The following is a 288,358-nucleotide window of genomic DNA, read 5'->3' as shown; positions in this document are numbered from 1 at the left end:
AATTGTGTAACCTCTTATTTAAAATAAAAAATATTTTAAAATGATCACTAATATATATATATATATATATGGAGGGACACGATTATTTAACGGCCCAAGAATGACGTTGGGCTCGTACAAAAAAGATCCCTCACAATATGATTTGTAGAGAGTGGGCTTAAAAGGCCTGCCTTTGATCACTGGGCGATGGTCTGGTCCTGATTTTTAGGGGGACTCATGTTAAAAAAGGGGTTCAGCCTGGACATCCAAACCCTACAGTTTCGTAGCCTGAGGGATTGGACTCCTCGGACTTGGTCCGAGGAGCATTAAGGTATTCCCCCAGTTACCCGGCGGTGGGTTTTTTGTGGTGTGCATACATCATTAAGGTGTTTTCACCCCTGGAGTATTTCCCCTAGAGGTGGGATGGGAGGCTCTCTTTTTGGCCCTCCTCCCTTTCCTGATTACTCTACCTTTTCTTTTATACTAGCCTACGTTCGCTGTCCTTCGTCCACGTGTAGGGTCAACCTTTCCAAGACTGATATTTGTCCCGTCAGTCTAATCCCAGAATCGTTGGGGGCGGTTGATAAAGCCGAAGAATCTGGTTCTGTTAGGTGCAGAGTCTTATCTGGGAAGGGTAGTAAGGGCAGCTTTCCCGAGATATTTTAGATCTTCTTTCAAGTTTGTCCCTATACCTTTTTTACCCCTCTTCTCAATGGAACTTTGGGTCTGCCGAGGACTGAACTGTCCTCGGCTGCATCTCCGGGCCATTTTGTGCTTTATATTTTTGAGTTTGGGCCATAGCCTTCTTCGGCTTGGGCATTTGGACTCCCCATGAGCAAGTGGGCCTGGCCCATAAATTATCGGGCCCCACAATAGCCCCTCAAAACCCTGCTGTCCGACCTCCTAGTTGGAGAGGGGGGTTTTGGGTAATATCGAGCCTTTATTATGGCTTATTTAATTCAGCCTTTGACTGACGTTGGCGATTCTTCACCTGCCCAGGGAATGTACCGGTCTACGAGATGTTCCTCTTAATTTGTTCACGATGCGCTCATGCCGTTTGGTTACCCGAAGCGTGTCTTTAATAGTTTCCCTTCACGAGACCTCTCAGGTTTAATGGTTACTGATGGCGTGGGGGAGCGGAACGGGCATATTCTTGTTGGCGGATTTCCTTGGAGATCTGAACACATTAAGTACCCTCCTCTTCGTCCCTTATATAAAGAGAAAAGACAAGAGCTGGTTCTCTCATACCTAAATCCCTTAGATTCCTCCCAGAGTTTACTTTTACCCTCTGGTTATATCTTAGCCGGTAATACGTTTACCATAGTAACAAGCAATGAAGAAGCCATTCCCCTCCCAAAAACATCATGTTCTGATAAAGCTCGAAATGGCTCTGTCAGGGCAAGGATGGCGGAGACTCAAGATTTGTCTCACCTTCCTTTCAGCCAAAATCCGAAGCAGGGACTCGTCACGTCTCACTTACGGCGTGACTGAGTCGAGGACACCCATTATCAGTACCACCCGCTCTCTCATGAGCATATCTAACATGGCACCAGTGTGTTAGGAGTCAGGACTGGGGCAGGGACTAAGTGCGCCTGCTTCTTCCTTTCTTCGTTCACTGGCGCCTCCTTTTGCCTCTCTTTCTTCTTCTTTCCACCACCAGATCCATCCTGGTACTTTTCCTTCTCCCTCTTTTGCTCATTTTTCTTCCTTTTCATCTCTCCCCTCTTCTTCTCCTCCTTCTTTTCATTCATCTCCTCCATCTTCCTCATTCATCTCCTCCATCTTCTTCTTCCATCTCCCCCATCTTTTCTAAAGAAGGTTCTTCTCTTAATATGGGCGATACTGAGGCAGAGATTGGAGAGACTTTGAAGACGAGTTTAAAAGACACCTGATTGTCTACTTATCTGTATTGTTGATGTTATCGTTGCTTCGGCAACTCACCTTTTGTATAGGCTTGTTTAAGCCCCTCTTTGTACTTTGTAATACATCTTTATATTAATAAAAATTGTTACCATTTTACTTCGCATGTTATATCTCTATGTTTCCAAAATGATAACGCAATGCATAGACATACAGTCTTGTAAATTCTTTTTATTTTTAAACCGTGACCGACGTCTAGGACCAAAGTCCCAGTTAATAAAAAGATCTTGCTCTGTGTTTATAAAAATAATCCTGCTCAATAATACTGAATCGAACAAATGATACTTAGGGCTGAAACTCCCATGAGGTAGGAACAGAAAGGATATTATGATGAGCTTACTGACTCGACCGAGCACAATACTGCAGACCTTAGAGTACAATACTTGGGTCCTTTTTACGAATTTGTAAGTGCTGTTCGGCACAAAAATATAGCATTTGAATCAATGACAACTAGGGCCAAAATACTTGCTAAGAAATAGGTGTAACCATAACTTTAATAGAGTTGTTTGGCACAACAATGCCGACTTGTGAAGAACGATACCTACCCCAAAACTAGCCGAGATGAGAACTGGGTGCTCGATGCGGTGTAAGAAGTAACCATCCGAAGACATATCACCCGCAAAATGAACAACCCCCTTAGGCTACTGAACAGTGGGGCGTTTCGCCATCTTCTTAACACTCTTACTGGTCTTAACCTTTTACAGTTTTTGAGCCGAGGACTTTCCCCATCCACGTAGTTGGTTTCCCCATAGGCTTGAGTCCGAGGACCATGCAAGGCCTTGGTTCTATCCAAAACTTACAGTTTTTTCTTTGTGTACTTGGTTTCCCTATAGGCTTGAGTCCGAGGACCATGCAAGGCCTTGGTTCTGTCCAAAACTTATAGTTTTTTCTTTGTATACTTGGTTTCCCCATAGGCTTGAGTCCGAGGACCATGCAAGGCCTTGGTTCTGTCCAAAACTTATAGTTTTTTCTTTGTGTACTTGGTTTCCCTATAGGCTTGAGTCCGAGGACCATGCAAGGCCTTGGTTCTGTCCAAAACTTATAGTTTTTTCTCTGTGTACTTGGTTTCCTCATAGGCTTGAGTCCGAGGACCATGCAAGGCCTTGGTTCTGTCCAAAACTTATAGTTTTTTCTCTGTGTACTTGGTTTCTTCATAGGCTTGAGTCCGAGGACCATGCAAGGCCTTGGTTCTGTCCAAAACTTATAGTTTTTTCTCTGTGTACTTGGTTTCCCCATAGGCTTGAGTCCGAGGACCATGCAAGGCCTTGGTTCTGTCCAAAACTTATAGTTTTTTCTCTGTGTACTTGGTTTCCCCATAGGCTTGAGTCCGAGGACCATGCAAGGCCTAGGTTCTGTCCAAAACTTATAGTTTTTTCTCTGTGTACTTGGTTTCCCCATAGGCTTGAGTCCGAGGACCATGCAAGGCCTTGGTTCTGTCCAAAACTTATAGTTTTTTCTCTGTGTACTTGGTTTCCCCATAGGCTTGAGTCCGAGGACCATGCAAGGCCTTGATTCTATCCAAAACTTATAGTTTTTTCTCTGTGTACTTGGTTTCCCCATAGGCTTGAGTCCGAGAACCATGCAAGGCCTTGGTTCTGTCCAAAACTTATAGTTTTTTCTCTGTGTACTTGGTTTCCCCATAGGCTTGAGTCCGAGGACCATGCAAGGCCTTGGTTCTGTCCAAAACTTATAGTTTTTTCTTTGTGTACTTGGTTTCCCCATAGGCTTGAGTCCAAGAACCATGCAAGGCCTTGGTTCTGTCCAAAACTTATTGAGTACTTTTTTGTACTTATTTGCTTTTTTCGCGGGTCAGCCCCTTGACCATGGCGGGGAGAGTTGGCTTGAGGTCGGAAGCCCCTAGAGCTGCCCGTGCCGTTGGCGCTGCAGGACGTAGCCCCTGGCATAAGTTTATGTCGGAACAACAACTGCATGTCACCGGAGATGGGGGAAAACCCGTGAATCTCTGCTTGCTAGAGAGTTGACTCAAATGCCACCTGCGCCAACGCGCAAGCCTTCCCACAGACGGCGCCAATTGTAGGGACACGATTATTTAACGGCCCAAGAATGACATTGGGCTCGTACAAAAAAGATCCCTCACAATATGATTTGTAGAGAGTGGGCTTAAAAGGCCTGCCTTTGATCACTGGGCGATGGTCTGGTCCTGATTTTTAGGGGGACTCATGTAAAAAAAGGGGTTCAGCCTGGACATCCAAACCCTACAACTTCGTAGCCTGAGGGATTGGACTCCTCGGACTTGGTCCGAGGAGCATTAAGGTCTTCCCCCGGTTACCCGGCGGTGGGTTTTTTGTGATGTGCATACATCATTAAGGTGTTTTCACCCCTGGAGTATTTCCCCTGGAGGTGGGATGGGAGGCTCTCTTTTTGGCCCTCCTCCCTTTCCTGATTACTCTACCTTTTCTTTTATACTAGCCTACGTTCGCTGTCCTTCGTCCACGTGTAGGGTCAACCTTTCCAAGACTGATATTTGTCCCGTCAGTCTAATCCCAGAATCGTTGGGGGCGGTTGATAAAGCCGAAGAATCCGGTTCTGTTAGGTGCAGAGTCTTATCTGGGAAGGGTAGTAAGGGCAGCTTTCCCGAGATATTTTAGATCTTCTTTCAAGTTTGTCCCTATACCTTTTTTACCCCTCTTCTCAATGGAACTTTGGGTCTGCCGAGGACTGAACTGTCCTCGGCTGCATCTCCGGGCCATTTTGTACTTTATATTTTTGAGCTTGGGCCATAGCTTTTTTCGGCTTGGGCCTTTGGACTCCCCATGAGCAAGTGGGCCTGACCCATAAATTATCGGGCCCCACAATATATATATATATATAGGTTGAATAAAAACACTATTTATTAATAGCATAATACAAAAGAAGTTAAGAAGGGTTTGCCTAATCATTTCTCTCCATAGCTTGAGTAACCAATAGAGAGACACTAGAGAAGGCAACTAGCCCTACCCAATTAACATAAACAGCCCAATTAATAATTGTATCACTTCATACTATGATATATAAATTAGGATGGAGGGAGTACAAATTTTATTATGAAAGCAAAGTTACTATCATTTCATTTAGGTCTTACATAAATCTATATAAAAAAAAAGTATAATTAAAGAATATTCACTCCAAAAAAAGAAAAAGAAAAAAGTATAAGACTACTATACATTACATTTTTTTTTTTGTGGGTTCCAGTTAGTTTAATTAATAAAGTTTTTGATGGTTGAATAAGAGATCTAAAGTTTAATCTCTGCCTACACCAAAAATTGATTAGTGTCTTAATTTGATGATAAAGAATTATTATCTGAGAGGACGTTATAGGTTGAGTTTCTCTTATTTTTTATTTTTATTTTTTTTTAAAAAAACCTATACATCACATACTTGAAGACATGCAATTAACTGACAACGACATTAATAAAATTGTAATACAACACTCATAAATAAATAAATAAACCACACAAATAAAAAAAAGTCTTCTATCTATCAAAAAAAGAAAAGAAAAGAAAAAGTCATATTATTTTGTTGAAGAGCTAATTTTTTATTTTTTTATTTTTTTTTTTTATGGGAGTTGAAGAGGTAAATTGGGCTAGGCTAATGCTGCTGCGGGGGCTTAGACTTTTATAAGATAAGAAAACTCATTTGCTATTTACTTGACTTTTTATTTTTTGGCCAATGAAAGAAAGTTCCATTCGGCTCTTTCGTAAACAAAATTGTACAAAATCTTGTATTTATTTCCGTATAGTGTTCAATAGAGTCTGCGTATGAATTGTCAGCATTTTTATTTAAAAACTCTCTGCCACAGGCAACGCAGCCCTCTGCCACAGGCAACGCAGGCCCGCCATAAATTATTTTTACATTTGACCTTTTTAATTTTTACTTTTTTAAAATAACTTTTTAAACTTTTTTTTAAATGAATGGTTTCGATTAAAAGTTATTTTTTTTAACTATTAATTTCAACTATTATCTCAGCCTCACCAAAACAATTAATAGATTGTGCAGTGGGGCCTACACACAGCACTTTTTGATTATTCTTAATCAACGGTGTAAAATGGTCACAGCCATCACAGACGTGCCACGATGTTTTCGTAACTGTTTGGTTTGTTGTTGTCTGAAGCTGTGAAAGGCCAAGTTGGCCAACTAGATGTACGTATTCTACGTAGAGGCTAGCTTTTCCGCTTTACTCTTTCTTTTATCATTGACTGTTCTGTCTTAGCGAGTCCATCATTTCTCATCTGATCGAGGACGAGTACTAAGACTAGATTGTGTGGTAAATTTCACAGCAAATTCAGATGGTTGACTGGTATTCTCTGTTTCTTTCTTATATATTATGTGGTATATATTTTAAATAAGCAATTTGATTAAACTTTCACGCTCTTGTTCGCTTTCTCACTCGGTCTCTCTCTCTTTCTCTTTCACTCTCTTGGATTTATTATTGCAAAGACTTTTTTGTTTTCACGAGATTCCTATAAATCTTTTTCGCATCTTTGGTTTATTAACATCCTTTGCTTTCTTACTGATATTTCTTTTTTTGTTGCGTCTCTCTTTGGGTTATTTTCTGCTTGGAAGTTAAAAATCTGTATTGGTTCTTTTGGATAATCAAGTCCTGGGTTTCTCTTGCCTTTTGGTTTTGGTTGGTGGGTGATAAAGATTTTTCTGGCTGTGATCTTATACCGAAAGGAACAACGATTGTTAAAGAATTTTGGGGTTTTTTTTTGTTTTGTGTCTTTCATGAGCAAGAGGATTGTTGTATCGTTGTACTGTTGTCCTACGGAGCTGTTCCTGGTTGTGTATGGGAGAGCCGCGTGGCAGATACTCTGAAAAGTTCAAATTTTGTTAGGGATGTGCATGAATTTGAGGGAATTGTAGTGGTTTAAGGGCTGAGTAGTGGCTGTTGGCAAAGTTGGAGTCTTTTTGTCGTAGTGGTCTGAAACTGAAAGATATTAGGAGCGTTTTGAATTTAATTTCTTCTCTATAAAGTGTTTCTGTTTGGGGAATTCTGTGGTTTAAGAACCGGGGTACGATCTTTTTGATTGTATAGGGTCTCCTGGTAGTTCAATTGCTTCATAGTACACAAGGGATTGAGCTTTTCTGATCATTGTTCTGATATCCACTAGGTAAGTCTTTTTTACTGTTGTTGTTAGTATTTAGATTCCTTCTCAACTTAAGAATTTTTTTAATATTTATTTATTATAATAATTTTAAATTTTAAGGATAGCTTAAGTTTCAATTTTGAAGATTGTTACTGAAGGGGGCCCTTCATTATGTTTCATAGACTCCAAACTTAGCCAATCGATCTTCAGCTCCACCTAAAGAAAAAGTAATCTATGACCACTTCAAAAGAAAGAAGTAATCTATGACCCTTAAATTCAAATTTTGGAAATTGATAGTATAGTTCGGAAATATGGAAACTTGTACACGGTCTCTAGAAGTGATAATTTCTTAAAACATATATCAAGTTGAACTGGTCTATGGTTATGATGTGTTAACTTAAGAAGTTAGTCTTCCTGTTTTGGTAGCTTTGTAACATCCTTTTGACATTTGGTTGACAATAGTTATAGTTTCCAAAGAAAAAGAGACAAGCGTTTATTATATTCTCATATGTGAGTTTGATGAACAACTCTAGTAGACCATGCATATATTCTCCTGTATGTGGAAACGCTGTATATTGCATATACTCAAATTGTTGCTTTGCATGTGGAAGGTTTATGTATCTTCATTTGATAGAGTATGTAAGATACGATAGATAGATTTTTTGTAAGGAACAGATATAATTAATGCTTTTTATTTTTATTGAATCCAGATACAAGATAATCTCCTTTTGAATGGGGACTGATGTTGCTGAAGTAGTAGAAAAATTGCCAGATCCTTGTTCCTTTAAGGTACCACTGCTTTGGTCTTTGATTTCTCTTCAGTGGGAATTTGCTGGTTTGAATGTGCAGTCCTATTAATTGTTTTTAATTCACTTCACCCATATTTACAAGAGTTTTAAGTATATGTCTTAAATAATTGTGTCAGTTACCTTTATTCTTTTAGTAGTTTATGCCTTGGTTAGTTTGTTGGTAAATTAGTGTCAATTACACTTAATTTACAATTCTTATGAAAGAAGATTATTTTGTTTCCTTTATGTTGTTATGGAGATCCTGGTTGATGTGAAAATAGCAGCTGGAAACCAGATTTTACCATTCTTTGATGAAGATGGTAAACTATGGCCTAAAATGCAGTTTCTTTAAAGTCCTAGGTTTTTATCAAATTAAGCACGGACATATATTTCTGGAGAGGATGTTTTTTCTTAAGGACATGACAAGCACTGTAGTTTCCCTTTGGAATCTTATAGAATGAAGTTTAAACATACGCTCACTTTGTGTCTGACTATTTCCTTTTCTTTGACACAACTATTCTTTAATATCAGGGGGAATGATCTCATTCTGTGTATTTATTCATGATTACAGGTGCACTTTTTGATGTGTACAGAACTCCTGAAATTGGTTGATAGAATATCAAGAATATTTCCAGAAATAGAAGCGGCTCGCCCTCGATGCTCAGCAGGAATACAATCACTATGCGTGTTGAACCGTGCAATTGAGAAAGCCAAGCTACTTCTTCAGTACTGCAGCGAGTCTAGTAAACTTTACCTGGTATGTAATCTTTTCAATGACCAAGGACAAAGAAAGTAGATTAATGTGTACAATTTCTGCTTTATTTCATCAAAGTGATAACCATCATAAACAAACTAACAGGAAAATGATAGAAACAAGATCTGGCAATTTGATCTGGAGGATAGCAAATTATGACTGGTCCATGTTCATGGTAAAAGTAAATAATTGTAATTGTTGTATACAAGTATAAATAAATGAAGGAAGTTGGTCTATGCTGGTGGACTCCAGAAGAGATGGAAAACTGAAAAACTTGCTTCTGATAAAAAAAAACTCATTCTATGTGATTACTAAAGGAGTAGGGTAAGTAGATTAGGTTAATCTGCTTATGCTAACTGATTGTTTCAGAATTGGTTTGATTCAAACCCCACAATCAGCAATCCTTGGTGAAATTGTTTTTGCATTTTTTAATCATTTATGGCATTGTTTCTGACTGGAAATTTACCTGCACTAGAACATGTTGTGGATTGTTGTTGTGATTAGTCCTTCAATAAGCTTGCTCCTCTGTATCCTCTTTTCATTTATTTTATTTTTATACTTCCTTTTTTATTTTTTAAAAATGTGTGTGTTAGACAGCTTGCTCCCCTGATGGAACATCTAGTAGTTGTGTCAAATCTGATGGAATGAATAACTCCATTCACTTTGTTTATAATCTCTATTGTTGTTCTGATACTATTTATATACTGAAATCTCAATCCATATCTGATAAGGCATGCAAATGACTTTCAGGCAGTAACGGGTGATGTAATAGTCTCAAGATTTCAAAGATCAAGGAGTTTATTGGAGCAAAGTTTAGGCCAAATTCAAACTATGGTTCCAGTAATGCTGGCTGTAGAGGTCTGTCACATGCCCTTTTGAACTTTAATTTTTTTTTCTTTGTTCTTTCTTTTCATTTTTTCCTTTTCAATTCCCCTTCCAACCAAGATAGAAAAAAATAATATGAGCAATGGATATATATATGTATATATATATTAAGGTGTTATTAGAGCAGTTTCTCAGTTATATTTTGTTTCAAAATAAATGATATTCTTGTTAACACGTTTATAATATCATGGTATAGTAAGTCAGCCACTTCACTGTCTTTTGGAAGTGCTATTTATATGGTGCAACTGGTACCAGAAAGTGATTCTGGTATCTGATGCTTGTATCCAAATTGGAACAGTTTAAAGAGGATAGGTAGCCCCATTTCCCAATTTATCTGCTTTCAGTGTAGCTTTTAATTATTATTTTCCCTTCTTCCCCTTCACATATATGAAACATTCAAAAACATCTGGCAGAGCAACTATAAAATGAGATTTTTCATGATTCAAAATCTATGTGAGTATATAAAAAAAGTCTGAGCCTCAGTTATTGGGTGCAGCTTATGATGAAATGTCTTTTGCAGATCTCTCAAATCATGGATGATCTTAGGAGTGCAACATTTTCTATGGACTCATCTGAGGAAGAGGCTGGTAAGGCTTTGCGAGGATTGCTCCAGCACGGTGCTTCTACATCAGATTCATTTGAAACCTCTGAAGTTAAAGCTATTCAATATGCAGTTTCAACACTTCAAATCACATCCCAAAAGGCTATCTTGATAGAGAAACGATCTATCAAGAAGCTGCTTGATAAAGTTGGTGATAGTGAGGCAACAAAAAAGAAGATTTTAAAATATCTTTTGTACCTATTAAAGAAGTATGGAAATTTAGTTTTGGGAGATCAATCGGGGAATACCCGTGTTCAGCATGAAGGAGCAGTTGCATCTGAGAACAGAAGAAAGAGTTCTGTGCACAGCCAGTCTGTTGAAGTGGAATCACATATAGGATATGGGCATCACGAGGCTCAATTTGACGTCTTAAGTAGAGCTATACCCCCTGAGGAATTTAGATGTCCAATATCTTCAAGATTGATGTATGATCCAGTTGTCATTGCATCTGGACAAACATTTGAGAGAATGTGGATACAGAAGTGGTTTGATGAGGGTAATGATACATGTCCGAAGACTAAAATCAAACTGGCCCATCTGTCATTGACTCCAAACACGAGCATGAAGGATTTAATATCAAAGTGGTGTACAAGGTATGGAGTCACTATTCCTGACCCAACAATGAAACCAGAAGTCTTTCAACCTTGGGAAATGTCTTCCAATTCTATTGCTAGCTTTGGCAGTTCTATGAATGATATACAGCTTCAGTTGGATTTCAGCAATATGTCACTTGGATCTTTAGACACAAGTTACACCTCAGATTCATCACACCCTAAGATATTAGATGGCTTAAGTTTGATGTCTATGCAGACAAAAGAGGAGCACAAATTTCAATCTCATGCTACCATAAATGAGACAGATTTGAAATTTCTATCTAACCTTGCTGAACTTGAATGGGAATCCCAATGTGAAGAAGTTGAAGAAGTCAAAAGACATCTGAATTACAGTGAAGAAGATTATTATTCTCTGTCATCTGAGAATTTTGTTGAACCACTTGTTAAATTTTTGAAGGATGCATGTGACCAGTGTGATATAAAAGCACAAAAAACTGGATCTCAGTTGCTATTGGCATTTGTCAGTAAAAACAGGTAATTTACTCTTTGTTGCTGCTATTAATTAAGGTGATTCCTATCATTTTAAAATGTATTTAATTGGTGTGGCTTGTTCAATATGTCATCTGACTTGTAAATTGAGAATTATGAGGTTTTGACTAAGTAGGAAGGTTGCTGTTAAATTTTTAGCCAGTTGACACTGTGTGATGTAGTGAGACCTTGAGTTGATTTAGGTCCTTAGCTTATTCCTAGCTAGATTTTTTTTTCACATCATGGAATTGCACAACATTTGAACACTGAGCCATGTAATTGTTGTTTTCTTTTGTAAGTCCTTGTCCTTGATTTCTCTTTGACTATGATATCATGGTTCTCTTACGCATGGGCTTATTGCTTTATGCAGAAGTGGGATCTCATACTTACGTGAAGAAGCATATAATCTCTTGGAAACTTTTCTTAATTCAGAAGACACAGAAGAGGCCCTAGTCATATTGGAAGTGTTGTCTGGCCACAAGTATTGTAGAGCTAAAATATTAGCATCTGGTGCGTTGACTTCCATCATAAAAATGCTTGACTCCCATAGCAGTTTCCAGGAACGGATTATCAAGATTCTGTCCAATATGTCCTCAAGCAGTGACATTTGTCCACGCATTGTATCTTTGGAATGCATCCCAAAATTGATTCCTTTCTTCGGTGACAGCACTCTTGCAGGAAAATGTGCATTTATTTTGAAAAATCTGTGCGATGTAGAAGAGGCTAGGGTTTCTATTGCTGAAACTAGTGGATGCATTGCTTCTGTTACTGCACTACTTGAGACTGGCAGTCATGAGGATCAAGAAAATGCAGTGACTGTTCTCCTTTCGCTATGCTCTCAACGTGTTCAGTATTGTCAGTGGGTCATGGAGGAGGGTGTCATTCCTGCTCTTGTTGATATATCTATCAATGGTAATGAAAAAGGCAGGGTGAGTGCCTTGGAATTGCTACGGCTCTTAAGAGATATCGAGTATGCTGAAGATCGGGGTTGCTCTGGATCTGATATTGATGCCTCTAAAGACACTACAGATCTCTCTAAAGAAAAGAAATCATCTAAGACATCTGGATTTTTTGCAAAGATACCAATGTTTTCGAAAAAGAAGAAGTGAAATTTGTGTCTTCAGATTATTTTAACCCAGTGGTGCCTCATATTATGTCAAATGAAATGTAGTCTGCTTTGTAAAATTCTCTTTTCTCTTAGCCTTTAGGGATTTTCTGTTTATATGGAATGGAGCCATGATTTCATCATGTATAGTTAGTGGGTGATTGGTTTTTTGAGATCTAATACTGATTCTCAACCTGTAGCTTTTGTTAGCTTTAATTCTTAATTCATGATGTATTTGCTGCCACTTTCTAGATAATAGCTTGACAAGAATGCACAGTTTTGTGTTGTTTGATGGGTTGTCTACTTATCTTACATGCTGAAATGATTCTCTTGTGGAATTTAAACTGTACTGGCTAAAACATATCTTTGTAGTTTTTCCTGCAGACTGTCATGCTTTTAATTTTGTGGGTTTGCTGAGTGCATATTAACATACATACTTGAATCATCAGTAACCTCAAAAAATATCATGTTTATATTAGTTCAACCATTAAGCAGGGTTGTATTCCAATATTGAGGAATAAGCAAAATCAATCCTCTTCCATGATTGCAGCCTTTCAAACTTAAAAATTTGCAGAAACCTCTGATGGTAGTTGTATGCAAAGCAACTTCAATGTGAAACTTGTATTGATCATTCTCTTTCTCAAGGAAAGTAAAGTAATAATATGACTTAGCTTCTAATTTTTTGCTTAATCCTCCCAAACTGCACTTTAAGTTCTCAAACATTGTAGCTCCTTTCCCTCCCTTATCTGTTCTCTTCACCTGGAGATATACAGAAGAGTAATAAGTTGGCGTGAAACTAAAACTATTATGTTTGAACCACTACCTTTCTAAGCAAAAACAGCCCTGAAAAGCTGAAACTCCCCTGTTATTATTGTTGTCCTGTTTCGAGCTCTGATTGACTGAAGCTTCCTATCATTGTTTACACAAGGAAACGTCAGTAGTTGACTCTGTTTAATAGTAGCCCGGGGCCAGGGCACGCGGTTGATAAAAAATTTAAAGCAAGACTTGACTTTGATACCGGAAAAACTTAGATAGACGCAAAGCAGTACTCCGCGCTTTCACATAGGGGTGGGCCTCATGGTGGGTCTCACGCCTACCCGAGAGTTCAGAACCGTGCTCAGGGATTATCTAAAAATTGCCCCTTTGATACTGCTGCATAAGGAAAGAAATAGGAGGTGATGAAATTTAATTATTTAACAATAATTCTAACATTTACCTTGCTGTAAAAATATTTAAATGTGTAGATCGCATGGTAAGGATCACTTGTAGATATTATAATAATTTACAATAAATGTGTAGATCGCATGGTAAGGATCACTTGTAGATATTATAATAATTTAGTAGTTGTTTCAAAATTTTACGCGATTAAAAAAAAAAAAGAAAAATTTAATTATTTAACTCGATACTGACAAGTTATGAGCCCACCAGCTATTTTCTTTACTCTATTATTTGAACCAGAACTCATTATTGGATTGGTACGAGGATTGGTATGTAATTTCTCAAAAAGCAAATGCGAAAGAGACAAGCACTCTCATGAAGTGGGTGGGGATCGGCACAACACTTCCACACCCATTATCTCCTGCCTATTGCTTAACAGTCTATTTCTCGTCACAGTGCAATTATTTGACCACAGCATCAGCATGTGCCCTTTCACCCTTGTGTCTTGAAACTATGTCCCCACCGAGCCTAAGGATCTTGTCCTATAAGTGACGTGACCTTAGAAGTTAGAAGATAAGAAAACAAGTGATCACCATTACTAACTTTATAAAGGAGGGAAAAAATAAAGACGGGAAAAGAAAAAGTGAGAAGAAAGTGATATCCTAAAAAAGCTTGTTGCTAATGTTTTTCGTTTGTTTTCCTGCGTGAGGACTTTGTATTAGCCGCCACGTGATGTAAATGGGATACGCGTCATATAGTCAGTTTTATGAAAAATAATGTCAAATTGGCAAGAAAGTGATTGATTATTTAATTAATTAAAAATAATTCATTTGAAAAACATGATTCACTGTAAGAAAATTATTAACACATTATGGGTTTGTTTGGATATCGTTTATTGCTGAAAACACTATAATCGAATAATTTTTAAATATGTGAATAGTACCGTGGGACCCAATTTTAAAATTATTTTTAGTGAAAAAAATACTTTTGGGTCCTGTAAATAGTGCACGGAACCCACAAAAATGCAGCCGCATTGAGAAACGCTCTAGACGCGCTATCCAAACTCTACCTATGTCAAATTAGCACACAATTGTTTACCCCTACCAACCAGGGGTGGGGGAGGGGGGAAGAAAAAAATATTTCCTTTGTTTTCATTGCGAAAATATGGATGAAACATGATTTTGAATGATGTGACACATATATACTACTATACATAAAAATAAATAAATTTTTATTATGAAATAAATTATTTTCAATTGCTCTATAAATTTTTTATTTATTGGGTCATGCTAACGGATGCCCTTAGAGTAATGGTTAACAATCTATTCTAAAAAAGTTTTGATATCACTTTTATAGAAAAAAAAAAAAAAAAACTGTCAAAACATTAATGAGTAATGCTATGGACACAAATTATTTTACAACTGTAGGAACCAAGTATGAGGCTGCTGGGCCTTATCACTTGGGCTCACAATTTATTTGTAGTGAGCTTGAGGATTTCCTACTCTGAGTCGTTCTCGGCAGAGAGACTCAAAGCAACACTCAGTTTATACTTTCTCACTTGACTGTTTTCTCTCCGTCTTTCTGAACCCCTTCTTCCTTCCAGACTTCTGCTATTTATAGCCAAGGTTAGTGGTGAGATTACGATTTCAGCCTCTGTTAGTGCTATTGAAGGTCCAGTATTATCTGATTTAAGTGGATTTTTAGGTGAGAGTGGGGTGCAACAATTATGGCCTTGGAACTTGGTTCCAGCTTAGTTGATAGTGCTCGGTAATGCAGTTTACCGAGCATATCATGATTTACCCGGACACGGTTAATACGCTTGTTCGGGAAAGCATATGCCGAGCACACATCAGAATTCAAGGCCCAAAATTGGTTTTTGCGCTAAGGCAGATCCAAGAAGGGCCTAGGGCAATGGGGCTGTTCCCGTTGGGCCTGGGCCCAAGGGCCTATATGGGTCTTGGGATCTCGGTGCCGTACAACAACATTTTTACAAACTGCTGATGTGGTTTTAGTAATTTTCAAATAATTATTAGTAAACATAAATGTGATGTTAGTATTAGACTCATATTAGAACTAATAAGAATTTCTCACATCAATAGTTTGTAAAAATGTTGTAAAATAGTTTGTAGTTATAATATTATTCAACATTAATTACTTTTTTTTTCTTTTTCTATAAAAATTTACTTTAAATGGATTATTAACTATTTCTCTAAGGACATCTATTAATATTTTCCTTATTTATTTGAAGGAAATGGATATGATATTGATCTATTTTAATCAAGAAGCTTGTTCATTTGCACTATTTCCCAAATAGCGGACATTCTGGCTTGGTCTCTCTCTCTCTCTCTCCTGTGCTATTTATTAAACAGTGGTTGGACTTAGATTCTTTGATGAGCAGCAAAGTCTAAACTCTTTACCTGTCAGGCCAAGTAGTCTAAAACAATTTCAACATTACTTTGGCAAAAAGAGTGAAGAAATACATGACATACACGTTACGTTGGGGTTGGTGACTGGCTTGGGATGAGCTATAAATCTAAACATTCTTAGTTTGAATATTTACTTGGAGTTCTCTTGGATTATCTTACAGTTTTGATAGTTAGGATAATAGGATTGAGTATTCGAGGTTTACTCCTCAAGGATAAGGATAGGTCCTAAGGACCTTACCTTGGTGAGGTTCCATGTCATTTAAAAAAAAAAAATGATAATTACACTCTCATCTCTTTAGGTTTGAGAAAAATAATATTTCATTCCAAACTTTTTCCCCTTTGGCATCTATTTGACCAAACTTTGTTAAATTAATTGATATTAGAACTTATAAATGTTGTGTACTACCTGCTCATTACATTGATTAAGGATATATTTTCAAAATTACACCACCCCCCCCCCCCCCCCCCCTCAATCAAGAGTTAAAATGTCCAAAACAAACTTACCCTTTGGTGAGGTGTGACTAAAAAATCAAGATTCGTTATCTTTTTTCTTTTCTTTTTTTGTTCCTTTTTAAATTGTAATTCATGTATGTGTTTTGACTTTTGGGGGAGGAGGGGTTGTTAAGATATATTTCCTGAGATATATATATATATATATATATGAAAAGAAATTTTTTTTTTTACTGAGGTTAATAAGCAACCAAGCCTTAGCATATCAAGATGGTAAGTATCTATGTTTGGCAATTCAAACTTGAATAATATTAATTGAATATGTAGCCTAGTCCTTAATTCAACTCGACTTGTTGTTTATCAAAAAAAGAAAAAAGAAAAAGCCAACTTGTTTACACACCATATATAATTGAGTTTATAATATGTTCTTTTTATTAATCATGGTTAAATTTTGGTAAAGAGAATTTTAAAAAAATTTAGAATTTTTTTTTAAAATACTAAGTATTTTAATACACACGGAAAAAGGGGAGAATGTCTTGGATATATATTACTGTTAGTTTCTTTAAAACCTTTTTTCCTCTCTCTGTATGTGTTAAAATACATAGTATTCTCAAAAAAAAAAAAAAAAAAAAAAAACAGTGAGTTAATCCCACATTTGGAGTACTTTATTACTACATATTCGACATGTTTTGAAATAAATGTATCCAACCATCAAGACCAAATAATATAGGCACTAATTACTGTATCAAAAAAAAATTATATATATAGGCACTTTTTTTTTTTTTTTAGAATACTAAGTATTTTTTTAACACACATACACGGGGAGAGGGGAGAAGGTTTTTTAAAGAAATTTACAATGGTGTATAGGCACTAATTATAGTTGGCGAATTGAAATCAAATGAGGCACGAAGAACTAGCAGTTTGAATTTTGGTTCTTTCACATATACATTCTCTACAAAATCAAAATTTTGAAATTTTGATGCTTTTACATACATATGTCAGCTGAATCTATTTTTAATTTCGAAATTTTCACATGCATGTTAATTGGTTCTGATTGTTTTGCATTTAGCTTGTATCATTAATTGAACCAATCTTGTGGTTTACCCCCAAAAAAAAAAAATTCCACATAATGCCTCTATATCATAGTTTGATCGAAGCCAACTAGATGCTTGGAGTGTTAGAATATTCATTAGATAATTAAAGTGGGAGCAAATGGTCCGAGGATATATTAAGGCTATGGGTCTTGTTCGACGATGATCAAAGGCCCACATGTGTAAACCAAGGTTTGGCACGTGCTCCAAGTCGAGAAAGGAAGAGATCAGAGTCATTCGAGATAGGACTAAAGTCGAGAATAAGAGGTCCTAGGAGAAAAGGTTAACTAACCCGACGACTGATGACCATGGGAGGCAAACGCACCTCGAAAGTCCTATATTTGACCCCTTACATCGAAAAGTAAAGCTTAAGGAAGACAATAGAGTCGTGAGAGCAACAGAACGAAGAAACACCTGGGAAGGCAACTACCACCTTCACATTTAATGCTTTGCACCAACTGAATTGGCTGTATTTATGAGGAAAAGACACTTGAATAGTACCTGCACAACTCACACCTCTCTCTCAACCACCTCCAGAAGGGTCCTAATGAGATAAGCATCCAAATGGATCCCCTGAGACGTATAAATGGAAGGCTGAGATGCAATATAATTGGATATATAAGGAAGAAAATCACTTTGAAAGAGGGGATGGACTTTCTACAAAAGAGAAAGAGAGAGAAAAACTGTAGGAACTTGTGAAAATATCAGCCTTCATTGTTATAAGAAATCCATCCTCGGATTTGCTTGAGAATAGAGTTATATTGAATCTTGGTCTTTTTCGCTTGTGGTAATCCTGTCAATATCGTTTTTCTATAGTTTGTAACCACCTTAGGATTGCACTTGACTTGTAAGCCCATTCTCTTACAAATTTAATGTACGGGGCTTGAGAAGTACTAGGAATAATTACTTTAATTGAGCTTGGGCCTCATCTCGAGTCCTTACAATTAAATTTAACAATTTCCTAAAAATTAAAAACTTTTGAACAATCAATGATTTATTATAGTACCAAACATATCCTTTAACTAAGACTAGACTGTTAGAATTATTTAGTTAAATGATTAAATTTATTATTTTTCATTGGTTTAAATTTTTGGGATCATCGGTAATTTAATATAATACGTAAGGGGGAATGTTCAAATTATGTTAACTTAAATGACTAAATTTAGCAATTTCTATTAATTTAAGTTTTTAGAATAGTCGGTAATTTAACAAATTGCATTTTGGAGATGAAAGTTTGGGTTTGCCTGGTTTATACACTTAGATTAAGCTAGAATAGAATTTTTATCTTATATATTAATAAAAAATAAAGTTCGGATAAATTGCAAATTACACCCCTAAAGTTTGGGTGTATTTGGATTTTACACTTTGAAGTTTCAAAATTTAGATTTAACCCTTGAAATTTGGGGGTGTTTGGATTTTACATCCTGATGTTTTAGAATTTGAATTTTACTCCCTAAATTTTAGGAGTGTTTAGATTTTACTCTCTAAAGTTTAAAGGTGTTTGGATTTCACCCCTTGAAGTTTCAGAATTTGAGGGTGAAAAATCCAAACACCTCAAAACTTTAAGAGGTAAAATCCAAATTCTGAAACTTCAGAATATAAAATCCAAACACCCCTAAATTTTAGGGGGTAAAATCCAAATTTTGAAACTTTATAGTGTAAAATCCAAATACCCCCAAACTTTAGAGGTGTAATTTGCAATTTACCTAAAATGTTTTAACTATTTTTATTTTTTAAATTCTTTTATTGTTTTGAAATAATTTTATCAAATAATATATATTTTTTTATTACATTTGATTTAAAAATGAATATCTATTTTATACCTAAGGGCAAAAACTTAGTTATTCCCCAATTAAATTAATATATGTGAGGGGAGTAGATTCAGTTTTGGGCTGAGGCCCAAAGGGCTTGAAAGTTCACAATAAAAAGGACGGGCTAGACCCACTTCTATGAATCATAAAGGGAAGTGTCCCCCCAGATGATTTTCGAGAAGTTTAGGATATGCCACCAACATTAAAATCTCATCCGAGGAAACAAACATGGGTGACTTCGAATAATACAAATGAGTAATCCTGGAAAACCAATTTCCTTTTTGTAATCCGAGGCACCATTCTCCCTAAGTATATCTCAGGAAACTCCCTGAGAGGATAAAGATCACAAAGAGTGCCACCTCTGCATTAATGAGAGGTTCTCCACTTAATCCCTACCACATTAAATGTGTATGAGACAACCTGAACAATATAAACAACCCCCAAAAGTCCTGTTTTAAGATAAGAATGGAGAGGAAACCAATAGGAGAAGGGAAAATATCCCAAAAAGATCCAACTAAGGGTAGGCTAGTTGGAGGGATAAGGGAAGGAAAAATCCTATAAGAAAGATAGGGGGTGGCAAAAAGAGGGGCCATGAGAAAAAAGGGTCTAAGGAAGAGAGAACAAAAAAGGAAAGGAAGAGTTGAGAGATTTTTCTTATCTTTGACTCTCACCATCACGGGAAAAGAGTGTAATGGTTGCCAATAATATTAATACAATCTTGCTTTCATAAATTAGTTGTTTGAGTTTCCCATTGTTAAGTTTTCATTTCGTATATTAGATAAATAAATTGTGCTATTCTGATATCTAGGCAGAAATTTTTCGTAACGGGCTTCACGACCTTTTTTATTGTTTTTGACCCCCCCCACAATACACAAGGCCAATTTATCTGCATTGCACAAACGGTGTCAAACTCTAACTAACGGCAAACTAGTATTCTTATGGAAGTGGAAGAGTGAAAACTGCTTTGCAGTCGCCATGCCTCACCATCTCCTTGCATGATAAAAATTTTGTTTGAAATATGTTGTTTCGTGGGAAAAAGAGGGACAAAATGTTTGTCTTTGGAGGCATGTTTCTCTCAACTATTTCCACAGTAAAAATGTGTTTGCCGTTAATTAAAGTTTGACATCGTTTGTGTGATGTCAGATGTAGATAAATTGATGTTTATTATTAATTTAATTTAATTGGAGAACTTAACGTATATGAATAGAGATGTATTTAACTTTTTGCATTATTTATGATTTTCAGATAGCTCTACTAGTAAAGTCTGTTATCTATACCAAAATGTGTTTTAGTATGATGATAAAAAAACAATTGTCTGATGCGAAAAAAAAAAAATTATATTAAATGATAACACTGACATTTATATCAAAATCCAATAAAAGAGAGATATATTTGTAAAAATAACTAACCCACTAAATACACCATTGAAAACTAAAAGGTGTTATGTCTATAACATTTTCACAACAAATCATAAGTGGTTATTTAGTGTGCGTTTGGCTTTAAATTAAAAAGTCAGCTTATTTTTCTATTCAACTTATTTTTGCTACTATTCACGGATTCCACTGCAACTTTTTATACTATTCATAAGCCCAATGTATTATTTTAACTAATTTTTACTTTTATCTATAATATTTTCAGTAAAAGTTTTCAATTTCAAGAAAATAAATGGATGCTAAACAGACTTTTATTATTAATTCTGATTTGAACTTAGCAGTGAAATTACTTTACATTCCGCCTGTAACGATCTGTAACAATATACGTGAAATTACAGTGGACATTAAAAAAGAAATTGCACTATTTAATCAATTTTCCTTCAATTTTTACTTATATTTTTGAAAGTGACAGTCCTCTTCTTTTCCCTCCTTCTCCCTTCACTTTACCGATTCATCTCTCCTTCTCTCTGCCACATTTCAGTTCCTCAAACTTCACCAACTCCCCTCTCTTTGTTTTGAGTATTTGGGAAAAGTATCAGAGACGTTGAAGGTAAAAAAAAAAAACTTTAATATCGTTTCTCTTTGTTTCTTCAATGTCCATTACTGGGGTTTTCATTAAACTTAAAAACCGTGTTTTTATTGAATCTAATTTCAAGTCTGAGGATTTTCATGTTGATGAACTATAGAGCTGGTGAAATTTTCTGATTGCATCTGGGTTTTTACTAAAACCCCAAAATCCCTAAATTTAATATTGGGGCTTTTCTATTTTGATTGAGGGCTTGTTTGGGGTTTACATATCTTGTAATTGGTACTTTGGGGAGTTCAATGTATGAGAGATTATTGTGATTTGTGGGTTCATTTGGTTAGGATTGTGGAATTCCTGTAAGATCCGGAACCTAAGTTTGAGTAATTGAGATTTTTATTTTATTTTTTATTTTGGCCTGAAAAGGCTTTGTTTAATGCTTGTGTTTGAGTAATTTATGTTTTTAAAATCTTTATTAAAACACCCATATGCTTCCTTTGTACAATTAGTTTAATGATTGTGTCTGTGTTTAGTGTCATATGTTTTGTTCAAAACCGGTCCCAAAAACTTACGAGGCTTGCGATAAGTTGACAGCTAGTGTAAAATTTGGTCCTTTTATTATGAAGTGATCTAGTATTGATATAAGTTGGGTCATCCACTATGTAAATGGCTGAGTCTAATTGTTGTTGTTGTTGGGTTGTTGATACATAATCTACTCTGTGCATACTAAGATGTTGGTATGTGAATGCCAATTTCGATTGGTTCATTTGTTTTCATTTGGTTACTTGTAATTTATGACCCTGGGGCCTGGAATCATTCAATTTTTTTTTGGTTGCTGTTTTGTTTGTTTAGAATTTTTACTGTTGTAGAATAGAAACTAGATTACTGGTTCATGAAAAAGTTGTTGACAAAGTGTGTTTTAGAAGTTTTTAACCTACGAAATATGTCTTTCATCAAATAGTTAGTTAGTTTGTGTGTGACTTTGTTCATTTCTTGAAATGACTTTGGAGATGTGAAATTTTGAAGGAAAAAAGTAAAAGAAAATATTTCTGATAAGGGAATTAATGTCTAACTATAATAATCATGTGTTAATCTCCTTGTTGGTTTGGAATGTGTTGATGGTTATCCTCAGTTCTACTGGTATAAGTATTCGTGCTACTTTTTTAGCCTAATTGAATATAGTGATGATAAGAATGACCTTTGGGCTTTTATCATCTCTAGTAGTTATATGTAGAACTTACTGAATGTTTAGTAAATAAAAGAAAAGAGAACATCTGACATGGATAATTTGATTAGTATATCCCCCCCCAATCTCCTCCTTATGAAAAAGACTGTTTTAAGGAACAACCATGCTAGAACTAGTTAGCCCTAGATACACTGTTTTAGATAACTATTCTGTTTTGGAATTTAAAACTGCAAATTAAGAAATGGAGTTAAGTTAGTAGTTCTCATGGGATGAAAATAACATTACAAAACTGTGATTTCTAACACAATTTTGAACGAAACATGAAATTCAATATTTACACCCTGCAAGGCCTTTCCTTTTCAAGTGGAGCCAGCACTCAGCAGAATACCTAATTAATCCCAGTAGTCTATTTCAATTTTATTTTACTAACTTATTACATATATAGATAATTTTAGATTCTTAAGTTTGACGATTATAGTTTTCATTCAAGTGGCTTCTTTGCTACAAAGGTCAGGTCCATTTTTTAGGGTTTATGTTTGATCTCTCAATAGATTGCAGGTTCCGTCAGAGATTATTAAAAGACTAATAGCAACAAAGTAAAAAGTTAGGCTTATGGCGACAGAATTGTCAGAGGGAGAAGAAGAAGGGAAAGTTACTGGTGGGAATCAGGTGCTGATAGTGGAAGATGACCTTAGAGAAATGGGGAAAAAGGCTGCCTGGAGTGTAAGCTCTTGCAAGCCCGGCAATGGCGTCTCTGCCCTCCGTGATGAGAACCTTGAGACCTATTGGCAGTAATTAATTACAAAATCTCTGTAACTGAACCTCTCTCTCTGTCTTTGAAACCCTGATTACATTTTTTGTGTTTTATCTCAGATCAGATGGTGCACAACCTCATTTGGTTAATATTCAATTTCAGAAGAAAGTTAAGCTTCAAGTATGTCATATGCAGATTCTTTTTTATAATCCTTTTTTAAATCTTAATTTTTTTTGTTTAGTTCCTTTGTTTGTGTATGTGGGTCAATAGCAATTAATGGGGTTGTTTGTTTATGAAGTTAGTTGTTCTTTATGTGGATTTCAAGCTTGATGAGAGCTACACACCCAGTAAGATCTCCATTCGTGCTGGCGATGGTTTCCACAATCTGAAGGTAATTTCTTTGATTTGGGTTTTTAAGAATACCCTTCAAGCATTTATTTTACTAGTATTTAAATTGGAACCTGTTTAACACAAGCAGTAATCTACATTTTTTTTTCTTTTGTTTTGTGGTTCTTCTCCCTGCAAATATCTTTAGGAGATAAAAACTGTGGAACTTGTCAAGCCAAGTGGTTGGGTATATCTGTCCTTGTCTGGAAATGATCCTAGGTAAGCAGATGAGGCTACTTTTTTACATTTACTATTTTTGCTATTTTTATTTCAACTACTCGCAAATTGATCTTCAATTTCTTTTCTTGTTTTGACAGTTTTGAGTTACTAGTGAATAATGGATCTTATTTTGAGTGCTTTTTTTTTTTTTTATATCATTGCAACTATGCACAAAATTATTAGTAGAAGAACTTACATATAGGAAAGTATGAGAGATTCTTTTCAAAACATCTTGTGGATGTTTTCAGGGCCCATTAGCTATCTTTTTACATTCTGTTGACAGATAAAGAACCTGTGAAATATCACTTATTGTTCACATAACTTATCAAGAACAGCTATCATCTATGATTAATATACTCTAAAAGAAGATTACCTCTCTACTATCCAAGCACCTGTAATTTGTTAATGTTCTGGACCAGACGTGCATGGTACAGTGCCAAAGCAAAACAGAATTTGTGAGACAATTCCTGTTTTATATTTTGGAATTTGGAATGACATTGGTATATTATGCATTTGTGCTTAATTTGTAGTTTCTTTGCTGAGTGACAGTTGATTACAATGTGACTTAACCATGTGATTCCTTATATTTCTCGTCCTTGAGATCAAGGAAATTGATTGGGATGTGTTTTGATCCTTGTGTGGTTAGTTTTTGTCTGCATTAATTTTTGTATTGAATTGTGAACTTGTGAACTTCTTTACACCATTTTTTTTTGGCAGGGAAACTTTTGTCAACACTTTTATGTTGCAAATTGCTGTGTTGTCAAACCACCTGAATGGGAGGGATACTCATGTGCGGCAGATCAAAGTTTACGGCCCTCGACCGTGCGTGTCCTTATATTTTTTCTTTATCAATTACTAATTGCTAATAAATTAACTAATCATCATGTATTACTAATTGTTAATAAATTACCATTTGTCATTGCAGGAACCCTATACCGCATCAACCATTTCACTTTACTTCAAGGGAGTTCATTACCTACTCTTTTGTGAGATGAGAGAAGCATGCAGTTGATAGCCCGATCATATTAATAACCATGAGGATATATCTCTAGTCATGTATAGTTACATTTGATTTTCTCAATACCAAAGTTGGGTGGGTTTTCAATTGTTTGTTTTTAGCACGAATTGAGGGGCCATTTTTCCTAACATTCCTGACATCTTGGGAAAATTCAATGGAACTTTCGTGTTGTTACTTCGCATTCAAGTTTTACACCAAGTGCAAAACTCTTTGGTCAATAGTGATTCTTCTACTATGTTTGTACTTCCACCTCAAGGTATTTGACAAAGTTGGTGATCATTCTATTGTTTCATGGATTGAATTCAGAAGTCAGAGGAGTTATAGCTAAAGATTACTATCCCGTTTCTCTTCCTACTCTTTCCATACATACAAGCATTAAAAACTAAAAAATTAAAAGATGAACACGAGAGAGGTTAAGGTCAGTTGTAATCGTTTGATCCATTCTCTTAGGTTCGGAGCCATAGCTAAGGATAAAACTAAAATAGGGTTTAGTTTATCTTCAGTATTTTTTTTAATTGGATCTCTCATTTTATTTTAAATAACACTGACAAGTGGTAATGGGTTTTAATCTTCATTTTTTATTTAGTTAGAGGGTAATGTGGTAGTTTCTCGTTAAAACAAAAGGAGATTTTAGCTAAAAAAATACTGGAAGTAAGTTAAATTCACTAAAATATATATATATATATATATTTATAACTTTTCTATCATATATATTAAACTTTGGCAGTTTCACTTTAACTCGTATTTGAATATAAACTAAAATTTTAACAAAAGAAAGAAGAAAAATATATTATATTTCAAAAGTGATATTTGAATTTTATATAGACTAAAATTTTAACAAAAGAGAAAAAAAAAATCTATTTCAAAAGTGATATTAAAAAAAAAAAAAAAAAAAAGATACTCGTGACATCGAATTCTTTATTTAATATTATATTCTTCTTCATAAAAATATGCATAATAAAAATTTTGGGATAATTACTTATTAACACAAATTTATATAAGTTCTATTTGTTCTCTATAATTGGCCTTACAAAGTTGGGAGAACCAATTGGATCTAATAAAAGTAAAACACAATAATAGGGGGTTTAGCAAAATAATACTTTTTTGAAAACTTTTTGACCGTTTGTCTCTTATGCAAAATTAAATCGGAAAATGCATTGAAAAACAAGGAGAATGCAGAACAATAAAAGAAATCGACTTCCACCACCGCACATCCTTAATGCGGTAGTCACTTCACAAGTATAGGATGTTTGTAAAGTGTGGGGGTAAGGGCCAAGGTTTAAGTCTTCAGGAGAAGGCTTCACACACATATACACTTAGATTAGGTTAAAGTAAAATTTCTATCTTTTATATATATATAAAATCGACTTCCCCATTGTCCATTTCAAAAAAAAAAAAAAAAATTGAAAAGGTATGAACAATTAAGACCGATTCAAAATTTTAAATAAACAATATACATATGTAAAATAAATAAATGTGGTTGAAATTTGGCATCTTACATTTGCTAAAATAAATAAATGTGGTTGAAATTTGGCATGTTACATTTGCTTGTTTGGAATGCTGCATTTTCAATTCACATGATTCAAAGTAAATTAAGGAAACGATCACATATGAAGCTATTAAAAGTGAAAACTCCAAACATGACAAATGGGAGAGCCTTAACATAGGCGTACGATATGTGATTTAACATGCACAATATATAATTGACTCACATACCTCAAATGGTTGGCAATGGTTCCTAAGATCTTATGAGATCAATCATCCATGAGATCTTAAGTTCAAAACCTATAACTTTCATCTTAGGCCACCTTTCTTGTAACTATTAATTATTTGGTATGTGCGAGACTAGGAGACTACATATACCCAATGCACATATATCCAATGAAATAATCAAGTTCTCAAAGAGGTCTAAAGCCTGAACACCTTTAATAGTCCAAATAAAAAAAAAATTAGAAAACCCTCCCAAACACAAAATTCTTGCATAGTTTTATCGATAGTACATACAACCTTGATATCTTTCCGCTACTTATTTCAAAGAATTAATTTTTTGTAACAAACAAATTAAGTATTATGCCAATTAAGAACAATACATTTGATATTAAATTTTGTAACATTTAAAGTGATGAAACTGGTATTTAATACAATATTTATGAAGAAAGGAAATAAATTGATATATCTGTGTTTAAGAGTTTTTTTTTTAAGATAATTACAACATGCTGCTAATCCCACAGTTTGAACCTTTTTCCCCTTAGACCCCCAAGCACTTTGTACATGAAGATGTGTCAATTCAGCTACAAGCTACAAGGCCTTAGGCTGTGTTTAAGAGTGATAAAAGTTTTTTTTTTTTTTTTTTTTTTTTTTTTTTTTTTTTTTTTTTTTAATAATTTGAGTTATGTTAATATCTTATGTGGTTTTTTATTTTTAAAAGCTAATGTTGGAGCATGTCACATTAGCCGTTCGTAAAATGTTTATCCATAACATTACTCATATACCTAACCCTTATATTATGGATGCTTTGGCAATTCAACCATTATTTTTAATACTAATTTTGTGACTTTTAAGAGGCGAAACTGTTTTACATCACGGATGCTTGATACATGCCTAAACAACAAAATCCGTTGTCCATCATTACTAAACGATACTGTTAAACGGCGATCAAGACTTTTTAACATTGTAAAATACACAAGTCCTTGACTTTGGGTGTTACATCGATAAACTCTAGGGGCCACCGATCAGCATAAATCATGGAAAACCAAAACTTGAGAATCTCTTTTCCATTTTCTTTTTCTTGCCTTGCCCTTCTCTCTTACGTAAAAGCCAATTTTAGTAGCAAATTAGTACCTAGTTTAGGCTCTCATCATGCCTATTCTATTGAGACTTCTAAATACCAAGCATAATCATCAAAATCAGAAGCTAAAACAGAGATGTTTAAAAAAGAGAAGCGGGAAACATCCATAGAGTGGAGACATTCAAAAACAAAGAAGAGGGACAACAGCTTTCAAATTGAAGACATTAATGGCAAAATGAAAGGGTTGGAGAGTGAGCACAAATTTGTCAAATTTTAAAGTCACATTAATGTAAGAGCTATGCTGCAAAGCCTATGTAGGCTTACTGCCTAAGAAACATGAAGTCATGATACAATTTTATTTGATCATGCACTTGAGATTGTATGTTAAGAAGAGAAATGGTCATGTTCGTTTGGTATTGGTCATTTTTTTGCTTTTAGCTTTTATGTACAATTTTTTAAAACATTACATCTTTTTATTTTTTCAAAATATAAATATACTTTAGGGAACTTTTAGCAAAAATCTAAATAATAAGCACAATTACTTTATGTTTTATTTGTGCATAAATTGCTTAATTACAAAATACACTACTAGAGATTGTATATTTAGTGGCCATCAGTCTAATTGACAAGTTATGAGTCACTTTTCAAGCATTTGTGTAGCTTCAAATCTAACCAACTTAAAATTACAGACCAGAAATATTTTTCATGCTTATGAAATCTACGAATCCCAGTTCATCTGTAAAGCATGCACCACAATTTTTCAGGATCTGATTAATCAGCACAAACAAGAAATGTGGTGAGCCGTAAGCCTCAAGAAGATGGGCTTTTGAAACTAAAAAGGGTTATAGGATTTACATTTCCTGTCCTTTTCTTTCTACTGGGTTTTCAAGGGGCTTAACGTGTCCCTATTAAACATTGATTTCAGTTTAGAGAGTAGCTCAAAAATAATCAAATAATTAAGATCAGATCCCAATGCAACGAGCTTTTAGATGCGTATGACTTGTTTGCCATTATGGAACCAACGTTCCCAGACAAAATAATAGAGTAATATATTTAGATAGAGAGTGATGCTAATTCCTAAACCAGCAAATAAGTCAAGAATCCAAGTTGTTTTCTAAAGCAAGATTGTGTCACCCAAAGAGGTGCCATACATCACTAATTAACGCAAATTAAGATAGCTTAACACACATTTTTATTTTATATTTTATTCTACAGCCACGACTTTAAAGAGGTGAATAGCCTCTCCTATTACAAACATAGGGGATTAGCCTGGTATTACACTAAAGTGCTCATGAAATCCATAAAGTCCTAGGTTTGAAAATTTTAGCCAGAATCTCGGTCCCTCGTCCCTCTCTATATACCCAATAATATTGGTCTCTCTGTACCATTTAGATGCTCAATATACAAAAATACATACTTTTCAACTATTCTTTTCTCAATTCTCATTTACAGGGACAAGGATGAAGCATGGAAGATTTGTCCAAAGATACAAGGGTTTGTAGGAACAAAAGACAAAATAAAGACCTGATTTTAAAGCAACTAACAAGCCAAATAAGGAAATCTACGATAGTGTTAGAGAAGCAAAGGCAAAACAAGAGTAACCACAATTTAGGAAAATATGACAATTAAACATATTTAACGGGAAAATATCATATTGAAAATAGTCCAGGCAAGAGCGATACAAATAAGATATACATGCGTAGAAGTAATTAACCTTGAGGCGAAACCAGAGGCAGGACCATGAATTAACTTCCAACTGATTTCAAAACTACGGATACAGCGAGGTTAGAACCAGAAGTAAGCAACAAACCAGATTAGATTACTATCTATATTTTAGCCAAGCAAAGCAATTCATGAAACCACATCTCAACTATATGGATATAATTTACTAAACTTATTTTTATCTTAATTTCAGTAGAGCCAAGGCATGGAACAACATACAAGTCAAATTCCAGAATAAACGGAAATTAGAGGGGAGGGGGAAAGAGAATGGTTGGGTGGGTTGGGGTGGGGGTGGTGGAGAGCTACTGGCTGCACAAGATTCTCAGCTGCAAATGGCCATGCACGATTAACTTCAGGGAAGAGCAAAGATATATATTCCCAAAATTTGAGAAGAAATTTAGCAAATGTAGATCATGATCTCCAACCAACATGAGTTTCATTCACAGGCAGGTTTAGTGTCAAAGCTGCTCAAGCAGACAGCAAAGGCTTGGAAGGCAGAGAGTGGGTAGCGATAATCCATAGTGAAAATGTCTTTTCCAATCTTTCCAAACTGTAAAATTACCCTTTCTTGCTCTGCAGCTGAAATATTGTGCGATGGATCAACAGCTGCCACAAGCTGGAAATTCTTAACAGAAGCCACTGTAACACGCCCTCTGAAATTTAAGCACCAGCACTGCAGCTGCTCATGCCATCTAGGAGCCTTGTTTTTAAGAACCAGTGGCTCTTCAGAGCCCTGGGCTGAAACTCGTGGCTCTGAGAGGCTTATGGTGCTGAAATCTGTGATTATATCCTTTCCTTTCGGACCTGGTAAGGGAGAAAATTGCTCATCAAAGGAGTGTATGAATGATGCTGGTGTTGGAGCCTTTCCGTCCTCCTGAATAGATGAGAGAGGTATGGAGTGCATGATGCAATTCATTCTCCTTGGCCCTCTGGTGCGAAGGACATTGAGCTCGTAGGAGATGGTCCCTACACTGTAGTTACACGCTGGTACTCTTGGAGACACCTGCTTAGAATGAAATCTTCTACTGGACCGACTATTTAGTTGAACTGCAGCTTCACTAGGAGGTTGGCTGTCATATATGGTGAACTTTGTACCCAAAAAATTAGACCTGGCAAAATTTTGTCACCTAAATTATAGGGGTAATGAATGAAGAAGAAAAGGCAAGAGGTAGATACAAAGAGCAATGGCTTAGACTTGCCTCAATTTACCAACATATTTATTGCTGGCCCGAGAAAAATCATCAGCAACCAATGATATAACAAAGTCTGTGCCTATTGCCCTTCTGATCTTTTTGGCTGCTAATAGCAATTTATCACCCCCAACTTCAGCTGTCAATTTGATAATATCATAAGTGAGAAACCTTGTAAGAACTGATATAATTTTATTTCACCAATTGATTCATTCAATTAATTCTTCATTAAGCCGATACTCGTAGACAATAGAATCCTCAAAGGAGATGAAACACCAAAAAAAAACAAATCAAAAAACATTGTCACTAATTTCCCTCCCATACAAATTATTTCTACCTATATTTTGGATGACTTACAAGCAATGCCATATCAACTCCTCTCTTTGAATCATACAAGGAAACTAGTAAATGAAAAATTGATGATAAATCACTTTATGTCCACTCCCCAAACATCAAAAAATATAATCCAGATATCAAGAACAGGAAAATTGAAGTTCACAAGCTCAAATTGATTTGAGGAATAAGTCGAAAAGAGAATTACTCACATGGCACCAGACCGACGTACAGAAAATACGTAGAAGTGGCTCTGTCCCTCTTGATAAAACACTGTATCGGAGACTCGCGAGGCCCAGGCTATAATTCATAAACCATTTTAAAAAAACAGTCAAAACAAACAAACTTTCACAATAACAAAAACAAAGAATAGATCATTCATTCTTTTTTTTTTTTTACCTGCTTTAACGAGATAGGAAATGTGATCCTTCCACATTGCTCGGGAGTTCTGACAATCTCGCTAGTAATTGCTCTCCACGACCTGCAAACAGAGCCACAAGACACAACCACGGCGCGACCGGGCCACGAGGTCTCGCTCTCTTCCACCCTCCTGATTATGTCCAAGAGCAATTCAGGAGGCAAATTCGCCCACCGACCTTGCCTGATCGATTCGGACAAGGAATGTACTATGGGTTCTTTTTGATCCGCAGGCGCAACAACAATTTGCGACCTAGTCCTTCTATGCCAATGTTTCCCTTCTCCACTTCCTCCTCGTCTTGACATGCTCCCACCCATGCCATCCTTAATCTCGCGAACAATGCTTTTAAGCGACATTCTAATCTTACTAGGTATCACATTCAGCTGCAAAGTGCAAACCCATACAAAACAAAATTATAAGACAGCAACAAAATCATATCTCAAATGAATTGATACAAAATGCAAATTTTCATACATATAGTACATGTGGTCGAAAACTACATGCGAAACCAGCCATGGCTTCGAACGGTAAAAAGAGAAAAAAAAAAAAAAAAAATCAGAACCAATTTTAAAACAAAAGACAGGTGGACTTGAGCGAATAATGAAAATGTAGACTCAAAAATCGCAGAATAACTAGGCAACCAACCTGTCCAGATACAAAAAAGAGAACAAACAAAACAGATCGGACCGAATCAGCTCAAAATCCAGAACATGCCTTTCGCGAATATCATTTACACGGGTCACCGAGAAAACCCGTAGAATATCCGGATCCACACACAGAGATAGAGAGATAAAAAATCGGGGCTCCGGTAGTGCGAAGCCCTCGATCGCTACGGCACCATGAGCTGAGTTTTCTTCCACCACCACCACCACCACCCACTACCACTAGCTGGCCACCACCACCAAGACTAAGAGATGTCTTTTTTTCTTTTTACTTTGGATTAGAGGACCCCAAAAATCTCTCTCTTTTTCTCAGTTTCTCTGCCTTAAAACCGGATCCAAGGCTCTCTTTTTTGCTTTATTATTATTTTAATCTTTTTATAATATAATAACAGTAAACTAATTGGAGGGAATCTAGGGTCTGCTTTACTCATACTGCTTCAACCCAGTTAGTTAGTCCACGTAGGCAATCAACCTTTTTTCTGTCTTAGATTGGATTATTCATGTAAAAGTAAAACCGTGTTAGACTTTTTGTTAACTTTATAATTTAGTTAAATTTATTTTATTTTTAGTAAGTTAACTGATAATTTCTCTTATCGTCTAATAAGATATTTGTGTTTTTATTTTTTATATCATGGAGTGGATGTTATATATTGAAATTTTGATAGGTTAAATTTTCTTTAAATTGTGAAATAAATAATTTCATATATAAAGACATTCATAATAAATATCCATTAATAACTGTTATAATTATCAAATTTTATATTTAATTTTTTTCATATACAAACAAAATCATAATAAATGTCTAATTTAATTATTATAATTATCAAATTTTATGTTTATATAAAATGAAAGAGAGAGAAAATCGTGTTTAAGATAAAACCATATTTTATTAAAACTTTTGCTGCATTTCATGGTTGGTGACTAAATAATAAAATTATTATATTAGTATATATTTTTCAATTGGTTTAAATTATATTCCAAGGGTAAACTATCTATTAAAATATTTTCGTAATTAAAATTGTGGGTACTTAAGGCATGCTTGGCAACGTCCTAGGCATGCTTGCAACGTCTTAGGCCGTCCTCGGCATGCCTTGCAACGTCCTCGGCATGCTTGACAACGTCCTTGGCCGACCTAGGCATGCTTGCAACCTTTGCGTCCCACATCGAAGGAAAACCCCCCCCCACTTTCTGCCTTTTTGTTTGCATCTTACTTATGGAATTATGAGATTGACACCCTCACTATTGTTTATCCGTCCTTGGACTAACTAACGTCCCCGGCTAAGGCCCTAGGCCCAATATACAAATTTGGGCCCTTATCCCTACAACCATAATGGTTAAATTTCATATTTAGACACTAAATAAAGACTATTAACAACTATTAAGATTATTAAATTTAATATTTAGACAAAAAAATAAAAGAGAAAAAAATCACATTTTGATAAAAATTTTCCATGCATTGCACAAATCTATACCTCAACAACTTATGTAATACAATATCATAAAGTCAAACATCTTCAATTTTATATATTACAGCAAGAAATAATATATATAAAAAAAATATTCTATATATGAAACCTCCATTAGAATCTTGGCAAATTGTATTTTCTTTAAATGATACAATATATAGTCTCATACAATCACAATCATAATAAATAATGTAGGGCCGGGGAGCTTACGATCCGGCCCACGCTCTATTCGGGCTCAGGGCCCGTGCCGAGGACGAATGATCAAAGGCCGAGGGGTTAAGGGGAACAGCTGGGGACGACCCTATCCTCGGCACTCCAAGACTTTGATGAGAAGTGCAACGTCTTAGTGAAGGCCATCCCCAAATAGTCCCCTGAAGGGGATGTGAGTGGAATAGGGCCCACATGGAGGTACGGTACAAAATAGGTTCAAGAAAAATACGTCCCCTCCGCATTAAATGCATTGACCAACGTCCTGATCATGTTAATGAGAAAAGACGCTTGGACGGTGTAACTTCGATCCTCGCAATTAACAGAAAGTAAGAGGGGACAGTTGATGGGACAAGTACAGAAGTGAGCACCTGCCTGACCAACAAGTGGAGAGCCAGGATCAACCAATAAGGACTATATAATGTAAAAGTTAGTGTGCAAAAAGGGGGCTGGGAAAAATGGCCAAAAACCAGAGCCTCCCAGCCTGCCTCCAGGAGAAAGACTCCAGGGGCGAAGATGACTTAATCATGTACGGATATCACGAAAAACCCGCCGTCTGGTGACCAAGGCCTAGCCTTTCAAACCCATGCTCTACAAATGATATTGTTTGGGCCTTTTTTCGAGCGAGCCCAACACTGTTGTGGTTCGTTACGAATCGTATCCTTACAAATAACTATTGATAATTTTCACAATAATCAAATTTCATATTTACATAAAAATAATAAAGATTAAAAAGACATATTATGTTAAAATTTATTGTGCATTGCATTGGTACCAGCTAGTTAAAGCTTAATATATATATATATATATATAAAACTAGATAGATGGGGGAATAAATTTGAACCCTACAAAAAAGTGTAAGTTGAACTACAATGCTCTTGGCCTTTAAGTAGCATTTTATAGGCATCCATTTAATGATTTAGAATATATATTGTTAAATTTAAATATAAATTTAGTTACTTATCATTTAAATCTTTAAATAATATAGCATTATAATAATATTTGTATGGCACCGAGGTACCTAGTTCCATTTTGGCCTTGAATTCAGGCCCAGCAGCGTGGCCCACATCCCCAATCTCTTTCTACCCAACCCGCACAAACTGTAGGCCCAAGTTTTATCTCCTGACTCCCGCTCGGCAAACCATTCCCGAATAATAAAGAAAGACTAACGTCCGAACACACCATAGCATGCCCGGCAGGGCCTAGGGAACATCGCTGTCGAGCATGCCTACTTGAGTTGGAACCAAGTTCTAAGGCCACATTTGCCACATTCCACTCCCACCTAACCATCCACTTATAACTGATGATGCACAAACTGTAGGCCCAAGTTTTATCTCCTGACTCCTGCTCAGCAAACCATTCTCGAATAATAAAGAAAGACTAACGTCCGAACACACCATAACATGCCCGGCAGGGCCTAAGGAACATCGCTATCGAGCATGCCTACTTGAGTTGGAACCAAGTTCCAAGGCTACATTCGCCACATTCCACTCCCACCTAACCAGCCACTTATAACTGATGATATTGGACCCCCAATTGCATTAACTATGAAAATAATCATGATCCCTCCACTAATTTAGAGCTATAAATATGAGAAGAAGGAAGTGGAAATGGTTGTTGAGAGGTTCTCAAGAGAATAGAGAATATAGAAAAAGAGAGTGATTCAGAGAGAGAAAGAGATGAACAACTACGTTGAGTCTCTGTGCCGAGAACAACCTGAAGTAGGAAATTCTCAGCCCACATTACAAGTAAGTTGTGAGTCCAAGTGAGGTCAAACCCAATAGTCTCACTTTCAGCGCGCACAATATTATATATATATAATCTTAATCTTGAAAGATAAATATTACAAAATTTTGTTAAATAAACCCTACAAGTTGGTCAATACAAAAAGTAAAAGTCATACTAAAAATACAACGAATTTCACCGCAAAAGTCTTACAAATTGATGAATAGTTAATAATAAAAGAATATTTCAAATATTCATTTATTATGTTATTTAAGTGGCACTAATCCCATCCATTGATGTATTAACTTTGTAACCCTTATGTCATAAAAATTTATGATCAATTTAACATTTTTTCTAAAAAGTAATGAAGATTTTTAATACATTGTTAAAGCAGAATTAATTGCGGTCATTGTCACACAGTATGTAAGCATTTTGTTGCAAAATGTATACTACTTTTAGCAATTTTCCATCTTGCAATATATAAAGAGCTCATCTATAATAATAATAATTATTATTATAATTATAATTATTATGAAGAATAATTCACTGTAACTTTATCCTTTTCATTTTCTTGTATGAAATTTAACCTATTCATGATAACTTTATCCTTCTGTTATCGTCTAATGAGTGATGTTAGAAAATATTTTTTCTTTCGTCAATAAGTTAACAAATTATGATTTATATGAAATCACTTTTACTTATATTTTTACTGTAGATTTCACTTTTATCATACACCAATATAATCTACTAAATCAACGGTTATATAAAAATTTATAAATTTTATTCTGTGACTTGACACGGCATTCTTGTTTTATAACCTTGGTTTTTCTTTTTTTTAAACAGTTTTGTCATATGATGTTATCAAATCACACGAAGAAAAAGACAATTTTTATGCCTTTTCAGTAATAACGTTCAAGTGGAATGCAATTTTTAATTATAAGCTCTGCCAACTTTAGGAACTAAATTAAGATTAATGAGCGTGATGAGATAGTGGGACCTACTATAATTATAGATTTTGGCAGGGCAGAGTGAGTTTAGGAATTACATGGGTTTTAAGGATATTGATGGAGATTGCGGAAAATTCTTAAGTGAAATGATATTTTTTTTTTTTTTGAAAGCATTTAAGAATTACTCGAAGATTGCAAGAATGTCGAGATTTTTATCTTCTTTTTTGTTGTTCAATAAATTAGGAGGTGTTTAATACATATGTTTAAACATTGAAAAATATATTTTTATAATATTTTTTAATTCACATATATTTTCACAATACTTAAATAATGATACTTAAAATCTCTAATCAAACATAATATTGTTATTAAAAAAAAAAAATTAAGCCATAAAAATGAAAAGATCTAGAGAGCACAAGTCCTCTACTCAAGACTCAAGGGCTCAAAGTAAGGCACGTGAAAATGGGGAGCCACATTTATTGGTGTACTTAGCAGTGTCAGATTGGAGCCAGCATGGGTCTATATGATTCGTGCTACACTATAAATCTATAATCAGTTTATGAATGTGCTATCTCTACTTTCCGAGTGGCATAGAAGGATGCACTAATTTGTTGAAGTACACTGTTCCAATAAGTGGTCCACAGCTGCAGTACTCATCACCCTATCCAGGACAATTCATGTGTTCACAATTTCAAATATCCTATGAGCTTGATTGAGATCTTTTTTAACTCTTCTATGATAATTTATCATTATTAAATAAATAGTTGAAGTTTTATTATATCATTAATATTGAAATAAATATTATAGACTTCAAGATAGTTCAATTGATAAAATTTGTTATCATCAAATAAGAAATTTAGAATTTAAATCTCACCTATAACTTTATTATAAGAGCAACCGTAAATATTAATTTGCTTGATATTATTTTGATATCCATTTTAAATACTAATGTTACCGCATTAATTTAATCATAAATAATTATAGTATTTTAAGAATTATCTTAAAAATTCTAGAAGAGTTATACTAAAAATAGAGTCAATTATAATGGCGTGTCATAACAATAAGGGTAACTGCAAGTTTATGGTTCATTTAAAATTCCCATGAACTTTTTAGTTTCCAACATTTTTTTTTACACTTAGAAAAGGCACTGTCAAGTGTCAAGGCTTCTAAGAAAGTTTGGTAAATTGGAAGGCTTGTAAAACTAAGGATATATAGAGGTAAAATAAATTATTTGTAAAAGTATTGTAACTCAACTATTTGTCAAGGCTTCTAAGAATTAAAGATATTTATTTTAATTCTAAAAGTCTTGTAACTCAATTAATACTTTTTTGTGCTTTTTTATATATATAGTTAGGTTTAAGTTACACCTGGTGTAATTCTAAATAATGTTACACCAACCAACAGTTTTTAATTGGATGCAAATTTTGACTAATCCACCGTTAGATTACATTATCTTTGTATATTCTCAATGCTTGCAAAATTTCAAGATGATCAAAGATCAATAGCCATATCATCAATCAATTATTTAAATTCAAGTTTTTGTAGTTTGAAATAATGCATAAAAGATTAGTTTGTGGATCGAATAGTAAATTACATTTGATTGACATGGAATTTGGCATACATGTTAAGAACATATAAAACATGTAATTCAATGGTTGGATTTTCAAAATATGAATTCAATAATAAGTTATTGAGTTGTGTAACATTACTTAGATTTACACCATGTATAACTTGAACTCAACTCATATATATATCTCCATTTAAGATGAAAAATTGCAGGGTGATTTCTAATTAATGGATAATTCATAGAAAATACATAACACAAAAAATTATTAAAAATTCATCAATCTTGTGAGAGAAAAAACATTAATTACTTTCATTGTATTAATAATTTTAGAAAAACTCTAAGAGATTGAATTAGTGATTTCTAAGATTTCATGATATTTATGAGATTTTGGATTTGAAACCTCTTGCGAGTATCTTGAGATTACTCACATGAAATCCCTTTTTATAATAACTTGGTGGGTATGAAATAGATGAATGGCATACATCCAAAGGAATAGATATTTTTCAAAATTTTTTTTTTTCTTTGGGTACTACATTGTTTAAATGGATTCCATGTGCAGTAGCGGTAACAAAGAGAAATCTACCTTTATCAAACCTGAATATTAGCGAGCTCCAATTTTGATGCAATGCAATGCATACAAAATATAGGGGGCATATTCCAACTTTTATAGATTCGAAGTACATTGGTAGGAGAAAACTTGGATTGGCATTCTTGGCTTCAATAATCAATGGCTTTTATTGTTTACAGTTATCAAAGAACAATGAGTACTAGCGGCTAGCTAGCATGCCCTTCCATTACGAAAAAAAATTGGAGACCCAATGAGATAACAACTTAGTTGGTGCACGTCAAAAGGTAAAGGAATAATAATTAAGAATTATTGTACTATCTTAAATTAGTTGCCAAGTTGGTTGATCGATGATGTTGTGGAGCCACATAAATATACATATATATATATATATATATATATATTACGCATATCCCACTTTGTATGCAATCAATCGTGCGCTGCTCTTATTATTGTCTCTCAAATATTTATATGGGGATGGACCGACCTGGCATTAGTTGGAAGATGTAGACAGCACTTGAGAGAGTTGAGAGCACCTCGATCAATCATTCTTTGTTGTGTGAAAAAAAATTGACTGTGCTGGCTATGGCATCTTCGATAAGGTTGGGTGTTGATGATTAGGAATAAAAGTGTTTACCTTAGCTTCTGCACCTTTGCCAATGCCAGCTGACAATTGATGTGCCCCATGATAGGCTATGAATATTTGTCAAATCATCGTATTTTGCCAGAGGATTCATCTTGAAGCTGCACACGGCCGGCTTGGGATATGCATGCATATATATAAAGTGTCATAACTATAGTGAGTACAGGGCCGGGCCTTCACTAAGCCAATAAGATTATTGCCTAAGTGTATCTCAAAAAAAAAAAAAAGACTATTGCCTAAGCCCAAGTGGAAAAGAAACTCCAAAATTTTGGAAAAGAAGGGCAGTAGAAAAAAAATATATATATATATATATATATATTTCAAATGAAACTTAAAAAATTTGGTACAACTAAAGAACAAAAAATCTATTACATTGTAAACATTTGCGCTATACCCCAAAAAATATTTTGGTCTAAACAAAATTAATTATCTCAAAAATAACATTCTTAACCCAGGGGCGGAGGCAGCGTAGGGCGAGGGAGGACACTTCCCCCCTCCCTCCCTCCAAAACTCTGTAAAAATGCCTTAAAAGTTACTGTATTGGTTTAAAAAGTTTGACATTTTGACCCCCTCTAATAAAAAATAAAAAAAGTAGCCCCACTCCCACCTTAAAGAATCAGACCAAAGTCCTAACCTCTGATATGTCTAGTCCTAACCTCATATTATTTTTTTCTTAGTTTTTATATTGTATACACGTTTATTTTTTTTTACCTATTTCACTATTCACAGCACTTAACTTTCTTGTTTATCTCATAAATAACTTATCCCATAAATGAATGATGAAATGCCATTATTTCTTAACTTTTTTACAATTTTTAAATCTAAAATTTGTTATAAACTTAAATTTTAAATACTTATAAGGATAGAGAAATAAATGTTGAATTTTACATATTTTAAGAATCGGTCAAATAGTAATACATATATACTACTTTGCAAGTATTTGTGTACGGCACCAAGGTCCCAAGACCCAAATGGGCCCTGGGCTCAGGCCCAATGGCACAGCCCCATCGCCCTAAGCTCTCTTGAAACTGCCTTCAAAAAATACGAGTTTTGGGCCTCGGTTCTTGAACTATGCTCAGCATAAAACTTCCTGAACAATCAGTGAAACCTTGTCCGGGCGTACCATAGGATGCTCGGGGAACATCACTATCGAGCAAATTCACTTGAGTTGGAACCAAGTTCCAAGGCCATAATCGTTACATTCCACTCTCACCTAAACATCCACTTATAATAGATAATATTGGACCTTCAATTGCACTAACAATGACAATAATCATGATCTTCCCACTAACTTAAAGCTATAAATAGAAGAAGTTGGGGAAGAAGAAGGGGTTCAGAAAAAAGAGAGAAAAAACAGTCATTTAGGAAGAGAGGAGGAACATTACTTTGAGTTTCTGTGCCGAGAACGACCCAAAGTAGGAAATCCTGAAGCGCACTTTATAAATAAATTGTGAGTCTAAGTGAGGTTGAGCCCAACAGTCTCATTTCAGGCATGCACAATTTGCTATATTTTTAATATTTTTAGATTTCATAAAATAAAATAAAAAACTTATAGATGAATTTTTTTCTTAATTTATTTTAAGGAATCAAATTAGACGTCTAAACTTTACATACTTATTCTTCTAAAAAAAAACCTTTATGGATTTACATTAATCTCTTCTTTCAACTGTTAGTAACTATGAATTGGTTATTTTTGTTTCTTTCTTTTAACAATAAGAAAAATATACTTGTAATTAAAATTTTTTATTTACAATTTATTTTGTTACTGTTATGGATTAATATATTTGAATTATTTTTATTTTAATATTGTCTTTTAATCTTGCCCCAACTTGACTCAAATCCCTAAAATTTACTCATATTCCCGTTTCTTATATATAGTAGATAAAGCAATTTCAAATATATGAAGATATTTTTGGTTTTCTATTTAACTTCACGAAATTGAAATCACTAGATGATAATAGTTTACAAAAATATTGTCTTAATCTTGAATATTTTCTCAAAAATGATGTTTATTATGATATTGATGGTTTATATTTATTTTCAGAGTTAAAAGTTTTAAGAGAAATTTTACAAATAAAAGAATATACTCCAATTGGCTTACTAAATTAAATAAAAAGGTTAGATTCATTTCTAAATACATACATTGCTTATAGAATTTTACTAACAATACATGTAGGGACACGATTATTTAACGGCCCAAGAATGACGTTGGGCTCATACGTAAAAGATCCCTCACAATATGATTTGTAGAGAATGGGCTTAAAAGGCTTGCCTTTGATTACGGGGCGATGGTCCGGTCCTGATTTTAGGGGGGCTCATGTAGAAAAGGGTTCGGCCTGAACATCCAAGCCCTACAGCGTCGTAGCCTGAGGGGTTGGACTCCTCGGACTTAGTCCGAGGAGCATCAGGTTCTTCCCCTTCTCCCCCCCTTTTCTCTTGGCTTTCGTTTCCTTTTATACTCGTATTCCTCCCTCTCTTTAGGGTCCACGTGTAAGCTTTACCTTCGGGGCAGAGGACTTGTCCTATCAGCCCATACCTCAAGTGGTTGGGAGTAGACGTAAAGGTTGAATAGCATGGTCAAGAATAGGGGCTTGTCAGGCACAGAGTTCTCTGCCACAGTATTGACAGTCTTTTCACTTATCCTACCCGTGCATTAAACTCGTCTTTGACAATAGGCCTCCTCAGATCAGGCCCTGGGCCTTGATATAGGGCGGGCCTGGGCCATGAATTTTCTGGCCCACAATAGCCCCTCAAAATCCTGCTGCCCGACTTTTAGTTGGGGAGGAGGGTTTTGGTGACTTTGGGCCCACATCACGGCTCGTTCAAGTTCTGCACTCCACTCATACTTGTGTTTTTACATTCACGTGGGAGACGTGCCAAGTCAAGAGTCATCCCTTCGTTCGCGAGTACTCTGAAGTTTCAACAATCGAAGCGCGCCTTCCCGAGGATCTTGAGATCCTACGGTTGTGGATGGTGTGGGAAATTGAGCCAGAGCTGCCTTGTCTGCAGCGCATCTTGGGAATCTGCTCAAATTAAATTACATGACACCTCCTTACCATCTATATAAGTGGGACAGGTGGTTGCTCTCCTGGCATACAAACCCTTCTGCTCTCTTCAGAATCATAACCCTTTGTCCATACCCAGTTCCCTCCTCCGGTGTCATCTTCCCTTTGCGCCATATGTTTGAGGCTTGGGTAGAGGTGGAGGAACTTCACCCGCCACAGAGGCACCGGACCCTTCCAAGACGTAAAGTGATGTGGCCTGGGCAGGGGAGGCACAGATTTAAAGTGTCTTCCCGCTTGGACATGGTGGGGACGGTACCCTCCCCTCTTTTAGTCAAAATCCGAAGCAGGTTCTGGTCACGCTAGATTTTTGGTGTGTTAGAAGAAAGATCTTCCGCCATCAGCGCCGTTTGCCTTGTCGCAGGCAAATTTTGGTGTAGGCTCCTCAACTTCCGGTTCCCGGCACCTTCTCTTCAACGGTGTGGGCCTCAAGTTGGGTTCCCTGCACCTTTTTTTCAGCTGCGCTAGCCTGAAACTGGGCGCTCTCTGCACCTTTTCTTCAATGGTGCAGGCCCCACGTTGGGTTCTTTTGCTGCCTGAGTTATGGGCATGTAAAAGTGCTGAGAATGGTTTTCCTTGAACAAAGTCTTGAAGCAGCAGCCAACCTCTCCTCTGTGCTACCTCCTCGGCTTTATCTTATTCTCTTGTATTTTTCTTTTCAATTATGTAGTTAGCTTTAATATAAGCTGATTCCAGCTTTTCATTGTACGCTGTACTATTTTTTGTTTTAATAAAAGGGAAATTTATTTACTTGTTTCGAATATTTTTCTTTTTTGCAACACTACTTTGTGAATGGGTGTGCTCCATGTGTGTTTTTCTTCAATGATACTTAGAGCAGGAAAACTTGAAACATAATCCAACTAATTTAAACTTACCGACATTACTAGGCATAATAACGATAATTCACAATAAATTAAACTTAGGAAACTAACCGAGATAACAGTTGAATATTCTGTAATAAGTGCGAGGAGACCATCCGAGAACGATAGACTCTAAACAATTCATCCGAGGGGGTAACTGAGCAGTAAGGGACTCCGATTGTGCTTTTGGTAACATATTGCTATATATTGCATCAATCCCTTTGGTACTGAGGATCCGAGAGTAGACTTGAGAATCCATGCAGTTTAGGAGTTAACCCAATTGTTAATGGAGAGTTCTCCTCGGATAGATTCCAAGGTACATGTAATGTAGTTTTTCTTTTAAGTACTTAGTTTCCCCATAGGCTTGAGTCCGAGGACCATGCAAGGCCTTGGTTCTGTCCAAAACTTGTGGTTTTTCTTTTGAGTACTTGGTTTCCCCATAGGCTTGAGTCCGAGGACCATGCAAGGCCTTGGTTCTGTCCCAAAATTATAGTTTTTTCTTTGTGTACTTGGTTTCCCCATAGGCTTGAGTCCGAGGACCATGCAAGGCCTTGGTTCTGTCCAAAACTTGTGGTTTTTCTTTTGAGTACTTGGTTTCCCCATAGGCTTGAGTCCGAAGACCATGCAAGGCCTTGGTTCTGTCCAAAACTTATAGTTTTTTCTTTGTGTACTTGGTTTCCCCATATGCTTGAGCCCGAGGACCATGCAAGACCTTGGTTCTGTCCAAAACTTATAGTTTTTTCTTTGTGTACTTGGTTTCCCCATAGGCTTGAGTCCGAGGCCCATGCAAGGCCTTGGTTCTGTCTAAAACTTATAGTTTTTTCTTTGTGTACTTGGTTTCCCCATAGGCTTGTGTCCGAGGACCATGCAAGGCCTTGGTTCTGTCCAAAACTTATGATTTTTCTTTTGAGTACTTGGTTTCCCCATAGGCTTGAATCCGAGGACCATGCAAGGCCTTGGTTCTGTCCAAAACTTATGATTTTTCTTTTGAGTACTTGGTTTCCCCATAGGCTTGAGTCCGAGGACCATGCAAGGCCTTGGTTTTGTCCAAAACTTGTGGTTTTTCTTTGTGTACTTGGTTTCCCCATAGGCTTGAGTCCGAGGACCATGCAAGGCCTTGGTTCTGTCCAAAACTTATGATTTTTCTTTTGAGTACTTGGTTTCCCCATAGGCTTGAATCCGAGGACCATGCAAGGCCTTGGTTCTGTCCAAAATTTATGATTTTTCTTTTGAGTACTTGGTTTCCCCATAGGCTTGAGTCCGAGGACCATGCAAGGCCTTGGTTCTGTCCAAAACTTATAGTTTTTTCTTTGTGTACTTGGTTTCCCCATAGGCTTGAGTCCGAGGACCATGCAAGGCCTTGGTTCTGTCCAAAACTTATGATTTTTCTTTTGAGTACTTGGTTTCCCCATAGGCTTGAGTCCGAGGACCATACAAGGCCTTGGTTCTGTCCAAAACTTATGATTTTTCTTTTGAGTACTTAGTTTCCCCATAGGCTTGAGTCCGAGGACCATGCAAGGCCTTGGTTCTGTCCAAAACTTATAGTTTTTTCTTTGTGTACTTGGTTTCCCCATAGGCTTGAGTCCGAGGACCATGCAAGACCTTGGTTCTGTCCAAAACTTATGATTTTTCTTTTGAGTACTTGGTTTCCCCATAGGCTTGAGTCCGAGGACCATGCAAGGCCTTAGTTCTGTCCAAAACTTATGATTTTTCTTTTGAGTACTTGGTTTCCCCATAGGCTTGAGTCCGAGGACCATGCAAGGCCTTGGTTCTGTCCAAAACTTATAGTTTTTTCTTTGTGTACTTGGTTTCCCCATAGGCTTGAGTCCGAGGACCATGCAAGGCCTTGGTTCTGTCCAAAACTTATGATTTTTCTTTTGAGTACTTGGTTTCCCCATAGGCTTGAGTCCGAGGACCATGCAAGGCCTTGGTTCTGTCCAAAACTTATGATTTTTCTTTTGAGTACTTGGTTTCCCCATAGGCTTGAGTCCGAGGACCATGCAAGGCCTTGGTTCTGTCCAAAACTTATAGTTTTTTCTTTGTGTACTTGGTTTCCCCATAGGTTTGAGTCCGAGGACCATGCAAGACCTTGGTTCTATCCAAAACTTATGATTTTTCTTTTGAGTACTTGGTTTCCCCATAGGCTTGAGTCCGAGGACCATGCAAGGCCTTGGTTCTGTCCAAAACTTATGATTTTTCTTTTGAGTACTTGGTTTCCCCATAGGCTTGAGTCCGAGGACCATGCAAGGCCTTGGTTCTGTCCAAAACTTGTGGTTTTTCTTTGTGTACTTGGTTTCCCCATAGGCTTGAGTCCGAGGACCATGCAAGGCCTTGGTTCTGTCCAAAACTTGTGGTTTTTCTTTGTATTTATTTGTTTTTCGAAGGTTAGCCCCTAGACCATGGCGGGGAAAGTTGGCCTGAGGCCGGAAGCCCCTAGAGTTGCCCGCGCCGTTGGCATTGCAGGGCGTAGCCCCCAGTAGAAGTTTATGTCGGAGCAACAACTGCATGTCGCTGGAGAGAGAGGAAACCCCGCGAACCTCTACTTACTAGAGAGTTGACTCCACCGCCACCTGGGCCAATGCGCAAGCCTTTCCCACAGACGGCGCCAATTGTAGGGACACGATTATTTAACGGCCCAAGAATGACGTTGGGCTCATACGTAAAAGATCCCTCACAATATGATTTGTAGAGAATGGGCTTAAAAGGCTTGCCTTTGATCACAGGGCGATGGTTCAGTCCTGATTTTAGGGGGGCTCATGTAGAAAAGGGTTCGGCCTGAACATCCAAGCCCTACAGCGTCGTAGCCTGAGGGGTTGGACTCCTCGGACTTAGTCCGAGGAGCATCAGGTTCTTCCCCTTCTCCCCCCCTTTTCTCTTAGCTTTCGTTTCCTTTTATACTCGTATTCCTCCCTCTCTTTAGGGTCCACGTGTAAGCTTTACCTTCGGGGCAGAGGACTTGTCCTATCAGCCCATACCTCAAGTGGTTGGGAGTAGACGTAAAGGTTGAATAGCATGGTCAAGAATAGGGGCTTGTCAGGCACAGAGTTCTCTGCCACAGTATTGGCAGTCTTTTCACTTATCCTACCCGTGCATTAAACTCGTCTTTGACAATAGGCCTCCTCAGATCAGGCCCTGGGCCTTGATATAGGGCGGGCCTGGGCCATAAATTTTCTGGCCCACAATACATGTTACAATTGCTTCTGTAGAAAAAAAGTTTTTCAAAATTAGAATTAATAAAATTATATTTAAGATCGACAATGTCCCAAGAAAGATTAAGTGGATTAGTTATATTATCGATTGAAAATGAGATGTTAGAAGAACTTGAATATAAAAATTTAATTAGTCAATTTGCATCTAAAAAGGCAAGAAAAATAAATTTTAAACAAAATATATTATAATATAAAAATATTAAAAAAATATTAACTTACTTAATACATAAATATAAAGAAGCCCCATTTTTAATTCTCGTCTTAAGTCCCAAAATGTCTATGGCCAGCCCTAGTAAGTACGTAAAGATGAACAACACATATATAATATAGGTTCTTTTTTTTTTTTTTTTTGGGGTAGAAAAAGGATTGTATTGCATTAAATTAAATAGAAGAGATAAGACAAAGTCTCTTATAGTACAAACTCACCGAATCATAATACATCAATCAAATGATGTCGAAGGCGGATTGGCGAAAACCATAAAATCCTGTTGTTAATCTGTTCTATTCTTAGCAAGTTTGTCTGCACACTGGTTTGCCTCTCGGTAACAGTGCATAATCTTTACCCTTGGGATTTGTTTCATCGATTGCCTGCAATCCGAAATGAGGATAAAGTGAGCGGAGTTATTACATACACATACTACCCAATACTTACCTAAAAACATAAAGAAATGATCGAATATGATTATAATTGCCTTTTTTTTTTTTTTTTTTTGGTATCGCTTTTTAAAATCCTAATGGACCAAATCCCACAAATTTTGTACCATACGTTGTATCTGAGGCCTCTTACTTAAGAAGAATAAAAAGTATGATTAAGCTGCTAGGCTAAAAATGATATTAACCCTTGAATGGAAGTATGGAGCATTGAACACTAATAAGCCCATTCCTATATTGGTGGGCTTGAATTGGACTCCTAGTTTCATGCATATAAGATTACTAAAACTAACCCTCCAGAGAACCCGATGATCACTGAGCTAAAGGCTAAAGCAGAGATTTGGTAAACCCTCATCATTGTTAAAGTAAGTAACTTTAAGCAAGGAGTTTATAATCATAATCATAATTCCCGTTTACATCAAAAACTTATTGGTATCTTGGTCTGATGATAAAGAGTTATTATCAGGAGCGGACGCCATAGGTTGAAATTCTCTAAAAAAAAAAAAATTGTTTCTTATATAAATTTTAGAAAAAACAACAGCAAAAATTCATTTTTACATAAATAATTATTAGTGCGCCACCTATGTATAATTAATATATGAAATAAATGCATTTACCACATTATTTTTTCTTAATGATTGACATAGCACCAATTTAAGCTATTACAATCTTGGTTCAAATTACACATGCTGTTAATTTTTTAGCAATGTAAAACACTTAATAAGTTTTTATTGGATCTATATTTTGGAAAATCCACCATTAAATTATATTATTCAAAATTTCAAGACAATGAGAAATTGATAGATATCTCAACTATAAAAGTTTAGATTTCAAGTTTATTGTTTTTTTAAAATTATGCATAAAAGATTAATCTACAGGTGGAATATTTAATAACATCATTAATCTATAAATGGAATATTTAATAACATCCTATTAATATGAATTCGACACAAGTGTTAATAACATAAAGAATATGTAACTTGATGGTGAGGTTCCCGCTTATACAAAGATATATTTGTATTATGGGTCTGTTTGGATACCGCTAAAAACTGAAAATACTGTAGCAAAATAATTTTTAAATGTGTAAATAGTACAGTGAGACCAATTTTTAATGAAAAAGTTGTTAAAAAAAGAGGTTTGTGGGTTGTTAGGGTACTTTTTTTTTACACCTAATTTTATTTGGGTACCACCTATTTATTTTCAAACACCAATAATAAGTTATTGGGTTTTCCCAAATATTTTTTGCTTTATTATTATGTTAATCACAAATGTTTCATATCTCATTATCTAAATTGGGTTATGATATAAACTATCACAAAAAAGCCCCAAAACTCATATTTTATCCAATTTTATTATCATATTCTATTTAAAGCCCAAGAATACCTATGCTTGGTAATATTTGAGAAGCCCATGATTCAAGTCCATGGCAAAACAATTTTTTCAATGGAATTCAAATCTATGATCAAAGCCCATGATTTAAACCCATGACAATTTATTTATTCAAAACCCAATTTTCATTAGCAACATCAAAGCCCAATTTTCATTGGCAACATCAAAACTCAATTCTTATTGGCAATATCAAAAGCCCAACTTACGTTGGCACTATTTAAAGCCCAATTTTCATTGGCAACATCAAAGCCCAATTCTCATTGGCAACATCAAAAGCCTAACTTACATTGGCACTATTTAAAACCCAATTCTCATTGGCAATATCAAAACCCAATTCTCATTGCCAATATCAAAAGCCCAACTTACGTTGACACTATTAAAAGCCTAAACTAACTACTTCGCACTATTCTATCAAAAACCCAAGATTATTAAATACTCGGCAAAATATTATATCATAATTACTTCACTTAAAAGTCTGATAATAAACAATACTTTAAATTCTTAAACATATTATTACAATATTACAAGCTTATAGAATTTATGAATTATCTATTCTCAAGACCCATGGCAATCATCTTATAAAAGCCCATGGAAAGTTATGATTATTAGACCCATGACATATATTTATTGTAATAAATCCATGAAATACATGGACATCATTTGCACCGTGACATCCATAATATACGCCTTCAACACTCATGGTAAACATTCAAACCCACAAGCTCATCATTTAAGTTATGATACGATTATTAGAAACCATGAACATTATTGCAACATGAAATTCATCAAAGTATATAGTATTTACAAAAGTATTTTGAAACTTGTCCTATTGTTTCAAATATTACAACTAATTGCTCAAAGGGCCATTGCAAGTATTTATGAAAAACTCAAAAATATTTACTAATAAAATCCATGAGGAATGAAAGCCCATGGCAACATGTGCACACAACCCAGCCCATGTGAGCAAGCCCAAGCAAAAAGCACAAGCAACTAACCAAAAGGCAACTAGAGACTCATACAAGGGAACCAAGCCTTTGAGAATGGACTAAGGGCTGTCCCATCAATTTTCTGCCACCCTCTGCCTGACGTGAACAGTGTCCAAAGGCTGTTATATCAGCTGAAGTCAAAAGGAAGAAGAGATTCCATGATCTTCCTCAAGACTGCATCTCCAGCGGAAGAGGAGCTGAAACCAAATTATCCAAACTTCAACAAATTGATGCTATAAATATTGAAAATGATCAAGACATGATTCATGTACCAAGCCCATGAATCCTAAAGGGGAAAATTTGGGAACATGTGGTTTGGAGAGCATAAAGGAATCTCTAGCGGAACCTCCTGAAGTAGACTAGAACTTGACACCTGGCTTGGGGTGTTGAAATCTTCTTGGGGGACCAAATCTCAGTTTGCAGCATTAGGATTCACTCTTGATACACAATAATTAAGCTCAGCCCCAGAAATCTTGGCACTTAATGCAAAAAGCTCTAAAATCCCATCATTACCCAAAGAAGTAAGGCAACCCCTAAAGTGAATCTCTTACTGCTGACCAAAAATTCTCAAGAAGCTTAACCTTGATTCGTCACCCTTGATGAGTCATGCATTTTTGGATTCTTGTCAATCAATGCTTCTCTCAAGCTCCATTATAAAAAGACACACACCTCAGCCCATTGAGGAGGAAGAAGCCTCTCTAGAAAATTTATGTCATTGACTACACTCTGCAGAAATTCAATCCCTATTTGCTTTCTTTAAGCTTCCCCAAGCTCTCTTGAGCTCACTCACGACCTTTCTCAGCCCATAGTCACCATAACACCAACATCCATCACCTTGCTTACACATTCCTACTCCATAAACGTCCCATAACTGACTAGGACAGCCACTCCCTCTGAAACCCTTGGTTTATTTACTACTTTGCTCGTGGTTTAGCTTTCCTTAAGCTCACCACTCATCATCTTCAGCCTATACTCTTCTAATTTCAGATATTCTTCTCACCCCTTTCACACAATCACAGTCCATAAATGTCCTCCAACTAGACACAAATAGCCCATTACACACAAATAGCCCATTACTCACAAAAAACTTCAATCTCAGTGTTAATCCCATCTCACTCACTCAAAATAGCCCACATTCACCTCATTCATGCCTTATGATTATACAGTCAACAAAATCTTAGTTTAATACTTGCTGCACTGAGCTGGGGATCTTTCTCTCCCTTCATTCCATCCTATTTTTCTTCTTTTATTTGTAACTATGGAGCCTTTAATCATTGTTTATTATTATGATGAAGAATATAATGTATTTGTAACAATTGAATTTTTCCCTCACAATTGTTGTAATGATGGCTGAAAGTACTATAAATTCCCTTGACCAAGACACACAAGGACCCCTAGGAGTGAACATTTTCCTAAATTTATTTAATCATTGACTGCTAGACTCTAAGTATAATTTCACCCCTACCGCTGGAGATAATACCGTATCGCTAGAGGACTAATTTGAACTATGACGCTGTAAAAAGACTAATAATATAACAAATTAACAACACTAACGTGTTTATTATGCTTTATTGTTGTCTTCTTGTTAGGGTGGAACCTCTATCTCTTGCTTGGGCGGACTTACACCACACCGATATCCTTTGGGCTTTATTTTAAGGGCCCATCGTTGAGTTTCGGCTTGGCTACCCCATATTCTATTTGAGAACATCAAAATTTTCCCCTCAACATGGGTCTTGTGAACAGTACATGAGACCCATTGGAAACACCACAGCCACACAAAAATGTGCTTGAAAAAAAAAAAAAAAAAGAGGCAGACGTAGACTTGGGAAGTGCAAAACGCGCTTCCCAAACGCACATTATATGTAAAACTTAACTACTTGGTCTTTGTCTAACCTAATCTAACTTAGCACAATGAATTTAATGTTTTTTTTAGAGAAGTTTCATTCAAGAAAAGCCCAAGGCTTACAATACTAAGGAGAGTTTTTCCCTCTTTTGCTCGTGTTTCCGCTGTCATTAATATTCTATCACTTTTCTTTTCCTGTATGTCTCTCTCTAAACTTGTTCTTTTCTTTCCATTTAGTATTTCCCAAGTTCAAATTACCATCAAATTACCCTCATTGTTGTTAGAGCAACCACATCAGTCCATCTAAAAATTTCCGTATATTTTACACTAAAAACCTACTTTTTCTATTTTACACTACCACATTTCCAAAACACCCACATTAGTTTATCTATTTTACAAATCTATTCTAATTAAATAATATTATTTATTATTTATTAATACCCATTCTCTCTCATAAACACCCACAACATCATCTCTCTCACCCATTCCTCTCTTTCCCTCACTTTCTTCCTCACAACTGCCTCACCCGGCCCGCTGTCACCGCTGATCCAGCTCGCCGCCTCAGCCCTCTGCCGATTCGGCCTCCCTCTCGCTTTCGCCCTCCCTTTTTCGCCCCTCCCTCTCTTCCTCCACCACCGACCCTTCACATCCCACCCCTAACTGTGACCCTTCGCCTCCCACCCCCAATCGATGACAGTAATGGAAGATCCGGAGGCAGCAATGGAAAACCATCGGGCGGCAGCAGTGGCAGCAGATCCGGCTCCGTTGGGCATTTCACGTGAGTTTTCCGTTGAGTATGGTTTGGGCTGGGTTTTTCGGTAGGGTTGGACCGTTTTTTGGGTTGGGTTTACTGGTGAGTTTTGATTGATTTTGAGTTGGGTTTTTAGTGGGTTTGTCTTGATGTTGAGGTGGATTTTCTAATTGCTTTTTCGTTGATTTTTGGTTAATTTTCCGTTGATTTTGGGTTAATTCTCTGTGCTAGGTTGCAGTGTTTGGTGGTGGCGTTGAGTTTGGTGGTTGGGTGGTTATTCTGGTGTGCTAGGTTGTTGTAAATGTTGGGGAAGAGAAGGAGTTTGATAGAGGAGAGAGAAAAAAAGAATAAAAAAATCGTTTACACAAGAACAGTAGTCGTGTATATATGCACGGTTACTGTTCATTTACACAAACAAGATGTATATTTACACATTTTTACACCCACTTATGTAGGTGATTTTTTGCTCAAAATGTGTAAAATTGGTACTTTTTTCTATTTTAAAAGATTATAGATAGGCTGATGCAAACAATGGGTAGCTTGACTCTACTTCTTTGTTTCTAGAGATGTCATTTAGCATTCAATGTTGGCTGTTGTCAATACTGAGTAGGTAGCGTCAATTAATGCGGAAGTGAGAGCTACTTTTCTTCTTCTCTGATGTCCTTTCCTCTCAGTCTTACTCTGTCTTACTTAGTCATTGTTTCACAAGGGCCATGGCCAATGTCGGAGCCAAAGAGTGAGGTGGCAATTGCCCTCCTAGAGCTCCCCAAAAAATTTGATTATAATGGTAGCTCTCTATTTGAAAGTAGTTTGTCCATATATAATATCATAAAGAGAAAATTACAGTTTATTTGATTCATTGATGAGCTAGATGCAAAAGTTATAGTCACAATCCTTACATTGCATGATGCTTTATATGATTCATATCACCCTTGTAGTGCCTTGATCTCTGAACTCTAATTGTAGGTCCGTACTCCAGTCTTTTGAGAAAATTCACATCCACCACATTTACCACAAAGGAAATCAGTGCGCAAACCTTTTGGCAAATGGCGGACCTTGTAGTAGTGATAGTTTCATTTTGTATTTGCACCCCCTCTTTCTATTATGTATCTCTTATTTTCGGATGCTATGGGTATTTCTATTTCTATTTCACACCCAAGACTTTATATTTCGTTGTTCTGTTTAATTAGATTTTCTTTCACCAAAAAAAAAGAAAAAAGAAAAAGCACATTTTGTCCCCCACACCATTCCAAAGTTCTTTCCTTGTCACATTCATTTCTCCAATTCATGGCAAGTCAATAATTAAAATAATGGGTCCCATGAAATAATAATAATAATAATCAATCAATCAATATATATATATATATATATATATATATAAAAGTAGAGACCTCATATGGGAGTGCATGAGGTCTTATCAAGTGGCGCCCTAACTTTGCATTTAGCATTTTTTTACCTCTTTCATTAAGTGTTTCTATATTAATATATGCTATGATGGTCCCAAGCGTTTTCGCTTTTCAGTTTTCTATTAAAAAGTGAGAATACACAATTTGACCAATTCGCTAATATTTCATACTTTTTTTCTTTTTTGATGAAGTTTCATACTTTTCTCACAACCCATAATTTTGAGAAAAGTTTGTGTTTTAGAAATTTTCTTAGCACAATTCTTCATACGATGCCATTATTTTTTCAAAGAAGACCTTTCTTTTGAGGAAATTGTTTAATGAAATCCTTCTATATATAACTCTCTCTTCTTCCCTTTCCCTTCCCTTACTTTTTCCTCCCTTTTTTCTTTTAATTTCCCTTACAACCAAACAGGATATTAGTTTCCAAATTCAGCTAATAAAAAAAAGGGTTTTTAGGATATTAATAAAAAGAGTTTGAATTTGGTAAGAATGAGGTGTAAAATTCATGTTTTACACCATCCAATAAGAGATGTCACATAAGCTTTTTACTTAAAATTCAGTACATCATACCACAATTAATAACATCTTAATAAACTTCCAATTTGATTGAATTTTCAGATGAGTATTATAATTGATTGGTGTGGTTGTTCTTATTCTTTAATACGTGATAAGATGATGTGGCATGTTGGGATTGGAGGGTGTAAAACTTTGGTTTTAAACCAATCCTTATAGAATTTAATCTTTAATAAAACTATGTAAAAACATGTTTAATTACCGTTTTAGTCTTTAACACTTATACTATGTATCAAAATGGTTTTTAACATCTGAAACATGTCAATTTTGTTTCTAAACTTTTGGTATTGTGTCAAAATAATCCTTATTATTAAGCGGTACATGAAAAGAATTGATGTATCTAACATCAATATCAAAATAATATTTTTATGCCATCTAAGCTATCCTTTGAATTATCGTGTGTCCTTAATTAGAAAGTAAAATAAAATATTTGAAAATATATTAATTGCATCTCCATAAGTAAATGAGATGTCATTTTATTAGCAGAAATTGAAAATTTCTTTTCTGTTCTTTTCCTCTGCTTTCTTGGCAACCAAATGGGGTTTAAGTCTTGAATTTTTAGTTAAAGTGCTCATGAAAATCATCTAAAAAACATACTATTTACCTAATTTTAAAATGAAAATTGTAAAAAAACAAAAGCCAAAAGTCAATTTTTTACATTATCATTTTTTAGAAGTTAAAGTTATTACCAATTATATTATAAAAATCTTGTAAACTAACATGTTAATGAATATAATTCGTGTCATGTCAACAAGGTAATAAATCAATTTCCTAATTATTTTTCTATTTTGTGTTTAAAAATTGATACATTCATTTAATAAAAGTAGTGTATAACTCCGTGCATATGCACATGTCCATTTAAAATAATCACAATTATATATATATATATATATATATATATATATGATTTAGAATCTAATTGGATCTAGACTCTTCGATTTTTATACGAAATAATTCACTTGCTACAAAAATTTAAATATTAGATGGGATACATGGCACAAAATTGAACTCCAATTAAAATTCAATATAGAAGATAATTGAATTTAGACTCTTTGATTTTTGCACCTAATAATTCATTTGACACACAAATTTAAAAATTAGACGAGACACATGGCGCAAAATTAAACTCCAATTTAGAATTGAATGAAATTTTCTCTCAGTTTTGGCTATATATATATATATATGTATATTTATATGTATTGCAACCTACCATCACTCTATTTAAAATTACATGTTGTTCATGAAACCATAGTTCTACATATGGCCCTTTTCTAGGAGCCACTATCACATCAAAAAAACTATCTCATAAAAAAAAAGAAGTTAGTATATTGCAATGTATTTGGAATGGTGAGTCCATCGGTATTTGGAATCAATATATATATATATATATATTAAACCTTAAATTGGATATATGGTGCAAAATTAGACAACAATTGGAATACAGTTTAGAATCTAATTAGATTTTCTCTTAGTTTTGGCTTTAATTATATATATATATATATATAGACTAGTTATTGGCTTGTGCGTTGCACAATTTTTTTTGGTATGATCTTTTTTGGTAAATATTATGACTGGAGAACATTTTTTTGGGGAAAGAAACTTCTTTCATTTTTATGTAGTGATTGAAAAAAAAAAAAAAAACAATGAAGGGTTTTATGATAAATTTTGTTAATTTTATGAAATATATTTATATAAAATAAAACTTGTGGGGGCTAGGGCCCAAAATAATATATTGGGCCTTGGGCCTTGTCCGAGGCCATTAACAAGTCCGATGAGAGAAACACGACTTAGATGATTTACGTTACAAGTCTCATTAGTGGGAGACAAAGGGAAGAAGGTTCGAGGAGGAATTCCTCCTCGGACACGATAAACGCAGACCAAGTGTATACTCAAGCAATTGAAGTGCGCCCCCTAAACACGTGAGAGGGAAGAAAACTCAAAATATCTAAGGAAAAGCTGCCACCACCACATTAAATGCACTAGAGCTACTTTTCTGGCCACATTAATGTGGAGAAGACCCCTGAACAGTGCTGCCTTGGCTGTCGCAACTCATAGAGGGCTGAAAGGGGTGTTTGATGGGATGGGTACTTAAGTGGGGATCCAGGTGATCAACAAGTGTAAGGTCCAGATGATCAAGAAGGAGTTATATAATGTGGAAGAGCCCCCATGAAGTAGGGGGGCAGAAAAAGAATAAGAGAGAATACTGTAGCATGCTAAACAATCCTAATATTGTGATATATATATATATACGTCAAATTCTGGTCTCCTCGGACCAAAGGTCCTCTGGTCATAATAGCTTTTATTCGTGTTTGATTGATTCTTAATTCCATGCTAGTCGTTGCCCAACTCATCTAGACCTAGTTCTTTGACCCATACTCTACAAAATTCATTGTATTGGGCTTATTGGACCAGGATTCCATACATTTGGGCTTGGGCTCCAAAATTTGTCCCTACAATTGGCGCCATCTGTAGGAAAGAATTGGTTTATTAGTGAGTGTGATAGTTAAACATGATAGGGTTAGGTCCACACCAAGAAAACCCACGCCAAACAGATCCCCAACGGGCAAAACCCAAAGGGCCTCAGCGACAGAGTAATCTTCCTGACCCTGAGCAAAATCGGGGCAATGAAAGGAATCGAGAGGGGAGTGTGCATACCACCCAGATGAGCCAAAACCATTTCCAAGTAGGCAGTCGCGTATCCCAAAGACAAAACAATCGTCAGGCCATACAGTGAGAGATAGACAACTTGAAAAAGAGACTGTGCCATGCACAGCAAAGGCGGTCCCCTTCCAGCTCTGACATATCCTTTAATAAGGAAGAGGACGTCAATTATAGGCGGAGATCAAGAACTCCCCCAAGCGAAACCTTCTCTTATGAAGACGAGTAGCGTTATAGACGGAGACACAAGAGCCCATCTGGTAAGGGCCTGGGTAATAATGCCATGAATAAAGCTCTGGATCAGATCTCTACGTCACCCTTCACGCACAAGATAGAAGGGGCTAGACTACCTCGGTGTTTCCACCAACTTACATTCGCCATTTATAATGGCCGAACGGACCCTATGGAGCATGTGAGCCAATTTAACCAAAGCATGACCATCCATTCTCAAAACGAGGCTTAGATGTGCAAGGTTTTCTCGTCCAGCTTTGGACCCGTGGCGATGAGGGGGTTCAACAGATTGAAAACGAACTCCATAGATTCCTACAAGCAGCTCACCCAAGCCTTTAGCTCTCATTTCATTACGAATAGCAGGGTTCCACTGCCTTTGAGTTCATTGTTGTCATTGTCCATGTGTGAAGGAGAAACTTTAAAAGCAAACTCGGACAGATATTGAGAAATGTACAACGAGATGGACGGCAACTATGACGACGTCACCATTAGCACGTTTAAAAGTGGTTTCCCCACCGAGCATGGTTTGAGGAAATCCCTGACTGGCAAGCCTGTTACCAGCATTCGTCAACTTATGGACCGGATTGACAAATACAAAAGGGTGGAAGAGGACCAACTCTAAGGGAAAGGAAAGGAGAAGATCATCCCTCATAAGAGGAATGATTTCAGGTTGGAACGATACAACAGTAACCATCCGAGGAGAGATTTCACAGGGCAATTTGGATCAGCCAACACGCAGACGGTTAACACCGTATTCAGAGAATCGGTACAACTGGTTTTGGAGAAAGTCAAGAATGAGTGATTCTTTAAGTGGCTGAATAAGATGGCCGGAGACTCCTCAAAGCGCAACTAGAATCTGTATTGTCAGTACCACCAAGACCACGGACATACTACCGAAGACTGCAGGAACCTATGGAACCACTTGGATCAGTTGGTCTGAGAAGGGAAATTATGGCACCTTTTACATCCTTCTAGTGGTCATCCAGGTCAGACAAACCAAGAACCCCGGAGAGACATGTCTTTAAGACCTCCCATGGACGCGATAAATGTCATCCTTGTCGCTCTGGGAAGAACCGGCTCTTTTCCCTCTATAGTAATGTCTGTGGCTCGGCTCTCCATCGAGGACAACGATCGGGAGTCCAAAAGGTCTAAAAAGGGAGCCTTACCTGTGCTGGGATTCTCGGACGTGGATAAGATTGGAACCATCCAACTCCACGATGATGTTCTGGTAGTTACACTCAGGATTGGGGGGTTTGACGTGAAGAGAGTACTAGTAGATCAGGGCAGTGCTGTGGAAGTAATGTACCTTGATCTGTATAGGGAGCTGAACCTAAAACCTGAAGACCTAACGACGTATGACTCCCCTTTGGTGAGTTTCGAAGGGAAAACCGTTACACCATGGGGACAGATCAGACTGCCCATACAGACTGGTTTAGACGTGGTGGAGGTGGATTTCATTGTGGTCGACGCCTATTCGTCGTAACAGCTATAGTGGCCAGACCTTGGCTCCACGCCCTGGGAGCCGTTTCTTCTACACTTCACCAGAAGGTGAAATACCTGTCGGAGGGTCGAGTTGAGGAGATTGTGGGAAATCAGGCCATGGCTAGATAGTGCATGGTGGCTGTCATCTCACGCCAATCCAATGCAGAGTCCTCGGCCTTTATAAGAAAAGACTTATAGCAATCAACCACCTCGGCAATACCCGTTGATGAGCCAGCCGAGGAGCTGAAATGCGAAAGCCTAGAAAGGGTTATTGTTGACGATGATCTAAAGAAATTCTTTCAAGTTGGCTCAGAACTACCCCTCCGAGAGAAAGAAGAATTGATTGGGTTTCTTAGAGAAAATGTAGACCTGTTTGCATAGGACGCCTACGAGGCCCCAGAGGTTGATCCAAGTTTCATTTGCCACCATCTAAACGCTAACCCATCCTCCATTCCCAAAAAGCAACCACCCCGACGCTCGTCAAAAGAGCATGCCAACGCTGTTAGGGACGAAGTAACAAAGCTAAAAAAGGTAGGGGCTATCAAGGAAGTCTTCTACCCCGAGTGGTTGGCGAATACAGTGGTGGTAAAAAAGAATAGTGGGAAGTGGCGAGTTTGCGTAGATTTCATAGACTTGAATAGGGCGTGCCCAGAAGACCCGTTTCTAATGCCTCGGATAGACCAGTTGGTGGATGCAACTGTAGACCACCCTCGAATGAGCTTCTTGGATGCCTTTCAGGGTTATCATCAAATACCACTAGCTCCAGGAGATCAAGAAAAAACAGCATTCATGACTCCTATTGGAAACTACCAGTACAAAGTAATGCCTTTCGATTTGAAGAATACAGGGTCTACCTACCAAAGGATGATGATTAGAATGTTTGAGTTGCAACTGGTCAAGAGTATTGAAGTCTACATAGACGACATGGTAGTAAAGAGTAAAATGGCATTCGAGCATGGCATTTGAGCGTGTGAGAGATCTGGGAGTAATTTTTGGCATCTTAAGAAAACACAAACTGCGTCTCAATGCCTCTAAGTGTTCATTCGGTGTCGGGTCCGACAAATTTTTGGGCTATATGGTAACTCACAAGGGAATTGAGGTGAGCCCAGATCAGATCAAAGTGATTCACAATTTACAAGCTCTTCAGAACCCAAAAGAAATCCAGAAACTTACTGGACTGATCGCGGCTTTGAATCGGTTTATTTCTCGATCTACGGACTGATGTCGGCCCTTCTACCTCCTAATGAACAAATGGAAAGGATTTGAGTGGTCTGAGCACTGTGCCTTAGCCTTCCAGCAACCTAAAGAGTACCTGTCACGGCCACCCATCATGTCTAGCCCTGAGGCCGACGAAGTTTTGTTCGCCTACATCGCGGTGGCCCTTCACGCTTTGAGCTTGGTGTTAATACGGATTGATGACAGCATACAACGGCCATTTTATTATGTGAGTAAATCGTTACATGAGCCCGATGTGTGTTACTTACTATTGGAGAAGGCGATTTTGGCAATAGTGCATGCTACGCGGAAACTCCCTCACTACTTCTAGGCGCACACGGTTGTTGTTCTAACTCAGTTTCCACTTAGGTCGCTACTCCGGAGTGCCGATTACAGAGGAAGGATTGCCATGTGGAGCACGCTTCTAGGGGCATTCGATATTAAATACATGTCTCAGACCTCCGTCAAGGGCCAAGCTCTTACTGATTTAATAGCTGAATTTGCTGAACCCCCAATAGAAGCAATAGCAAAGGAGGAAAACATGGATGGAAAATCAGTTGGCACAATCTTTGCACAAGGAGACTCACGCTGGAAAGTATACGTTGATGGCGCGGCAAACCAAAGGGGATCCGGGGTAGGGCTGGTTCTAATATCCTCTGAGAAGATTACCATAGAAAAGTCATTGAGACTAGGATTCTCGGCTACAAACAACGAAGCTGAGTATGAAGCTTTATTGCAAGGAATGGCCATGGTGTAGAAAATGGGAGGGAAGGTATTAGAAGTGTTCTCGGATTCCAGATTGGTTGTAGGCCAGGTGAAGGGTGAGTTGGAAGCTACAGATGTGAGAATGCAGGAATACCTTAGTCAGGTCAAGCGCTTGCAATCAGACTTTGAATTCTTTAACTTGTCACACGTCTCTAGAAGTGGGAACACACATGCGGATTCATTAACCACTCTTGCCACATCCTCAGAGCAGGGTTTACCTCGAATCATCCCCATCGAGGATTTGTACAAGGCAGACATAATCAAAAAGGACATGGTTTGAATCCATCAAGTCAGAGTGAGTCCGAGCTAGATGGATCCCATAGTGAGCTTTCTCAAGGATGATGTACTACCTGAAGAGAAATCAGAAGCCGAGAAAAAACGAAGAAAAGCCCCTTTGTTCTGGCTGTCAGAGGATAATAAGCTGTACAAACGCTCCTATTCTGGGCCATACCTACTGTGTGTACACCCCAAAGCATCATAGTTATTACTCGAAGAATTGCATGAGGGAATTTGTGGGAGTCACACAAGAGGAAGATCGCTGGCACACAGAGCCCTCACTTAAGGATACTGGTGGCCGGGTATGTAGAAAGAGGCCCAAGAATATGCCAAGAAGTGCGATCAATGCCAGAGGTTTGCTCCAAATATCCACCAACCGGGAGGGGTCCTTAATCCCCTCTCCAGTCCTTGGCCGTTCGCTTAATGGGGCCTGGATATTGTAAGCACTTTCCCTAAAGCAGTAGGAAACAAAAGATGCCTGATGGTTGGCAAAGACTACTTCACCAAATGGGTCGAAGACGAGCCCCTAGCCAACATCAGGGACATGGATGCAAAGAAATTCATCTGGAGGAACATCGTTACTTGATTCAGAATTCCTCATGCCCTCGTCTCGGACAATGGCCTTCAATTTGATAGTAAGATCTTTAGGAGATACTGCTGCGACCTGGGAATCACGAATTGATATTCCACTCCAGCCTACCCTCAAGGAAACGGGCAAGCCAAGGCTATAAATAAGGTCATAGTCAACGGGTTGAAGAAGAGATTGGATGATGTGAAGGGAAGATGGGTGGAAGAGCTGCCACACGTCCTATGGACCTATCAGACCATGTCACGACGGTCAACGGGAGAAATTCCTTTTTCTATGACTTATAGGGCCGAAGCTGTACTCCCCCTGGAGACTAGCTTTCCAACGTTGAAAACGGGCACCTTTACCCCAAGCAACAACGACGAATTGCTAAGAAGAAGTTTGGATTTAATCGAAGAAGAAGGAGAAAAGGCAATGATTCAATTGGCCTATTACCACCAGAAACTCAAGCAGGGGTATGATGCCAATGTAAAACTACGGCCACTAGTGCCAGGGGACTTGGTGCTGAGGAAAATTTTGGGTGACGCCAAGAACCCATCCTGGGGAAAGCTGGGACCCAACTGGGAAGGCCCATATCGCATCACTTCAGTAGCAGGAATAAGTGCATATTATTTGGAAGACTTAGATGAGAAAACTGTACCCCGCCTATGGAATGTAAATAACCTAAGAAGATATTATTATTAATAAAAGCGGTTTTGCCTACACTATATTTCAAGGTAATTACGCGTCATACGGTTCACTACCATCCAAGTTTTAAACAAAACCTAAGTCATGCAAGGCTTCTCGGACCACAGGCTTAAGGGAAATTAATAACTTATGGCATCTATCCAAGTTTTAAACAGAACCTAAGTCCTGCATGGCTCCTCGGACCACAGGCTTAGGGGAAATTAAGAACTTATGGTGTCTATCCAAGTTTTAAATAGAACATAAGTTCTGCATGGCTCCTCGGACCACAGGCTTAGGGGAAATTAAGAACTTATGGTGTCTATCCAAGTTTTAAACAGAACCTAAGTCCTGCATGGCTCCTCGGACCACAGGTTTAGGGGAAACTAACAACTTATGGCATCTATCCAAGTTTTAAACAGAACTTAAGTCCTGCATGGCCCCTTGGACCACAGGCTTAGGGGAAATTAACAACTTATGGCATCTATCCAAGTTTTAAACAGAACCTAATTCCTGCATGGCCCCTCGGACCACAGGCTTAGGGGAAATTAACAACATATGACATCTATCCAAGTTTTAAACAGAACCTAAGTCCTGCATGGCCCCTCGGACCATAGGCTTAGGGGAAATTAACAACTTATGGCATCTATCCAAGTTTTAAACAGAACCTAAGTTCTGTATGGCTCTTTGGACCACAAGCTTAGGGGAAATTAATAACTTATGACATTTGAGTTCTGCATGTCAACCTTCACTACCTAAGATTCATTGCAAAATGTTATTGTAAACTTTAACTGAGGGCACAGTTACATTTACTCAGAACAATGCAATAAAATCCAAACAACATCAAGCAAAAGAACAAAGGATGAAAGAAAGAGCATTCACATTAGGAAATGAAGATAATACAATACTCTTGGACAAGAAGTCTTTGAAAACAAAAATAAAATACAACTCCTCTTCAAAATGATACAAAAAGAAAAAAGAGAAAAACCTTAGGGCCTAAGCCTCAGCAAGAGGATCTTCTTTTTGCTTTGGCTGAGAAGGAGGAACGCCCTTGGCTTTTGGGTCAACCCCATGACCCTCGGCCTCAGCAACTTTTTCCTTGGAAGGATCCTTTGATTTGGAAGAGGGTTTTTTCCCTTTACCCTTGCCTTTGCCTTTCTCTCCCTCGGCTTCCTCACCTTGGTTGGTAACTTGGCTAAAGCCCTTCATAATTTCGGTTATTGGGATGGCATCTGGGATAGTTACAGGTTGCTCAAAAGTCTCAGGGGCATCAGCGGGGATCTCTCGGATTTTTGGGGGGTAGAAGACGTTTTCAGGCAGCCTCCAAGCAGAATCTGCAAGAACACTCACAATACTGAGAGCCTTATCCCATGTAACCCTACAGTAATCCCTGCATAGTTCTGACAGTTCCTCGGCAAGCCTTACTTGCGTCTTCTCCACTCCAAGTTGATAAGCAGCCCTCTTCTCGGCCTTGGCTGCTTCCTAGGCCAGCTGAGTTTCCTCCTTAGCCTTCTGCAACTCGGCTTTGAGATCTAGGACGGCTTGCTTCTCGGTGGCAAGGTTGATTTCAGTCACGTGCAACTGCTGGCACTGGTCCTCAGCTTGTTTCTCCACATTTTTCAGGCTAGCCTCAGTGCTCTTACAGCCCGATTGTGCCTCCTTCAACTTCTCAGTCAGCTCATGCTGTTCCTGCTTGATGGCCCCTAGTGTTTTCTCTATCTCGGCGCAAGAGAGGGCTTTAGCGTCGGCTAGCTTGCGAGCATCGCGGTACCACTCCTCGGCTACAAAAACCTGCTGAGTAATCTGCCCAAAGATCACAAAACGACAGATTCAATAACTATGCCTGTAATGGGATAAGTTGCCTTACCATCGCAAGGTCCCTCTTCAGGGACAGGAAGAGTTCATTCTTTGAGAAATAACTGTAAGCGTCCATGTCCCTAGGAAGGAGCATGGGTTGCTTCAAGGCTTCAGCAATGTACCCTGCTCGGCCCCTTTGGTATTCCTGGATCGAGGCATTCCAGGGAATTGGTACCCCATCCACCTCGAGCCGAGGGCTCTAAGTACGCCGTGCCACGCGCACTTCAGCCCTTTCCAACTCATCGTGGCTCTCCACCGATGGGGCCCTTTTGTCCCCAGGCTCTCGGGTCACTTTTTGGTGTTTCGTGCCTTAACAAGGACCCGCCTCGCCTTCCTCAAGCGACTTGACCGGCCTTTTCTTCTTCAAGTCAGGATTGACTTTCAGGCCGAGGTCAACGGGGACCTGTGGAGGGGCAGGAGGAAGGTTGGAGGGAGCTTGGGACTTAGTGGGCGCCTTCGAGGTTGACCCTTTACCTCGAGCAGTCATAAGCTCCCTTAAGCTCTTGTTGCCTTTATTCGAAGCTATGTTGTCTACTTCTTCGTCAGACGAATCATCCGAGCAGGCAATAACAAGGGGAGAAACGCAAATGGTAGAGTTTCTATCTGGCTCACCCTCGGCGTCCGAGAGTTCCATTAGAGGAGCTTTTGGATTATCTTCCTCAAAATAGAACTCGTCTATCTCCTCCTCTAATGAAAGGCGAGATGACTCAATCCTTTCTTCAACAGATGCTGCGGCTCTGGGATGGTCTTGTGGAGGTGACTATGCAACTGGTGGAAGATTCTAGAGAATGGGCAAGGTAATTGGCGGAAGGTCCCTTCGAGCCAAGAATCTTGGCTTAGAAACGTCAATCCAGGATAACCTTGAACTACTAGCTCTTTTTGATTGGCTGAAATCCAAAAAAATGCTGGACAGGGGCTTGTAACCCAAGATCAGGTGACCGGCACGCAATTGTCTGTCCTCGCTGACAAAAATCTCTGACCTCAGGAGGTAGTTAAGGGCTTGAACATTGGTATGGCTGAGCCGAGGAGCAACGTGGGCTTTATCTACAAAAAAAGCTGAGAATGGAATTAAGGTTAGACCGCTAAGAAGATATTTTCTACCAAAAAAATGAAATTCCAAGCAAAATGAATAAAGCTAAAAGGTTAAATCCCCTTCCCAAGGGATTGATCCTAAAGGTACTGCACCTGGATCTCCTACCTGAGTTGGACAATGAAGACCGTTGCTCCATTCCTCTGAGGCAATCAAGTAGTCATCCTTCATACCCTTATTGGACTTGGGAAGACAGGATATTAGCCTAACGACCTCGGACCGAGATTTAAGGTAGTACCCCGCGCTGGCAAGCTTGTGGCACTCGTACATATGAACCATATCGTGCCATGTGAGACCTAGGCCCATCTGCTTGTTCAGGGTATCTACGCAGCCCAAGACCCTAAATAGGTTGGGGGCGCACTGATAAGGTGTCAACCTATGGTTAAGCAAGTAATCTTGGGTAATCCTACGCATGGGAAGCGTCATTCCTCCCTCTATGAAAGCGATCATGGGAATGACGACTTGACCCATATTTCTATCGGTTAGTACTCGGTCCAGAGGGCAATATTCTAAAACCACCCTCTGCAGAATATGATACCTAGCTCTAAAAATCTCCATAGCAGCTGGTGTATCTACTAAACGCTTGAATTTACCCATCTAGATGAACTGAAGGGCCGAGGAGGATGGCCAAGATAAAAATGGGGTAATATAAAGGAATGAGAATTTATGGATATTCGTACAATAATCTCTGAAGTTTTCAAAGATCTTTTCAAAGAAAAGCTTCTTACAGGAAATGACTACAGAAACTCAAGAGTCTGGTGTGTTTTATGAAGACTGGGTGCTGGAATTCTCTAAAGTTCTTGGATATTCGTAAAAAAGAAAGGCAAAGAGGGTTCCTTTAAGGCTTTATATAGTAAGAGAAGATGGAAAAGATTGCTCCCACTCAAAATACTAGGAGGAACGCCAGCCATTGGATTTGCGCTTCGCTGTTGGATGTGGGGAACACAAAGCTGCCTAGAGCAATTAATAGCGCCTCGTAATCTACAACGCGTCAGAAGTAACCACTCCCACACGTGTGAACCAAAAATTAATTGGTCCTATATCTTAAAAAATCAAAACCTCGCTTTTCTCCTCAGATGGAAGGGAAAAACTGAAGTTTTGAGGGGCTATTGTAGGGGCTAGGGTCCAAAATAATGTATTGGGCCTTGGGCCTTGTCCGAGGCCACTAACAAGTCCGAGGAGAGAAACATGACTTAGATGATCTACGTAATAAGTTTCATCAGTGGGAGACAAAGGGAAGAAGGTCCGAGGAGGAACTCCTCTTCGGACACGACAAACGCAGACCAAGTGTATACTCGAGCAGTTGAAGTGCCCCCCTGAACACGTGAGAGGGAAGAAAACTCAAAATATTTAAGGAAAAGCTGCCACCACCACATTAAATGCACTATAGCTATTTTTCTGGCCACATTAGTGTGGAGAAGACCCATGAACAGTACTGCCTTGGCTGCCGCAACTCGTAGAGGGCTAAAAGGGGTGTCTGATGGGATGGGTACTCAAATGGAGATCCAGGTGATCAACAAGTATAAGGTCCAAATGATCAGAAAGGAGTTATATAATGTGGAAGAGCCCCCATGAAGAAGGGGGGCAAAAAAAGAATAAGAGAGAATACTGTAGTATGCTAAACAATTCTAATATTGATCTATATATATACGTCAAATTCTGGTCTCCTCGGACCAAAGGTCCTCTGGTCATAATAGTTTTTATTCGTGTTTGATTGATTCTTAATTCCACGCTAGCCGTTGCCCAACTCATCTAGACCTAGTTCTTTGACCCATACTTTACAAAATTCATTGTATTGGACTTATTGGACTAGGATTCCATACATTTGGGCTTGGGCTCCAAACTTTGTCCCTACAAAACTCATAAAATGCATAAGATATTCGTAAAGGTATAATTCATGACTGCACATGAAATTTATTGTATTTTTTAATTTCTATTAGCTAGATCACATTTCTTAAATAAACCGAACAACCATTTCATCATCTTGTTATGCACGTAATGATTGGAATGTTGTTAGTTAATACATGATTGCTTGATAAACAATATTGAGTAAAAATTATTTTAATTCTATTTAAGAAATTTTTTGTGAAATTTTCATTTTCTTATCCATTTTTTTAATCTAATAGATTTAATTTTTCACGTTAGTTTAATTGAATAGTATTGTGTCTATACTTTTTTTCTTAACTACAATTGATAATTCACAAAATGAGTAAACAACTTATTGAGTATTGTAAAAGATACAAATATGAACATTAACATGAGCATGAACATGAAGGGAGATTTCTATTCATTTTTTTGAAGAAAAAATGTACTTGCAGAAAATTCCAAACTTTATTAGATAAAGAAGAATCAAAGTTATAGATAGCAAAATCAATAAACCAAAAATTTTAGGAGCCTAAGAGGAGTCATTACTCATTTGAAACAATCCAAAATACTCAAGGACAAAAAAAAAAAAAAAAACCATCAATTCCACACTTCCATTGCAACTGCTTTAGCCCAAGGAAAACAATATATATCTCTATATCTTTTTATTTATTTATTTAGAAATAATTACAATATGCTGCTAACTCCGCAACTTGAACATTTTTTCTCTGACTCCCACAATTTGAACCTTTTCTCCCTTAAACCCTAGACACTTTGTGTATAGGGGAGTGCCAATTCAGCTACATGGCCCTCGACATATATATATATATATATATATATATCATTTAATAAATATAGAACTTCTTTAAAAAAAAATTAATATGTTTATCATAATCAAGGGAAATCCTAATGGGTACTTCACTTGAGTATATGTGAAAAAGGCATATACATACCACAAATGGTAAAGGAGAAAGAAAAAGTTGCTAATTCCTTTTAAAAGTCGCCCAAACAACATACCGCTTATTCATACCACAACCACAAATGACAATGCAACATTAGCCATCTGTAATTGCTAATCTAAAAGTACAGATTTCTTTAATAGCTTTACCTTCGTTTCTTTTGGCTAATATGTCTTTACTAAATCAAAATCAAACCACAAAAATCATATAGAAATCACCAAATTAGAGTTTAAAATTATAATTAAATTTTTAAAAGAAATCTAGGCACAATTGCACAAAAATTCCATGTAACTAAGTCACATTTAGGAATATTGGACCATTTTTCCTTTGTATAAATAGCGGGGTCCCAATGGGATGAGGGGGCTAACAATTTTTTCTCCAAAACATTTATTGTAGGAACATAAAAGTTTTCCATTGTAGACTTTTCACAATTAAAGAACATTACTTGCCAACTAATCAAACTAGAGTTTTTAATACCTACAGCAATTTCACAACATCAAGAACAAACCCCAGTGTATACAGTGTCAAATTCCATAGTCTCTTGTTACATTAAATGAGTGTCTAATTTTTCTCACAAAGTATTGAATAGTAAAGCTTCTGAGCCATCATCTCACTTACAACTCTCAATCATGTTGGACTTGGATGACACCTATCAACAACGTATCATTATGAGATGTAGAAAAAATTTGGAGTGTACACAATGTTTAGTGTGGATGGGAAGAAATTTCATCATATTCCAATTGGTTAGGTTAGTAAAGGACCTATTCCAATTTAATGATCCTGGAATTTTGTATACAAGTAATAATCAAGGAAACTTCTGCCTAAAATAAGTCGGACTTTTGGCAAGAGAGAAAATTGAAGTCTAGACAAATCAAGCTAAAGCCGACCAAAATGGATCATATTCTTAATTTCTTATCTCTATTTGTTCCATGTACAAGACTTATAGTCAATGCTTGGCGTATAAAAGTTGAACATCTTATCTAAAGTCAATCCTCTGAAAGCTTGAGAAATAATTTATTTAAACCAACACAATATATAAATTATAAAGGAATCAAAGAAAAATTGTCAAAAATAATGAAAATTTAATTTATGCTTAAATTCTTATAAGGATGAACACAATAACAATATCTTTTTTTTTTTTTTTTTTTTAAATAAAGAAAAAAAAATCTATGCTTATTTTGTACGTATGATAAAGTCCTATCACAAAGTTTTTTAAGACTCATGTTGATTAGTGATTAGGAGTTATAAATGAATAATCATCAATATATATATATGTATATATATATATATATATATATATATATTTATATATAAGTAAAGATCTCATGCGGGAGTGCATGAGGTATTGCCAAGTGATGCTTTAATTTTGCATTTAGCATTTTTTTACCTCTTTCATTAAGTTTTTTTTTTTTATTTTTTTTTTTTTACTGTTACCCAAAAGTTTACATTAACTTATTTTACTATTATCTCATTAGTCTCTTATTAATTGCCTAAACTTACATCACACATTTCTCTCTTTTCCATGTCTTTTAGCATAGTCACCATTTTAGTATTTTAAAAAAAGCAAAAAAATAATAATTAAGGATTAATAGTAATAACTAACCAAATAAGGCCTTGGAGAGAGATAGAGAGACACAAAAATGTTGTGGATTGTTAAATAAAATGCATTGCTTCACTACAAAATCAAAACATATTGTTTCATTATAAAAGACCTGAGATTGAGAAATCTGAGGGGCCGCCACCTTTGTTATATTGGCCTCCCACCACCATCAAAACGCTAAAACCCCTATTGGTATTTTTTTTTCTTTTTAATTGGGGGATTAAATATGATTTAGGTTTGGGTAATTTGGTTGGATAGTTTTTGTTTTGAGTATATAAGGAGAAAGAATATTTGGTACGCAATGTAAAGCCATATTCTACCAGGTTTTAAATCATCTATAAGACACGTGCATACACACTTGCCCACACCATGTTTTAATGTCGCATTATCAATGAGTGGAAAACAATGAGAGAGTTGGATATACTTTTATTTCATAGTATTAAATATGTGAACACAACACAAATTATTTGATTTTCATTGTCCCGTTACTCTTTTGCATTTATTTTTGGTTTTGTGATTCAAAAAAAAAAAATAATAATCTTACCTTGAAAAGGCTATAAATATGCAGTGAAACAACAATTATAAATTGCACACACATAACCATTATAATTATTCAGTTCAAGGAATGAGTTAATTTTTTTTTGGAGGAATAATGTAAAATAAAAGTTGTTACAAAATGTCTCTCTCTCGGAGACCTCATGGAGAGTGCATGAGGTCCTGCCAAGTGGCACTTTAATTTTGTATTTGGCATTTTTTTTTACCTCTTTCGTTAATTTTTTTTTTTTTTTTTTTTTTATTGTTACCCAAAAGTTCACATTATCTTATTTTACTGTTATCTCATTAATTGACTAAGCTTACACCACACCTTTCACTATTCTTCATGTCTTTTAGCATAATCACTGTTTTAGTATTTTTTTTTTAAGTAAGAACTAATAGTAATAACTAATGAGATAAGACTCTAGAGAGAGATAGAGAGACACAAAAATGTTGTGGATTGTTAAATAAAAGACACTATTTCACTATATATTACCAAAATAAAAGACCTGAGACTAACAAAACATTTGAAAGAGAGAGAAAGAGGAATCTGAGGGGTCACCACCTCCGTTATACTGGCCTCCCACCACCATCAAGACACCGAAACCCCTTTGGGTAATCTTTTTTTCTTTTTAAATTAAGGGCTTAAATATGATTTAGGTATAGGTAATTTGGTTAGTTAGTTTTTGTTTTGGGTATATAAGTAGAGAGAATATTTGGTGCACAATATTGGTAAAGTCATATTCTACTATGATTTAATTTTAAATCATCTATAAGACACATGCATGCACACTTGTTCACACCATGTCTTAATGTCACACTATCGATGAGTGGAAGACAGTTAGAGAGTTAGGTATACTTTTATTTCATAGTATGAAATATGTGAACATAACACAAATTAGTTTATTTTTATGGTCCCGTTACTCTTTTGCATTTATTTTTGGTTTCATGGTTTTAAAAAAAATAATAAACTTACCTTAAGAAGGCTATAAATATGCAGTGAAGCTACTAAACCAATTTTTAATATCTCAAAATGTATATGTTTCTTTACTCCAATTTAGTTTATTTTTTCTTTATAATTTATGTACAACATTATTCAAAACTGTTTTACATAAAATATTACAAAATTATCCGTGCATCGCACGGGCAACTTAGTAGTAATAATAAAAGAAGAAGAAGAAGAAGAATTTGTAAATATTATACAAATTTTAAGTATAATATTTACAAATTGACGTGTTACCGATCACAAAAAGTGACTAGAGTCATCGAACATTAATTTATTATGTTTTTGGAATTTATCAATCATATTTATTATTTTATCAATTTGTAAAATTTATATAGTAAAATTTGTAGTATCTTTAACATTATTCTAATAATAAACCCTACTTTTTGCTAAACACACCCGCACACAAAATAAAAAAACCTTTATGCCATGGACTTATACTGTTGAGCCTCAACTAAAATTTTACTCTTCCATCTCTTTATTTTTCAAAGTTTCAATTTTAAAGTTTTATTATAAAATCTTAATTTGACTGTTATTAACTATAAGTTGATTTATTTTTATTTCTTTATTTTTATGATGTGAAATATATACTTGTAATCAATTGAGATTATGAAGAAATTTATTCATAAAAATGAGTCTGAATTGAATTCTAGCCTTTCTAGCTATAAAAAATAAATTAAAATTTACATTTATATTATATTGTGTATGATAATTATATTAGCATATAATTTTTTTATTTATTTTGTTATTAAAATTTTTCAAATTAATTTTTTTACTAAATTTTGTCTTTTAATATTCATTATTATAAGCTAAAATCCTGACTCCGCCGTGGTTCAACAGAATGGCTTGCCCAAGGAGATGTTGGCCGGGTGGGGCTACATGTGGCACATGAATCTCCGGATAATGAATGTGCAGTTGATCTTCTCGGTTAAACCCAGTGGGCTGGCCTCTTTTGGGCCGTTGTCCCTGGGCCCATTGGTAGGTGGAAAGTTTCCATACTAGAGTCTAGACATGAGATGACTAATAAAGGGAAAAGACAAAGGAAGACTATGACTTTTATATATGAAGTCTTCAATATTCATTGAACAAAAGGCAAAGTGCAAAATAGAGTTGTTTACGTTCTTTTAACGCGTTTAAGAGTACCTTTAGTTGACTCAAAAAAAAGACTACCTAATTGACTAAAAAAAGGTTGAATTCTACATAATTTTGAAAAGCTTTATAGGCATTGAGGCACATATACATGTCTACAGATGTATTTTTGAATTCTTAAAACTTTTATATTAATTAATTAATTATTTTAATGATGCGAAATATATACTTGTAATTAATTGAGATTATGAAGAAATTTGTTCATAATAATGAGTCTAAATTGAATTCTAGCCTTTCTAGGTATGAAAAAAAAAAAAAAAAAATTACATTTATATTACATCTTGTATGATAATTCTATTAACATATAATTATTTATTTATTAATATTTTTTAAATTAATTTTATACTTAATTTTATCTTTTAATCTTGCATCATTTAGGCTAAAATCCTGACTCGACCACGGTTGATAGAATCATAGAATGGTTTGCTCAAGGAGATGTCGGTTCAGTTGTGGCTTGTGGCACATGAATCTCTGGATAATGAATGTGCGGTTGATCTTCTCGGTTGATTCTCAAAAAATTAAAAAAAAAAAAAAAAAAAATCTTCTCGGTTAAACCTAGTGGTCTGGTCTCCTTTGGCCCGTTGTCCCTGGGCGCATTCTGGTAGGTGGAAAGTTTCCATCGCACAGGAAGTTTCGGCGCACTAGACAGGAGATAACTTCTAATGAAAAAAATATGAAAAATAAAAGAAAAAAAGACAAAAAGAAGAGAACGAAGCATGTTTTATATGAAGTCTTCATTGAACAAAATGCAGAGTGCAAAATAGAGTTGTTTACGTTCTTTTAACACGCTTAAGACTACCTTCAGTTGACTAAAAAAAAAGACTACCTCTAGTAAACAATACTGTCTTTCAATTAGTGCTGAAACCTGGAAATCGATCTCAAGTGCAATCCTGATCATGATGATTCATGGAAGTAAGTTTATTCAACTACTAGTTTATCTCATCACTGGGCTTCAATGCATGGAGTTCAGTTTGAGTGGCGCGATTCGGTGCATGGACAGTGAGCGTGATGCTCTTCTCACGTTTAAAGGAGGCTTTAGGAGTGGTTTAGACCGCTTCTCTTCATGGAAGGCCGAAGAAGATTGTTGCAAATGGAGAGGAGTTGGATGTGACAACGTAACAGGTCATGTGACCAAACTTGATCTCCACAGTCCAGACCCATCCGACAAATTGCAAGGTGAGATTAGTCAATCTTTGCTTCATCTACCAAATGTGAGATACCTAGACTTGAGTCAAAATAATTTCAACAATATTCCAATTCCAGAATTTATTGGCTCTCTTCAGTATATTGAATATCTCAACCTATCTAATGCCAATTTTCGAGGACCCATTCCTAGTAGTCTTGGAAACCTCTCACACTTGGAGTATCTGGATTTGAGTGGAAATGGCTTTTCTTTAAAAGCCAAAAATCTCAATTGGGTTTATGGTCTTTCTTTTTTGAAAGTTCTTGATCTGAGTGGTGTTGATCTTAGCAGTGCAGAGGATTGGCTTGATGCAATAAATATGCTAAGCTCTCTGGTAGAATTACATTTATTTTATTGTAAACTTCACAAGCTTCCTCAATATTTGCATCACGTGAATTTTACCTCTCTTAAAATCCTTGATCTCTCGGATAATAATTTCAATTCTCCAATACCAGATTGGTTGTTTGAAATTGGCCATAGTGTGGTTTACCTTAATCTTTCAATATGTCAGTTACAAGGTTTGATCCCAGACGCTTTTGGGAACATGACTTCTCTCACCTACCTTGATCTCTCAAAGAATAATCTCAAAGGTCCAATACCATTAACTTTAGGCCTGTTTCAAAAAGAAATCCAGCTTAACAAATCTTCATCACTGAGAGAGTTGTATCTTTCCGACAATCAATTGAACGGGTCCTTAGAGCAAAGTCTTGTACAACTCTCTCAACTGGTTGCCTTGAATGTGGCTAGGAATTACTTGGAGGGTAACATCACGGAAGCTCACTTAAAAAATTTCAGTAGTCTGCGGTTGTTAGATCTTTCTTCAAACCAGTTGGTGTTGAATGTGAGTTCAAGCTGGATTCCACCCTTTCAACTTGAAACCATTGGGTTGGGTTCTTGCCTACTAGGCCCAAAATTTCCACAGTGGCTTAGATCACAAAACAATTATTCTTCCATTAATATCTCTTATGCCAGTATTGTGGATGTCGTGCCAGATTGGTTTTGGAACCTTTCTTCCAGGGTCAAGCATATGGATTTGTCTTTCAATGAGCTCAAAGGAAATGTGCCAGATTTTTCATCGCAACTCCAACTTTCACTACTGGATTTGAGTCACAATTACTTTAGGAGTCGCCTGCCTCGTTTCTCCGTCAGCTTGAGAATATTGGCTCTAGCAGAAAATTCATTTTTTGGATCAATTTCGCACTTATGTGGAATATTGTCTGTAGATAACTCTATAGGTTATTTGGATTTATCTTCAAATAATTTATCAGGAAAGATTCCAGACTGTTGGGAATATGGGCAGAATTTGGTCATTCTAAACTTAGCTAATAACAATCTTTCTGGACAAATTCCTAACTCAATTTGTCACTTAATAAATCTGAAGACCCTGCGATTGGACAACAACAGTCTTTCTGGAGAAGTGACTTCATCGTTGAAAAATTGCTTTGCCTTGAGAGTTCTAGGCCTTGCCCACAACAAGTTATCGGGTAACGTATTGGAATTGATTAGTGAAAATTTACAATACTTGATGATTCTTGAATTGCGATATAATACATTCAGTGGACATATTCCCTTGCAGATGTGCCGACTAAAAAATTTGAAAATTTTAGATCTTGCTTCAAATAATTTATCTGGAACCATTCCAAGATGTGTCTTTGATGGCATGACTTCCTTTGAGGAAACCCTTTCCTTAGTCTATTATCCTTACACAACCTATTCTGAAGGTATCAAACTCACAGTCAAATCTAAGGAGCTAGTATACAGCACTATTCTTAGACTTGTAAAATTACTTGACCTATCTTCCAATAACTTATCGGGAGAAATTCCTACGGAAGTTACGAGCCTTGTTGGATTGCAAGGTTTGAATTTGTCAAGAAATCATCTGGTTGGACCTATCCCACCAAACACTGGTAAAATGGAAAGTTTAGAGGCTCTTGATTTATCAAGGAATCACCTTTCATGCACAATGCCAGCTAGCATGTCAAGTCTAACCTTCCTCTCTCACTTGGACGTGTCACATAACAACTTGTCAGGAGAAATTCCACATTCTACCCAACTCCAAGCATTGAATTACTCATCCTTCATGGGGAATCCTCAACTTTGTGGGTTTCCGTTGTCAAAGATATGCTCGAGGGATGAATTATTCGAAGATTCACATTGTAGCAATGAAATGGGAGATGAAGAAAATCATGGCATTCAAAAAGAAGGGCATGATGGCTTCAAAATACCTTCATTTTATTTAAGCAGCGGACTCGGATTTATTACAGGATTTTGGGGATTATGGGGCTCTTTAATACTGAACAGATCTTGGAGACATTCTTATTTCCGCTTCCTGGGCAACATGTCTGACAAAATTTATGTGACAGTAGTAGTCGGTGCCGCCAAATTGCAGAGGAAGTTTCAACGCCAACAAACTCCTCCCAAGTAAAGTGTCAGCAATAATTTCATTCGATGGTCACCTTGTGTGTTGTAACTTCTTTATTTTTAAGTATTAAAAAATGTTAAATGAGTGGTACTGTCTTGGAAGATGCTTCCACAGCTTGCATTGTCATGTATTCTACTTAGTTGAAGGTTGTTTTTAAATTCAAATGAGAGTAATTTGCAGCAAACTAGAATGGCAACGGAACTTACTCCTGTTCAAGAAGGCTAAAAGCAAATCACGAAGAAATGTGTGTGGCGCACCCTAATTCAGGTACTATTCCTTATTCTCATGTATCTTGTAAGTTTTGTTCTGGATGAGTGGGTACCAAATAATCCAAAACCAAATAGTATATTCAAATAGAATTTCTTATATTAGAAATGAAAATAGTTCAGATATAAAACTTATCAAATTTTAATACAGTTGAAGCACGGCAAAATGTTGTCCTTGAAACCAGTTTCATCCCTCAAGATTATAGTATAGTGTCAAAGCCTTTCATGAAAAATTTTCAAGAACAGCAAAGAATGCTGCAAACGAGTCTGCTTTTAGTTTTCAAATTGCTAATACCTTAAAAGTCCAACGAGTGCTTGAAAACAAGTCCATTACTCCTATGAACATTAGAGAGAGAAAAAAGGTTGTCTAGAAACCATTTCTACTAGGTTCAACTTTTTGTTTTTGTTTTGAGAAACCTTACTAGGTTCATGGCGCTTTTAAAAACATTTCTACTAGATTCAACTGGTGCTTTTAAAAATTATAAGAATCTAGTTTTGAGCCACGTACCATGCACGTATAAATTACCATTAGAGAATATTTTTTTATAAGTACTACTGTTAGAGAATATTTATAACAAATAAAAAAATTGATTCTATCACATATTCACATCCTCCTTTAATTTAAAGTCAATTATCTCTATATCATTTAGAATAAGGAACAATAATTTGTTAAAAACAAAATTACTTTAAATATTCTGTCAAGTGGATGCTAGCCTATTCACGCATAATGATACTGGATTACCTAGCATAAAAGATTTAAAAATCATCACAAATATTCTGTAATTTGAAACATGAGTGTGTCATCATATCTCTACCAGCACAAATTGAATAGTCGTTACAATTCAAAAGGCATTAATATATATATATATATATATATATATATAAAAGTTAAGTTTCAGGAAGATATCAAAACAAAACAAGGAAACAAACTAATCATTAGCACTAAAAATTTAATTCGTAAACATGTCAAAAAAATGTTTTTCAAACCAATTTCTCAATATTTGTTCAGAATTTGTAATTCAACCACCAAAAACCAAAATTAAACATAAATTCTCTTGGAGAGTGTCATAGAACAACAAAAACTTATATAACAAAAAAATACCAAATACACAATTGAGACTATGGTTGCCATGACGAGGAGAAATGAAATTTAAAATAGAAAATTACTAGTATAACATTATTAATATAGACCTTAGTTTATTCTTTCAACATCACTCTTCTAACATTGTTCACTGTCAATTTAGAACACGAGTCTAACCTTAGTTTTTCTTCAGCATTCCACTACTGCTCTGTGTATTACTCATACTGAGGCAAATATATAAATAGGTCTTTTTTTGCAATTCTTACAAATAAATGGTCAAAAAGTGTAATAATGTATTAGATTCTGTGCTTGGTTTTTGCATTAATAGCCTTTTTATGCATCAAAATTAAAATTCAACTTCCAAAGACAACAAAGAAATGACTTCAATGTTCTAGTCAAACAAAAATATAGAGAAACTGGACTTGTATAAGTAAATAAATATATAAATAAGGCTAAGGAAAATGTTCACAAACAATCATTTAATATAATTATCAAAATACTCATTAAATGTCAACTACCCCAAATCTTGATTTTCATTAATCCATGTAGACTTCTTAAAATATGTCATTAAATCTTCTTTGAATTAAGAATATGATCATACATGTTGAAGTACCAATCACTATTCTAAATTCTATAGATTCAAATAATTAAAAAATAGAATCTTTTATGAAGAAAAAAGAAGTGTATTGTTGTCTTTCCAATAATACTATCCAATTGACAAAAGAAGCATACGAGAGCTTTCAGATAGTGAAATGACTTAGGTGCCGCATTGGAGAATCAAATCAATGAGATCTTGTTGGATTATCATGATTCTAATTTTAAAAAATGAGGAAATACTATTGTCATAGAAGCCAGAATATATTACTCTTTATCTAATATAATTAGATCCTAGTAGCTGTATAAAAAAAAAAAAAAAAAGATCCTAGTAAAATTCACCCAATTCATGTGCTAGCAGATGATATGATAATCCTAGTATATGAAATAAGAGTGCAATTTCCAAAGAAATACATTTCATATCATATGCTAAAAGAATCTTTTGAATATCACAAACCTCTTTCCATTATAATGCCAGCAATTGATTTTTGCTCTCCAAATTTCACAACCATAGAGGCCTCAACATTGTGATGGGTCATCTGAAAAGGACTGTTTGCTTAAGTATAGACATCAATCCTCTATGGAAAAGCCAGTCAAATCATTTCAATGCCTGTCTTTTTGATAATCATTTCAACACCTGTCATTCTTGAATAATAATAATAATTAAAAAAAGAAAGAAAAAAAGAAATAAGAAGATTTTCCCTAGGGCTCAAAGATGCATACTGACTTAATATCATAAGCAGTGTCATTCATAGTGCAACAAACAAACAGCTTTGAAAGTAGCATCAAGCTAGCTCATTAGTTAGGGAAGTATCAAGCATAAGCAAACTTTAAAGAATAAATTTATGGTTCTACTTTTTGGTTCTTCTATTTGTTTTCAAAAGTTCTGAATTGCTTCTTGCTTTCACACTCAGTTACTAATCAGCAACTTCCTCCTAGACGCCCCACCCTTTTTTTAAAGGGGTGGGCTTGCATGAACTTCTTTCTTTGTAGTAACTTAAAATCCTACCTCACTTAAATTAATGCCCAATTTAGTCAGAATGTGACTTTAGGTCACCATATTCTCTTATCATATAATTTAGACTAAAGTCAACTTTTGGCCTTTAAACTTTGGGGTTGTTTTTAATTTAGACTAAAGTCAACTTTCCAAAATTACACTTTGGCCCTTCATGTTTGATTCATTTTTTCTTTTGGCCCTTAATGTTTCAAAATTTTCATTTTAACCCTTCATTTTTAAAACATAAAGGGCCAAGCAGGAAAATGAATCAAACTTGAAGAGCCAAAATGAAAATTTTGAAATGTAAAGGGCCAAGATAAAAACAACCCCAAACAAGTGTACTTTAGTCTATAATTTAAAAACACTCCCTCACAACAAGTATGTCACTCAACATTCCTAAAATTCGTTTTCAGTATGCAACATTAAAAAGTACGAAAGTAGCAACAAAGCAGCATTGATCACATAAATAGGACCTGAACGGGCTTGCTCTTGTGACTGCATTATTAAGTCACGTAACAACTGAAAAGAAGTAACTACATAAAACAAGAAATCAACACAGAACATGTAAGGAAACAGAAAGATTTAATTGACTGGATAGCTTTATGTAATAGCAGATTGAGTGTTGAAATTATAACCAACAAAAAAAAAAAAAAAACTAAATAATGAATTTTACTATAAATTCATATATATATAAAATATAGAGATGGAGGATAACAATGCAACAACACTCATCAGGGTTCCAAAGATAAACATTGGTTAATCACATCAAGTCTGCATTTGGGAATTGTTTAAAAAAAATTTGCTTATTACTTTTTGTCTAAGCCATTTTTTTGCAAATAATCTAGCTTTTAGTTTTTTTTTTTTGTAACAAATTTAACATAAAAGTTACCAAAAGCTATACATTTTGATAAACACAATGCAAATAAACTACTGTAAATAAGCAATTTCCAAACGGATACCAACAATAGCAGAGAAAGCTATAGGATAATTTCTGGAACCTTGCAAAGAAAACAAAATCATATTTCCACATAATGGTAAAAAATCTGGACCATGAGATGAGACCTTCAGAACCTCTCTAACAAAAAACAGACAGAAACCATTTAAAAAAAAAAAGAAAAAAAAAGAAGACATCTGCTGCATACCTTGTCGAAACTCCAATACTGGCCAGTATAGAAATCAAGATCTGCAGAAAGGTAGGGTGATGCCTCCCGAACAAATAGCAATTATAATGTATAGAAACAGAACAATAAGCCTGTCAACAGTGCCCTGTCATTAATAACATGGTTGATTACTTCCAATCATTACCATTGTAATGTCAGGATATTGCTTCACGCTTGTAATTAATAGAATGTAATCAAATTCTCCAAAATATGAATTACACAATAAAAATTTTATGTCCAAACACCACATCCGTGGTTCAATCAAATTCTTCAATCTAAAATCCTAAGAACCATAAATTCAAATTAACTAAATCCACAAAATCTCAAAAAAGAAGAAGCTAAACTGTAGAAGTCTCAGGATAAATACCATAAAACCAAAGGACCATAATTAGCAAACAGTAATATAGGAGGAAGATCCATAAGGAAAAAAAAATACAAATACAAATCTTAAAAAAAAAAAAATCAATAGAAAAAATCTTGTATAGAAAACCTTTGTTTTTCAATTCCTCTCTCTTGCTTGGTGTCATAAATCTAATTCATAATGTTGCTAGGAAGACAGATATTCCTAGCCACTACTGAACTAATCAACAAGATCAAAGCCCTAAAATATGTAATTTCACTTTTTCACAATGATAATGACCAAAGGATCAAACAATTACACAATGAGAAATTTTTTGGAAAATGAATAAAAAAATAATTGCGGTTTGAAATATTTACAAGAAAATCATTAACAGAGAACAAAAATACAAGACGAACCCGTTCAGGCAATTTCACAAACAACTTATATGCACTCATTAGAGTACCTGAATTTTCAATTTATAGCCACCTGCAACGAGATCATGAGATGGGTGAGTTTGGTTGTTTGCTTGGGTAAACACTCTTTTTCCCTATCTTTATGTATTAAAGAATTCATTCAATATTCAATATATGCCAACTAAAAAGCAAAAAATTGTCATTCGCATGCTAATTCTCAACTAAAAAAAGATCAAACTTGGGTAGTTATAACGTAATGGTTCAATCAATCTCTCAGAGCTTGTGTTATAACGTAATGGTTCAATCAATCTCTCAGAGCTTGTCAAAAAAAAAAAAAAGCGACTAAATAATGCTTCCTCACCTGAATTGCGACTAAATAATGCTTCCTCAGCTGACCATGGACCTCTGCGGCTCTGCACAGAGTGAGAGTGTGACATATTGTGGTTGTGGACATGGCAGCAGCGATGAGGCCTATTTTGTCAGTACATTGTTAGTCTTAAAAGTCAGATCTAGAACGGTGGTAACTTTTTTTTTTGGTCATGACTTCTTCGACTATGCGTAGCATAATGCCGGTTGTTGTCTATCACTTACGCTAATCATTTGGTTTCCATTAAAAAATTTATAATCTATCATTTCTTATGTCACAACTCACAATAAGAGGTGGAGTTTTGAATTTTTGTTTGGAGGGCCAAGTTGTAATTTTAATATATTTATTAAAATAACTTCACGTACATATATATATATAGGCTTTTTTATTATATGCACACTTTTTTATTTGATAAGTTATATATACACACACCAAGAAACAACAAAAAGAATTTAGTAATTTCAATCAAAATTATGTTTGATGGTGATATTACATAAAATAAAATTCATTTTTATTATTTTTATAGTGAAATTCTTAAAAAATTTCATTTTCGATACAAATTATCAAATTTTATACTGAAGAAAGTAAAAAATCTTTCAATTGAACTAATGAAATTTTCAAAAACATGAATGATTCAAAACTTGGAGGAATAAGTTAGGTTTCAAATATATTTGAAGTTATCTTACTCTAACCGATTATGTAGTAACTAAAGAGACATTTCATTTATAGTTTTAGTGACATTATTTTTTTAATGAGTCAATGACTTGTTAATTGCCACATAACTGGTTGAAAAATATATAGATTCAAATATGCTTGATGCCAAGCTTTATCAAATATTTAACAGATATAAGAGCATTTTTTACAATAAAAAATAGAATTGTGAAAAATAATATTATGTCTCTATAATTATTAGACCATTTTTTTAAGAGCATCATTGGATTAAATCAAATATTTGGGGAGGGCCAACTCTTATTTTTTAGACTAAATTTTGAAAACATTAAATTACTTATATATTTAAAAAAATTTCAAATTTTTGGGGTGGCCAGGGCCCCCCACCCTCACACATAGCTACGCCCCTTATCATAGTTGTAAATAAAAAAAAAAAAAAAATTTATGATCTTAATTTTCTAGAAATTCTTTCCCAAATTGCTAACATACACAGAAAAGTTTGACATCAAACTTATTTGGAGCTTTCTTTTTTAAGAAATGTGTGGTAGGACATTTTCTATTCACACAAGTAAACATGTGACATTTTGTGTATTATTTAAACAATTTACATAATTTAATTTATTAAAAAAGTCATACACTAAAATTACATATAAATGATCTCCTTAATCACCATGGTGAAGTAAGACAACTCTAGAGTCTAAACATGTCTGTTAACAAACTTTTTCAGACTTTTTTTTAATGAAAAACATTATATTCTTTTCTTTTTTTTTTTGGTTATCAACAGATATAGTTTTTTGTAACTTTTATATTTTATATTAAATTTATGACAAAAACTAAAAGTTAGTTTATTTTCTAAAAGGATAAAAATTAGATTATTTGTAAAAAAAAAAAAAAAAAAAAAAAAAAAAAAAAAAAACAAAACAAAACAAAACAAAAGGCGAAAAGACACTAGTCCATCGGCATTACCAAGGGATTCCAAGCATAACTCTTTAAGTTTTTAATACACAAAAGGATGGTATTGATCATAACCTTGCACTCGGATGCTCTGGTATCAACCCATTTTAACCATTAAAGATGCACATTCATTCGCCTCACGGTATTTGTGATGAGGATGCATGGTCTAGTCTCGTTCCATTAGGAACCTGCAATCCAAAACCAAATCAAATATATCTGAGGTCAAAATGTCACGGGTTGTTAGCCAATTAATAACCAATGTAGAACCCCCTTCTAAGTTAATATATTTATCCTCCAGATTTCATGATAAATAAGTCTGTGTCTTTTTTTCTTTTTTTTTTTGATGAATATAAGTCTGTGTCTTATTGCCCAAAGTTCTATTTATTGTATTATTAGTGGTGATGCCTAGGCTAATGGTAAATCATTTGATCCAACTACCCTTCCAAATGAGAAAATGTTGGCCTAAACGTTTACCATTAGCCTAGGCATTATAGAAGTAGAGCCTAACATCAACCTAGGTAATAAGTTGTTAATGATAAGTAAAAAAGTAATGTAAGTGGTAAACTCATGTAAAAATCAGTAATAACTTATTACTTGGACTTTGTTGTGAAAATGTTAGGCATATACTATAGCACTACTCTATTATTAGAGGTTATAGATTACTCGAATTTTTCTCATATGTCCTACAAAATTGCATTGCTCCAATTGGCACTGATGTAGGAATGGACTTCATCAATTTGGAATGATAGGACTGAGATTTGTAGTGAAAATGTTATGCCTTTAACATTATTACATTATTAGAGGTTATAAATTACTTGAATTTTTCTCATATGTCCTACAAGATTGTATTGTTCCAATTGGCTCTGATGTATATAGGACTAGATTTCATCAATTTGACTACAAAATGTTTACAAATTGGCATAGCAATGATTATGAATACAATTAGTGTCACATCAACAACATTACTTTTTTGTTGTGTTTTACAAATTAATACATTAGTTTGTAAGTCTTATGTAGTAAAATTTATAGAAGTTGTAGAATCATTTTAAATAATTTCCTTTGACCAATAAATTAAAAAAAAATACACGAAATAATTTCTTTGAATTATTTGTTTTTCTTTCCAAAAAATTGAATAGTGTAGCTAAATAATTTTCCCATAATTTAAAAATCAAATAAAATTCTCTCTATATATTATCTAATTATATGTCAAATATTTTTTTAAAAAAATTAATACTATCGAGAAAAAAAAAAAGCACTTTTTAACTTTGAGTAAAAAAAAAAAACAATAAAAGTCAAACAACTTAACAACAAAAGTCTGTTAAATACAGGGGGGAAAATCAAAATAATAAACAAACATGTTTTGAATTTCAAACAAAGTAAAAAACAATACACACCACATAGGTACACTTGGTCTCATAATGCACAACCACAGAAATGTGATGCCAAAGATTTTTTTATTGAGTTTTTTTTTTTTAATCAATTTGAATTTTTGAAGAAGGCCAAGTATACTTATTTTGTATAATCTTACATGTATATATAAAATATTTTTAAAAATTTTAAAATCCAGGGGGCCAAGGCCCCCCTAATCTAGCTGTGGATCCGTCCTTGTTTGGCAGTATCTTCACCAAAACTTATCCACCAGGCCGCTTTCATGCTATTATATCCAAACTCAAGTCGGCTTCAGAGTTATGTCAGTCCAAATCAATTTTTGGGCTTAGATCCAGTAGGGCCAGAACCATTACTTGTACTAGTTCATAGGGTCGGCAATATTAATTAGTTCTAGCTATCCTAGATTTCCATGTCTATATAGACTTCGTTTGTATAGCTTAATATGTTCAGTACAATTGAATACGAATATCAATTCTCCTTTTACACTTCTATTATCAGAAAAGCGATGTGGGCTGCATTTCAGTTTGCCATGCATTTTCCCCACAAGGCAATCTGTCAATGCATGCATATGTTTTCTTTGAGAAATTAAGGAGATGACGCTTATGATCATTTATCAATGAACACAGTTATTTTATATATACACAGCATTGAATGGTTCTCTCATTTCTTTGCTTTAAGAATGCTATTCCTTCACCTTTGGCATTTCGTAATGGAATGGTAGGACGCAAAATATAAAATTACTCTACCAAGCGGCTTAATGAATAAGAATATAGAGCTCTTTGCCAAGGAAAAAAAGCCAAAAATTCAGGTGTAAAAGAAAGGACAGAAACGCTTAGAAGTAAGTTCTCTTAGAATTATTTTTGTATAACACAACTGTGGAAAGCGTGATTCTGATATTGCCAAGGATTCCATGGGTAAAACCCAATATATAAACTAGTTTTCACTTGTCACCAATAGCAATAAGGCACTTTGAGAAGAATCTTTCCCTTGGATGCTAATCCTGTGCAGTATCTTTTTCCTAAATTGCCTATTTCTTTTCCTTGAAGTTAAAGCTTATCCTCTATAATATTTGGTTGGCCTTATGTACCTCTCATGCCCACAATCTTCAAATATTTAAGTTAAAAATATGTAAATAAACTAACCTTCATGGTCCTGAAATCTTCTTCTTGGTTTAGAAATCTCAGCCTCTACGTCAGTCAATGGCCTGTGCAGTCTCTATCAGTATCTTGCTTACAAGCTTTGATGTACAACACATTTACAATTCCTACCTAATCATCCACAACCGCTTCTCCTCTAACAAACTGATATCTAACCATTACCTCTATACATACATATATACAGCTCAAATCATTACACCTCAGTGCCTCATCCATACAAACACTACACTAGAAGCTTTTTTTGACTGGGAAAATGGCTAGAGTCTTATCTCTGTTCACTTTTCTTTTCCTTGGATTTCTTGGCTTAATTTCTTTTCCAGCTGAGGCTGCCATAAAGAAGTACCAATTTGATGTGAGTTGGAGCATTCATTTACATGGACAAAGTAGCATGTAGCCAGCTTTTCTATTGATGACAAAGTAACTTTTTTTTTTTTTTTTGGTTATTGCATTTCATCAGATTCAAGTGAAGAATGTGAGCAGGTTGTGCCATGCAAAACCCATAGTAACTGTCAATGGGAGGTTCCCAGGGCCTACTATTTATGTTAGAGAGGGAGACAGAGTTCTTGTCAATGTGACAAACCATGCACAATATAACATGTCAATTCACTGGTAGGATAATTTCCTAATAACAACAGGACAAAACAATATAAAGTTTAGGATTTGTTTTTTTTCCTATTTATCTTTTCTCTAAATGTTTCATTTGGTGATTGTTACAGGCATGGATTAAAACAATATCGAAATGGTTGGGCAGATGGGCCTGCTTACATTACACAGTGCCCAATTCAGACTGGTAGTAGCTACACTTACGACTTCAATGTAACAGGACAAAGGGGAACATTATGGTGGCATGCACATATTCTTTGGCTAAGGGCTACAGTCTATGGTGCAATTGTGATCATGCCAAAACAAGGAACCCCGTTTCCTTTCCCACAGCCAAACAGGGAGGTTGAAATTCTGCTAGGTGAGTTTCAAGTAAAGATACTTCCATATAGAAAACAACAAAAATCTTCATAAAAAATTATGAGATTGTGTTAGAATAATATAATTAAATGATTAAATTTCTCATTTCTGAATAGTTTAAGCTTTTTGAATAATCTATAATTTATCATGGTATCAATGCATATGGTCCTGATTTTGAATCCTGACTTAAAAATCTCACGTGCAGTTTAAACTTTTAAGACAATTAATAATTAATTAGATTATTTTCTATAATTTTTGTTTGTTCCATAGGAGAATGGTGGCATTCTGATGTGGAAGAGGTTGTCAAGGAAGGCACAAACATGGGCTTGCCACCAAATATGTCAGATGCGCACACAATCAATGGAAAGCCAGGGCCGCTCTTTCCATGCGCTGAAAAACGTAAAAATGCGCTGAGCCTTGTCACAAAATAAAGTTGTTACCATAAATATATGGGCCTAATTAATTATCCTTTGGTTTTACTTGATTTAGATACTTTTGTAATGGAGGTTGAATTGGGCAAAACGTACTTGCTGAGGATCATCAACTCTGCCCTCAATGATGAGCTTTTCTTTGCTATTGCTGGTCACAACATGACAGTAGTGGAGGTTGATGCAGTTTACACAAAACCATTCACCACTAGTGCAATACTCATTGCACCTGGCCAGACCACAAATGTCCTGGTCCAAGCTAACCAAATTCCTGGCAGATACTTCATGGCCACTAGGCCTTTCATGGATGCTCCGCTTTCCATAGATAACAGAACCGCCACTGCAATACTTCAATACAAAGGCATTCCAAACACTGTCCTCCCTACCCTTCCTCAGTTGCCTTTATCCAATGACACACAATTTGCTCTAAGCTACAACAAGAAGCTGAGGAGCTTAAACTCACCAAAATATCCTGCCAATGTTCCTCTCAAAGTTGATAGAAACCTCTTTTACACCATTGGTTTTGGCAAGAATTCTTGCCCAACATGCCTCAATGGAACCAAACTTCTTGCTTCCTTGAATAATATCTCTTTCGCGATGCCTCAAACTGCACTTCTCCAAGCTCACTTCTTCAACATTAAAGGAGTATATCGAGCTGATTTTCCTGACAAGCCTCCAACCCCTTTCAACTATACCGGTGCACCACTTAAAGCTAATCTTGGCACTGCCACAGGCACAAGGGTTAGTAAGATTGCATTTAATTCTACAGTTGAGCTGGTACTACAAGACACCAATCTTCTAACAGTTGAGTCACATCCATTCCATCTCCATGGCTATAACTTCTTTGTTGTTGGGACGGGAATTGGGAATTTTGATCCTGCCAAAGATCCAGCTAAGTATAACTTGGTTGATCCTATGGAGAGAAATACAGTTGGAGTTCCCACTGGTGGTTGGACTGCTATTCGGTTCAAAGCTGATAATCCAGGTACTAATAATTTAGAGATATACCATTTTTTTTTCTAACAATTTTCTTCAAAACTGATAAATTAACATACTGTGATTGGTGCTAACAAAAGTGGTGTTAGTGATCGGCCATATGAAAGTGATATAATTCAATTTCAACTTGTAATGTCAATCGTTATGAAAATGATTGTGAATTTTTTTTCCCTACCATTACTTGGTAAAAAGTTCTATCTAAAATGCATATTCTTTCATATTTTCATCCTACTTGATTAACTTAAGGGGGAACATTTTTGTTTTTGTTCAAAAAAGTTGAAACTAAACTTAGAAACCTTGTACTAATGTTCCTTATACGACTGTTTAGGTGTTTGGTTTATGCATTGTCATTTGGAGCTCCACACTGGTTGGGGCTTGAAAACGGCATTTGTGGTAGAAGACGGCCCGGGACAAGATCAATCCGTTCTGCCTCCGCCCAAGGATCTTCCACCATGCTAGCTGCTGTAAAGTTCCACAAAAAATCAGGGGTGCTTTTTATGTAAAATACATTTTATGTGGGAACTACATTCTGCGTTTGTCCTGCAAAAGTCGCAGGTTTCTTTGTTGAGCATAACATGAGGAAAGATAAAAAGAAATGGTTTAAAAATTTGTTTGGAAACTCAAAATGTAATATATTCCAATTAATGTATTATAAATACTTATTTTATTTTATTGTCGTGGATCTTTGCTCTAAAAAATGTCTGCTCTTATCTGAAATTGGTCACCCCCAACTCTTTTTCTGTCATTAAACATTTGAGAAGAGAAGCGTGATATTATTACAAGTCAGTTTCAATATGTAGCTGTAGAAAACCACGCTTGAATGAGTAATTTAATGTGATTGAATTAGTTCGCGGTAGAAGCCAGTAAATCATCTCAAGTTGGTGTCTCCTCTTCAAAAGCAGAACTAGCGTCACGAATCATGATGATGACGTGGTTTGCCAAAGTTGAAAACCAAATCGCAGATATAGAAAGAGCAAAACAGCAGAAATAATTCAAATACAAGACTCATCATTCTGCAATCAAAACTAGATTATGATCAAAGCCTGAAACAACTTGTAAAACCTCACAGCCTTCTAAAGAGTCCAGTAAAATTGGCTCAGCTTCATCACAGGAGCTTCCTAATCCAAGCCTGCCATTCTTACCACAGCCCCAAACCCACACTTCTCCCTTAGATGTGAGAACAATGGAATGTACACGCCCTCCTGACACTGAGACAGGAATTTCCTCATCCAATCCTTCAACCACCAATGGCACATTTGATGGCCCTGTCCTTCCAAGCTGAGAACTCTGATTCCATCCCCACGAAACTATACTTGTGCCATCTCCTACAGTTTCTGATGATGCAACCCGGCAAATTGCCAAAGAATGTCCAAGCCCTGACGCTATAGACAAAGGAACAGAGCTTATGTCAACTGGCAACATTCCCAAATCTTGCTTTACTCTGCCCAACTGACCATAAACATTGCTCCCACAGCTCAACAGGGTGCCATTACCTGAAATTAGTGAATTAGAACATATATGCATGCATATAGATACATCCCCAACAAGCACATAAATGCAATACAACTAGTATTACTTACGGCAAAGAACTAAGGAATGATCAAGCCCGCACGAAATGTCAACAACTTCAACACCATGTAGTTCTTCCACTAAACAAGGGTCCCAGACTATTGGCATGTCTTTCTCCTTCTCAATTCCTTCTAAAACCAACTTCTCAGCAACTTCAAATGCTGAGCTTGAGAGTTGTCCATTGTTTTCAGATATACCAGCATTCGACTCCAAAGGAGACTTCTCGACAGATTCCCCAACCTTTCCCAACCTAGCATCAGCTGAATAACCCCAGCCAAACAATTTCCCATCCTCAGTCAGTGCAAGCGCATGCCCCCAACCAAATGACACCTACCAAAGCAAGAACCACTCAAAGACTTCAATAAAAAAATTCAAAAATTCACTTATGCCAATTTCGATTTGTGGGTCATTTGCAACATTAGAATGCTGATTAAGGTGACAAATTGTGATTGTAGTAACATTACTTTAATAAATAGACCCTTTAGTCCCTTACTAACACTACTTCCACTTTTATCATGCATCAATCACAATAGACTGATAGAGTATGTTTGAAAGAAAAAAAAAAGTTGCACATTTAATTTGTAGGCAAGTATAAACAAGAAAAGAGGCCACCTTGGAAATCTTTTCTCCTGAAAGTGCTTCAACTCTGGAAGGCACAACAGCCTCGATGATACCCTTTCCAAGACCAAGCTGTCCACGCTTAGACTTTCCCCACACCCACAAAGACCCATCATCTCCAATGGCAGCAGAAACGACCCCAGATGCAAATGCAGCACAAACATTCACTCTATCCAACCCTTCTACTCTCTTTGGTTCATTCCATGAATCCCTGCTAATAATAACTCAAATCAACTCCAACTTTCATCAAAGTCACATATTTGTGAACACGGAGAGAGAGAGAGAGAGAGAGAGAAGGATTGATAACAACCTGGGATCAAGAGAGCCACGGCCGAGCTGGGCTTCGTTGTTTCGGCCCCAAGCCCAAAGTTGGGCTTGGGAAGTGAGAGCCAAGGAGTGGTAGTGTCCCGCAGCAACACTTGTTACATCGGAGGGGAGGCCAGGGACCCGTGTGGGCTCGTAGGCGTCGCCACCGTGACCCGTCGTTGAGGTGGGTAGTCCCACCGCACCTTGGCTCCCATCTCCAAAACTCATCACTACAGCACTGCTCATCCATCTCCTGAGACCTTGGAGTTTCAGCTCAACCCTTGTAATCGATTGTCCGACCAATTTTAACATTTACAGATTTTTACTTTCTTTCTTCTGTTACCCAATTTCAATGGAGGAGTAATTTCGAAGGCTCAATTCAGCCTTGCTTCGCTTCTTTATGGGCTGAGTTTACCGTCGATAAATACGGGCTTGGGCCTTGTATTGCCAGATAAATAAATAAAATCCTTAATGGCCCACACTTTTTAAAATGAAAAAGATATTAGAACAAAATTATTATTATTATTATTTTTGGTGTCTCTAACTTTTGTGTCATTGTTATTTTGGTCTATTGAGTATAACATTTTGCATTTAACAAAATCAGCTTTAAAATCACTCTCAGTGTGAGGCTTTTGTCAAAATTTGTTAACTTAAAAATCATTAAGTCAATAATAATAATAATAATTATTATTATTATTATTATATATCTCCTCTCACATTGTGTGGATTCTATAGTTATACATGACACTTACTATGAGAATGATGATATATATACTTGATGTATGAGATTTTTCTTTGTAGCACAAACATTGGTTATTTGAAACAACTAGCTCTTTTTTTTTTTACCACTGGGTCTTGTAGTCTAAGTGGTACCCGATTTACCTTGAAACTGTTAGCTCGGGAGTTCGAGCCCCCGCACCTACATAAACAATTACCTAGCAAAAAAAAAAGGAAAAAAGAAAAAAAAAAAAAAAAGAAACAACTAGCTCTTTTTGTATACTTATAAGTTATAACATGAATGATTGCATACAGTTACTAATGTAGATTGTGCAACATCAAGTGTAACATACATGTAAAGAAATCAATTATTTTGCATGCATATTTTTCAAAAATTTAGGTTTAAGTCTCTTTTTCTAAGGGATATTTGATAATTTAATAATAGGAAATGTTTTTCAAAAATTTAGGTTTAAGTCTCTTTTTCTAAGGGATATTTGATAATTTAATAATAGGAAATGTTTTTCAAAAATTTAGGTTTAAGTCTCTTTTTCTAAGGGATATTTGATAATTTAATAATAGGAAATGTGAGATTTAAATTCTGAACGTCTCTATTAAAAGTATTTAAAGATATTAGTTCAATTATAAAGCTCTTTTGCCTCTTGGCAAAAGAAAATAATAAGAGTAATATTATAGACATAAACTAATTTACAATATTTTTATAAACTGCTGACGTGACTTTAGTAATTTTTTAATAATTGTAAACATAAATGTGATGTTAGTGGTGGACTTATATTAGAATTAATAAGAATTTGTCATATCAATAGTTTGTAAAAATATTATAAAATAGTTTATAATTGTAGCTGTAGGGGCGGTTTTTGGGGCTCAGGCCCAATAGGCGAGCGATTCTGGCCCAAAAGTCCCTTAACAATGAATTTGTAGAGAGTAGGTTACAGAACTAAGTCTTGACAGAGTGAACGTAGTTATGAACAAGCCATGCAACCATTTGGATGTAGGGATATTCCTCTCAGCTTCTTGGGACAACAGTCCGTGGGGCTGTATCCTATGCTTTGTTTCTCTAATTCCTTTTCTCTTTTTCTCTGCTTTTTCTCCCTCTTTTCCGCCCTCCTCTGACCATGGGGATTTTCTTCTCTTATATAGCATCCTTCCTATGATAATGACCTTACACTTGTTAATCATCTGGGCCTCTACTTGAGTGCCTGTCCCATAGGACATCCTCCTTCTTTTCTGTGAGTTGCATTGGCCAAGATAATCCTGTTCTCCTGTCCTTTCCACATTAATGCGGCTGGAAAAGTTGCTCTTTGGCATTTAATGCGGCAGTTGTGGTTGCCCCCCCCCCCCCCCCGAACGTCATGCACTCTTCCTTGGTATTGGATGGCCTTTCGTCATGTAAAGGGAGTGAATCGGACTCCCATTTGGTGCGTCCGAGGAGGTACTCCTCCTCGGACGCCCCTAAGCAAGCCCGGCCCAACATGATTGGGCTGGGGGGTCCTCCGCCCGTATCTTCGCTTCTTGTAGTGGTTGAGCCTAGTGCAGGTACTATAGCCCAACGTTGACTGGCGAACTTTACCCCCACAATAGCCCCTCAAAATTCCAACCTTTCTTCTGGGTCCGAGGAGGAAAGGCGGGATTTTGATACTCACTGGACAGTTCGTGGTGAATTCCCGCTTTACACGTGTAAGGGGGGGGGGGTATGCCCTCACGTGCCTCATTAATGCTGAGGGCGTTTAATGACCCGGGGGAAAGTAATTGCAGCTTTTGAGGTTTTACACTCATCCAATCCAACGGTTGGAGACCGAATCTACGGTGGACAGCGTTTCACTCGCTCTAGACGTAAGTGCGTCGGTTCAACTTCTTCCGAGTATAACAGGTTTTTAAGGCATTCGTCCCTCGCTTTTGACGAGCACTCCAGTATTCAGAACGTCTCAGAGCTTTCTCCTTCAGTCCGTTCTCACTTCCGCTGCCATTCTCTTGAAGACTCCTTTGAGCTTCTTACCCGTAAGTGCGCGCTTCTTCTTCGTTATTCTCCATTATTCAAACTGCCTTCAAGTTGTTTTAGGATTAGAGGGGATGGGTAGGCTTGAGAAAATGGTAGATTCTCCGGCCGGTATGGCGGGCTTCAGGGCGAAGTATCGTATTCCACCGGAGGTAGGTTTAGAGTATTGCCATCAGGAGGATATTTTGCTCAAGAGGAAAACAGGGGAAGTCGCAATTCCAATGATAGCCTTCGTGGAAGGAGGAATGACGATTCCAATGGGGAGAATAACTAGGGATTACCTACGTGGTCATAGATTGGCCCCCCATCAATGTACCGCGAACCTGTTCCGGATCCTGGGGTGTGTCGACGCCCTGAACGATCAGATGAACCTTGGCCTTTCATGGCACGACGTGGTTCATCTTTATGAATGCCATAAGCTCGGCGACTCATACTATCTAAAGTCCAGGACTGACGAAGTGAGGTTGATATCCTACCTTCCGAAGTCCAGCAAAGGCCTGAAGGACGACCATTTGATCGTCTCTGGACCATGGCATGACGGCCCTCACTGTCCGACTAGGGCGGGAACGCCAGGTGGGGTGTCATAGAACTAGATTCCGTGGGGAGGACCTTAGTTTTGAGCTCCTCTCCCCCCCTTTTTTTATTTTATTTTAAACTTGTTGGTTTGGTTGCATGTCTCCTCGGACTAACATAACCCTTTTAACGGCCTTTGCAGACAAAGAACGAACATCCCCTCGACTGAGCTTGGTCAACATCCAGGCTCTAAATTACCTCCTGAGGTCCGAGATTTTCGTTAGCGAGGACAGACAACTACGGTCGGCTCCTTTGATTTTGGACTACGTTCCACTCACTCGATCCCTGGTGGAAGCCGGACAAGCTATAAGGGCTGGTAGTCCGAGATTGGCACGCATTGACGTATCCGTACCAGGGTTTCTCGCTGCAACAGACTTGCCTCCTATTCAGTTACCTTCCCAACGCGCCTTTCCCCCAATAGTTATCCCGGAGGAGGAGGCTGGTTCTTCGCATTCATCCTTAGAGGATCAGATAGACCAGTTTCAATTTACCGAGGAAGGGGAGGCGTCGGTCAAAGTAGTAGAGCTCTCCGACTCTGACGCTGATTTAGATCGCGCCTCAGCGGCTCCTGGTACTGGTTTAGTCATCGCACAACCTGATATCAGCGAAGACACAGAAGAAGAAGAAGGAATGGATCTCCAGCCAAGGACTGGCCTCAGGGGCCTTCTATCTAACAGGTCCAAGGGGCAGACCTCCAGGGACGTCTCGAAGGGACAGACTGCCCCTAAAGCTCCCATTCCTCCTCTCCCTCCCTCGTCGGATGCGGCGCTGCAGCCTATGCCAAACTTAAGGCGAAAAAGGCCTGTAGAAGAGACGGAGGAGGGAGAGGTTGCTCGTGAAAAGGCCGGGCCTAAAAAGAAGGGCAAGGAGACGAAAGAGCCCCGAGAGAAAAGGACCAGGTCCACTGAGAGCCGAGATGAGGCGGCCATTCCTAGGGGACAACGGACATGGTCTCCTCGGATCGAGTTAGAGGGTGCCCCAATCCCCTGGGATGCGACCCTATGGGAATCCCAACGAGAGCAGGCCTCATTCTTGGCCGAGGCCCTGCAGCAGCCTCTTCTCTTGCCCCGTGACATGGAGGGTCTCAGGAAGACTCGTCAGCCAGAACTTTTCATGTTGCTGAAGAGGGACATGGCCATGGTAAGTGCAATCTTCCGTCTTGTCTCTATACTGTGTACCTTCTTATCGTCATGTTTTAATAGTGTTTTCATTTCCGTCCGAGCGCAGGTCACTCAACAAATTTATGTTGCTGAGGAGTGGGCCAAGAAGGCTCGTGAGGATATGCATAGGGAGGCTCAGTCCCGTTCTGCAGCTGAGAGGGCCGCTGGCGATCTCAAAAGAGATTTTGATCGTCAGAGTAATGAACTAAAGGAGGTGAAGAAGGCCAATGCGAGTGCAGAAGCTGGCCTTAAAAATGCTGAAAAGCAAGCTGACGAGCTGCGCAAGCAGCTCCGTCACTCAGAGGAAAAGCTGACAGCGGAGCAACAGGCGGTTTTAGAGCTTAAGGCTGAGCTTGCAAGGACCAAGGAGGAAGCTCGCTTGTCCAGGGAAGCTGCCGAGAAGGCCGTGGCGGCTTCATATGAACGTGGAGTCCACGATACTGAGGAGAGACTGGCCGAGGAAGTTGCCACCGTCTGCAAGGAATACGTCACCACGTCCTGGGGTGTAGCCCTGGATCGGGCAACCGTCCCAGCAGATTCTGATCTCAGGAAAGCTGAGAACATCTTTTTCCCTGAGGAAATACGCGAGATTCCTGTCGAGGTCGCCTCCACTGAGCCTCCTCCAACAGACTCCTCTATTCCCGAGGCTGGGGGCACGGAGCAAGCCACGCAGGGCCAGTCACCCGAGAACAGTCTTCGCATCAGCGAGATCCTTGCACAGGCCCAGGAGATTGCCCCGGAGAACCCAGCAGCGGATGATCAGCCTGCTCCGACTCAGGGCTCTTAGGGACGTAGTATAGGAATTCATTTATTTTGCTTTTTGTGCTTCGTTTTGTTTAATCGTTGCTAATGTTTGTGAACCGAGCTACTTTGAAGATTAAATGACAAAAGTTATTTCATTTCAGATATCGTTGTTTTATTCTATTTTGTTTTCATCATGAATGGATATTGGTTTTGCCATTTTACTGCTGAAAGTTAAGTATAAATGAATGAGTACGTTAGAATAGCGATAATTCATAATTAGGCAAAAACGGCTACGAAGCTGATTTCTCCTGAGTCCGTGGCTGAGAATCCGTGCAGGACTTGGGCTCCATTTAACACCTAGTGAGAATCACATAACGGTTAATTTCCCCCAAGTCTGTGGTCCAGGGAGCCATGTAGGACTTGGGTTCTGTTTAACATTTATTGAGAATTGTGGCGTGGTTAATTTCCCCCAAGTCTGTGGTCCGATGAGCCATGTAGGACTTGGGTTCTGTTTAACTCTTTTTGAGAATCATTGCGTGATTAATTTCCCCCAAGTCTGTGGTCCGAGGAGCCATGCAGGACTTGGGTTATGTTTAACTCTTTTTGAGAATCGTTGCGTGGTTAATTTCCCCCAAGTCTGTGGTCCGAGGAGCCATGCAGGACTTGGGTTCTGTTTAACTCTTTTTGAGAATCGTTGCGTGGTTAATTTCCCCCAAGTCTGTGGTCCGAGGAGCCATGCAGGATTTGGGTTCTGTTTAACACTTATTGAGAATTGTTGCGTGGTTAATTTCAAATAAGTCTGTGGTCCGAGGAGCCATGCAGGACTTGGGTTCTGTTTAACACTGATTGAGAATCGTTGCGTGGTTAATTTCCCCCAAGTCTGTGGTCCGAGGAGCCATGCAGGACTTGGGTTCTATTTAACTCTTTTTGAGAATCGTCGGGTGGTTAATTTCCCCCAAGTCTGTGGTCCCGGGAGCCATGCAGGACTTGGGTTCTGTTTAACACTTTTTGAGAATCGTTGCGTGGTTAATTTCCCCCAAGTTTGTGGTCCGAGGAGCCATGCAGGACTTGGGTTCTGTTTAACTCTTTTTGAGAATCGTTGCGTGGTTAATTTCCCCCAAGTCTGTGGTCCGAGGAGCCATGCAGGACTTGGGTTCTGTTTAACACTGATTGAGAATCGTTGCGTGGTTAATTTCCCCCAAGTCTGTGGTCCGAGGAGCCATGCAGAACTTGGGTTCCGTTTAACTCTTTTTGAGAATCGTTGCGTGGTTAATTTCCCCCAAATCTGTGGTCCGAGGAGCCATGCAGGACTTGGGTTCTGTTTAACACTGATTGAGAATCGTGGCGCAGTAACATGGCATCAAATATAGTATCTTTCATTAATAAAAGTATCTTTTCAGGTTATTTACATTCCACGGACGTGGCACTACACGCTCGTCCAAGTCTTCCAAAAAGTATGCTCCAATACCGGCCACGTATGTGATACGGTATGGGCCCTCTCAGTTTGGTCCAAGCTTTCCCCATGCAGGGTTCCTCGCGGTGCCCAGGACTTTCCTCAGTACTAGATCCCCGGGTGCCAAGGGCCTCGACTTCACCTTGGCGTCATAGCCCTGTTTAAGCTTTTGCTGATAATAAGCTAGGTGCACCATCGCGCTTTCCCTTCTCTTTTCGAGAAGGTCCAGGCTTTTTTCCAGAAGTCCATTGTTAGCAATGGGGTTGAATGCAGTAGTCCTCTGGGAGGGAAAGTTTATCTCTAATGGGATGACGGCCTCGGCCCCGTAGGTCAACGAAAAGGGGGTTTCTCCCGTGGACCTGCGAGGTGTGGTGCGGTACGTCCACAAGACATGGGCTAGCTCTTCAACCCACCTCCCTTTCGCGTCGTCCAACCTCTTCTTCAATCCATTTACTATGGTTTTGTTGATGGCTTCCGCCTGTCTGTTACTCTGCGGGTAGGCTGGTGTGGAGTATCGGTTGACAATCCCCAGTTCATTGCAATATTCCCTAAAGGCCTTGCTGTCAAATTGGAGGCCATTGTCCGAGATCAGGGTGTGTGGGGTCCCGAACCTGGTGACAATATTTTTCCAGATAAATTTCTTGACATCAACATCCCTAATGTTTGCCAGCGCCTCAGCTTCGACCCATTTCGTGAAGTAATCGGTGCCGACGAGAAGAAACTTCTTGTTCCCGGCAGCTTTGGGGAACGGCCCTAGTATGTCTAGGCCCCATTGTGCGAATGGCCAAGGGCTGGACAACGGGTTAAGTACTCCGCCCGGCTGATGTATATTCGGAGCAAACCTTTGGCATTGGTCACACTTCTTCACATATTCCAGAGCCTCCTTATGCATGCTCGGCCACCAGTAACCCAATGTCATGGCCCTGTGGGAGAGGGACCGGCCCCCCGTATGGCTTCCGCAAATCCCCTCATGCAACTCCTCCAGAATGAGTTCCGTAGCCCCTGGGTGCACACACAGCAAGTATGGCCCTGAGAATGAGCGTCTGTAAAATTTGGAGTCCTCGGACAACCAGAATCAAGGAGCTCTCCTCCTGATTTTGTCAGCCTCAACCTTATCGTCCGGTAAGGAGTCGTGCTTCAAGAACAAGACAAGAGGGTCCATCCAGCTTGGTCCCTCCCCGACGTTGTGTACCCGAATACCGTTGGGCTCCTCTTCCGTTGGGCGGCAGAGGTCCTCAACTAAAATAACACGCGGAAGGGGTTGAGCCGAGGAGGTGGCCAGTGTTGCCAGAGAATCAGCATGGGTATTCCCACTTCTGGGTATATGCGTTAAACGGAAGTCGTCGAAATGGGCTTGCAGGTGTTTAGCTCAGGCAAGGTACCCTCACATTCTTTCATCCTTCGCCTCCAATTCCCCACTTACTTGCCCCACTATGAGTCTCGAATCCGAGAATATGCTCGTGCATTTCCCACCCAACTTCCGGATCATAGACATCCCCTCCAACAGTGCCTCATACTCGGCTTCGTTATTCGTTGCCGGGAATCCCAGTCTCAACGACTTTTCCAAGGTTATACCTTCGGGAGAGATTAGAATGAGTCCCACCCCGGAGCCCCTTTGGTTTGCTGCACCATCGATGTATGCTCTCCACTTATCGTGTTCTTGCAGAGAAATCGTGCCGACCATTCTCCTATCGGCACTCGGTGATCCCGACACTTCCAACCCTTCTAAGGTGGGCTTCGCGAATTCAGCTACCAGATCGGCGAGGACCTGACCCTTTATGGCGGTGCGAGGCATGTATCTAATGTCGAAGGCGCTCAAGATGGTTCCCCATTTAGCTATTCTTCTTGTGTAGTCGGAGCTACGGAGGACTGATTTCAGTGGAAGTTGGGTTAGCACAACTACTGTATGTGCCTGAAAATAGTGGGGGAGCTTCTTTGTAGCTTGCACGACGGCCAATATTGCCTTTTCGAGGGGGAGGTACCGGGTCTCCGCCTCCTGTAGCGATTTGCTTACGTAATACACGGGCCGCTGCGTGCCGTTGTCCTCTCGGATTAGCACTAGGCTCACCGCATGAGCGGCGACTGCGATGTATGCATACAACACCTCATCGACGTCGGGACTGGACATGATTGGTGGTCGGGCGAGGTATTCCTTGAGTTGTTGGAAGGCTAAATCACACTCTTCAGTCCACTCGAAACCCTTCCACTTGTGCAATAGGAGGAAAAAAGGTCTGCATCTGTCCGCTGAGCGGGAGATGAAACGGTTTAAAGCTGCTATCATGTCGGTAAGCTTCTGGACCTCTTTGGGATTCCGAGGAGGCTGCATGCTATGAATGGCTCTTATTTGGTCAGGGTTAACCTCGATTCCCCGGTGGGTTACCATATAGCCCAGGAATTTCCCCGATCCCACCCCAAATGAGCATTTGGATGCGTTCAGTCGCAGCTTGTACCTTCTCAGGATTTGAAACACTTTGCCGAGGTCTCTGATGTGGTCGGCCACCAATTTACTCTTTACTACCATATCGTCTATATACACCTCGATAGTTTTTCCCATCTGTTGCTCAAACATCCTAGTCATCATCCTTTGATAGGTCGACCCGGCATTCTTCAGGCCAAAGGGCATCACCTTGTAATGATAGTTGCCAACTGGGGTGACGAAAGCAGTTTTTTCCTGGTCTTCGGTGGCCAAGGATATCTAATGGTAGCCCTGGAAAGCGTCCAAAAAACTCATTCGGGGATGCCCGACAGTTGCATCTACCAGTCGGTCTATCCGCGGCATCGGGAAAGGATCCTTCGGGCAGGCCTTGTTTAAGTCCGTGAAGTCCACGCAGACCCGCCATTTCCCGCTCTTCTTCTTCACCACGACTGTGTTCGCCAACCATTCGGGGTAGAATACTTCCTTGATAGCCCCAGCTCTCTTCAATTTTGCGACTTCCTCTCTCACAGCGTCCGCATGCTCCTTTGACGGGCGCCGGGGAGGCTGCTTCTTCGGTGTAATAGCCGGATTAACGTTAAGGTGATGGCATATGAGATCTGAGTCAACCCCGGGGGCTTCGTAAGGATCCCAGGCAAATACGTCCTCATTTCGTCGAAGAAAATTAATTAGCGCCGACTTCTCCTGTGTTGGTAATTCCGAGCCAATTTGGAAAAACTTCTCAGGGTCTGATCCGACGCGAATTTTCTCCAGCTCCTCACAACTCACCTCCATGGCCGGTCCTCCATTACCCGTAGTTGGGACCGGGGTCCTTGATTGCTATAAGCTATTCCCGGCTGAAGTGGAAAGTCCGCTGCTTGATCGTCGAGAAATTGCCGACACCATGCATTGTCTGGCCATTCCTTGGTCCCCTACTATCTCTTTGATTCGACCTTCTGACGGATATTTCACTTTCTGGTGCAGGGTTGACGACACAGCCCCTAGTGCATGAAGCCATGGCCGTGCCACAATAGCTGTGTAGGGGGAATATGCATCTACCACGATGAAGTCCACCTCCACTACTTCTGAGTCTGTTTGCACAGGCAGCCTAATCATGCCTTTCGGGATGACGACCTTTCCTTCAAAGCTAAGCAGGGGTGAATCGTACGGCGACAGGTCTTCCTGCTTAAAGTTCAGCCCCTTATACAAGTCTGGGTACATTACCTCCACGACGCTACCCTGGTCGACTAACACCCTCTTCACGTCATAACCTCCTATTCTGAGCGTCACGATTAGGGCATCTTCATGGGGTTGAATAGTTCCTTCCTTGTCCTCCTCCGTGAACCCGATTAATGGCGGGGCCCTCGCTCTGGCTCTCGTGGATCCTCTTTCGTCTGGCTCTGTCAGGAACCTACCCACTGACATCACTCTGAACGGGCCGGAACCGGTTCTCCCAGGTGCGGCAAGAATGACATTTATCGTGCCTATGGGTGGCCGCAATGCGCTTTGTCTGGTTTTGACATTCGACTGCTCAGGGTGGTGCAACAGATGCCTTAGCTTTCCTTCTCGGACAAGCCGATCCAAATAGTTTTTTAGGTTCCTGCATTCGTCAGTGGCGTGACCGGGCTCTTGATGATACGCACAATATAGATTCTGATTGCGTTTTGAGGGGTCGCCTGCCATCCTGTTCGGCCACTGAAAGAAACGTTCGCGCTTTACTTTCTCTAGGATCTCGTGCAATGGTTCTCGGAACACAGCGTGGACTACCTGAGCCCCAGTAGATCCAGATTGTTCCATATAATCTCTTCTCGGCTTGTTACTGCTGCTGAAGCGGTTCGACCTGAAGTCCCTCCTCTCCTGAGGGACAACCTTCGCCTTTCCCTTCCCAATCTGCTGGTCCTCCTCGACCCTTTTGTACTTGTTTATCCTGTCCATGAGTTGTCGCACGCTGGTGACTGGCTTCCCAGTGAGAGACTTTCTCAAGCCATGCTCTGTCGGCAGGCCCATTTTGAATGTACTGATGGCAACGTCATCGTAGTTTCCTTCTATCTCGTTGTACGTTTCCCAATATCTGTCCGAGTAGGCCTTCAGCGTTTCTCCTTCTCGCATGGATAAGGATAAGAGGGAATCGAGGGGCTGAGGGACTCTAGTGCTGGTGATGAAACGGGAACCAAAAGCCTGCGTCAGCTGTTTAAAGGAATCTATGGAATTCGGTGGGAGGGCATCAAACCATCTCATTGCCAGGGGTCCCAAGCTGGATGGAAACACCCTACACATTAACGCCTCATCCCTGGAGTGGACGGCCATCCTCTAGTTGAATTGGCTCACGTGCTCCACTGGGTCAGTTCGACCATTGTATAGGGCAAACGTTGGCTGATTGAACCGCCGAGGAAGTATCGCCCTCTCTATTCTACGTGTGAATGGCGACTGGGAGATTCGATCCAGGGCCTTGCTCATGGCGTCATTGGCCAGGCCTTGGTAAGACGGGCTTTTGCGACCGCGTTTGTAAGGCCGTTCTTCCTCATAGGAGAACGTTTCTCTCGGAGGGGTTCTCGACCTTCGTCTGTATTCACCGTCCTCATCACTGCTAGTGTCCGAAACGGGTGAGGGACGTTTTCGCTAGGCTCGACGCAGCTTCTTCTTCAAATCGTCAATCTCTTGCTGTAGAGCCTTCCGCTTGTTGTGCTGGTGGGACGCGTGATCCTTCCCTTTCGAGCGGCTTCTACTCGTGTGAGAGGTGTTCACACTGCCCTCTCGTTGATTATCTTGGTCCCTCGCTCGTTCGAGGTTTACAAAGTTGTCCTGTCGTTGAGATTCTGCACGTCCGGTTTGGCGCGGACCTGATCCTTCCATCCCTTACTGTTTCACTTGTCGAGACACAAGTTCTCCCCACAGACGGTGCCAATTGTAGGGGCGGTTTTTGGGGCTCAGGCCCAACAGGCGAGCGATTCTGGCCCAAAAGTCCCTTAACAATGAATTTGTAGAGAGTAGGTTACAGAACTAAGTCTTGACAGAGTGAACGTAGTTATGAACAAGCCATGCAACCATTTGGACGTAGGGATATTCCTTTCAGCTTCTTGGGACAACAGTCCGTGGGGCTGTATCCTATGCTTTGTTTCTCTAATTCCTTTTCTCTTTTTCTCTGCTTTTTCTCCCTCTTTTCCGCCCTCCTCTGACCATGGGGATTTTCTTCTCTTATATAGCATCCTTCCTACGATAATGACTCTACACTTGTTAATCATCTGGGCCTCTACTTGAGTGCCTGTCCCATAGGACATCCTCCTTCTTTTCTGTGAGTTGCACTGGCCAAGATAATCCTGTTCTCCTGTCCTTTCCACATTAATGCGGCTGGAAAAGTTGCTCCTTGGCATTTAATGCGGCAGTTGTGGTTGCCCCCCCCCCCCCCCGAACGTCATGCACTCTTCCTTGGTATTGGATGGCCTTTCGTCACGTAAAGGGAGTGAATCGGACTCCCATTTGGTGCGTCCGTCCTCCTCGGACGCCCCTAAGCAAGCCCGGCCCAACATGATTGGGCTGAGGGGTCCTCCGCCCGTGTCTTCGCTTCTTGTAGTGGTTGGGCCTAGTGTAGGTACTATGGCCCAACGTTGACTGGCGAACTTTACCCCCACAGTAGCATTATTCAAATAATAATAACAATAATATCTAGTTATCTATACACTTCCATATTTTGTTATTTATATTTAGAAGAAGGGTCAAACTAAACAACTATTCAAAATTTAAGATGTTGATTATAAATTTTTTAATACCTAAATTGATAACAACCCTCTTTCTTTAAAAAAAATTAATAAATAAAATGATAACAACCCAAAAGGGTTTTTTTTCTTTTTTTTTTTTAAATGAAAAAATAAATCGGGAAATAAGAACAACAACCAACAATGGCTGGAAATGTGTTTTATAATATGAAAAAGAAAAAGAATATCCGAATTTTGAGAAGCATAACAAGAGTATACAATCACAACGGCCCAAACGATCATAACCATTTTAGTGATAGGAAGGACAGTTGAAGAGGCACACTCTGACTGTCTGTCAGAGTTAGTGGTTTTATTGTTTGTATCAAATATAAATTAGTTTTGTGTGGCACATCCACTGACACCTGGTATTATACAAGATGGCAATGGTTTCAATGGCATTCTCGCTCCCTTCCTTAACTCCTCCTAAATTTCGCCGAGTCAACAGGTTAGATAGTAATAGTTCCTCTCTCTTTATTTCCTGTTCAATTCGCATGCATCCTTTTGAGGAATCCCATATATTATATATATTGAAAATAAATTGTAATTGGAAATTTGGAACAGGTATTCGAGAGGTATGGCATATGCAAGTGTGAGTAAAGAAGCGTTAGGAGTGCGAGTGACAGAAGGGGAAGGCAACTTGCCTAAGGTTGTGCTCACTTCTGCTGGGGGTAGGTGCGTATTCTTCTACTATCCTTTATCTACTTTCATCTATTAACTACTAGGAAGTGATACTGTCTCTTTTTTTAAATTTTGATGTTTTAGAAGAATGTGCTACACTATAAGATAATCTAGTTATTGGGTTCTAAGTTCTAACTCAAATGTCAAGTCTTTTCATTTGTGAAAGTAAGGTGGGAGGTATTGGGTTCAAGACCTATCCAGTGCATGAAAAAAACAAAAAAAAAATCTCACCGTGTGGTTGACATTCACACACACTTTAGTCTGTTGTTGCTCATTCTATTGGTTTTTCTTTAATCAATTAAACAGAGTATAAATTGTTTTGTTAATTACAAGTGCAATAGGTAGCTGTGGAGGTAACCCAGGAACCTTGTAGTTGATCGGAGTTTCATAAGATCGTTTAATTAGCAGGATTTATTATTTTGTGGAGTAAAAAAGGAAGAAGATGTGGATGTTTTGCTATTTACTAAGGATCTTGGAATTGAAAGTAAGATATGGGTTCTTGGGGTGTGGGTGGGGTGGGGTGGGGGTGCGGGTGTGGAAACTGATGTTTTTCACTCATAGATTGGCGAAGCCAAATTATAATTGGAGACTATAAATTAAGTTGTTCTTCTTAAGGATGTTATGTGTTATGCAATATTATGCTACCTTCATATGGATTAGAGTCAACTTTATTTTAGATCTGCTGACACTTCTGGGTCTCCTGGTTGTTGGTAGTTTCACCATTTACAGAAGTTTTCCCATTGAGTAACTGGCATTGGGAAATTAAGATATGAATTTTTCATATTGCAAAAAAAAAAAATAAATAAATAATGATAAGGATTTTGTAATTAGTGTTACGCTGAGTCTTTTACAATAGCAGATGCATATATGCACTGTGACAGTTGATTGAAATTGCTTGCAGCGAGGCTGATATATACTTATATGGAGGTTGTGTCACATCCTGGAAAGTTGCAAATGGCAAGGACCTCCTTTTTGTTCGGCCAGATGCTGTATTTAATAAGAAAAAACCAATCAGGTATGCCTTCTTGCCCCTCTCATATGTTGCACTCCGGTTACTTTGCCTGCATCTTTCACACTTCTTTGCTCCATTTTATAGTTAGTCAGCATATCAGTTAATGATTCAAGTATTTGTTATATTTGATTTTTTACTACCTTCCAATAACTAAAGTTTCCTTTGTTAGGCTTTGTCTGTTGGGCTTTAGTTGTGACCTCAGGTTAGGAGGCACATGTTGAAGGCAGTCGACTTAATCTAATGAATTTGTGAGGTATACTGAATTGGAAAGAATAACCAAAATAGGAGTTCATAGACAAGCATCATTTTGAGGGCAGGGCATTACAAATTTATTTTATTTTATTTTATTTTTAAAAACCTCCATTTAAATCCTATATCTTTTGGCATATAAGGGGAATTCTTAAGACAGAAGAGGATTTGAGTCCTATGTCATTCAAAGTTTTAAGATATAAGAAATTTCTGTTATTTACTTATTATGAAGCATGTATTGAATCTTATTATTGCCTAAAAACTTAGGATTTTTAGGATTTATAGAAACTGATTATGTCTCTCTTGGGATAGTGGTGGCCTTCCACATTGTTTCCCTCAGTTTGGACCTGGCCCAATACAGCAGGTATGGCCTTCTATTATTGTTCCTGTCCCTATTACCTATCATCCATATTATTTGCCTGTATCCCATATTATATTGGTTCATATCTGAAATAAGAAAGTATGTTGTACGAGTTCATTCAATTTCTAATGAGCTATTGAATACATGATTTTGAGGCAAGAAATGAAGACCTTTGGTTTTACTACTGCCAACACTTCACATGGGCCAGGGCCATCAGTAAATCTTTCCATAAAATTGATTGCTGTATGGATAATTTGCCAAAAGTATATCTTAGCAATGATAGAAGTTATACTCTAGCCAAAAGTGATGGATGATTGAACTCTTCCCTTTCTATTCATTCCTGTGAAAGCACAAAGAGGTGTCTCTTCGCTCTAGCAAAAAAATAAAATAGAAGATTGTCTCTTTGAAACCTTTCTAGTATTTTCCAATCATATTCTTAATTCCAGTCTTCTAATATTTTTTTAACCCGTGGAGATGCTTATGTAATTAACAGCATGGATTTGCAAGGAATTCGGATTGGTCCATTGTTGATTCTGGAAACGTGGAAGGAAATCCTGTTATAACTCTAGAACTAAAGGATGGTCCTTACAGTCGTTCCATGTGGGATTTTAGCTTTCAAGCTTTATACAAGGTCAGTTGGTCACTTCCCTCTTATGAAAATATTGTTCAGCTAGGTGACACCGATAAGTCATATACAAGGTCAGTTGGTTTTGTTGTTAACTGCCGAAACAAAAGATGTAATTTAACGCCTTAATGGAATGTGGCTAACTAATATCTTTGGTTTCATGTCATGGTATTAGTAAGTTTTTTATTGCTTTGGTAATAATTCATTTTGTGTAATGTATTTTTGTGAATATAACTTATAAATGCTTAATTCTTTTCAGGTCATTCTAAATACAAAAAGCCTTTCCACCGAACTATCAATTACAAATACAGACAATAAGCCATTTTCATTTTCTACTGCCTTGCATTCATACTTCCATGTAAGTATCATCTTTCGTGCTCAAGAGATCCATTTATCATTCTGGTGTAACCAAAACAAGATTTCATTTTGACACATGGTTAATATGTGTACTTAATTTACTTTTAATGATGAAGTCATGATTTTAGGAATCATTTATTGAGGAAAATTAAGTAAGGTATCTGAAACTAATTGGAAACTGTTGCTGATAAGTAGTGAAGAGTAAAGGTAAAAATTGCAAGTAAGAAGATAAGAGAGTTTGCTAGATGATTTCACTTTGAGATTATTAAAATGACTAGGAAATGTTGTCTTTAACATACATGGTAATTGTGAAATTAATTGCTACTTAGCAAAATAAAATTCAAATAAATAAGAATAATTTTCACCACTGTTGTGCAGGCTTCTGTAACAGGGGCATCAGTGAAAGGTTTGAAAGGGTGCAAAACTCTGAATAAAGATCCAGATCCAAAGAATCCCCTGGAGGGCAAGGAAGAAAGGTCTGTATCATTTTCATTTAATGAACTGTTTATAGTCCATTAAGAATGGGAATGAAATAAAGGTGCCTTGCTTTTCTTTAGTAATTGGCTGGGTTAAAGAAGGTAGACAGGCAGTTAGGCAGTATGATATTGTACCATGTTACATGTACTCAGATATGCGGGTTGATTCTAAATGTGTTTCTCTTGCAAATCTAAAATTTCTAGAAGAGGTAATCAATTATCAGCGTATCATCTTTTTTTTTTTTAATTTTTTTTTTTTTTTTTTTACCTTAGGAAAAAATGAAGTTTCTGCAGAGGCATCTAGTTGAAAACATCTTTTGCCTAAACGAGTTCCATTGTCATACGTGATACCACAACAATATTCATAACTTATGAAATTTTGTAATTTTGTCCACACTAAAAATTGTCCCAAAAGATTAAACAATTAGGAAATAGTAAATTTAATCATTTAAACATAATTCTAACACTCTCTCTCACGTGTGGGTCCACACTCCCCCTTAATAAATGGGCCCCAACATGTGGAAATTTTAAATTTTTAAATAGGAGGTAAAGTGAAGATAGGATAAGAACTCAAGACCAACTGCTCTAATACTATGATAAATTGTTGATTAGCCCGAAAGTTTAATCTGTTAGGAAATTGTGAATTCAATCATTAAAACATAATTCTAACATATATATGTTTATCTAGTCTAAAATTTGAGCTTCATTTTGGATGTTAGTCAATAAAATCTTGTCTTTTGGTATTTCATGAAAAAAAAAAAAATGTTTCATATATTTTACTATGGTTTTCAAATTATTGTTTAAATAAAACGTACACAAACATGCAGAATGGTGCATACCCTTGCCTATGAAGTGGAATGTTTAGTGAGATTATTACCTATCAAAAAATTATTGTGAATATCATTTGAAACTGCTGAGGGAAGTATGATTGTTCATCCTTACATTATGCTGCAATTTCTTATTGAATCTTTTAAAAGGCTCTTCTTCTGACATTCTTAATGACACAGGGATGTGGTCACTTTTCCTGGATTTGTAGATTGCGTCTACCTGGATGCACCTAATGAATTGCAACTTGATAATGGCTTGGGTGATATAATATCTATCAGGAACACAAAGTGAGTTGAAAACCTTATTTGATGCTTTAACAGTGGTTTCACTGAGATCTGCCATCATTATTTCTTTTTTTTCATATTTTTGGCATTCTGGTTCCTTCCCATGCAGTTGGAAGGATGCTGTTTTGTGGAACCCATATCTGCAGATGGAAGCTTGCTACAAAGATTTTGTTTGTGTTGAAAATGCACAGGTAATAAACAACCATATTCCTTTCTGAAGTTAACTACCTAGACTTGATAAGAGAGAAAAAAAACCTGTATCTTTCTTGTTGGTAATGACTCCTGGGCTTGATGATGAATCAAACTAGCCAGTTCAATCAGCAGACTGGTGATTGGAAGATAGTATCTACAATGACTTTATCAACTTTGTCTTTATCATCCAGCAACAAACTGTTCTGCTGATTGAACAATCTTTAAAGGCTGTTCCTGATGCATGAGGTCTTATTGAATATCTGTCCTGATTTGTTTTTCCTTTTTTCATGGTCCCTTCAGATTGAAAATGTCCAGCTAGAGCCTGAACAATCTTGGACAGCCACACAGCATCTTAGCGTTGGTTGAAGTGTACCTGAGCACTGTTGTTAAATTTTGTAGAACTAATCCAAAAAATAATGTCTTCGAGTTTTGATTTGAGTTTTGCAAATCTTTCCAGCTTTAAAAGAAAACAATTTGGCTTGTCCAAGGATCTTAATAATTTCATATCAAATTATGTATCTATATTGGAATTTCCATTCGATACACTACAAATTCCATGAGCATGATGCAGTTGACAATCTCTCTCTCTCTCTCTCTCTCTCTACCAGTAATCTCTACAAGAGCATTTCCCTTCCTTGAAAAGGTGGAAGCGAGTCCTGTCCCGCACAATAATCTCCCTGGCATAAATCTTGGATATAAGCTTTAAAACGGTATGACAGTCCTCACACACCCGAAGGTTCTTAAAAATCCGGATAGTTGTCTCTGGTTTAGTTCTGATTAGCCCAAATGCAATAGCCAGCTTCTCACTATGCTGCTGGATTGCTCTTTCTTTCTCCTCATCATCTAGGTCAAGTAATAAATCCCCTGTTGCAGGTTTATACCCATCTTGTTTAAGTTTCTCTGCAATCTGGTTCCACATCTTATAAATCTCATCCATCTGTGGATGGGATGCATCTCCAGCTAAAAATTCATGGATTATCCCATTAAGGCTAATTGCACTGCACCCTGGAATTTTTGAAACTCCCTGGTTTTTCATCTGGCTTCGTACTTGGACTGCCTGGTCCCATTCCCCATCTGCAGCATGAATACTTGCCAAGTGAATATACCGGCCACCATGTGCAGGGTCAACTTCAATCAGGATTTTCCCTATCTGCTTCCCTAACTCAAGATGTCCATGAATCCGGCATGCGTTGAGCAGTGCCCCCCAAATTGCAGGATTTGGGTTTAAGGGCATTTTCTCAATTAGCTCTTTTGCTTCCAGAAGCAAACCAGCTCTGCCTAGAAGGTCTACCATGCACCCATAATGCTCTATTGTTGGGTTTAATTTATAATCCGTCATCATGGTCTTGAACAACAATTTACCCTCATCAACCAGCCCTGCATGACTACATGCAGTCAAAATTGCTGTGAAGGTTATCGAGTTTGGCTTGATTCCTGCTTTCTGCATCTTCATAAACCAATCAAGAGCTTCTTGTCCCTGCCCATGTATTGCAAAACCATTAATTATTGCCGTCCATGCAGAGATACTTTGCTTCTCTAGTTTTCTGAAAACTTTTAGTGCTTCATCCATGTCACCACACTTGACATACATGTCTATAAGAACACAACCCAGGATTGGATCAATTTCGATTCCATTCTTGTCTATATAGGTGTGAATCCATCTGCCTTCATCCAATGATCCAAGATGTGCACATGCTGAAAGTGAGCTTACCAGTGCTACATTGTCGGGTTTGATGCTTGCAACTTGCATTTCATGAAAAAGCTTAAGAGCTTCCTTGTTCAGGTTTGCCCCAACAAAGCCAGAGATCATTGCTGTCCATGAGATCACATTCTTTACAGGCATATCTTTGAAAAATTTACTAGCCGTATCTATGTCACCAGATTTTGTATACCCATCAATCATTGAGTTCCAAGAAACAATGTCTCGGTGGGGGAGCCTGTCAAAGAGGAGATGTGCAGATCTAATGCTGCCAGAGATGGCATAAACATGAAGCAAGGAATTTGTGGCATAAATGTCCAAGCCAAACCCTGTTTTTATGATTTGAGCATGGATTTGTTGGGTTTCTTCCAAGGCTGACATACGGGAACATGCTTTGAGCAGGAAAGGGAAGGTGTAAGCATTGTGTGGGGCTGAATGACATAGCATTTGATGGTACAGAAACAGGGCTTCTTTTGGTTCATTGCAGTTTGAGTATCCTCTTATCATGGTGTTCCACATGAAAGTATTGCGTCTGCTGATTCTGTCAAAAACCTTCCGAGCATATATTAAGTTTCCAAAATCCAGTGAGGTACTGAAAGTTAGAAGCCTGCTCACTGGAATAGGGTCTATAATGAGACCTGTTTTGTAAATGTGAGCATGAATCTGCTTTAGTTCCATCATATTTGTACATCTTTCAAGCAGAGACAGTGTCTGTGCTACATTTGATTCGAAGGTGAGCTGATTTGGCAGATTCAACAAAATAGGTGCCATTGAATTTTTGATTAGTGAAAAACTTGTTACAGGCTCATAGTGAGAAGATAATGAGAACATATGGAATCGTTTCTTGTGGCTTTAACTTCTTCAGGAGTTTGGATAAGGTTCCTGATATTTGACAGGAATATTCTTTTCTTTATTTGTAGGGTCACTTTTTGCTGGTCCCATTGTCATCGTCATCAACTATTGCAGATGAAGCTTTTTTACATATTTCATAAATTGTGGTGCTCTTGTTTGGACAAAAGCCCTTCTCTGCTGATTGGAATTGTAATTTTCCTTATCATTAAATGCATCTCAAATTCACGTCCATTCACTTTGAGAACCTAAACATGCTCAGATAATTCTGCTTCATCATCTTTTTCTTTTCTCTTGAAAGTAAATCTGCTTCATACTTGACATCACATTGCAACATGAACAAATTGTTGCTGGCTAGCTGCCTGTGTACAAGAGTGAAACAATAAATTTGGGCCATACAAGGGTAGAGATGATGGCCAGTGATGTTATGGGTATTCTCTCATTCAACTCGATTGCCTAGGCTTAACAACATTTGAAACAGAAGCTTTTGATGATGACCATTTTTAAGAGGGCTATGATTCTAGACACTCATTTATTAAACAGCTTTGACTACAATGAGAAGCCCCCTTGACAAGTTAATGACCCCAAATTTTTAATTGATCAAAGTTTGTTGGTACTGAATTAGAGAACTACAAGAGATGCTTGCAGAAACATAGTGATGCAGAGATTTACTAAAATGAGCACTTATTGAGAATGAAAATAAAATGAATGATACAGCATAGTTATGCATTGTGTAGCACTCTGCTATAGCGATAATGTTTACCAATACATAGCCATACAAGCTTAAGTAGAGCTCAATAGGGAAATGCTGACTGGCAAGGTTTACCCATCAGGTACAATATGCTTATACCATGGGAACCTATTTTATAAAAAAAAAAAAAAAAAAAAAAAAAAAAAAAAAAAAAAAAAAAAAAAAAAACACTTAATCAAATGAGTTCTGGAAGTACCCACAGCCACAGAATCATCCTCGCTCCCACAGTAAAAAGAAAATGAATCACGTGGATGAGACTTTATCAGATTGATTGATTTTTCCTTTTAAAAAAAAATTATTTTCTTCTTTCTTTTCATTTTCTTTTCTGCAAACAGAAATGAGTATATCATAAATGGTGGATGCAGCAATTTTTTAGCAACTCAAGTTGAAATTTTTTGGCCCCTTACTACAATGATAAGGGTTTGCTAAAAAAGGCCCCCATATAAAAAGAAAGAAGCAGGACATAAAAACAAACAAGAATAGGAAAGCTTCCCACTTAGAAAATTCTCCAAGTAATCTACTCAATCAAAATCCAACTCTCATGAACATTTACCATGATTTGAGAAAACCTCAAAGTGTATCAGACAAGAATCACTATACCAAAAGACAATGACAGAATCATATCTAAACTAAAAGCCATAAGAACAGCAAAAGAAAGAGAACCCCTCCCAGAGCTCAGAAAAGCTCAATTAGAGATGAATTTACAGAGCAAAATCCCTCCCTCTGGCCTCACCAACAACAAGCCTCTTTACAATCTCCAGATGGTTTTCGGACCTTGCTCCTTCAGGAAGCTAACATAGAAATGACGCACACCAACAGTATAATCACCATGACAGCCCAAACCCAGTAAACCCATGCCTTGTTCTTCTTCATCTGATTGGCATAGTAAAGACTGTTAGTTCCACCACTGATAAAGTGACCAGCATTGGCCACATTCTCTTCAATATCATCCATCTTTTCCCCTTGTGTCTCAACCAGAACAGCCATGTCAAGGAAAATCTGATGAAGCTTAGTCAAGCTCCTCTGAATATCCATCAAAGCCTCATGCCTCTCTTTACTCCTCAAATCTAACTCAGTATTCCCTTCAAACAATTGAACTTTCACAGACCCTGAAATCATCTTGTCAATCACCTCCTGACTCGGTACTTCACCGGTTGCCGTGTAGTACCTCCTCTTGAGATCTTCCTTATGATCTGATAGAATCTGTTCTCTCAAAGATTGGAAATCATTCATCATGTCCCTAAGCTTCACTCTCAAACCACTTGTGACTAATATCCTTGTCCTATCAACATGACTTCCCTCTTTATATGCTTCTGAGACTCTGCGATTAGTCACATTGGATTGATCAACCGCTTCTAGCCTTGCCTTGACAATCTTGGCTTTGCGAAGTACAGCAACCATGTCTGAGTCCATTCGGTCTCTCAGCCCTCGAAGAATTTTGGCGCTATGGGTGGACTTAGACTCTTCATTCAGGTGTTGAAGATCAAACAAGAGATTGGTGATCTCTTCCATTTCAGCCTTGGTTGCATCCACTTCTTGAAAGAACTGAGAGAGGTTCTGTTCATCAGAGGGGTTGAGTTGGCTTGCTTCAAGGTCAATTTCGGCTTCAATGTCCTTCTTTGCCTGTTTCTTCAGATCCACATAACTTAAGAAAGATTTTGTCATCAGATCATTCATCTTTGCAATCAATTTGCAAAACCCACCTGCCAAAATGTCAAGAAAATTATTTACAAAATTAAAATCCATTTGGAAATAAACCAAGAATTTTCATTTTAGAAGAGAAGTTCAAGAAATGTACCCTTTGATGATTCGAAAAATGAATTTGACTTCCCAAGATTCACCGATTCCCTTCAGATTACTACTCCAAGAGATCTAAGTCAAACACATAACGAGCATGAAGTTTGAGACATGTATTCAAGAAATGGAAACAACAAACCCATCAAGAACACTACACATAAAGTAAACTAGAAATATCAAAAACCAATAGAAACCATGGGAATCCGTTGTTTTAAAAATGGGTTTGGAAATCAATGAAAACCAAACTATTAGCCCCACGAAATTCTCATATCTTTGGTAATTTCAAAGTTCTAATTCCTAATAAAAATCATGGAAATAAAAGTCCAAGAAAACCCATCAAAGATGGTACCCAAACAGGAAAAAAAAAATGAATATCAAGAACTAAATAAACCATGGAAATCAGCGAGTCCAAGAATGGTTTTGCAACATGAAAATGAAACCCCCTATCTCCTTCTATATTACCGATTAAACAAACATATGGGTCTTAAATCTTACTGAATCTTTTGCAGTTTGAAGTGTCTAAAACCAATGAAAACCAAGAACAAAAAGAAAGAAACTCAAAGTGGGTTTGTTGTAAAACCTTGGAGAAATCGAAGACCCTGCGCTTTGAAAGTTTGTGAAATGCCAAAGATGATTACTCTCTCTCTCTCTGTGTCCCTGTGTGTGTGTGTGTTTGGGGGTATGAGTGACGAGAGCAAAATGATGGGTTTTAAAGAGTGGGAGCAATTGTGATCATTCGGTTTCGTTACAGTTCCTTTTATACAGGTGTGTTTGAAAATTGAAATTTTCAAAATTTTCGATTTAATAACTTGGAAATAGCCGTTCACTTTCTTAAGTCGGTCACGCTTTGCACTCCTTACGACAGCGTTTTAGTTTTTCTTTTCGCACATATTCTTATTGGGAAAAATACATTTTAAATCTTATAATTTATGGGTGTCGGTGTTACAAATTAAAGTTATAAAAATCCTATAATTACAAAGATAAAAAATTAATATGAGATTTTAAAAATAAACTAAATAAACCATATAATTCCAAAAGTAAAAAATGATAAATTAAACACTGAAATTTCAAAATAATTATTATATGATCACTACTTTTACTACAATTTTGATATGATCAATTATGAGCAAGTGTTTACTACTATTATATAGATCTATCACTTTTTCTATACCATTTACAATTGTCTAAATTAAAGTTGTGGTAAAAGTTATGTACATAGATTTTTTCATTTTAAAAAATACAAATTAAAACTTAAATCATTTAAGTGGAATGATATTGTGTTTAGGGTTTGTTACAGGCATATTTAAATGAAACAACATTGTGTTTGGCGTTTAATGCGGTTGAGTGTCTCTTTTATTTTTATTTTTATGAAATTTTAAAATTTTAATTTATTACTTTTAGAAATTTCAAAATTTAATCTGTTACACTCGTAATATTTCAAAGGAATAATTTTTCTTGTTGATCAGGGGATCATAAAATCCCGCATTACAATGGAGATCATAAAATCACGCATTTCATAATTCTATTTAGACTCTTTTTATTTATTTATTTATTTTTGAAAACTATTTAGACTCTTTTATATGCTATCATCATCATTAATAATCATGCCGGTATTGTTATTTCTTAATCACCATTGGCTAAAAAAAACCACTATTGGCCACTTTTCAAGCACTACAAGCCTTTTAGTTTCAAAAAAAGAAAAAAGAAAAAAAAAAGCACTACAAGCCTTTTCATTTTACTGTCAAAAATAGAAAAGAAAAGAAAAGCAGTACAAGTTAATGATTACAGGATATTTTATTTCTTGTTTCTAAAATTATATATTAAGTGAACGTTTGGATAGAGCTGATTTCCTTTTTCAGTTGCGTTTGCGTCCAACTTAGTGGGTCCTGTGTACTGTTCACGGGACCCACAAGTATTTTTTTCACCAAAATTTTCATTAAAACTAAGTTTCATGGCATTATTCACATATTTAAAAATTATTTTGATACAGTGTTTCAATTGTCAATTTTCAGTTTTCAGCAATAAGCGATATCCAAACAGACCCAAAAGTTCTGTAGTAAAGGATCTAGTATGGTTCAAACTTCAAATGTACTTAAATGTTCTTGATTAGTGAAGTGAATCATTGACAATAATATGTGTGGAAGTGTGTCCAACAAAAAATTTAATGTTATAGTCTAATCCTAGGAGGTTGTTTGGGCTAAAAATCGATTCTAATTAAGGTTTTTTTTTTTTTTTTTTTTTTGGCCAGGTAATACAAATCAACCTTTAAACATAACTTATTCACGTGATCTAGAAAAGTGATATTCTACTGCAAGCTATTTCTTTACATTTGTGAAAGCAATGTAAATGAAGGTCAAAACTTTAGTCCACTATTGCATTGTCAACCACTAAGGCTGACTAAAGCCAAGGCTATTTGGCTACATTGTTTGATTAGAAACTTGGGGATTCATCGATTCCATCAACAGCACATCTGTGCATTTTGTGACAATCAATGAGCTATTCATTTATGAAGAACGAAGTTCATTGCTCTTGAGCTAAGCATATTGACTTTCACTTCCCCTTTGTTGGTAAAATTGTTAATTAAGAAATAGTTGTTCAAAAGATTAAGACCGCAGATAATCCAACCAATATGATGACTAATCCAATTCCTGTACACACGTTCAAGCACTACTTGGACCTTATTGGAATTTGCAGTTTGGGATAGCCCTTAAAGGCTTTGGTGGACACAACAGAGGAGTTTTGTTCATTAGGTTTGAATTAATTCAAGTTAAGGCGGAGATTTTTTAACATTTGTAGCTTGGTTTTTCAAACCTATTAAGTCAGTTGGTTTTGTTTTACGTCCCATATTGGTCTTGTGATCTTTGTGTGGACAGCGAAGAAGTTAATAACACAAATTGAGATATGTTAGGAGTTCATGTAGTGTGTGTGTATATATAGAGAGAGATTTTTTTCTTGTTACCTCCTGTGACCTTGCTTATTTGTTTAAGGACAAGTGTGCCGCATCCTAGAAGAGGAAAGAAGAATTTCTCTATTTTTTGCTATTTGTGAGAGGACTATTTGTTGTACTGGTGTTTTGATTTTATGGGATTACCTTTACATCATTTTTGTATTCTCAATATTTGTTAGTAAATTTTCCCTGTCACTCCTAAGTGAAGGCCAAAGGCCTAAATGTGTAATTTTTGGTGTTCCTTTTTGTGCATGGTTGCCTGTTTTTCTTTTTTTTTGTTTATATTATTTATTTTAGAAATCTTTCTAAGGCGTTAATATTTTCACAAGTAATCTTAGGCGATAAATGTGCCATCTAGAGGCACTTTCCCACAACAAACTAATATCAGAACTTCAGCTATTACAATAAAAAGATGGAATAAACATTCTTCATGAACCATATATATTCCTTGCTGTAATTTTCGACTTATAGGTATCCTTTATTCAATGGGCAGTATTAAATTTGAGAACTGCAAAAGCTGGAACAAGGATAGTAAAATCATTCCATTCGTACTGCATAAAGGAAATTTCAAAAAAAAAAAAAAAAAAAAAAAAAAAAAGAATAACAGGCACAAGGTTGTCATGAGCACATTGAACAGGTATCAAGCTTTGCATATCCGTATGCAATATTCAATGGGCCCCCAGCTTCCACTCCTCTAGCTTTTGCCGAAGCCTCTCCTCCGCACGCTCAGCCGCTGAACTCAATGTTGCCACAAACATATCCTCCTCTAGTTTTTCATCTTCAAACTTGTTCAGAAACTTCTCATTGTTCTCAACCAGACTGTTTGTCGTCTCTCTAAGACTGCGCTTGGTATCCAAATTGACACAAATGAACCTGTCATTCAAGACTTGACGATCAATTTCTGTTCTCTTGCTTGCTGAAGCTAAATATTGGTTCATGTTCAAATCCCGATAACTTGGAGTAACCCTTGGACACTTTGAGAGGTCTGGCTTCTCTAGAATCTCTACCCCAACTTCGTCTTTCTCACTACCACATGGAGAAGACCCTGAAATCATCATGTCAATCGCCTCCTGACCCCGCACTTCACCAGTTTCAGTGTTGTAACTCCTCTTGAGATCTTCCTTGTGATCTAATAGAATCTTTTCTCTCAAGGATTGAAAATCATTCACCATGTCCCTGAGCTTGACTCTCAGACCACTTGTGACTAACATCCTTGTCCTATCAATAGAGCCTCCCTCTTTACATGCTTCTGAGACTCTGCAATTGAGCACATTGGATTGATCGAGTTCTTCTAGCCTTTCCTTGACAATCTTGTCTTTGCCAAGTACAGTGAGCATGTCTGATTCCATTCGGTCTCTCAATCTGCAAAGAATCTGGGTGCTATGGGTGGACATTGCCTCTTCATTCAGGTGTTCAAGATCAAACAACAGATTGGTGATTTCCTTTATTTCAGCCTTGATTGCATCCACTTCTTGAAAGAACAGAGAGAGGTTCTGTATAACAGTGGGGTTGAGTTGGCTTGCTTCAGGTTCAAGATCAGCTTCAAGGTCCTTCTGGGCCTGTATCTTCGGTTCCACATCCATTTGGAAATAAACCAAGAAGTTTGATTTTAGAAGAGGATTTCAAGAAGTGCACCCTTGAAAGATTCAAAATTTGGATTGACTTCTCAAGATTCACTGATTCCCTTCAAATTTCTACTCCAAGAGATCTACAACAAACACACATAACCAGCATGAAGTTTGAGACATGTATTCAAGAAATGAAAACAAAATCCATCAAGAACACCACACATAAATGGGAATTTTTTAATACAAAAATGGGTTTGAAAAACAGACTATTAATCACATGCCATTCTCAAATCTTTGGTAATTTCAAAGTTCTAATTCTAAGGAAAAAAACCATGGAAGTAAGTGACGAATGGTGGAAATTAGTCCTTGAAACCCCATCAACGATAGTGTTCCCAAAAAAGAAACAAAAGAATATCAAAGCGTAAATAAACCAATGGAAATCTGTGACTCCAAGAATGGGTTTTGCAACATGAAAATGAAAAACCCCCTATATTACCAGTTAAACATATGAAAACCAAGAATAAGGAAAGAAACTCAAAGTGGGTTCTTGTAAAACCTTGGATAAATCGATGACCCTGCTCTTTGAAAGCTTGTGAAGATTTTCCCTCTCTCTCTCTCTCTCTCCCTCCTCCGATTGTGTGTGTGTGTTTGTATGAGTGATGAAGAGTAGAATGTTGGGTTTCTAAATTGAAAAAAAATCTGCAAATGGAGGGGGGCTTTAAACTTTAAAGAGTGAGAGAAATTGTGATCATTTGGGTTTCGTTACAGTTCTTTATATAAGCGAGGGAAATTCATATTTTCGTTTCTTAAGTCGGTCAGGCTCTGCACTCCTTACGACAGCGTTTTCTATCTTTTTCTCTTTTTTTTTTCTCTCTTTTTTTCTTTTTTTTTTTCTTTTTTTTTAAATTTTTATAATTTAGAGGTAGTATAAAAAATTAAACTCCATAGACAAAGTAAATCCTAAGATTTTAAAAAGTACAAACTAAACCATTTTATTTCAAAGTAACAAATTAAGTATCCGTTTGGATACACGTCCGCGTATGGGTCCCACGGCACTATTCACATATTTAAAAATTATTTTGCTATAGTGTTTTCAGTTTCAGCAAAATAAGTTCTATCCAAACGGACCCTAAATCTAGTCTATTTAATTAGAACCATATTATGTTTGAAGTTAATATAAATTTAGGATTCATTTCGTTAATTTTTAAACAACCTTGAGGACTTGATTTGTTACTTTTCAAACTATATGATTAATTTGTTATTTACATTTTTACCTTGAGGATTTGATAATATATATATATATATATATATGTATTATCATTTTACTATTTTCTATGCTCTTGATAAACGTTCAAAGGAGTCGTTTAGCTTGTTGACCAAAGGTTTAGAATCACACATTCCCTAATTGTGTTTAGGTTCTTCTATATGCTATCATCATCATTAAGAACCATACCAGATAGTTTTAGTTCTTAACCAGCAATTGACCAATGACCAGTTTCAAGCACTACAAGTTTTTCCATTTTCCTGGCCACCAAAAAAGGGGCATAAGTTGGTAGTTTGGTATGGTTCCAATGCACTTGGATCATTGGCACTAAAGGTATTCCAACAATGTATTGTAAGACACTGTCACCACCAAAAGGCTATGTGAAAATGGATAGAAAGCTGGGAAAATACTGTGCTCTGATTATAAGGATGTGGGACAAGTTACTGTACAAGTGAAATCCCTATACATTTGGCAAATGGGGAGATAAGAGTCCCCTCCTTCAGTTTACAGCATTTTACCAACTTTTATCAATGAAAGTGTGGAGAACATATAGCAACATTGTTACTAATATTAAAATCCTTTGAAAACTGCCAAACAGAAACACTGTTTTGCTATCGTCTACTGCCCTTCTCAGCCCCAAGCTTTCTCTATAATAATGAACTCAGCAACTCTCAAGCAGATTCTCAGGAAATGATTCGCTCTGCCTGTTGTTTCTTGGACTTCTCAGCCTCAAGCTTCCTTAATGTTGTCGAACTTAGTTTCTCTCCACTAGATTCTTCAGAAACCAGATCTACAACTTCAACCTGCAACAGACAGACTCATGATGTTAAGGTCTTTTTTTTTTTGACAAAATTTTCAAGGAACTAAGAAAAAGTAGAGAATGAACATTATTTGGATCTCATAATTTTCCACATGGATCTCATACAATGAAACTAGAAACTCAAACCTTCAGTTGTGAAAGGCCTCTGTCAGCTCTCTTCTTATTAACGGACAGTCCACCTGGCAATGTCTCCTTGCTGGCAAAAAAAACAAATCCAGTAAATCAAAAATTTTCTGCTAGCACTTTTTTAGAAGACTATAAGACTATTACAACCCAGGCAGACTCAGGTAACTCAATCAGTTCTTTCATTGTTCCTTTCCCACAATTAAATGAAAATCACAAAGATCCCTAGAACAATGGGCCAAAAGAAATTCACGCAACCACTCAACCAGCCTAGTTCAGAGGCAGGCATTATGTGGATATCCCTGCAGGCCATTATCTAGATCAACTTTGAACTAACACATACATGTTAAAAGGTCAAAAAGAAACAAATTTATCAAAGAACTGGAGACATCTAAGATGCCTTATCTTAGAACTACTAAGATGAAAAACAAATTCATTAATAATACACCTCACAACAATAGCCTCCAAATTTTCATCGACAATTGAAGGGCCATAGGGATCTGTAATAGGCTCAGCTTGCACAACCAGCTCCGGCTTGATAGACTACGCATATATAAATACAGGAAATTAATACTTGAATTTTCATTGTAAGAGAAAAACATGTACACAGTTATGCTGTTAAAAACCTTGTAGAAATTTCTATGATGCATTGCATTTGAGGTTGCAGGCTTCACAGTACATATGTTTTGCAACCAAAAGTCCACTCACATGGCAACTTTCAGTTCAATTAACTTCCACCAGAATAAAATACTACCTCTCTCTTTCCCTTTTACCTCATTAAGGTTTTGCTAATATGGACATCCCACTTTCAGACATGTGGCAGTTGCCATCATGCTAAGATTGATACATGACAAGATGGTAGGGATTGAGGGAAACATGAACCTAATCAATCCCGCACTCTCAGTTACAGTACATAAATATGCCTATATAGCCCTTAAAAAAATTCTTCTTGTACCATATACCTTGATGTAATTTTTGACATTAAGTATCCTTTCCTCGATGGGCTGTATTAAATCTGAGAACTGCAAAAGATGGAACAAATATATAAGATCATACTATCTGTACTGTATAAAGTAAAATTCAAAATGGAATAACGAGCACAAGGTTGTCAGGAACAGAGTCCACGAATGAGACAAAGAAGGCCATCAATGAGACCTGAACCACAACACCATATTCTACATACTAATTTTGAAGGTATGATTGATGCAGAGTGTTTTTATTTCATCAATTATAAATCATCCAACTACAAAGCAGACTTGAGAATTATTACATAAATCATTCTAGAGTCCTTTTAAAACAAACAAAAACTAGTTGTGTGCTCTGGAGAAAATAAATACAATTTGCCACAGAATAACCATGTTATCTTCTAGGTGTATCACTCCACAAGATAAGTTCAGCCTAACAACTTCATCTGTTTATAATTTGAGCGTTAGAACAAAGAAATGAAATTGAAAATTTCAGTTAGAGCTTGACATGCCACCTTAACAGATTTTTTTTGTTCCCATGATTGCTGGTCCCAATAAGACAGAAACTTTGTCAAACATCGAAAAAAAGAGGATTAACAACCGAAAATTTGTACCACAAATCAAATCAAAAGAAACAAAATACCACAAGTGGTATTCATCCATCAAAAATAAATTTTTTTTAAAAATGTAATAATAACAGTAAAAAAAAGGCTGGTGAAAACAAAAGTTATATTCCAAATTAGAAAATGCAAGAGCTACAAACTTTTTCACAAACGGCTTATGTGGTGAGAGGTTATTGGTGAGTAAAAAAATGATGTAAGTGATGAGCCCAGACGAGAACCACTAAGAATTTGCCACATCAACACTTTGTAAAAATGTTGTAAGAAAGTTTGTGACGGTTACTCTTCCGAATCTAGTTGAACATTAAATGTTCTTTACCAACTAAAACCGAGTCATTCAATAGCTTCCAACAGCAAAATTCCATGGTCCATGCCACTTAAAGCCCTCTTTTCCTTTTGTGGGGACATCACAAGATAAGCACATGTCACCAAGACCATACAACAACACAGGAGCTACCTAAACAACCATGACTATGAATGGCAAAAGCACCCTTCAAAGGGATTAACGAAATTCTATACTAACTTCTAAAAAAGCCATTGTAGCTGCTTAAGGTTACCATTACAAAATTTAACATGAACCCAGATTTCAAAGGGAGATAAATATATAATATAAGTAAGCATAACTTGTAAAAATAAGAAAGAAGTTGTGAAAATCATATAGAACTGCCACAATTGCAAAAATCACAAACAAACCTGTTTTTTAGTCAACATAGGACCGTCGCAAACTCCAACCACTATCCGATCCTTTGCCAGCTCCGCCGCCGCCTAAAAATTTACCATTTTTCTCAATCGTCAACTCCCAAAAATAACAACAACAGCTACAACAAATAATTAAAAAAAAAAACACACAGAGAGTGTTTGTGTTATTGCGTGAATGAGTGAGTGAGAGAGAGACAGAGAGACCTTGAGAAAGAGGCGGTGACCGTCGTGTAAACGGTCAAAGGTACCGCCGAGGACAACAGCTGCGTAGGAATTTGGCGGAGAAATCTCGGACTTTACCAACGGATCCGACATTATTAGTTTTTACGAACTCGAAGTCTAGTCTGGATTTCTCAGGTGTGTGTGAGGTCGCCTAAGCCCGAAGCTGTTTGTTGTTTTTTATTTATAGTGAGAAACGAAAGCACAAAACCAACTACGCAACAAAAAGCAAAGCAAGCGCAACTACTACTCTTTTTTTATGTCATGGGAATTTCGGCTATTAAAAAAGGGATTTTTGGGGTTTTGTTAGGTGCGGCTGGTTGCCGTAAGGTACAATGAACCTGGACGTTTTTTGGGTCAACGTTCAACAAACGAAAACAAAGACTTAACGTAACAGTAAAGGTGTTGAAATTGAATAGGGACGCAATGTGCTTCACCTGATTTGAGTCCAACTCCCGAGCTTCGCATTAAAAAGTGTTTTAAGTACTATAGTACCTGTGCAGGCTGTGCTCATGTCACCATCTACTTTTCAGTTTTTAGTTTTGACTGCTAATAAAATAAGTCAAAAATGAACTAGGCCTGGCCAGATGTGGCTCAACTCACAGCCACAACCTCACAAATTTGATTTAGCCCAAATATCATTTCCCTAAAATTTGTCCAATTCGTTTTTAAGAGTGATAATTTTTTTATTTTTTTTGCGAGTGTGGCATGTATGAGCTTTTTATCAGCTCCCGCATTTTATTTTTTTTTATTTTTTTTAGTATAAATTTTTTTTTATATAACAACTTTTAAGATATGTTCACATCATGTTATCTATTTTATTTCAATATAGCATTAATTCTTTTTTATTTTTTTATTATTTCAATAGATGGAAAGAGAGAGTAAGAAAAATGAATAAAATATTGATATACATAAACAGTAGCTATATATATTTACACGATTAGTATAACTAGAATGTAAATTTACACAATTTTACATGAGTTGGCGTGTGTGATTTTTGAGTTTAATGTGCAAGATTTAAGCTTTAAGCTATTATGCATTGATTGATGTGCTAATGAGATATTTTAAGCAAATGTCAATTACTACTACTACTATTGTAACACAAATTATGGCACATGAATTTAAAAGCTTATTCAAATTAATAGTTGTTTTTTATATTTTGCTTAATGAGGCTTCTTTTTTTTTTTTTTTTTTTAAAAAGTAACACTAAGAACACTACAAATTTTATTACATAAGTTGAGACCATACACTTTAAAAGATACATTGAGCTATCACTTAATCAAACACTTTTGTTTCAACTTTTAAACACAAAATAAATTTAATATTTTCTATTTAGATTTAATCTAAGAGTCCACTTAATTTTTTATTTATTTTAAACTTTGAGGTTAAAACAATAAAACTTATTCGTTATGACATCATTTTAGGGTCCAATTTAAATTGTCCCTCACATTTTACATTTTAGAGTAATTTGTTTTTCTTTAAAAAACAATATACAATTAAATTGGTTACTTTAGCACAACAATTAGCATGAAAGAATTAGGTCATGTTTGATAACTGTTTTCATTTTCTTGTTTTCAAGGGAAAAAGAAAAAGAAAAAACAATTTTTTTTTTTTTTTTTTCTGTTTTCAAAATGAAAGACACGTTTGGTTTAGTTGAAAGGAAAAACACATTTTTCAAAAACAAAATTCGGGAAATTTGTTTGGTAGTTGTTTTTGAAAGAGTTGAATTTTGTTTTGTTTGGTTAATTTTTATTTAAATTATATTTATTCTAATTCAAAAACACATTTGCTCCAAAGTATTTAAAATCCTTACACCTAGAGGAATTATAAAATCAAATATTTTGTATATAACATTCAAACCTGAAACTTTAATCATATAAGTAAGACTGAAACTATAACACTATGATCAAGTGTTATAAAAGATAATCAATAACTAAAGTTTATAACGTGGCATCAATGCTAGGGAATCAATTTCATACCAATGCTTTAGCAATTTTGTAATAATCCATAAACAAAGAAAAAAGGAAAAGACCTGTACCTTTGAGTGATTGGGTCCCTAAAATTATAAAGCTCTTCAAAAAATCTGACAGACCCACACAAACCTACTACATCACACACACCAAAAAAAAAAAAAAAAAAAAAAAGAAAAGAAAAGAAAAGGAGAGATAATGAATAGAAAAGGAATAGTAGAATTTGATGAAAAACAAAAAAACAATCTTGAAGGACAATCCGGTGAAGACTAATCACTTACCTTACAAGTGGTTCTCTCAATCAAGGTTTTCTCAGTGAGGAAGATGGAGGCACAGAGGAAGTGGAGGTGCAGAGGAAGATATAAGTGTTCATCAGATACGATTTAGGTGCTAAATATTGAGTGAAAAAAAGTGGAAGTGCGGGAAAAGTTTTGTCAGTCATGTGGATCAAACTAGTGTGCTGGTTCATTAATAGACCGTGTAACTAGCATGTTTTCTAAGGAGAGTGAAAACTGAAACATAAAAACAGCTCAAAACTTATTTTCAGTTTCCTTCACCATATAGAAATTTAAAATAGTTTTTGATTTTTGCCTAAAATAAGTTACCAAATAAGTTTTTTGCCTTAAGAAATAGAAAATTGTTTTTGAAAACAGAAAATTGAGGAAAAAAACGGTTACCAAACATAGCCTTAAATTTTGATATTTTATTGTACTCGAATTTAACTTGTTTAGTTGGTAATAATGGTGTCAAAAGCTTTGTTGCTTAATTTTCACTTTCTAATGTTTCTAACGGATATGTCAGGTTCAAATTCTTCCACCCTCGTCTATGGAATTATATCTTTCTTTGTTTAATTTAGAACCACCTCCCCACTTTGGTTTATTCCCCTAAAAATGCCGAGTCCATAAAATCAAATTATTTCAGCTCTGATTCCTAAAATGGTTGTTTCTGGCAAAATAATTGTTAAAATAAAAATGTAAAAACTGGGGCTGCTTTGAAGCTATTTTAAAGTATGGGTCTACTTTGAATAGTATGTTATAAACAACATTTTAACACTGACATAGTACCTTCAAAAAATAAAAAATAAAAAATAAAAAATAAAATCACCCACCTAGAAATCATGTCTTCATTTATCACCCGCGTCCACCAACAAAAAAAACTCAGACAAATAGAGAACGGAGGAGCAACAACACAAGCTACACCAACACCACCGATAACCACGCAAGGAGGAGACAGCACACTCACATAGCCAAGTAGAGAAAACAAATAAAAATTTTCTCAAAATTTGCTGATGATAATTAGCACCTTTCGAATAACAAAAGAGAAGAAACTGTATGAGAAAAATGACTTCAAAACAATTATGGCGCAAAGGAGAGAACAATTGGAAAGAAAGCTTCCGACATTCAAAATATTAATTTATCCAAAGTTCGATTACGATTCTATTATTACAATATGTGAGCCACAACATGCATTAGAGAAACTAGCAATGGAAAGTCTTGAAATTCTGATCAAATCTGTTCCAGTTCTAATAATACAAGCATGAATAAGGGAGCATTATTTAGAAAACATCATCATGAACTATGGCATTGCAGCATTCCATTCAGAACAACTGCAAGTGGTCATCCGTCCAAAAATGTAATAAACCATCACCACATGGAGAATGTAAGGAGTAGACAATTATTCCCTGATTATATTTGCTCTGGTGAATTAAAAATGCCACAACAATACTTGAAGCAAATAACAATTGTAATTGGATAATCGGTTATGACTGCTTAACTACAGCAAAACACTCGTTTAGGAATTTATGAAGCTCTGATGAATATAGGCTGGGGAATGTCCTGTAATGGTCAACATGAGGGGAAGACCCAAAGTTGAAAGTCCTTACCTTTCTCCCTGTCTGCCTCTGTTCCTCAACAAACATCTCTACAGACTGAAACGGAATGACTTTGTCAGCTGTACTATAGAGGTAAAGCTGAGGACAATAAGGCTGGTTTTGTGAGAGGTTGGACACAATCTTTGTTAACCTCCTGCGAAACCAGAAAGAATTAACTGCTATCATAATATGACAGTTTTCTACAAAAGCCAGTTACTTGTCATCTTGGGAATAATTGATACGACTAGCAACATACTTGCAGACCATTTAGTAGAAAAATATGATAGCAATGTTAAAATACGTAGATACTTACGATTCAACATCAGGCAACTTTAACAAGACAGAGAAAAGCCTCTCTAAAACTGATAGAATCACAGTTTCAACCATTGGAGGTTCATTCCCTTGCATCTTTGACAAGCTCACTTCACTTCTGGTTTCATTCATTACAGAGTTTTGCTTCTTCAGTAGAGCAGTAGAAAATCCAGCTGCCCACACCTGTCAGGGTTATGACATGTTATCGTTCAAAATATTTGCAGCTTATCAGAATGAGAGTGCTAATAACATCCTCAAGCAATACACTAATCAAAGTAATTTGAAGCTGGAAATCAGAATAAATTAAAACAAGCCAGAAATCTTACTTTTACTTAAGGTTGGAAAATGTGATCAAAGAAGTTAATCTATATAAACATTCTAGCAACAAGTGTTTATATCTTTTATGAGTGTTTAAGAAGAGAGGAGATTCTAACAAATATTTGGACATCATGGGAGATATACATTAATACATGTGCATTTGGGGCCCCACTCTTTGATCTTGTATGCAAAGTCATGCTCCTAGTCCTGGAATAGACCTAAATATTCCATGTCCATCCAAAACCTTGCTTGAATCATGATGCGAGTATGAAAAAATGGCAATTCTATCATGTTGGAACATGATTGAAACCTTGAACAAGGTTGAAACAAGTTTTCAAGGAACTCAAGAACTTTCAGCTTCCAAAGATCTTCTCATACATACATTGCCCACTTGCATTAAAGATTTAAAGTTGGTATTGATTTAGTGATGGTTTTTTAGAATTCAAGGGTTGTCGTGAAGATAGACATTATTCACAATTAAAATTTAAGGGTTGTAAAGTTTAGCATTATTCACAATTACAATTGCAACTTTAATAAAATCAAAGAGTAGAGCTGCTACCATGTAAAAACAAATTGGTCAAAATACACTGATGGTCCCTAAACTTTAATTCATGAGTTTTTTAGTCCTTGAAGTTTCAGTGATAGATTTTAGTCCCTAACAAACTTAAAATGGTCGCTTTTAGTCCATAAGGAGTGACGATGTGTCAATTTTTTGTTTGGCCATGTCATTTAAGGGACTAAAAAAGATCACTTTAAACTTTGGGACTAAAATCGCTTGTGCTTATTAGGGACCAATAGTGTATTTAAGCGAAACAAATTTCATTATCTTAAAAAAAAAAAAAATTAAATCAGTAAGTTTTGGCCCAAGGAGAGTGGGGAAGAGAAATTCAAACTGGTAAATTTCATCATCTTTTTAAGAGAACCTTGGCTCATCTCAAGCTGCTTTCAAACCAGGCCAGGTCGATAATAGTTTATTTGGACTGACTGGGGTGATTAGCACAGTTGAATGTACTTAAAAGTCACATTATCGCTATTTAAGAATTCTCCCCGTCCAATGTCAATGTACAGAACTGCAGCTCTGCTTTTTAAATATTGCAGAAACTGCTTTCTACTTAGATTAATATGACCTTTACTTGGGAAAAAAAGAATGCTTCAAAGATGAGAATAGTGGTCCAAGAAGAGAAGAATCATTAATGATCATCTAAGGCATAAAAGTGGCAAAGAAAAACAACCAAGTAATTAAATAGATGTAAAAAAGAGCACTTTCAACACAAAGCAAATGACTCTATGTTACTGGCTTGCTTGAAGATTGATGTTTCCTGTTTTTCATTTTTTTCCTTTGGTTAGAATGAAGAAAATTTTATATCATGCTGTAGAGTGTTATTATTATCAAGGAATGAAAGAGGGAGGAAATAAGCTCATGCATTGCTATGCCAATCATCTGCTTTAACAACCCATCTAAATGGCATAGCAATTCATCAAAGCCTTGAGTAGAAATAATTGCGGACAAGTTACAATCATGATTAAACTTACTAAAAGGTGCTTCCAATTCTAATTGTGAGACACAAAATTTTCACTGAACTAAAAAATGGTATGATGTTTGGCCCCATGCAATGAGTGAGTATTGATTCATTTCATCTAGTTGCAAACCATTATCTAAAATAAACAAACACATCCACAACCACCCACACACACACACACACACATCTTTCATCTTTAAGCTATATTAACAATGCTACAGAACAATTATAAAAGAAGCATAGTCTATCAATCAAAAGCTACTATCACCCTCAATTAGGCACCGCTGCAACGCAAAACACAATAAGAATTGCAAAATGTACATTCATGAAATCAAACATATTAGACTAGTAGATGTTTTTCAATTTTTTAGTTTCTACCTTAGGATTAAATGGCTCCGCTGCTCCCGAATCAACAATGCATCCTTTAACCTTTTCCATCAGATCTTCTCTACCCTTCAAAATCTCAAGAATGGAACCATAGCTGCCAAAAAAAAAAAAAAAAACCAAGGCAAACAACAATTAATAAACACCGACACGCAATCCTTTAAAACCAATGAAAGCGTAATTTCAAAGTTTTAAGAGAGCAATCAACCTACACAAACCAACCGGTATTGCTGAATGTGTGGAAAACCAAGCAGCGTTCTCTACCATCCTCTTCCTTGTCCGAAACCCAGGATACAAGCTCGTTGGCCAAAGCCGCGATTCTCTGCTCAATTCTGTGGCCTAAATCAAACCATAGCAGCTCGCCGACATCGACCACGAAAGTCAACGCATGAAAGCCCCTGGAATTGTACCACTCCACGTATTTCTTGAGGTGCTTGGTCTTGGAACCGAGCCAACCCAACAACACCACCGTCACTACCGGCCCTTTGTCACCCACAAGTACTCCACCATTGGTGGTGGATCTCTCCGGAGCACGACTCCACGCGAAAACGCCGTCGTTTGATGAGCGAGCGAGGAATTGGTCGTAGTAATTGTTGGTGGTAGAGATTGGGTTGGAAAATAGAAGAGACGAAAAGGAGAAGGGGTTTGGGTTAGGGTTTATAGGATTGGCTGAGAAAGAAGAGGCAGTGAGAGAAAGCGCGCATTGGGGTCTCGGTCTCGGTCTCGGTCTTGGTCTTGTTACGGCGTCGTTTCGGCGGTGAAGTGAAATGAGAGAAGACGCGTAATACGGGGCCGTTTTGGCAAAGACTTGGCGGTTGAGAATGGAGTTACCACAGAAGAACTTAACCGGAGCTTCCATAGCGGAAAAATTGGCAAATTTTTTTATTATTAATCGAATCCAAAGCCAAAGCCTAAAAAGTGCTAGGGATTAGTGTGGTTTACCTACTGTGGCTGTAGGAGCTAAGAAGAGGAGCATTACCAGTTTGGAATGGTGCCACGTGGCATCCTTATCGCAGTGCTACGGTAACGGTAGGGGTAGGGGGGGCATTCCCAGCTTCAGCTACCTAACCGGTGGCGGTAGCTGAGAACGCCGTCGTATCGGGGGGAGAGAAATGCGTTTTAGATCCGAAGAAGAAGAAGAAGAAAGAGTTGACTGTGAGTAATGACTAATGAGTGATGAGTGATGGCAGAAACGAAGAAGAGAAGGGCGGCCATAAATCACACATACTACTACTCACCGTTTTTTCATTCTCTCATTAACTGTTCATCACATTGTTGAGACGACTGACCGTTTTTATTGGGGAAGACCCATTTCGTAACGGGTCATTCGTTGGGTAGTAAAACGGGTCATGGGTTTGCTAACGTGGAAAAATAGGTTTTAATTTTTTTTTTTAATATTAAAAATGTTATCACACAGTTAACATAAGGTCTAATTCCACTCATTTTTTAAATTTTATGAGCCAACTAGTCGTAATCTCGTGTGCATTGCATTGGATAGTTAAATAAAAATTATATATATATTTTTGCTTGAAGGTATAATCAATTTTATATAATTTATTTAAAAATAATGACGTTAAAATAAATGAGTAATCGCCCTAATGAATACATTTGTATATTCATATTCTTCATGTTTAGAAAAACTTTCACTTATATTTAGCAGAACTAAAGTAGACCAACGTGCAGTGTTAATATAGTTTAATAAGAGTGTAGTAATAATAAATGTTATGCTTAAGATTTTAGATATTGCGAGTTTAATATATATATGTATGTATGTATGTACGGGGCAAGGTCCTGGGCCCATTGGGCCTTGGACCCCAACCTCGTGGTAATGTACAGGACAGGGCCCTAGGCCTGTTGGACCATGAACCCTAGCCTTGAAGTACAAATGCCTGACCCAACCCCTATTGGATCAATGGCCTCAGTCCGAATGCACCTCGAGGCCCGGTCTGAGCCCTAAATCGTATTGGGGCCACTATGTTTCGAACGCCAAAAGCAAGCCCCTCCCAGGAGTGATATTGCTCGAGGATACAAGGTCCCAGTGGTCCAGTAGTGCCTTAGGGAGTATCTCTGTTGAACAGCCTTTTGGTGGCAAGAATCAATTCCAATGTCATTACCATTGTTTCCGACAGAACATCCACTAAGACCACTTAGAAACAATATAATTGGACCCTCATCCACACGAGTGAAGTAATCATAACACCTCCACTTACCTTAGCCTATAAATAGGAGAAAAGAATGAGGAATGGGGGGGAGAACTCTAGGGAGGAAACATTGAGAGTAAGTGGAGTAATAGTATTAAGAGAAAAAGGGGGAGCGACTTTGTGAGAAAAAGAGAAGGGTTCGCATAATCTAGAGTGTGTAATTGGGTCTTCGAGCAAAGGACTACCCATAGTAGAAAACCTAAAGTTCACCATACAAATAGATTGTGAGCCAAAGTATAGGTGGAGTCAGCTATCCATATCTTGGGTGTGCACAATATATATATATATATATATATAATTTGGATTTAGAATAGATGCTCTCAACCCAAACCTACATTTTCCCATTATATAAGTGTATAAAAATGGATTGAAGGCACTGAATGGACCGAAGTGGACAAAATAGAACCAAATGACTAAAGTGGACAGCATAGGACCAAAGTTGATTGAATTAGACTAAAGTGGACCGAATAATACCGAATGAACCAAAGTGGACCAAATGAGGCAGAATAGACAAAATGGGCTGAATAAGACTGAACTGTACTGCATAGAACCAAATGAACCGAATAGGATCAAAGTGGATTGAATAGGACAAAATAAGGCCATAGTGAACAAAATTGACCGAATAAGATTGAATTGGACCGAATAGAACCAAAGTGGACAGAATGGACCGAAGTGGACTGAATAGGACTAAATAGAACCAAAGTGGATTGAATAGGACAAAATAAGACCAAATTGGACCGAATAAGACCGAAGTGAATATAATGGACCGAATAAGGCCAAACTAGACCAAAGTAAATTAAATAGGACCAAATAAGACCAAAGTGGTATGGACTGAAATTACCAAATAGAACCAAAGTGGACAAGATGGAACAAATAAGACAGAAGTGAACCGAATAAAACCACAATGAATTAAATAGGATCAAATAAGATCAAAGTGAACAAAATGGACCAAATTAGATGAAAGTGGACCTAATAGGACTAAAGTGGATTAAATAGGACCGAATAAGACCAAAGTGGACAAGATGGACCTAATAAGACTGAGTTGGACCAAATAGGATCGAATAAACCAGGATGGACCAAATAGACCGAAGTGGACCAAATTGGATAGCACTGAATACGACCAAAGTGGAAAAAATACAAAATTAAATAGATCAAATAAGACTGAAGTGGATTGAATAGGATCAAATAAGGCCAAAATGGATCGAATGGAACTGAAGTGGATTGAATAAGACCAAAGTGGACTGTCCTAAAAAGAAAAAAGAAAAGAAGAAGACCAAATTGGGCCGATTAGGACCGAATAGAACTGAAGTGGATCAAATAGGACCGAATAATACTAAAGTGGATCAAATAGGACCGAATAATACTAAAGTGGATAGAATGGACTAAATAGGACCGAAGTGGACCGAATATCATTGAAGTGGACCAAGGTGGATAGAATGGACCAAATAGAATCGAACATGACCAAAATGGACCAAATATGAACAAGTGGACCGATGAATCGAGGTGGACCAAATAGGACCAAATTAGATCGAATAGGACTGAAAGTTTTTTATTTTTAAATTTTAGTCTTTAGATGTTAGTTTAATGGATAATTACCGTTTTCTCTAAATGAAGATCAAACAATTTTTTTTTTTTAATGGAAATATCAAGTATTTTGGTTGAAATGTTAGTTTAATTATAATATCACTAATTAGTTAGTTGAGTTACAAGATTTTTTACTCTTCTTTGCTAACTTTTAGTATGCGGTTGTAGTAATTTTTTGGTTATATTATTGAATTTCATAATAAAAAATATTAAATTTATCTTAAAAAATTTAGAGTAGTGTTATGTCCATAATATTTTTATAACATCGTCACAACAAATTATAAAAGATTAGTTGTTATTAGTTCTAATTTAAATGTGCTACTTAAAATATTTTTTTGCCCCATCAATAATAACATGTAACAACTTATCACTGTCACTTAGAATTTGTTGTATCATGACTGCATCTTCTTTATTTGAGAAACTATGGCTGTAATATATCTAAAAAACAATTTATGTAATTTAAATGAGAAATAACAGAAAAGCCGAGAAGCAATAGAAAAAGATCTCATTTGACTTTAATTATTTATTTATTTATTTATTTTTATACAAGATAGAATTCTACTTTACCTAATCTAACCTTTAATTATTTATTTTTAATGGTAATCACAACAGTGTCAGTAAATATTTAAAAATAAATAAATAAATAAACAAAAAAGGACCGTTTCTGTTGGAAAGGCAAACAGAGGTCTTTACAGTCTCATCTGGCTTGGAGTCCGCCACAACACCAAAGCTTCGCCAACCACATAAACCGCGGGTTCAAACTTCAAACTACAACTTCAAAAATCTGCTGCCTATACTCCTCTAGAAAAATCTGTGTTTCAGTTCCTCTACAGTTCCCATCATTTGTCTTGTCAAACCTAGTCCCTGGCTTTGTCTTTTAAGCTTCCATAATAATGGCTTCTTCTCCTTCTTCTTCATGTGCTGCTCCTCTTTCCTCTTCACTCAGAACCCAACTCTTCAACCCATTTCCCAACAGATTTATCTCGTCCGCACGCTTTTATCAACACCGTAAGCCCACTACTCTCTCTTTTTAGTATGAAATCACTAACTATTAAACTTATTTGAGTACCTCTCTCTCTCTTTCTGTACTTGAAGGAAGCAGCAAATGTGAGATGAGCAGAAGGGGCTTCGCTTTGAAAGGAGGAATTGTGGCTTCTGGTGTTTCGGTTATGGGTTCTTCTTTGATAACCGAATCTGCTCAAGGTCTGTTCTCTTTCGCTTTTTTTATTATTATATCATATATGGGTTTCTTTTTCTGAATTTGGTTAAGTCGAATTCTTTTATAGGGGTTGAGAGATTGGAATTCAAGCCAGATGGGTACAATTTTTGGACATGGCGGGGTCATAGAATACATTATGTGGTGCAAGGAGAAGGGTTTCCCGTTGTTCTTATTCATGGCTTTGGTGCCTCTGCATTTCATTGGAGGATTGTTTCTTTTGATGCCCATGTTCTCATATTCCGTCTAATCTAATCTTATGTTAATCCTGATGATATTTTGTGCCTTCATGTCAGTTTCATATTTCATCTTATTTACCACTGCTGTGACTATCAAGTCCTAAATTATGAAACTGTTTTCAATTTGAAGTTCCTGTCCATCTCCGTTATTCATATTTCATAGCAATAATGGAATTGAGAAAAGGGTTGTTGACAAAACTTCATGTTTCACCTATGTAATCAGTTTCGATTTTCTGGCAATTACTTTTTCACCCTAAGTGAAGGTTTCTCCCTCTACCCTGTTCAATGGCTGTCAAATTTGATTTATGAATAAGCTCTAGGAGAAATGCAAAGTTTTAATTAATGGTGTGTCTTTTTTTTTTTTTTTTTTTGCTCTGTCACTGCCAGAATAAAGTGAATAATAGAGTTAAATTGAAACAATTTTATAAATTTGGGACTTTCGTTGACAGAATTAAAAATCTAGGACCTAATCTTAAACATGATATAAAATTTGGGATTTTTATGTTATATTTTACCTAATAGTTTTTATATTACTAATTGGGAGGTGGATTCTTAGGTACTATCTTATGTCACTTGATAGACGATTTTGGTTGGACCTTCATTCTAGAGAAAATGGCTTTGGATTTGTTTAGCTGTCTGGTTGTGATACCTAGTTTATCAGCCTATATGTATGATTTCTTTCTCAAAAAAAAAAAAAAAGTTTATCAGCCTATATGTATGATTTAATTATTTCCCTTATCCATGTGTGCAGGTACAACATACCTGAGTTGGCCAAAAAATACAAGGTTTATGCCATAGACTTGTTAGGGTTCGGGTGGAGTGACAAAGCACTTATCGAATACGATGCCATGGTATGGAGGGATCAAGTAGTGGACTTCTTGAAGGAAATAGTGAAGGAGCCAGCAGTTGTAGTTGGAAACAGGTAATGACCCAAAATAAGTGGCTATTTGTTGTCTCTACACTTCATTTATATGTGATGAAGTTTCACCATAGCTTGATGTCACGACCCAAATCTGTATTTCAGAGTTTAGAGCATGACCGGCATGTTAATATCAAGTTTATCTCAATATTAACACGAACCAACCTAATCTGAAGGTACTTATCAAGAACTATTGCTTGACTTCTTGCTTATTTTCTTGCATAAAAGCCAATATATAAACAAAAATGATGGCAACCCTGAAATTTCATTTCCTTCGAACTTGGAAACAAATACCACCTGTCTGAAACTTAAGGTATTCAAGTAAAATTTACATAGCTAAACGTTTAACAAAACTCTTATTACAAACCTAACCCCAAAGACATACAACTGGGGTTCAAAACAAACTAGAGTACCAAATTACATCTGTGCTCAAAGGATCAAGTATATCTTGATTCCTTCTATACAACAAAAGAGCTAACTGTTATACAACAAAACTCTACATTCTAACAAAACGAGAAAACACAGAATCCTTGCCACCTCTCATACTCTCGCTGCTTCCAGGAAGAACCTGTGCACTGAAATATAATAAGGTGCGCTGCGAAGCCCAGTAAGGTTTTAAAGCTCCATGGGCCTTTAATAAGAATGCATGTAAAACAAATAGTTTATGGATATGCCAACTTTGATCAAATAGCCTTCATACTATTCATATTGCTCTTAAATAACTTATGAACTTTTCAAATAAAAATATTTCATTTTCCTTTCATATAAAAAATAAAAGGACATAATAAGGAACATACGTATAATTTCGTAACCTTATCTTTAAAACAAAGACTATAAAATGTTTCATCATAAACTTCTTTTCATGAGAGTTTTTAATTTTCATAATACATTTTAACAAAATCATTCTCTCATGCTCAATAACATAATGTAGCTATTCATAATGAGAGAAAGAGCGCATTGGGGTCTCGGTCTTGGTCTTGTTACGGCGTCGTTTCGGCGGTGAAGTGAAATGAGAGAAGACGCGTAATACGGGGCCGTTTTGGCAAAGACTTGGCGGTTGAGAATGGAGTTACCACAAAAGAACTTAACCGGAGCTTCCATAGCGGAAAAATTGGCAAATTTTATTATTAATCGAATCCAAAGCCAAAGCCTAAAAAGTGCTAGGGATTAGTGTGGTTTACCTACTGTGGCTGTAGGAGCTAAGAAGAGGAGCATTACCAGTTTGGAATGGTGCCACGTGGCATCCTTATCGCAGTGCTACGGTAACGGTAGGGGTAGGGGGGCATTCCCAGCTTCAGCTACCTAACCGGTGGCGGTAGCTGAGAACGCCGTCGTATCGGGGGGAGAGAAATGCGTTTTAGATCCGAAGAAGAAGAAGAAGAAGAAGAAGAAAGAGTTGACTGTGAGTAATGACTAAAGAGTGATGAGTGATGGCAGAAACGAAGAAGAGAAGGGCGGCCATAAAGACTAATTCCACTCATTTTTTAAATTTTATGAACCAACTAGTCGTAATCTCTCGTGCATTGTATTGGATTGTTAAATAAAAATTATATATATTTTTGGTTGAAGATATAATTAATTTTATGTAATTTATTTAAAAATAATAACGTTAAAATAAATGAGTAATTGCCTTAAAAGAATACAATTGTATATTCATATTCATCATGTTTAGAAAAACTCTCACTCAAATTTAGTTGAACTAAAGTAGACTAAAGTGCGGCGTTAATATAACTTAATAAGAATGTAGTAATAATAAATGTTATGCTTAAAATTTTAAATATTACAAGTTTTAAATATATATATATATATATATATATATATATTTATATTTATATATATAATTTGAATTTAGAATAGACGCTTTCAACCCAAACCTACATTTTCCCATTAATTAAGTGTATAAAAATGGATTGAAGGCACTAAATGGGCCAAAGTGTACAAAATAGAACCAAATGACAGAAGTGGACAATATAGGACCAAAATGGATTGAATTAGACTAAAGTGGACTGAATAATACCGAATGAACCAAAGTGGACCAAATAAGGCATGATAGATAAAATGGGCTGAATAAGACCGAACTATACCGCATAGAACCAAATGGACTGAATAGGATCAAAGTGGGTTTTTTTTTTTTCAAAAATAATTACAACATGCTACTAACCCTACAGTTCGAACTCTTTCCCTTCTAGACCCCCAAGCACTTTGTGCATGGGGAGGTGCCAATTCAGTTACAAGGCCTTTGGCAAAAGTGGACAAAATTGACTGAATAAGACTGAATTGAACCGAATAGAACCAAAGTGGACAAAATGGACCAAAGTGGATTGAATAGGACCGAATAAAACTAAAGTGGATTGAATAGGACAGAACAAGACCAAATTGGACCGAAGTAATTAGAATGGACCAAATAAGACCGAATTGGACCAAAGTAAATTAAGTAGGACTAAATAAGACCAAAGTGGACGGTATGGACTCAAATTACCGAATAGAACCAAAGTGGACAAGATGGACTGAATAGGACCGAAGTGAACCGAATAAAACCACAATGAATTAAATAGGACCAAATAAGATCAAAATGAACAAAATGGACCAAATTAGATGAAAGTGGACCTAATAGGACCAAAGTAGATTGAATAGGGCCGAATAAGACCAAAGTGGAAAGATGGACCAAATAAGACTGAAATGGACCGAACATGACCGAATAGGACCAAAATGGATTGAATAGGACCGAATAAGACCAAAGTGGACAAGATGGACCTAATAAGACTGAATTGGACCAAACAGGATCGAATAAGACAGGATGGACCAAATAGACCGAAGTGGACCAAATTGGATAGCACTGAATAAGACCGAAGTGGAAAAAATACTAAAGTAAATAGATCAAATAAGACCGAAGTGGATTGAATAGGATCAAATAAGGCCAAACTGGACCGAATGGAACTGAAGTGGATTGACTAGGATCAAATAAGACCAAAGTAGACTGTCCTATAAAAAAAAAAAAAAAAGACTAAAGTGGGTCGATTAGGACCGAATAGAACTGAAGTGGATCGAATAGGACCGAATAATACTAAAGTGGACAGAATGGATAGAATAGGAACGAAGTGGACTGAATATAATTGAAGTGGACCAAGGTGGATAGAATGGACCAAATAGAACGAACATGACCACAATGGACCAAATATGAACGAGTGGACCGATGAATCGAGGTGGTCCAAATAAGACCAAAGTAGATCGAATAGGACTGAAAGTTTTTTATTTTTAAATTTTAGTCTTTAGATGTTAGTTTAATGGATAATTACCGTTTTCTCTAAATGAAGATCAAACATTTTTTTTTTTTAAATGGGAAAGATCAAGTATTTTTGTTGAAATGTTAGTTTAATTAGTATATCACTAATTAGTTGAGTTATAAGATTTTTTATTCTTCTTTGCCAACTTTTAGTGTGCGGTTGTAGTAATTTGTTGGCTATATTATTGAATTTCATAATAAAAAATATTAAATCCATCTTAAAAATTTTAGAGAAGTGTTATGTCCACAATATATTTATAACACGGTCACAACAAATCATAAATAATTAATTGTTATTAGTTCTAATTTGAACATGCTACTTAAATTACTTTTTTTTATCTCATTAATAATAATATGTAACAACTTACTATTGCCACTTAGGATTTGATGTATTATGACGGTAATATATCTTCTTTATTTGAGAAACTATGGCTGTAATATATCTAAAAAAAAAAATTATGTAATAAAATGAGAAATAACAGAAAAGCCAAGAAGCAATAGAAAAAGATCTCATTTGGCTTCAATTATTTATTTTTAATTGTAACTACAACAGTTTCAGTAAATATTTTTTTAAATAAATAAATAAATAAACAAAAAGGGACCGTATCTGTTGGAAAAGCAAACAGAGGTCTCTACAGTCTCATCTGGCTTGGAGTCCGCCACAACACCAAAGCTTCGCCAACCACATAAACATAAACCGCGGGTTCAAACTACAACTTCAAAAATGTGCTGCCTATACTCTTCTAGAAAAATCTGTGTTTCAGTTCCTCTACAGTTCGCACCATTTGTCTTGTCAAACCTAGTCCCTGGCTTTGTCTTTTAAGCTTCCATAATAATGTCTTCTTCTCCTTCTTCTTCATGTGCTGCTCCTCTTTCCTCTTCGCTCAGAACCCAACTCTTCAACCCATTTCCCAACAGATTTATCTCGTCCGCACGCTTTTATCAGCACCGTAAGCCCACTGCTCTCTGGCTCGCTCTCTCTCTCTCTCTCTCTCTCTCTCTCTCTCCTTTTAGTATAAAATCACTAACTATTAAACTTATTTGAGTACCTCTCTCTCTCTTTCTGTACTTGAAGGAAGCAGCAAATGTGAGATGAGCAGAAGGGGCTTCGCTTTGAAAGGAGGAATTGTGGCTTCTGGTGTTTCGGTTATGGGTTCTTCTTTGATAACCGAATCTGCTCAAGGTCTGTTCTCTTTCGCTTTTTTTATTATTATATCATATATGGGTTTCTTTTTCTGAATTTGGTTAAGTCGAATTCTTTTATAGGGGTTGAGAGATTGGAATTCAAGCCAGATGGGTACAATTTTTGGACATGGCGGGGTCATAGAATACATTATGTGGTGCAAGGAGAAGGGTTTCCAATTGTTCTTATTCATGGCTTTGGTGCCTCTGCATTTCACTGGAGGTTCGTTTCTTTTGATGCCCATGTTCTCATATTCCGTTTAATCTAATCTTATGTTAATCCTGATGATATTTTGTGCCTTCATGTCAGTTTCATATGTAATCTTATTCACCACTACTGTTAGTATCAAGTCCTAAATTATGAAACTGTTTTCAATTTGAAGTTCCTGTCCATCTCCGTTATTCATATTTCATAGCAATAATGGAGTTGAGAAAAGGGTTGTTGACAAAACTTTATGTTTCACCTATGTAATCAGTTTTGATTTTCTGGCAATTACTTTTTCACCCTAAGTGAAGGTTTTTCCCTCTACCCTGTTCAATGGCTGTCAAATTGATTTATGAATAAGCCCTAGGTGAAATGCAAAGTTTTAATTAATGGTTTATTTGCTTTTATTTGCTCTGTTACTGCCCAGAATAAAGTGAATAATAGAGTTAATTGAAACAATTTTATAAATTTGGGACTTTCATTGACAAAATTAAAAATCTAGGACCTAATCTGAAACATGATATAAAATTTGGGCTTTTTATGTTATATTTTACCTAATAATTTTTATATGACCAATTGGGATGTGGATTCTTAGGTACTATCTTATGTCACTTGATAGTTGATTTTGGTTGGACCTTCATTCTAGAGAAAATGGCTTTGGGTTTGTTTAGTTGTCTGGTTGTGATACCTAGTTTATCAGCCTATATGTATGATTTAGTTATTTCCCTTATCCATTTGTGCAGGTACAACATACCTGAGTTGGCCAAAAAATACAAGGTTTATGCCATAGACTTGTTAGGGTTTGGGTGGAGTGACAAAGCACTTATCGAATACGATGCCATGGTATGGAGGGATCAAGTAGTGGACTTCTTGAAGGAAATAGTGAAGGAGCCAGCAGTTGTAGTTGGAAACAGGTAAGGACCACAAATAAGTGGCTATTTGTTGTCTCTACACTTCGTTTATACGTGATGAAGTTTTACCATAGCTTGCTATCTTGGGTTTTAGGGATGAAAATTTTTTGCAACTTGAAATGCCTCTGTTTCACTTTCAGCTTCAGGAGTGAATTTAGGATCCCTAGAGTTCTCCAAACTAGGATTTCCTCTTATATCAAATATTCTAAAGGCTACTCTACATTCTGAGTTTCCTTATTATTTTGAGGATGCACGGACGCTTCATTTAGAGTGTTGTACCCGTATCGTATCTGTGTTGTACCCGTGTCATATTGGTGTCGTACTTGCCATTTCATGTTATAATTTTTCAAAACTTGCTTGTGTCGCTGTGTCGTACCGGTACCTTTGCCCGTGTCCGTGTCCGCGCATCCTAGTTATTTTCATTATTATTTTTTTTCCTTTGGTAGCCGAATGAATTGCAGTCTATTAATTCTTCTTGAACTTTTTTGTCTACTGCAGTATTCTAGCTTGATTTTTGGTCTGTAAACATGAGTATCAACTTACAACTGGAAATAAAGTTAACTGAGTTTCTTTAATTGAATCATCTGGTCTGATCTCTCTTTTATTTTGCTTTTGTACTTCCCTAATTTTTCTTTGATATTTTTTCAACTTGATTGTACTTGGTACCTTTGCCCGCGTCCGTGTCCGCGCATCCTAGTTATTTTCATTATTATTTTTTTTCCTTTGGTAGCTGAATGAATTGCAGTCTATTAATTCTTCTTGAACTTTTTTGTCTACTGCAGTATTCTAGCTTGATTTTTGGTCTGTAAACATGAGTATCAACTTACAACTGGAAATAAAGTTAACTGAGTTTCTTTAATTGAATCATCTGGTCTGCTCTCTCTTTTATTTTGCTTTTGTACTTCCCTAATTTTTCTTTGATATTTTTTCAACTTGATTGTACTTGCCATTTTTACCCTATATGTGCTTGGTGTGTGGGTTAAGGTGAGAAATGTAAATGATTAGTAGGTTGCTGGCTCTTGTGACTGCCATGTAAATTCCACAAGAAAATGTGTCTGCCAATTTTTTTCCCTCTTGAAAAAGAAAACAAAAACTCTTTGCGCTTGGGGCAATGATTCAGCTAGTGAGGGTCTAACCAAGGTGCATCTACTGCTGGTTGAAAAATCTTTCCAAAACCCTTCTTAGGCCTGGGTTATTTCTCCTTTGTTTTCAGATAACTTATGGCCAGATGATAACTGCATAACTGCCATTGTCTCATTTTATGCATGGCTTTGTATTTAAGACTTGTGCCTCTTTCAATGAGTTCTAATACAGTGTAAGCCTTCTAGTTCAGTGCATAGTATTTATGCTCAAGTCTGTTGTATGTCTAAAATGCAATCTCTACTTTATGCATATCATTGTAGTGCTGCCTCATTTGTGCCCACATTTCTGCCTGATGTGCCTGTAGAAAAATTGCTACAGGCAGACACCATATGGAAAAGGACTTCTTTCTTCTCCTTCTTTTTTTTTTTGGGAAAAGTGGGGCGGGTGGGGGACGGAAAATGGCGAAGCAAATCAGGACAATAGCTAAATGTTTAAAAATCATATTATGAATACAACTTTAGAGATCCATAATATTTGGATTTTTGCATTAACATGTAATTTAAAGTAACCTTTTTTGTTGATTGTTTTGAACAAAAGCTACCTTCTTTTTATTTTATTATGGGTTTATGGATTTTTTTTTTTTGTCTTCTTTTTTTTAAGCTGAATGACTTATGTGTCATACATAATTGAATGAATCACATCCTTAGAAACTTTGGGGAAAACAAAACTCCTTCAATCTATATATTGCTTATATGTCTTGGGGCAAATTATACTTTTCCATCCTAAACTATCACCTGATTACACTTAACCTCTTGAACTGTTGAAACACACGATTACCCCTCAAAGTTAAATTTGCTTCAATGTCCCCCCTGAAGTCTTGTTTGGTGTTAAGTCTAACGAAATTTGACATTGAAAGACCGATTTACCCCTCTCCCCAAAACATATAGTTGAGTGTTAAGTTGGTCTTTCAATACTAAATTCCATTAGAGTTAACATCAGAAGAGATGGTAGGGGGTTAAGTGAAACATATTTTTTAAATTGGGGGGTTAATCATGTGTTTCAATAGTTCAAGAGATTTAAGTGTAATCAGGGTGATAGTTTAGGATGAAAAAGTTTAATTTGCCCTTTGTCTTGAGTGGAACAATGATGATTTTCTTTAAGATGTCATGGCAAATAATAATTATGTAAATCATGGTAATATTTTTCAGCCTTGGAGGCTTTACTGCTTTGGTTGCAGCAGCTGGGTTGCCTGAGCAAGTTGTTGGAGTTGCACTACTAAATTCTGCAGGACAGTTTGGAAATGTGAATAGTAAATCTAATGAGTCTGAAGAAACACTCTTGCAGAAGGCGATTGTAAAGCCACTAAAGGAGATTTTCCAGCGTATAGTTCTTGGATTTTTGTTCTGGCAAGCAAAGCAACCAGCTCGCATTGAATCTGTCTTAAAGAGTGTAAGTCACTTGCTACCTAATTTAACTGCAGTTTTTCTTCTTAACGCTTCATGGGTGTTTGCGAAGCTTAAGTATATTTCTGTTAGCATTAGCAGGATGTCAATTATATATTCGGGATTAAATGCTGATTTCTTTCTGTTATGAAACATGAATGCTTAAATATATATTGTTATGAATGAGTAAAGATGCTTATTCTTGCTTCAAGCATCATATTTTGTACCTTAAGAAGTGAACATATATTCCCATCTCCTAATGTATTCCATGTTGACAATTTTATTTGTCTGTTGAACTCCCTGAAGTCATGATAAGCACCCTCTGTTTATGATTGTTCCATGGCTTTGTACATTATGTTAAGCACGTCCTTTTCCAATACAGGTGTATATAAATTCCTCCAATGTGGATGACTATCTTGTGGAATCAATAACAAGGCCAGCAGCTGACCCTAATGCTGGAGAAGTTTATTATAGGTACTTATGAAATATGCTCATCCACCTGGCTTCCATGTTTGTTTAGATAGTAGAATTGGATTAATAAGAACCTCCCCGGCATCTAAGATGATGCCCATTTTCTTTCTTTACAATGAATATGAAATTGTAGTTTAGGTCTGCTTATAAAGCAATGCTGATTACAAGAACGATTTTATTGGCCTATACAATTCTACCCACATTTATATTATTCTGTATTCTCATTGGTGTCCACAGGTTAATGACAAGGTTCATGTTGAACCAAAACAAATACACTTTGGATGGTGTCTTGAGTGAACTCTCTTGCCCACTGTTGTTGCTGTGGGGTGACTTAGACCCGTGGGTTGGTCCTGCAAAGGCTAACCGAATCAAAGAGTTTTATCCTAAAACGTCTCTCGTAAACTTAAAAGCCGGGCACTGTCCACATGATGAAGTTCCAGAGCTTGCCAATAAGGCTTTGTTGGATTGGTTGTCAGGTCTAACACTTGAAGCCTCCCCCCAGTCGTTGTAACTTTGTTCAAATCTAATAGAATTACAACTCATATTTTCCTCAAGGTCTTGCTTGTAAAATGATTGTAAATGCATTCATTATAGTGCTTGGTTCAAGCTTGCTGTGCAGGTTGGTAGGTTATTTTCATTACGGGGGTCATTTAATACAAAAGTGATAATTATGTTTTTTTTTTTTTTTTTTTTCATCTTCCCTTTTTGAAAAAAAGGAAAGTGGGGGGGTTTGAAATTTTGTAAAATTACTTTTTGCGACATGAACTAATTCTCTTATTATTATTATTATTTTTAAATTATAAACAAATCATCTTGAAATAGTAAGAATCAAGATTTTAAGTTTATTTTAGTGATTTACAAAAAATAAAAAATTTCAGTTATATTCTTGGCCTTGGGAGATTTGGTTAGATCTGTTGGTGTGTGTTCCAAACATTTGACCCCTTTTTTAATCACATATCTTTAGCAGTGTGCTCTTTCACACCTTGTCACAGTTGCAAAATGTATGAAGAAGTTATCACCGGCCTAATGCTAGAGTTGGTGATGACTCTTACAGATCATATAGATTGTATTGTAGACAATATCAAAATAATACTAGATCTTAATTTAATGGAATGGAACTCTAAGATTCTAAAAAAAAAAAAAATTAGAACGGTTGGAGGTCAGCAGTGCTAAAATAAAAAGGGACGAGAATGTTGTTCATTTGGGCAAAGGAAACCAGAAGGATGAGATGTTGTCTAAAAAAAAGACTTGAAAAAGTCCAACATAGAGCCATTCATGTAGCCTTCATTATATTGGGGGACTTAATTGGTAGGCATTTATAAGGACAAGGAAGTTAATGTTTATGTATTTAAGGAACTTTGGTTTGTTTGAAACTGAGAATTACCCTAAGATAGTCCAAACTCTTTGTTTTGCTTTAACCCATTAACCCATTTCATTTGAAATTCTCTCTCAATGGCTCTAAAAAGTAAGATTTTGATAATTGGAGGGACTGGATACATTGGAAAATACATAGTGGAGGAAAGTGTGAAAAATGGGCACTCGAGTTTTGCATTGGTAAGAGAAAAAGCTTCTAATCCTGAATATAGAGCATGCATATTAGAGAAAAAGCTACCAGTTATTCCATTACAACACATTTTATTGCCAATAATAAAGATTTCCATTCCAATTGTAATCTCCATTTGATGTACCAGACGTGTCCTAAAAGTACCAGTTAATCAAGCTACCAGTCACTCATTTGTTCCTCCTACAGAAAAAGTGATTGATGATGACTTCGCACAATGAATGGAAAGGGACATGCTACAAGCTCTTTGAGCTAGAAGCATCTGGAATAGGTTCTACACCTAAAGAAAGCTCACCCTTGCCACAATTACTCTCCAAATTCTATTTTTAGGTCTCTAAATATTAGAGTAGTTTTACATTCATCACAACCTTTAACTTAGATGCCCTCAATAACTTATTGGAAACAGCAAATATTCTCTTTAGTGAATCTTTTGGAGCTTCATCCTTCATATCTTGACGCAACCTCGAGTCTTCCTTACACTACATATTTGCAGACCTGAACAACATTGAAGCAGATGCTCTCAACAGACATTCATTAGATGCGGCATGTACAAAATTTTGTAGCATGTTTATGAAGTTGCTTCAACTCCTATAGCTCTATAGGAACATGATAGGTCACATTACATTACAACATACATTTGAAATACAATTCTCACGCAAAGAATCATAAATCAGATCATGAAAGGGAGACTAATGGTGTCATTGAATTTGTGGAAGCTTATATTATGATAGACTACAACTACATTAGTTATCAATTGACTAAAATCAGGGTAGTTTTATATTCAACTGGCCTAAAATCATAATTAGCTATCAATTGACAAAATCATAATCTAACTACAACAAAAACTAAAGATGACTCATTCTGTTTTTTCCAACCCCTATAATTACAAAATTATTTCTCCTTTCCAATGCTACGACCCACTGTAAACATGAGTCAAGCATGGCTCTACTTGGGAACTGCTGCTCGGTTTCAGTCCAAAGCCCTCAAGCTCAACAAATTCCTCGAGTTATCTGCCATAACTGTGAACAAGAAAAAGACAGTCAGACAGACACAAATAGAGAGAGAGAGAGAGAGATGCATGTGTCACTTTACTTACAGAATAGAATCAGTGGCCATAAATTTTCTGGTAGCAAATTTAGGTGCCCTTGATGGAGTAGTAGAGTTCTCAACTGAACCATCAGACAATTCATCTAACTTGGGAATTTCAATGGAAGATTACATCAAGCATTGAGGAGCTTCTGCATATTGTAGGCATAACAGTTTTAGCCTTTCCATTTTTCGTAATTGAAAATTTTAGCTAATAAGAATAATCAAGAAATACAACTTATCAAAAAATTGAAAATCAGGTTCTCAACTGTGGCATAACAATTTCAATTGTGTTCCTCCTTTCAACAGCAATCTTCACTAGTGGTACTTAGTTCTCATTGTATTACTTCTAATTCTAAATGGACATTTTAGATTTTAATTCCAACTTCCAGGGTTGGGTCTTTATCGAAATCTATTGGTATCTTAAGTCAAAGACATTAGTGCTTTTAACGGCTTCACTAGCCAGAAAACTTTAGCAAGTAATAATTTAGCATATTTCCATTGCATTACCTGCAAATAGAAAACTCAAGAGCATGAAACACTCAGGGTCCAAGAGCCCGGGGGGCAGAGAGTGAGACAAACTTGCAAAATTATATTGCAATTCTTAACATAAAAGGACCAACTCCCTGCAAAATCATATTGCAATCGAATAAAAATAAAGAAAAAGAAAGAAGTCTGTAATATCTGAGTCTACATAAATGGAATTTTAGTCATAAATGATGCAATTTTCATGCCCCACATAGCTAATGGTAAACATGTTTATAGTGAAGTATAAAGCAAAAAAATCAACCAATATTGTGGTAGAGCTTTTCTTTTTTTAACTACAGGAAATAAATGTTGATAATGAAGAGGATATATCTTAGAAATTTATGGTACACCATAGGATAGTATAAAGTATCATCATCTTGACATTTAAAACTCAGATTGAGAAGAGTTCAACAAAGGAGAAAAGTTAGCCAAACATGCAGTGGATCAAAAAGCTACAAACATCTATCTAAGACATTATATTGGACAAGAAGGTCTAAGATAGTTAACAACACAAAATCCTCGTATGTATGCTTAACTATAATGAAATTTTATAGGTCTTCTAGGACTGTCCTCGAAAAATATTACAAACTTAGAAAAAGAAAGGGAATATCAAGAATGGAGGAAGTTTTTTGAAAACAAAATCCCCAAAGAACAAATCATGTAGTTCAAAGAAAAAAAAGTTTCAAGGACTACAAAACTCACTTCCTCCTCTAAATCATTACCATCAGAAAAAAAATCCTGCTAATTTCAAGATAATTGAGTCTGCCTCATTTTAAAAGCCCAGATGACCTTTGCTGAAAATGAAAAGGTAAAATAAGAAATAACACAAACTCTACAAGTATGGACTTCATAGAAGCACTATCCGCTTACCTCACAACATGTTTAGTCCATGACAAGGATTTGGAGCAACTTTGGTGGTATGTAAAGCAAGCCCAGGAAATACTATATATAAATATATATATATATATATATATATATATGTGTGTGTGTGTGCGTGTGTGTCTGACTACATGGAACAAACAAGAACGCAATCAATTACTTCCTACATCTGCTATGTCACTCCATCTTTCTTAGTACCGTCTATAATGATAATGATTGATGAATCAAAAAATGTCAATTAGTATTTTTTCTTATCCTCAAATCTTAAGTTTTTTCCATCTCAAATAACATATGGTTATTCAAGTTGCTAATATAATTATTTATTACAAACAAGTGATGCATCTCAAGGGCAATGGTAGTTTGGCTTGATGGCAATTCCACCCTTGTGGCATTTATCAAGAAAGAAAATTCTATTCTCATGGTAGGAAAGAAAAGCTTTTCTACAAAGTTTTGGCATAGGATTTAGTAATTGACCATCAATTTATAGGAAGAGTGCACACCATAATACTAACAAGGTACCTATGTCAAAAACAAATAGGAAATGTGTGTATGTGAGAGTGAGATCAATTAAGTTAATGTTTGGAGTTGAGTGGCTGTCAAAGGCATAATTTTGGATGAACTCATTGATGCTAAAATCTAAAGACAAATTTCTAATATGCCAATATATGCATTCCTTGCACATTTTGATGTTTCCAATCAATGACCTAAATACATTACCACCGTAAGTCATGACCTTAACATAGATTTAGGGAAAGCAATGATAAGAAATAAGAGAACTAATATACAGCTTCCATGTTGTGTTAATGGTCAACATTTCCATTTTCAGATGAGGTAGTACATTTGATTTGTCCCTTGTAAAAGTTAGGGACGAATATAGCGTTTGTCAATACATTAGCTGCATGAGATGTTGCATATTTTGTTCAAATCTAAAAGTAGAAGCAAGGATGAGAAAGGTAATTGTGGTGACACTTGATGCATCTTTCCTAAAATTTGTTTCTTCTAAGTGAACAAAATTTTATGGGAGAGATAATTAATGTTAAGCAAGTTAGAAAGTTTAACCACCAAGGAGAACAGCCATCTAGAGATAAATTTATTTATTTAAACAAAAAACATGAGTTACTTGGATATAAGGCTTTACCTGGCTCAGTAAGAGGTTAAGAACTGTGGAACCAGAAAAATTATTAGCTGAAGCTTGAAGACTTCTGTATCACAGTGGACAATGCTTGCATAATTGCAACAGTAAAACTTGACAGGAAACTAGAATCTTTGACTCCTTGCATGGAAATTCTTCCAAGTTGAAACTAGTGCTAAACCTATGCTACCATAGCCTGGTAAACATGAAAGAAATTTTTAAATGGCATTTAATGAGCAATCATTTATGAATAGTGCAAATAAAAAAAAATTCATACAAAATAGTATAGTCTCACAAAATAACATGAAATTGTCTAAAATAATTAAATAATATGTATGAGTATTATCAACAAGGCAATATTAACATGCAAAATTAACATTATAAATGCTTGATATTTTAAACCAACCATTGGATACAACATGAACAAAATCAACAAAAAGGGAAAAAGAAAAACAAAGGAGAAATAATACAAAATATGGAATTTCCATAAGTGACATCTTCTCCACACTATTTTTATGTACAAGATGGTAAAATATTACACACATTGTTTATGCTGGATACAAAATCATTACTATTTTACTCATAACCATTGTTTAACTACTTTTGTACTAGGTATTCCAATAACAAGGTGAATTCTCAAGGTAATACAATTAAGAAACCGCACATCAATGTTTTGTATAGATCAAATACTTGAAGTGAAATTAGTAAGATAGGCCACAGATTCTTAGAAATTTACTATAATTAAACTACACGGTAATTGAATCAACCATAATCAAACTAAGCTTCAACCAAACTATTTGGGAAATTAGAAGAATTCCAATTAATTTATTTTGAAAGATATGTACGTAGGAAAGAGATGAAATGGGTGTCCATGGCATCTAGATTACCTCCAAAGAATTTGAATAAGTTGGTGGATCTATAAGATATCCAAGATACATAACTTTATTTTTCCAAAGGATCAAAATCATGTTCACAGTTGATAATAATAATAAAAACCTTTTCTTTTCAGGTATAGAGATTCATTCTAATGTCTCAAAAATAAGCACATCACATATCATAGAACAAAGACTTACAATTGTACCGATTGCATAAGCATGAAGTACATCAACATAAAATACATTCAAAAGGATCCTGAAGGACAGAAAGATCAATTTTAGGCGCACAAATTTGAGGACAAAGGAGACTCATTAGCAGCCATAGTTGCTATCCCAATAGTGAAGAAGTTGTGGCGCAGCCATCCTTATTAATTCAAATACTACCAATTAACAGAAAAAAAAAATTACAAATAAATACCTCTGGTTTATATATAAAGAAACTCTAGGAAATTTAGTAACTTAATTTTTGGCTAGCCTGTCTTAAATGACCTACCAACCTAGTAAAGTATCATAGACTTGAAACGTTCAAAGCAAAACCCCCAACTCAGTGTAACAGCAAAAATGGTTTGCTAGACATTTCCCTATTATTTACTTTAAACACCAATAAATACTTGGGCAATCTAGAGCATTGTAGACTTGAAAGGTTAATCAATAAGAAGGATGGTTTATACACTTCTCACCATTTCAAACCTTGGTTAGAAACTAGGAAGTGCAATGAAGATTATACACATCTTGAGTTTTTAGTTTGTTTCTCTGAGCTCAAATGTCTTTACATTCACATATGTTAAAGGGACTCATATTATTGTTTCTTTGATAAGTAAGGGGCTCATATTATTCTTCCTCTCATGCTTACTTTTATTTGATTTTTTTTCAAGTAAATTTTTATTTAATAAATTGTATCCTTTTAATTTAAGGTGTATTTTATATGCAGTTAATTGCCAACTGGAAGACATAATAGAGAAGAAGTCGCATTCAAATCAGGGCCAAAATTGGTTGTTTAAAAATGATAATTCAACAGCAAAATAAAAGGAACCAGGAGTTCACATTTCCATTACACATTAAACAAGCATCAAAAGTGAAGCAACATTGAATAATCACATGACTTACAATGCATAGAAACTAGCTGGAGTTCCCAAGCGTAGCAGCAAAAGTCTGATTAACTAAGCCACTCTTGAACTGAGACCTACTCTTATTAATGAGAAAGCTCTCATACAAAGGAAAACAAACTTAGGCCAATTCATGCAATAATATTCCCTGCTCAGTTTACTTATCAAAATATATATATATATATATATATTCCTTGCTCAGTTCAAATTGTCTTTTACAATTTGAAGGGCTAATGCCCAAATCAGACATAACAAATCTGGTAACTCCATCATATGCATGATCTACCCAAACTTCTTAGTACAGTCAAAAACCTTTTATTCATAGGTTCTAGTGTACCCTTTTAGAAAATATGATTAAATCCACTTTCAAAAAGTTGCATTAATTCCTGGAAAAGCACTCGGTACACTTCTGAAGCTACAAAAACTCCACTGTTACAGAGGCCAAAGTCTAAGTAATACAACAAAGCCTAATTAGTTGAAGGATTTCATAGAGCACTAAACTTGGGTTTAGCTCATTCAGTTTTCCAATCCAACAATCAATAAAAATACACATTTCATTCATAGTAAGAGGTGTAAAATATCATGCTTAAGTGAAAAAAGAAGGTCTAAAAACCATATAACAAAGAATTCTTAGAAGATAAATTGCTGTTGCACCAGATTAGAGATGTCAGTAATTCATATCATGAATGAAATGATAAATTCATAAATGGATCAACCTTGAAATTGATATCATCCTACTTTCCACAAACTCTTTTGATTAAGATTTATTATCCATCAATCCCAACTGTACTAGAGAGGTATCATCAATAAAAATAGAGGTGAAAATAAAATAACAAGGGCAAATGAAACAACGGAAGTAAAGAAGGAGACAAACCTTGTCATAAAATGCAAAAGAAGTCAAACACTCAAACGGAAACAACAAAGGAGAGAATAGTTTCAAGGCTATGCTCAGATGGAGGCATATTTCTTTCAAATCCATATATTATGTTCTGCTCTTTTTTGATGGTGAAGTCAGATTGGAGTCAGAATCATTGTCAACAAAGTAAGTCCCATTGAAGATGAACCCATATCAAACTCCTCATAACAATTATAGTAACCCCATCTCCATTATATGCTTGATTAAACTCTCTACTTCTTCATACAGACAAAAACTTATAGTCATATGCTCTGGTGTATCCTGTTAGGAATCAATACTTTATCAGTTGGGTCTTTTTTTTTTCCCTCAAGCACTTAATCAATTTTTATGAGATTCTGTAAACTTAAATAAATGATACGATTAAATACACTTTAAAGGATTGCATAAAATTCATGGAAAAGAACTTGGGTACACTTCAACAAGCAACAAAAATTCGGCCGTTATAGAGGCCAAGTAATGCAACAAAGCCTAGTTAGTTGAAGGATATCACATAGCACTCTGCTTGGTTTGTCTCATTCAATTTTTCAATCTTGCAATCAAATAATCAATTAAAAAGTAAACATTCCATTTCATAGTAAAAGCTGTAAAATAGCATGCCCAAGTGAGAAATAAAAAGGTCCAACCAAAACAATATAACAAAGAATTGTAATAAGATCAATTGTTGTTGCACCAGATTAGAGATCTCAGTAATTACTAATTCATACATGAAATGCTAAATGCATAAATGGATCAACCTAGAATTTAATACCATCCTACTTTCTAGTTTCCACAATCTCTTTTAATTAAGATGTATTTTCCTTCAATTTCAACCGTGCTGGAGAGGATAACATCAATAAAAAATAAAGGAGAGAAGATATAATTAAGGGCAAATGCTACACTGCAACTAAAGAAGGAGAAGGAGACAAACCTTGGCATATATATATTTCCCGAATTCAATCAATATTTTCTCCTCTTCTTTAATGGTAGATTCAGATCGGAGTCAGAATCATTGTCATCCAGGGTAAGGGCCATCATTTGAGGACAACAGATACATTCTACTTTGACCCCCCACCTTCTAATCTCACAAGGAGGGTTGTTGCGATCTGTCTCTCTGGCCCATTCATATGTAACCTCAACGTGATTGTCATAAGATGGATTTGATTCATCCAACAGCTTCTGCAATTTGAGATGTGATCTAGAAGATATCCACAATGTATCATCAGAATCACGACCTAGGTTAGAGCTAGTAATCCAAACTTCTTCAAAACCATTAATGGAGAGGTAAACATTTATATCAACATCATAGATGGGTAATTGCGGCCCCAGTCCAAAAGCGAAATAGACGGCAAAAATATTTGTAAATTTGCGACCAACATGGAATGATATGGAATTTCCAACACTTTGATGCTTGGAATTCAACCACCTTGGAATCTCTGTATATGGTACCCAAAAACGACGGTTATCGTTAACATCCTCATGGAACAAATCTCTAGTTTGAAGCTTGGGATTCAACCAACTTGGATACACATATATGTCGCTTTTTTCTCCTTCACATATAATTTCTCCAATCTGCATATAATTAGCAAATTCAACGAATTAAATTAAGAAAGAAAGTTACCCAAAAAAAAAAAAAAAATTATTTTTTATTTTTTATTATAACTTGAAAAAGAGAGACCTGATTCAATAATCTGCTTGAGGATTGTGCATCTAATGACGTACAGTGACTTGCATTTAAATATTTTAGAAATGGTGGAAGCCCCAAAATTTGTCGTAGCTGCTGGCAATTACTTATAAGAAGGGTTTCTAACGTAGTAAATCTGTTTAGGCTTTCAGGGATGCTAACAATATCAGTGCCAGATAGACTTAGAAAGCCCAATAAGGGAAAGTAATTGGGCTTCGTCAAAAAATCTAATTTGTTTCCACATCCACTGAATCTCAGGTCCCATAACCTTAGAAACCCATATTGGGAAAGTCCATCAAAAGAATTACACGGTGGTCTCAATTTGGCACTGTCAAAATAGAAGTGCTCAAGCATTTGCAATTTGTAGATGCTGTCTGGAAGATCCCTCAGGTTGTGGCAACCATCTAAATCTAACAGAGTAAGCTGAGTAAGATACCCGATGCTGTCTGGAAGATCCCTCAGGTTGTGGCAACCATATAACCATAATCCAGTAAGCTGAGTAAGATACCCGATTGATGAAGGCAACTCTCTGATGCCACTATAAGATAAATGTAACGACTTTAAACTTTTCATTTCTTGATGAAGAATATTGGGGAATTCCTCAAGCATAGAGCAATTACTAAGAAAAAACTCTTCGAGCGATTTCAACCTGAGGTTGTTTGGAAGATTTTGAAGACTCTCACAGCCTCTGAGTTCCCATTTCCGTAGCCTATCAAGAAATCCAACGGACTCATGAACCGTAACTAATTTAAAACAACAAAAAAGGTCCAATTTCACTAGGTTTGGGGCACACAATTCATGAACCGTAACTAATTTATAACAACAAGAAAGGATCAATTCCACTAGGTTTGGGGCACACAATTCATGAACTGTAACTAATTTATAACAACAAGAAAGGATCAATTCCACTAGGTTTGGGGCACACAATTCATGAACTGTAACTAATTCACCACAATTAGAGAGGTCCAATGTCTCTAGGTTTGGGACACACAATTTGGGTAATTCTGTAATGGAGTCACTCTGAAGTTCCATATGTTTTAAAATATTAAATTGGAAACCCTGCAGATTAAAAAAATAATAATCAAAATTTAGTTTTGGCCAACATTTAAAAGAGCTTTAAGAAATTATAATTCATAAATACTAATAATCATACCTGCTTGAATATTTTCTCCATTCTAATGCCACTACTCCAACTCATGTTGAGTGCAACAAGCTTTTGAGGACAATATTTAGAAGGCAAGGAGGAAAAAGGAAATTCATGCCATTCAAGTAACCGTAACGCATTAGGGAGATATCGAAATTCTTCACAAGAAATGTGTACATTTTCAATAAAAAGAAATTTAAGATTTTTCATCCTTGCAAAAGGTTCACCCTGCAATTTCATGGTTACTGGTTCAGGTGAGCGCAATATCATTGCTTGAATTTTATCAGACCCCTAATTGAACAAAGAATAAAACAAATAAGTTTGATTATATAATTTTTTTAAAAGCAAAAAAATTTTGAAATTTTAAACAAAAAAATATTTGGAAAAAGGAAAAGTGAAGTAAAAGAACTTGTACCATATCTCCAGTTAGCACTTCGTAAGCATCCTCATAATGCCATATCCTGCTACGATTTTCAAGGTTTTCAGATTCTTGTTGAACAATTTGCTTGCCCATTTGTTGTAACAAGTCATGCATCGACAATATGCCATATCGATCAACAGTTATGAGACACTTATTGATAAGTTTGCGAATACCATAACGTGGACATAAATTGCAAGTTTCTAGTACATTTGTAACGAAATCCTTTTTAAATCCCTTGAAAACACAAGCAACATGGAGAAAAATATCCTTTTCAGTTTTTTCCAATCCATCATAACTTATTTTGAGCCTTTGTTGAATATCTTGGTGAGGAATTTTTTTGTGCTTTTCTAATGCATCTTTCCATTCATGTATACTTGTTCCACACAAATCAGAACCTATTACTTTTAGTGCTAATGGAAGACCGTTGGCATAATGTATAATTTGCCTTGCAACTTCTGAATATTCTTCCCCTAGTTTATTCATTTGGAAGGCGTGTAGGCTAAAGAGTTCGTAAGCTTCACGTTGATCCAATTCCTTAACCTCATAAACTAGACAATCTTTTCCAAGAGTGGTTAGCACTTCTTTGTCTCTTGTTGTTATAATAATTCTACTTCCGGAACTAAACCAATCATAACTTCCAAGAAATTTATCTATCTGGTTCAATTTATCCACATCATCAAGAATTAAAAGAAGCCTTGTATGACAAAACCTATCCATTATCAGCTCAGTTCCTTTGGGAACACTGTCCACCTTTAAATATGGGTCTTGTAATGTCTTAGAAAGAAGTGTCTCTTGTAGTTGGATTATGCCACTGGTTGTCTGTGACTTTTCTCTAACATCCTCTAGAAAGCAGCTCCTATCAAAACGATCAAATATTTTATTATAAACAGCTTTTGCAATTGTAGTTTTACCTACTCCCCCAAGACCATAAATCCCTAGCATGCGAACACCATTTGACTTTGTATCCAAAAGCAATTCTATCTCCTCCACACGAGAATTTATTCCAACTTCATATTTATCGACAAATAGTTGTGTCCGATTTGATGTGGTACTTGATATCTTTTTTATAATTTTTTCGATAAATTGAGTTTCGGATTCAAAGCAACTGCCAAGCACAAAAGCATAAGAAGCATTTGATGTGTTAGACTATATGAAAATCTATACTACAATATATATATTCATATGAATTTTGGTCATCTCCTAATTGTAAGTGGTGGACACTTACTTTCATATGAATCTACCACTTTTTTACATCACCCACAATCAACCCTTTATAGTTGTAGTAAAATTTGTGTTCCTAAACTTTTTCCTCAATTAAATTAAGCACCCAACTTATAAAATGCTTTCCCCCACTTTTCACTCTTTTCCCTCTATTCTAGAATCTCTATACTAATGTTTATTTATTTATTAGTTTATTTATTGTCTTATTCTCAAATTGTTTGCTTGGTATTTCTCAAAAAAAAAAAAAAAAAAAAAAAAAAAAAAAAAAAATGTTGCTTGGTAAGCAATTAAGGATGCAATTATGAGAATTTCTCTACTTCCCAGTATGATAGTATTTCAAAAACCATATCAAAATGTAAATAGAAAGGGAATCAGCAAAGAGGAGGCAATCTAGAGTGGACCGATGGGTTATCTCTTGTTCATTTCCTACTTAGTACATGGGCATAAAATTGAGAGGTGAAATCATTTACCTTGAAGTGTATATCCTTTTTATATTGATTTAGATATGAATGCTCATTTACTTATTTATGACGAATTTGAAGTTTTAACATGTGCTAATTTTGAGTATACAATGCAAATCCAGTGGTCTATGGGATTACAAGTTATATATATAAAGAGTAAGTGAGTAACAAAAGTAATATCAAGAGTAATTGTGTTTCATGTTATGGTAAAGGAAATTACTAATTATTTAATTACTAACAATTGAGGAAATGTGTTTTGTGATGTTAAATCATGGAAGTATGATTATGATGTGATTCTTATGAAGTTAAGAAGTTCTCAAGACTGAGGTTTTTTCAATAGATAATGTTAAAAAAAAAAAAAAAAAAAATCTATTCTAAAGAAAACAATTGTGGGTTCCAGGCTTCTAACTAGCTCAATTAGTAAAGTCTTTTATTATCAAATAAGAAATCCGAGGTTCAAACTCCACCTATACTTAAAATCAATTGGTGACTTGGAGTGATAATAAAGAACAATCATCATGAAGCAACTCTATAGGTTGAAATTCTATCTTATCTAGCCAAAAAAAAAAAAAAAAAAAATTTTCTGAATCTAATGAGATATATCTTTAGAGAAAGTATAAAACTTATTTTTCAAAGCTATATATCTAAAGATTTTTTTTTATAAAGCTCATGAAAAATTGTGTGTACATGTTCAAAGAAGTTTATCTCGAAGTGTATTCATGTATTAAGAAAATTTTCCAATTTTCATGTATTTATGCATTCTTTATAACCCATACCACCTAACCCCTTTTATTGAGCTCTGTTAGCTTACCTTCTTTATAAAAATAAAAATATAAATAAAAAATCAGTGAGCAGGTTTTATGCAATAGAGTATTAGCTGGAGCCTTAGTTGAGGTTCATAAGAGCTAGTTTTATTTTCATTTAGTTTTTACTTTTCTTTTTAGTAGTTTTGCGCTTAACTTTGTAGAGATGTTTTTATTTATGAATCAATATTTGAGCGTTAGAACTTTTGATGTAATAGGGGATTTTAGTGTGTGAACTTTGTGGTATATTCCAAATTGATGGTGTTTGTTATTATTTGGAGGAAAAAAAATATTAGATAAGCTATTTATCAACTAACAAATAGACAATTTTTTGTTCACAGGTCTACTTTGGTTCATATTAACATCAGGCTTAAGCTTGGTATTGACATGTTGGTCATGGTTGAAAATGTGGAATTCATTTGGATTGCGAGTCGTGACAATTTTTTTTTTTTTTTTTTTTTTTTTTTTTTTATAATAAAAAATATCTTATTCTGAAAATTTTGTTTGGCAAGTGATTATGGATGTGATTGTGACTTTTCCTCTCTCTCAGCTTCTCAAAAAACCGAATCAAAATCTATATGGAGAAAGGAAGCAGCATAGAAGAGGCAATCTAAAGTGGATCCAATGTTTCTCTAGTCTCTCTTGTTTATTTCCTATTTAGTACATGGACATAACATTGTAAGGTGAAATCATTTACCCTTCTAGAAGTATATATTTTTCTGTGTTAATTTAGAAATCAATATTCTTCCACCTACGCATGATGAATTTGAAGTTTGACCACGTGCTAACTTTGAGTATGCAATGCAAATCCTTTGATTATTTGGAATTAAATGGTGATAACAAAACTTTATATTAATGTTTTATACTACAAGAAGGCAAAAAAGTAGTAATAGATACATACCTTTCCTCGTAAGAGAATCCAGCCAAACCAGCTGCTTTGGTTAAAGCTGCCCTCCAACTCTGGACCTTATCTCTGTTTTCTTTTTCTTCATGTTTAGTTAGTGCAACCCCAAACTTTCCCTCTTGTTTACGTACATCTGATGGATTTATTTTGTAAAAAACAGGTAGAACTAGAACTGATTGGCCAAGATCCTTACACTCAAGAATTTTGACAAGTTCCTTCAAACACCAAGTTGAAGATGCATAATTTTCAGAAAATATAACAACCGAAATCATTGACAATTCTATCTCTTTGGGAAGCTCTGCTGCAATTGCTTCTCCTTTTTGAAGATTAACATCATCAATAAAGGTCTTAAAACCTTTGTCATGTAAAGCCTTATATAAATGACTAGTAAAATTATAACGAGTATCTTCACCTCTAAAGCTCAAGAAAACGTCATACTTGTATCGGGCAGTGGAAGAAGAAGAGCCTCCTTCGTTGATTTGCAGAGCCATCGGAATCTATGAGCAAAAGATTTGAGAAAATATGGAAGGAGAAGAAGAGAATGAAAGAAAGATGTGACTAAATGAAAATTAAAAGAGATATGAGTGAAGAAAGCACAACGGACTGTGTAAACAACCTTTCTTTTAAATGAATGGCAGTGTCCATAAAAGTAAAAACCCCTATTTAGACTTTACACGAACTTTCGTTCCATGACTGGCAGTGTCCCTACAAATGACTGACGATCCCACGCGTCTTCAGTTTTCAAATCCAAAGTGGGAACGCATATGCTTTGAACAACACCGAAAGAAACTAAGAAAGTGCTAAAAAGTAAAAGCACTAAAGCCATAAAGCAAGTTAGCCACGTCATATGACATTGAAGCCATAATTAGGGTATTTTGATTTAAATCCTATAGTAAAGTGCTTGGTTCAAGCTTGCTGTGTAGGTTGCTGGTTTATTCCCATTGCGGGGTCCTTCGAAACAAAAGGAAAATTTATGCTGTCTTCTTTTATTTTGATCACTTGATCTCTTTTATAATTTTGTAAAATTACGCTTTGCTAACTGTATACAAATAATTCTTGAAATTGAAAGATTCAAGTTTTTTAAGTTTATTTTATTGATTTATAAAGAACAAAGTTTGCCTACAAATTAGTTTGTAGTCAATGGCTACAAATTTACTATATCTTTTTAAGGGATGTGAATTTTAACAAATCTACCATATAAGTACATTTTTTTATTATATCATCCGTGCTTGTAAAATTTTACGAATATCAAATATCAATAATTATATTATCAATCACATATTTAAATTTATATTTGTTTCTAGTACTAAATTATATATAATAAATAAGTTTATAGATTTAATAGTAAATAATATCCCATTTGAATGAAATTTGACATGTATGTCAAGAATATAAAGAACATACAATTCAACAGTTAGATTTTCAAAATATGTAGTTATGTTAATTTTTTAGTGAGAGTTTGTAAACTTTATTCATCTGTCTTGTTAGCTTCTTTTTCTCCCCCGAATAGTTTGATTTGACCTAGACTCTCCCACACAAATTGATTATCTCTCTCAAGTAAGAACAAATCATTTTGATTCTCCTTATCTTGAATCTTGGTGTGTGGAATTGTGCCCAACATGATGGTCAATACTATAGTTTTATCTTGAAGTGTTGTTCTGTGAATTTTTTTTTTTAAAAAATCCAATTTGCATGGAATTTTACTCCGAGTAGTATAATTCAGCCTTCAAAAACAACACATTCGCATAATTCTATAGTTAGTGAGATTTTTCAAGTTAAACTTGTTTCTTTTGTTAAAAGCTAGTGCATTCACATAAATAAGTTCCAACAAAATTAAAACCTTGAAAAAAATGGCACTCTCACCCTCTCCTTGTACAATGTTGTACACATTTTTTTAGTTTACAATGTTAAATTTACATTGCTAGTACAATGTAAATATATAATTACCCTTTTATATCGCGTTCTTAGAAACTCTTCTATTTTTTTGGGTAAAAGTTAATAATTTGCATTCATTATAATTTGGAATTATTACATTTTCCAATCACAAAAAATAATCTACGGGTGTGATGAAAAAATAATTTCACACACAAACGCATAATACTCATCACAATTATCACTAATAACAAAACAATTATTATGCTAAGAGTATACAGATGACAAAGTCAATAAACCTGGGCACTAATTAATGTATGCAATCCAACAAAGTTCTACAAACAACGAAGACCAAAAACCAGGGCACTTTGTCTTGATTAGCACTCTTTCCACTTAGAAAATAGAAAGTTGAAAGAAATATCTAAAGAAAAACCGGGCCCATAAATAATCTTTGTTATATTAAAAAACATATAACATGCATGTTTCAAGTTTCAATTGCTTGTACCCTGCATCAAACGAGGTCGTTTTACCTTGTGCTTCAAAAAATTTGTTTCTTGATGATTATGGAGTAGGGAGAACGGGAGAAGTAGCCTCTCCAGCATAAAAAAACCTATCCACACCGAAGCTCAATGATCCAATCATCAACATTAAGGCAACAATCATAAAAATCTAAGACTAAAACCGAATAGAAAGAGGAAATTGAAGATGTGTCTCAAAATTAAGTTTAAGGCAATGAAAAAGAAAAAGAAAAAAAAAAGCTACCTATTACCTATACAAATATTAGGCAATACACGGCTTATATTAGGAGTGTTTTGCTAAAACTCGAGCACTTCGTCTAACCCATTTAAGTTTGAGTCTCATTGCCAGCAGTTCTTCGTTGGTAGGCATCCATAAGGGTTGGTTAACGGGCCTTAACTTAAGTGCCCTGCTTGAGGCTGACGTAACTTAGCTAACCTTCCATTTTTATTTTTTTTTTTTAAATGTTTTTTTAATTCAAAATAAAGAAGAAGGGAATTAAAAAAATTAAAATTAAAACGTGAGAGTAAGGGAACCGCAAATTAAAAAGAAAAAAGAAAAAAAAAAAAAAAGCAAACTCTTATTGTTATCAAAGTTCCTTGACTGGCACTCTGGCAGTGTCCTTTATTTCGTCTTTACACGAACTTTATTTAGTCTTTGACACGAACTTTCCTTGTCTGGCAGTGTCCCCTTACAAGTAACCGACGATCCCACGCGTTTTGAAATTTCAAATCCAACGCGTTTTGACACGAACTTTCCTTGTCTGGCAGTGTCCCCCTACAAGTAACCGACGATCCCACGCGTTTTGACATTTCAAATCCAACGCGTTTTGACATTTCAAATCCAAAGTGGGAAGATATATGCTTTGAGCAACGTCGAAAGAACTTATAAGAAAGTGCTAAAAATTAAAAGCACTAATAAAGCCATAAAGTAAGTTAGCAACATCATATGACATTGAAGCCAAAGGGTATTTTGATTTGAATCCTATTTCCGTTTTTAGTTTTGACTGCTAATAAAATAAGTCAAAAATGAACTAGGCCTGGCCAGATGTGGCTCAATTAACAGCCACAACCTCACAAATTTGATTTAGCCCAAATATCATTTCCCTAAAATTTGTGCAATTCGTTTTTAAGAGCGATGATTTTTTATTTTTTTGGGAGTGTGTCATGTATGAGCTTTTTATCAGCTCCCGCAATTTTTTTTTTTTTTTTTTTTTGTTTATTTTAGAATAAAAATCTATTTTTTCTATTTTATATAACAACTTTTAAAAAATGTTTACATTATATTATTTATTTTATTTCAATATAACATTAATTCTTTTTTTTTATTTTTTTACTATTTCAATAGATGGAAAAAGAGTGTAAGAAAAATGAATAAAATATTGATATACATAAACAGTAGTTGTATATATTTACACAATTAGTGTAACTAGAATGTAAATTTACATAATTTTACATGAGTTGGTGTGTGTGATTTTTGAGATCTATGTGCAAGATTTAAGCTTTAAGCTATTATGCATTGATTGATGCTGTAAGCACACGATTTGCGTGGAGCCGCAGTTGGGTTGGGTTCGCACGTAAATGGGCTCGTACAATATCATTTGTAGAGAGTGGGATCGAAAGGCTAAGTCGTGTTTACCCGGCTGTGGATTTCTTAAGATATTTATGCATGGTTTCCATTTCTTTTCCTTTGAAGCACCTCCCCTTTTTTCGTAGGACTGAAGGCCCCCTGTTTAGGTTACATATTTTTTCTTTTATACTCGCATGCGTTCAATTTCCTTCGTCCACGTGTAGGGTCGATCCTTTCAAGACTGATACTTGTCCCATCAGTTTTAGACCTGAGTTGTTGGGGAGTGGTTAAATAGGCTAAAGGAACACGACTCTGTGAGAGGCAAAACTCTGTCTAGGACAGGTAGTATGGGCAGCCTTTCCTAGATATTTCAGATTTCTTACAAGATTATCCCTATGCCACTTTTGCCCCTTTCCTTAGTGTAGTTCTGGGCCAGCCGAGGGCTATACCCTCCTCGGCGGCCTCTCTGGCACATGGATGCTTTGCGTTATTGGGCTTGGACTACTATCTTCTTCGGCTTGAGCCTTAAGTCTTCCTGTGAACAGGTGGATCTGGTCCATCTGTTGTCGGGCCCTACAATAGCCCCTCAAAACCATGCTGTCCGACTCCTTAGTTGGATAGGAGGGTTTTGATAATACCAAGCATTTATAGCGGCTCATTAAATTCGGCCCTTGATCAACGTCGGCGACTTTTCACCTCCCCAAGGAATGTGCCGGTCCACGAGATGTTTCCCTCGATTTGCGCGTGATGCGTTTATACCGTTCGGTTATTCGTAGTGTGCTTTTAATATCTTCCTTTTACGAGGCCCCCCAAATCTTACGGTTACTGATAACGTGGGGGAATGGAATGAATGCGCATTTATTCGCAGATTTCCTTGAGGATCAGAGCGGGTTACGTGCCCATGCTTTACTCCCTTATATAAAGAGAGAGATCCAGAGGTGATTCTTGCATATCTGAATCCCTCAAGCCCCTTTTTGTGGTTTACTTCTTCCATTTGGTTACTCCTAATCCAATAACACATCCATCATAGTAGTCGGCCATGAATGAATCCTTCCTTTCCCAGAAACGCCATGCCCTAACAAAACTTGAGATGGCTCGGTCAGGGCAAGGATGGCGGAGACTCAAGATTTGTCTCCCCATTCTTTTAGCCAAAATCCGAAACAGGGACTCGTCACACCTTACTTCCGGTGTGACTGGGTCGGAAACTTCCCTTGTCATCTCCATCCGCTCTCTCATGAGCATACCTAATATGGCTCCCCTTCTCCCTCTTTTACTCCTTTTATTTTCTTTTCATTGCTTCCCTCTTCTTCTCCTCCTTCCCGCTCATGTCTTCCATCTTCTTTTTCCCTTGCATTCTTCAGTGACAAGAGCTTGCTGAAGTGCTTCCATGTCTTCTAATTCTTCTTTCTTCTCCTCCATTATTTTTGTATAAGGATCTTCTCCTGATATGAACAGTTCTGAGGCATAGATTTCAGAGAGACTTTGAAGGCGAGTTCAGAAGACACTTGATGGTTTACATATTTATGTTACGGCTGTTGTTACTGTTTTAGCAGTTCATTTTTTGTACAGGCTTGTTTAAGCCCTTCCTTGTATGTTGTAACAATTTTTTATATTAATAAAAGTGATTGTTACTCTATTTCGTATGTCTTGTTTATATATTTTAACAAATGTGAAAGCGCTGCTCGGCATAATAGTATAGCATTTGAGTCAATAATAACTAAGGCCAAGGTAATCGTTCCTAAAAAGATGCTACAATAACGTTAACAAGATTATTATTCAACATAACAATCCGACCAGTGAGGAGTGAGACTTATCTTAAAATTAACCGTGACGGGCATTAAATGCTTGATAAGGTGTAAGAAGTAGTTATCCGAGGACACGTTACCCACCGGATGAATGGCCTCCTTAGGTTGGCAATCATTAGGTCGTTCTGCCATCTCCATGATACGCGAGCCTTAACCTTTTCCAGTATTTAAGCCGAGAAATTTCTTCATTCGGGCAGTTGACTTCCCAAGCAGCCTGAGTCCGAGGACTTTGCAAAACCTAGGTTTTGTTCAGGACGTATGCGTTTTATCTTATGTACTTGATTTTTTTCTTTTTAGCTTGGGTCCGAGGACCATGCAAGCCTTAGGTTCTGTCCGAGACCAATGTCTGCACTAGTACTTGGTTTTCCCTTTTAGCCTGAGTCCGAGGACCATGCAAGCCATGGGTTCTATCCAAGACCAATGTCTGCATCGGTACTTGGTTTCCCCTATCTTTGAGCATTTCCCGAGGTGCCCAACAGTGATTATCCTCGGCCATGGCCGCTGCTCGGCGTCGGCCAAAGTACTTGGGCCCTTACACAAAGCGACCCCGGGGCCACGAATCCACCTAGCCCATGAATTAAGAGATATTTCTGCAACTTCTGGCCACGTGGTACTCTTTGATGTCACGATAACTGAAGTGCGCCTTTACGAGGCTCTTTAATCTTGTGGTTGCAGTTGATGTTGGAAGTTGAGCCAGGACTGTTTTGTCTGTAGCGTTTCTCGGGACGCCACATGAGTTGACTGCCATCACCTTGTCTTTTCCAATAAATGGGAAGGAGAGAAAGTTGCTTTATATACGCACAAATCCTTCAGATTTTCTCCCACATCACAGCTTCCATATCCGGAGTTCTCCTTTCTTGGCATAACATGTTGAAAGTGAGGGTTGGGAAGAAAGAAATGTCTCCGCCGCAGAAGCGCCGTGTCTTCATGAGGCTTATAACAGTAAGGTATGGGCATAGGAAGCACAAGTTCAGGAGAGTTTTCCATCTCCACCGAGGGAGAACGGCGTCTCTCCCTCTTTTAGCCAAAATCCGAAGCAGGCTCTGTTCATGCCAACACTTTGGTATGGCAGAAGAAGGGTTTTCCTCCATCAGCGCCTCTGCTTTGCGGCAGGTGTATATTTAGAGAAAGCCCCATCACCTTCAACTCCCTGCACCTTTTCTTCAACGGTGTCAGGTTCAAGTTGGGTCTCTTTGGCTGCCTGAGTTATGGGCATGTAAGGGTGCGGGGGAAGAATAAGGTCTCGGAGCTGTAGCCAACCTTTCCTCCGACATACCTCCTCGGCTTTCTCCAGCTTTCTTGTATTTTCTTTTCTTGCTTATGTAGTAAGCTTTGACATGGGCTGATTCCAGCTTTTCATTTGTACACTGTACTATTTCTCCATCGTAATAAAAATGGAAATTGATTTACATGTTTTAAGCGTTGATCTAATGGGCAACACGACTTTGTGAACGAATGTGCCCTATGTATGTGTTGCTTTGAGAATATTTGTGATAAAGCTACTTTAAAGCATAATCTAATCGAATCTCATCTGTCAGCACTATCAAGCATCATACCGATAATTTGTAATGAATCAAACTTAAGATACTAACCGGGATATCAGTTGGACATTCTGTGATAAGCGCGTGAATGTCGTCCAAGGCTGATGATTTATAAATAATCCATCCGAGCAGTCGACTGGGAGTTAGGGAGCTCCAATGGCGCTTTTGTGTAGTTGGTTTCCCCCTATGATTCTTTTTAAGTAGTTGGTTTCCCCAGAGGCTTGGGTCCGAGGACCATGCAAGGCCTTGGTTCTGTCCAAAACTTGTCTGATTCTTTTTAGGTAGTTGGTTTCTCCAGAGACTTGGGTCCGAGGACCATGCAAGGCCTTGGTTCTGTCCAAAACTTATCTGATTCTTTTTAAGTAGTTGGTTTCCCCAGAGGCTTGGGTCCGAGGACCATGCAAGGCCTTGGTTCTGTCCAAAACTTGTCTGATTCTTTTTAAGTAGTTGGTTTCCCCAGAGGCTTGGGTCCGAGGACCGTGCAAGGCCTTGGTTCTGTCTAAAACTTGTCTGATTCTTTTTAAGTAGTTGGTTTCCCCAGAGGCTTGGGTTCGAGGACCTTGCAAGGCCTTGGTTCTGTCTAAAACTTGTCTGATTCTTTTTAAGTAGTTGGTTTCCCCAGAGGCTTGGGTCCGAGGACCGTGCAAGGCCTTGGTTCTGTCCAAAACTTGTCTGATTCTTTTTAAGTAGTTGGTTTCCCCAGAGGCTTGGGTCCGAGGACCGTGCAAGGCCTTGGTTCTGTCCAAAACTTGTCTGATTCTTTTTAAGTAGTTGGTTTCCCCAGAGGCTTGGGTCCGAGGACCGTGCAAGGCCTTGGTTCTGTCCAAAACTTGTCTGATTCTTTTTAAGTAGTTGGTTTCCTCAGAGGCTTGGGTCCGAGGACCGTGCAAGGCCTTGGTTCTGTCCAAAACTTGTCTGATTCTTTTTAAGTAGTTGGTTTTTCCAGAGGCTTGGGTCCGAGGACCATGCAAGGCCTTGGTTCTGTCCAAAACTTGTCTGATTCTTTTTAAGTAGTTGGTTTCCCCAGAGGCTTGGGTCCGAGGACCGTGCAAGGCCTTGGTTCTGTCCAAAACTTGTCTGATTCTTTTTAAGTAGTTGGTTTCCCCAGAGGCTTGGGTCCGAGGACCGTGCAAGGCCTTGGTTCTGTCCAAAACTTGTCTGATTCTTTTTAAGTAGTTGGTTTCCCCAGAGGCTTGGGTCCGAGGACCGTGCAAGGCCTTGGTTCTGTCCAAAACTTGTCTGATTCTTTTTAAGTAGTTGGTTTCCCCAGAGGCTTGGGTCCGAGGACCATGCAAGGCCTTGGTTCTGTCCAAAACTTGTCTGATTCTTTTTAAGTAGTTGGTTTCCCCAGAGGCTTGGGTCCGAGGACCATGCAAGGCCTTGGTTCTGTCCAAAACTTGTCTGATTCTTTTTAAGTAGTTGGTTTCCCCAGAGGCTTGGGTCCGAGGACCGTGCAAGGCCTTGGTTCTGTCCAAAACTTGTCTGATTCTTTTTCCGAAGGTTTTGCTCCTTGAATAAGGTGGAAGAAGTCGGCCTGATGTTTGAAGCCCCTAAGCTTGCCCATGTCGTTGACACCGTGGAACGTAGCCCCTAGCAGGAGCCTATGTTGGGAATAACAACAATGCGTCGCCAGTGATACGGGCATCCTCATAGTCTCTTGTTCGACAGAAACTCAACCTCGCCACCGCTCGAGCTAACACGCAAGCCATCCCCACAGACGGCGCCAATTGTAAGCACACGATTTGCGTGGAGCCGCAGTTGGGTTGGGTTCGCACGTAAATGGGCTCGTACAATATCATTTGTAGAGAGTGGGATCGAAAGGCTAAGTCGTGTTTACCCGGCTGTGGATTTCTTAAGATATTTATGCATGGTTTCCATTTCTTTTCCTTTGAAGCACCTCCCCTTTTTTCGTAGGACTGGAGGCCCCCTGTTTAGGTTACATATTTTTTCTTTTATACTCGCATGCGTTCAATTTCCTTCGTCCACGTGTAGGGTCGATCCTTTCAAGACTGATACTTGTCCCATCAGTTTTAGACCTGAGTTGTTGGGGAGTGGTTAAGTAGGCTAAAGGAACACGACTCTGTGAGAGGCAAAACTCTGTCTAGGACAGGTAGTATGGGCAGCCTTTCCTAGATATTTCAGATTTCTTACAAGATTATCCCTATGCCACTTTTGCCCCTTTCCTTAGTGTAGTTCTGGGCCAGCCGAGGGCTATACCCTCCTCGGCGGCCTCTCTGGCACATGGATGCTTTGCGTTATTGGGCTTGGACTACTATCTTCTTCGGCTTGGGCCTTAAGTCTTCCTGTAAACAGGTGGATCTGGTCCATCTGTTGTCGGGCCCTACAGATGCGCTAATGAGATATTTTAAGCAAATGCCAATTACTACTACTATTGTAACACAAATTATGGCACATGAATTTAAAAGTTTATTCAAATTAATAGTTGTTTTTTGTATTTTGCTTAATGAGGCTTTTTTTAAAATAATAATAATAATAATAAGTAACGCTAAAAATACTACAAATTTTATTACATAAGTTGAGACCGGTACAATTTAAAAAATACCACCGAGCTATCACTTAATCCAACACTTTTGTTTCAACTTTTAAACAAAAAATAAATTTAATATTTTCTATTTAGATTTAATTTAAGAGTCCACTTAATTTTTTAAAAAACTTTGAGGTTAAAACAATAAAACTTATTAGTTATGACATCATTTTAGGGTTCAATTTAAATTGTCCTCACATTTTACATTTTAGTGTAATTTGTTTTTCTTTAAAAAACAATATACAATTAAATCGGTTACTTTAGCACAACAATTAGCATGAAAGAATTAGGCCATGTTTGGTAACTGTTTTCATTTTCTATTTTCGTTTTCTTGTTTTCAAGGGAAAAGGAAAAATAAAATTATGTTTTCAAAATGAAGAATACGTTTGGTTAGTTGAAAGGAAAAACACATTTTTCAAAAACAAAATTCAGGAAGTTTGTTTGGTAGTTGGTTTTGAAAGAGTTGAATTTTGTTTTGTTTGGTTAATTTTTTTTAAAATTATATTTATTCTTGTGGGCTACTTTTTTGTTGTCACAGGGAAACTATTTGCATACTCCTTGGGATACTTTTTGCAGTTCCACATCGAAGACAACTCCTCCCACTTACTGCTTTATAAGCTGTGAAGTTAAAGGAGTAGTGTACCATCAGTTATTTAAAAACACATTTGCTCCAAAGTATTTAAAATCCTTACACCTAGAGGAATTATAAAATCAAATGTTTTGTATATAACATTCAAACCTGAAACTTTAATCATATAAGACTAAAACTATAACATTTTAATCAAGTGTTATAAAAGATAATCAGTAACTAAAGTTTACAACGTGGCATCAATGCTAGGGAATCAATTTCATCCCCCAAAAAAAAAAAAAAAATACACACCAATGCTCTAGCAATTTTGTAATAATCCATAAACAAAGAAAAAATGAAAAGACCCATACCTTTGAGTGATTGGGTCCCTAAAATTATAAAGCTCTTCAAAAAATCTGACAGACTCACACAGAAAAAGGGAAAAAATGAAAATTTAGAACCACCTCCCCACTTTGGCTTATTCCCCTAAAAATGCCGAGTCCATAAAATCAAATTATTTCAGCTATGATTCCTAAAATGGTTGTTTCTGGCAAAATAATTGTTAAAATAAAAATGTAAAAACTGGGGCTGCGTTGAAGCTATTTTAAAGTATGGGTCTACTTTGAATAGTATGTTATAAACAACATTTTAACACTGACATAGCACCCTCAAATAAATAAAAAAACAGTCACCCACCTAGAAATCATGTCTTCATTTATCACCCGCGACCACCAACAAAAAAAATCAGACAAATGGAGAACGGAGGAGCAACAACACAAGCTACATCAACACCATCGATAACCACGCAAGGAGGAGACAGCACACTCACATGGCCAAGTAGAGAAAACAAATAAAAAATTTCTCAAAATTTGCTGATGATAATTAGCACATTTCGAATACCAAAAGAGAAGAAACTGTATGAGAAAAATGACTTCAAAACATTTATGGTGCAAAGGAGAGAACAATTGGAAAGAAAGCTTCCTACATTCAAAATATTAATTTATCGAAAGTTCGATTACGATTCTATTATTACAATATGTGAGCCACAACATGCATTAGAGAAACTAGCAATGGAAAGTCTTGAAATTCTGATCAAATCTGTTCCAGTTCTAATAATACAAGCATGAATAAGGGAGCATTATTTAGAAAACATCATCATGAATTATGGCATAGCAGCATTCCATTCAGAACAACTGCAAGTGGTCATCCGTCCAAAAATGTAATAAACCATCACCACATGGAGAATGTAAGGAGTAGACAATTATTCCCTGATTATATTTGCTCTGGTGAATTAAAAATGCCACAACAATACTTGAAACAAACGACAATTGTACATGGATAATCGGTTATGTCTGCTTAACTACAGCAAAACACTCGTTTAGGAATTTATGAAGCTCTGATGAATATAGGCTGGGGAATGTCCTGTAATGGTCAACATGAGGGGAAGACCCAAAGTTGAAAGTCCTTACCTTTCTCCCCGTCTGCCTCTGTTCCTCAACAAACAACTCTACAGACTGAAACGGAATGACTTTGTCAGCTGTACTATAGAGGTAAAGCTGAGGACAATAAGGCTGGTTTTGTGAGAGGTTGGACACAATCTTTGTTAACCTCCTGCGAAACCAGAAAGAATTAACTGCTATCATAATATGACAGTTTTCAACAAAAGCCAGTTACTTGTCATCTTGGGAATAATCGATACGATTAGCAACATACTTGCAGACCATTTAGTAGAAAAATATGATAGCAATGTTAAAATACGTAGATACTAGCAATGTTAAAATACGTAGATACTTACGATTCAACATCAGGCAACTTTAACAAGACAGAGAAAAGCCTCTCTAAAACTGATAGAACCACAGTTTCAACCAGTGGAGGTTCATTCCCTTGCATCTTTGACAAGCTCACTTCACTTCTGGTTTCATTCATTACAGAGTTTCTCTTCTTCAGTAGAGCAGTAGAAAATCCAGCTGCCCACACATGTCAGGGTTATGACATGTTATCGTCCAAAATATTTGCAGCTTATCAGAATGAGAGTGCTAATAACATCCCCGAGCAATACACTAATCAGAAGTAATTTGAAGCTGGAAATCAGAATAAATTAAAACAAGCCAGAAATCTTACTTTTACTTAAAGTTGGAAAATGTGATCAAAGAAGTTAATCTATACAAACATTCTAGTAACAAGTGTTTATATCTTTTATGAGCGTTTAAGAAGAGAGGAGATTCTAACAAATATTTGGACATCATGGGAGATATACATTAATACATGTGCATTTGGGGCCCCACTGTTTGATCTTGTATGCAAAGTCATGTTCCTAGTCCTGGAATAGACCTAAATATTCCATGTCCATCCAAAACCTTGCTTGAATCATGATGCTAGTATGAAAAAATGGCAATTCTATCATGTTGAAACATGATTGAAACCTTGAACAAGGTTGAAACAAGTTTTCAAGGAACTCAAGAACTTTCAGCTTCCAAAGATCTTCTCATACATACATTGCCCACTTGCATTAAAGTTGGTATTGATGAGATGAGTTTTTAAAATTTTGAAAATTAGTGATGGTTTTTTAGAATTCAAGGGTTGTCGTAAAGATAGACATTATTCACAATTAAAATTTAAGGGTTGTAAAATTTAGCATTATTCACAATTACAATTGCAACTTTAATAAAATCACAGAGTAGAGCTGCTACCATGTAAAAAAATTGGTCAAAATACACTGATGTCCCTAAACTTTAATTCATGAATTTTTTAGTCCTTGAAGTTTCAGTGATAGATTTTAGTTCCTAACAAACTTAAAGTGGTCGCTTTTAGTCTATAAGGAGTGATGATATGTCAATTTTTTGTTTGGCCATGTCATTTAAGGGACTAAAAAAGATCACTTTAAACTTTGGGACTAAAATCGCTTGTGCTTATCAGGGACCAATAGTGTATTTAAGCAAAACAAATTTCATTATCTTTAAAAAAAAATAAAAAAATTAAATCAGTAAGTTTTGGCCCAAGGAGAGTGGGGAAGAGAAATTCAAACTGTTAAATTTCATCATCTTTTTAAGAGAACCTTGGCTCATCTCAAGCTGCTTTCAAACCAGGCCAGATCGATAATAGTTTATTTGGACTGACTGGGGTGATTAGCACAGTTGAATGTACTTAAAAGTCACTCTATCGCTATTTAAGAATTCTCCCCGTCCAATGTCAATGTACAGAACTGCAGTTCTGCTTTTTAAATATTGCAGAAACTGCTTTCTACTTAGATTAATATGACCTTTACTTGGGAAAAAAAGAATGCTTCAAATATGAGAATAGTGGTCCAAGAAGAGAAGAATCATTAATGATCATATAAGGCATAAAAGTGGCCAAGAAAAACAACTAAGTAATTAGATAGATGTAAAAAAGAGCACTTTCAACACAAAGCAAATGACTCTATGTTACTGGCTTGCTTGAAGATTGATGTTTCCTGTTTTTCCATTTTTTCCTTTGGTTAGAATGAAGAAAATTTTATATCATGCTGTAGAGTGTTATTATTATCAAGGAATGAAAGAGGGAGGAAATAAGCTCGTGCATTGCTATGCCAATCATCTGCTTTAACAACCCATCTAAATGGCATAGCAATTCATCAAAGCCTTGAGTAGAAATAATTGCCGACAAGTTACAATCATGATTAAACTTACTAAAAGGTGCTTCCAATTCTAATTGTGAGACACAAAAGTTTCACTGAACTAAAAAATGGTATGATGTTTGGCCCCATGCAATGAGTGAGTATTAATTCATTTCATCTAGTTGCAAACCATTGTCTAAAATAAACAAACACGTCCACAACCACTCACACACACATCTTTCATCTTTAAGCTATACTAACAATGCTACATAACAATTATAAAAGAAGCACAGGCTATCAATCAAAAGCTACTATCACCCTCAATTAGGCACCGCTGCAACGCAAAACACAATAAGAATTGCAAAATGTACATTCATGAAATCAAACATATTAGACTAGTAGATGTTTTTCAATTTTTTAGTTTCTACCTTAGGATTAAATGGCTCCGCTGCTCCCGAATCAACAATGCATCCTTTAACCTTTTCCATCAGATCTTCTCTACCCTTCAAAATCTCAAGAATGGAACCATAGCTGCAAAAAAAAAAAAAAAAAAAAACAAGGCAAACAACAATTAATAAACATCGACACGCAATCCTTTAAAACCAATGGAAGCGTAATTTCAAAGTTTTAAGAGACCAATCAACCTACACAAACCAACCGGTATTGCTGAATGTGTGGAAAACCAAGCAGCGTTCTCTACCATCCTCTTCCTTGTCCGAAACCCAGGATACAAGCTCATTGGCCAAAGCCGCGATTCTCTGCTCAATTCTGTGGCCTAAATCAAACCACAGCAGCTCGCCGACATCGACCACGAAAGTCAACGCATGGAAGCCCCTGGAATTGTACCACTCCACGTATTTCTTGAGGTGCTTGGTCTTGGAACCGAGCCAACCCAACAACACCACCGTCACTACCGGCCCTCTGTCACCCACAAGTACTCCACCATTGGTGGTGGATCTCTCCGGAGCACGACTCCACGCGAAAACGCCGTCGTTTGATGAGCGAGCGAGGAATTGGTCGTAGTAATTGTTGGTGGTAGAGATTGGGTTGGAAAACAGAAGAGACGAAAAGGAGAAGGGGTTTGGGTTAGGGTTTATAGGACTGGCTGAGAAGGAAGAGGCAGTGAGAGAAAGCGCGCATTGGGGTCTCGGTCTCGGTCTCGGTCTTGGTCTTGTTACGGCGTCGTTTCGGCGGTGAAGTGAAATGAGAGAAGACGCGTAATACGGGGCCGTTTTGGCAAAGACTTGGCGGTTGAGAATGGAGTTACCACAGAAGAACTTAACCGGAACTTCCATAGCGGAAAAATGCAAATTTTTTTATTATTAATCGAATCCAAAGCCAAAGCCTAAAAAGTGCTAGGGATTAGTGTGGTTTACCTACCGTGGCTGTAGGAGCTAAGAAGAGGAGCATTACCAGTTTGGAATGGTGCCACGTGGCATCCTTATCGCAGTGCTACGGTAACGGTAGGGGTAGGGGGGCATTCCCAGCATCAGGTACCTAACCGGTGGCGGTAGCTGAGAACGCCGTCGTATCCGGGGGAGAGAAATGCGTTTTAGATCCGAAGAAGAAGAAGAAGAAGAAGAAGAAAGAGTTGACTGTGAGTAATGACTAAGGGTCCGTTTGGGAGTTTATAAAGGAATGGAATAGAATAGATTTAGTAGGGAATGAAATGGAATGGAATGAAATTTAAAAATCTTGTTTGGATGTTATAAAATAAAAGAATGGAATGGAATGGAAAGTAAGTAACACCGTTTGGAAGTAACTTTAGAAGGAATGGAATAAAATCATTTTATAATAACATTATTATTATACCCCTCATTTTAAAGAACATAAAAAATAATCAATGAAAACTTATAATTGCTAAAAAACAAGTTATGTATATTTCTATGTGTAAAGCAATTCACGCATCACATATTTATTCTCAACAAAATAAATATTGTCAACAATGCAAACAAATATCTTTTAAAAAAAAAATTCTGGTAATGAGTCTTGTCAAAACAAAACAAAATAACATTATTTATTCCAAAACTAAGGTTCGCCAAAAAATCCCACATTTATTTAATTTTTAGGCCTAGACATCAGTGTCAGTAAGACACATTTGCGTTCATGATCTGGGCAACCAAAGAACATCTCCTTATATGTTGGATTTTCCATCAAAAATATGTAGGCCTCAGTCTTTGATATTGGATCTAAGTCCAGTACGCCCAAAGCTGCGTGAACTTCTGCTCCATATGACTTTGAAAAGCACTTTGCCATAACCTCAGTCGCCCTATCAATTGCTTTTGATACATTATCAAATGACTGAGAAATTACATTCCCGAGTTCATCATCTTCTGCCAGTCGTCTTTTCTTGCTTTTAGAAGACATTGCATCTTGTGATGATACTCGAGAACGTGCAACATTAATTTCTGGTGACCTCTGATCATCTTCCACTTCAAAGTTTTCCAAAGAAGCTTCATTTTGAGATATCAAATTATCAATCTCATCAATAGTGGTCGATGCAGCATACCTAGCACGTTTCTCCTTTGCAGTTTCAGCATGATCACTTTTTGCTCTATCTTTGGCCCAAAGTTGTGCCATCTTAGAGTAGTTGGGTATAGGTGTTGTCATCCACTTTTTGGCTGCAGGTTTAGACTGTTACAAACCAAGACAAATGGTTAAACAATAGATATAATTATGTAACACAAAATTAAACTCACAAAAAATGGTAATTTACCGCTATGAGTGGCTCCCAAACTTCTGGTTCAGCTGTCCACATATTTAAAGAATCATTCCATCCAAAACCACTCAATCCATCTTTAAATATGTCATAGCATTCATGAAAATTCTTTTTCAGTGTCTTTTGTCGATTTTTCACCTTATCCTTGTTAATCTCCATGTTAAATTTTTCAACCAATTCTTTCACTATGTCATCATATGCCTTAGAGGTAAAAGTTCCATTAACTCTACCACCTATGATCACCTGATGTAAAAAAGCATCCACTAAAGCATCATCCATAACACTACTCCATTGTACTTCTTTGCTTGGATCTCCACCATTCTTCTTTGATATCTTACCCATGCTATAATTAATAGGACAAAAAACACATATAAAATATTGTGTAAATATTAATATTAATTATCAAAATATAGAGAGTAATATCAAAATGAAAAGAGAAATTTGCATAACATTTAGGTCTAAGTAATTGAAATATAACATAGTCTTAAACGACATGATAACAATAAACCCAAAAGCTATCACATTTGGACATAGTTTTGCCACATGGCTGATGCTATAGAATCTCTAATAATATCTCATTGCCTAGCATCCTCATTATCTTCTCTTGGAGTAGGGGCCACACGTTCACGATGAGAATGCAAAACCTCTTCATTAACTTCAGCAATAAGACTTTCATCAGGATCGACACCCATTAAATAATTATGAAGTATGCAACATGTTAAAATGATTTCATTTTGAGTGTCAACACAATAATTAGGCTCTGTAGTACTTGCTATGATAAGAAATCTCTTTTTAAGTACACCAAATGCTCTTTCAATAGCAGTGCGTAATGACGCATGTCGCAAATTAAACAATTCTTTAGCATTTTCAGGGGGACGAACAGAGTACTCTTTTAAATGATAACGCACTCCCCTATAAGGTGCAATCAGACGACTTCTATTCATGTATCCCGCATCAACAAGATAATATTTACCTAATAAACAATAACAACCATTAATTATATACTACAAATTTTTTAATTATAAAGAATACACCCTAATACGTATTTGAATTAAATTTACCTTGTGGGATTTTCAAGTTATCGTTTCTAGTTAAAGCACTCTTTATTATTCTTGAATCTGACGCAGTTCCTTCCCAACCTGGTAACACGTATGTGAATTTTAAATCAAATGAGCATGCTGCCAAGACATTTTGTGTTGTGTAACCCTTCCTACTCCGATATCTTGGTGCATCCTCATTAGACACTTTGACACGAACATGTGTTCCATCAAGTGCCCCAATACAATCCTGAGATTTAACATTATCTCTCAAAACATTTACCTTAAAATATATTTGTACTAAACTACTATCAAATATAAATTATATGCATGATATATTTACCTTAAAATATGGGTTGAACCTACTACTTTGTAGTATTTCAAGTGGCACTTGGGTTCCATCAGGTTGTTGAAGGAATTGATCCTCTAACATAATTATTGATCTTAGCACGTTATGGAAATGGCGACTAATGGTCTCACTGGAACGACAAAAAAAGAAGGACATTGTACGAGTTGTCTGATTATGTGCTAACATGTGAAGAAACTTGCCAACTTGCTCTTCAACCGTGGCACGCTGTGTGTCTTGAAGATCACCATCTCTCCGCAAAATGTCACACAAACCTTGAAAAGCTTGTGGACCCATGCGTATTACATCATAGCATTTTTTACTATTCCTAAGTCGAGACATTAGTTCATCACGAACTTTTTGTCTTTCTATGGTTGATTGTGTAGGGATGTGGGGAACACGTTTTCTTTTTAGTCGTTGCCTTTGATGGATAATGTAGCACAAATAACGGCATGCAGCATGAACCAATGCTAATTTCCGCATAAAGTCCGAAAAAATTATGGTCTTAAGTACCTCATCATTCAAATCCATCTAAGTAAAAAAATAGCTATGTTATTAGTCCAACTTAGAAAATTATGGGCACATTGTAAGCAGATATACACACATGCATAAATACATTTACATCTTTATTATTTAGTATTGTATCTCAACATTGATAAATAAATATATAAAATATAACATAAATATGATAATCCTTTAATTTCTTTCTCATATAATATAAATTGGTCCCAATGCCTAGCAATTTAGCAAGTCAATTGTAAGAGAATAATAGTAAAATAACCATGGCAATGAAAGTAACTCTCTTTGTTTCCCTTATGGTTGTTGCTCTGGAGTCCAAGCCTTGGGTTTATGATATTCTCATCTACGGCACTGTGTATTGCCCAAGAAGTAGCAGTATATTAATTAAAATAATTTATGATATTCTATGATACTGTTTTACATCTTTATGATATTCTCACCTACCTACTTAGAAAGTGGACCTAATAGGACTAAAGTGGATTGATTAGGGCCGAAAAGACCAAAGTGGAAAGATGGACCAAATAAGACTGAAGTGGACCGAACATGACCGAATAGGACCAAAATGGATTGAATAGGACCGAATAAGACCAAAGTGGACAAGATGAACCTAATAAGACTGAATTGGACCAAACAGGATCAAATAAGACAGGATGGACCAAATAGACCGAAGTGAACCAAATTGGATAGCACTGAATAAGACCAAAGTGGAAAAAAAAAATACTAAATTAAATAGATCAAATAAGACCGAAGTGGATTGAATAGGATCAAATAAGGCAAAACTGGACCGAATGGAACTGAAGTGGATTGACTAGGATCGAATAAGACCAAAGTAGACTGTCCTATAAAAAAGAAAAAAAAGAAAAAAAAGAAAGACCAAAGTGGGTCGATTAGGACCGAATAGAATTGAAGTGGATCGAATAGGACCGAATAATACTAAAGTGGACAGAATGGACAGAATATGAACGAAGTGGACTGAATATAATTGAAGTGTACCAAGGTGGATAGAATGGACCAAATAGAATTGAACATGACCACAATGGACCAAATATGAACGAGTGGACCGATGAATCGAGGTGGTCCAAATAAGACCAAAGTAGATCGAATAGGACTGAAAGTTTTTTATTTTTAAATTTTAGTCTTTAGATGTTAGTTTAATGGATAATTACCGTTTTCTCTAAATGAAGATCAAACATTTTTTTTTTAAATGGGAAAGATCAAGTATTTTTGTTGAAATGTTAGTTTAATTAGTATATCACTAATTAGTTGAGTTACAAGATTTTTTACTCTTCCTTGCCAACTTTTAGTATGTGGTTGTAGTAATTTGTTGGCTATATTATTGAATTTCATAATAAAAAATATTAAATCTATCTTAAAAATTTTAGAGAAGTGTTATGTCCATAATATAATTATAACACTGTCACAACAAATCATAAATAATTAATTGCTATTAGTTTTAATTTAAACCTGCTACTTAAATTACTTTTTTGCCTCAATAATAATAATATGTAACAACTTATCACTGTCCCTTAGGATTTGATGTATTATGACGGTAATATATCTTCTTTATTTGAGAAACTATGGCTGTAATATATCTAAAAAAAAATTATGTAATAAAATGAGAAATAACAGAAAAGCCTAGAAGCAATAGAAAAAGATCTCATTTGGCTTCAATTATTATTTATTTTTAATTGTAACTACAACAGTTTCAGTAAATATATTTTTTAAATAAATAGATAAATAAATAAACAAAAAAGGACCGTTTCTGTTGGAAAAGCAAACAGAGGTCTCTACAGTCTCATCTGGCTTGGAGTCCGCCACAACACCAAAGCTTCGCCAACCACATAAACCGCGGCTTCAAACTACAACTTCAAAAATCTGCTGCCTATACTCTTCTAGAAAAATCTGTGTTTCAGTTCCTCTACAGTTCCCACCATTTGTCTTGTCAAACCTAGTCCCTGGCTTTGTCTTTTAAGCTTCCATAATAATGTCTTCTTCTCCTTCTTCTTCATGTGCTGCTCCTCTTTCCTCTTCGCTCAGAACCCAACTCTTCAACCCATTTCCCAACAGATTTATCTCGTCCGCACGCTTTTATCAGCACCGTAAGCCCACTACTCTCTCTCCTTTTAGTATAAAATCACTAAATATTAAACTTATTTGAGTACCTCTCTCTCTTTCTCTGTACTTGAAGGAAGCAGCAAATGTGAGATGAGCAGGAGGGGCTTCGCTTTGAAAGGAGGAATTGTAGCTTCTGGAGTTTCGGTTATGGGTTCTTCTTTGATAACCGAACCTGCTCAAGGTCTGTTTTCTCTTTCGCTTTTTTATTATTATATCATATATGGGGTTTCTTTTTCTGAATTTGGTTAAGTCGAATTCTTTTATAGGGGTTGAGAGATTGGAATTCAAGTCAGATGGGTACAATTTTTGGACATGGCGGGGTCATAGAATACATTATGTGGTGCAAGGAGAAGGGTTTCCCGTTGTTCTTATTCATGGCTTTGGTGCCTCTGCATTTCATTGGAGGTTTGTTTCTTTTGATGCCCATGTTCTCATATTCCGTCTAATCTAATCTTATGTTAATCCTGATGATATTTTGTGCCTTCATGTCAGTTTCATATTTCATCTTATTTACCACTGCTGTGACTATCAAGTCCTAAATTATGAAACTGTTTTCAATTTGAAGTTCCTGTCCATCTCCGTTATTCATATTTCATAGCAATAATGGAGTTGAGAAAAGGGTTGTTGACAAAACTTTATGTTTCACCTATGTAATCAGTTTTGATTTTCTGGCAATTACTTTTTCACCCTAAGTGAAGGTTTTTCCCTCTACCCTGTTCAATGGCTGTCAGATTGATTTATGAATAAGCCCTAGGGAAATGCAAAGTTTTAATTAATGGTTTATTTGCTTTTATTTGCTCTGTTACTGCCTAGAATAAAGTGAATAATAGAATTAATTGAAACAATTTTATAAATTTGGGACTTTCATTGACAAAATTAAAAATCTAGGACCTAATCTGAAACATGATATAAAATTTGGGCTTTTTATGTTATATTTTACCTAATAATTTTTATATGACTAATTGGGATGTGGATTCTTAGGTACCATCTTATGTCTCTTGATAGTTGATTTTGGTTGGACCTTCATTCTAGAGAAAATGGCTTTGGATTTGTTTAGTTGTCTGGTTGTGATACCTAGTTTATCAGCCTATATGTATTATTTAGTTATTTCCCTTATCCATTTGTGCAGGTACAACATACCTGAGTTGGCCAAAAAATACAAGGTTTATGCCATAGACTTGTTAGGGTTCGGGTGGAGTGACAAAGCACTTATCGAATACGATGCCATGGTATGGAGGGATCAAGTAGTGGACTTCTTGAAGGAAATAGTGAAGGAGCCAGCAGTTGTAGTTGGAAACAGGTAAGGACCACAAATAAGTGGCTATTTGTTGTCTCTACACTTCGTTTATACATGATGAAGTTTTACCATAGCTTGCTATCATGGGTTTTAGGGATGAAAATTTTTTGCAACTTGAAATGCCTCTGTTTCACTTTCAGCTTCAGGAGTGAATTTAGGATCCCTAGAGTTCTCCAAACTAGGATTTCCTCTTATATCAAATATTCTAAAGGCTACTCTACATTCTGAGTTTCCTTATTATTTTGAGGATGCATGGACGCTTTATTTAGGGTGTTGTACCCATATCGTATCTGTGTTGTACCCATGTTATACTAGTGTCGTACATGTCGTTTCATGTTATAATTTTTCAAAACTTGCCTGTGTTGCTGTGTCGTACTAGTACCCTTGCCCGCGTCCGTGTCCGCGCATCCTAGTTATTTTCATTATTATTTTTTTTCCTTTGGTAGCTGAATGAATTGCAGTCTATTAATTCTTCTTGAACTTTTTTGTCTACTGCAGTATTCTAGCTTGATTTTTGGTCTGTAAACATGAGTATCAACTTACAACTGGAAATAAAGTTAACTGAGTTTCTTTAATTGAATCATCTGGTCTGATCTCTCTTTTATTTTGCTTTTGTACTTCCCTAATTTTTCTTTGATATTTTTTCAACTTGATTGTACTTGCCATTTTTACCCTATATGTGCTTGGCGTGTGGGTTAAGGTGAGAAATGTAAATGATTAGTAGGTTGCTGGCTCTTGTAACTGCCATGTAAATTCCACAAGAAAATGTGTCTGCCAATTTTTTTCCCTCTTGAAAAAGAAAACAAAAACTCTTTGCGCTTGGGGCAATGATTCAGCTAGTGAGGGTCTAACCAAGGTGCATCTACTGCTGGTTGAAAAATCTTTCCAAAACCCTTCTTAGGCCTGGGTTATTTCTCCTTTGTTTTCAGATAACTTATGGCCAGATGATAACTGCATAACTGCCATTGTCTCATTTTATGCACGGCTTTGTATTTAAGACTTGCGCCTCTTTCAATGAGTTCTAATACAGTGTAAGCCTTCTAGTTCAGTGCATAGTATTTATGCCTTGCTCAAGTCTGTTGTATGTCTAAAATGCAATCTCTACTTTATGCATATCATTGTAGTGCTGCCTCATTTGTGCCCACATTTCTGCCTGATGTGCCTGTAGAAAAATTGCTACAGGCAGACACCATATGGAAAAGGACTTCTTTCTTCTTCTTCTTCTTTTTTTGGGAAAAGTGGGGCGGGTGGGGGAAGGAAAATGGCGCAGCAAAGCAGGACAATAGCTAAATGTTTAAAAATCATATTATGAATACAACTTTAGAGATCCATAATATTTGGATTTTTGCATTAACATGTAATTTAAAGTAACCTTTTTTGTTGATTGTTTTGAACAAAAGCTACCTTCTTTTTATTTTATTATGGATTTATGGATTTTTTTTTTTTTTTTTTTTTTTTTTTGTCTTCTTTTTTTAAGCTGAATGACTTATGTGTCATACATAATTGAATGAATCACATCCTTAGAAACTTTGGGGAAAACATAACTCCTTCAATCTATATATTGCTTATATGTCTTGGGGCAAATTATACTTTTCCATCCTAAACTATCACCCGATTACACTTAACCTCTTGAACTGTTGAAACACACGATTACCCCTCAAAGTTAAATTTGCTTCAATGTCCCCCCTGAAGTCTTGTTTGGTGTTAAGTCTAACGAAATTTGAAAGACCGATTTACCCCTCTCCAAAACATATAGTTGAGTGTTAAGTTGGTCTTTCAATACTAAATTCCATTAGAGTTAACATCAGAACAGATGGTAGGGGGTTAAGTGAAACGTATTTTTTAAATTGGGGGGTTAATCATGTGTTTCAATAGTTCAAGAGATTAAGTGTAATCAGGGTGATAGTTTAGGATGAAAAAGTTTAATTTGCCCTTTGTCTTGAGTGGAACAATGATGATTTTCTTTAAGATGTCATGGCAAATAATAATTATGTAAATCATGGTAATATTTTTCAGCCTTGGAGGCTTTACTGCTTTGGTTGCAGCAGCTGGGTTGCCTGAGCAAGTTGTTGGAGTTGCGCTACTAAATTCTGCAGGACAGTTTGGAAATGCGAATAGTAAATCTAATGAGTCTGAAGAAACACTCTTGCAGAAGGCGATTGTAAAGCCACTAAAGGAGATTTTCCAGCGTATAGTTCTTGGATTTTTGTTCTGGCAAGCAAAGCAACCAGCTCGCATTGAATCTGTCTTAAAGAGTGTAAGTCACTTGCTACCTAATTTAACTACAGTTTTTCTTCTTAACGCTTCATGGGTGTTTGCGAAGCTTAAGTATATTTCTGTTAGCATTAGCAGGATGTCAATTATATATTCGGGTTTAAATGCTGATTTCTTTCTGTTATGAAACATGAATGCTTAAACATATATTGTTATGAATGAGTAAAGATGCTTATTCTTGCTTCAAGCATCATATTTTGTACCTTAAGAAGTGAACATATATTTCCCATCTCCTAATGTATTCCATGTTGACAATTTTATTTGTCTGTTGAACATAAGCACCCTCTGTTTATGATTGTTCCATGGCTTTGTACATTATGTTAAGCACGTCCTTTTCCAATACAGGTGTATATCAATTCCTCCAATGTGGATGACTATGTTGTGGAATCAATAACAAGGCCAGCAGCTGACCCTAATGCTGGAGAAGTTTATTATAGGTACTTATGAAATATGCTCATCCACCTGGCTTCCATGTTTGTTTAGATAGTAGAATTGGATTAATAAGAACCTCCCCGGCATCTAAGATGATGCCCATTTTCTTTCTTTAATGAAATTGTAGTTTAGGTCTGCTTATAAAGCAATGCTGATTACAAGAACGATTTTATTGGCCTATACAATTCTACCCACATTTATATTATTCTGTATTCTCATTGGTGTCCACAGGTTAATGACAAGGTTCATGTTGAACCAAAGCAAATACACTTTGGATGGTGTCTTGAGTGAACTCTCTTGCCCACTGTTGTTGCTGTGGGGTGACTTAGACCCGTGGGTTGGTCCTGCAAAGGCTAACCGAATCAAAGAGTTTTATCCAAAAACGTCTCTCATAAACTTAAAAGCCGGGCACTGTCCACATGATGAAGTTCCAGAGCTTGCCAATCAGGCTTTGTTGGATTGGTTGTCAGGTCTAACACTTGAAGCCTCCCCCCAGTCATTGTAACTTTGTTCAAATCTAATAGAATTACAACTCATATTTCCCTCAAGGTCTTGCTTGTAAAATGATTGTAAATGCATTCATTATAGTGCTTGGTTCAAGCTTGCTGTGCAGGTTGGTAGGTTATTTTCATTACGGGGGTCATTTAATACAAAAGTGATAATTATGTTGATCTTTTTTTTTTTTTTTTTAATAATCCCTTTTTGAAAAAAAGGAAAGTGGGGGGTTTGAAATTTTGTAAAATTACTTTTTGCGACATGAACTAATTCTCTTATTATTATTATTATTTTTAAATTATAAACAAATCATCTTGAAATAGTAAGAATCAAGATTTTAAGTTTATTTTAGTGATTTACAACAAATAAAAAATTTCAGTTATATTCTTGGCCTTGGGAGATTTGGTTAGATCTGTTGGTGTGTGTTCCAAACGTTTGACCCCTTTTTTAATCACATATCTTTAGCAGTGTGCTCATTCGCACCTTGTCACAGTTGCAAAATGTATGAAGAAGTTATCACCGGCCTAATGCTAGAGTTGGTGATGACTCTTACAGATCATATAGATTGTATTTTAGACAAGATCAAAATAATACTAGATCTTAATTTAATGGAATGGAACTCTAAGATTCTAAAAAAAAAAAATTAAAACGGTTGGAGGTCAGCAGTGCTAAAAAAAAAAGGGACGAGAATGTTGTTCATTTGGGCAAAGGAAACCAGAAGGATGAGATGTTGTCAAAAAAAAAAAAGACTTGAAAAAGTCCAACATAGAGCCATTCATGTAGCCTTCATTATAATGGGGGACTTAATTGGTAGGCATTATAAGGACAAGGAAGTTAATGTTTATGTATTTAAGGAACTCTGGTTTGTTTGAAACTGAGAATTACCCTATGATAGTCCAAACTCTCTGTTTTGCTTTAACCCATTAATCCATTTCATTCGAAATTCTCTCTCAATGGCTCTAAAAAGTAAGATTTTGATAATTGGAGGGACTGGATACATTGGAAAATACATAGTGGAGGAAAGTGTGAAAAATGCGCACTCGAGTTTTGCAATGGTAACAGAAAAAGCTTCTAATCCTGAATATCGAGCATGCATATTAGAGAAAAAGTTACTAGTTATTCCATTACAACACATTTTATTGCCAATAATAAAGATTTCCATTCCAGTTGTAATCTCCATTTGATGTACCAGACGTGCCCTAAAAGTACCAGTTAATCAAGCTACCAGTCACTCATTTGTTCCTCCTACAGAAAAAGTGATTGATGATGACTTCGCACAATAAATGGAAAGGGACATGCTACAAGCTCTTTGAGCTAGAAGCATCTGGAATAGGTTCTACACCTAAAGAAAGCTCACCCTTGCCACAATTACTCTCCAAATTCCATTTTTAGGTCTCTAAATATTAGAGTAGTTTTATATTCATCACAGCCTTTAACTTAGATGCCCTCAATAACTTATTGGAAACAACAAATATTCTCTTTAGTGAATCTTTTGGAGCTTCATCCTTCATATCTTGACGCAACCTCAAGTCTTCCTTATGCTACATATTTGCAGACCTTAACAACATTGAAGCAGATGCTCTCAACAGACATTCATTAGATGCTGCATGTTAAAAATTTTGGAGCATGTTTATGAAGTTGCTTCAAATCCTATAGCTCTATAGGAACATGATAGGTCACATTACATTACAACATACATTTGAAATTCAATTCTCACGCAAAGAATGATAAATCAGATCATGAAAGAGAGACTAATGGTGTCATTGAATTTGTGGAAGCTTATATTATGATAGACTACAACTACATTAGTTATCAATTGACTAAAATAGGGTAGTTTTATATTCAACTGGCCTAAAATCATAATTAGCTATCAATTGACAAAATCATAATCTAACTACAACAAAAACTAAAGATGACTCAATCTGTTTTTTCCAACCCCTAAATTACAAAATTATTTCTCCTTTCCAATGCTACGACCCACTGTAAACATGAGTCAAGCATGGCTCTACTTGGGAACTGCTGCTCGGTTTTAGTCCAAAGCACTGAAGCTCAACAAATTCCTCGAGTTATCTGCCATAACTGTGAATGAGAAAAAGACAGTCAAACAGACACAAAGAGAGAGAGAGAGAGAGAGAGAGAGAGAGAGAGAGAGAGAGAGAGAGAGAGAGATGAATGTGTCACTTTACTTACAGAATAGAATCAATGGCCATAAATTTTCTGGTAGCAAATTTAGGTGCCCTTGATGGAGTAGTAGAGTTCTCAACTGAACCATCAGACAATTCATCTAATTTGGGAATTTCAATGGAAGATTACATCAAGCATTGAGGAGCTTCTGCATATTGTAGGCATAACAGTCTTAGCCTTTCCATTTTTCGTAATTGAAAATTTTAGCTAATAAGAATAATCAAGAAATACAACTTATCAAAAAATTGAAAATCAGGTTCTCAACTGTGGCAAAACAATTTCAATTGTGTTCCTCCTTTCAACAACAATCTTCACTAGTGGTACTTAGTTCTCATTGTATTACTTCTAATTCTAAATGGACATTTTAGATTTTAATTCCAACTTCCAAGGTTGTGTCTTTATCGAAATCTATTGGTATCTTAAGTCAAAGACATTAGTGCTTTTAACGACTTCACTAGCCAGAAAACTTTAGCAAGTAATAATTTAGCATATTTCCATTGCATTACCTGCAAATAGAAAACTCAAGAGCATGAAACACTTAGGGTCCAAGAGCCCGGGGGGCAGAGAGTGAGACAAACCTGCAAAATTATATTGCAATTCTTAACATAAAGGGACCAACTCCTTGCAAAATCATATTGCAATTGAATAAAAATAAAGAAAAAGAAAAAAATATGTAATATCTGAGTCTACGTAAAAGGAATCTTAGTCATAAATGATGCAATTTTCATGCCCCACATAGCTAATGGTCAACATGTTTATAGTGAAGTATAAAGCAAAAAAATCAACCAATATTGTGGTAGAGCTTTTCTTTTTTTAACTACAGGAAATAAATGTTGATAATGAAGAGGATATATCTTAGAAATTTATGGTACACCATAGGATAGTATAAAGTATCATCATCTTGGCATTTAAAACTCTGATTGAGAAGAGTTCAACAAAGGAGAAAAGTTAGCCAAACATGCAGTGGATCAAAAAGCTACAAACATCTATCTAAGACATTATATTGGACAAGAAGGTCTAAGATAGTTAACAACACAAAATCCTCGTATGTATGCTTAACTATAATGAAATTTGACAGGTCTTCTAGGACTGTCCTTGAAAAATATTACAAACTTAGAAAAAGAAAGGGAATATCAAGAATGGAGGAAGTTTTTTTTGAAAACAAAATCCCCAAAGAACAAATCATGTAGTTCAAAGAAAAAAAAGTTTCAAGGACTATAAAACTCACTTCCTCCTCTAAATCATTACCATCCGAAAAAAAATCCTGCTAATTTCAAGATAATTGAGCCTGCCTCATTTTAAAAGCCTAGATGACCTTTGCTGAAAATGAAAAGGTAAAATAAGAAATAACACAAACTCTACAAGTATGGACTTCATAGAAGCACTATCCGCAGCTTACCTCACAACATGTTTAGTCCATGACAAGGATTTGGAGCAGCTTTGGTGGTATGTAAAGCAAGTCCAGGAAGTACTATATATATGTGTGTGTGCGTGTGTGTCCGACTACATGGAACAAACAAGAACGCAATCAATTACTTCCTGCATCTGCTATGTCACTCCATCTTTCTTAGTACTGTCTATAATGATAATGACTGATGAATCAAAAAATATCAATTAGTATTTTTTCTTATCCTCAAATCTTAAGTTTTCTCCATCTCAAATAATATATGGTTATTCAAGTTGCTAATATAATTATGTATTACAAACAAGTGATGCATCTCAAGGGCAATGGTAGTTTGGCCTGATGGCAATTCCACCCTTGTGGCATTTATCAAGAAAGAAAATTCTATTCTCATGGTAGGAAAGAAAAGCTTTTCTACAAAGTTTTGGCATAGGATTAAGTAATTGACCATCACTTTATAGGAAGAGTGCACACCATAATACTAACAAGGTACCTATGTCAAAAACAAATAGGACATGTGTGTATGTGAGAGTGAGATCAATTAAGTTAATGTTTGGAGTTGAGTGGCTGTCAAAGGCATAATTTTGGATGAACTCATTGATGCTAAAATCTAAAGACAAATTTCTAATATGCCAATATATGCATTCCTTGCACATTTTGATGTTTCCAATCAATGACCTAAATACATTACCACCATAAGTCATGACCTTAACATAGATTTAGGGAAAGCAATGATAAGAAATAAGAGAACTAATATATAGCTTCCATGTTGTGTTAATGGTCAACATTTCTATTTTCAGATGAGGTAGTACATTTGATTTGTCCCTTGTAAAAGTTAGGGACAAACATAGCGTTTGTCAATACATTAGCTGCATGAGATGTTGCATATTTTGTTCAAATCTAAAAGTAGAAGCAAGGATGAGAAAGGTAATTGTGGTGACACTTAATGCATCTTTCCTAAAATTTGTTTCTTCTAAGTGAACAAAATTTTATGGGAGAGATAATTAATGTTAAGCAAGTTAGAAAGTTTAACCACCAAGGAGAACAACCATCTAGAGATAAATTTATTTATTTAAACAAAAAACATGAGTTACTTGGATTTAAGGCTTTACCTGGCTCAGTAAGAGGTTAAGAACTATGGAACCGGAAAAATTATTAGCTGCAGCTTGAAGACTTCTGTATCACAGTGGACAATGCTTGCATAATTGCAACAGTAAAACTTGACAGGAAACTAGAATCTTTGACTCCTTGCATGGAAATTCTTCCAAGTTGAAACTAGTGCTAAACCTATGCTACCATGGCCTGGTAAACATGATAAGAAATTTTTAAATGGCATTTTATGAGAAATCATTTATGAATAGTGCAACTAAAAAAAAACATTCATACAAAATAGTATAGTCTCACAAAATAACATGAAATTGTCTAAAATAATTAAATAATATGTATGAGTATTATCAACAAGGCAATATTAACATGCAAAATTAACATTATAAATGCTTGATATTTTAAACCAACCATTGGATACAACATGAACAAAATCAACAAAAAGGGAAAAAGAAAAACAAAGGAGAAATAATAAAGAATATGGAATTTCCATAAGTGACATCTTCTCCACACTGTTTTTATGTACAAGATGGTAAAAGGCACACACATTGTTTATGCTGGATACAAAATCATTACTATTTTACTCATAACCATTGTTTAACTACTTTTGTACTAGGTATTCCAATAACAAGGTGAATTCTCAAGGTAATACAATTAAGAAACCACAAATCAATGTTTTGTATAGATCAAATACTTGAAGTGAAATTAGTAAGATAGGCCACATATTCTTAGAAATTTACTAAAATTAAACTACATAGTAATTGAATCAACTATAATCAAACTAAGCTTCAACCAAACTATTTGGGAAATTAGAAGAATTCCAATTAATTTATTTCGAAAGATATGTACGCAGGAAAGAGATGAAATGGGTGTCCATGGCATCTAGATTACCTCCAAAGAATTTGAATAAGTTGGTGGATCTATAAGATATCCAAGATACATAACTTTATTTTTCCAAAGGATCGAAATCATGTTCACAGTTGATAATAATAATAAAAACCTTTTCTTTTCAGGTATAGAGATTCATTCTAATGTCTCAAAAATAAGCACATCACATATCATAGAACAAAGACTTACAGTTGTACCGATTGCATAAGCATGAAGTACATCAACATAAAATACATTCAAAAGGATCCTGAAGGACAGAAAGATCAATTTTAGGCACACAAATTTGAGGACAAGGAGACTCATTAGCAGCCATAGTTGCTATCCCAATAGTGAAGAAGTTGTGGCGCAGCCATCCTTATTAATTCAAATACTACCAATTAACAGAAAAAAAATTACAAATAAATACCTCTGGTTTATATATAAAGAAACTCTAGGAAATTTAGTAACTTAATTTTTGGCTAGCCTGTCTTAAATGACCTACCAACCTAGTAAAGTATCATAGACTTGAAAGGTTCAAAGCAAAACCCCCCAACTCCGTGTAACAGCACAAATGGTTTGCTAGACATTTCCCTATTATTTACTTTAAACACCAATAAATACTTGGGCAATCTAGAGCATTGTAGACTTGAAAGATTAATCAATAAGAAGGATGGTTTATACACTTCTCACCATTTCAAACCTTGGTTAGAAACTAGGAAGTGCAATGAAGATTATACACATCGTGCAATGAAGATTATACACATCTTGAGTTTGTAGTTTGTTTCTCTGAGCTCAAATGTCTTTACATTCACATATGTTAAGGGACTCATATTATTGTTTCTTTGATAAGTAAGGGACTCATATTATTCTTCCTCTCATGTTTACTTTTATTTGATTTTTTTTCAAGTAAATTTTTATTTAATAAATTCTATCCTTTGAATTTAAGGTGTATCTTACATGCAGTTAATTGCCAACTGGAAGATATAATAGAGAAGATGTCGCATTCAAATCAGGGCCAAAATTGGTTGTTTAAAAATGATAATTCAACAGCAAAATAAAAGGAACCAGGAGTTCACATTTCCATTACACATTAAACAAGCATCAAAAGTGAAGCAACATTGAATAATCACATGACTTACAATGCATAGAAACTAGCTGGAGTGCCCAAGCGTAGCAGCAAAAGTCTGATTAACTAAGCCACTCTTGAACTGAGACCTACTCTTATTAATGAGAAAGCTCTCATACAAAGGAAAACAAACTTATGCCAATTCATGCAATAATATTCCTTGCTCAGTTTACTTATCAAAATATATATATATATATATTTTGAATAAACTTATTCCTTGCTCAGTATTCTTATTCAATGATAGTGGAAAAGAACTTGGGTAAACTTCAACAAGCAACAAAAAATTCGGCTGTTATAGAGGCCAAGTAATACAACAAAGCCTAGTTAGTTGAAGGATATCACACAGCACTCAGCTTGGTTTGTCTCATTCAATTTCTCAATCTCGCAATCAAATAATCAATTAAAAAGTAAACATTCCATTCCATAGTAAAAGCTGTAAAATAGCATGCCCAAGTGAGAAATAAAAAGGTCCAACCAAAACAATATAACAAAGAATTCTAATAAGATCAATTGTTGTTGCAGCAGATTAGAGATCTCAGTAATTACTAATTCATACATGAAATGCTAAATGCATAAATGGATCAACCTAGAATTTAATACCATCCTACTTTCTAGTTTCCACAATCTCTTTTAATTAAGATGTATTTTCCTTCAATTAAGGGCAAATGCTACACTGCAACTAAAGAAGGAGACAAACCTTGGCATATATATATATATTTCCCGAATTCAATCAATATTTTCTCCTCTTTTTTAATGGTAGATTCAGATCGGAGTCAGAATCATTGTCATCCAGGGTAAGGGCCATCATTTGAGGACAACAGATACATTCTACTTTGACCCCCCACCTTCTAATCTCACAAGGAGGGTTGTTGCGATCTGTCTCTTTGGCCCATTCATATGTAACCTCAACGTGATTGTAATCAGATGGATTTGATTCATCCAACAGCTTCTGCAATTTGAGATGTGATCTAGAAGATATCCCCAATGTATCATCAGAATCCCGATCTAGGCTAAAGCAAATAATCTCAACTTTTTCAAAACCATTAATGGAGAGGTAAACATTTAAATAAACAGGATAGGAGGATAATTGCGGCCCCAGTCCAAAAGCGAAATAGACGGCAAAAACATTTGGAAATTCGCGACCAACACGGAATTCAACCACCTTGGAATTTCCAACACTTTGATGCTTGGAATTCAACCACCTTGGAATCTCTGTATACGGTAGCTTATAAATACGATAATCGTTACTATCCTGATGGAACAAATCCCTACTTTGAAGCTTGGGATTCAACCACCTTGGATACACATATATGTAGCTTTTTTCTCCTTCACATACAATTTCTCCAATCTGCATATAATTAGCAAATTCAACGAATTAAATTAAGAAAGAAAGTTAAAAAAAAAAATTGTTTTATTTTTTATTTTTTATTATAACTCGAAAAAGAGAGACCTGATTCAATAATCTGCTTGAGGATTGCGCATCTAATGACGTACAGTGACTTGCATCTAACATTCTTATAAATTGTGGAAGCCCAAAAATTTGTCGTAGCTGCTGGCAATTGCGTATATGAAGGATTTCTAACGTAGTAAATCTGTTTAGGCTTTCAGGGATGCTAACAATATCACTGCCAGATAGATCTAGACGGCTCAATACGGGAAAGTAATTGGGCTTCATCAAAAATTCTAATTTGATTCCACATCCACCGAATCCCAGTTCCCATAACCTTCGAAACCCATATTCCGAAAGTCCATCAAAAGAATTACACGGTGGTCTCAATTTGGCACTGTCAAAAGAGAAGTGCTCAAGCATTTGCAATTTGTAGATGCTGTCTGGAAGATCCCTCAGGTTGTGGCAATCAGATAAATCTAACCAAGTAAGCTGAGTAAGATACCTGATGCTGTCTGGAAGATCCCTCAGGTTGTGGCAACCATCTAAATCTAAAAAAGTAAGCTGAGTAAGATACCCGATGCTGTCTGGAAGATCCCTCAGGTTGTGGCAACCATCTAATCGTAAATAAGTAAGCTGAGTAAGATACCCGATGCTGTCTGGAAGATCCCTCAGGTTGTGGCAACCATCTAAATCTAAAGAAGTAAGCTGAGTAAGATACCCGATGCTGTCTGGAAGATCCCTCAGGTTGTGGCAACCATCTAATCGTAAATAAGTAAGCTGAGTAAGATACCCGATGCTGTCTGGAAGATACCTCAGGTTGTGGCAACCATATAAATTTAATTCAATAAGCTGAGTAAGATACCTGATGCTGTCTGGAAGATCCCTCAGGTTGTGGCAAAAATCTAATTGTAAGACAGTAAGCTGAGTAAGATACCCGATTGATGAAGGCAACTCTCTGATGCCACTCCCAGATAAATCTAACATCTTTAAATGTTTCATTTCTTGATGAAGAATATTGGGGAATTTCTCAAGCATAGAGCAATATTCAAGATGAAATTCTTCGAGCGATTTCAACCTGAGGTTGTTTGGAAGATTTTGAAGACTCACACAGTTTTGGAGCTCCCAGAATTGTAGCCTATCAAGAACTCCAACGGACTCATGAACCGTAACTAATTTATAACAACAATCAAGGATCAATTTCACTAGGTTTGGGGCACACAATTCATGAACCGTAACTAATTCACCACAAGAAGAGAGGTCCAACGTCTCTAGGTTTGGGGCACACAATTTGGGTAATTCTGTAATGGTGTCACTCTCAAGTTTCATATGTTTTAAAATATTAAATTGGAAACCCTGCAGATTAAAAAAATAATAATCGAAATTTAGTTTTGGCCAACATTTAAAAGAGTTTTAAGGAATTATAATTCATAAATACTAATAATCATACCTGCTTGAATATTTTCTCCATTCTAATGCCACTCCTCCAACTCATGTTGAGTGTAACAAGCTTTTGAGGACGATATTTAGATGGCCAGGAAAAAGGAAATTTATGCCATTCAAGTATCCGTAACCCATTAGGGAGATATTGAAATTCTTCACAAAAAATGTGTACATTTTCAACAAAAAGAAATTTAAGATTTTTCATCCTTGCAAAAGGTTCACCCTGCAATTCCATCTCTACTGGTTTTGGTGAGCGCAATATCATTGCTTGAATTTTATCAGTCCCCTAATTGAACAAAGAATAAAACAAATAAGTTTGATTATATAATTTTTTTAAAAGCAAAAAAATTTTGAAATTTTAAACAAAAAAATATTTGGAAAAAGGAAAAGTGAAGTAAAAGAACTTGTACCATATTTTCAGTTAGCACTTCATAAGCATCCTCATAACGCCATATCCTGCTACGTTCTTCAGGGTTTTTAGATTCTTGTTGAACAATTTGCTTGCCCATTTGTTGTAACAAGTCATGCATTGACAATATGCCAATTTGATCAACAGTTATGAGACACTTATCGATAAGTTTGCAAATACCATCACGTGGATATAAATTGCAAGTTTCTAGTATATTTGTAACATATTCCTTCTTGAATCCCTTGAAAAAACAAGCAACATGGAGAAAAATATCCTTTTCAGTTTCTTCCAATCCATCATAACTTATTTTGAGCTTTTCTTGAATTTTTTTGTGAGGAATGCTTTTGTACTTATCTAATGCAATTTTCCATTTATCTATACTTTTTCCGCACAAATCAGAACCTATTATTGTTAGTGCTAATGGAAGACCATTGGCATAATATACAATTTGCTTTGCAACTTCTAAATAGTCTTCCCTTGGTTTATTCATTTGGAAGGCGTGTAGGCTGAAGAGTTCATAAGCTTCACGTTGATTCAATTCCTTAATCTCATAAAGTTGATGAGCTTTTCCAAGAGTGGTTAGCACTTGCATGTCTCTTGTTGTTATAATAATTCTACTTCTTGAACTAAACCAATCACATCTTCCAAGCAAATTTTCTATCTGTTCCGATTTATCCACGTCATCAAGAATTAAAAGAAGCCTTGTATGACAAAGCCTATCCTTTATCACTTCAATTCCTTTGGGAACATTGTCCACCTTTAAATTAAGAAGTGTCTTTTGTAGTTGAACTTTGTCATTGGTTGTTTGTGACCTTTCTCTAACATTCTCTAGAAAGCAGCTCCTATCAAAACGATCAAAAATTCTATTATAAACAGCTTTTGCAATTGTAGTTTTACCTACTCCCCCAAGACCATGAATCCCTAGCATGCGAACACCATTTGACTTTGTATCCAAAAGCAATTCTATCTCCTCCACATGAGAATCTATTCCAACTGGATATTTAGCGACAAATAGTTGTGTCCGATTTGATGTGGTACTTGATATCTCTTCTACAATTTTTTTGATAAACTGAGCTTCAGATTCAAAGCAACTGCCAAGCACAAAAGCATAAGAAGCATTTGATGTGTTAGACTATACGAAAATCTATACTATATTCATATGAATTTTGGTCATCTCCTAATTGTAAGTGGTGGACACTCACTTTTATATGAATCTACCACTTTTCTACATCACCCACAATCAAACCTTTATAGTTGTAGTAAAAGTTGTTCCTAACCTTTTTCCTCAATTAAATTAAGCACCCAACTTATGACATGCTTCCTCCCACTTTTCACTCTTTTTCTTTTTTTTTCTAGAATTTGTTCTCAACATTTTCCTCTATACTAATGTCTATTTATTTATTGTCTTATTCTCAAATTGTTGCTTGGTAAGCAATTAAGGATGCGATTATGAGATTTTCTCTCCTTCCTAGTATGACAATATTTCAAAAACCATATCAAAATGTAAACAGAAAGGGAATTAGCAAAGAGGAGGCAATCTAGACTGGACCTATGGGTTACCTCTTGTTTATTTCCTACTCAGTACATGGACATAAAATTGAGAGGTGAAATCATTTACCTTGAAGTTTATATCCTTTATATATTAATTTAGATATGAATGCACATTTACTTATGTATGACGAATTTGAAGTTTTAACATGTGCTAATTTTGAGTATACAATGTAAATCCACTGGTCTATGGGATTACAAGTTATATATATAAAGAGTAAGTGAGTAACAAAAGCAATATTAAAGGGGCATTTGTTTCGTCGTAATATTACATTATGCCATAATATTACGTTATTATAATCTTAAATTAATGTAATCTCAACATAAGAATACAACATTAAATTGTTTAGGAAGGTGATGAAATTAAGATAATGTGATATATTTTATAATTTTAAATTATGGTAATGTTAGAAAGAATAAAATAAACGAAAACCCTTAATATCACATCTATATATATAATAATAGATAAAGCTGAGAGAAAATCTAATTAGATTTCAAATTTGAATTCAATTAGAGCCTAATTTTGCGCCACATGTCTCATCTAATCTAAGTTTTTAAATTTTTGTCCCAAGTGAGTTAATTCAATGTAAAAATTGGATTTCAATATAAATAAATCATAAATAAGTTAATTTTTGTGCCAAATGAGTTAATTAAGAGTAGAAAACGACAAGTCCAATATAAATAATTCATAAAAAACATAATCATATATCTAACACTTATATAAAATTAGAGGAAGAGAGAGTTTGAATGATTTTATATTTATGAGCATTTTTTTTATAACTAAAAACAATTCATTTGGCACAAAAATTATATACATATATATAATAATCTATATATATATATATAAATATATAATAATAATAATAGGTGAAGTTAAGAGAAATTCAAATTAGAATTCCAAATTAGAGTTCCAATTTTGTACTATGTGTTCTAAATTATTTATTCTTAAAAAGTTTTATTTCTTAATTTTAAAATCAAATGTGGGACCACATTATAAATATTCATTCAAGTGAGTTATTAAGTACAAAAACCAAAGAATCTAGAATAATTGAATCATAAAAAAAAAAAAAAATTGTTTCATGATAATTTTTTAAAAAAATGGACAATTTATATTTTATATCTTTACAAAGTTTTTTAAAGAATTAACAAAATATAAAAAATGACTATCAATAGTCTATATAAATATTTAAGTGTATCCATAAATTTTTAAGTGTTAGTTATTAAAACACAAAAAAAATAAGATAATTAATAAGATATTAATTTAATATTTAATATTGAAGTGTTATAATCTATATAAATATTTAAGTGTATTCATAAATTTTTTTAAAGAGTTAACAAAATATAAAAATGACTATCAATAGTATTTAAATTATATATATATATATATATAGAGTAATTATATTATGCATCTTTTTGTATATCTTTAAGTGTATCCATGCATATGCATGGGATTACAAACTACTTATTGTAACGTATGCATCATATCAAGAGTACATAACGGCGAACCAAATGTCCCCTAAGAGCAATTGTGTTCCATGTTATGATAAAGGAAATTACTAATTATTCAATTACTAACAATTGAGGAAACGTGTTTTGTGATGTTAAATCATGGAAGAATGATCATAATGAGATTCTTATGAAGCTAAAAAGTTTTCAAGACTAAGGTTATTTCAATAGATAACGTTAAAAAAAAAAAAATTCTCTTCTAATGAAAAAAATTGTGGGTTCCAGGCTTTTAACTAGCTCAATTAGTAAAGTAATTTATTATCAGATAAAAGATTCGAGGTTTAAACCTTACCTACACTTAAAATCAATCGGTATCCTAGCTTGATAATAAAAAGTAATCATCATGAAGCGGACTTCATAAGATGAAATTCTATTTTATCTAGCAAAAAAAACCATCTAAGGAAAGTGTTTTCTGAATCTAATGGGATATATCATGAGAGAAAGTATAAAAAATATTTTTTAAAGCTATCTAAAGATTTTTTTTTTTTTTTTATAAAGCAAATGAAATATTGTGTGTGCATGCTCAAAGAAGTTTATCTCTAAGCGTATTCACGTATTAAGAAAATTTTATACTTTTCATGTATTTATGCATTCTTTATAACTCATACCACCTAACCCCTTTTATTGAGCTCTGTTAGCTTAACCTTCTTTAAAAAAATAAAAATAGAAAATCGGTGAGCAGGTTTTATGCAATAGAGTAGTTGCTGGAGCCTTAGTTGAACTTCATAAGAGCTAGTTTTATTTTCATTTAGTTTTTACTTTCCATTTTAGTAGTTTTGCGCTCAACTTAGTAGAGATGTTTGTATTATTGTATATATAAATCAACAGTTGAGCGTTGGAACTTTTGATGTAATAGGGGATTTTAGTGTGTGAACTTGTGGTATATTCCAAATTGATGATGTTTGTTATTATTTGGAGAAAGATATTAGATAAGCTATTTATCAACTAACAAATAGACAATTTTTTGTTCACAGGTTTACTTTGGTTCATATTAACATCAGGCTTAAGCTTGGTATTGACATGTTGGTCATGGTTGAAAATGTGGAATTCATTTGGATTGCAAGTCGTGACAATTTTTTTTTATCATAAAAAATATATTATTCTGAAATTTTTGTTTGGCAAGTGATTATGGATGTGATTGTGACTTTTCCTCTCTCTTAGCTTCTCAAAAAACCGAATCAAAATCTATATGGAGAAAGGAAGCAGCATAGAAGAGGCAATCTAAAGTGGATCCAATGTTTCTCTAGTCTCTCTTGTTTATTTCCTATTTAGTACAGGGACATAACATTGTAAGGTGAAATCATTTACCCTTCTAGAAGTATATATTTTTCTGTGTTAATTTAGAAATCAATATTCTTCTACCTACGCATGATGAATTTGAAGTTTTCCATGTACTAACTTTGAGTATGCAATGCAAATCCTTTGATTATTTGGAATTAAATGGTGATAACAAAACTATATATTAATGCTTTATACTACAAGAAGGCAAAAAAGTAGTAATAGATACATACCCTTCCTCGTAAGAGAATCCAGCCAAACCAGCTGCTTTGGTTAAAGCTGCCCTCCAACTCTGGACCTTATCTCTGTTTTCTTTTTCTTCATGTTTAGTTAGTGCAATCCCAAACTTTCCCTCTTGTTTACGTACATCTGATGGATTTATTTTGTAAAAAACAGGTAGAACTCGAACTGATTGGCCAAGATCCTTACACTCAAGAATTTTGACAAGTTCCTTCAAACACCAAGTTGAAGATGCATAATTTTCAGAAAATATAACAATCGAAATCATTGACAATTTTATCTCTTTGGGAAGCTCTGTTGCAATTGCTTCTCCTTTTTGAAGATTAACATCATCAATAAAGGTCTTAAAACCTTTGTCATGTAAAGCCTTATATAAATGACTAGTAAAATTATAACGAGTATCTTCACCTCTAAAGCTCAAGAAAACGTCATACTTGTATCGGGCAGTGGAAGAAGAAGAGCCTCCTTCGTTGATTTGCAGAGCCATCGGAATCTATGAGCAAAAGATTTGAGAAAATATGGAAGGAGAAGAAGAGAATGAAAGAAAGATGTGACTAATTTAAATGAAAATGAAAAGAGATATGAGTGAAGAAAGCATAACGGACTGTGTAAACAACCTTTCCTTTAAATGAATGGCAGTGTCCATAAAGGTAAAAACCCCTATTTAGACTTTACACGAACTTTCGTTCCATGACTGGCAGTGTCCCTACAAATGACCGACGATCCCACGCGTCTTCAGTTTTCAAATCCAAAGTGGGAAGGCATATGCTTTGAACAACACCGAAAGAAACTAAGAAAGTGCTAAAAAGTAAAAGCACTAAAGCCATAAAGCAAGTTAGCCACGTCATATGACATTGAAGCCATAATTAGGGTATTTTGATTTAAATCCTATAGTAAAGTGCTTGGTTCAAACTTGCTGTGTAGGTTGCTGGTTTATTCCCATTGCGGGGTCCTTCGAAACAAAGGGATAATTTATGCTGTCTTCTTTTATTTTGATCACTTGATCTCTTTTATAATTTTGTAAAATTACGCTTTGCTAACTGTATACAAATAATTCTTGAAATTGAAAGATTCAATCTTTTTAAGTTTATTTTATTGATTTATAAAGAACAACGTTTGCCTACAAATTAGTTTGTAGTCAATAGCTACAAATTTACTATATCTTTTTATGGGATGTGAATTGTAACAAACCTACAATATAAGTATATTTTTTTATTATATCATCCGTGCTTGGAAAATTTTACGAAGATCAAATATCAATAATTATATTATCAATCACATATTTAAATTTGTATTTGTTTCTAGTACTAAATTATGTATAAAAAATAAATTTATAGATTTAATAGTAAATAATATCCCATTTGAATGAAATTTGACATGCATGTCAAGAATATAAAGAACATACAATTCAACAGTTAGATTTTCAAAATATGTAATTATGTTAATTTTTTAGTGAGAGTTTGTAAACTTTATTCATCTGTCTTGTTAGCTTCTTTTTCTCCCCCGAATAGTTTGATTTGACCTAGACTCTCCCACACAAATTGATTATCTCTTTCAAGTAAGAACAAATCATTTTGATTCTCCTTATCTTGAATCTTGGTTTGTGGAATTGTGCCCAACATGATGGTCAATACTATAGTTTTATCTTGAAGTGTTGTTCTGTGAATTTTTTTTTTTAAAAAATCCAATTTGCATGGAATTTTACTTTGAGTAGTATAAATCAACCTTCAAAAACAACACATTCGCATAATTCTATAGTTAGTGAGATTTTTCAAGTTAAACTTGTTTCTTTTGTTAAAAACTAGTGCATTCACATAAATAAGTTCCAACAAAATTAAAACCTTGAAAAAAATGGCACTCTCACCTTCACCTTGTACAATGTTGTACACATTTTTTTTTAGTTTACAATGTTAAATTTACATTGCTAGTACAATGTAAATATATAATTACCCTTTTATATCGCGTTCTTAGAAACTCTTCTATTTTTTTGGGTAAAAGTTAATAATTTGCATTCATTATAATTTGGAATTATTACATTTTCCAATCACAAAAAAAAATCTACAGGTGTGATGAAAAAATAATTTCACACACAAACGCATAATACTCATCACAATTATCACTAATAACAAAACAATTATTATGCTAAGAGTATACAGATGACAAAGTCAATAAACCTGGGCACTAATTAATGTATGCAGTCCAACAAAGTTCTACAAACAACGAAGACCAAAAACCAGGGCACTTTGTCTTGATTAGCACTCTTTCCACTTAGAAAATAGAAAGTTGAAAGAAATATCTAAAGAAAAACCGGGCCCATAAATAATCTTTGTTATATTAAAAAACATATAACATGTTTCAAGTTTAATTGCTTGTACCCTGCATCAAACGTGGTTGTTTTACCTTGTGCTTCAAAAAATTTGTTTCTTGATGATTATGGAGTAGGGAGAACGGGAGAAGTAGCCTCTCCAGCATAAAAAACCTATCCACACTGAAGCTCAATGATCCAATCATCAACATTACGGCAAGAATAATAAAAATCTAAGACTAAAACCGAATAGAAAGAGGAAATTGAAGATGTGTCTCAAAATTAAGTTTAAGGGAAAGAAAAAGAAAAAGAAAAAAAAAAAAGCTACCTATTACCTATACAAATATTAGGCAATACACGGCTTCTATCAAGAAAAGAAAAAAGAAAAAAGAAAAGAAAAAAGATAATGATTACAATTAAGGATGATACTGAAGAGTTTGCATGAGATCCAAACCAAATTAAAACCAAATACTAAGGGCAACTCATGAAAATAAAAGGAAACGTAAAGTTCCGTAGTAAAAGGGGAAATTCTTTCTTTGTATTTCTATATACAAAATGACCATTTGAAATATACACAAATTCTAGTGTAAAAGAGTATTCCAATTTTGAACAACTAAAGATTGACATAGAAACATTTGAGGAAGAAAATATAAAAAAGATTGAGTATTAGGAAATTATCTCTAATTATGCCTCAAAGTGAAACAAAGGGAGGGGAAGAGAAGACAATTATTGGTTTTGGCAATTGGGTTGCAGTTCTAAAAAAATAAAGGTAAATGGTCAAGATCGGCTCAAGGTATTGTGGGGCCTAAGGCAACAACTTTAAGTGAAATCTATTTTTATACTTTAAATATTAATAGAATATTTATTTAACTTTTGGTTTTTATTTTTTTAGTTTAAAATCTATTTTTTTAGAAAAAAAATTACAAATTAAAACAAACCCATCGCATTATTCAATGACTATACAACTAAAATAAACACTATTTATTGAATGAAGTAACCAAATACTAAAAAATTATGAATGAAAATTTTAATAAAGTTATATATTTGATATTTCTAAATAGAATTTGAGTATAAATTTATTTACTAGTGTAAGATTAATGAGTTCTTTTAACATTTATGTGTGAGAGATTAAATAATTGACCTATCCAATGAAAATATTTTTCTTTAACTGGTTTTTCTTTCATAAAAAACAACAATTTTTTTATTAGTGAATATTTAGGGCTTAATTAATACTTTTATTAGTATAAGAATATCTCTATTGGTAAAAATTTAGGGGCTTTTTTTCATTGGGGGCCTTAGGCGGTTGCCTATTTGGCTCACCCATTGAGCCGACACTATATATGGTATTACCTAAATTTAGGTATGAGAAGTTATATTAGGAATGTTTTGCTAAAACTCGAGCACTTCGTCTAACCCATCTAAGTTTGAGTCTCATTGCTAGCAGTTCTTCGTTGGTAGGCATCCATAAGGGTTGGTTAACGGGTCTTAACTTAAGTGCCCTGCTTGAGGCTGATGTAACTTAACTAACCTTCCATTTTTATTTTTTTTAAAATAATGTTTTTTTAATTCAAAATAAAGAAGAAGGGAATTAAAAAAATTAAAATTAAAACGTGAGATTAAGGGAACCGCAAATTAAAAAGAAAAAAGAAAAAAAAAGAAGCAAACTCTTATTGTTATCAAAGTTCCTTGACTGGCACTCTGGCAGTGTCCTTTATTTCGTCTTTACACGAACTTTATTTAGTCTTTGACACGAACTTTCCTTGTCTGGCAGTGTACCCCTACGAGTAACCGACGATCCCATGCGTTTTGAAATTTCAAATCCAACGCGTTTTGACACGAACTTTCCTTGTCTGGCAGTGTCCCCCTACGAGTAACCGACGATCCCATGCGTTTTGAAATTTCAAATCCAACGCGTTTTGACACGAACTTTCCTTGTCTGGCAGTGTCCCCCTACAAGTAACCGACGATCCCACGCGTTTTGACATTTCAAATCCAAAGTGGGAAGATATATGCTTTGAGCAACGTCGAAAGAACTTATAAGAAAGTGCTAAAAATTAAAAGCACTAATAAAGCCATAAAGCAAGTTAGCAACATCATATGACATTGAAGCCAAAGGGTATTTTGATTTGAATCCTATTTCAGTTTTTAGTTTTGACTGCTAATAAAATAAGTCAAAAATGAACAAGGCCTGGCCAGGTGTGGCTCAATTAACAGCCACAACCTCACAAATTTGATTTAGCCCAAATATCATTTCCCTAAAATTTGTGCAATTCGTTTTTAAGAGCGATGATTTTTTATTTTTTTGGGAGAGTGGCATGTATGAGCTTTTTATCAGCTCCCGCAATTTTTTTTTTTTTTTTTTTTTGTTTATTTTAGAATAAAAATTTATTTTTTCTATTTTATATAACAACTTTTAAAAAATGTTCACATTATATTATTTATTTTATTTCAATATAACATTAATTCTTTTTTTACTTTTTTACTATTTCAATAGATGGAAAAAGAGTGTAAGAAAAATGAATAAAATATTGATATACATAAACAGTAGTTGTATATATTTACACAATTAATGTAACTAGAATGTAAATTTACATAATTTTACATGAGTTGGTGTGTGTGATTTTTGAGATTAATGTGCAAGATTTAAGCTTTAAGCTATTATGCATTGATTGATGCGCTAATGAGATATTTTAAGCAAATGCCAATTACTACTACTATTGTAACACAAATTATGGCACATGAATTTAAAAGTTTATTCAAATTAATAGTTTTTTTTTGTATTTTGCTTAACGAGGTTTTTTTAAAAATAATAATAATAATAATAAGTAACGCTAAGAATACTACAAATTTTATTACATAAGCTGAGACCGTACACTTTAAAAGATACCACTGAGCTATCACTTAATCCAACACTTTTGTTTTAACTTTTAAACACAAAATAAATTTAATATTTTCTATTTAGATTTAATTTAAGAGTCCACTTAATTTTTTTAAAAACTTTGAGGTTAAAACAATAAAACTTATTAGTTATGACATCATTTTAGGGTTCAATTTAAATTGTCCTCACATTTTACATTTTAGTGTAATTTGTTTTTCTTTAAAAAACAATATACAATTAAATCGGTTACTTTAGCACAACAATTAGCATGAAAGAATTAGGCCATGTTTGGTAACTGTTTTCATTTTCTATTTTCGTTTTCTTGTTTTCAAGGGAAAAAGAAAAAGAAAATTATGTTTTCAAAATGAAGAATACGTTTGGTTAGTTGAAAGGAAAAACACATTTTTCAAAAACAAAATTCAGGAAGTTTGTTTGGTAGTTGGTTTTGAAAGAGTTGAATTTTGTTTTGTTTGGTTAATTTTTTTTTAAATTATATTTATTCTTGTGGGCTACTTTTTTGTTGTCACAGGGAAACTATTTGCATACTCCTTGGGATACTTTTTGCAATCCCACATCGAAGACAACTCCCCCCACTTATTGCCTTATAAGCTGTGAAGTTAAAGGAGTAGTGTAGCATCAGTTATTTAAAAACACATTTGCTCCAAAGTATTTAAAATCCTTACACCTAGAGGAATTATAAAATCAAATGTTTTGTATATAACATTCAAACCTGAAACTTTAATCATATAAGTAAGACTAAAACTATAACATTTTAATCAAGTGTTATAAAAGATAATCAGTAACTAAAGTTTACAACGTGGCATCAATGCCAGGGAATCAATTTCATCCCCAAAAAAAAAAAAAAAAAATACATACCAATGCTCTAGCAATTTTGTAATAATCCATAAACAAAGAAAAAAATGAAAAGACCCATACCTTTGAGTGATTGGGTCCCTAAAATTATAAAGCTCTTCAAAAAATCTGACAGACCCACACAGAAAAAGGGAAAAAAAGAAAAAAAAAAAGAGTGAGATAATGAATAGAAAAGGAAAAGTAGAATCTGATGAAAAATAAAAAGCAATCTTGAAAGACAATCCGGTGAAGACCAATCACTTACCTTACAAGTGGTTCTCTCAATCAAGGTTTTCTCTGTGAGGAAGATGGAGGCGCAGAGGTAGACAGAGGAAGTGGAGGTGCAGAGGAAGATATAAGTGTTCATCAGATACAATTTAGGTGCTAAATATTGAGTGAAAAAAAGTGGAAGCACGGGAAAAGTTTTTGTTAGTCATGTGGATTGAACCGGTTTGCTGGTTCATTAATAGGCTGTGTAACTAGCGTGTTTTCTAAGGAGAGTGAAAACTGAAAAATAAAAACAGTTCAAGACCTATTTTTAGTTTCCTTCACAATATGGAAATTGAAAATAGTTTTTGATTTTTGCCCAAAATAAGTTACCAAACAAGTTTTTTGCCTCAAGAAATAGAAAATTGTTTTTGAAAACAGAAAATTGAGAAAAAATACGGTTACCAAACATAGCCTTACATTTTGATATTTTATTGTACTCGAATTTAACTTGTTTAGTTGGTAATAATGGTGTCAAAAGCTTTATTGCTTAATTGGCACTTTCTAATGTTTCTAATGGAGATGTCAGGTTCAAATTCTTCCACCCTCGTCTATCGAATTATATCTTTCTTTGTTTAATTTAGAACCACCTCCCCACTTTGGCTTATTCCCCTAAAAATGCCGAGTCCATAAAATCAAATTATTTCAGCTATGATTCCTTAAATGGTTGTTTCTGGCAAAATAATTGTTAAAATAAAAATGTAAAAACTGGGGCTGCTTTGAAGCTATTTTAAAGTATGGGTCTACTTTGAATAGTATGTTATAAACAACATTTTAACACTGACATAGCACCCTCAAATAAATAAATAAAAGTCACCCACCTAGAAATCATGTCTTCATTTATCACCCGCGACCACCAACAAAAAAAATCAGACAAATGGAGAACGGAGGAGCAACAACACAAGCTACATCAACACCATCGATAACCACGCAAGGAGGAGACAGCACACTCACATGGCCAAGTAGAGAAAACAAATAAAAATTTTCTCAAAATTTGCTGATGATAATTAGCACATTTCGAATACCAAAAGAGAAGAAACTGTATGAGAAAAATGACTTCAAAACAATTATAGTGCAAAGGAGAGAACAATTGGAAAGAAAGCTTCCTACATTCAAAATATTAATTTATCGAAAGTTCGATTACGATTCTATTATTACAATATGTGAGCCACAACATGCATTAGAGAAACTAGCAATGGAAAGTCTTGAAATTCTGATCAAATCTGTTCCAGTTCTAATAATACAAGCATGAATAAGGGAGCATTATTTAGAAAACATCATCATGAATTATGGCATAGCAGCATTCCATTCAGAACAACTGCAAGTGGTCATCCGTCCAAAAATGTAATAAACCATCACCACATGGAGAATGTAAGGAGTAGACAATTATTCCCTGATTATATTTGCTCTGGTGAATTAAAAATGCCACAACAATACTTGAAACAAACGACAATTGTACATGGATAATCGGTTATGTCTGCTTAACTACAGCAAAACACTCGTTTAGGAATTTATGAAGCTCTGATGAATATAGGCTGGGGAATGTCCTGTAATGGTCAACATGAGGGGAAGACCCAAAGTTGAAAGTCCTTACCTTTCTCCCCGTCTGCCTCTGTTCTTCAACAAACAACTCTACAGACTGAAACGGAATGACTTTGTCAGCTGTACTATAGAGGTAAAGCTGAGGACAATAAGGCTGGTCTTGTGAGAGGTTGGACACAATCTTTGTTAACCTCCTGCGAAACCAGAAAGAATTAACTGCTATCATAATATGACAGTTTTCAACAAAAGCCAGTTACTTGTCATCTTGGGAATAATTGATACGATTAGCAACATACTTGCAGACCATTTAGTAGAAAAATATGATAGCAATGTTAAAATACGTAGATACTAGCAATGTTAAAATACGTAGTAGATTCTTACGATTCAACATCAGGCAACTTTAACAAGACAGAGAAAAGCCTCTCTAAAACTGATAGAACCACAGTTTCAACCAGTGGAGGTTCATTCCCTTGCATCTTTGACAAGCTCACTTCACTTCTGGTTTCATTCATTACAGAGTTTCTCTTCTTCAGTAGAGCAGTAGAAAATCCAGCTGCCCACACATGTCAGGGTTATGACATGTTATCGTCCAAAATATTTGCAGCTTATCAGAATGAGAGTGCTAATAACATCCCAGAGCAATACACTAATCAGAAGTTATTTGAAGCTGGAAATCAGAATAAATTAAAACAAGCCAGAAATCTTACTTTTACTTAAAGTTGGAAAATGTGATCAAAGAAGTTAATCTATATAAACATTCTAGTAACAAGTGTTTATATCTTTTATGAGCGTTTAAGAAGAGAGGAGATTCTAACAAATATTTGGACATCATGGGAGCTATACATTAATACATGTGCATTTGGGGCCCCACTGTTTGATCTTGTATGCAAAGTCATGTTCCTAGTCCTGGAATAGACCTAAATATTCCATGTCCATCCAAACCCTTGCTTGAATCATGATGCTAGTATGAAAAAATGGCAATTCTATCATGTTGAAACATGATTGAAACCTTGAACAAGGTTGAAACAAGTTTTCAAGGAACTCAAGAACTTTCAGCTTCCAAAGATCTTCTCATACATACATTGCCCACTTGCATTAAAGTTGGTATTGATTTAGTGATGGTTTTTTAGAATTCAAGGGTTGTCGTAAAGATAGACATTATTCACAATTAAAATTTAAGGGTTGTAAAATTTAGCATTATTCACAATTACAATTGCAACTTTAATAAAATCACACAGTAGAGCTGCTACCATATAAAAACAAATTGGTCAAAATACACTGATGGTCCCTAAACTATAATTCATGAGTTTTTTAGTCCTTGAAGTTTCAGTGATAGATTTTAGTCCCTAACAAACTTAAAGTGGTCGCTTTTAGTCCATAAGGAGTGACGATGTGTCAATTTTTTGTTTGGCCATGTCATTTAAGGGACTAAAAAAAGATCACTTTAAACTTCGGGACTAAAATCATTTGTGGTTATTAGGGACCAATAGTGTATTTAAGCCAAACAAATTTCATTATCTTTAAAAAAAAAAAAAAAAAAATTAAGTCAGATTGTTTTGGCCCAAGGAGAGAGGGAAAGAGAAATTCAAACTGGTAAATTTCATCATCTTTTTAAGAGAACCTTGGCTCATCTCAAGCTGCTTTCAAACCAGGCCAGATCGATAATAGTTTATTTGGACTGACTGGGGTGATTAGCACAGTTGAATGTACTTAAAAGTCACTCTGTTGCTATTTAAGAATTCTCCCTGCCCAATGTCAATGTACAGAACTGCAGCTCTGCTTTTTAAATATTGCAGAAACTGCTTTCTACTTAGATTAATATGACCTTTACTTGGGAAAAAAGAATGCTTCAAAGATGAGAATAGTGGTCCAAGAAGAGAAGAATCTTTAATGATCATCTAAGGATAAAAGTGGCCAAGAAAAACAACTAAGCAATTAAATAGATTTAAAAAAAGAGCACTTTCAACACAAAGCAAATGACTCTGGGTCTGTTTGGATAGAACTTATTTTGCTGAAACTGAAAACTGAAAACTGAAAATACTGTAGCAAAATAATTTTTAAATGTGTGAATAGTACCGTGAGACTCATTTTTAATGAAAAAGTTGATAAAAAATGAAATTTGTGGGTCCGTGAACAGTGCACATCTGTGCACTGTTCACGGAAGACTGAAAAAAAAAAAGAAAAAAAAAAGGGGGAAAACGCAGAAACTAAATGCAGCAAACGCAACGCCGTATCCAAATTTAGCCTCTATGTTACTGGCTTGCTTGAAGATTGATGTTTCCTGTTTTTCTTTTCTTCCTTTGTTTAGAATGAAGAAAATTTTATAACATGCTGTAGAGAGTGTTATTATTATCAAGGTATGAAAAAGGGAGGAAATAAGCACATGCATTGCTATGCCTATCAGCTTCTTTAACAACCCATCTAAATGGCATAGCAATGCATCAAAGCCTTGAGTAGAAATGATTGCGGACAAGTTACAATCATGATTAAACTTACTAAAAGGTGCTTCCAATTCTAATTGTGAGACACAAAAGTTTCACTGAACTAAAAAATGGTATGATGTTTGGCCCCATGCAATGAGTGAGTATTAATTCATTTCATCTAGTTGCAAACCATTGTCTAAAATAAACAAACACATCCACAACCACCCACACACACACACACACACACACACACCTTTCATCTTTAAGCTATACTAACAATGCTACATAACAATTATAAAAGAAGCACAGGCTATCAATCAAAAGCTACTATCACCCTCAATTAGGCACCGCTGCAACGCAAAACACAATAAGAATTGCAAAATGCACATTCATGAAATCAAACATATTAGACAAGTAGATGTTTTTCAATTTTTACTTTCTACCTTAGGATTAAATGGCTCTGCTGCTCCCGAATCAACAATGCATCCTTTAACCTTTTCCATCAGATCTTCTCTACCCTTCAAAACCTCAAGAATGGAACCGTAGCTGCAAAAAAAAAAAAAAAACCAAGGCAAACAACAATCAATAAACACCGACACGCAATCCTTTAAAACCAATGGAAGCGTAATTTCAATGTTATAAGAGAGCAATCAACCTACACAAACCAACCGGTATTGCTGAATGTGTGGAAAACCAAGCAGCGTTCTCTACCATCCTCTTCCTTGTCCAAAGCCAAAGCCTAAAAAGTGCTAGGGATTAGTGTGGTTTACCTACTGTGGCTGTAGGAGCTAAGAAGAGGAGCATCACCAGTTTGGAATGGTGCCACGTGGCATCCTTATCGCAGTGCTACGGTAACGGTAGGGGTAGGGGGGCATTCCCAGCTTCAGCTACCTAACCGGTGGCGGTAGCTGAGAACGCCGTCGTATCGGGGGGAGAGAAATGCGTTTTAGATCCGAAGAAGAAGAAGAAAGAGTTGACTGTGAGTAATGACTAAAGAGTGATGAGTGATGGCAGAAACGAAGAAGAGAAGGGCGGCCATAAAGACTAATTCCACTCATTTTTTAAATTTTATGAACCAACTAGTCGTAATCTCTCGTGAATTGTATTGGATAGTTAAATAAAAATTATATATATTTTTGGTTGAAGGTATAATTAATTTTATGTAATTTATTTAAAATTAATAACACTAAAATAAATGAGTAATTGCCTTAAAGAATACAATTGTATATTCATATTCATCATGTTTAGAAAAACTTTCACTCAAATTTAGCTGAACTAAAGTAGACCAAAGTAGACCAAAGTGCGGCGTTAATATAACTTAATAAGAGTGTAGTAATAATAAATGTTATGCTTAAAATTTTAAATATTACAAGTTTTAAATATATATATATATATATATATAATTTGAATTTAGAATAGAGACTCTCAACCTAAACCTACATTTTCCCATTATATAAGTGTATAAAAATGGATTGATGGCACTAAATGGGCCAAAGTGGACAAAATAGAACCAAATGACAGAAGTGGACAATATAGGACCAAAGTGGATTGAATTAGACTAAAGTGGACCGAATAATACCGAATGAACCAAAGTGGACCAAATAAGGCATAATAGACAAAATGGGCTGAATAAGACCGAACTATACCGCATAGAACCAAATGGACCGAATAGGATCAAAGTGGGTTGAATAGGACAGAATAAGGCCAAAGTGGACAAAATTGACCGAATAAGACTGAATTGAACTGAATAGAACCAAAGTGGACAGAATGGACCGAAGTGGATTGAATAGGACCGAATAAAACCAAAGTGGATTGAATAGGACAGAACAAGACCAAATTGGACCGAAGTAAATAGAATGGACCGAATAAGACTGAATTGGACCAGAGTAAATTAAATAGGACCAAATAAGGCCAAAGTGGACGGTATGGACTCAAATTACTGAATAGAACCAAAGTGGACAAGATGGACCGAATAAGACAGAAGTGAACCGAATAAAACCACAATGAATTAAATAGGACCAAATAAGATCAAAATGAACAAAATGGACCAAATTAGATGAAAGTGGACCTAATAGGACTAAAGTGGATTGAATAGGGCCGAATAAGACCAAAGTGGAAAGATGGACCAAATAAGACTGAAGTGGACCGAAAATGACCGAATAGGACCAAAATGGATTGAATAGGACCGAATAAGACCAAATAGGACAAGATGGACCTAATAAGACTGAATTGGACCAAACAGGATCGAATAAGACAGGATGGACCAAATAGACCGAAGTGGACCAAATCGGATAGCACTGAATAAGACCAAAGTGGAAAAAGTACTAAATTAAATAGATCAAATAAGACCGAAGTGGATTGCATAGGATCAAATAAGGCCAAACTGGACCGAATGGAACTGAAGTGGATTGACTAGGATCGAATAAGACCAAAGTAGACTGTCCTATTAAAAAAAAAAAAAAAAAGACCAAAGTGGGTTGATTAGGACCGAATAGAACTGAAGTGGATCGAATAGGACCGAATAATACTAAAGTCGACAGAATGGACAGAATAGGAACGAAGTGGACTGAATATAATTGAAGTGGACCAAGGTGGATAGAATGGACCAAATAGAATCGAACATGACCACAATGGACCAAATATGAACGAGTGGACCGATGAATCGAGGTGGTCCAAATAAGACCAAAGTAGATCGAATAGGACTGAAAGTTTTTTATTTTTAAATTTTAGTCTTTAGATGTTAGTTTAATGGATAATTACCGTTTTCTCTAAATGAAGATCAAACATTTTTTTTTAAGTGGGAAAGATCAAGTATTTTTGTTGAAATGTTAGTTTAATTAGTATATCACTAATTAGTTGAGTTACAAGATTTTTTATTCTTCTTTGCCAACTTTTAGTATGCGGTTGAAGTAATTTGTTGGCTATATTATTGAATTTCATAATAAAAAATATTAAATCCATCTTAAAAATTTTAGAGAGTGTTATGTCCACAATATATTTATAACACTGTCACAACAAATCATAGATAATTAGTTATTATTAGTTATAATTTGAACCTACTACTTAAATTACTTTTTTGCCCCATTAATAATAACATGTAACAACTTACCACGGTCACTTTGGATTTGATGTATTATGACGGTAATATATCTTCTTTATTTGAGAAACTATGGCTGTAATATATCTAAAAAAAAAAAATTATGTAATAAAATGAGAAATAACAGAAAAGCCAAGAAGCAATAGAGAAAGATCTCATTTGGCTTCAATTATTTATTTTTAATTGTAACTACAACAGTTTCAGTAAATATTTTTTTAAATAAATAAATAAACAAAAAAGGACCGTTTCTGTTGGAAAAGCAAACAGAGGTCTCTACAGTCTCATCTGGCTTGGAGTCCGCCACAACACCAAAGCTTCGCCAACCACATAAACCGCGGGTTCAAACTACAACTTCAAAAATCTGCTGCCTATACTCTTCTAGAAAAATCTGTGTTTCAGTTCCTCTACAGTTCCCACCATTTGTCTTGTCAAACCTAGTCCCTGGCTTTGTCTTTTAAGCTTCCATAATAATGTCTTCTTCTCCTTCTTCTTCATGTGCTGCTTCTCTTTCCTCTTCACTCAGAACCCAACTCTTCAACCCATTTCCCAACAGATTTATCTCGTCCGCACGCTTTTATCAGCACCGTAAGCCCACTACTCTCTCTTTCTCTCTCTCTCTCTCCTTTTAGTATAAAGTCACTAACTATTAAACTTATTTGAGTACCTCTCTCTCTTTCTCTGTACTTGAAGGAAGCAGCAAATGTGAGATGAGCAGAAGGGGCTTCACTTTGAAAGGAGGAATTGTAGCTTCTGGAGTTTCGGTTATGGGTTCTTCTTTGATAACCGAACCTGCTCAAGGTCTGTTTTCTCTTTCGCTTTTTTTTTTATTTTTTTATTTTTTATTATTGTATCATATATGGGTTTCTTTTTCTGAATTTGGTTAAGTCGAATTCTTTTATAGGGGTTGAGAGATTGGAATTCAAGCCAGATGGGTACAATTTTTGGACATGGCGGGGTCATAGAATACATTATGTGGTGCAAGGAGAAGGGTTTCCAGTTGTTCTTATTCATGGCTTTGGTGCCTCTGCATTTCACTGGAGGTTCGTTTCTTTTGATGCCCATGTTCTCATATTCCGTTTAATCTAATCTTATGTTAATCCTGATGATATTTTGTGCCTTCATGTCAGTTTCATATTTAATCTTATTCACCACTACTGTTAGTATCAAGTCCTAAATTATGAAACTGTTTTCAATTTGAAGTTCCTGTCCATCTCCGTTATTCATATTTCATAGCAATAATGGAGTTGAGAAAAGGGTTGTTGACAAAACTTTATGCTTCACCTATGTAATCAGTTTTGATTTTCTGGCAATTACTTTTTCACCCTAAGTGAAGGTTTTTCCCTCTACCCTGTTCAATGGCTGTCAAATTGATTTATGAATAAGCCCTAGGTGAAATTCAAAGTTTTAATTAATGGTTTATTCGCTTTTATTTGCTCTGTTACTGCCCAGAATAAAGTGAATAATAGAGTTAATTGAAACAATTTTATAAATTTGGGACTTTCATTGACAAAATTAAAAATCTAGGACCTAGTCTGAAACATGATATAAAATTTGGGCTTTTTATGTTATATTTTACCTAATAATTTTTATATGACTAATTGGGATGTGGATTCTTAGGTACTATCTTATGTCACTTGATAGTTGATTTTGGTTGGACCTTCATTCTAGAGAAAATGGCTTTGGATTTGTTTAGTTGTCTGGTTGTGATACCTAGTTTATCAGCCTATATGTATGATTTAGTTATTTCCCTTATCCATTTGTGCAGGTACAACATACCTGAGTTGGCCAAAAAATACAAGGTTTATGCCATAGACTTGTTAGGGTTCGGGTGGAGTGACAAAGCACTTATCGAATATGATGCCATGGTATGGAGGGATCAAGTAGTGGACTTCTTGAAGGAAATAGTGAAGGAGCCAGCAGTTGTAGTTGGAAACAGGTAAGGACCACAAATAAGTGGCTATTTGTTGTCTCTACACTTCGTTTATACGTGATGAAGTTTTACCATAGCTTGCTATCTTGGGTTTTAGGGATGAAAATTTTTTGCAACTTGAAATGCCTCTGTTTCACTTTCAGCTTCAGGAGTGAATTTAGGATCCCTAGAGTTCTCCAAACTAGGATTTCCTCTTATATCAAATATTCTAAAGGCTACTCTACATTCTGAGTTTCCTTATTATTTTGAGGATGCACGGACGCTTCATTTAGAGTGTTGTACCCGTATCGTATCTGTGTTGTACCCGTGTCATATTGGTGTCGTACTTGCCGTTTCATGTTATAATTTTTCAAAACTTGCTCGTGTCGCTGTGTCGTACCGGTACCTTTGCCCGCGTCCGTGTCCGCGCATCCTAGTTATTTTCATTATTATTTTTTTTCCTTTGGTAGCCGAATGAATTGCAGTCTATTAATTCTTCTTGAACTTTTTTGTCTACTGCAGTATTCTAGCTTGATTTTTGGTCTGTAAACATGAGTATCAACTTACAACTGGAAATAAAGTTAACTGAGTTTCTTTAATTGAATCATCTGGTCTGATATCTCTTTTATTTTGTTTTTGTACTTCCCTAATTTTTCTTTGATATTTTTTCAACTTGATTGTACTTGGTACCTTTGCCCGCGTCCGTGTCCGCGCATCCTAGTTATTTTCATTATTATTTTTTTTCCTTTGGTAGCTGAATGAATTGCAGTCTATTAATTCTTCTTGAACTTTTTTGTCTACTGCAGTATTCTAGCTTGATTTTTGGTCTGTAAACATGAGTATCAACTTACAACTGGAAATAAAGTTAACTGAGTTTCTTTAATTGAATCATCTGGTCTGATCTCTCTTTTATTTTGCTTTTGTACTTCCCTAATTTTTCTTTGATATTTTTTCAAATTGATTGTACTTGCCATTTTTACCCTATATGTGCTTGGTGTGTGGGTTAAGGTGAGAAATGTAAATGATTAGTAGGTTGCTGGCTCTTGTGACTGCCATGTAAATTCCACAAGAAAATGTGTCTGCCAATTTTTTTCCCTCTTGAAAAAGAAAACAAAAACTCTTTGCGCTTGGGGCAATGATTCAGCTAGTGAGGGTCTAACCAAGGTGCATCTACTGCTGGTTGAAAAATCTTTCCAAAACCCTTCTTAGGCCTGGGTTATTTCTCCTTTGTTTTCAGATAACTTATGGCCAGATGATAACTGCATAACTGCCATTGTCTCATTTTATGCATGGCTTTGTATTTAAGACTTGTGCCTCTTTCAATGAGTTCTAATACAGTGTAAGCCTTCTAGTTCAGTGCATAGTATTTATGCTCAAGTCTGTTGTATGTCTAAAATGCAATCTCTACTTTATGCATATCATTGTAGTGCTGCCTCATTTGTGCCCACATTTCTGCCTGATGTGCCTGTAGAAAAATTGCTACAGGCAGACACCATATGGAAAAGGACTTCTTTCTTCTTCTTCTTTTTTTTTTTGGGAAAAGTGGGGCGGGTGGGGGAAGGAAAATGGCGAAGCAAAGCAGGACAATAGCTAAATGTTTAAAAATCATATTATGAATACAACTTTAGAGATCCATAATATTTGGATTTTTGCATTAACATGTAATTTAAAGTAACCTTTTTTGTTGATTGTTTTGAACAAAAGCTACCTTCTTTTTATTTTATTATGGGTTTATGGATTTTTTTTTTTTTTGTCTTCTTTTTTTTAAGCTGAATGACTTATGTGTCATACATAATTGAATGAATCACATCCTTAGAAACTTTGGGGAAAACAAAACTCCTTCAATCTATATATTGCTTATATGTCTTGGGGCAAATTATACTTTTCCATCCTAAACTATCACCCGATTACACTTAACCTCTTGAACTGTTGAAACACACGATTACCCCTCAAAATTAAATTTGCTTCAATGTCCCCCCTGAAGTCTTGTTTGGTGTTAAGTCTAACGAAATTTGACATTGAAAGACCGATTTACCCCTCTCCCCAAAACATATAGTTGAGTGTTAAGTTGGTCTTTCAATACTAAATTCCATTAGAGTTAACATCAGAAGAGATGGTAGGGGGTTAAGTGAAACGTATTTTTTAAATTGGGGGGTTAATCATGTGTTTCAATAGTTCAAGAGATTTAAGTGTAATCAGGGTGATAGTTTAGGATGAAAAAGTTTAATTTGCCCTTTGTCTTGAGTGGAACAATGATGATTTTCTTTAAGATGTCATGGCAAATAATAATTATGTAAATCATGGTAATATTTTTCAGCCTTGGAGGCTTTACTGCTTTGGTTGCAGCAGCTGGGTTGCCTGAGCAAGTTGTTGGAGTTGCACTACTAAATTCTGCAGGACAGTTTGGAAATGTGAATAGTAAATCTAATGAGTCTGAAGAAACACTCTTGCAGAAGGCGATTGTAAAGCCACTAAAGGAGATTTTCCAGCGTATAGTTCTTGGATTTTTGTTCTGGCAAGCAAAGCAACCAGCTCGCATTGAATCTGTCTTAAAGAGTGTAAGTCACTTGCTACCTAATTTAACTGCAGTTTTTCTTCTTAACGCTTCATGGGTGTTTGCGAAGCTTAAGTATATTTCTGTTAACATTAGCAGGATGTCAATTATATATTCGGGATTATTGCTGATTTCTTTCTGTTATGAAACATGAATGCTTAAATATATATTGTTATGAATGAGTAAAGATGCTTATTCTTGCTTCAAGCATCATATTTTGTACCTTAAGAAGTGAACATATATTTCCCATCTCCTAATGTATTCCATGTTGACAATTTTATTTGTCTGTTGAACTCCCTGAAGTCATGATAAGCACCCTCTGTTTATGATTGTTCCATGGCTTTGTACATTATGTTAAGCACGTCCTTTTCCAATACAGGTGTATATAAATTCCTCCAATGTGGATGACTATCTTGTGGAATCAATAACAAGGCCAGCAGCTGACCCTAATGCTGGAGAAGTTTATTATAGGTACTTATGAAATATGCTCATCCACCTGGCTTCCATGTTTGTTTAGATAGTAGAATTGGATTAATAAGAACCTCCCCATCTAAGATGATGCCCATTTTCTTTCTTTACAATGAATATGAAATTGTAGTTTAGGTCTGCTTATAAAGCAATGCTGATTACAAGAACGATTTTATTGGCCTATACAATTCTACCCACATTTATATTATTCTGTATTCTCATTGGTGTCCACAGGTTAATGACAAGGTTCATGTTGAACCAAAGCAAATACACTTTGGATGGTGTCTTGAGTGAACTCTCTTGCCCACTGTTGTTGCTGTGGGGTGACTTAGACCCGTGGGTTGGTCCTGCAAAGGCTAACCGAATCAAAGAGTTTTATCCTAAAACGTCTCTCGTAAACTTAAAAGCCGGGCACTGTCCACATGATGAAGTTCCAGAGCTTGCCAATAAGGCTTTGTTGGATTGGTTGTCAGGTCTAACACTTGAAGCCTCCCCCCAGTCGTTGTAACTTTGTTCAAATCTAATAGAATTACAACTCATATTTTCCTCAAGGTCTTGCTTGTAAAATGATTGTAAATGCATTCATTATAGTGCTTGGTTCAAGCTTGCTGTGCAGGTTGGTAGGTTATTTTCATTACGGGGGTCATTTAATACAAAAGTGATAATTATGTTGATCCTTTTTTTTTTTTTTTTTTTTTTTTCATCTTCCCTTTTTGAAAAAAAGGAAAGTGGGGGGGTTTGAAATTTTGTAAAATTACTTTTTGCAACATGAACTAATTCTCTTATTATTATTATTATTTTTAAATTATAAACAAATCATCTTGAAATAGTAAGAATCAAGATTTTAAGTTTATTTTAGTGATTTACAAAAAATAAAAAATTTCAGTTATATTCTTGGCCTTGGGAGATTTGGTTAGATCTGTTGGTGTGTGTTCCAAACATTTGACCCCTTTTTTAATCACATATCTTTAGCAGTGTGCTCTTTCGCACCTTGTCATAGTTGCAAAATGTATGAAGAAGTTATCACCGGCCTAATGCTAGAGTTGGTGATGACTCTTACAGATCATATAGATTGTATTGTAGACAATATCAAAATAATACTAGATCTTAATTTAATGGAATGGAACTCTAAAATTCTAAAAAAAAAAAAAAATTAGAACGGTTGGAGGTCAGCAGTGCTAAAAAAAAAGAGGGACGAGAATGTTGTTCATTTGGGCTAGGCCTGTCCACGGGTCGGTCCGGGTCGGGTTTGTACCCAACCCGGAACCGATCCGACCAGATCGGGTCCTCAAAATTTCAACCCGTCGCCGACCGAAGTGTTGATCGGATCGGGCGGGTCGAAGCTTCCACAGAGTTCGGGCGGATCGGTCGGGGTTGATCTGTATGGAAAACGGCGAGAAACCGGCGAAGAAAAGATGAAAAAGGCAGAAATCCGGCGAATTTTTTTTGAAAAACTGTGGAAATCCGGCCAGATCCAGCGAGATCTTGACCATTTTCGGCAAGATCTTGGCTAGATCTAACGAAATCTCGCCGGATCTAGCTTAAATCTTCCCAAAAAAATCTAAAAACTCGCCGGATCTACACCTTTTCGCTGGGAAAATGATGAGTCGGTCGGATCGGTTTTCACGGATTTGAGAAAAAGAGATCCGATCTCCGACCCGTTGATCTCGGATTTTGGAGAACGAAAACCGTCGCCGACCGCCGGAGCAGTCGGATCGGTCGGCGGCGGATCGGGTTCGGTCGGCGGCAGCGGGTGGGTCGGTTCCGGCGGATCCTTGGACAGCCCTAATTTGGGCAAAGGAAACCAGAAGGATGAGATGTTGTCTAAAAAAAAGACTTGAAAAAGTCCAACATAGAGCCATTCATGTAGCCTTCATTATATTGGGGGACTTAATTGGTAGGCATTTATAAGGACAAGGAAGTTAATGTTTATGTATTTAAGGAACTTTGGTTTGTTTGAAACTGAGAATTACCCTAAGATAGTCCAAACTCTTTGTTTTGCTTTAACCCATTAATCCATTTCATTTGAAATTCTCTCTCAATGGCTCTAAAAAGTAAGATTTTGATAATTGGAGGGACTGGATACATTGGAAAATACAGAGTGGAGGAAAGTGTGCAAAATGGGCACTCGAGTTTTGCATTGGTAAGAGAAAAAGCTTCTAATCCTGAATATAGAGCATGCATATTAGAGAAAAAGCTACCAGTTATTCCATTACAACACATTTTATTGCCAATAATAAAGATTTCCATTCCAATTGTAATCTCCATTTGATGTACCAGACGTGCCCTAAAAGTACCAGTTAATCAAGCTACCAGTCACTCATTTGTTCCTCCTACAGAAAAAGTGATTGATGATGACTTCGCACAACGAATGGAAAGGGACATGCTACAAGCTCTTTGAGCTAGAAGCATCTGGAATAGGTTCTACACCTAAAGAAAGCTCACCCTTGCCACAATTACTCTCCAAATTCTATTTTTAGGTCTCTAAATATTAGAGTAGTTTTATATTCATCACAACCTTTAACTTAGATGCCCTCAATAACTTATTGGAAACAGCAAATATTCTCTTTAGTGAATCTTTTGGAGCTTCATCCTTCATATCTTGACGCAACCTCAAGTCTTCCTTACACTACATATTTGCAGACCTGAACAACATTGAAGCAGATGCTCTCAATAGACATTCATTAGATGCTGCATGTACAAAATTTTGTAGCATGTTTATGAAGTTGCTTCAACTCCTATAGCTCTATAGGAACATGATAGGTCACATTACATTACAACATACATTTGAAATACAATTCTCACGCAAAGAATGATAAATCAGATCATGAAAGGGAGACTAATGGTGTCATTGAATTTGTGGAAGCTTATATTATGATAGACTACAACTACATTAGTTATCAATTGACTAAAATCAGGGTAGTTTTATATTCAACTGGCCTAAAATCATAATTAGCTATCAATTGACAAAATCATAATTAGCTATCAATTGACAAAATCATAATCTAACTACAACAAAAACTAAAGATGACTCATTCTGTTTTTTCCAACCCCTATAATTACAAAATTATTTCTCCTTTCCAATGCTACGACCCACTGTAAACATGAGTCAAGCATGGCTCTACTTGGGAACTGCTGCTCGGTTTCAGTCCAAAGCCCTCAAGCTCAACAAATTCCTCGAGTTATCTGCCATAACTGTGAACAAGAAAAAGACAGTCAGACAGACACAAATAGAGAGAGAGAGAGAGAGAGAGAGAGAGAGAGAGATGCATGTGTCACTTTACTTACAGAATAGAATCAGTGGCCATAAATTTTCTGGTAGCAAATTTAGGTGCCCTTGATGGAGTAGTAGAGTTCTCAACTGAACCATCAGACAATTCATCTAACTTGGGAATTTCAATGGAAGATTACATCAAGCATTGAGGAGCTTCTGCATATTGTAGGCATAACAGTTTTAGCCTTTCCATTTTTCGTAATTGAAAATTTTAGCTAATAAGAATAATCAAGAAATACAACTTATCAAAAAATTGAAAATCAGGTTCTCAACTGTGGCATAACAATTTCAATTGTGTTCCTCCTTTCAACAGCAATCTTCACTAGTGGTACTTAGTTCTCATTGTATTACTTCTAATTCTAAATGGACATTTTAGATTTTAATTCCAACTTCCAAGGTTGTGTCTTTATCGAAATCTATTGGTATCTTAAGTCAAAGACATCAGTGCTTTTAACGGCTTCACTAGCCAGAAAACTTTAGCAAGTAATAATTTAGCATATTTCCATTGCATTACCTGCAAATAGAAAACTCAAGAGCATGAAACACTCAGGGTCCAAGAACCCGGGGGGCAGAGAGTGAGACAAACTTGCAAAATTATATTGCAATTCTTAACATAAAGGGACCAACTCCCTGCAAAATCATATTGCAATCGAATAAAAATAAAGAAAAAGAAAGAAGTCTGTAATATCTGAGTCTACATAAAAGGAATTTTAGTCATAAATGATGCAATTTTCATGCCCCACATAGCTAATGGTAAACATGTTTATAGTGAAGTATAAAGCAAAAAAATCAACCAATATTGTGGTAGAGCTTTTCTTTTTTTAACTACAGGAAATAAATGTTGATAATGAAGAGGATATATCTTAGAAATTTATGGTACACCATAGGATAGTATAAAGTATCATCATCTTGACATTTAAAACTCTGATTGAGAAGAGTTCAACAAAGGAGAAAAGTTAGCCAAACATGCAGTGGATCAAAAAGCTACAAACATCTATCTAAGACATTATATTGGACAAGAAGGTCTAAGATAGTTAACAATACAAAATCCTCGTATGTATGCTTAACTATAATGAAATTTGACAGGTCTTCTAGGACTGTCCTTGAAAAATATTACAAACTTAGAAAAAGAAAGGGAATATCAAGAATGGAGGAAGTTTTTTGAAAACAAAATCCCCAAAGAACAAATCATGTAGTTCAAAGAAAAAAAAGTTTCAAGGACTATAAAACTCAATTCCTCCTCTAAATCATTACCATCAGAAAAAAAATCCTGCTAATTTCAAGATAATTGAGTCTGCCTCATTTTAAAAGCCCAGATGACCTTTGCTGAAAATGAAAAGGTAAAATAAGAAATAACACAAACTCTACAAGTATGGACTTCATAGAAGCACTATCCGCAGCTTACCTCACAACATGTTTAGTCCATGACAAGGATTTGGAGCAACTTTGGTGGTATGTAAAGCAAGTCCAGGAAATACTATATATATATATGTGTGTGCGTGTGTGTCTGACTACATGGAACAAACAAGAACGCAATCAATTACTTCCTGCATCCGCTATGTCACTCCATCTTTCTTAGTACCGTCTATAATGATAATGATTGATGAATCAAAAAATGTCAATTAGTATTTTTTCTTATCCTCAAATCTTAAGTTTTTTCCATCTCAAATAACATATGGTTATTCAAGTTGCTAACATAATTATTTATTACAAACAAGTGATGCATCTCAAGGGCAATGGTAGTTTGGCTTGATGGCAATTCCACCCTTGTGGCATTTATCAAGAAAGAAAATTCTATTCTCATGGTAGGAAAGAAAAGCTTTTCTACAAAGTTTTGGCATAGGATTAAGTAATTGACCATCAATTTATAGGAAGAGTGCACACCATAATACTAACAAGGTACCTATGTCAAAAACAAATAGGACATGTGTGTATGTGAGAGTGAGATCAATTAAGTTAATGTTTGGAGTTGAGTGGCTGTCAAAGGCATAATTTTGGATGAACTCATTGATGCTAAAATCTAAAGACAAATTTCTAATATGCCAATATATGCATTCCTTGCACATTTTGATGTTTCCAATCAATGACCTAAATACATTACCACCGTAGGTCATGACCTTAACATAGATTTAGGGAAAGCAATGATAAGAAATAAGAGAACTAATATACAGCTTCCATGTTGTGTTAATGGTCAACATTTCCATTTTCAGATGAGGTAGTACATTTGATTTGTCCCTTGTAAAAGTTAGGGACAAATATAGCGTTTGTCAATACATTAGCTGCATGAGATGTTGCATATTTTGTTCAAATCTAAAAGTAGAAGCAAGGATGAGAAAGGTAATTGTGGTGACACTTGATGCATCTTTCCTAAAATTTGTTTCTTCTAAGTGAACAAAATTTTATGGGAGAGATAATTAATGTTAAGCAAGTTAGAAAGTTTAACCACCAAGGAGAACAGCCATCTAGAGATAAATTTATTTATTTAAACAAAAAACATGAGTTACTTGGATATAAGGCTTTACCTGGCTCAGTAAGAGGTTAAGAACTGTGGAACCAGAAAAATTATTAGCTGAAGCTTGAAGACTTCTGTATCATAGTGGACAATGCTTGCATAATTGCAACAGTAAAACTTGACAGGAAACTAGAATCTTTGACTCCTTGCATGGAAATTCTTCCAAGTTGAAACTAGTGCTAAACCTATGCTACCATAGCCTGGTAAACATGAAAGAAATTTTTAAATGGCATTTAATGAGCAATCATTTATGAATAGTGCAAATAAAAAAAAAATCATACAAAATAGTATAGTCTCACAAAATAACATGAAATTGTCTAAAATAATTAAATAATATGTATGAGTATTATGAACAAGGCAATATTAACATCCAAAATTAACATTATAAATGCTTGATATTTTAAACCAACCATTGGATACAACATGAACAAAATCAACAAAAAGGGAAAAAGAAAAACAAAGGAGAAATAATAAAAAATATGGAATTTCCATAAGTGACATCTTCTCCACACTATTTTTATGTACAAGATGGTAAAAGGCACACATTGTTTATGTTGGATACAAAATCATTACTATTTTACTCATAACCATTGTTTAACTACTTTTGTACTAGGTATTCCAATAACAAGGTGAATTCTCAAGGTAATACAATTAAGAAACCGCACATCAATGTTTTGTATAGATCAAATACTTGAAGTGAAATTAGTAAGATAGGCCACAGATTCTTAGAAATTTACTATAATTAAACTACACGGTAATTGAATCCACCATAAGCAAACTAAGCTTCAACCAAACTATTTGGGAAATTAGAAGAATTCCAATTAATTTATTTTGAAAGATATGTACGTAGGAAAGAGATGAAATGGGTGTCCATGGCATCTAGATTACCTCCAAAGAATTTGAATAAGTTGGTGGGTCTATAAGATATCCAAGATACATAACTTTATTTTTCCAAAGGATCAAAATCATGTTCACAGTTGATAATAATAATAAAAACCTTTTCTTTTCTTTTCAGGTATAGAGATTCATTCTAATGTCTCAAAAATAAGCACATCATATATCATAGAACAAAGACTTACAGTTGTACCGATTGCATAAGCATGAAGTACATCAACATAAAATACATTCAAAAGGATCCTGAAGGACAGAAAGATCAATTTTAGGCACACAAATTTGAGGACAAAGGAGACTCATTAGCAGCCATAGTTGCTATCCCAATAGTGAAGAAGTTGTGGCGCAGCCATCCTTTTCAGTTTTTTCCAATCCATCATAACTTATTTTGAGCCTTTGTTGAATATCTTGGTGAGGAATTTTTTTGTGCTTTTCTAATGCATCTTTCCATTCATGTATACTTGTTCCACACAAATCAGAACCTATTACTTTTAGTGCTAATGGAAGACCGTTGGCATAATGTATAATTTGCCTTGCAACTTCTGAATATTCTTCCCCTAGTTTATTCATTTGGAAGGCGTGTAGGCTAAAGAGTTCATAAGCTTCACGTTGATCCAATTCCTTAACCTCATAAACTAGACAATCTTTTCCAAGAGTGGTTAGCACTTGTTTGTCTCTTGTTGTTATAATAATTCTACTTCCGGAACTAAACCAATCATAACTTCCAAGAAATTTATCTATCTGGTTCAATTTATCCACATCATCAAGAATTAAAAGAAGCCTTGTATGACAAAACCTATCCATTATCAGCTCAGTTACTTTGGGAACACTGTCCACCTTTAAATATGGGTCTTGTAATGTCTTAGAAAGAAGTGTCTCTTGTAGTTGGATTATGCCATTGGTTGTCCGTGACTTTTCTCTAACATCCTCTAAAAAGTAGCTCCTATCAAAACAATCAAAAATTTTATTATAAACAGCTTTTGCAATTGTAGTTTTACCTACTCCCCCAAGACCATAAATCCCTAGCATGCGAACACCATTTGACTTTGTATCCAAAAGCAATTCTATCTCCTCCACACGAGAATCTATTCCAACTTCATATTTATCGACAAATAGTTGTGTCCGATTTGATGTGGTACTTGATATCTTTTTTATAATTTTTTCGATAAATTGAGTTTCAGATTCAAAGCAATTGCCAAGCACAAAAGCATAAGAAGCATTTGATGTGTTAGACTATATGAAAATCTATACTACAATATATATATATATATATATATATATTCATATGAATTTTGGTCATCTCCTAATTGTAAGTGGTGGACACTTACTTTCATATGAATCTACCACTTTTTTACATCACCCACAATCAACCCTTTATAGTTGTAGTAAAAGTTGTGTTCCTAAATTTTTCCTCAATTAAATTAAGCACCCAACTTATAAAATGCTTTCCCCCACTTTTCACTCTTTTCCCTCTATTCTAGAATCTCTATACTAATGTTTATTTATTTATTAGTTTATTTATTGTCTTATTCTCAAATTGTTTGCTTGGTATTTCTCAAAAAAAAAAAAAAAAAAAATTGTTGCTTGGTAAGCAATTAAGGATGCGATTATGAGATTTTCTCTACTTCCCAGTATGACAGTATTTCAAAAACCATATCAAAGTGTAAATAGAAAAGGAATCAGCAAAGAGGAGGCAATCTAGAGTGGACCGATGGGTTATCTCTTGTTCATTTCCTACTTAGTACATGGGCATAAAATTGAGAGGTGAAATCATTTATCTTGAAGTGTATATCCTTTTTATATTGATTTAGATATGAATGCTCATTTACTTATTTATGATGAATTTGAAGTTTTAACATGTGCTAATTTTGAGTATACAATGTAAATCTAGTGGTCTATGGGATTACAAGTTATATATATAAAGAGTAAGTGAGTAACAAAAGTAATATCAAGAGTAATTGTGTTTCATGTTATGGTAAAGGAAATTACTAATTATTTAATTACTAACAATTGAGGAAATGTGTTTTGTGATGTTAAATCATGGAAGTATGATTATGATGTGATTCTTATGAAGTTAAGAAGTTTTCAAGATTGAGGTTTTTTCAATAGATAATGTTAAAAAAAAAAAAAAAAAAAAATCTATTCTAAAGAAAACAATTGTGGGTTCTAGGCTTCCAACTAGCTTAATTAGTAAAGTTTTTTATTATCAAATAAGAGATCCGAGATTCAAACTCCGCCTATACTTAAAATCAATCGGTGTCTTGGCATGATAATAAAGATCAATCATCATAAAGTGAAGTCTATAGGATGAAATTCTATCTTATCTAGCCAAAAATATATATATATATATATATATTCTGAATCTAATGAGATATATCTTTAGAGAAGGTATACAAATTATTTTTCAAAGCTATATATCTAAAGATTTTTTTATTTTATTATATATATATATATATATATATAAAGCTCATGAAAAATTGTGTACATGCTCAAAGAAGTTTATCTCTAAGTGTATTCACGTATTAAGAAAATTTTCTAATTTTCATGTATTTATGCATTCTTTATAACTCATACCACCTAACCCCTTTTATTGAGCTCTGTTAGCTTACCTTCTTTATAAAAATAAAAATAAAAAATCAGTGAGCAGGTTTTATGCAATAGAGTAGTAACTGGAGCCTTAGTTGAGTTTCATAAGAGCTAGTTTTATTTTCATTTAGTTTTTACTTTTCTTTTTAGTAGTTTTGCGCTTAACTTTGTAGAGATGTTTGTATTTATGAATCAATATTTGAGCATTGGAACTTTTGATGTAATAGGGGATTTTAGTGTGTGAACTGTGAACTTGTGGTATATTCCAAATTGATGATGTTTGTTATTATTTGGAGAAAAAAAATATTAGATAAGCTATTTATCAACTAACAAATAGACAATTTTTTGTTCACAGGTTTACTTTGGTTCATATTAACATCAGGCTTAAGCTTGGTATTGACATGTTGGTTATGGTTGAAAATGTGGAATTCATTTGGATTGCAAGTCGTGACAATTTTTTTTTTTTTAATAAAAAATATCTTATTCTGAAAATTTTGTTTGGCAAGTGATTATGGATGTGATTGTGACTTTTCCTCTCTCTCAGCTTCTCAAAAAACCGAATCAAAATCTATATGGAGAAAGGAAGCAGCATAGAAGAGGCAATCTAAAGTGGATCCAATGTTTCTCTAGTCTCTCTTGTTTATTTCCTATTTAGTACATGGGCATAACATTGTAAGGTGAAATCATTTACCCTTCTAGAAGTATATATTTTTCTGTGTTAATTTAGAAATCAATATTCTTCCACCTACGCATGATGAATTTGAAGTTTTACCATGTGCTAACTTTGAGTATGCAATGCAAATCCTTTGATTATTTGGAATTAAATGGTGATAACAAAACTTTATATTAATGTTTTATACTACAAGAAGGCAAAAAAGTAGTAATAGATACATACCCATTCTCGTAAGAGAATCCAGCCAAACCAGCTGCTTTGGTTAAAGCTGCCCTCCAACTCTGAACCTTATCTCTGTTTTCTTTTTCTTCATGTTTAGTTAGTGCAAACCCAAACTTTCCCCCTTGTTTTCGTACTTCTGATGGATTTATTTTGTAAAAAACAGGTAGAACTAATTGGCCAAGATCCTTACACTCAAGAATTTTGACAACTTCCTTCAAACACCAAGTTGAAGATGCATAATTTTCAGAAAATACAACAATCGAAATCATTGACAATTCTATCTCTTTGGGAAGCTCTGTTGCAATTGCTTCTCCTTTTTGAAGATTATCATCATCAATAAAGGTGTTAAAACCTTTGTCACATAAAGCCTTATATAAATGACTAGTAAAATTATAACGAGTATCTTCACCTCTAAAGCTCAAGAAAACGTCGTACTTGTATCGGGCAGTGGAAGAAGAAGAGCCTCCTTCGTTGATTTGCAGAGCCATTGGAATCTATGAGCAAAAGAATTGAGAAAATATGGAAGGAGAAGAAGAGAATGAAAGAAAGATGTGACTAAATGAAAATGAAAAGAGATATGAGTGAAGAAAGCATAACGGACTGTGTAAACAACCTTTCTTTTATATGTATGGCAGTGTCCATAGAAGTAAAAACCCCTATTTAGACTTTACACGAACTTTTGTTCCATGACTGGCAGTGTCCCTACAAATGACCGACGATCCCACGCGTCTTCAGTTTTCAAATCCAAAGTGGGAAGGCATATGCTTTGAACAACACCGAAAGAAACTAAGAAAGTGCTAAAAAGTAAAAGCACTAAAGCCATAAAGCAAGTTAGCCACGTCATATGACATTGAAGCCATAATTAGGGTATTTTGATTTAAATCCTACAGTATTTCTCAAAAAAAAAAAAAAAATCCTACAGTAAAGTGCTTGGTTCAAGTTTTGCTGTGTAGGTTGCTGGTTTATTCCCATTGCGGAGTCCTTCGAAACAAAAGGAAATTTATGCTGTCTTCTTTTATTTTGATCACTTGATCTCTTTTATAATTTTGTAAAATGACGCTTTGCTAACTGTATACAAATAATTCTTGAAATTGAAAGATTCAAGCTTTTTAAGTTTATTTTATTGATTTATAAAGAACAAAGTTTGCCTACAAATTAGTTTGTAGCCAATTGCTACAAATTTCCTATATATTTTTATGGGATGTGAATTTTAACAAATCTACTATAAAAGTACATTATTTTTATTATATCATCTGTGCTTGCAAAATTTTACAAAGATAAAAAATCAATAACTATATTATCAATCACATATTTAAATTTGTATTTGTTTCTAGTACTAAATTATGTATAAAAAATAAGTTTATAGATTTAATAGTAAATAATATCCCATTTGAATGAAATTTGACATGCATGTTAAGAACATAAAGAATATGTAATCCAACGGTTAGATTTTCAAAATATGTAATCATGTTAATTTTTTTAGTGAGAATTTGTAAACTTTGTTCATCTGTCTCGTTAGCTTCTTTTTCTCCCTCGAATAGTTTGATTTGACCTAGACTCTCCCACACAAATTGATTATCTCTCTCAAGTAAGAACAAATCATTTTGATTCTCCTTATCTTGAATCTTGGTGTGTGGAATTGTGCCCAACATGATGGTCAATACTATAGTTTTATCTTGAAGCGTTGTTCTGTAAAATTTTTTTTTAAAAAAAAAATCCAATTTGCATGGAATTTTACTCCGAGTGGTATAAATTAGCCTTCAAAAACAACACATTCACATAATTCTATAGTTAGTGAGATTTTTCAAGTTAAACTTGTTTCTTTTGTTAAAAACTAGTGCATTCACATAAGTAAGTTCCAACAAAATTTAAACCTTGAAAAAAAATGGCACTCTCCACCACTCCTTGTACAATGTTGTACACATTTTTTTAGTTTACAATGTTAAATTTACATTGCTAGTACAATGTAAATCTATAATTACCCTTTTATATCGCGTTCTTAGAAACTCTTCTATTTTTTTGGGTAAGGGTTAATAATTTGCATCCATTATAATTTGAGATTACTACATTTTCCAATCACAAAAAAAATCTACGGATGTGATGAAAAAATAATTTCACCCACAAACGCATAATACTCATCACAATTATCACTAATAACAAAAAATTATTACACTAAGAGTATACAGATGACAAAGTCAATAAACCTGGGCACTAATTAATGTATGCAATCCAACAAAGTTCTACAAACGACGAAGACAAAAAACCTGGGCACTTTGTCTTGATTAGCAATCTTTCCACTTAGAAAATAGAAAGTTGAAAGAAATATCTAAAGAAAAACCAGGCCCATAAATAATCTTTGTTATATTAAAAAACATTAAACATGTTTCAAGTTTCAATTGCTTGTACCCTGCATCAAACGTGGTTGTTGTACCTTGTGCTTCAAAAAATTTGTTTCCAGATGATTACGGAGTAGGGAGAATGGGAGAAGTAGCCTCTCCAGCATAAAAAAACCTATCCACACTGAAGCTCAATGATCCAATCATCAACATCAAGGCAACAATCATAAAAATCTAAGACTAAAACCGAATTGAAAGAGGAAATTGAAGATGCGTCTCAAAATTAAGTTTAAGGCAAAGAAAAAAAAAAAGCTATCTATTACCTACGCAAATATTAGGCAATACACGGCTTCTATCAAAAAAAAAAAAAAAATGATAATGATTACAATTAAGGATGATACTGTAGAGTTTGCATGAGATCCAAACCAAATTAAAACCAAATACTATGGGCAACTCATAAAAATAAAAGGAAACGTAAAGTTACATAGTAAAAGGGGAAAAAAGTGTTCTTTCTTTGTATTTCTATATACAAAATGACCATTTGAAATATACACAAATTTTTTTTTTTTTTTTTTTGAAAAACGTATACACAAATTCTAGTGTAAAAGAGTATTCCAATTTTGAACAACTAAAGATTGACATAGAAACATGTGAGGAAGAAAATATAAAAAAGATTGAGTATTAAGAAATTATCTCTACTTATGCCTCAAAGTGAAACAATGGGAAGGGAAGAGAAGACATTTATTGATGTCTTGTTTTGGCAATTGGGTTGCAGTTTTTAAAGAATAAAGGTATACGGTACTACCTAAATTTAGGTATGAGAAGCTATAGTAGGAGTGTTTTGCTAAGGCTCGAGCACTTCATCTAATCTCTCTAAATTTAAGTCTTGTTGCCAGTAGTTCTTTGTTAGTAGGCATCTATAAGGGTTGGAAATGAGTCTTAACTTAAGTGCCTTGCCTGGGGCTGGCATAACTTAACTAACCCCCATTTTTATTTACCAAAAAAATAATGTTTTTTAAATTCAAAATAAAGGAGAAGGGAATTAAAATAAAAATAAAAAATTAAAACGTGAGAGTAAGGGAACTGCAAATTAAAAAAAAAAAATGCAAACTTTTATTGTTATCAAAGTTCCTTGACTGGCACTCTGGCAGACTGGCAGTGTCCTTTATAGATCAAATAAGACCAAAGTGGATTGAATAGGATCAAATAAGTCCAAACTGGACCGAATGGAACTGAAGTAGATTGACTAGGATCGAATAAGACCAAAGTAGATTGTCCTATAAAAAAAAAAGAAAAAAAAAGAAAAGACCAAAGTGGGTCGATTAGGACCGAATAGAACTGAAGTGGATCAAATAGGACTGAATAATACTAAAGTGGACAGAATGGACAAAATAGGAATGAAGTGGACTGAATATAATTGAAGTAGATTGTCCGCACGCTTTTATCAACACCGTAAGCCCACTACTCTCTCTTTCTCTCTCTCTTTTTAGTATAAAATCACTAACTATTAAACTTATTTGAGTACCTCTCTCTCTCTTTCTGTACTTGAAGGAAGCAGCAAATGTGAGATGAGCAGAAGGGGCTTCGCTTTGAAAGGAGGAATTGTGGCTTCTGGTGTTTCGGTTATGGGTTCTTCTTTGATAACCGAACCTGCTCAAGGTCTGTTTTCTCTTTCGCTTTTGTATTATTATATCATATATGGGGTTTCTTTTTTCTGAATTTGGTTAAGTCGAATTCTTTTATAGGGGTTGAGAGATTGGAATTCAAGCCAGATGGGTACAATTTTTGGACATGGCGGGGTCATAGAATACATTATGTGGTGCAAGGAGAAGGGTTTCCCATTGTTCTTATTCATGGCTTTGGTGCCTCTGCATTTCACTGGAGGTTTGTTTCTTTTGATGCCCATGTTCTCATATTCCGTTTAATCTAATCTTATGTTAATCCTGATGATATATTGTGCCTTCATGTCAGTTTCATATTTCATCTTATTCACCACTACTGTGAGTATCAAGTCCTAAATTATGAAACTGTTTTCAATTTGAAGTTCCCGTCCATCTCCGTTATTCATATTTCATAGCAATAATGGAGTTGAGAAAAGGGTTGTTGACAAAACTTTATGCTTCACCTATGTAATCAGTTTCAATTTTCTGGCAATTACTTTTTCACCCTAAGTGAAGCTTTCTCCCTCTACCCTGTTCAATGGCTGTCAATTTGATTTATGAATAAGCTCTAGGTGAAATGCAAAGTTTTAATTAATGGTGTTTTTTTTTTTTTTTTTTGCTCTGTCACTGCCAGAATAAAGTGAATAATAGAGTTAAATTGAAACAATTTTATAAATTTGGGACTTTCGTTGACAGAATTAAAAATCTAGGACCTAATCTTAAACATGATATAAAATTTGGGATTTTTATGTTATATTTTACCTAATAATTTTTATATTACTAATTGGGAGGTGGATTCTTAGGTACTATCTTATGTCACTTGATAGACGATTTTGGTTGGACCTTCATTCTAGAGAAAATGGCTTTGGATTTGTTTAGCTGTCTGGTTGTGATACCTAGTTTATCAGCCTATGTGTACGATTTCTTTCTCAAAAAAAAAAAAGAAGTTTATCAGCCTATATGTATGATTTAATTATTTCCCTTATCCATGTGTGCAGGTACAACATACCTGAGTTGGCCAAAAAATTCAAGGTTTATGCCATAGACTTGTTAGGGTTCGGGTGGAGTGACAAAGCACTTATCGAACACGATGCCATGGTATGGAGGGATCAAGTAGTGGACTTCTTGAAGGAAATAGTGAAGGAGCCAGCAGTTGTAGTTGGAAACAGGTAATGACCCAAAATAAGTGGCTATTTGTTGTCTCTACACTTCATTTATATGTGATGAAGTTTCACCATAGCTTGATATCTTGGGTTTTAGGGATGAAAATTTCTTGCAACTTGAAATGCCTCTGTTTCACTTTCAGCTTCAGGAGTGAATTTAGGATCCCTAGAGTTCTCCAAACTAGGATTTCCTTTTATATCAAATATTCTAAAGGCTACTCTACATTTTGAGTTTCCTTATTATTTTGAGAATACACGGACATTTCATTTAGGGTGTCATACCCATGTCATACCAGTGTCGTACATGCCTTTTCATGTTATAATTTTTCAAAACTTGCTCGTGTCTCTGTATCGTACCAGTACCCGAACCCATGTCCGTGGCCGTGCGTCCTAGTTATTTTCATTATTATTTTTTTCCTTTGGTAGTTGAATGAATTGCAGTCTATTAATTCTTCTTGAACTTTTTTGTCTACTGCAGTATTCTAGCTTGATTTTCAGTCTGTAAACATGAGTATCAGCTTACAACTGGAAATAAAGTTAACTGAGTTTCCTTAATTGAATCATCTGGTCTGATCTCTCTTTTATTTTGCTTTCGTACATACCTAATTTTTCTTTGATATTTTTTCAACTTGATTGTACTTGCCATTTTTACTCTATATGTGCTTGGTGTGTGGGCTGAGGTGAGAAATGTAAATGATTAGTAGGTTGCTGGCTCTTGTGACTGCCACGTAAATTCCATAAGAAAATGCAATTTTTTTCCCCTTGAAAAAGAAAACAAAAACTCTTTACGCTTGGGCCAATGATTCAGCTAGTGAGGGTCTAACCAAGGCGCATCTACTGCTGGTTGAAAAATCTTTCCAAAACCCTTCTTAGGCCTGGGTTATTTTTCCTTTGTTTTCAGATAACTTATGGCCAGATGATAACTGCATAACTGCCATTGTCTCATTTTATGCACGGCTTTGTATTTATGGCTTACGCCTCTTTCAATGAGTTCTAACACAGTGTAAGCCTTCTAGTTCAGTGCATAGTATTTATGCCTTGCTCAAGTTTGTTGTATGCCTAAAATGCAATCTCTACTTTATGCATATCATTGTAGTGCTGCCTCATTTGTGCCCACATTTCTGCTTGATGTGCCTGTAGAAAAATTGCTACAGGCAGACACCATATGGAAAAGGACTTCTTTCTTCTTCATTTTATTTTATTTTTTTGGGAAAAGGGGGGCGGGAAGGAAAATGGCGCAGCAAAGCAGGACAATAGCTAAATGTTTAAAAATCATATTATGAATACAACTTTAGAGATCCATAATATTTGGATTTTTGCATTAATATGTAATTTAAAGTAACCTCTTTTGTTGATTGTTTTGAACAAAAGCTACCTTCTTTTTACTTTATTATGGATTTATGGATTTTTTTTTTTGTCTTCTTTTTTTAAGCTGAATGAATTATGTGTCATACATAATTGAATGAATCACATCCTTAGAAACTTTGGTGAAAACAAAACTCCTTCAATCTATATATTGCTTATTTGTCCTGGGGCAAATTATACTTTTCCATCCTAAACTACCCGATTACACTTAACCCCCTGAACTGTTGAAACACACGATTGCCCTACAAAGTTAACTTTGCTTCAATGTCCCCCCTGAAGTCTTGTTTGGTGTGAAGTCTAATGAAATTTGACATTGAAAGACCGATTTACCCTCTCTCCAAAACATATAGTTGAGGGTTAAATTGGTCTTTCAATACTAATTTCCATTAGAGTTAACATCAAAACAGACGGTAGGGGGTTAACTGAAACGTATTTTTTAAATTGGGGGGGTTAATCATGCGCTTCAATAATTCAAGAGATTAAGTGTAATCAGGGTGATAGTTTAGGATGAAAAAGTTTAATTTGCCCTTTGTCTTGAGTGGAACAATGATGATTTTCTTTAAGATGTCATGGCAAATAATAATTATGTAAATCATGGTAATATTTTTCAGCCTTGGCGGCTTTACTGCTTTGGTTGCAGCAGCTGGGTTGCCTGAGCAAGTTGTTGGAGTTGCACTACTAAATTCTGCAGGACAGTTTGGAAATGCAAATGGTAAATCTAATGAGTCTGAAGAAACACTCTTGCAGAAGGCAATTGTAAAGCCACTAAAGGAGATTTTCCAGCGTATAGTTCTTGGATTTTTGTTCTGGCAAGCAAAGCAACCAGCTCGCATTGAATCTGTCTTAAAGAGTGTAAGACACTTGCTACCTAATTTAACTACAGTTTTTCTTCTTAATGCTTCATGGGTGTTTGCGAAGCTTAAGTATATTTCTGTTAGCATTAGCAGGATGTCAATTATATATTCGGGATTAAATGCTGATTTCTTTCTGATATGAAACATGAATGCTTAAACATATATTGTTATGAATGAGTAAAGATGCTTATTCTTGCTTCAAGCATCATATTTTGTACCTTAAGAATTGAATGTATATTTCCCATCTCCTAATGTATTCCATGTTGACAATGTTATGTGCCCGTTGAACTCCCTAAAGTCATGATAAGCACCCTCTGTTTATGATTGTTCCATGGCTTTGTACATTATGTTAAGCTCGTTTTTTTTCCAATACAGGTGTATATAAATTCCTCCAATGTGGATGACTATCTTGTGGAATCAATAACAAGGCCAGCAGCTGACCCTAATGCTGGAGAAGTTTATTATAGGTACTTATGAAATATGCTCATCCACCTGGCTTCCATGTTTGTTTAGATAGTAGTATTGGATTAATAAGAACCTCCCCGGCATGTAAGATGATGTCCATTTTCTTTCTTTACAATGAATATGAAATTGTAGTTTAGGTCTGCTTATAAAGCAATGCTGATTAAAAGAACGATTCAATTGGCCTATAAAATTCTACCCACATTTATTTTATTCTGTATTCTCATTGTTGTCCACAGGTTAATGACAAGGTTCATGTTGAACCAAAGCAAATACACTTTGGATGGTGTCTTGAATGAACTCTCTTGCCCACTGTTGTTGCTGTGGGGTGACTTAGACCTGTGGGTCGGTCCTGCAAAGGCTAACCGAATCAAAGAGTTTTATCCAAAAACGTCTCCCGTAAACTTAAAAGCTGGGCACTGTCCTCATGATGAAGTTCCAGAGCTTGCCAATAAGGCTTTGTTGGATTGGTTGTCAGGACTAACACTTGAAGCCTCCCCCCAGTCGTTGTAACTTTGTTTAAATCTAATAGAATTACAACTCATATTTCCCTCAAGGTCTTGCTTGTAAAATGATTGTAAATGCATTCATTATAGTGCTTGGTTCAAGCTTGCTGTGCAGGTTGCTGGGTTATTTTCATTACGGGGGTCCTTTAATACAAAAGTGATAATTATGTTGATCTTTTTCTCTTATTTTTTTAAAAAATTATAATAAAATCAATTTTATTGATTTACAAAAAATATAAAAATTTCAGGTATATTCTTGGCCTTGGGAGATTTGGTTAGATCTGTTGGTGTGTGTTCCAAACATTGACCTAATCACATATTGATTAGCAGTGTGCTCGTACGAGTTTATACACTATTGTGGGCTTCGTTTGGTGTCTTTAGATATGAGGCCTAGATGAGGCGTGGGTCTCCGCATGTGTAATGCGTGTCCCATCTTGTCTGGTTGCTTGTGACCATTGGGTTTTTGGCACTGCTAGTGTTTAGTTTTTTTTAAACTAATCAATATCTTATTATTTTTAACCAAGTCAATGGCTTGCTTAACACATCATTAGACCTTGTCTGATCAGCTTCTTTTCTCTCTCCAATAGTTCTATATACCTTCTCTCCCACATAGATTGATCATCTCTCGAGTAAAAACACATCATTTGATTATTTTTATCTTGAATGAAAAGACTTTATAGAAGGTTGTTCTTGAATCTTGGTGTGTGAAAGTATGTTCAACATGAAGGTTAGTATTATAGTCTAATCTTGGGGGTTGACGGTCAAAAAACCATTTCATATTGAATTTTATTTTGGGTGGCATAAATCAACTTTCAAAGACAATGCATTCGTGTAATTCTATAGTTAGTGAGATTTTTCATATAAACTTGATTTTTTTGTTAAATATTTTGTACATTGACAAAAAATCACCAACAACATCAAAACCTTGAAAAAAAGAGAGAGAAATGGCACTACCCTCCCCACCCCCCCCCCCCCCCCCCCCCTTTACAGTACAAATTAGTTGGATTGTTGAAAAAGAAAAAAGAAATTGTTAGGGCAGTAGAACTGCTAGAGGGTATAGATTTATATGTTGTACTAATAGAAACATTAATTGAGTGTCATAAAGATAAATCTTGAAGGAACTAGGAAGTTGGTGTAATTTACCCTAAAATAAACCTATAGTAAATAGTGTACATGTATATGTTGTGGAACATAAGCAAATTAAATTAGAACAGTTGGAGGCTGTGTAATTCACGATGGAGATAGGCATAATAGAGATTGTGTTTTAGGAAAATTCACTGAGCATAATTGCTGAGCTGAAGGAGGAAGGAGAAATGGAGAATGTTGTTAATACGAATGGGGGTGTAACAGAGAATGCAAAAAGCATGTCAATGCACATGGGGTGATGCAACTTCAGCCATATAAGAAGAAAAGACAACAAAGCACCATGTCCAACACTAACACAATTTAAAAGTGTGGCTAGATGAGATCATGTTGAAATTTTCCTTTGCGTAAGTTTTGTCAGAATAATAAGTAAATACTCGGACAGAAAATATTTGTCAGAATAATAAGTAAACACGCGGAAAAAAAGTATACACTCAAGTAGAATATAATTCTAAACAAATAGAATTTTATTGATATTTAAAACATTACACACATTATTGCTACAAACCCCACATCACTCTTACTTTTTATTTCACTTATCACTTGTTGGATACTACACACTTATTGGATAGCGATGCATAACCAAACGAAGCCTTATACTGAAAACTTATACTGTACTAGACTAAGGAAAGGGGACAAAAGAAAGACAAGTCATTAACCCCTATCACCAAAAGTTGACAATGTTGCATGCATGGAGGAAGAAAAGTCAAACTGCTCTAATCCACACACGTTGGTCATGCATTACCCATTCCCACCTTTTCACAGATGCAAAATGGTTGAAGAAGTTATCACTGGCCTAATGCTAGAGTTCGTGATGACTCTTACAGATCATATAGATTGTATTGTAGAAAAGATCAAAATAATAATAGATATTAATTTAATGGAGTGGAACTCTGAGATTCTTAAAAAAAAAAAAAAAATTAGAACGGTTGGAGGTCAGCAGTGCTAAAAATAAGGATGAGATGTTGTCCATTTGGACAAAGGAAACCAGAAGGATGAGATGTTGTCCAAAAAAAACTTGAAAAAGTCCAACATAGAGCCATTCATGTAGCCTTCATTATACTGGGGGACTTGGTAGGAATCTATAAGGCCAATGAAGTTAATGTTTATGTACTTAAGGAACTCCGGTTTGTTTGAAACTGAGAATTACCCAAAGATAGTCCAATCCATTTCATTTGAAATTCTCTCTCAATGCCTCTAAAAAGTAAGATTTTGATAATTGGAGGGACTGGATACATTTGAAAATACACAGTGGAGGAAAGTGCAAAAACCAGACACCTGAGTTTTGCATTAGTCAGAGAAAAAGCTTCTAATCCTAAAAATTGAGCATATGTTTTAGAGAAAAAGCTACCAATTATTCCATTACAACATATTTTATTGCCAATAATAAAAATTACCCTTCCAGTTGTAATCTCCATTCAATGTACTAAACGTGCCTTAAAAGTACCAATTAATCAAGCTACTAGTCACTCATTTGTTCCTCCTAAAATACCAGTTAATCAAGCTACCAATCACTCATTTGTTCCTCCTACAGAAAAAGTGATTGATAATCACTTCACACAACAAATGGAAAGGGACATGCTACAAGCTCTTTGAGCCAGTAGCATCTGGAATAGGTTCTACACCTAAAGAAAGCTCACCCTTGCCACAATTAATCTTCAAATTATATTTTTAGGTCTCTAAATATTAGAGTAGTTTTATATTCATCACAGCCTTTAACTTAGACGTCCTCAATAACTTATTGGAAACAGCAAATAGTCTATTTAGTGAATGTTTTGGAGCTTCATATATTTGCAGACCTTAACAACATTGAAGCAGATGCTCTCAACAGACATTCATTAGAAGCTGCATGATACAAAATTTTGGAGCATGTTTATGAAGTTGCTTCAACTCCTATAGCTCTATAGGAACATGATAGGTCACATTACATTATAGCATACATTTGAAATACAATTCTCACACAAAGAATGATAGATCAGATCATGAAAGATAGACTAATGGTGTCATTGAATTTGTGGAAGCTTATGTCCTGATAGACTACAACTACATTAGTTATCAATTGACTAAAATTAGGGTAGTTTTATATTCAACTGGCCTAAAATCATAATTAGCTATCAATTGACAAAAATCATAATCTAACTACAACAAAAACTAAAGATGACTCATTTTGTTTTTTCCAACTCCTATAAATAAAAAATTATTTCTCCTTTCCAATGCTAAGACCCACTGTAAACATGAGTCAAGCATGGCTCTACTTGGAAACTGCTGCTCGGTTTCAGTCCCAAGCTCTGAAGCTCAACAAATTCCTCTTGAGTTATCTGCCATAACTGTGAACGAGAAAAAGACAGTAAAACAAAGACACAGAGAGAGAGAGAGAGAGAGAGAGAGAGAGAGAGAGAGAGAGAGAGAGAGAGAGAGAGAGAGAGAGAGAGAGAGAGAGAGAGAGACGCATGTGTCACCTTACTTACAGATCGAATCAGTGGCCATAAATTTTCCGGTAGCAAATTTAGGTGCCTTTGATGGAGTAGTAGAATTCCCAACTAAACCATCAGACAATTCATCTCACTTGGGAATTTCAATGGAAGATTACATCAAGCATTGAGGAGCTTCTGCATATTGTAGGCATAACAGTTTTAGCCTTTCCATTTTTCGTAATTGAAAATTTTAGCTAATAAGAATAATCAAGAAATAGGACTTATCAAAATTGAAAATCAGGTTCTCAACTGTGGCATAACAATTTCAATTGTGTTCCTCTTTTCAACAGCAATCTTCACTAGTGGTACTTAGTTCTCATTGTATTACTTCCAATTCTAAATGGACATTTTAGATTTTAATTCCAACTTCCAAGGTTGTCTTTATCGAAATCTATTGGTATCTTAAGTCAAAGACATCAGTGCTTTAAAATGACTTCACTAACAAAAGCAGAAAATTTTAGCAAGTAATAATTAAGCAAATTTCCATTACATTACCTGCAAATAGAAAATTCAAGAGCATGAAACACTCAGGGTCCAAAAGCCCAGCGGGTAGAGAGTGAGACAAACTTGCAAAATTATATTGCAATTCTTAACATAAAGGGACCAACTCCCAACAAAATCATTTTGCAATCAAATAAAAAAAAAACAAGAAAAAGAAAAAAGTATGTAATATCTGAGTCTACGTAAAAGGAATTTTAGTCATAAATGATGCAATTTTCATGCCCCACATAGCTAATGGTCAATATGTTTATCGTGAAATATAAAGCAAAAAATCAACCAATATTGCGGTAAAGCTTTTCTTTATTTAACTATAGGAAATGGATGTTATACCTGAAAATGAAGCGGATATATCTTAGAAATTTATGGTACACCATAGATCATCATCTTGACATTTGAAACTCTAATTGAGAAGAGTTCAACAAAGAAGAAAAGTTAGCCAAACATGCAGTGGATCAAAAAGCTACAAACATCTATCTAAGACATTATATTGGACAAGAAGGTCTAAGACAATTAACAACACAAAATCCTCATATGTATGCTTAACTATATTGACATTGGACAGGTCTTCTAGGATTGTCCCTGAAAATATTACAAACTTAGAAAAATAAAGGGAAAATCAGGAATGGAGGAAGGTTTTTTTGAAAACAAAATCCCCAAAGAACAAATCATGTAGTTCAAGGAAAAAAAGTCTCAAGGACTATAAAACTCACTACCTCCTCTAAATCATTACCATCAGAAAAATCCTGCTAATTTCAAGATAATTGAATCTGCCTCATTTTGAAAGCCCAGATGACCTATGATGAAAATGAAAAGGTGAAATAAGAAATAACAAAAACTTTACAAGTATGGACTTCATAGAAGCACTATCTGTAGCTTACCTCACAACATGTTTAATCCATGACAAGGATTTGGAGCAGCTTTGGTGGTATGTAAAGCAAGTCCAGGAAGTACTATATGTATGTGTGTTCGTGTGTTCGACTATATGGAACAAACAAGAATGCTATCAATTGCTTCCTGCATCCGCTATGTCACTCCATCTTTCTTAGTACCGTCTATAACGATAATGATTGATGAAAAAATGTCAATTGGTATTTTTTTCTTATCCTCAAATCTTAAGTTTTCTCCATCTCAAATAATATATGGTTAATCAACTTGCTAATATAATTATTTATTACAAACAAGTGATGCATCTCAAGGGCAATGGTAGTTTGGCCTGATCGCAATTCCACCCTTGTGGCATTTATCAAGAAAGAAAATTCTATTCTCATGGTAGGAAAGAAAAGCTTTTCTACAAATTTTTGGCTAAGGATTAAGTAATTGACCATCAATCTATAAGAAGAGTGCACACCATAATACTAACAAGGTACCTATGTAAAAAACAAATAGGGCATGTGTGTATGTGAGAGTGAGATCACTTAATGCATCTTTCCTAAAATTTGTTTCTTCTAAGTGAACAAAATTTAGAAAGTTTAACCACCAAGGAGAACAACCATCTAGAGATAAATTTATTTATTTGAACAAAAAACTTGAGTAACTTGGATATAAGGTTTTACCTAGCTCAGTAAGAGGTTAAGAATTGTGGAACCAGAGAAATTATTAGCTGAAGCTTGAAGACTTCTATGTCACAATGGACAATGCTTGCATAATTGCAACAGTAAAACTTGACAGGAAACTAGAATCCTTGACTCCTTGTATGGAAATTCTTCCAAGTTGAAACTAGTGCACATAGGCCTGGCAAACGTGATAAGAAATTTTTAAATAGCATTTAATGAGCAATCATTTATGAATAGCACAAAAAAAAAAAAAAAAAAAAGGCATTCATACAAAATGGTACAATCTCACAAACTGACATGAAATTGTCTAAAATGATTAAATAATATGTACAAATATTATCAACAGGGCAATATTAACATGCAAAATTAACATTATAAATACTTGATATTTTAAACCAACCATTGGTTACAACATGAACAAAATCAACAAAAAAGGAAAAAGAAAAAAAGAAAAAAAAAGTGAGATAATAAAAAATATGAAATTTCCATAAGTGACCCCTTCTCCACACTGTTTTTATGTACAAGATGGTAAAAGACACACACATTGTTTATGCTAGATATAAAATCATTACTATTTTACTCATAACCATTATTTACCTACCTTTGTACTATGTATTCCAATAACAAGGCGAATTCTCAAGGTAATACACTTAAGAAACCACAAATCAATGTTTTGTACAAATCAAATGCTCAGAGTGAAATTAGTAAGATAGGCCACAGATTCTTAGAAAATTACTATAATTAAACTCAACATAGTAATTGAATAAACAATGATCAAACAAAGCTTCAACCAAACTATTTGGGAAATTGGAAGCAATCCAATTAATTTATTTCGAAAGATATGCAAGCAGGAAAGAGATGAAATGGGTGTCCATGGCATCCAAGTTACCTCCAAAGAATTTGAATAATTTGGTGGATCCATAAGATATCCAAAGGATAGAAAACGTGTTCACAGTTGCTAATAATAATAAAAACATTTTCTTTTTAGGTATAGAGATTCATTCTAATGTCTCAAAAATAAGCACATCACATATCATAGAACAAAGACTTACAATTGTAACGATTGCATAAGTACAAAGTACATCAACATAATAAGATACATTCAAAACAGTCCTAAAGGATAGAAAGATCAATTTTAGGCAAAAAAATTTGAGGACAAAGGAGTCTCATTAGCAGCCATAGTTGTTATCCCAATAGTGATGAAGTTGCAGCACTGTCATCCTTATTAATTCAAATATAACCAATTAATAGAAAAAAAATTACATATAAATACCTCTGGCTTGTATATAAAGAAACTCTTCAACCAATCTAGTAGAGTTATATTCTTCCATAGATCACACCCAAAGTCATTTAGGAAACTCAGTAACTCAATTTTTGGCTAACCTGTTTTGAATGACCTGCCAACCTAGAAAAGTATCATAGACTTGAAAGGTTCAAAGCAAAACCCCCCAATTCATTGTAACAGCACAAATGGTTTGCTAGACATTTCCCTGTTATTTACTTTAAACACCACTAAATACTTAGGCAATCTAGAACATCGTAGACTTGAAAGGTTAACCAATAAGAAGGATGGTTTATACACATCTTGCCATTTCAAACCTTGGTTAGAAAACAGGAAGTGCAATGAAGATTATACGCATCTTGAGTTTGTAGTTTGTTTCTTTGAGCTCAAAATTACCATTTTGTCTTTACATTCACACATGTTAAGGGACTCGTATTATTCTTCCTTTCATCTTCACTTTTATTTTATTTTTTTCAACTAAATTGTTATTTAATAAATTGTATCCTTTTAATTTAACCAACTGGAAGATATAATAGAGAAGAAACAGCATTCAAAGCAGGGCCAAACTTGGTTGTTTAAACATGATAATTCAACATCAAAAGCAAAGCAACATTAAATATTCACTTGACTTACAATGCATAGAAACTAGCTGGAGTGCCCAAGTGTAGCAGCAAAGGTTTTTTTTTTTTTTTTTTGGTAGTTAATTTTCGTATAATATTTTACTAGTTTATTTAACTTTAGTTTGATATATGATAGATTAACACCTCAAATGTAGTGACATTTTGTTTTGATAGTCGAACAATTCTACCACAATAATGGCAACATGAGCACAACAACAACAATAAAAGGTTAACACTTGACTCCAACGAGACAAAATTGGAAAAAAAAAAAAAAATGTGATTGAGGAAGAACCTCTAGTAGCAGGCCCGATTAAAATTTTCACCTGGGCTTAGACTATATTAGCTAATTAAAAGCCCGGTTCAAATGAACCAGTTCTGAAGTGGAAAAAGGGGTACGAAAATGTGTCATTCATTTGCCACGGCTACTGATTCTACTGAAAACTACAGCCTGTAGGCCTTTTTACTCTCCTCTAAAAATAGTTTGTTAATCTGAACGATCACTCAACTTATCATCTATGATTTGTAGATTTCTATCCTTCAAATTTACCCATTGCTCTCATACAGCAATAGCATGCTGTATTTTCATTATCATCTATGATTAAGATTTATTATCCATCAATTCCAACTGTACTAGAGAGGTATCATCAATAAAAATAGAGGAGAGAAGAAAATAACAAGGGCAAATGAAACTGCGGACCTAAAGAAGGAGACAAACCTTGTCATAAAATGCAAAAGAAGTTGAACACTCAAACGGAAACTACAAAGGAGAGAATAGTTTCAAGGCTGTGCTCAAATGGAGGCATATTTCTTTCAAATTCAATCAATATGTTCTTCTCTTCTTCAATGGTGAAGTCAGATTGGAGTCAGAATCATTGTCAACAAAGTAAGTCCCATTGAAGATGAACCCATATCAAACCCCTCATAACAAACATAGTAACTCCATCTCCATTATATGCTTGATTAAACTCTTTACTTCTTCATACAGTCAAAAACTTATAGTCATATGCCCTGGTGTATCCTGTTAGTAATCAATACTTCATCAATTGGGTCTTTTTTTTTTTCTTTTTCCTCAAGCACTTAATCAATTTTTATGAGATGCTGTAAACTTAAATAAATGATACGATTAAATACACTTAAAGGATTGCATAAAATTCATGGAAAAGAACTTGGGTTCACTTCAACAAGCTACAAAAAATTCGGCTGTTACAGAGGCCAAGTAATACAGCACTTGGCTTGGTTTGTCTCATTCAATTTTTCAATCTCGCAATCAAATAATCAATAAAAAGGTAAGCATTCCATTTCATAGTAAAAGCTATAAAATAGCATGCCCAAGTGAGAAATAAAAAGGTCCAACCAAAACAATATAACAAGGAATTCTAAGAAGATCAATTGTTGTTGCACCAGATTAGAGATCTCAGTAATTACTAATTCATAAATGAAATGCTAAATGCATAAATGGATCAACATAGAATTTAATACTGTCCTACTTTCTAGTTTCCACAATCTCTTTTAATTAAGATGTATTTTCCTTCAATTTCAACCGTACTGGAGAGGATATCATCAATAAAAAATAAAGGGGAGAAGATATAATTAAGGGTAAATGCTACACTGCAACTAAAGAAGGAGACAAACCTTGGCATATATATATTTCCCGAATTCAATCAATATTTTCTCCTCTTCTTTAATGGTAGATTCAGATCGGAGTGAGAATCGTTGTAAACAAGGGTAAGGGCCATTGAAGTCGAAATACTAGATATTTGAGGACAACAGATACATTCTACTTTGACCCCCCACCTAATCTCACAAGGAGGGTTGTTGCGATCTGTCTCTTCGGCCCATTCATATGTAGCCTTAACGTGATTGTCATCAGATGGATTTGATTCATCCAACAGCTTCTGCAATTTGAGATGTGATCTAGAAGATATCCCCAATGTATCCTCAGAATCACGATTTAGGATAAATCGAGTAATCTCAACTTTTTCATAACCATTAATGGAGAGGTAAACATTTAAATAAACATGGTAGGAGGATAATTGCGGCCCCAGTCCAAAAGCGAAATAGACGGCAAAAACATTTGGAAATTCGCGACCAACACGGAATTCAACCACCTTGGAATTTCCAACACTTTGATGCTTGGAATTCAACCACCTTGGAATCTCTGTATACGGTAGCATATACATACGATAATCGTTAATATCCCGACGGAACAAATCTCTACTTTGAAGCTCGGGATTCAACCACCTTGGATACACATATATGTCGCTTTTTTCTCCTTCACATACAATTTCTCCAATCTGCATATAATTAGCAAATTCAACGAATTAAATTTAGAAAGAAAGTTAAAAAAAAAAAAATTTGTTTTATTTTTTATTTTTTATTATGACTTGAAAAAGAGAGACCTGATTCAATAATCTGCTTGAGGATTGTGCATCTAATGACCGACAGTGACTTGCATCTAATTTTCTTATAAATTGTGGAAGCCCCAAAATTTGTCGTAGCTGCTGGCAATTACGTATATTAAGGTTTTTTAACGTAGTAAATCTGTTTAGGCTTTCAGGGATGCTAACAATATCACTGCCAGATAGATCTAGAAGGCTCAATACGGGAAAGTAATTGGGCTTCATCAAAAATTCTAATTTGTTTCCACATCTACCGAATCTCAGTTCCCGTAACCTTTGAAACCCATATTCCGAAAGTCCATCAAAAGAATTACACGGTGGTCTCAATTTGGCACTGCCAAAAGAGAAGTGCTCAAGCATTTGCAATTTGTAGATGCTGTCTGGAAGATCCCTCAGGTTGTGGTTACCATATAACCATAATCCAGTAAGCTGAGTAAGATACCCGATTGATGAAGGCACCTCTCTGATGCCACTCTAAGATAAATCTAAGCCCTTTAAACGTTTCATTTCTTGATGAAGAATATTGGGGAATTTCTCAAGCTTAGAGCATCCACAAAGACCAAAGTGTTCGAGCGATTTCAACCTGAGGTTGTTTGGAAGATTTTGAAGAATCACACAGAATTCGAGGTTCCAAAACTGTAGCCTATCAAGAACTCCAACGGACTCATGAACCGTAACTAATTTATAACAACAATAAAGGTTCAAATTCACTAGGTTTGGGGCACACAATTCATGAACCGTAACTAATTCACCACAAGAAGAGAGGTTCAACGTCTCTAGGTTTGGGACACACAATTTGGGTAATTCTGTAATGAAGTCACTCTGAAGTTTCATATGTCTTAAAATATTAAATTGGAAACCCTGCAATTAAAAAAATAATAATCAAAATTTAGTTTTGGCCAACATTTAAAAAAGTTTTAAGAAATTATAATTCATAAATACTAATAATCATACCTGCTCGAATATTGTCTCCATTCTAATGTGAATACTCCAACTCATATTGAGCGCAACAAGCTTTTGAGGACAATATTTAGATGGCCAGGAGGAAAAAGGAAATTCATGCCATTCAAATAACCGTAACCCATGAGGGAGATATTGAAATTCTCCACAAATGTGTACATTTTCAACAAAAAGAAATTTAAGATTTTTCATCCTTTCAAAAGGTTCACCCTGCAATTTCATGGTTACTGGTTTAGGTGAACGCAATATCATTGCTTGAATTTTATCAGTCCCCTAATTGAACAAAGAATAAAACAAATAAGTTCGATTATATAATTTTTTTAAAAAGCATAAAAATAGGGAAATTTAAACAAAAAAATATTTGGAAAAAGGAAAAGTGAAGTAAAAGAACTTGTACCGTATTTCCAGTTAGCACTTCATAAGCATCCTCATAACACCATATCCTACTACGATTTTCAGGGTTTTCAGATTCTTGTTGAACGATTTCCTTGCCCATTTGTTGTAACAAGTCATGCATCGATAATATGCCACATCGATCAACAGTTATGAGACACTTATCAATAAGTTGGCAAATACCATCACGTGGATATAAATTGCAAGTTTCTAGTATATCTATAACGTAATCCTTCCCAAATCCCTTGAAAAAACAAGCAACATAGAGAAAAATATCCTTTTCAGTTTTTTCCAATCCATCATAACTTATTTTGAGCTTTTCTTGAATTTTTTTGTGAGGAATGTTTTTGTACTTTTCTAATGCATTTTCCCATTTATCTATACTTTTTCCGCACAAATAAGAACCTATTATTGTTAGTGCTAATGGAAGACCATTGGCATAATGTATAGTTTGCTTTGCAACTTCTAAATAGTCTTCCCTTGGTTTATTCATTTGGAAGGCGTGCAGACTGAAGAGTTTATACGCTTCACATTGATTCAATTCCTTAACCCCATAAACTAGATGATCTTTTCCAAGCGTGGTTAGCACTTGTTTGTCTCTTGTTGTTATAATAATTCTACTTCCTGAACTAAACCAATCACATCTTCCAAGCAAATTTTCTATCTGGTTCGATTCATCCACATCATCAAGAATTAAAAGAAGCCTTGTATGACAAAGCCTACCCATTATCAGTTCAATTCCTTGGGAAATATTGTCCACCTTTAAATATGTGTCTTGTAATATCTTAGAAAGAAGTGTCTCTTGTAGTTGGATTATGCCATTTGTTGTCCATGACCTTTCTCTAACATTCTCTAGAAAGCATCTCTTATCAAACTGATAAAAAATTCTATTATAAATAGCTTTTGCAATTGTAGTTTTACCTACTCCCCCAAGACCATGAATCCCTAGCATGTGAACACCATTTGAATTTGTATCCAAAAGCAATTCTATCTCCTTCACACGAGAATCTATTCCAACTGGATATTTAGCGACAAATAGTTCTGTCCGATTTGATATGCTACTTGATATATTTTCTATAATTCTTTTGATAAATTGAGTTTCGGATTCAAAGCAACTGCCAAGCACAAAAGCATAAGAAGCATTTGATGTGTTAGACTATACGAAAATCTATACTATAATATATATATATATATATATATATATATAAAATACTCGAAAAGTTTTATTTTTGATTGACCTTGTAGAATTTTTTTTCACACACACTTACGAGTTACGAGGCCACACAATTTAAATGCAATTATATATATATATATATATATGTATGTATGTATATATTCATATGAATTTTGGTCATCTCCTAATTGTAAGTGGTGGACACTCACTTTCATATGAATCTTCCACTTTTCTATATCACCCACAATCAACCCTTTATAGTTGTGGTAAAAGTTGTGTTCCTAAACTTTTTCCTCAATTAAATTAAGCACCTAACTTATGAAATGCTTTCTCCCACTTTTCACTCTTTTCCCCTTTCCTCAAATTTGTTCTCAATATTTTCCTCTATAGTAATGTTTATTTATTTATTTATTGTCTTATTCTCAAATTGTTGCTTGGTAAGCAATTAAGGATGCGATTATGAGATTTTCTCTCCCTCCTAGCAAAGAGGAGGCAATCTTGAGTGAACCTATGGGTTATCTCTTGTTTTTTTCCTACTTAGTGTATGACGAATTTGAAGTTTTAACATGTGCTAATTTTGAGTATACAATGCAAATCCAGTGGTCTATGGGATTACAAGTTATATATATAAAGAGTAAGTGAGTAACAAAACTAATATTAAGAGTAATTGTGTTCCATGTTATGGTAAAGGAAATTACTAATTATTTAATTACTAACAATTGAGGAAACGTGTTTTGTGATTTTAAATCATGAAAGTATGATTATGATGAGATTCTTATGAAGTTAAATAGTTTTCAAGACTGAGGTTTTTTAAATAGATAATGTTAAAAAAAATTATATTCTAAAGAAAACAATTGTGGGTTCCAGGCTTCCAACTAGCTCAATCAGTAAAGTCTTTTATTATCAAATAAGAGATCTGAGATTCAAACCCCGCCTATACTTAAAATCAATTTGTGTCTTGGCTTGATAGTAAAGAGCAATCATCATAGCGAACTCTATAGAATGAAATTCTATCTTATCTAGCAAAAAAAAAAAAAAAAAAACATTTTCTAGGGAAAATGTTTTTTGAATCTAATGAGATATATCTTTAGAGAAAGTATACGAATTATTTTTCAAAGCTATATCTGTAAAGGTTTTTTTTATAAATCTCATGAAAAATTGTGTGTACATGCTCAAAGAAGTTTATCTCGAAGTGTATTCACGTATTAAGAAAATTTTCTAATTTTCATGTATTTATGCATTCTTTATAACTCATACCACCTAACCCCTTTTATTGAGCTCTGTTAGCTTACCTTCTTTATAAAAATAAAAAATAAAAAATCAGTGAGCAGGTTTTATGCAATAGAGTAGTAGCTGGAGCCTTAGTTGAGCTTCATAAAAGCTAGTTTTATTTTCATTTAGTTTTTACTTTTCATTTTAGTAGTTTTGCGCTTAACTTTGTAGAGATGTTTGTATTTATGAATCTATATTTGAGCGTTGGAACTTTTGATGTAATAGGGGATTTTAGTGTGTGAACTTGTGGTATATTCCAAATTGATGATGTTTCTTATAATTTGGAGAAAAACATTAGATAACCTATTTATCAACTAACAAATACACAATTTTTTGTTCACAGGTTTACTTTGGTTCATATTAATATCAAGCTTAAGCTTGGTATTGACATGTTGGTCATGGTTGCAAATGTGGAATTCATTTAGATTGCGAGTCATGACAAATTTTTTTTTATAAAAAATATCTTATTCTGAAATTTTTGTTTGGCAAGTGATTATGGATATGATTGTGACTTTTCCTCTCTCTTAGCTTCTCAAAAAACCGAATCAAAATCTATATGGAGAAAGGAAGCAGCATAGAAGAGCAATCTAAAGTAGATCCAATGTTTCTCTAGTCTCTCTTGTTTATTTCCTATTTAGTACATGTACATAACGTTGTAAGGTGAAATCATTTACCCTTTTAGAAGCATATATCTTTCTGTGTTAATTTAGAAATCAATATTCTTCTACCTACGCATGATGAATTTGAAGTTTTACCATGTACTAACTTTGAGTATGCAATGCAAATCCTTTGATTATTTGGAATTAAATGGTGATAACAAAACTATTAATGTTTTATGCTACAAGAAGGCAAAAAAGTAGTAATAGATACATACCCATCCTCATAAGGGAATCCAGCCAAATCAGCTGCTTCGGTTAAAGCTGCCCTCCAACGCTAGACCTTATCTTTGTTATGTTTTTTTTCATGTTCAATTAGTGCAATCCCAAACTTTCCCTTCTGTTTACGTACTTCTGATGGATTTACTTTGTAAAAAACAGGTCGAACTAATTGGCCATACTTCTTACACTTAAGAATTTGGACAAGCTCGTTCAAACACCAAGTTGAAGATGCATAATTTTCAGAAAATACAACAATCGAAATCATTGACAATTCTATCCCTTTGAGAAGCTCTGTTGAAATTTCTTCTCCTCTTGGAAGATTGTCATCATCAATAAAGGTGTTAATACCTTTGTCACATAAAGCATTATATAAATGACTAGTAAAATTATAACGAGTATCTTCACCTCTAAAGCTCAAGAAAACATCATAAATGTATTGGGCAGTGGAAGAAGAAGAGCCTCCTTCGTTGATTTGCAGAGCCATCGGAATCTATGAGCAAAAAATTTGAGAAAATATGGAAGGAGAAGAAGAGAATGAAAGAAAGATGTGACTAAAAATGGAAATTAAAAGAGATACGAGTGAAGAAAGCTTATACATACTGTGAAAATAACCTTACTTTATATCCCTAAAAGTGACCGACGATCCCACGCGTTTTCCGTTTTTAAATCCAAGTGGGAAGGTATATTCGTATATGCTTTGAGCAACATCCAAAGAAACTATAATAAAATGCTATAGCATCTCCAACGAGAAGGTATGCGGTGTACCCGGCATTAGGGGTGGCAAATGGGCGGGTTGGGTCATAAATGGGTTGGGTCATAGATGGGTTGGGTGTAGAATTATCCATTTATCCATTTATGACCCGTTTATATATAAATTAATTATCCATTACCAACCCAACCCATTTAATTAGTAACCCACCCATTTAACCCAATATGATCCAAATACCTCTAAAACTACTTGAATACCCTCTTGACCTCCAAAATACCCATAAATACCTAAAATGATGCAAATACCACTAAACTTCCAAAATTACCAATATACCCTTGGACATCCAACATTATCCCAAAAATCTCTAAAATTATCCCAAAATACCCATGAAATCTCTAAAATGACCAAAATACCCCCGATATCTCTAAAATCACCAAATATGCTTAAAAACCACTAAAATGACCAAAATACCAACTGAAACCCAAAAAATGACCAAAATACCCCCCAAAACTCAAAAAATGACCAAAATACCCTTGAAACATAAAAATTATCAAAATACACCTCAAAACCTAAAAAATGACCAAAATACCCCCAAAACCCAAAAAATGACCAAAATACCCTCAAAACCCAAAAAAATGACCAAAATACCATCAAAACCTAAAAATGACCAAAATACCCTCAAAACCTAAAAATTACTAAAATACCCCTGAAACCCAAAAATTACCAAAATACCCCCGAAACCTAAAAATGACCAAAATACCCTCAAAACCCAAAAAATGGCCAAAATACCCATGAAACCCAAAAAATGACCAAAATATCCCGAAACCTAAAAAATTACCAAAATACCCCCGAAAACCAAAAACTGACCAAAATACCCCCAAAACCTAAAAATTACCAAAATACCCTTGAAACCTAAAAAATTACCAAAATACCCCCAAAACCTAAAAATGGCCAAAATACCCCCAAAACCTCAAAAAATACCAAATACCCTTGAAACCCGAAAAATGACCAAAATACCCTCAAAACCTAAAAATGACCAAAATACCACCGAAAACCTAAAAAATTACCGAAATACCCCAAAACCTAAAAATTACCAAAATACTTCTGAACCATAGAAATTTACCAAAATAACCCTAAAACTAAAAGATGACAGAAATGCCCTCGTAACCTAAAAAATGGCTAAAATACCCTTAGAATCTAAAAGATAATCAAAATAACCCTGAAACCTAAAAAATTACCGAAATTCCCTCGAAACCTATAAAATGAATGAAAGACTCTTAGAACCTTTAATTTGTCAAAATATCCTTGAAACATCCAAAATACCCTGAAACCTCTATTTCGGTAATTTTAGATGTTTCAGGTGTATTTTGGTCATCTTACATGTTTAGGGGCATTTGGTCATAATTTGGGTTTCAGGGGTTTTTGTCAATCATTTTTTTAGGTTTTGGGATTATTTTGGTCATTTTTTAAGGTTTTTTTGGGGGTATTTCGATCATTTTTGGTTTCAGGGTATTTTGGTAATTTTTTTAGGTTTCTGGGGTATTTCAGTTATTTTTTAGGTTTTAGAGGTATTTCGGTCATTTTTTAGGTTTATGGAGTATTTTGGTAATTTTTTAGGTTTAGGGAGTATTTTGGTAATTTTTTAGGTTTAGGGTGTATTTTGGTAATTGTAATAGGTTTTGGGGTTATTTTAGTCATTTTTTAGGTCTTGGGGTATTTTAATCATTTTACAGGTTTCAGAGGTATTTTGGTCATTTTTTAGGTTTCGACGGTATTTTTGGTAATTTTAAGGTTTCAAAGGTATTTCGGTCATTTTTAAGGTTTAGGGGGTATTTTGGTCATTTTTTAGGTTTAGGAAGCATTTTGGTCATTTTTTGGGTTTTTAGGGTATTTTGGTAATTTTTGGGTTTTAGGGATATTTTGAACATTTTAGAGGTTGGGGGGGGGGGGGGGTATTTTGCTCATTTTAGAGGTTTTGGAGGTATTTTTCTCATTTTTTGGGTTTTGGGGGTATTTTGGTCATTTTTTGGGTTTTGAGGGTATTTTGGTCAGTTTTTGGGTTTTGGAGATATTTTGGACATTTGAGAGGTTTTGGGGGGGTATTTTGCTCATTTTAGAGATTTTGGAGGTATTTTGTGGGTTTTGGGGGTATTTTGGTCATTTTTTGGGTTTTGGGGGAATTTTGGTCATTTTTTGGGTTTCGAGGGTATTTTTGTCATTTTTTGGGTTTTGGAGGTATTTTGGTCATTTTTAGGTTTTAGGGGTATTTTGGTCATTTTTTTGGGTTTCAGGGGTATTTTGGTTATTTTTTGGGTTTTGGAAGTATTTTGGTCATTTTTAGATTTTGGGGGTATTTTGGTCAGTTTTTGGGTTTTGATGGTATTTTAGTAATTTTTAGGTTTTAGGGGTATTTTGGTCATTTTTTGGATTTTGGGGGTATTTTGGTCATTTTTAGGTTTCGGGGGGTATTTTGGTCATTTGTTGGGTTTTGGGGGTATTTTGGTCATTTGTTGGGTTTTGGGGGTATTTTGGTCATTTTTTGGAGTTTCAGGGATATTTTGGTCATTTTTTTGGTTTTGGGGGTATTTTGGTAATTTTTAGGTTTTGGGGGGTATTTTGGTCATTTTTTAGGTTTCGAGGGTATTTTGGTCATTTTTTGAGTTTTAGGGGTATTTTGGTCATTTTTTGGGTTTTGGTAGTATTTTGGTCATTTTTTAAGTTTTAGGGGTATTTTAGTCATTTTCTAGAAATTTAAATTTTAAGTTGTTTATTTTAAATTTTAGATGGGTTTAGTGGGTATTAGTGGGATTATCCATTTAGACCCATTTAATTAAATAACCAAATGAGTCTTTACCCATTTAACCCAAATATTCAAATGGGTTGGGTTAAGACTTATCCAAATAAGGTGGGTAATGGGTGGGTTCATGGATATGGATAAAAATTGCCACCCCTACCCGGCATAAATGCCGGTCTCTCACACAGCGGGTCCCACAGAAAGTGCTAAAAAAGTAAAAGGCATCTCCAACGAAAAGTTTTACGGTGTACCCGGCATGTCTCACACACAGGCGAGTCCGACAGTGGGCCTGCCTGTGTGTGTGAGACCCGGCATACACGCCGGGTACAAAGATATAATTTTCGATCTCGAATAGCTCATCTGCACATGTAAGGGTATTTTGATTTGAATCCTATGGTAAAGTGATTGGTTCAAGTTTGCTGTGCAGGTTGTTGGTTTATTCTCACTGCGGGGTCCTTCAAAACAAAAGGAAAAATGTAAGGGTATTTTTAGTGGGAGTTTGTAAAATTGTCCATTTTTCTTGTCTACTTCTTTTCCTCACTCAAATAGTTTGGTTTGACCTAGACTCTCCCACACAAATTGATTATCTCTCGTGTAGGAACAAATCATTTTGATTCTACTTATCTTGAATGAAAAAGTTTTATAGAAAATTATTCTTGAATCTTAGTGTGTGGAATTGTGCCCAACTTGTAGTAACTTTATCAACTTGTATTGAACTTTCTTGGTAATCAAACACGTTACAAAAATCAAATTTACCAATCTTTTTACATATATATTTTTTATATATTTTAAATTTTCTTTTTTCACTTTCTTGCTATTTCTTGGTAACAAAATAGATCTTCATTTTTATTTTCTCAATTTTCATTTTTACTTTCTTGTAATTTCTTAGTAACTAAATAGATCTTCATTTTTATTTTCTCAATTTTCTTTTTTACTTTCTTGCAATTTCTTAGTAACTAAATAGATCTTCATTTTTATTTTCTCAATTTTCTTTTTTACTTTCTTGAAATTTCTCGGTAACCAAATAGTGTCACGTGCATTAGCTTCAGCACCACACTAACCTAGATACACCATCATCGAACCTAAATTACCACCACCAAAACCACATCCACCACTACTAAATCCATCACCACCAAAACCTACAATCAAATTTCAACCACAACTTTTTATTTAAAAAAAAAAAAAAAATTCAACCACAACTCAAACATATTTTGAACCATTAAACAACCCAAACCCTCACACCATCTCAAATCAAAGAAGGAGAGACCGAGTGGGTGAGTCCAAGAAATGTAGAGATAGAGGGAGAGAGCAACGACACCACCTTGATGATGGTGGTTGGTGGTGGTGAACGACAAGGAAGGAGATTGATTGCCAGCAATCCAGGATGAGAAATACTCATCAGTCATCACTAAATTGTAAAACACAAACCCATATAACCGATTTTAATGGGCATGGTTGTTGTACTTAATAGATCCATGGGATCACGTGGTGGGTATGGGTCTAGGCAATGTGTCTGTGTATCAAGTGATGGGTTTGGTGGGTGGGTAAAGGCTGCCACTTCAAAATTTGGTTATTGTGAATTTTCTAGTCTGCATTTGATTTTTGTGTTTGAATTTTGTGTTCCTAAGTTCATCTTTTGTGTTTTAGTGTTCTTGAAATGCCTTTTTTTTTTTTTTTTTTTTGCTTTTTAGTTTTATTTTATTTTTAGTTAAAATTGTTAAATTCAGATGCTGATGTGGATGCTAATTGGTATTTTTTAATACTAAATAATAAAAAATTATTATTATTTTATTAGCCATATCAAAGTTTAAAGTGACACGTGCATTCCATGTGCCAAGTTTGCATTAGGGCCAAAATGGTAATGGTTTTCGATTTTTAGGGACTAAAATAGGTGCTTCAAAAAAGTATGAATTAAAATGGGAATTGGTTCAAAATATAGGGACCAAAAGTGTATTTTCACCTTAAAAATTTTTAAGATGAGTTGATTTTTGTGTCTGCCAAATTTGATTTTTATGTTTTTGTGTTTGATTGACGAGAAAATGCTGGGAATGTTCCTACAAAATTTTTTTTTTTCTATTTTTAAATCGAGAAATTAAAAATGAATTTTTTTTTTCAAATTAAATGTTGATGTGAAAATTTTAAATAGAAATTAAAATATTTTATTATTATTTTATTTTCGACGTAAGCTTCAAGAGTGTAAATTATGAAATTCGTTAGTCACGCAAACATTTTTTGTTAGTGAGTTGATGGTAAAGACCAAATTAATTGCAAGTTGAAAATGATAGGGACCGAATTGATTGCTATCAAAAAATATAAATTTTGTACCTTAAGAAGCGAACATATTTCCCATCTCCTAATTTATTCCATGTTGACAATTTTATTTGTCTGTTGAACTCCCTGAAGTCAATATAAGCACCCTCTGTTTATGATTGTTCCATGGCTTTGTACATTATGTTAATTAAGCACGACTTTTTCCAATATAGGCGTGGGTCTTGCTGTTACACATGCGTGTTCCATCCTGTCTGGTTGCTTGTCATTTTTGGGCTCTTACAACTTGCCTTGTCGCATTGCTTATAGCAATTTGTGATCATTGTGTTTTTGGCACTGCTAGTGTTTAGTTATTTAAAGACTAGTCAATATCTTATTATTTTTAACCAAGTCAATGGCTTACTTAGCACATCATTAGACATTTTGTCTGATCAGCTTCTTCTCTCTCTCTCCAATAGTTCTATATACCTTCTCTCCCACATAGATTGATCATCTCTCTTGAGTAAAAACACATCATTTGATTATTTTTATCTTGAATGGAAAGACTTTATAGAAGGTTGTTCTTGAATCTTGGTGTGTGAAAGTGTGTTTAACATTAAGGTCAGCATTATAGTCTAATTTTGGAGGTTATCGGTCAAAAAACCGTTTCATATTGAATTTTATTTTGGGTGGCATAAATCAACTTTCAAAAACAATGCATTTGTGTACTTCTATAGTTAGTGAGATTTTTCATATAAACTTGATTTCTTTGTTAAATGGTTTGTACATTGATAAAAAACTTCAACAAAATCATAACCTTGAAAAAAAAAAGAAATGGCACTCCCCTTGCCCCCCTTGATGTTTATATGAATTACAGTACACATTTCAAACTTCACCACCAAACCCTACAATCAAATTTCAACTACAACTTTTTATCAAAAAAAAAAAAAAAAATTCAACCACAACTCGGATATATTTTGAATCATTAAACAACCCAAACCCTTACACCATCACAGATCAAAGGAGAGACTAAGTGGGTGAGTCCAAGAAAAGTAGAGATAGAGGGAGAGAGCAAGGAGACCACCTTGACGATGGTGGTTGGTGGTGGTGAATGACAAGGAAGGTCATTGACTACCACCAATCCAGGATGAGAAATATTCATCAGTCATCACTAAATTGTAAAACACAAACCCATAAAACCGATTTTAGTGGGAATGGTTGTTGTACTTAGTAGATCCATGGGATCACGTGGTGGGTATGGGTCTAGGAGATGTGTCTGCATATCAGGTGATAGGTTTGGTGGATGGGTAAAGGCTGCCACTTTGAAATTTGGTTATTGTGAATTTTCTAGTTTGCATTTGATTTTTGTGTTTGAATTTTCTGTGTTCCTGAGTTCATCTTCTATGTTTTTGTGTTCATGAAATGCAATTTTTCCTCTCTTTTTTTAGCTAAAATTGTTAAATTTAGATACTGATGTGGATGCTAATTGGCATTTATTAATACTAAATAAAAAAATTATTATTATCTTATTAGCTATATCAAAGTTTAGAGTGCACCCCATGTTCCAAGTTTGCATAAAAGGGCCAAAATGGTAATGGTTTTTGATTTTCAAGGACTAAAATTGGTACTTCAAAAAAGTATGAACTAAAACGGGAATTAACTCAAAATATAGAGACCAAAAGTATATTTCACTTTAAATTTTTAAGTTGGGTTGATTTTTGTGTCTATGCCAAATTTGATTTTTATGTTTTTGTGTTTGATTGATGAGAAAATCTTGGGAATGTTCCTACCATTTTTTTTTCTATTTTAAAATTGAGAAATTAAATATGAATGTTTTTTCAAATTAGATGCTGATGTGAAATTTTTAAATAGAAATTAAAATATTTTATTATTATTTTATTTTTCACATAAGCTTCAAGAGTGTCAATTATGAATTTCGTTAACCATGTAGACATTTTTGGTTAGTGAGTTGACGATAGGAATCAAATTAATTGCAAGTTGAAAAAGAAAGGGACCGAATTGATTGCTATCAAAATGTGGAAACCAAATTGACAATGAAACCAAAATGTAAAGACCAAAATGATATTTTTGTGCTAAGAAAAAAATATTAAACTGTACTTCTTTTCAAAGAAATGCAAATTTTGTGGAAACAATTTTTAAAACAAAATGTTGTATTATAGACAAAGAGATTTTTGTTTTTTAATACTACAACCGTATGAATGCCTATTGATTTGTGGGCAAAAGATAAAGGAAAATAAAATTAAGGCGTAATGCATTTTTAATTTTTACATTTTAACCAAACTTCTATTTTGGTTCCTACTTTTTCATCGTTGGCACGAGCTAAAGATTCTCTCCCTCAACCAAGGTTCTCCTTCCTTTTCTCATAGCTAGCCCACATATAGGGTCCAGATCTAGCTATGTCAGCATTCACACTTGTCTTGACTGGTTTTGTTCTATGTATTAAAAAAAAAAAAAATCCATTTTGCACAAAATTTATTCCAAGTAGTATATAATATAAATCAGCCTTCAAAAACAACAAATTCATATAATTCTATAGTTAATGAGATTTTTCAAATTAAACTTGGTTTTTTGGTTAAAAACTAGAGCATTCACATAAATAAGTTCCAAACAAAATAAAATCTTGAAAAAAAAGAAATGGTACTCTAATTTACAATCTAAGATTTATTTATAGTACAATTTAAACTTATAATTACTCTATTATATATTCATTTAATGAAACAAAACTCTACTCTAAGGTAGCGTTTGGATCCGGATTATTTTGCGTCTGCATTTTCATCGTTTTCCTTTTTTTCTTTTTCTTTTTTTTTTTTTCCTGCTGCATGCGTTTCGGGGGACAAAGTTACTGTTCATATACTGTTCACACTGTTCATGTACTGTTTATGCACTGTTCACGGGACCTACCACCACTTTATTCAGAAAAAAAATATTAAAAATGGGTCTTACGGCATTATTAACCAATTTAAAAATTATTTTACTACACTGTTTTCAGTTTTCAGCAAAATAAGCTGTATCCAAACGGACCTTAAGTTTCTGAGATTCAAAAAAAAAAAAAAAATTAGAGCAGTTGGAGAGCTTTTGGAGTTTAGCACGAACGTCAGCACTTACGTTTGAACTTTTTTTCTTTATTTTTTTCTTTTTCTATAGTAGAAGTCACTGCGATAGTGCGATCCCAAAATATCATATACAAAACCTATATAACCAATATAGAATTAAATAAGGAAATATAACTTCAAAAACAAATGAATGAGAGCATGTCTAAAAACAGTTCATGAAAAAGTCAAACATAGAGCCATTCATTTCACCTTTATTATATTGGGGAGCTGGTACAGTGGTACGTACGCATCCATGACCATGAGACCAAGACAGTTGCTGATTATGTATTTAAGGAACTCTGTTTTCCTTTGTTTGACACTTAGAAATACACTAAGATAGTCTAACTCTCTGCTTTTCTTTAACCCATTGACCCACTAATCATTTGAAATTATCTCTGAATGGCTCACAAAAGCAAGATTTTGATAATTGGAGGGACTGGATACATTGGAAAATACATAGTAGAGGAAAGTGCGAAAGCTGGGCACCCCACATTTGCATTGGTCAGAGAGAACACAGCTTCTAATCCTGAAAAGTCTAAGCTCATTGAGAGCTTCAAGAGCTCTGGAGTGACACTTCTCTATGTAAGTACAAAGTCTAGTTCTCCACCACTTGCGTGTGTGTTTAATACTTTGGCTTAGTATATCGATCTTGAAAGTCATGTGATTATTTCACAGGGAGACATATATCATCATGAAAGCTTGGTGAAGGCAATCAAGCAAGTTGATGTAGTGATCTGTGCACTTGGATCACCAGAACAGATAGCTGATCAAGTGAAGATTATTGCTGCCATCAAAGAAGCTGGAAATATCAAGGCAAGGCATATATCTTCCAAAAAACTTTTTAATATTTTTCCTGATTTTTTTTTTTTTTTTTGTGAAGTAGTTTATTTAGTTCTAACTTCTAACAACTTTTGACCTTTGTATCATAAAGTCCTTTTACTTTAAAATGATTTCGTCAATCCCATTATTTTTAAAAGTATTTCAAAAAGATATTTATTACCATAAAATAATTATATGAAAAACTGATTGGTGTCTTGGTCTGATAATAATTCTTTATCATCAGAAGCGGACGCCATAGGTTGAAATTCTCTCAAAAAAATTACTTATGTGAAAAATGGAATTCATGCCATGTTATAGGGTCCACATCCTCAAATTGACCTCAACTTCATTAATTTTGTTTATTACGTCAGAAATTTACTTCTACCAAATGATGGTAATGACTTTTTTGGATGTTAAAGCAAAAATCAAAAGTTGATGACCAAATATGCAATTTAACTTCTTATGTTTGTTATTTGGCAAGCAATTCTTGAATTAAACTAGAAATTAAGAAACTTGCATTATATACAATGAAATATTGGTGGGTTTCAGAGGTTCTTCCCATCTGAGTTTGGAACTGATCACGATCGTGTCCATGCGGTCGAGCCAGCTGCACATTTTTTTGGGGTCAAGGCCAGTGTGCGGAGATCAATCGAGGCTGAAGGAATTCCATATACCTACCTTGTGTCCAATGGCTTTGCTGGCTACTTTTTACCCAACTTTGGAAATATACTTACAAGTGCCACAGCTCCTCCTAAGGACAAAGTAGAAATAATTGGAGATGGAAACCCCAAAGGTATTAGCATGAAATTCAATTATCTTTCTCTTTAAACTTGTCGAGACTTTCTCATTTGCTTATGTATGTATGTGCGTGCATGTGTGTGCCATTTACTAGATGTAAGTCAACTACTTTTCTTAAAGATGACAAAGTAATTGTTATTTTCCATGTTGACAGCAATTTTTGTCAAGGAAGGAGATATTGCAACTTATACCATAAAAGCAGTGGATGACCCAAGAACCTTAAACAAGATTGTCTATCTTAGACCCCCTGAAAATATTTTGTCCCTCAATGAGATTGTCTCCCTATGGGAAAAGAAGATTGGCAAGACCCTTGAGAAGACTTATCTTTTAGAGGATCAACTTCTGAAGAAAATCCAAGGTTAGTAAGAACAATTTCACCTCTCGATTTATAGCGTTTGCTTCTAGATCTAATTTGGTTTGCTTATAGTGAGTTTTATTTTAATTTTATTTTTATCTAATTTGTTAGGATACACCTTATTACCTCATTTGTAATTTGGATAATTATTAGGAGAGTTGAATTCTCTACTTCATTTCTTTGTACTGTTAGTCAAACCAGTTAACCGTAACACCAAAGATTCACATACTAGAGACAATGCTAAAAAAATTTAATTAGAAGTGACTATGTACACATGAGTTGTATCCAAGAAGCTGCATTTGACTATTTGTTTGGATGACTGACTTAACTTCATCAATATTTATTAGTGCATAAATTGTTTGATTTCTTATTGAAAATTTTGGATGGTATAAATATAATAAAAAAGGAAGTAATTCTCCTATTGATTTGAGCAGTTCTATGTACTAGCCAGAAAATGTTGAGAGTTTCATAGATGGTTGGACCATCTGATACTTATTTTTTCTCTTTTATAGAGTCTTCTAGTCCTTTAAACCTCAGCCTATCCATTGTTCACTCTGCCTTTGTAAAGGGAGATCTTACAAACTTTGAGATTAAGGCTTCTTTTGGCGTGGAGGCTTCAGAACTTTATCCAGAGGTGAAATACACCACTGTGGATGAATACTTGGATCAATTTGTCTAAAAGTTGGAGCATTCTTTTGTGGCAATGTGTTAACTTATCTTACCGTGTACAATAAAAATAAAACATCTGTTGTCTATGTGGCATTTGTTACTTGTTAGTTATGCCTTAGTTTGTGTCGTGTAAACCCTTGGATTGGGTTCTTAATTTGTGACTTTGTTTTCAGGTCAATATGTTAGTCAAATTGTGCTTCTAGTAATGAAAGTTTCAAAAATCCTTATTATGAGGTTCTTGTTATCTTGTAGCTGCCTATCTAGTGATAGAACATCCTCAGTGCTTCAAATCAGATTTTCTTTTGCTGATGATGGGCGATGAAAAATTGCTCAAAATCCAATGTTAGCTCATTATTTGTGCATCGAGGGACTTTGGATTATAAGCTGTTCATCAATTATAAGTAAAAGAGTAATGCTACATCCACAAAATAATTTAGAATATTTTTACAAACAGACATTCATTAAAAGCTGCATGGTACAAGATTTTGGAGCATGTTTATGAAGTTGCTTCAACTCCTATAGCTCTAGGAACATGATAGGTCACATTACATATAGCATACATTTGAAATACAATTCTCACCCAAAGAATGATAGATCAGATCATGAAAGAGAGACTAATGGTGTCATTGAATTTGTGGAAGCTTTTGTCATGATAGACTACAACTACATTAGTTATCAATTGACTAAAATCAGGGTAGTTTTATATTCAACTGGCCAAAAATCATAATTAGCTATCAATTGACAAAAATCAAAATCTAACTACAACAAAAACTAAAGATGTCTCATTCTGTTTTTCCCAACTCCTATAAATTCAAAATTATTTCTCCTTTCCAATGCTAAGACCCACTGTAAACATGAGTCAAGCATGGCTCTACTTGGGAACTGCTGCTTGGTTTCAGTCCCAAGCTTTGAAGCTCAACAAATTCCTCTAGAGTTATCTGCCATAACTATGACTGAGAAAAAGACAGTTAGACAAAGACACAAATAGAGAGAGAGAGAGAGAGAGAGAGAGAGAGAGATGCATGTGTCACTATACTTACAGAATAGAATCAGTGGCCATAAATTTTCTGGCAGCAGATTTAGGTGCCCTTGATGGAGTAGTAGAATTCCCAACTGAACCATTAGACAATTCATCTAACTTGGGAATTTCAATGGAAAATTACATCAACCATTGAGGAGCTTCTGCATATTTTAGGCATAACAGTTTTAGCCATTCCATTTTTCATAATTGAAAATTTTAGTTAATAAGAATAATCAAGAAATACAACTTATCAAAATCGAAAATCAAGTTCTCAACTGTGGCATAACAATTTCAATTGTGTTCCTTCTTTCAACAGCAATCTTCACTAGTGGTACTTAGTTCTCATTGTATTACTTCCAATTCTAAATGGACATTTTATTTTTAGATTTTAATTCCAAGTTCTAACGTTGTTTCTTTATCAAAATCAATTGGCATCTTAAGTCAAAGACATCGGTGCTTTAAAATGACTTCACTAGCAAAATAAGACAATTTTAGCTAGTAATAATTAAGCAAATTTCCATTGCATTACCTGCAAATAGAAAATTCAAGAGCATGAAACACTCATGGTCCAAAAGTCGGGAGGGCAAAGAGAGAGACAAACCTACAAAATTATATTGCAATTCTTCACATAGAGGGACCAACTCCCAACAAAATCATATTGCGATCGAATCAAAAAAACAAAAGAAGAAAAAAGTATGTAATATTTGAGTCTACGTACAAGGAATTTTAGTCATAAATGATGCAATTTTCATGCCCCACAGAGTTAATGGTCAACATGTTTATAGTGAAATATAAAGCAAAAAATCAACCAATATTGTGGTAGAGCTTTTCATGATTTAACTACAGGAAATGGATGTTATACCTGAAAATGAAGCGGATATATCTTAGAAATTTATGGTGCACCATAGGATAGTATAAAGTATCATCATCTTGACATTTGAAACTCTGATTGAGAAGAGTTCAACCAAGGAGAAAAGTTAGCCAAACATGCAATGGATCAAAAAGCTACAAACATCTATCTAAGACATTATATTGGACAAGAAGGTCTAAGACAGTTAACAACACAAAATCCTTGTATGTATGCTTAACTATATTGACATTTGATAGGTCATCTAGGACTGTCCCTGAAAAATATTACAAACTTAGAAAAAGAAAGGGAAAATCAAGAATGGAGGAAGTTTTTTTGAAAACAAAAGCCCCAAAGAACAAATCATGTAGTTCAAAGATAAAAGGTTTCAAGGACTATAAAACTCATTTCCTCCTCTAAATCATTACCATCAGAAAAAATCCTGCTAATTTCAAGATAATTGAGTCTGCCTCATTTTAAAAGCCCAGATGACCTTTGCTGAAAATGAAAAGGTGAAATAAGAAATAACACAAACTCTACAAGTATGGACTTCATAGAAGCACTATCCGCAACTTACCTCTCAACATGTTTAGTCCTCATGATGAGGATTTGAAGCAGCTTTGGTGGTATGTAAAGCAAGTCTAGGAAGTACTATATATATACACGTGTGTGTGTGCGTGTGCGCGCAACTACATGGAACAAACAAGAACGCTATCAATTGCTTCCTACATCCGCTATGTCACTCCATCTTTCTTAGCACCTTCTATAATGATAATAACTGATGAACCAAAAAATGTCAACTAGTATTTTTTCTTATCCTCAAATCTTAAGTTTTCTCCATCTCAAATAATATATGGTTATTCAAGTTGCTACTATAATTATTTATTACAAACAAGTGATGCATCTCAAGGGCAATGGTAGTTTGGTCTGATGGCAATTCCACCCTTGTGGCATTTATCGAGAAAGAAAATTCTATTCTCATGGTAGGAAACAAAAAGCTTTTCTACTAAGTTTTGGTTTAGGATTAAGTAATTGACCATCAATTTATAAGAAGAGTGCACACCATAATACTAACAAGGTACCTATGTCAAAAACAAATATGGCATGGGTGTAGGTGAGGGCAAGATCAATTAAGTTAATGTTTGGAGTTGAGTGGCTGCCAAAGGCATAATCTTAGATGAACTCATTGATGCTAAAATCTAAAGACAAATTTCTAATATGCCAATGTATGCATTCCTTGCACATTTTGTTGTTTCCAATCAATGACCTCAATACATTACCACCATAAGTCACGACCTTAGCATATATTTAGGAAAAGCAATGATAAGAAATAAGAGAACTAATATACAGCTTCCATGTTGTGTTAATGGTCAACATTTCCATTTTCAGTTGAGATAGTACATTTGATTTGTCCCTTGTAAAAGTTAGGGACAAATATAGTGTTTGTCAATACATTAGTTGTATGAGATGTTTTGTATTTGTTCAAATCTAAAAGTAGAAGCAAGGATGAGAAAGGTAATTGTGATGACACCTGATGCATCTTTCCTAAAATTTGTTTCTTCTAAGTGAACGAAATTTTAAAGGAGAGATAATTAAAGTTAGGCAAGTTAGAAAGTCTAACCACCAAGGAGAACAGCCATCTAGAGATAAATTTATTTATTTAAACAAAAAATATGAGTTACTTGGATATAAGGTTTTACCTGGCTCAGTAAGAGGTTAAGAACTGTGGAACCAGAAAAATTATTAGCTGAAGCTTGAAGACTTTTGTATCACAGTGGAAAATGCTTGCATAATTGCAACAGTAAAACTTGACAGGAAACTAGAATCCTTGACTCCTTTTATGGAAATTCTTCCAAGTTGAAACTAGTGCTAAGTGCTAACCCTATACTACCATAGCCTGGTAAACATGATACGAAATTTTTAAATGGCATTTAATGAGTAATCATTTATGAATAGTACAAATATATATATAAAAAAAAAATACATTCATTCAAAATAGAACAGTCTCACAAACTAACATGAAATTGTCTAAAATGATTATTATCAAAAGGGAAATATTAACATGCAAAATTATCATTACAAATGCTTGAAATTTTAAACCAACCATTGGTTATAACATGAACAAAATCAACAAAAAGGGAAAAAGAAAAAAAAAAGAGAAATAATAAAAAAATTGGAATCTCCATAAGTGACCTCTTCTCCACACTGTTTTTAGGTACAAGATGGTAAAAGGCGCTCACATTGTTTATGCTGGATATAAAATCATTACTATTTTTACTCATAACCATTGTTTACCTACTTCTATACTAGGTATTCCAATAACAAGGTGAATTCTCAAGGTAGTAGAATTAAGAAACCACACATCAACATTTTGTACAAATCAAATACTTGAAGTGAAATTCAAAAGATAGGCCAACAAATTCTTAGAAATTTACTATAATTAAACTTAACACAGTAATTGAATCAACCATATTCAAATTAAGCTTCAACCAAACTATTTGGGAAATCGAAAGTAATCCAATTAATTTATTTCGAAAGACATGCAAGCAGGAAAGAGATGAAATGCGTGTCCATGGCATCTACATTACCTCCAAAGAATTTGAATAAGTTGGTGGATCCATAAGATTTCCAAGATACATAACTATATTCCTCCAAAGGATAGAAATCATGTTCACAGTTGCTAATAATAATAAAAACCTTTTCTTTTCAGGTATTGAGATTCATTCTAATGTCTCAAAAATAAGCACATCACATATCATAGAACAAAGACTTACAATTGTACCGATTGCATAAGTATGAAGTACATAAACATAAAATACATTTAAAAGGGTCCTGAAGGACAGAAAGATCAAATTTAGGCACAAAAATTTAAGGACAAAGGAGTCTCATTAGCAGCCATAGTTGTTATCCCAATAGTGATGAAGTTGAGGCACAGACATCATTATTAATTCAAATACTACCAATTAATAGAAAAAAAAATTATATATACCTCTGGTTTATATATAAAGAAACTCTTCAACCAATCAAGTAGAATTATTTTCTTCCATAGATCCCACACAAAGGAATTTAGGAAACCCAGTAACTTAATTTTTGGCTAGCCTATCTTGAATGACCTACCAACCTAGTAAAGTATCATAGAATTCAAAGGTTCAAAGCAAAACCCCCCAAATCAGTGTAACGGCACAAATGGTTTCCTAGACATTTCCCTATTATTTACTTTAAGCACTAATAAATACTTGGGCAATCTAGAGCATTGTAGACTTGAAAGGTTAACCATAAAGAAGGATGGTTTATACACCTCTCACCATTTCAAACCTTGGTCAGAAACCAGGAAGTGCAAAGAAGATTATACACATCTTGAGTTTGTAGTTTGTTTCTCTGAGCTGTTTCCATTATATGCATGATCAACTCAAACTTCTTAGTACAGTCAAAAACCATTTATTCAGAGGCTCTAGTGTACCCTTTTAAAAAATATGATTAAATCCACTTTCAAAGAGTTGCATTAATTCCAGGAAAAGAACTTGGTACACTTCTGAAGCTACAAAAACTCTGCTGTTACAGAGGCCAAAGTCAAAGTAATACAACAAAGCCTAATTAGTTGAAGGATTTCAAAGAGCACTAAGCTAGGGTTCAACTCATTCAGTTTTTCAGTCCAACAATCATTTAAAATACACATTTCTTTCAGAGTAAAAGGTATAAAATAGCACTTTTCAGTGAAAAAAGAAGGTCCAAAAACCATGTAACAAAGAATTCTTAGAAGATAAATTGTTGTTGCACCAGATTAGAGATGTCAGTAATTCATATCATGCATGAAATGATAAATTCATAAATGGATCAACCTTGAAATTGATATCATCCTACTTTCCACAAACTCTTTTGATTAAGATTTATTATCCATCAATTACAACCGTACTAGAGAGGTGTCATCAATAAAAATAGAGGAGAGAAAAAAAATAACAAGGGCAAATGAAACAACAGAACTAAAGAAGGAGACAAACCTTGTCATAATATGCAAAAGAAGTCCAACACTCAAATGGAAACAACAATGGAGAGAATAGTTTCAAGGCTATGAGCAGATGGAGGCATATTTCTTTCAATTGCAATCAATATGTTCTGCTCTTCTTCGATGGTGAAGTTAGATTGGAGTCAGAATCATTGTCAACAAAGTAAGTCCCATTGAAAATGAACTCATATCAAACTCCTCATAACAAATTTAGTAACCCCATCTCCATTATATGCTTGATTAAACTCTTTACTTCTTCATACAGACAAAAACTTATAGTCATATACCTTGGTGTATCCTGTTAGTAATCAACACTTCATCAGTTGGGTCTTTTTTTTTCCTCAAGCACTTAATCAATTTTTATGAGATGCTGTAAACTTAAATAAATGATATGATTAAATACACTTAAAGGATTGCATAAAATTCATGGAAAAGAATGCTTGGTTACACTTTAACAAGCTACAAAAAATTCAACTGTTACAGAGGCCAAGTAATACAATAAAGCCTAGTTAGTTGAAGGATTGCAAACAGCACTCGGCTTGGTTTGACTCGTTCAATTTTTCAATCTCGCAATCAAACAATCAATAAAGTAAACATTCCATTTCATAGTAAATGCTATAAAATAGCATGCCCAAGCGAAAAATAAAAAGGTCCAACCATAACAATATAACAAAGAATTCTAAGAAGATCGATTGTTGTTGCACCAAATTAGAGATCTCAGTAATTACTAATTCATACATGAAATGCTAAATGCATAAATGGACCAACCTAGAATTTAATACCATTCTACTTTCTAGTTTCCACAATCTCTTTTAATTAAGATGTATTTTCCTTCAATTTCAACTGTACTGGAGAGAATATCATCAATAAAAAATAAAGGAGAGAAGATATAATTAAGGGTAAATGCTACACTGCAACTAAAGAAGGAGACAAACCTAGGCATATATCTTCTGAATTCAATCAATATTTTCTCCTCTTCTTTAATGGTAGATTGAGATCAGAGTCAGAATCATTGTCAGCAAGGGTAAGGGCCATTGAAGACGAAATACTATATTTTTGAGGACAACAGATACATTCTACATTGACCCCCCACCTTCTAAGCTCAAAAGAACCATTGTTGTTGTCCCATTCATATGTAACCTCAACGTGATTGTAATCAGATGGATTTGATTCATTTAATAGCTTCTGCAATTTGAGATGTGATCTAGAAAATATCCACACTGTATCAGAAGCATAACGACGAAGCGAAATGCTATTAATCCAAACTTTTTCAAAACCATTAATGGAGAGGTAAACCCAGAAACCAAAACCTGGACTCGAGGATAATTCCAGCACCTGTCCAAAAGCAAAATAGACGGCAAAAACATTTGGAAATTTGCGACCAACACAGAATGATATGGAATTTCCAACATTTTGATGCTTGGAATTCAACCACCTTGGAATCTCTGTACCTGGTACTCTAAAACTACGATTATCCGTATCATCCAAACAGAAGAAATCTCCCCTAATTTTCAAAGTACGCTTATCCGTATCATCAAGGAACAAATATCTACTTAATAATGACGGTGGATCCACAAATATGTAGCTTCTTTCTCCTTCACATATAATTTCTCCAATCTGCATGTAATTAGTAAATTCAACGAATTAAATTAGAGAAGAAAGAAAGTAATATATATATATATATATATATATAACTATAACTTGAAAAAGAAAAAGACCTGATTCAATAATCTGCTTGAGGATTGTGCATCTAATGACGGACAGTTACTTGCTTCTACACGTTTTATAAATTGTGGAAGCCTCAAAATTTGTTGTAGCTGCTTGCAATTTTGTATATCAAGGCTTTCTAACGCAGTAAGATACCCGATTGATGAAGGCAACCCTCTGATGCCACTTAGAGATAAATCTAAATTCTTTAAACGTTTCATTTCTGGATGAACATTGGGGAATTTCTCAAGCTTAAAGCATCCAGAAAGATTAAACTCTTTGAGCGATTTCAACCTGAGGTTGTTTGGAAGATTTTGAAGACTATCACAGAATGCGAGGTCCCATTTCCATAGCTTATCAAGAAATCCAACAGACTCATGAACCATAACTAATTTTTTACAAAAAGAAAGGTTCAATGTCTCTAGGTTTGGGGCACACAATTCAGGGAATTCTGTAATGGAGTTACACTCATTAAGATTGATAAGTTTTAAAATTTTAAATTGGATACCCTGTAGATTAAAAAAAAAATCAAAATTTAGGTTTGGCCAGCATTCAAAATAATTTTAAGAAATTATAATTCATAAATACTAATAACATACCTGCTTGAATATTGTCTCCATTCTAATGCGATTACTCCTTCCCATATTGAGTGCAACAAGCTTTTGAGGACAATATTTAGATGGCCAGGAAAAAGGAAATCCAGGCCATTCAAGTAACCGTAACCCATTAGGGAGATATTGAAATTCTTCACAGATGTGTACGTTTTTAACTAAAAGAAATTTAAGATTTTTCATCCTTTCAAAAGGTTCACTCTGCAATTTTATAGTTATTGGTTTTGGTGAGTGCAATATCATTGCTTGAAGTTTATCAGACCCCTAATTGAACAAAGAATAAAACAAATAAGTTTGATTATATAATTTTTTAGAAAGTATAAAAATTTTGAAATTGTAAACAAAAAAATATTTCGAAAAAGGAAAAGTGAAGCAAAAGAACTCGTACCAAATTTCTAGTTAGCACTTCATAAGCATCCTCATAACACCATATCCTACTACGATTTTCAGGTTGTTCAGATTCTTGTTGAACGATTTCCCTGCCCATTTGTTGTAACAAGTCATGCATTGACAATATGCCCCATTGATTAACAGTTATGAGACACTTATCGATAAGCTTGCAAATACCATCACGTGGATATAAATTGCAAGTTTCTAGTATATTTGTAACGTAATCCTTCTCAAATCCCTTGAAAAAACAAGCAATATGGAGAAAAATATCCTTTTCAGTTTTGTCCAATCCATCATAACTTATTTTGAGCTTTTCTTGAATTTTTTTGTGAGGAATGTTTTTGTACTTTTCTAATGCATTTTCCCATTTATCTATACTTTTTCCACACAAATCAGAACCTATTATTGTTAGTGCTAATGGAAGACCATTGGCATAATGTATAATTTGCTTTGCAACTTTTGAATAGTCTTCCCCTAGTTTATTCATTTGGAAGGTATGCCAGCTGAAGAGTTCATGAGCTTCACATTGATTCAATTTCTTAACCTCATAAGCTAGATGATCTTTTCCAAGAGTGGTTAGCACTTGTTTGTATCTTGTTGTTATAATAATTCTACTTCCCGAACTAAACCAGTCACATCTTCCAAGCAAATTTTCTATATGGATCGATTCATCCACATCATCAAGAATTAAAAGAAGCCTTGTATGACAAAGCCTATCCATTATCAGTTCAATTCCTTTGGGAACATTGTCCACCTTTAAATATGTGTCTTGTAATATCATAGAAAGAAGTGTCTCTTGTAGTTGGATTATGCCATTGGTTGTCCATGACTTTTCTCTAACATTCTCTAGAAAGCAGCTCCTATCAAATTGATTAAATATTCTATTATAAGCAGCTTTTGCAATTGTAGTTTTACCTACTCCCCCAAGACCATGAATCCCTAGCATGCGAACACCATTTGACTTTGTGTCCAAAAGCAATTCTATCTCCTCCACACGAGAATCTATTCCAACTGGATATTTAGCAACAAATAGTTGTGTCCGATTTGATTTGGTACTTGATATCTCTTTTATAATTCTTTTGATAATTTGAGTTTCAGATTCAAAGCAACTGCCAAGCACAAAAGCATAAAAAGCATTTGATGTGTTAGACTAGACGAAAATCTATATAATATAATATATATATATATATATATATATATTCATATGAATTTTGGTCATCTCCTTATTGTAAGTGATGGACACTCACTTTCATATTAATTTACCACTTTTCTACATCATCCACAATCAACCCTTTATAGTTGTAGTAAAAGTTGTGTTTCTAAACTTTTCCTCAATTAAATTAAGCACCCAACTTATGAAATGCTTTCTCCCACTTTTTGCTCTATTCCCTTTTTCCTAGAATTTGTTCTCAATATTTTCCTCCATAGTAATGTTTATCTATTTATTTATTTATTTATTGTCTTATTCTCAAATTGTTGCTTGGCAAGCAATTAAGGATGCGATTATGATATTTTCTCTCCTTCCCAATGTGACAGTACTTCAAAAACCATATCAAAATGTAAACAGAAAGGGAATCAGCAAAGAGGAGGCAATCCAAAGTGGACCTATGGGTTATCTCTTGTTTATTTCCTACTTAGTACATGGACATAAAATTGAGAGGTGAAATCATTTACCTTGAATTGTATATCCTTTATATATTAATTTAGATATGAATGCTTATTTACTTATGTATGACGAATTTGAAGTTTTAACATGTGCTAATTTTGAATATACAATGCAAATCCAGTGGTCTATGGGATTATAAGTTATATATATATATATATATATATAAAGAGTAAGTGAGTAACAAAAGTAATATTAAGAGTAATTGTGTTTCATGTTATGGTAAAGGAAATTACTAATTATTTAATTATTAACAATTAAGGAAACGTGTTTTGTGATGTTAAATCATCATGGATGTGTGATTATGATGAGATTCTTTTTTTATTTATTAATTTTTTTTTTGAGAAACAAACACACACACACAAGGGAAAGGGAAAAGGGATTCTAACACAAAGGCACATCACAATTCCACTCAAAAGCCATGGTAACTTTTAAGAGAGGGTGGGACAAGTTATACTACACATAACACACTCTCTTAAGCAATGTGAGACAATTACCCATTCTTTTTGTTTCTTTTTCTTTTTTTGAGAATCAAACACACACACACACACACAAATTCTTTTAAAGTTAAGAAGTTTTCAAGACTGAGATTTTTTCAATAGATAATGTTAAAAAAAAAAAAAAAAATTCTCTTCTAAGGAAAATAATTGTGGGTTCTAGGCTTCCAACTGTTGGATAACACGTGTGAGTCAAGTCCTATATTGAATAAAGATAAGAAGAATAAGTGATTAATATAATATAATTGAGCACATACCCATTGAGCTTAGGCCTTTTGAGTTAAAATGTGTCTCTATATGTTATATTAATTACTCAAGAAAGCTCTCCAAAATGTTTATCTCCCCAACAAGTGGTATCAAAGCTCATGGTGGTGTGCGACGAAGGTAGTAAGGTGTTCTTGGTCCCTACCCAGCAAGGACAGAGAAAGCCCAACAAAGGAAAACCCATTAGGCAAGAGGGAGTGAGTAGGACTTATTTATGGCCCACAAAGAGATCTTAAAGCTCACAGAGAGGTAGAGACCCACACGTGAGAGGGAGATTGTTGGGTTACATGTGTAAGTAAAGTCTCACATTGAATAAAGATGAGAAAAATGAGTAATTAATATAACATAATTGAGTATATACCCATTGAGCTTAGGCCTTTGGGGTTAAAATGTCTCTATATGTTATATTAATTACTCAATGAAGCTCCCTAAGATGTTTATCTGCCTACACTTAAAATCAATCAGTGTCTTGGCTTGATAATAAAAAGTAATCATTATGGAGCAGACTCTATAGGAAGAAATTCTATCTTATCTAACCAAAAAAAATTCTAAGGAAAATGTTTTCTGAATCTAATGAGATATATCTTTAGAGAAAGTATACAAATTATTTTTCAAAGCTATCTAAAGATATATATATATATATATATATTTTAAATCTCATGAAAAATTGTGTGTGCATACTGAAAGAAGTTTATCTTGAAGCGTATTCACGTATTAAGAAAATTTTATAATTTCATGTATTTATGCGTTCTTTATAACTCATACCATCTAACCCCTTTTATTGAGCTCTGTTAGCTTACCTTCTTTAAAAAGTAAATAAAAATAACTAGAGGAAATGTGTTTGGTGATGTTGAATCATGGAAGTATGATTATGATGAGATTCTTATGAAGTTAAGAAGTTTTCAAGAACGAGGTTTTTTCAATAGATAATGTTAAAAGAAAAAAAAAACAATTGTGAGTTCCAGGCTTCCAACTAGCTTAATTAGTAAAGTATTTTATTGTCAAATAAGAGATCTAAGGTTTAAACCCCATTTGCACTTAAAATCAATCGTCTTGGCTTGATAATAAAGAATAATTATCATGAAGCACTCTATAGGATAAATAATTATCATGAAGCACTCTATAGGATAAAATTCTATCTTATCTGGTAAAACAAATAAAAATTCTATCTTTCTAAATCTAATGAGATATATCTTTAGAGAAAGTATACAAATTATTTTTCAAAGCTATCTGAAGATTTTTTTTTTTATTTTTTATTTTTTATTTTTTTTTTATATATAAAGCTAATAAGAAAATTGTGTGCGCATGCTCAAAGAAGTCACGTATTAAGAAAATTTTCTAATTTTCATGTGTTTATGCATTCTTTATAACTCATACCACCGAACCCCTTTTATTGAGTTCTGTTAGCTTACCTTCTTTAAAAAAATAAACGTAAAAAATCAGTGAGCAGGTTTTATGCAATAGAGTAGTTGCTGGAGCCTTAGTTGAGCTTCGTAAGAGCTAGTTTTATTTTCATTTAGTTTTTACTTTCCATTTAAGTAGTTTTGCGCTCAACTTTATAGGGATGTTTGTATATATGAATCAACAGTAGAGCGTTGGAACTTTTGATGTAATAGGGGATTTTAGTGTGTGAACTTGTGGTATATTCCAAATTGATGATGTTTGTTATAATTTGGAGAGAAATATATGAAGAAAGGAAACAAACCGAATCAAAATCTATATGGAGAAAGGAAGCAGCATAGAAGAGGCAATCTAATTAAATGACTTGAGAGTAACAAATATATAATTTTTTTTTTCTAAAACATAAATGGGAGAAACTCTTATTTGGTTACATTATTTGATCTTCAATTATTCTATTTCCACTGTTGACCGTTGTAGCTTAAGTAGAAGATATAAACTTTTTAAATAAAAATACTTTGATTATTTGGAATTAAATGGTGATAACAAAACTATTAATGTTTTATATTACAAAAAGGCAAAAAAGTAGTAATAGATACATACCCATCCTTGTAAGAGAATCCAACCAAATCAGTTGCTTTGGTTAAAGCTGCCCTCCAACTCTGAACCTTATCTTTGTTATGTTTTTCTTCATGTTTAGTTAGTGCAATCCCAAACTTTCCCTCTTGTTTACGTACTTCCGATGGATTTACTTTGTAAAAAACAGGCAGAACTATTTGGCCAAAATTTTTGCATTCAAGAATTTTGACAAGCTCATTCAAACACCAAGTTGAAGATGCAAAATTTTCAGAAAATACGACAATCGAAATCATTGACAATTCTATCGCTTTCAGAAGCTCTATTGAAATTTCTTCTCCTTTTTGAAGATTATCATCATCAATAAAGGTGTTAAAACCTTTGTCACATAAAGCCTTATATAAATGACTGGTAAAATTATAGCGAGTATCTTCACCTCTAAAGCTCAAGAAAACGTCATAAATGAATCGGGTCGTAGAACAAGAGCCTCCTTCGTTGATTTGCAGAGCCATCAGAATCTATGAGCAAAAGAAGAGAAAATATGGAGGGAAAGGAGAGAATGAAAGAAAGATGTGACTAAATGGAAATTAAAAGAGATATGAGTGGCAACAACTTTTTATTTTATTTTTTAATGATAAACATTAAACAACCTTACTGGTCCCTAAAAGTAAAAACCTCTATTTAGTCTTTACACGAACTTTATTTGGTCTTTACACGAACTTTCGTCCCTTGACTGGTAATGTCCCTAAAAGTGACCGATGATCCCACGCGTTTTCAGTTTTTAAATCCAAGTGGGAAGTTATATCCGTATATGCTTTGAGCAACATCGAAAGAAACTATAAGAAAGTGCTAAAAAGTAAAAGCACTAAAAGCCATAAAGCAAGTTAGCCACATCATATGACATTGAAGGTTCGTATAGTAAAGTGCTTGGTTCAAGCTTGCTGTGCAGGTTGTTGGTATATTCTCATTGCGGGGTCCTTCAAAACAAAAGGAAAAATTATGCTGTCTTCTTTTATTTTGATCACTTGATCTCTTTTATAATTTTGTTTTACGCTTTGCTATTAGACATGAACTTCTCTTAAAAAAATTTTAAAAATGTATACAAATAACTCTTGAAATCGAAAAATTCAAGCTTTTGTAGTTTTCATTGATTTATAAAGAATAAAGTTTGCCGACAAATTAGTTTGTAGGCAATGGCTACAAACTTCCTATTTCTTTTTATTGGATGTGAATTTTAATAAATTCACCATAAGATTACATTTTCTTATTATATCATCCATGCTTACAAAATTTCACGAAGATCAAAAATCAATAATTATGTTATCAATCAAATATTTCAATTTCAATTTTCTGTAGTACTCAATTATGCATAAAAAATAAATTTATAAATTTATAAATTTAATAGTAAATAATATCCTATTTGAATGAAATTTGACATACATGTTAAATACATATTAATAATAGAAATAACATGAATAATCTAACAGTTAGATTTTCAAAATATGTAGTCATGTTAATTTTTTAGTGAAAGTTCATAAAATTTGTCCATTTGTCTTGTTAGCTTCTTTTCCTCCCTCGAATAGTTTGATTTGACCTAGACTCTCCCACACAAATTGGTTATCTCTCTCGAGTAAGAACAAATTATTTTGATTCTCCTTATCTTGAATGAAAAGGCTTTATAGAAAATTGTTCTTGAATCTTGGTGTGTGGAATTGCACCCAACTTGTAGTAACTTTGTCAACTTGTATTGAACTTTCTTGGCAATCAAACATGTTACAAAAATCAAATTTACCAATCTTTTTATATTTTCAATTTTCTTTTTTCACTTTCTTGCTATTTCTCGGTAACCAAACAGATCTTCATTTTTATTTTCTCAATTTTCTTTTTTACTTTCTTGAAATTTCTTGGTAACCAAAGCTTCAGCACCACATTAACCTAGATACACCACCATCAAACCTAAATTACCACCTCTAATGCACCGATATGGCAAAAATGCCATTGTATCAGTATCCAATACGGATGCTGGTGGGATACTGATATGAACGTACCCAGGGAGTATCGAGCAAAAAAAAATTAATTTTTTTATTCCTATACAGCTTGGATACACTCGGAACGTCCGAGATATGTCTAAGCTCTCATTCTCGATCACAAGAGCTTCTCCTCCTCCTTCTTGCCGCTGGTAAGTCTCTCAAACTCTCACTCTCTGTCCCTCACCTCTCTTTTGCCTCTGTTCTGAATCAGAATCATCGAGAGGATTTTTTTTTTCTCTCTTTTCGCTTGCGTTGGCCTCTCTACACTCTTTTTTCTTTTTTCTTTTTGGCTCATGTTTGTTTTGTTGTGGGTCTGACTCTATGATATATATATATATATATATATATTTGCTGAGAATGGGTCAATGATATATTGTTATAAACTTAAATTATGTACAAAAATATTTAAATATACCTAAAAATAAATATGAATTAATTGCCATATCCCCAACATATCATATCTTAGATTTTTTTTTAATGTTGTATCCCCGTACTCCTACCGTACTGATACTCGTATTCATATCCATATCCATGCATCATAGATTACCACCACCACAACTGTCTAACACCACCACCAAAACCAGATCCACCACTACCAAATCCATCACCACCAAACCCTACAATCAAATTTCAACCACAACTTTTTATCAAAAAAAAAATCAACCACAACTCAAACATATTTTGAACCATTAAACAACCCAAACCCTCACACCATCATAGATCAAAAAAAGAGAGACCGAGTGGGTGAGTCCAAGAAAAGTAGAGATAGAGGGAGAGAGGAGACCACCTTGACGATGGTGGTTGGTGGTGGTGAACGACAAGGAAGGTCATCGACTGCCAACAATCCAAGTCATCAGTCATCACTAAATTGTAAAACACAAACCCATAAAACTGATTTTAATGGGAATGGTTTTTGTACTTAGTAGATCCATGGGACCACGTGGTTGGTATGGGTCTAGGAGATGTGTCCCTGTATCAAATGATGATTGGGTAAAGGCTGCCACTTCAAAATTTGGTTATTGTGAATTTTTTGGTTTGCATTTGATTTTTGTGTTTGAATTTTCTGTGTTCCTAAGTTCATCTTTTGTGTTTTTGTGTTCATGAAATGCGATTTTTTTTTAATTATTTTTTTTAGTTAAAATTGTTAAATTCAGATGCTGATGTGGATGCTAACATGTTATTTTTTAATATTAAATAAAATTTTTTATTATTTTATTAGCCATATCAAAATTTTAAGTAACACGTGCACTCTGTGTGCCAAGTTTGCATAAGGGCCAAAATGATAATGGTTTTTGATTTTCAAAGACTAAAATAAGTGCTTCAAAAAAGTATGATCTAAAATGGGAATTGGCACAAAATATAGGGACCAAAAGTGTTTTTTCACCTTGGATTTTTAAGTTGGGTTGTTTTTGTGTCTATGCCAAGTTTGATTTTTATGCTTTTGTGTTTGATTGACGAAAAAATGCTGGGAATGTTCCTACATTTTTTTTTTCTATTTTAAAAATGAGAAATAAAAAATGAATGTTTTTTCAAATTCAATGCTAATGTGGAAATTTTAAATAGAAATTAAATATATTATTATTATTTTATTTTCCACATAAGCTTCAATAGTGCTAATTATGCAATTCGTTAGCCATGTAGACATTTTTCGTCATTGAGTTGAAAGTAGGGATCAAATTAACTGTAAGTTGAAAATGACAGGGACCGAATTGATTGCTACCAAAATGTAGAAACCGAATTAATAATGAAACCAAAATGTAAAGACCAAAATGATATTTTTGCCCCAAGAAAATTAACTCATACTGCTTTCAAGAGAAATGCAAATTTTGTGGAAACAATTTTTAAAACAAAATGTTGAATTATAGATGTGGGGTCCAATAGTTTATGGGTCCAGCCCACACGCTTATGGGAAGCCCACCGGTCCTAAACTGAAGGAGGCCGGGGCCCAAGCTCGAAACTAGGAAACATAAAAAGTGGCCCGAAGACACAGCCGAGGACGGTTTCGTCCTCGGCCGGTCCGAAACCTCAGGGATAGGAATGGAACACGAGTAAGCTAGAAAGATCAGAAAATATCCTGGGGAAGTTGTCTTTAATACCCTTCCCTGACATGACACTGCCCCTAGCAGATCCGGGATCTTAGGCTTTATGGATCATCTCCAGCAATTTTGGGATTAGACTGATGGGACAGATATCTGTCCTGGAAAGATCGACCCTACACGTGGACGAAGGACAACGAACGTAGGCTAGTATAAAAGAGAATGTTGTGTGACCAAAAAGAGGGGGATCTCCCATCTAGCTTCTGGAGAAAGACTTGATGTAAGAGAATGCCTGGATAATATACGCCGGACACCACCTAAAAACCCACCGACGGGTAACCGGAGACAGCACCATCGCTCCTCGGACATGATCCGAGGAGCCAAATCCTCCTAGATACAAGATTGAATGGCCTGAATATCCAGCCCAAAGCTCTTTCTCATATTGGTTCACCTATAGTCCGGCCCGAAATGTCGCCCTGTGATCCAACGCTGGCCTTTCAAGCCCACTCTCTACAAATATTATTGTGAGGGACTTTCCGTGTGCGAGCCCAACATCGTTGTTGGGCCGTTAAAGATTTTGTGTCCTTACAATAGAGAAAGAGAAAAAAAAAAATTTTAAAATGCTACAACCGTATGAATGCCAATTTTTTTTTTTTTTTTTTTTAGAATCAAAAGATAAAGGAAAATAGAATTAAGGCGTAAATGCACTTTTGGACTTTACATTTTGACAATATTTCTATTTTGGTTTCTACTTTTTCATTTCATCGCCTTTAGTCCCCCCCCCCACAAAAAAAAAAAGACGTTATCGTTTTAGTTCCTACCATCATCTCATTAACGGAAATATCTTACATGGTAGAAGGAGTGCACCACTGGCACAATAGATATTGACATGGCCAATAAAATAATATTAAAAAAATTATTTGGCATTTAATAAATGCCACGCCAGCATGAAATAATAATTAAAAAAGGGAAAATTATTAAATACTCCGGGAGTACCATAAATGTGTACTCCCTCCTCTCTTATGAATTGTGGGTTCCACCATAAATTTAATTAGTGGGACCCACAGTTATGTGAGAGGGGTGAGTACGCATTTATGATATTCCAAAAGTACTCAATAATTATCCTTAAAAAAAACACATTAGCATCATATCAACATTTGAGTTAAAAATAATAATTTATCAATTTTAAGAAAAAAAAATTAAAAAAAGCAGTATTAGAACCCAAAATACACATGAATTCAAATCTAGTTTTATATTAAACATGAACACATAAGAACACAAACCCAAAAAATTCAATCACACATTCCATCTGGCATGTAAGATATTTCCGTTAGTGAGATAACGGTAGAAACTAAAACGATCACACTTTTTTGATTTTGGGACTAAAAGGGGTAAAATGAAAAGATATGGACTGAAATGAAAATATGATCAAAATGTAGGTATCAAAAATGCATTTACACCTAAAATTAACAAAGAAAACCAAACGAATGAGAGGATATCTAAAAAAATACTTGAAAAGTCAAACAAAGAGCCATTCACCTAACCTTCAATATATTGGGGGAGTTGGTAAGCATCCTTGGACCTTGAGGCCAAGGACTAAGTTCAGGTTTATGTATATAAGGAACTCTACTTTCCTTTGTTTGAAACTGAGAACTACCCCAAGATAGTCCAACTCTCTGCCCCATTAATCTATTTCATTTGAAATTATCTCTGAATGGCTCAAAAAAGCAAGATTTTGATAATTGGAGGGACTGGATACATTGGAAAATACATAGTGGAGGAAAGTACGAAAGCTGGGCACCCCACTTTTGCATAGGTCAGAGAAAACACAGCTTCAAATTCTGAAAAGTCCAAACTCATTGAGAGCTTCAAGAGCTCTGGAGTAACACTTCTCCATGTATGTAAAAAACTCTATTTCTCCACATCTTACGTGTGTTGAATTCTCTGGTTAGTAGAAAGTCATGCTATTTTTTTTTCTCAGGGAGACATCTATCATCATGAGAGCTTGGTGAAGGCAATCAAGCAAGTTGATATAGTGATCTCGGCAGTTGGATCAAAACAGATAGCTGATCAGGTGAAGATTATTGCTGCTATCAAAGAAGCCGGAAATATCAAGGCAAGGCACATATCCTACTAAATACTTCTTGACATTCTCCCCGCAGTTCTTTTAAACACTGGTGTTATATAGTAGAGTTACTTGATTACACACACATATATGTATATATGCTTGTAACTCATGAATTAAATAACTGGTGAAAAAACTTATATACAATGAAATGTGGGTGGGTTTTAGAGGTTCATCCCGTCCGAGTTTGGAATTGATGTGGATCGAGCCCATGCGGTCGAGCCAGCTGCACATTTTCTTGGGGTCAAGGCCAGCGTGCGGAGATCCATTGAGGCTGAAGGAGTTCCATATACCTACCTTGTGTCTAATGGCTTTGCTGGGTACTTTTTGCCTAACTTTGGACATGCAGGTGCCACAGCTCCTCCTAGAGACAAAGTAGTCATAATTGGAGATGGAAACCCCAAAGGTATATTATATTAGTAATATATTAGCATAAAATTCAATCATCTTTCTCCTTAATTTTTTTTTTTATCGAGAATTTCTTCATTTATTGTAGATGATAGATCCACTAATATGGCTAAATGACAAAAGTAATTGTTCTTTTCCATCTTATCAGCAATTTTTGTCAGGGAAGAAGATATTGCAAATTATACCATAAAGGCAGTAGACGATCCAAGAACCTTAAACAAGGTGCTTTATCTTAAACCCCCTGCCAATATTTTGTCCTTCAACGAAATTGTCTCCCTGTGGGAGAAGAAGATTGGCAAGACCCTCGAGAAGACTTATCTTTTAGGGGATCAACTTCTGAAGAAAATCCAAGGTTAGTAAGAACAATTTCACCAGTTGATTTACAGTGTTTGCTTATAGATCTAATTTATTAGGGTCCACCTTGTTACCTCATTTGGATTATTAGGGGGGTTGTAATATCTTCTTTATTTCTTTGTACTATTAGTCAACCCATCTAATTGTAGCTTCTTGGTTAGTCAAACCAGCTATCTGATACTTATCTTTGCTTTTCTGCAGAGTCTCCCATTCCTTTAAACTTCTTTCTATCCCTTAGTCACTCTGTCTTTGTGAAGGGAGGTGCTACAAGCTTTGAGATTAATGCTTCTTTTGGAGTGGAGGCTTCAGAGCTTTATCCAGAGGTGAAATACACCACTGTGGATGAATACTTGGATCAGTTTGTCTAAAAAATAAATTGGAACATGTAATGTGATGATTATATTCCAGTGTACAATAAAAATAAAATTTCTGTTGTTTATGAGGCATCTGTTATTTGTTAGCTATGCCCTTCTTTGTGTCGTGTAAAAACCTTGGATTGTGACCTTAATTTGTAACCTCGTTTCATGTCAATATCTGTCAAATTGTACTTCCAGTAATGAAAATTTAAAAAATCAATCCTTATTATGAGGTTCTTATTATCTTATAGCTGCCTATCTAGTGAGAGAACATGTTAATTTCTCAGTGCTTCAAATCAGATTTTCTTTTGCTTTTGATGGAGGGCAATGAAAAAAATCCTCCGAACCCAATGTTAGCTAATTATTTTTGCATCGAGGTGACTTTTGATTATGAGCTGTGCATCAATTATAAGTAAATATTTAGAACTAAGTATTGCAAAAATAGGTCTTCTGATAGGCTAGCGGTTTGCTATCTTTGATAAAAGATTTTTTTTTTTTTTTTTTTTTTTTAAGGAGTTTGAAAATAGAGAAGAGTCGATGAGATCCATTAAACATAAAATAAGGAAATTTGTTCATAACAAAACAATTTCTCTAAGTTATTTTCAAAATAAATTATTAATAGGCCACTATTTTCAATGCTAAACCTTATAGTTTAGTGCCAATTCTCAAAAAGGGTGCCCCAAGTAAGATCGTGTGTCATCAAAACAAAGTGTAACACGTTGTTGAATTACGTTTTTATCCTTGAAAATTGAATATTTATAAAAGATGCCTAGTTTGTTCCAGTAAATTACTATTATTATTCTTAAAAAAAAGAGTAAATTGTTATTATTGTTGTTATTGTCGTTTAAAAGAATAAAGTATATATTTTTTCCTTTAAAATAGAACAAAAGAAATTATATTAATATTTTTTTAATGTGAGAACAAAATTAATTATTTACTTTATAATAATATATATTTCATGATTGATTTCACAAAACTAATTGACAGTATTTATACATAATTAAATAATAGAAAGTGTCGAGATCGGTAATCATATTGATTGTAACATTGTTTTTATTATTATTATTGGAGAAGTTGTTGAATTCTATGGTGAATATTTAATCCTATCTTAGTCAACTACCAAATTTGAATTTTTTTTTTTTTTTTTTTTGGAGAAGGTGAAATTGTGAATGGTTTAGGTCTGCAAGTCAATTAAATACATACAAAACTTCATTTTCTTTTTATGCGTGTTTGTTTAGAAAATGGGTCATGTTTGTCTAGATAGTGTCATTGGATTGACAAAAACTTCCTTATCTAAGATGATGTCCACTTTTTTTTTTCTTCTTTACAGTAAATGTGAAATTGTGAATGGTTTACGTCTGCATATAAAGCAATGCCGATTACAAGAACGGTCCAATTGGCTTTTAACGTGGTCTGAACAAAGTTTTAGAATAATTTTGTTGCAAATCTAATAGAATTGCCCTCAAGGTCTTGCTTGTAAAATTATTGTAAATGCATTCATTAAAGTGCTTGGTTTATTCTCATTGCAAGGTCCTTCAAAACAAAAGGAAAAAAATATGCTGGTCTTCTTTTATAGTTTTATTTTGATCACTGGATCTCTTTTATAGTTTTGTAAAATTATGCTTTACTATTAGACATGAACTTCTTTTAATTTTTTTTAAAAAAAAAACAATTGTATACAAATAATTCTTGAAATCGTAAGAATCAAGCTTTTCTAAGTTTATTTTATTGATTTACAAAGAACAAAGTTTGCCTACAAACTAATTTATAGGCAATGACTACAAACTCCCTAATCTCTTTTTATTGGATGTAAATTTTAACAAATTGTTAGGTTATAAAGACTTAGGTTTTTATGTATTTAGAACTCTAATGTGTATTGTTAGCAAACCATGATCAAGACAATGTGTTTAGTAGTGTTTAGTCTTGCTCAAAATTGTATCTTTTATGTAAAGTTGGAATCAAGCTAATGCAGAAGTTACTGTACATTTCGGCCTGGCTCGATCGATCGAAACTTAGACTCGATCAATCGAATCTCGGGCAGAATGAGTTTTTCTGCAAAATTCCAACTCAGCCCTAGTTGTTTAAAACGTTTAGGGTTTTCTAATTTGTTCTAAGTATAAAAGGAAAACCCTAGCCACGTTTTAGTGTTGCTCATATTGTTGTTTGTGTGAATCTCTTGTGAGATCTAGAGGAGCTTTCCTTTACACATACTTAGGGTTTTTAAGGATGAGATTTTATCTACTCCTTGATGATCAACTCAGTTGCTGCCATTGGAGTTTAAAGAAACACAAGCGGGTGTGCTTGTATCTGGTGGTGAATCCAAGAAAGAAGGAGTCTGTGGATTCGAAACTTGCACATGGTCGTGTCAGTAAGTTCTACTGGTGGATAGCAATAAGAAGTCGAGCGTGGGGGCTTGTAAGTCTTATTGTATGAATTTCGATTCTTTCAAGATAGTGGATTCAAGTTTATCTTGAGGATAGCTAGGTCAAATCCTCCCCAGGTTTTTACCGGTTTGGTTTCTTGGGTGATCATATCTTTGTATTATTTATCTTTCCGCTGCTTTGCATGATATGATCTTTGTGATTGTGATAACCTAGATTTGTTAAATTGGACTAAGTAACAACTTGGCTAATTATGTAGGTTAATTCAATTGTGTTTTAAGGGGTCTAAAAACTATCACAAATCCACCATAAAATTCCATTTTTTTATTATATCATCCATGCTTACAAAATTTCACGAAGATCAAAGATCAATAACTATGTTATCAATTAAATATTTAAATTTCAAATTTTTGTACTACTAAATTATGCATAAAAAAAATAAGTTTATGGATTTAATTGTAAATAATATCCTATTTGAACAAAATTTGACATGCATGTATTTTATTTTATTGTAGAAAAAAATGATTAGGAGGGGGGAGAGCGACCAGTGTGGCTGTTCTACCTAGGCATAACCATAGTACTAGTAGCATCCCAATCGCTCCCAGGCAGTACCCCATACTCCCCGTTAGTTAAGTTAGGTTGATCGTTTGGGACAAAGAAGGGACATAGGGAGCATCAACACACAGCAAGTTGTTGAGACTCGAACCTAAGTCTTGAAACTTGTTGGCCTGGTTTCTTACTAACCAGGCTACCCAAATGTTGATATTTAACATACATGTTAAGAACATAAAAACCATGTAATTCAACGATTGGATTTTCAAAATATGTAGTCATGTTAATTTTTTAGTGAAATTTTGTAAACTTTGATATACTATTGTGGGTTTCATTTGGTATCTTCTCATACAAGGTTCAAATGAGGTGTTGGTCTTATCTATTTCACATGCATGTCTTGTCTTGTCTGGTTGCCCGTCATTCTTGGGCTTTTATAGCTAGTCTGCTTGTCAATCTTGGTTTTTATAACTGATTGTGATTGTTGGGTTTTTGACACTATTGGTGTCTAGTTTGTTTGTAATCTTTATTACTAGATTTTGGTATTTTTTACTGAGTCAATGGCTTACTTAACACATCACCAGATCATTTGTCTTGTCAGCTTCTTTTTCTCCATCGAATAGTTCTATTTGACCTTCTCTTCCACACAAATTGATTATCTCACTCGTGTAAAAGAACAAATAGTTTTGATTCTCCTTATCTTGAATGAAAAGGCTTTATAGAAAATTGCTCTAAAAAATCTTGATATGTGAAATTGTGCCCAACATGAAGGTAGTACTTCTACCTTGAAGAGTTGTTCTGTATATTTAAAAAAAAAAAAAAAAAAAAGATCGAATTTTACTCCGAGTAGTATATAATATAAATCAGGCTTCAAAAACAACACATTTATATAATTCTATACTTAGTGAGATTTTTCAAATTAAACTTGGTTTTTTGGTTAAAAATAGAGCATTCACATCAGTAAGTTCCAAACAAAATCAAAACCTTGAAAAAAAAAAAGAAATAGCACTCTCCGCCTCCCCTTGTACAATGCCGTACACATTTGTTTAATTTACAATCTAAGATTTACTTATAGTACGATTCAAACTTTAATTACTTTATTATATATTCATTTAATGGAATGAAACTCTACCAAGTCTCTGAGATTCTAAAAAAAAATTAGAACAGTTGGAGCTCAGCACCTACGTTTGGAGGTTAGCCCGAATGTCAGCAAGTACGTTTGAACCTTTTTTTTTTTATAGGAACGGAACTGTTAGATGAACCCGTACATCCGTTTTTCTACAGTAGAAGTCACTGTGATCCCCTTGCATACTGCATGACGAAATATCATATACAAAACCTATATAACTAATATAGAATTAACAAAGGAAATATAACTTCAAAAACAAAAACAAAGAAATGAGAGGCTGTCTAAAAAAATTCATGAAAAAGTCAAACAAAGAGCCATTCATTTCACCTTTATTATATTGGGGATGTGGTACGCATCCATGAGACCAAGAAAGTTGCTGATTATGCATTTAAGGAACCCTGTTTTCCTTTGTTTGACACAGAGAACTACACCTAGATAGTCCAACTTGTTAGGACATATGTGATTTAATGTTAGGAACATATGTCACTATTTTATGTAATTGGCTAATCTTTTGACAAAACACACTTTACTTGTAATTGGGTAGATATATGATGTGTTTAATGCTTCAAGGAACAAATTCAAGTGTTAAAGCCATGTAAGTTTGTCCAAGAATCAAGTGAGAAAGTGTTGGATTTTAAAACTCGACAACTAGCATCTATCGAAGTTTGAGAGCTGTTTCAACCTGTGACTTAACAACTAGCTCGATAAATGGTCATCTATCGAGGTTTATGAAACTCAGTTTTTTCTAAGCTGATTTTCATCCAATCTGTATGTGTTTAGGCTTTCTTTTCTCACAATCCTAAATATATATAAGGATTATTTTGAGGGCCGTAAAAGGTTACACAAGTTGCACAAATGTGAAGCAAAGTTGTGTTCATGCAAATTGTGACTGAAGACAAAATTTACCCTAGTTCATCTTTCTCTTGAAGAAGTTACTGTGTTTGTACACCTTAGGGTTTTATGACCAAGGAACTTCATGATCATCATTGTATAATGAACTAAAGAACTTTGCGGCCAACTGATAGGCCAAAAATGAATTGACCCCTTATAATAAATTAACCAATTAATTTAATCAAGTGAAATTAATTAGATTTAATTACATGCAATGAGCATGGTAGCACAAACAAATCACCAAATAAACGAATGAGGAAAACCATCGAGGCAAAACCCCACCGGGTGATATTAAGGTCACCACTCCCTAGAATCCACTATTATCAAAATAAGCGGTTACAAGTAAAAGAATCTCAATACCTTATACCAACCTACAATTGAAACCTTACCCCAATACCTAATTGGACTTGTTCTGTAGTGACAATCTCTCCTTTTGATGCACGGCTCTCAGTACGTGACTAACCAATTTGATGCGCAAATCCTAGTACGTGGCTTACTCCTTTGCACGAATCTAAGTACGTGACTAACTCCATAGCAACCCTTTGATTGTTGTAGTTGATTTGCATCAACTTCACATAGAAATACCAATAAGATCTTCAATGTTGGTGCAAGAGACTTTGCTTGGTTACAAAACCCAAAGACATACAAGAAATGCAGCAAGAACTCTTTCTTCTGTAGGAGGAGGCTAATGTTTCAAAAACAAAACCTTATGAACCTCTATAGGGTTAGGTTTTTTTTTTTTTCCACCTCCTTTTAAATAAGAGCTTAATGGGCTCTCCTATTCCATATAGGTTTACACAAACTTTGGGTTTTCCTAGTCCAATAAGAATAATACAAACCCATAAACAAATAGCCTTTTAGAATAAAAACATTGCTAGTTATAATCTGAATCTCGTAAGCTCGATAGATCAAGATATCTGTCGAGCTTTAATGAATCTCGACAGATCGAGCTTCTTTCAAGGAGGTATCGAGACCTGCAGATTGCACTTTTCTTGAGCAGTTTTTGAGTAATCTTCATGTCTTCAATTTAACTACTTGTAATGTTCATCTTGAACCTATTTAGATTTACCCCAAAACAAGTAAAGTGCATTTTGTCAAAGGATATGCCAATTACATAAAAATATGTCCCTAACACCAACCTCTTTCTCAAGTTGGTGATCAAGTTGCGTACTGGGATCCACGCATCTATTGGTTAGTCACGTACTGGGAGCCATGCATTGAAAAGGAGAGATTGTTACCATAGAACAAGTCCAATTGGGTATTGGGGTAAGGGTTCAATTGTAGGGTGGTATAAGGTACAGTGATTCATTTACTTATAACCGCTTGTTTTGATAATAGTGGATTCTCGAGAGTGGTGACCTTAAAATCACCCGGTGGGATTTTTGCCATGTAGATTTTCTTCATTCGTAAACAAATCACCGTGTCAATTTATTCTCCACTGCGCTTTAGTTAATTGGTGATTTGTTTGTGCTACCACGCATTTTGAATGTTAATTTGATTAATTAATAAACTTGGCTAATTAATCAATTAATTCATTATAAGGGGTCAATACATTCTTGGCCTATCAAGTGGTATCAGAGCGGACACACTCTAATTAGGTGTTAATCTTTGCTGTGTGATCCATTGACCCCTATTTGTCATGGATAGAGGACAGTCTCTTATTATACCTCCTTTATTTGATGACACTAACTATGTATATTGGAAAGTACGCATGAGAGCTTTCTTGCAGTTATTAGATGAAAAAGTGTGGCAAGCTATGGAGATAGGTTGGACTAAGCCTACGGAAGCGCCAGCCAACTGGGATGATGCTAAGATCAAGGCGGCAAACTTCAACAACAAAGCATTGAATGCTCTATTTAGTGCAGTCATGAATGAGAAGTTCAAGAAAATATCCTCTATTGAAACTGCTAAGGAAGCATGGACCATTCTCCAGACAATCTATGAAGGAACCAAGGCTGTCAAAGATTCAAAGTTTCAAAGACTTATCACGAGCTTTGAAGAGATTAAGATGGAGGAAGGTGAGTCATTCGATGAGTTCTATGCCAAGCTCAAGGACATAGTGAACTCAACCTTTAATCTTGGGGAAACCATTCCTAAACCCAAGATTGTGAGAAAGGTTCTCAAATCTTTACCTAAGAGATTTCACGCCAAGATCACCACTGTAGAGAGAGAAAATTCTCGACCTATCACAAGCTGACACATCATACTACCAAGTCCACAAAATACATCCAATTACAGAGCGCCACGTACCACTGCTAGGTTTTGCTATCACTACTCAGAATCCAACAGAAATTCGCCAAGTGTCATTGAAATAGAGGCATAAAATGCTTGCAAAAACCAATCAGACATCAATGCGTGTATGCGATGACATAAACAATTCAGCACGTGTAAGTGATGACATAAGCAATCCAGCGTGTGTAAGCGATGACATAAGCAGACCAATTAGGCTATGACTTGTGTCACCAATTAGACTCCGCCATGTGTTGCTCAACCACCCCCAAACTCCTATAAATAGAAGCCTTCATAAGGCATTTAAAGGGAGACCAAGCCATCTAGAGCACAAGCAGCATCAGAGAAGATTCAGAAGCACTAAGAAGTACAGAAGCTCTGTAGGAATCAATCCTCAAAGCCTTCAAGAACTTCAACCTCAAAATCGAAGAACATTCAAAGCAGAATCATCCAAACTATCTGCCTAGATCCTAAAGTTTGCTGGAATCAAGCTCAAAAGCCTCTAGAAACCTTAACAAACCATAAATCAATGAAGCTCTACGGATTCAAGCTTCTAAAGCATCGAAGAACTTCCACCACAAACCTTCAAAGAAAAAGAACACACGAAGAACATGAAGCACAAAGAATTTCTAACAATCTCATAGCCAGAGATTCATTGTAATTCCGTTTCAAAGATCTTCAATCCATTCCTCAGCCAAATTGAAGGATATTTTGTGTTTGAATCAAAATCACATTACCATAATTCCAATCAATAAGTCTTGCAAGGAG

The 288,358-nt window shown here is 35.2% G+C and overlaps 18 protein-coding genes, 2 long non-coding RNA genes, 4 other non-coding genes and 2 pseudogenes across 54 annotated transcripts; 13 read left to right on the top strand and 13 right to left on the bottom strand.

Moving 5' to 3' along the window:
• The first annotated feature begins 6,039 nt into the window (after positions 1-6,039).
• On the top strand, positions 6,040-12,493 carry LOC126732513 (U-box domain-containing protein 5-like). Of its 3 annotated transcripts, XM_050435416.1 has the most exons (7): positions 6,040-6,196; positions 6,935-7,010; positions 7,697-7,775; positions 8,346-8,531; positions 9,279-9,386; positions 9,934-11,102; positions 11,467-12,493. In XM_050435416.1, exons 3-7 carry the CDS (start codon positions 7,719-7,721, stop codon positions 12,203-12,205), a joined length of 2,259 nt encoding a protein of 752 aa, XP_050291373.1. In that variant the 5' UTR covers positions 6,040-6,196; positions 6,935-7,010; positions 7,697-7,718; the 3' UTR covers positions 12,206-12,493. The 3 variants fall into 3 exon arrangements, with proteins under 3 accessions (XP_050291373.1, XP_050291374.1, XP_050291372.1); XM_050435417.1 differs by lacking the exon at positions 6,935-7,010 and having other exon boundaries at positions 6,057-6,196; XM_050435415.1 differs by lacking the exon at positions 6,040-6,196 and having other exon boundaries at positions 6,253-7,010.
• An 8,462-nt stretch (positions 12,494-20,955) lies between these two features.
• Positions 20,956-24,936, top strand: LOC126732512 (anaphase-promoting complex subunit 10). Of its 2 annotated transcripts, none has more exons than XM_050435414.1 (7): positions 20,956-21,120; positions 22,838-23,070; positions 23,153-23,213; positions 23,332-23,424; positions 23,569-23,639; positions 24,357-24,461; positions 24,565-24,936. In XM_050435414.1, exons 2-7 carry the CDS (start codon positions 22,892-22,894, stop codon positions 24,632-24,634), a joined length of 579 nt encoding a protein of 192 aa, XP_050291371.1. In that variant the 5' UTR covers positions 20,956-21,120; positions 22,838-22,891; the 3' UTR covers positions 24,635-24,936. The 2 variants fall into 2 exon arrangements, with proteins under 2 accessions (XP_050291371.1, XP_050291370.1); XM_050435413.1 differs by having other exon boundaries at positions 20,957-21,120; positions 22,831-23,070.
• A 4,116-nt stretch (positions 24,937-29,052) lies between these two features.
• Positions 29,053-32,084, bottom strand: LOC126732511 (tubby-like F-box protein 5). Of its 2 annotated transcripts, none has more exons than XM_050435412.1 (5): positions 31,754-32,084; positions 31,090-31,491; positions 30,903-30,990; positions 30,367-30,496; positions 29,053-30,276 (listed from the first exon to the last, which is right to left on the bottom strand). In XM_050435412.1, the coding sequence occupies exons 2-5, from the start codon at positions 31,462-31,464 to the stop codon at positions 29,604-29,606; spliced, it is 1,266 nt and encodes a 421-aa protein (XP_050291369.1). In that variant the 5' UTR covers positions 31,465-31,491; positions 31,754-32,084; the 3' UTR covers positions 29,053-29,603. The 2 variants fall into 2 exon arrangements, with proteins under 2 accessions (XP_050291369.1, XP_050291368.1); XM_050435411.1 differs by lacking the exon at positions 31,754-32,084 and adding an exon at positions 31,583-31,605.
• Positions 32,085-57,605: 25,521 nt separating this feature from the next.
• On the top strand, positions 57,606-57,992 carry LOC126689800 (uncharacterized). Its single transcript, XM_050384979.1, has one exon. The coding sequence runs from the start codon at positions 57,606-57,608 to the stop codon at positions 57,990-57,992; it is 387 nt and encodes a 128-aa protein (XP_050240936.1).
• Positions 57,993-72,510: 14,518 nt separating this feature from the next.
• LOC126689799 (receptor-like protein EIX2) lies at positions 72,511-75,159 on the top strand. Its single transcript, XM_050384978.1, has one exon. It carries the CDS (start codon positions 72,511-72,513, stop codon positions 75,157-75,159), a length of 2,649 nt encoding a protein of 882 aa, XP_050240935.1.
• Positions 75,160-84,721: 9,562 nt separating this feature from the next.
• Positions 84,722-87,599, top strand: LOC126732509 (laccase-11-like). The gene is made up of 6 exons (XM_050435408.1): positions 84,722-84,895; positions 85,001-85,152; positions 85,260-85,504; positions 85,774-85,902; positions 85,993-86,916; positions 87,256-87,599. Exons 1-6 carry the CDS (start codon positions 84,797-84,799, stop codon positions 87,384-87,386), a joined length of 1,680 nt encoding a protein of 559 aa, XP_050291365.1. The 5' UTR covers positions 84,722-84,796; the 3' UTR covers positions 87,387-87,599.
• Positions 87,600-87,871: 272 nt separating this feature from the next.
• On the bottom strand, positions 87,872-89,810 carry LOC126732510 (uncharacterized). Its single transcript, XM_050435410.1, has 4 exons — positions 89,425-89,810; positions 89,109-89,325; positions 88,508-88,826; positions 87,872-88,420 (listed from the first exon to the last, which is right to left on the bottom strand). Exons 1-4 carry the CDS (start codon positions 89,730-89,732, stop codon positions 87,936-87,938), a joined length of 1,329 nt encoding a protein of 442 aa, XP_050291367.1. The 5' UTR covers positions 89,733-89,810; the 3' UTR covers positions 87,872-87,935.
• A 12,680-nt stretch (positions 89,811-102,490) lies between these two features.
• On the top strand, positions 102,491-107,888 carry LOC126732508 (putative glucose-6-phosphate 1-epimerase). The gene is made up of 10 exons (XM_050435407.1): positions 102,491-102,691; positions 102,808-102,918; positions 103,826-103,939; positions 104,498-104,549; positions 105,040-105,177; positions 105,431-105,529; positions 105,907-106,004; positions 107,012-107,119; positions 107,226-107,307; positions 107,609-107,888. Exons 1-10 carry the CDS (start codon positions 102,624-102,626, stop codon positions 107,672-107,674), a joined length of 936 nt encoding a protein of 311 aa, XP_050291364.1. The 5' UTR covers positions 102,491-102,623; the 3' UTR covers positions 107,675-107,888.
• Positions 107,889-107,909: 21 nt separating this feature from the next.
• Positions 107,910-109,830, bottom strand: LOC126732507 (pentatricopeptide repeat-containing protein At5g66520). The gene has a single exon (XM_050435406.1). The coding sequence runs from the start codon at positions 109,776-109,778 to the stop codon at positions 107,910-107,912; it is 1,869 nt and encodes a 622-aa protein (XP_050291363.1). The 5' UTR covers positions 109,779-109,830.
• A 1,249-nt stretch (positions 109,831-111,079) lies between these two features.
• LOC126689798 (uncharacterized) lies at positions 111,080-122,048 on the bottom strand. The gene is made up of 8 exons (XM_050384977.1): positions 121,615-122,048; positions 121,405-121,476; positions 120,089-120,148; positions 119,575-119,669; positions 119,130-119,199; positions 118,870-118,986; positions 116,076-116,916; positions 111,080-112,310 (listed from the first exon to the last, which is right to left on the bottom strand). Exons 1-8 carry the CDS (start codon positions 121,723-121,725, stop codon positions 111,391-111,393), a joined length of 2,286 nt encoding a protein of 761 aa, XP_050240934.1. The 5' UTR covers positions 121,726-122,048; the 3' UTR covers positions 111,080-111,390.
• Positions 115,962-117,738, bottom strand: LOC126732501 (syntaxin-112-like). The gene is made up of 2 exons (XM_050435403.1): positions 117,476-117,738; positions 115,962-117,059 (listed from the first exon to the last, which is right to left on the bottom strand). Exon 2 carries the CDS (start codon positions 116,932-116,934, stop codon positions 116,020-116,022), a length of 915 nt encoding a protein of 304 aa, XP_050291360.1. The 5' UTR covers positions 116,935-117,059; positions 117,476-117,738; the 3' UTR covers positions 115,962-116,019.
• A 2,929-nt stretch (positions 122,049-124,977) lies between the features above and the next one.
• LOC126732491 (uncharacterized) lies at positions 124,978-173,029 on the bottom strand. 4 transcript variants are annotated; one of them, XM_050435377.1, is made up of 6 exons: positions 172,942-173,029; positions 128,946-129,067; positions 128,216-128,855; positions 127,998-128,100; positions 125,783-125,964; positions 124,978-125,623 (listed from the first exon to the last, which is right to left on the bottom strand). In XM_050435377.1, the coding sequence occupies exons 2-6, from the start codon at positions 128,977-128,979 to the stop codon at positions 125,359-125,361; spliced, it is 1,224 nt and encodes a 407-aa protein (XP_050291334.1). In that variant the 5' UTR covers positions 128,980-129,067; positions 172,942-173,029; the 3' UTR covers positions 124,978-125,358. The 4 variants fall into 4 exon arrangements, with proteins under 4 accessions (XP_050291334.1, XP_050291335.1, XP_050291333.1 ...); XM_050435378.1 differs by lacking the exon at positions 128,946-129,067 and adding an exon at positions 135,344-135,464 and having other exon boundaries at positions 172,942-172,960; XM_050435376.1 differs by lacking the exon at positions 172,942-173,029 and having other exon boundaries at positions 128,946-129,203.
• LOC126732493 (pheophytinase, chloroplastic) lies at positions 132,559-234,086 on the top strand. 16 transcript variants are annotated; one of them, XM_050435392.1, is made up of 7 exons: positions 132,559-132,796; positions 178,254-178,361; positions 229,707-229,845; positions 230,621-230,791; positions 232,762-233,002; positions 233,380-233,471; positions 233,706-234,086. In XM_050435392.1, exons 1-7 carry the CDS (start codon positions 132,682-132,684, stop codon positions 233,977-233,979), a joined length of 1,140 nt encoding a protein of 379 aa, XP_050291349.1. In that variant the 5' UTR covers positions 132,559-132,681; the 3' UTR covers positions 233,980-234,086. The 16 variants fall into 16 exon arrangements, with proteins under 16 accessions (XP_050291349.1, XP_050291339.1, XP_050291343.1 ...); XM_050435382.1 differs by lacking the exons at positions 178,254-178,361; positions 229,707-229,845; positions 230,621-230,791; ... (1 more) ...; positions 233,380-233,471; positions 233,706-234,086 and adding exons at positions 138,521-138,628; positions 138,712-138,850; positions 139,576-139,746; ... (1 more) ...; positions 142,651-142,742; positions 142,977-143,345 and having other exon boundaries at positions 132,576-132,796; XM_050435386.1 differs by lacking the exons at positions 229,707-229,845; positions 230,621-230,791; positions 232,762-233,002; positions 233,380-233,471; positions 233,706-234,086 and adding exons at positions 211,438-211,576; positions 212,302-212,472; positions 214,763-215,003; positions 215,379-215,470; positions 215,702-216,070 and having other exon boundaries at positions 132,580-132,796.
• On the top strand, positions 140,837-140,982 carry LOC126690677 (U4 spliceosomal RNA). The gene has a single exon (XR_007644714.1). It is a non-coding gene; the product is annotated as a U4 spliceosomal RNA (small nuclear RNA).
• On the bottom strand, positions 144,997-226,240 carry LOC126732490 (disease resistance protein RUN1-like). 8 transcript variants are annotated; one of them, XM_050435373.1, is made up of 11 exons: positions 225,626-226,240; positions 192,602-193,691; positions 192,199-192,477; positions 190,812-192,104; positions 190,207-190,709; positions 151,730-151,873; positions 150,781-151,083; positions 147,932-148,121; positions 145,897-146,012; positions 145,397-145,538; positions 144,997-145,319 (listed from the first exon to the last, which is right to left on the bottom strand). In XM_050435373.1, exons 1-6 carry the CDS (start codon positions 226,111-226,113, stop codon positions 151,759-151,761), a joined length of 3,768 nt encoding a protein of 1,255 aa, XP_050291330.1. In that variant the 5' UTR covers positions 226,114-226,240; the 3' UTR covers positions 144,997-145,319; positions 145,397-145,538; positions 145,897-146,012; positions 147,932-148,121; positions 150,781-151,083; positions 151,730-151,758. The 8 variants fall into 8 exon arrangements, with proteins under 8 accessions (XP_050291330.1, XP_050291331.1, XP_050291332.1 ...); XM_050435374.1 differs by lacking the exons at positions 190,207-190,709; positions 190,812-192,104; positions 192,199-192,477; positions 192,602-193,691; positions 225,626-226,240 and adding exons at positions 152,477-153,541; positions 153,636-153,917; positions 154,042-155,152; positions 157,434-158,049 and having other exon boundaries at positions 151,730-152,370; XM_050435375.1 differs by lacking the exons at positions 190,207-190,709; positions 190,812-192,104; positions 192,199-192,477; positions 192,602-193,691; positions 225,626-226,240 and adding exons at positions 152,477-153,541; positions 153,636-153,917; positions 154,042-154,903; positions 157,434-158,049 and having other exon boundaries at positions 151,730-152,370.
• On the bottom strand, positions 168,818-208,490 carry LOC126732492 (uncharacterized). The gene is made up of 5 exons (XM_050435380.1): positions 208,210-208,490; positions 172,093-172,732; positions 171,873-171,975; positions 169,648-169,829; positions 168,818-169,463 (listed from the first exon to the last, which is right to left on the bottom strand). Exons 1-5 carry the CDS (start codon positions 208,241-208,243, stop codon positions 169,199-169,201), a joined length of 1,224 nt encoding a protein of 407 aa, XP_050291337.1. The 5' UTR covers positions 208,244-208,490; the 3' UTR covers positions 168,818-169,198.
• On the top strand, positions 180,287-180,432 carry LOC126690676 (U4 spliceosomal RNA). The gene has a single exon (XR_007644713.1). It is a non-coding gene; the product is annotated as a U4 spliceosomal RNA (small nuclear RNA).
• LOC126732505 (uncharacterized) lies at positions 203,190-204,901 on the bottom strand. Its single transcript, XR_007659495.1, has 3 exons — positions 204,296-204,901; positions 203,473-203,504; positions 203,190-203,336 (listed from the first exon to the last, which is right to left on the bottom strand). It is a non-coding gene; the product is annotated as an uncharacterized LOC126732505 (long non-coding RNA).
• Positions 213,563-213,708, top strand: LOC126690675 (U4 spliceosomal RNA). Its single transcript, XR_007644712.1, has one exon. It is a non-coding gene; the product is annotated as a U4 spliceosomal RNA (small nuclear RNA).
• On the top strand, positions 231,567-231,712 carry LOC126690678 (U4 spliceosomal RNA). The gene has a single exon (XR_007644715.1). It is a non-coding gene; the product is annotated as a U4 spliceosomal RNA (small nuclear RNA).
• A 9,120-nt stretch (positions 234,087-243,206) lies between the features above and the next one.
• Positions 243,207-246,686, bottom strand: LOC126689797 (TMV resistance protein N-like). Its single transcript, XM_050384976.1, has 5 exons — positions 246,681-246,686; positions 245,302-246,453; positions 244,899-245,177; positions 243,945-244,418; positions 243,207-243,839 (listed from the first exon to the last, which is right to left on the bottom strand). Exons 1-5 carry the CDS (start codon positions 246,684-246,686, stop codon positions 243,207-243,209), a joined length of 2,544 nt encoding a protein of 847 aa, XP_050240933.1.
• Positions 246,687-248,509: 1,823 nt separating this feature from the next.
• Positions 248,510-249,195, bottom strand: LOC126732502 (disease resistance protein RUN1-like; annotated as a pseudogene).
• Positions 249,196-257,790: 8,595 nt separating this feature from the next.
• Positions 257,791-260,358, top strand: LOC126732499 (phenylcoumaran benzylic ether reductase Betv6-like). Its single transcript, XM_050435402.1, has 5 exons — positions 257,791-258,066; positions 258,160-258,297; positions 258,853-259,096; positions 259,256-259,459; positions 259,969-260,358. Exons 1-5 carry the CDS (start codon positions 257,884-257,886, stop codon positions 260,133-260,135), a joined length of 936 nt encoding a protein of 311 aa, XP_050291359.1. The 5' UTR covers positions 257,791-257,883; the 3' UTR covers positions 260,136-260,358.
• A 370-nt stretch (positions 260,359-260,728) lies between these two features.
• On the bottom strand, positions 260,729-263,899 carry LOC126732504 (uncharacterized). 2 transcript variants are annotated; one of them, XR_007659493.1, is made up of 5 exons: positions 263,694-263,899; positions 262,009-262,091; positions 261,676-261,747; positions 261,166-261,307; positions 260,729-261,078 (listed from the first exon to the last, which is right to left on the bottom strand). It is a non-coding gene; the product is annotated as an uncharacterized LOC126732504 (long non-coding RNA). The 2 variants fall into 2 exon arrangements; XR_007659494.1 differs by having other exon boundaries at positions 260,729-261,072.
• Positions 263,900-266,956: 3,057 nt separating this feature from the next.
• On the bottom strand, positions 266,957-273,614 carry LOC126689796 (disease resistance protein RPV1-like). The gene is made up of 5 exons (XM_050384975.1): positions 273,130-273,614; positions 268,703-269,813; positions 268,303-268,578; positions 267,715-268,056; positions 266,957-267,613 (listed from the first exon to the last, which is right to left on the bottom strand). The coding sequence occupies exons 1-5, from the start codon at positions 273,612-273,614 to the stop codon at positions 266,957-266,959; spliced, it is 2,871 nt and encodes a 956-aa protein (XP_050240932.1).
• Positions 273,615-278,756: 5,142 nt separating this feature from the next.
• Positions 278,757-280,654, top strand: LOC126732500 (phenylcoumaran benzylic ether reductase Betv6-like; annotated as a pseudogene).
• Positions 280,655-288,358: the final 7,704 nt, after the last annotated feature.

Source organism: Quercus robur, chromosome 6, assembly GCF_932294415.1.
Source record: "Quercus robur chromosome 6, dhQueRobu3.1, whole genome shotgun sequence".
Taxonomy (NCBI): Eukaryota; Viridiplantae; Streptophyta; class Magnoliopsida; order Fagales; family Fagaceae; genus Quercus; species Quercus robur.
Note: the sequence above shows the minus strand (reverse complement) of the source record. Positions and strands in the feature narration are given on the sequence as shown.

What these genes read in the sequence shown, in the direction of transcription:
- LOC126732513 (XM_050435416.1), top strand. Translation starts at nt 7,719, where the DNA reads ATGGGGACTGATGTTGCTGAAGTAGTAGAAAAATTGCCAGATCCTTGT. An exon ending in CAGATCCTTGTTCCTTTAAG is followed by an intron (nt 7,776 to 8,345) that starts GTACCACTGCTT and finishes TCATGATTACAG; the next exon opens with GTGCACTTTTTGATGTGTAC. An exon ending in GCATTTGTCAGTAAAAACAG is followed by an intron (nt 11,103 to 11,466) that starts GTAATTTACTCT and finishes TGCTTTATGCAG; the next exon opens with AAGTGGGATCTCATACTTAC.
- LOC126732512 (XM_050435414.1), top strand. Translation starts at nt 22,892, where the DNA reads ATGGCGACAGAATTGTCAGAGGGAGAAGAAGAAGGGAAAGTTACTGGT. An exon ending in AACCTTGAGACCTATTGGCA is followed by an intron (nt 23,071 to 23,152) that starts GTAATTAATTAC and finishes GTTTTATCTCAG; the next exon opens with ATCAGATGGTGCACAACCTC. An exon ending in TTGTCTGGAAATGATCCTAG is followed by an intron (nt 23,640 to 24,356) that starts GTAAGCAGATGA and finishes TTTTTTTGGCAG; the next exon opens with GGAAACTTTTGTCAACACTT.
- LOC126732511 (XM_050435412.1), bottom strand. Translation starts at nt 31,464, where the DNA reads ATGTCGCTTAAAAGCATTGTTCGCGAGATTAAGGATGGCATGGGTGGG. An exon ending in TTCCTATCTCGTTAAAGCAG is followed by an intron (nt 30,991 to 31,089) that starts GTAAAAAAAAAA and finishes TATGAATTATAG; the next exon opens with CCTGGGCCTCGCGAGTCTCC. An exon ending in GTACGTCGGTCTGGTGCCAT is followed by an intron (nt 30,497 to 30,902) that starts GTGAGTAATTCT and finishes TCAAATTGACAG; the next exon opens with CTGAAGTTGGGGGTGATAAA.
- LOC126689800 (XM_050384979.1), top strand. Translation starts at nt 57,606, where the DNA reads ATGTCTGTGGCTCGGCTCTCCATCGAGGACAACGATCGGGAGTCCAAA.
- LOC126689799 (XM_050384978.1), top strand. Translation starts at nt 72,511, where the DNA reads ATGGAGTTCAGTTTGAGTGGCGCGATTCGGTGCATGGACAGTGAGCGT.
- LOC126732509 (XM_050435408.1), top strand. Translation starts at nt 84,797, where the DNA reads ATGGCTAGAGTCTTATCTCTGTTCACTTTTCTTTTCCTTGGATTTCTT. An exon ending in CTTTCCATGCGCTGAAAAAC is followed by an intron (nt 85,903 to 85,992) that starts GTAAAAATGCGC and finishes TACTTGATTTAG; the next exon opens with ATACTTTTGTAATGGAGGTT. An exon ending in GTTCAAAGCTGATAATCCAG is followed by an intron (nt 86,917 to 87,255) that starts GTACTAATAATT and finishes ACGACTGTTTAG; the next exon opens with GTGTTTGGTTTATGCATTGT.
- LOC126732510 (XM_050435410.1), bottom strand. Translation starts at nt 89,732, where the DNA reads ATGTTAAAATTGGTCGGACAATCGATTACAAGGGTTGAGCTGAAACTC. An exon ending in CAGGAGAAAAGATTTCCAAG is followed by an intron (nt 88,827 to 89,108) that starts GTGGCCTCTTTT and finishes TTGCTTTGGTAG; the next exon opens with GTGTCATTTGGTTGGGGGCA. An exon ending in TCATTCCTTAGTTCTTTGCC is followed by an intron (nt 88,421 to 88,507) that starts GTAAGTAATACT and finishes CACTAATTTCAG; the next exon opens with GTAATGGCACCCTGTTGAGC.
- LOC126732508 (XM_050435407.1), top strand. Translation starts at nt 102,624, where the DNA reads ATGGCAATGGTTTCAATGGCATTCTCGCTCCCTTCCTTAACTCCTCCT. An exon ending in AAATTTCGCCGAGTCAACAG is followed by an intron (nt 102,692 to 102,807) that starts GTTAGATAGTAA and finishes AATTTGGAACAG; the next exon opens with GTATTCGAGAGGTATGGCAT. An exon ending in GACCTGGCCCAATACAGCAG is followed by an intron (nt 104,550 to 105,039) that starts GTATGGCCTTCT and finishes TGTAATTAACAG; the next exon opens with CATGGATTTGCAAGGAATTC.
- LOC126732507 (XM_050435406.1), bottom strand. Translation starts at nt 109,778, where the DNA reads ATGGCACCTATTTTGTTGAATCTGCCAAATCAGCTCACCTTCGAATCA.
- LOC126732501 (XM_050435403.1), bottom strand. Translation starts at nt 116,934, where the DNA reads ATGGATGTGGAACCGAAGATACAGGCCCAGAAGGACCTTGAAGCTGAT.
- LOC126689798 (XM_050384977.1), bottom strand. Translation starts at nt 121,725, where the DNA reads ATGTCGGATCCGTTGGTAAAGTCCGAGATTTCTCCGCCAAATTCCTAC. An exon ending in AGGCAGAGCGAATCATTTCC is followed by an intron (nt 116,917 to 118,869) that starts TGAGAATCTGCT and finishes GTGGAACCGAAG; the next exon opens with ATACAGGCCCAGAAGGACCT. An exon ending in ATTGAGTTCAGCGGCTGAGC is followed by an intron (nt 112,311 to 116,075) that starts GTGCGGAGGAGA and finishes ACATTTTGGCAG; the next exon opens with GTGGGTTTTGCAAATTGATT.
- LOC126732491 (XM_050435377.1), bottom strand. Translation starts at nt 128,979, where the DNA reads ATGCTCCTCTTCTTAGCTCCTACAGCCACAGTAG. An exon ending in AGCAATACCGGTTGGTTTGT is followed by an intron (nt 128,101 to 128,215) that starts GTAGGTTGATTG and finishes TTTTTTTGGCAG; the next exon opens with CTATGGTTCCATTCTTGAGA. An exon ending in AAGTTGCCTGATGTTGAATC is followed by an intron (nt 125,624 to 125,782) that starts GTAAGTATCTAC and finishes CTGGTTTCGCAG; the next exon opens with GAGGTTAACAAAGATTGTGT.
- LOC126732493 (XM_050435392.1), top strand. Translation starts at nt 132,682, where the DNA reads ATGGCTTCTTCTCCTTCTTCTTCATGTGCTGCTCCTCTTTCCTCTTCA. An exon ending in TTGAATCTGTCTTAAAGAGT is followed by an intron (nt 233,003 to 233,379) that starts GTAAGACACTTG and finishes TTTCCAATACAG; the next exon opens with GTGTATATAAATTCCTCCAA. An exon ending in GCTGGAGAAGTTTATTATAG is followed by an intron (nt 233,472 to 233,705) that starts GTACTTATGAAA and finishes TGTTGTCCACAG; the next exon opens with GTTAATGACAAGGTTCATGT.
- LOC126732490 (XM_050435372.1), bottom strand. Translation starts at nt 197,659, where the DNA reads ATGGCTCTGCAAATCAACGAAGGAGGCTCTTCTTCTTCCACTGCCCGA. An exon ending in AAGTGCTAACTGAAAATATG is followed by an intron (nt 192,478 to 192,601) that starts GTACAAGTTCTT and finishes TTGTTCAATTAG; the next exon opens with GGGACTGATAAAATTCAAGC. An exon ending in TGGAGAAAATATTCAAGCAG is followed by an intron (nt 192,105 to 192,198) that starts GTATGATTATTA and finishes TTTAATCTGCAG; the next exon opens with GGTTTCCAATTTAATATTTT.
- LOC126732492 (XM_050435380.1), bottom strand. Translation starts at nt 208,243, where the DNA reads ATGCTCCTCTTCTTAGCTCCTACAGCCACAGTAG. An exon ending in CGGAGCCATTTAATCCTAAG is followed by an intron (nt 169,830 to 171,872) that starts GTAGAAACTAAA and finishes TAACCCTGACAT; the next exon opens with GTGTGGGCAGCTGGATTTTC. An exon ending in AAGTTGCCTGATGTTGAATC is followed by an intron (nt 169,464 to 169,647) that starts GTAAGTATCTAC and finishes CTGGTTTCGCAG; the next exon opens with GAGGTTAACAAAGATTGTGT.
- LOC126689797 (XM_050384976.1), bottom strand. An exon ending in TGGAGACAATATTCGAGCAG is followed by an intron (nt 244,419 to 244,898) that starts GTATGATTATTA and finishes GATTTATCTTAG; the next exon opens with AGTGGCATCAGAGAGGTGCC. An exon ending in CAAGCAGATTATTGAATCAG is followed by an intron (nt 243,840 to 243,944) that starts GTCTCTCTTTTT and finishes AATTATATGCAG; the next exon opens with ATTGGAGAAATTGTATGTGA.
- LOC126732499 (XM_050435402.1), top strand. Translation starts at nt 257,884, where the DNA reads ATGGCTCACAAAAGCAAGATTTTGATAATTGGAGGGACTGGATACATT. An exon ending in AAGAAGCTGGAAATATCAAG is followed by an intron (nt 258,298 to 258,852) that starts GCAAGGCATATA and finishes GGTGGGTTTCAG; the next exon opens with AGGTTCTTCCCATCTGAGTT. An exon ending in TGGAGATGGAAACCCCAAAG is followed by an intron (nt 259,097 to 259,255) that starts GTATTAGCATGA and finishes CCATGTTGACAG; the next exon opens with CAATTTTTGTCAAGGAAGGA.
- LOC126689796 (XM_050384975.1), bottom strand. Translation starts at nt 273,614, where the DNA reads ATGGCTCTGCAAATCAACGAAGGAGGCTCTTGTTCTACGACCCGATTC. An exon ending in AAGTGCTAACTAGAAATTTG is followed by an intron (nt 268,579 to 268,702) that starts GTACGAGTTCTT and finishes TTGTTCAATTAG; the next exon opens with GGGTCTGATAAACTTCAAGC. An exon ending in TGGAGACAATATTCAAGCAG is followed by an intron (nt 268,057 to 268,302) that starts GTATGTTATTAG and finishes TTTCTTGATAAG; the next exon opens with CTATGGAAATGGGACCTCGC.